Raw genomic sequence first — 261,797 nt, forward strand, 5'->3', positions numbered from 1 at the left:
TCCTCTCACTGTTTAGTACAACCTCTCTTTTGGGGCTGGTCATTGACTGTTACTCGCAGATTGTCACTACACACGTTCCCGTCCCTTCCTGAAGGAAAATGAATGAACTCGGTGCCAGATACAGCGGGCCAGAGCCGCCTGGCGCTGTGGGAAGGGGAGCTCTGTAACCCTGTCCCAGCTCCCCGGCCCTGCCCCGGCTGAGGGGGCTCTCCCGGGCTCCTCCAGCACTCTCCAGTCCTGGCCCCGCAGGAGAGCGGCGTCCCGCGGGCACGGAGCCCGCTCGATCGCCCCTGCCCCGCAGGACTGGCGGCGGGGCCCGGGGGAGGGAAGGAGGGAAGGAGGGAAGGAGGGAAGGAGGGAAGGAGGGAAGGAGGGAGGGACGGCGGGCACCTCCCGCCCGGCGCGGCTCGGCCCCCGCCGGCCCATGCGGGGCGGCTCCGGGCGCTGGGCGCCAGAGCCGCGGCAGCTCCCGCAGGGCGGCCCGCGTCGAGATGGGGCTGGAGCTGTACCTGGACCTGCTCTCGCAGCCCTGCCGCTCCATCTACATCTTCGCCCGGAGCAACAACATCCCCTTCGAGTTCAAGCACGTGGAGCTGTTCAAAGGTGGGGCGGGCGCGGCCCGAGGCGGCGGGGCCGGGGCGGGCGCGGCCCCGCGGGGCGCGGGCTCAGCCCCTCTCTTGGCTCTTGGCAGACTCGGTGCTGGGGAAGAAGCCGGCGGCGGGGAGCGGCGGGGAGCAGCCCCGCGCAGGTGAGGCAGGGCGGGGAGGGGACGGCAGGGTCCCGCGGGCAGAGCGTGTCCCGGGGCAGGGTCCCGCGGGCAGAGCGTGTCCCCGGGCAGGGAGGGGACGGCAGGGTCCCGCGGGCAGAGCGTGTCCCGGGGCAGGGTCCCGCGGGCAGAGCGTGTCCCGGGGCAGGGTCCCGCGGGCAGAGCGTGTCCCCGGGCAGGGAGGGAGCGGCAGGTCCCGCCAGAGCTGGGCGCTGAAGGCGATCCCCGGGCAGGGCCGGGCTGAGCCCGCCGCTGCGGCCATGGGCCTGGGGTGGGGAGTTGCCCTCTCGGAGCCCGGGGAACCCCTTCGCTCCCGGCACAGGAGCAGCAGGGCGTCCTTCAGCCCGGTGAGAGGAAAGGACGAGCTGCCCGGCTCACCCGGGCGATGCTGAACCCCTGCGCTGCCCAGGGGCACTGAACGCAGGGTTGGACGTGCGGCTCCAGTTCCCAGAGCAGTCTCGCAGCTCTGCTGAATCTATTTTTGTGGCTCTCCAAGGAATGTTCCTCTAGCCATCGCTAGCAAATTAGTCACACTGACAGGCGAGGAGTGCTCTGAGAATGCTGTACTTTGAGGAAACACTCAGCTGTTCAGGCTTCTCCAACTGTATGACTATCACCCGGTTAAATTTTGTGTTTTCCTAGTAAATTGGTACTTTCGTGCTTAAGGCAAAGCATGCTACTTGGGAACCCTTGGCTGAGGATTAGGTGATTAGGCAGGTATGTGATTGGCAAATAGAGTGGAAATTTTCCCCTTCTACTTCCATAAAATCTTCTCCACTGCACTTTTCACCCACCAATAAACCTCCTTCTCTGCACTCTTATGCTTTCCCATGTGTGCAGCCTGCCCTGCTTTCTGACTGGATATTCTGCTTGTTAAAGTCACACCTCAAAGCCCAACAATACACACTGTATCTATCTATATATATCTGTATCTCCATCCATCCTTGGGAGCCATCTAGAACTAATTACCCCAGATACAACTGATGTTCAACACAACTGTAAGTCAAGCCAATGCCCCAGGAATGATAAAGATGGGCCACCCAACACCACTGAACAAAAAGGCTGGTTTTTCTGGCTGGAAGAGAAGCACAAGCTTAAATTCTGCTAAACTGCAAATACAAATGTTGGTCTCTATTTCATACAGTAAGCAGGGGTCCCAGTGAATCAGCCTGGAGTTAGTGTTCACACCAAGGCATTTATCAGTTCACAGCTCAGTCAGAGTCTCAGCACAGGTCTTTTATGTCTATGTACAAACCAAAGTAACTGACGCCATCCCTGGGCTCTGGTGCAGGCTGTATCAGACACTGACCTCCTGTCCAACCTGCTGTAATGACATGTTAGCCCCAGCAGGGAACAAATATGCTCAGTATTCCTGCTAGAATTGCTGTATGATGAAAGCTCTCTGAAATCTGATTCAGGCTGCCCTCACCCACTGCTTACTTCTCATGTCCTTGTTTCTTAGTTTCCTGCTGCCCTGGATAATAAACACAGACAGCAGGACAACCAAACAGCTGGGTCTGACAAGGCACTGCTCATTAGCTGTAACCATTACTGACTGGCAACTTTCTACTGCATTTATACAAAGACCAACTGAACACCACAGATCTCACCAGTGCTGGGGGTGTGGTGACCACTGGCCATTGGGACCCTTCTAGAAGCACAGAACAAAGCACCTTTCCTGAGCAACTCCTTGCATGACAGTAGATTTACAAACATTTGCCTCACTGTTTCTATGATACAAATCATGGGGGTGAGGAATCCTGTACTTTGCCCATTGATTTTTGGACATTTTTATTTTATATTCAATTTTCTCAATTATTAGGCTTAACTTGTGCTTTTTGTCAGGTTATTATTTTTAAGAAGCCCTACCTTGGGCTTTCTGCCTCTCTTAACAGAGTTGCCTGGTTCTGCTGTGCAGATGGAACTTCTTACCCAGCTAAGCTGGAAGCCATCATCACAGCAGGCAGCCAGAGACTTTTTCTAATGAAAAGGAAAATGTGGGTTTGAATCCCTTCAAATAGCAGATGAATGTAAGTAAACCTTAGTCTCTGATGAAGCTACTTACACTGGAATTAAAAAAAACCAACCAAACAAAAAACCAAGAAAACAAACCACTCAAAGAAGAAACAAAATAGAGGCTAGTGAGCTGGAAAGGAGAACAAGTGTAATGTATGCTCTGCTTGATTTAACTCGTTTTGTGAAATTGATACAAGGGAAAGCAGTCTGTAATTGGCATGCAGCAAGCTGCCTTCTCCCAGCCCTTCTCAAAAAAACCACAAATAAACTTGTTTGTCCAGAGGCTGGTTTTATATCCCAGAGACTATTTCCTACTGCACATTTGTCCAGTAATGTAGACACTGCCACTGCCATCTTAGTGGGTACAAATAGTTCTTAGAGATGGAGATCACTGCAAGTTAATGATCCTTTTTCTTGTCTTTTTTTGTGCAAAGGGATTTTTGTACAAGACCTCCTGCTGGTCATGCTGGTTTGATCAGAATTTGCACTTTAATTGTCACGTCTCCTCAGGAGCACCTAAAACAAGCAAAGCAAACAAATTCCTCCCAGCTTTTCTTACTCAGGTGCTCCTGGGCTGTTGTGCAATTCCCTGGCATTTAACAGCAGACTGACAAGTCTGGTGCCAACAGTGGGAAACTGAAAGCCTGATTAGATAGTCAGCTGTTAATTTCTCCAAGGGACTGTGGCATTTAAATTCTTATGGAATGGTGCCTTCCTCCTGTGTTTTCCTGTTAGAAGTAGGCTGACATGCAGAGCCAGGAGTAACACAGAGTCAGGAGTAGTGCAGGCTTGGGGTGTCTGAGCTTCCCTGCCCCCAGCCAATGTCCACTCTGTCAGTAAGTTCTGCAAGTATCCTGGTACTGAGTCAAGCAGGAGAACTCCTGTCAGAAATACAAACTGCTCCATGCCATGGGCCCCGCCTGAGCTGAGTGCCCTCTGCAGACAGCTCTCACACTGCCTCTGCCATTTCATTCCCTTTCAGCTGGGAGCTATGACCCTACCAGGAAAACCTCACACAGTTCACTGATCATCCAGCTGGCTGCAGGTATTTCATTTATCACACACTGACAGGTGCACTGCTAACCTCAGACTTGTCTGTTCATGTTCTTAGGGCCATCAAATAGTGAAGGTGCAGGCAAAGTCAGCCTCTTGAAGAAAGTACCAGCACTGAAGGATGGAGACTTCACCCTTGCAGAATGGTAAGAACTCAGTCCTTAGACTCCCTTGGGTACCAGCAATCTGTGCTGCATTCAGAAGATGTCATTCCCATGGAATAATTAAGGATCACAGAATATATGAACATGTTGGTTATTTTTAATAGTGTAACCTCATTTGATCTCTTTCCACTTTCTGTTTGAATTATCTTTCAGAATGTAAACAACTCAGCTGACTTAGCTTCTTCATCTCTCCCTGAATGCACTTACCTCAAAATGGGATTATAAACATTTCTGGGAGATGTTTAAAGCTTACAAAAATCCCTTTCACCCTAGGAAAAGAAATCCCTTTTACTCTAGGAAAGAATTCTGTTTATCTGAATTAGTCATAAAGGCCAAGTCAACATTCACACAGATAAAATTTACATTAAAAGATTAATATGGAGGCTGGGTAATGATGTCATAATACTGAAACAGTTGAACTACAGCAGTATCAACATGGTCGGGGTATCTCCATTTTCTTCTGTTTTGTCAGCACATTTTCTGTGGCAACTTTTTTTGTAGCAATAGCCTAAGTATTGTTGCAGATGACTAACATATTTTTCCCTCTGACTTTTGCCAGTTAGTGAAAGCATAAACATCTGGACAAACACAAAAATATTCTGTAGGGTTTCCTTTCTGAGACTTCAGTTCAGTAGAAGCTGCATGCTGGAGACAGACCTGATGAAAAGGCAGCAATAACCCATCAAAGAGTTTCATTTAGTACACAGGTCTCAGAGAGGTGGGTCAGAACAGGCAAGGAGCAAGTGGAGTTACCATCACTGGTAGATTATCCTGGAGGTTTATTGTTTGTTTACCCCAGTACTGTCCAGCAGCACCATAGAGCAGTGCTGTGATCTTCCAGCAGGTTAAAGCTTCCATGGAAGCCGAGATGATCAAGGTCCCTAGACCTACTGGAAATCCTTTTCTGAATGCTTTTTAGTGGAAGCAAGAAGCTGAGAAGGAGCAGGAGAGGGAGCTTAGGCAGAAGCATTGTGCATTGTAACTGCTGCCCCTTTGTCTCTGCTGATGCTGAGCAGCACTGCCATTCTGCTGTACCTGAGCCGAAAGTACAACACTCCTGACCACTGGTACCCCTCAGACATCCAGAAACGTGCCCGGGTCGATGAGTACCTGTCCTGGCACCACGCCAACATCCGCGCCAATGCTCCCAAGACCATGTGGATCAAGGTAAGGAGGCTGGATGGAAACATGTCAAGTGGTGTTTTCCTGTGAGAAAAATCATGACAGCTTGTCATGATGAAACAACAAACCTGGGCCATTCCTAGCTGAAAGGAGCTGTTGGAGAGGGAGCTGTTCCAAGCTGATCAAAGTCAGGATTTGGCAAAAGAAGATTTGGCCATTTTGGTTTTTTCCCTTGAAGAAGGTCTGGTACAGAAGGTCTCAAACCCAACAGACTTTGCCTGGATTTGTGAGTGAATATGTAACAGACTTAGTATTGTTTCCAAGGGCCTTCCCCTCCCTGCACAGCTGTGCAGAGTGTGCACATAGGCAGAGTTTGGCTTTGGTGAACATGTGTTTTGTTGCTGGAAGCAGAAAGACTTGCATTCTTCATTAAAGTCCCTGCAGCCTCCTTAGGGTGGAAATGCAGAAGGAGCCTTCTGCTTCCAGCACACTTACGTGCTTCTCTGAAATAGGCTCAGGGACAGAGGAGAGAGACACTGAGAGGCAGATTTTCTTTACTCAGTGTAGTCAGGCCAGTTTACATTCAGGCAAAATTACCTAATTCATCCTGAGCCAGAAAATCATTTAGTATCAGATGATTTTGCTGGACACCTACTTCTAGCCAACTCACCAGACAATTAATGCAACTATCCCTAGAGAGACCTAGGTGCAAGTATAGTTCTGTGAGAACAGCTGGTATGGAATTTCAGATGAAATCAGGACTGCTAGTAAACAGGTAAGAACTTCACTCCTCCATTTGAAATTTTGCCCTTGTTTGTGCCTGACAAAGCATATTTTGGCTGTAAAGTACAAAGTAGCAATTCAAATATGAGTCAGATTCATACAAGAAGCAGTTTCTTCCAGTCTCTGCAGGCTGTCACTGCAGTGCTCCAAGGGAAAGGAATCCAACTAATCACTGTTGCTGATGATTAGATAGTCCAGATGCAGAAAAGGTCCTCTTAATAGCTGTAAATATGGAAACATGTAAAACCACCATGTAAGAGAAACATATTAGCTAGAAATGGGAGAAGATAGACAGCCCTGTGATAAGGAAAAGGAAGAAGACGCTGTTTCAAGCAATTTTACACAAAGATCCCATCGTGCATAATTGGAATCAGGGAGAGAACTGGCCACAAATTTTCTGATGAAATAGATTCCACATGTATTTGGTCAAAATCCTGGCTTGGATTAAGCAATCCCAACTTGAATTGTTGAACATACTAGCAGTAAGTAAAATTCAGTCCACTCACACTGATTTGTGTGAAATTTGTGCCTTTAATTTTGGTTCTTTAAATAAACTGTACCTCTTTAGCTGTGGAAGGTGAAGGCAGCACAGCTCTGAAACACTGCAGGCTCCAGTGGTACATACCCCTCTGGGACTGGTGAAAAATATTGTGGAAAGGCAACTACCTCCTGTGCCAGCAAGTCTGTACAGACACAAGAACTGCACTTATGTGGTTGCTCCAGAAAAATTTTCAGTGCTTTAAAGAAGGATGCTTTAAGCCACAGAAAGGTTTGTGTAAAAATAGTGTTGACCACTTCCAGCCTTGCTGGCTGCTGTCACACAGAGGAAGCCATTTCTGTCTCTCCAGCCAGTGTTGATGCATTCTAGTCCTTCCAATGCTCCTGCCACAGCCACCACCACTCCCTCCTCTGTCACCCTTTGGGACAAGCAGCTGCCTGCAGCACCCAGTTCCACAGCAGGGGGGCTGCTGGGCAGCTGCTGGTGACACAGAGGATGTAGCAGGGGTGACTGTGGCAGAGATTTGTCTTCCCTGGAGCTGTTGCCCATTTTTCTTTTGTAGCCCAACAGGGTGAATTGGGAGGGCACAGCTGCCAGGCACAAAATGAGATGAGGATTCTTGATTTTGTTCTCCACATAGCTGCCATGGCCACTCAGCACTTGCTGCTGTGCTTGCTGTCCAGCAGCTCTTTGGAGCTGCCACACTCCATGAAGCTCTGCCATCCCCTTCTGTGGCTTTATTGCAGGTCACTGATGGTCCTGGGGTGGAACTTAAATTACTGCTACCACAGGAGATGGTCATGTGTACTGTTGTGTCCCTTCTCTCCTCAGGTGTTGATTCCCCTCTTCACAGGGCAGCCACTGCCCTCGGAGAAGCTCCAGGAGGTTATGGAGGGGCTGTCCACTTCCCTGAAGCAATTTGAGGAGAGGTTTCTGCAGGACAAGGCTTTTATCATTGGGAGTGAGATCTCCCTGGCAGATCTTGTGGCCATTGTGGAACTGATGCAAGTGAGTGCTGGAGCTTGGTGAGGAAGCATCAACACAAGGGAAAGCAGATGCTGCTGAGCAGGGAGGGTGCAGCATCTTCACTAGGAGGAGAAGCCAGGGCATATCTCAGCAGAACTGGCCTAAGACAATGGGGAGAATGTGGAGTGGGTTCAGAACAGTGAAAATCAAAAGAAAAGCTGTCTGCAACAGATCTCTTTTGTTTCTCATCTCTAGCAATAACCTCTTCTTCATTTTTTTTCATGACTTTATTTTTAACCTCCAGAGAAGGAAGTAGTATATGTAAGTGAAAGGCAAGCAGACAGGTCTGATGAAATGAGACAACCATATAGGAATATTTCTGTCATTCAAAAATATAAAACTTGTCCATGCCATGTCTAGAAGTTGAAAGAATGGATCTCAGGCAATGAAATTAAGTCTGTTACAAACTGGTTGTTCCCTGCAGCCCAGCAGTGATTTTTTTTCTCCCAGTTCAGTGTCCAAGGGACTGAAAAAGAGCAGTTCTGCTTCTCTACATTGTGCTCCAGAGAATGGCACAGGCAGAAAGCAGAATGAGGGGTAGATGATGCTAGTTAGGGCACTGGTTCAGTTAAACACTTTATGTTTTGTGCTGGGTGTTTCTGTATGATCCAGCACTCTGTACTGTAAACTGGGCAGTGCTCCCTGGAACTGCCAGCCCACCACATCTTCAGTGTCATGGCTGAAAATCACTCACAGAATGTGGTCATCTGTGCTGCACTCAACAGCTATTCCAGCACCCAGGAACTGAGTTGTAAATGCCCTCTAAAATACAGGTTAGCTCTTGTGTCCCCCAGACAGGTACACCTGACCAGAGGAGATTTCCCTTCTTCCTCCTGCTCCTCTAGGAGTTCTTCCTTTTTTCCCCCCCTTTACCTGTACCTGTTGTCTGTGAAGAAGTGCCTGCCCCAAGCCTCACTGTTGCTCTCTCCCCTTTCTGCAGCCTGTTGGAGTTGGTTGTGACATCTTTGAAGACAGACCCAGGCTGAGGGAGTGGCGCAGGCGGGTGGAGGATGCTGTGGGGAAAGAGCTTTTTTTCCAAGCCCATGAGATGATCCTGAATATCAAAGAACTGAGCAATATTCAAATCGATCCGCAGCTGAAAGAGCAACTGGCACCTGTGTTGATGAAGATGTTGAAATGAATTAACCTATATTAGCATTTTTCCTGTCTTTTTTTGTTCTTAACTTCTTCCCTGACATCCAGTTCCATGTGTAACTGGAAAGAGCACTGTAATTCTAACACAAGTTGCTGAGTGTTCTGTCCCCAGGCCAGATCTTTCTTGTTTCTTTGGGGGTGGAAACAAAGGAAAGTTTAAGACCTAAAATATTAAATTCATACAGAAAGCTGAGACCCTACAGGTCACTCAATGTGCATCTGGATTTTATTTCAGTGTCAGTCTTCTCAGAGATGGTAGAGACAAGAATGGTATTTCCTGACAGAATTCAAGCCAGCCTATAAACTGGGAGTGTTAAAGAACTGAATAGGATGAGGATCATTGTTTTCAATTTTAACTTTTGTACTGCAAAGTGTGCCTGATTCTCATCTTCCCAGCATGTGTTTGCACAGAAAAGTAGAGCACAAAACTACTTCACAAAAGTAAAAAAAAGAAATTTTAGAAGTTTATTCTTGTTGGGGCATCTTGCTTGGCTGTCCATGTACATTCCACACTTTTTTTGCCCTTGAAGTTCCTTTGAGAAATTTCTTTGTATTCATCTACAACTGTGAATCTTTATAATTCTTCAGCTTAACTGCTGCTTTGGATTTCTGAAAGCCTGAGTTCTGTGGGTGCTCTGTCTACCAGTACACACGTGTGGCAATAGCAGTTTTTGGAGATCCATGCTGCTGGTGCCACAGCTTTGGAATAACTGCCTACCTAAAACACCATGTTGATATTCTATAGGGAATACCCTGAAAAAATGTATTCACAGTGTTTTTGTGAAAGAGAATATAACAGTAAACAGATTGGGGTTTTTTTCTATGGTAATACTGTAATAGCAATCCACATTTCTCCTAGGAAATGCAGAGGGAATAAATGCAGACATGCTCTTCTGAGACTGTTTTGGATTGAAGTTCACCAAGTAAGTCACCCTGTGCAGCTGAAGTAATAAGAGAGATTTTGTGGCATTGAGCAACACATGCATCACAATAAAAGGGCAAAGAGTTGTTTTGGAGCTTTTGGGCTCTTTTTCTTGGCTGTTTGTTTCTGCTCAGTTATAGCTCAAATACAAAATCCCTTTGTATTGCAGTACAATTTATGAGGTAAAAACTGAGCAAATCCAACCATTTCCAGTTTCTTCAGTTGCAAACAAAAAATTGTAAAGGATGCAGAAATTGGTGGACTATTTATCTGCATATTTACATTCATAAGTAGTTGTTGACCTTACTCTAAAATCCTTGCCAAAAAAATCTTCCTGTAAATACTGAAACAAAATGATTAATGGAATTCAAGAATTGCTTCTTTCATTCATCAAATAACTACTTTATTTTTTTTCCTTCAGTGCTACCATGTCTTGGCTAGTGACATTTTTTTCTGGCAAGTTCTAAAAATCTGTTGTTTTCTCATGGTGTTTTTCACCAAGGTTTTAGTTCTAGATACTACTCTGTCCCAGAAATCATTTTTCAGCTTTATTCCTGGCTGATTTTTGCACACAACTCTTAGTGCCAGTATTGTCTTCACTAGCAGCAGTGAAGGCCAAGTAATTCCCTGAGAAAGAAAAAAAAAAAAAATAGAACAATTTCATCAGTTTTCATCAGTGTTGTCTAGAATTGTTGAAAACCAAGATGTCACATTACACAATGCAAATTTTCTCAACAGTTTTGTGCCTTAAATGATGACCTTTTAGGATAGCTGGTTCATAACCCTTTGCTGTAAAGGAGCTCAGGGAACCTCAGTGACAGTAGCTCAGCTTCAGAGAAGACTCTGATCTCCAGTTTGGACACCTCTGATCTCTAGATTAGACTGTCCCTCTGAGCCAGCCTGCTGAGGTCACTTACTACCCTGGGAGCTCAAAGTCCTGATTGCTCAAAGTCCTTGCAATTGATACACACTGGATAAAGCAGAAAACATCTCTGCTTGCTTTTTATTTCTTGTACTGTTGATTGTTCAGAGAAATTACCATTGTCACTTCCATTCTCAACCCTCCCTGCACAGAGGTGTCTGTTGTAGTGACCTGAAATGTTTTTCCACATCTGTAGGAGCTGGTGGGGGACAGTGGTCAGGACAAACTCAGGTACTCTCTATATTCTGGTGTTGAAGTTTGCAGTTTATTGCATCTGGTGTGGGTGAAAAGGACTGAGCTGGGAGCTGCCAGCTGCTGCTCAAACAGGCCCAGAGGAGTGAGATAACAAAGGGGGTAAAGCAAGGGTGAGGGGTGCAGGGACAAGAGCAAGGGAGAGAGAGGATGTCTGAGGGTGTAAGAGCAAGAGAGCAAGAGCACGTGGTCTCCTTTTACAAAGTCTTAAATCTACTTCTGTGTTGAATATTCTACTCTTTCACTAACCAATCTAGTATAAGATACAAATTCTCTAACATTTACATACAACCTATAGGAATGGCTACATTACCATCTTTTACTGCTTTCTTATCTCTAAACCTTATCTTGGACCCTTCCTGTCAGGAGGGGATCTCTGCTACTCTTTGGTATTTGCAGCAACTGGCATTATCTTAACAGAGGGAGAAGACCTTCAGGCACTCACATTGCTGCTCTCCAGCCACTCAGTAAAACACTGCTTTCATTTCAATCTCACCTACAATTTCTATATTCTTAGCATCTTTTGCTAGGCAATCATATCTATAGGGCAGTCCTATTTCTTCTCCCCTACACACTGGCAGTAAGGGCCATCACAAAATTCATTTTATCCATCTCTTGGTGAGATTGGTTTTGGTGTCACAGCCTCTAACGCCCACCGCAGCAATGCCGTGGCGGGTCCCAAAGGCCCGGCAGGCAGCCGGGGTGAGGCGGAGTGACCCGCCGGGGCAGGCAGGGCAGGGCAGGGCTGAGCGCGGCTCCGGGGGCGGAGCCGGGCCGCGTTCCGCAGGCAGAGCGGAGCGGGCCGGGGCAGCAGCGCCATGCCGTTCGTGGAGCTGGACACCAGCCTGCCGGCAGAGCGGCTGCCGCCGGGGCTGGCCCTGACCCTGTGCGCCGCCGCCGCGGACATCCTGGGCAAGCCGGCGGAGGTGAGCGGGGCACGGGCGGGCCGGGGCGGGGGCGGCCGGGCTGCAGGCGCGGCGCGGACTGCTGACGGTGCCTGTCCCCGCAGCGGGTGAACGTGACGGTGCGCAGCGGGCTGCCCATGGTGCTGTCGGGCTCGGCCGAGCCCTGCGCACAGCTGGTCGTCTCGTCCATCGGCGTGGTGGGCACGGCGGAGCAGAACCAGCGGCACAGCGCCCGCTTCTTCGACGTGCTGACGGCGCAGCTGGGGCTCGGCCCCGAGCGGTGAGTGCGGCGGGCGCAGCCCGGGGGGCAACCGTGCCCAGCTCAAGGGCAGCGACAGCGACCTCCCATCGGGCCTGCAGGCCTGTGTGCTCCACGGGTGGGTATGGAACACGACAAACAAGTACCGAGGGGATGTTCAGAGTGGTGGAGGCAGTGGCAGTTCCCATGTCCTCCAGGAGACTAAGTTGTGATACAGATCCAAGACAAGATTGCAAACACTAAGTGCTCGTGGATGCTGAATCCCAGACGTATAGCTTGGAGCCAGATAAAGCCATTTAAAATCATATGCACTCGCTGAACAATCTGGACATTACTCTTCTCTGAAGATCAGTAGTTACAGTTGGTGAAATGGGTGCAAAACCCCACAAAACTGGTAGAGCTTCACAGGAGTCACCCTGCCAAACGCTGGGACAAGGCTGTTCCTGAAGCAGCCATGTCCATCTCTGCTTGTCTTACCCATCTCCCAAAGGAGACTGATAGTAGTACTTCCCTGCCTCTTGGATGCTGTCAGGGTTTATCCCTGGCAAGATCATGCACTATGTGGTTCCTTCTAAAATGAACAAGTATCTCATTTATAGTGTTGAAATACAGACTGCTTTTATTTGTGTGGGTGAAGTTGGGTGAAGTCTGTTTGTACCCTGACCGTACACAGTTTATGTTTCCTTCTGTTAAATAAACACCCTGAAGTGTAAGGCAGTGAGACCCTAGTGCAGATTTTCTACTATGTTGCAAACTGGGCAGCAATAATGCTTAATTGTATAATAATGTTTCCTGTGCACATTTTTGCTCTTGTGCCCAAAAGGATTGTCATCCGCTTTTACCCACTGGAGCCCTGGCAGATCGGCAAGAACAGGACAGTCATGACATTCCTGTGATCCTTGGAGTGCTGCCTGGAACAAAGCAATGATGAAGGCAACCTGGAGATGATCAGCTCTGTCTGTCTACTTGTTTCCCCTTGTGATCAAATCTGTGTAACTCGATTCACTTCTGGTTTTGCATCCTCTACACACAAAGCTCAAGAGCTGTACTGATTTTACTGAAATAGTTCAGTCTTCATCTCAAGCTTAGGCCTAGACAAAGCTGCCTGTAGCAGTAAAATTTTAATTCTAGAACATTTAGCTTTACTGAGGACCAGAGAGGTTCTGAGGTTTAACTAGTTTTTCTCATAGTTTGCAAGGCAGAAAAATTCCTTTTTTCTGTTTCTCTGTGGCAGCAGAATGGTCTCAGGCCAGTGAAGATGACCTGGAAGTCAAATTCTTTTATTTTTCGGGCTCCTCTGAAAGCCCTTTCTGGAAAGAGAGATGATTATTGGGAGAGAAGTTTAAGCATTGAAGGCTCATGTCAGATCTTGTGCTCTGTGCTCTGCCATTGCCACCTCCTGTGTCTGCTCCTACAAAGTGTTATTTGTTCACAAGGTTTTCAGGGTTCAAAGTCTGTCTGCTGATGGCAGTGTCTGGAGCAGAGTCACTTCTGAAGACCTGCACTGTGCCACCAGAAAATATTTTGAAGTTTCTGCTACTCCCATTTTTAATTCCTGTTATTCACTGCTTGTTCAGAGTCCTTTTCCTTGCTGTTATGGGGAGTTTTGGGGTGATACAGCATCTCACTGTGATCTGAGCTGATGTTTCCAGCTCAGTGTCCCTGCAGAGAAGTGGTTTGGGTTTTTAGGACCCTTATACTCCTTCACTTTGTAACTAGAATACACAGGGCATTTTATTAAAAAAAAAGCAGGGTACTTTTTGTGTACAATGTTGCCTCTGCCTTCTGCTGCTAATGAAAACATTTATCAATTCCTTTTCATCTTGTGACTAGGTCAGGTGGAGCTCAGGGAGCTCAGCAGAGCTGAGAGCACATCCCTGGGATATAGAGGTCCATGAGAACACAAGGCTGAAGGGGGCTTCTGTGCTCCTTCATCATTCTAAATGGAGCTCTATTTGTTCATGGCTTGAGGTATTAAGATTATTGAAAATATCCCCTCTAATCACCATTTAGAAGTTGTTTGTTCCCTATACACCATAAATAATTTCTTGTATGTTTGACAAATCTGACAGGAATATAATACCAAACACAAATTACTGTATCAGTCTGGGGGGGCTACACCTAATCTGGTTAATAAACTCTTGTAAAGCTTCTTTTGATAAGTGTCAGCTTCCTGGCTCACAGCATTGGGGGTTTGTAGGTCTTAGTGCTTGGAGACAGACACTTTCTCAGGAGCTTTTTTCAATCAAATGTTTTAGAAACTCAGGCAATGAACAGGTAGGTGAATGGAGTCTGAGAACCCCAACTCAGCAGGACTGTGTTGCAGAGAAAGGGGTGGAAAGCCCTGGCTTTGCATCAGCTTGGGGTGAATATTCTGAAATGCAGAAAATAATCTTACTCTAATTCTGATCAGCAGTTGGTTCATTTCCTTCTGCCTCCTGAAGTAACAACCACAAACCCTTGCCAAAGCCTTTGTTTCCTTCAGAGAAAACTTGCTCAGCCCTGGGCCCCAGCTCTCTTGGTTTTGGGCCATGTTGGCCACCCTGGGGAGTTCTGCAGGCTCTGTGCTTTCCTCACCCTGAGCTGCTCCCAGTGTGGGCTTGTGCCTGGGAACAACTCCCAGTACTGCAGAGTTGAGCAAGAAGATGTAAGAAAGTTCATGTTGCTCTGAAGAAATGGCCTGTTTTTTACTCCACTGAGCTAATGTTGGAGTAGGTTTGACAGTATTTTGGGACTTGAGAAGGGTAACCTGCAAAGGGGTTATGAGGCCCCTGGAACCCCCCCAGAGCCTGAATACATCAACCAACAGATGCAGGAAATGTTTTGCACACACCAGGTTGGAGAAAATCAATACACCACCCTTATCTAAGGCTCAGCAATAACATTTTATAATCCCTTTCACTTGAATGCTATGTGCAGATGGTCCCTGTTCCATGGGCTGGAGCCTGCCTTACACCTGAGTTAGTATCTCCCAGCTGTGATTGATCTTTTTGTTGTTGCAAATTCCCAACCTTAGTTAACAAATATTTCTGTCCCCCAAAGTGGCCTCTGTTGTTTGAGGATGCTCTATAGACATATGTTCAAACTGAAAGGCAATGCCCTGATTTTGAATGCTGAGTTACCGTTTCCTAGCCTCAAACCTTTGAACTTTGGACACTCTTTCTGTGTGTTTACACTAGAGAGGAGCAGCTGAGGATGGTGCAGGGCACCACTGACAGGAAAGGACTGCAGGGCTGTGATAGTTTGGTGAGTTACTGTCCAAACACAGCAGTGTGATGCTGCTGCTTGCTGATGCAAGCTTTAGGGAAACTCAGTGGCCTTGGGCTGATTTCCAGCCCCTGGGCAGGGGATCCACATACATTCAACATCCCACACAAGCTGCAGCTGAAGATCCTGGGGCAGAATAACATCTACTTGTTGAGCAGTCTTTAGACCTATTAATTTCTGAAGCTGTAATCCAAATTTTGCAGATGGGCTGCCTTACTTTGTGAAGGAAAGCAGCTCTGCCCAGCAGTGTTTGTGCAGGTGTTAGGGTGTTTGAGGGTTGAAGAGGCAAGGAACTGCTCCCTGCCTTCACACCATTTTTCAGTGAGAAATCCCCAGATATACTCAATTTGGAAGATCAGCTCCACATGCTGGAGTTGGGCAGCTGAAAGATAAGGACAGTACCTTTCCTTGGAAGGAATGCTCGTGGTCTTGCTGTCCATGGGTCAGACAAGACTGTCCAGAAAGGAAAACACCTTTCTGTCCTGACACCGTTCGGGTGGGATCAATCCTTGGACGTATTAATTCTTGGAGGTGATATCCCAATTTCGGTGGTAAATCCCTGAAAGGGAATGCTGAGGCTTTTGCATAGGAAAGAAAACACACCTGGACCCAGTGTTTCAGGTGCAGGTACCAGGCTGCCCAGGGGAGGTAAAGGCCAGCATGGCTTTGCTGTCCTGGTACCTTTGGTCTTGGAGCAGAATCTTAAGCTGCGCCAGGGGAGTTTTAGATTGGATATTGGGAGGAATTTCTCCACAGAAAAACTGATTAAGATATTAGACCAGGGAGGTGGTGGAGTGACCTGGAAGTGTTTAAGGAAAGACTGGCGGTGTGGAACGCTGACCCCGCAGCTCGTTCCCAGCCGAATCCACCCCGCGGCTCCGTGACCTGCGAGCGCCCTCACGCCGCTCCCGCCCCGCACCCCGCAGCGCGCGGCGCTGCCATTGGCTGAGAGCGGATCGGCGGCTCGGCCAATCAGGCGCCGCCTTGTTGGCGCCGCGGCTCCGGAGGCGGTTGCGGTGGAAACCGCCGGTGCGCGGCTCCCGGGGGAGCGGCGGGACCTGAGGGACCCGCGCCGGGAACCGCCGGGGAAACCCCCCGGGAACCGCCCGGGAGCAGCGCCGGCATGCCGGGGGCGGCCCCGCGAGGTGAGTGTCCCGTCCGCCCGGGCCCGCGGAGGGGCAGCCGGTGTCTGGTGAGGGTAGCGAGAGCCCGGCCTGGCGGCCTCGGCCGCGCCCCTCCAGCAGCCAGCGCGGGCTCCCGCCTCCTCCCGGGCCTGTGTGCCGCCCTCCGGCCAGCGGCGGGGGCAGGGCCCTGCCATCCGTGCCGAGAGTGATCGTGCTTCCGTCAGAGCGGCTTGTGCTACAGTGAGGCGGATCTTGGCAGTGTTAAAAAAAGAATCCAAACCAAAAGTCAAGTGTTTTTGCAAACGTGTGTCTGCAATGTCTGGATCCAAGCTGAGAAAACCCAAGTCACTCCCTTCGTTCCTTCCTTAGAAGTTGAGAACACAAGCTCTGGGAGCAAGAGCTGACACTGGAAATATTTACTCAAATTTTAAACTACTAAGATAAAAGGAGAGAAGGTTTTGAAGGCAAAAGGCTTGTTGCCTTTCAAGATGTGCACACTTGTAGCTGCTGATTTATAGCTGGGACACTCTTGTATCTGAAAAAATTCAAACTGGTTTGTAATACTTCATATGAAGGAGTAATTATTTGTTGCTTATCTCATGTAGCTGTGTTCCTCTGGAAGTGCTCATGCTCAGTTCCTGAATGCTGGTGCAACTCGTGCCACAGTCAGGGTGGTTTTACAGCCATGTACAGTGCCTGGTTTAAACCAAAATGAGATAACACACGTGCAAAAGCTGTGTGGGGGCAACACCCTGCCCTTGTTTCTAGCAGCATCTCACAGTCCTGTTAGATTCTGTGCCTTCAGCCTGTGAACACCAGGCAGGAGAGATCCTAAATGGTAGCTATCTAAGTTCCTGTGTGTTACATACTTGCAGTATAAATAATAAGTAGAACTGAAATTGTTTTCCCACGTTTTCTGTAGTTGCAGTTTCCCCAGGAGTCCAACTTTGGAAGTAAAGTCTTGACTGTAGTCTCTGCTGCTGGCTTCCTCTGCCTCCTTCAGCAAGATTATTTGGATTCAGCAAAAGACTGGGGCATATTACTGAACATAGGCATTTTTGTAAGTGGACTTAAACCCCATCAACCTTAATATGTAATTGATTTGGGATCATACAGAACTGACTTAATTAATGTCATAATCATCTACACCCTGTCCAAATGTGTAATGTTCAGTCTGACTGAAAGAGGTAACCATTAATCTCTGTGCATGTATTTTCTTCATATGAGAAGTAGACAAGGAATCTGTCCTGGAGTAGATTTGAGGTTTTATTAATGTTTATCTGGTGACATTAAAGAGAAAAATGCTTTATTGCTGTGCAGTTGTCAGTTTGATTTAACTAGAAGTGAGGAGAGCCAGTGGTGCACGGGCCAGCAAATGCTCATTGCTGAATGAGTGAAATTCCTGTCAAGGCATTATTTTCTCTATGTGCAGAACTAATCATGATGATGTATGAGTTAATTCAGCTTATAGTTCAAAACTCCCACTGCTTCCTGCTGTGGTTAATTCTGGACTTACTCTGCTATTAATATAGTCTCCCATATTAAAGACTGTTTTTAGCCTGTCTTGCATATGTCATCTTCTTGTTTGAGTTGATGGGAAGATTTTATCATATAGCAGTGAAAGTTTTCTATAAAAGCAGCACAGAACTCTTTAATACTTTTTTGCCTTTACTAACATGATGTTTCAAGCAGTTAATTGGATATAAATTTTGGACTTACTTAGGAGGAAAAGTTACAGGTTATAAAGGTGTATTTACCCTTTCAAACTTTTTATCATTGGTAAAAGGACTGGAAGTATGAGTATCCTTTTTCAGAATGAAGAAATGCTAGTTAGTAAAAGTTCAGGTTCTCTTGTTTGTATCCATCTAGTAGATCTAAGTGTGTCTGCAGTAGCTATAACTTGTTTTTGCATTAGAGTCTGTAGAGGTTGGTCACTATACTCAGGACAACTGTGGTACAAACAATGGTTCTGTTCTAGCAGGGATGGCAGTAATGACAATTATTCCTCAATGGAATTATTGTTCCTCAGTGCTTGGGTATCTCTTGGCATGGGGTGGTGGTTAATTGGTTATTAGAGTATGCTTATAGAGTATTCCCAGCTTGTCTTTTTCTTCTGAATGTTTTTGTTTGGTTTTTTTTTTGTGAACATAATAAATATTCTAATCCTGTTTGCTTTCCAGACCTGTTTGTGCTGGATCCTTCCTTGTATTCCTGGACAAATAGGTTGTGAATAGCTGTGAACATGGTAAGGGTTTTTTGAAATGGATTTTGAGGTGTTTTGGTAGCAATAAAATTGAAAATGTTCTCCTTCCCTAGGACTAAGAATAAATTACCATAATGCAAACACTTTTTTTGGAGTGATTGTAGTTATTGGTAAATTTAAGAATTTGGAAAAAATCACTGTAATGCACATGTCTATTCTAAGAAAGCTGTGACTTGCAAGACACTTGAAATTTGTTTTTCTCAGCTGATTTTGGATGGGAAATGATTATGGTATTTTTTATTTGCAATTAGGGATTATTAAATTAATTACAGCTTTTGTAACTTTATGTAGAGATCCCTCAGTATTGTTCATGTACCAGTTAATTAAAAAAAAAAAAAGAGAGAAATCCAGTTTTGAGAGGCAACTGTGCCTTGTGTAGATGTTACATTTCTTGTCACATCTCCATTGTCATTGCAGATCCGAATTGCAGCACTGAATGCGAGCTCCACGGTTGAGGATGACTATGAAGGGACCTTCAAAAGTCATAAGACACAGACAAAGGAAGCTCAGGTAAGTAATTCCACTATTTTCTTAATGAAGTTTTGTCTTGGTGGGAGTTTTGGCCCGGTTTGTTCAACCATGTTATTTTTTTTAATGAAAGTTAAAAGAGTCTTGAACCCTCCTTTAGCAAACGAAAACTTCACTCAAATGATTTATTTTACAATAAAAGTAACATAAATGTTCAGCTGTATAGCAGAAAGTATTAGAAGTGTGGAACTACTGAAACACAAATATAAGTATATTTAATAAAGTTTTTCTAATAAATACATTCTGATTCTTTAAATCACAGGAAGCAGAAGCTTTTGCTTTGTACCACAAAGCTCTGGACCTTCAGAAACATGATAGATTTGAGGAGTCTGCCAAAGCTTATCACGAGCTCCTTGAGATTCGTCTCCTGCGAGAGGTCAGTGACCTTGAGAGAGTCACACTCCAGAAACTGTTTGCTGTATTTTGTCTTATTTCATTTCTAACTGGCTAACTAGAAATGTCAGCGTTATCAATTAGCAAGTTGTTTGCTGTTCTTATTACTTGTTTGGTTCCTAATGCCCACGTTGCATTTATTTTGTAATTTCTAGGCAGTTCTTTCTGGTGATGAGAAAGAAGGGCTGAAACACCCGGGTTTGATGTTAAAATATTCCACCTATAAAAACCTAGCACAGCTGGCAGCACAGCGGGATGACTTAGAGACAGCCATGGAGTTCTATCTGGAGGTACAGTGCAGCTGAAATTAGACACTGGAGCATTAATGTTTGTAAAAACTTTCTGAAATACAGACATACACATCCAGCATGTATCATTGAATACTATATTCTTTCTGATGCTATATGGGATAAAATTGAGTCCCCAGAGCAGTTGTGATCCTGCTGAAACTCAAGCAGTGCCAGTCCCTGCAGTGAAGTGGGTATGCATGACTGAAATGTGGATGATATTGTTTGTTGTGCTTTCTAGGCTGTGATGCTGGACTCCACTGATGTCAACCTCTGGTATAAAATTGGTCGTGTGGCCATAAAACTGATCCGCCTCCCCTTGGCTCGTCATGCTTTTGAAGAAGGGCTCAGGTGTAATCCTGATCACTGGCCTTGTTTGGATAACCTTATCACAATTTTGTATACCCTCAGTGACTACACAAGTGAGTAGAATGGGTGAAAAACATCTCAGTATGTGTGAATTTTATATACCAAGAAAAATGGTTACAATGAAATCATATTGGTTGAATGTGTATTGCATAAGCAATGCAGCAGGGTTTGATAGAGACTTCTACTTCATGATAGTGATTTTACTGAATTACAAAGCATGATGGTTTAGGGAAGTTTTGGTTACCCTAAAAATAAGTGTCTGTGGTCTCACAGATCAGAGCTTTTGCAGGATGTTTTCCTGTACACTGTTCCTTTGCCTTTCTATGTGTATTGATTTTGGCTTTCTAGTAATTTCCTGCTGCATAGCTCTAGGGTTTGGGTATAAATCTACAGTCTCATTGATAGCCAGGTAGGATTAATTGTAGTTACAGCAGTGAATACACTGCTTGCTTCACTAATGGAATCTTCAGTTAAGACATTTGATAACAAAAATGGTGAATAATGGTGTTTCTGTTTCATGGTTCTAAATTCTTCTCAGCCAGAACATACTTGAAAGTAAGTGAGAGATGTACTGCAAACATTGTTTAAACAAATTTAATTACATTATTTTTCTGGATACAATACCTAGGAAGACACAATAAGCTATTTTAACTGTATGCATGTAATTATTTGACACCTTACAAAGCAATTAAGCTAATTCATGTAAATGTCACATTAAGGTGGAATTCAGTTGTGTATGTGAGGCCCAGAAATGGGAGCTTTGAATGAACCAAAGCAGCCATTGACCATTCAATTTCTATTTCTCCATCAGCATGTTTGTACTTTATCTGCAAAGCTCTGGAAAAAGACTGTCTGTATAGCAAAGGATTGGTTCTGAAGGAGAAGATCTTTGAGGAGCAGCCTTGCCTCCAGAAAGACTCCTTAAGGATGTTCCTCAAATGGTGAATGTTGTCTTAGAATATATACTGTCTTTGGAGTGTAAATTTTGGGTTTGGGGTTGCTCAAAAAACCTGCATGAGATCTTGTGTTTTAACTTTAATACCTTGCTGACCTGCCTTCTGAATGATGTTACATGTTGATGCTGCTGACAGACTTCTTCAGGAATTCCTTTTGGAGGGAGGTAGGAAGAAGAAAAGAATATTATTTGTTACTGCTCATTTATTTTCATACTTAGATCTCTTTTAATCATCTGCCTTTGTTTTACTTATTAGTTCCTGATCCCTGCAGCATTCACTTTAGTTTTCTTAATTAAAACGAACCAATAACAACCCAAACCAAAATAACTCTCGCCCTCCCAAAGAAAACCTGACCAAAAACTCCCCACACATTACTGCTTTTCTTTCTGTATAGATTTTATAGGATGAGTGGGTAGGATGAAAGTGGGAAATAGAGGCCATAAAATTGACATTGACATTTGTCATTTCTATATGTATGCTATTAAGTTGATAACATAATGTTATGTGAATTCTTTTATTGCTATTTTTGTTATATGAGGGTATTAAACGAATACCCTCTAGTCTTTAATTAAAAAAAAAGTCAGCAAACAAAAACTTATCTCCATTTTTTATTATTTCTCAGTGACATGTCTATCCATAATGTGAATGTGAGTGCAGCTGAAGCAGGAAGGATCCTGAATGAAGCACTGGAGCTCCGTAAGAAGAGACAGGCGCTGCTGGTGCGGGACAGAGAGCCAGACCTCAGGCTGGTGCAGCCAATTCCCTTTTTCACGTATGTCATTCTGTTTTCTCTTTTCAAAAAGATCTCTGAAGCACGTATTCTGATTTCTGTGTTGTGCTTAAGATTTCTTCAAAACACCTTTTTGTTTTCCCTTGTAAAAACAGATTAACCTCCCAGTGTTTTCTTAGCTTATAGGTTGATTTGTTGTGCTTATAATTTTAGTATAAACCCCATAGCTATTAGTTTTCAACTTGTGATTTTAAACCAGTGATGTAAAAAACAAATATGGTATCTGAGAACAATTTGGCAGCTATTCCAACATGTTACTGGATTTTTCATATATGACTAGTTGGTATGCAAATTTTAAGGAAAGTTTAGCTTTTAAAATGGCTTTTACTATTGGGATAATGAAAGCTCAGAAAAAAATTGCAGTTCATTACTTGCAGGAAGATATAAGGATAAGATATAAGGATACTAATAAGTTGTTATATGTCTTTATTAAGGCATAAAGGTTGAAGTTTGATTTAGACTCTGCATGTAGTTCATGTTGCAGAGTTGTTGTTTCTGCTTGTGAATAGGGATGAGTTCTTTTGGTGTTGTTGATTGAATGCAGAACCTGAAAACTTTCTTTGACACTATTTTTTTTTAGCTTTTGATATAGAGTAATTTCCTCAGCAACTACTGCACCGACCTTGTGGTTTTTAGAGACATTTTTTGAGTGATGGGACAGGCTTTTGACACTCAGGTCTATCACTGTCCCACTGAGAAGCTGCTCTTGCTGTCTCTAAGCTGTTGGAGAAAAACAATGTTGAGTGCTCTTAGGTTTGTAAACATAATATAGAAAATAATGTGACAGGAACTGAAGACATGGTGATGCCATTGTCTTTCCACTTGCAGGTGGAAGTGTTTAGGAGAAGCCTTACTTGCCATGTATCAGCACCTCACCACATGTGACCCTCCTCGACCCAGTCTGGGAAAGAGAATTGATCTCTCAGAGTACAGAGACCCAGTTCAACATTTGATGCTTTCTCCCACCTCTACTCCTGTCAGTGTTATTCAGCCAACTCCTGTCAGCACTAATCCAGTGGTGACAATGCCAGATCCTGTGTTACCTTATACTCCAACCACACCCAACTTCCCAACTCACAGTCAGAGCTCACTGGACCCAGGAGCTACTGTAGGTGAGCAAGGTACTTCAGTCTAAGATTCAAGATATCCTTCTACTTACCTGGGTATAAAAAACACTTCAGAATTTGAGGCTATCTTTCAATTGCATGCTGGTGGAGTTAGTACCTTTTCAGCATATGTATAACATCTGATAGAAAAAGTGAAGGAGTATCTGACCTTTTCTGGTTTTGTGCTGTTGCCTCACACTTCAGTTTTTCAGTCTTTAAGATGAGAAAAATTGTTCATCCATTCCAGCAGTGATGCATATCAGACTTTTAATGCTGGGAAGGGCTTTGAGCTCTTTGGAATGAACGAGCTGTTTTACAAAAAGATGACTGTGTTATTTTTCTGCTCATGTGTCACTTTAAGAAGCTGAGAACACCAAGCTGTTAGCTATATTTATTTCAAATCCGTACGAGATTTTTTTGGCACTGTCTTCAGAAGGAAACCAATAAATCTCAAGTGTGGCTGTGTAATTACTTTTTTTTAAATAAAAAAAAACCTTTTTATTTGTCAATTTAACCAGGTTTTGCTACTTTTCCACTATATTTTTAGGTGACATATCTGCAGGTGATAAATCAAAGAAAGGAGTGAAGCGAAGAAGAATTACAGAGGATAGTGGTGAAACAGCCAAAAGGAGATCTGCTAGAGTTCGGAACACCAAGTGCAAAAAAGAGGAGAAGGTTGACTTTCAAGAGCTGTTGGTGAAGTTCCTTCCCTCCAGGTACTGTACAGCAGCAACTTTTATTATGAGATAATCATAGAGAGGAAGCTGTTTGTGGTTTTCTTTGATTGATATCCCCCCCAATCTTAAAACTACCAGTCCCATGTTATTTTTTTCAAGCAGATGTGTTGAATTATCTTTTGATAAATCTAACAAGATTGCTTTTATTAAAAATTGCTGAATAACAGTTGAAAAATAAAAAAGTTTTTACCACTGTTAAAGTGAATTAGCAGACAATGCATGTATCAAAATGGGTAAGATAATCTTGATTTGGACAAAAGGAACTGGGTGCATATCTCTGAATTTGTTTCAGTAATATATTTTCACTGTTAAAATTTGCCCAATGTTTCATATTTAGGTTTTGCCTAGTAATGAAAGAAAGAATGAGCACTTCCTTTATATTGTGGTTTTTGCCCCTCTTTCATACAGATTAAGGAAATTAGATCCTGAGGAGGAAGAGGACCCTTTCAATAACTATGAGGTGCAATCAGAGATCAAGGAGGAGAATTTTCAGCATGTTGGACCACATAGAATGTCATTTGATTCTACAACATTTATGGAGTCTGGTATGGTTTTCATTATAACCCCTGTTCTTTTTTGTTTTAGCTTTTGCCATATTGTTTGCTTTATTTTCTGTAGTTTCCTGTCATGCCTAGAAGATACAGAAGTATATGCTATTTTAAAAAGTATAATTTTATAGTATAGAAGTATCTCAGTACTAATTTTTCAAGTCTTGGGGATTGTTTAATCACTGTGGGCAGTAACCCTGTTGTGTGGAATTTCCCACTTAAACAGATTGGAATCTGCATATGTGCAGCACAGAAGAACTGCTGTGATATAAATGCATAACACAGTGTTGAAACTTAATTGTCTCAAGGTATGATCTGCCTCAGCCTTACAGGCCTTTGTGTTTATCTGCTTTCCAGAAAAACAGGATGTTCATGAATTCCTGCTGGATAACCTGAACAATGGTGGGATTTTGGAGCTGATGATGAGATACCTGAAAGTCATCAGCCAAAAGTTCCTGGTGAAGTGGCCTCCTGGCTTGTGTGAGGTGGTGCTCAGTATCTATAACAGCTGGAGAAAGCACAGCAGTAGCCTTCCCAACCCACTCCTGAGGGACTCAAGTAACCAACACATCAAGGTAATGCAGCACCTTGCCTTATTCTGTCTTTGCTGTTGTCTTGGTGTCAGTGTGTCAGAAGTACCCAGCTGAAATCCAGCAGGCACAGGTTTGGCTTAGCTCTGTCTGGAGCTGCTTGTCCCAGCTCTCCTAAACTTTGGTGCACTGCAGCTCCTGGAGCTGTTCCTGAGCTGAACAGACCTGGGTGATGCTACATGCAGCTCTAACCTGTATATAATGTGTTTATGCACACACACTCTCATAGAGATGTATTAGATATAGATGTATTTTACCCCTTTATTCTGTTGTTACTCTTTGTTTTTTCCCCCCTCCCTTTCCTTCTGATAGGACACAGTTTTGTTTTGTCATCAGGTCAGTACAGAGGCTGCTCTGTTCTCCCTGGCTGATTGAGGCTTAGCATTGCTGCTTTAAATAGAGTAAATACAGTGTAGTTTTAAGATATCCTGAAATTTAAAGTAAAAAAACCCCAAGCAACAAAACAAACCAAAACCACCTCCTCAGCATCACCATTTTATTACTTAATTACTTGAAGCAAATAGAACAAGTAGTAAGTTCTTTACAATCATGTAACAACCAGCTTAATGACAGAAGCTGATATTTCTTGAATTATAAAACCAGTTCTGATACTTGGCCACTGTGTCAGCCTATGTTATCTTTTTAATGTTAGCAGTCTGTATTCCTTTGGAAAGTTATTTGCCTTTGGTATGACTTCAATTGGAAATAGTTTTTCAGATCAAATGTTTTTACTTCTTTGCAAATGAAATATTAATTATAAAAATTGCTGTGTCCCATTGATGTCATTTACAAAACAAACAGAAGTGCCTCTATGTAGCTGATGTTAAATTTTTATACATCCTGTGACTTATTTATGTATATTTTTCACATGTATATGCCCTTTTTTAAACAAATGTAAATATATTTATAAGTGTATATGCTTGGTTCTCATTATTACTGCATAACTGCTTACCTGTATGTAAATTTTGTCTTATTTTTCAAATGTCAGTGCTACTACTATATTCTGGAATTGTGCTTTTAGCATGATTTGGCTATTTAATATAGTTTTATTTCAGCCAGATAAAAAAGTAAGTGGGATAGTTTTTTCTGACATCAGGCAATGCTGTTCTGACCTTCTTTCATGAGCTGAGATTTTTCTTTTTTAATGCTTCCAAGTATTGTTTGGTTTTATACCTGTTGATTTGTCAGTGATATTATACACCTTCTAGGCAGAAGATGTAGTTATAGCTTGGGAATAGAAATCCCAAGAGGACAAGATGAAGGCTTTCTTTGAAGTAAATTGCAAATTTAGTGATTTTTTTTTTTTTAATATGCATCTTTTAAAGTTTGGTTTTTTTTGTGAATACTCTTTTGATATCTCTTACTTTTTCTGAAGGATATGATGCTAATGAGCCTTTCTTGCATGGAGCTGCAATTAGATCAGTGGCTACTGACAAAAGGGAAGAGTTCTACAGGTAAGAACTTTGTGTCATTTTCTTCAGACTCTGAAAACTCTGGGGGTATATGAAGAAAAGTTCCCAAGAATTCACTGAATTTTGGAGATATTTTTTCTTAATATCTTCCAGATCTGTGTTTTATTGGTCTATCAATCGTTCGCCTTTAGTTAAATCAGTACCTTTGAAATTCTGATATGTGAGACTCTTTCCATGGGGTACCAGTAACTTCATGATAAAATACAATTAATTGACTTCCAGTTTCTCCACGAAATTGTCCTGCTGCCTCTATGAATGGCAAGTTTGGTCCTGACTTCCCAGGAAGTCATTTTCTGGGAGACCTGCTGCAGCTGTCGTTCGCGTCTTCGCAGCGAGATCTGTTTGAGGAGGGCTGGATGGAGTTTGTCACTCGGGTGTACTGGCTGAAGGCTCGTTTTCTGGCACTGCAGGTTGGTTCAGTTTTGGTTTAACTAACACAGCTTTTCCCAAATGAAACTCTATATTGTTCAGATGCAGCTGATTTGGGAATCTCGACTCTTTTAAACGTGTGGATAAAATCAGCTTAAAACATAGTGATTTCATTTGACTTTTAAATACAATTAACTTTCCCTGAGGGTTGAGGTGGAAATGAAGTAGGAGGTCTCACATGCTAAACAAATATTCAGATGTGTTTATTTTATGTCTTTGTTTGAATTAACTCGTGCTCAGCTTAAAAAACAATTATTTATGCTGAAATTACTTGGAATAGTATTGTGCAGCTGCAGAACATAAGATTTTTGAGGGTTTGGACTCGTGGACATCATCAAAGTCTCAGGAAGTCCAAAATGCAGATTTTAACTGAAGCAGACTCTGTTTTATTACTCTTCCCTCTGCTTTTTCAAGGTGGTATGGTTCTGAAGACTTTTAATTTAATATGCAAATTTTGAAGCAGAGGGTTTTAGACCTATCACTAAGGGAATAATTTGAAAGAAATGTTATTTGATCCCAGTCTTTCTTTTTCCCTCTAAGTGTTGCTTCCCCAGGACATCAAAGAGGGTTTTTTTGTGCATTAATTATGTTTAAATCAATTGTCAACTAGTTATGTGAGTCAATTTCGTTAAGTGTGAACTAACTTGTTCCTTCCTTTTTTGGGTTGTTTTCTGTTGGGTTTTTTTGCATCCAAGGATTCATTTTTAGTAAAGTTATTTAGGAAAAATGAGACTTCCTATACAACTACGGGCATTTTTTTTCCTTGGGATATGCAGACTTGTATTTTGCCTTTGCATTCCTTCCTGACCTTTCAAGTCCTTTGCCCAAAGCAGATAGAATTCATTCACTTTGTGTCTTCTGCAAATGTTTCTTGACTCAGTGTTTTAATTTGCACAAATGGAAGAGTTCTTTCTGATGGTTTACTCTTCTGCCTTTTTAAAGGAAAGGGATTTTAGCACTCCAGACTTATCTTACAAATTTATGCAGGCTGAATGCTGTTTAATCTGTTATTGAAATAATTGGTAAGATATTTTAAATTATTTTTGCTTTAGTTTGAGCTATTTAGTAGAATTGTTTTTTAATTTTTGAGAACATGCAGTAATCACACTGGCAGTGGATGCATTAAATTTAAACAATTTGTACAAGTTTTGGAGACCTCTTCTGCAGTGAGAACCATCGGATTTTTTTGTTGATTATTTTCCTCTGTACTCTTTCCACAGGGAGACATGGAACAGGCACTTGAAAACTATGATATCTGCACTGAAATGCTGCAGAACTCCACTAGCACACAAGCCAGAGCTGGCAATGAGTGTAGCATTGTGATACGCTTGCCTAATCTGCATGTTGATTCTGTGGTCTCTTTAGAGGAGGTAAGGATTCATTTGCAGGTGTGTGTTCCCTGTTCCATCCCTCACACTCCATCTCTCCCAGTTTCAAGTGTCACCTATGAATTAGTTCTTTTGTGATGGAAGTTTACTGTATCCCTGAGTGAGGATTCTGTACTTTGAAGATGATGTCAAGACTACTGTCTCTCTTTTTTGTATCTGTTGTTCCTGTACATCTTTAGATTGCTTTTATTCAAAATAAAAAATATTAAAGCAGCTGCATGTATAGCAGTAGATTGAATCAGCGTTTTTCTTATATTAAACATTAAGAGGTGAACTGCTGGGAGAAGTGTCAGTAATCAAATATATGTGAAAATAAAAGTTAAGATTATATAATCTGTGCAGATTGAAAAGAACCTAAAATCTCTGGAGAGATGCCAGTCCTTGGAGGAGATCCAGCGGCTGTACGAGGCAGGGGATTACAATGCCGTGGTGCACCTGCTCCGGCCAACCTTGTGCTTCAATGGCTGCGGCAGAGCCAAGCATCTGGAGTTTGTCACATCCATCCCAGAGAGACCTGCACAGCTGCTTCTCCTCCAGGTTTGCTTTGTTTCTTGAAATTATTCCTGAGAACAGGATGGAAGGATTTCTGGAGTGGGTGTTAACAGTTATGAGTCTTATTTACAAAGCAAAACATGGAACCACATCTGTAAATGCTCTGCAGAGCACAGCTGTATTGACATCATTAGCAATGTGCCAGCTTTTGCTGACTGACAATGTGGCTGAAGTTACAAGGTGTTGAGGCCTCCATGAAATGAACAGAAACTTGAATCATTTGGTTATTTTATGGATGAATTCATGCTGCTGTTGACTATATGGTGACTTAGAACCATTCTGAAACTTGGTTATCTAGCATATGAATGATTTTTATGCTGTAAAGGCTCTCTCCTGCATGAATGAGAAACTGTTGGTACATGCAGTATGATTGCTGTAGAGTTAGGCCATTTGACACTAAAAATAAGAGTATAAATGAGCTCAGCTGTGAGTATATTAGATTATTTGGAGGGAAAAAGTTTGCACGAAAAAAGGCTGATGGTCTTTTTACTGGACTGAACCAAATCCTACAGTTTCCTTGCTGTCTCTTGACCCAACCTCTTGAGGGTGGCAAGAAGCAGGAGAATGTTACTATTACACTGACCTTAGAGTTGCTACTTTGTTATTTATGAAGTAATAAAATGGTAGCACATGATCAAAAACATCCAAACCCTGTTTCTTGTATGGGCTCTATTCAGATGTAAGTCATTACAATTACAGACCTACAGCCATTCCTTTCCTATTTTCTTTCCTTGCATCTCTTATTAAAGCAGAAGGATGTGATGATTTTTTTTTGTATTTAGATCATACTTGTGTATTTGTCATCCAGGATCCATGCATCTCTTATTGTCCTTTTAATATTGTATTTAAAGGTGCTCTGTTTCATTTCATTTAAGTAATCACATTAACTGAGTGTAGTGTTTTGCTTTGCCCTGCTGTGCATTCACGTTTAAAATAAGCTCCTCATTGTTATAATAGATCTTTTTCATGTTTACATTCCCTAGGACTCCCTGCTCAAACTGAAAGACTACAAGCAATGCTTTGAATGCTCAGATGTTGCCTTGAATGAAGCAATTCAGCAGATGATTAATATGACAGCAGCCTCTGCTAAAGAGGAGTGGGTTGCTACGGTAACACAGCTGCTCACAGGAATAGACACTTCATTATCATCAGTTAACAGCATCTTGAAAGACTCTTCTGTCACACCCAGCCTCGTTAGGTTAACAAACAACCTGATCCAGGTAACCCAGGCCCTGCACCAGCAGGGATGTGTTGTGTGCTGCTGATACAGTTGCTGTGTGAATTCCTTCCCACTCCTAGAGATGGTTGTGGTTACATTTCTGTAACATTTTTGTGAAGATGGGTATTATCAGGTTGTGTGGGCATTGTCATAGTCTGCAGTGTGACAGACTGCACTGAGCACACACCTGTGCTAGAATCAGTCCCAGCAGGTACCTTTAGATACCAAGCTGCCTAAAACAATCAAAATATGGTGCTAAGGTACCATATGGTGCTAAGGTAACCCAATACTGGGGTGTTAGGCTATTTGAAGTGGTGATAATGTGAAGATTGAGCTGCCTGGGTGTAGCTTGTAAATTATGGCTCTGATTTGCCTGTATGTGCTTCAGGCTGGAGGGCAAGCTCCCATAAACCTTACAGGCATGGTAGAACTGCTTGCATGTGCTGGTCAAAGGTAGGTGTTTTTCTAGTAAAAACAGAGAGGGTGATCTGGACAGGGCAGGAGAAAAGTGAAATGTGAACTGTTTCTAGAATTATTAATACAGCTAGTTTTAGCCTTTTACAGAAGGTACTTTCAAACCTCAAAACTGAATGAGCATTTTCTACCCAGGTAACAAATGGCAGACTTACAAATGGCAGTTCTATTAAAAAGCAGGTCAAATTAATGTCAGAATTCAATGTGCTTGCAATTCTCAAATCTCCATTTACTTCAGTAAAAGCCAAGAGCCCTTCACTATTTACAAAATCATATTCTCATTGTGCAAAGTTGTATGTGTTAGGGAATGTAATGGAATTTTGGAGAGCAGAGTGTTCAAGCATATCATTTATATAGCATCTTTAATGATTTTAGTTGATCTTCAACAGTTGTTGTAAGACCTGCAGAAATTTTTTAAGTTCCTTTTTACCTCGGTTGTAGAAAAATTTCTTGTACAATAATGAGACCTAATAATGCTAAGAATCAATGCTGTGTATTTGCTTACTATGAATTGCTTGTATAGCATCTTAACAGAGACAAATCTAGGTGGAAAATGAGGGTGCAGGAGGAGTGTCAGAGTAGGGCAAATAATCTACTACTATTCCTTTACTGATTGATCTACCTCTAGCATTTTTACTGCCACTTGTGAGAAGCTGAGACTCAATTTTAGATTATTTCCTTGGGGTAAACCTGTTGCCAACTTTGGGTTGTTAGGAAAGGATTCACACCTGAACTTTGTCTTGTATCACTTTGTCTGTATAATGTCTGTTTCTTTATTAGATCATAGACTGCAGCATGGCTGTCCAGGAAGAACCAAAAGAGCCATATGTGTCCTCAGTGCTTCCATGGATTATCCTGCACAGGATCATCCAGCATGAGGAGGATGCTTTTCGATCCCTTTGCTGCCAGCAGCAGCAGAACCAGGGAGAAGAAGGTGGATTATTTCTTCACTTTTACATATTGGACCTGAGCTCTTTACCATCTAGCTCAGGAATATAAGTAAATATATAGTAAATACTTGTTTGTTGTCTTACCTTGCTGGCCAAAGGGAGTAGAGGGCTATGCAAGCATCACTTTCCACCAGAGAGGAGGCTTTTTGCCATATAAAGTATTCACTCAGGTTTAACTTAGTTCTGTGCTACTCTAATATTTACCAATTTCTTTCTTCCAGTGAATCCTGATACCCCTATGTTGCCTTCTTCACTTATGCTGCTGAACACAGCTCATGAGTATTTGGGAAGGAGATCCTGGTGTTGCAATTCAGATGGTGCTCTGCTCAAGTTCTATGTAAGTATTGGCATGGTGGAATAACTGAGATTGATTCTGATTGATCTCTGAAAGTCACCTGACCAAGCCACATCTCAAAGCAGGAAACAAACTTCAAAGTTAAATTGTTTATTGCCTTGTCTTCATGTTAAATATACACTTTTAAATCCACTTTCCATCTCCTCCCAGACAAATATATGCAAGTTTCAGTCACTTTAATCTGAATAGCAAGGGCTTGTTATTCCAGAACCTTTTCTGGATTGGTCTGCTTCAGTCATACTTCCCATTGTTCTCTGGATTTACTTCACTGAGAAGAATAATTGTTTTCTTTTGTTTTTTCTCCTTTGTTTTGCTTCCTGCACTCGTATTTTATTTTGTTCATGAGATTTAAAAGGGAAGTAAGAATAATCAGGCAGTCTGATAGAACTGTACATCATTCAGAAGCTAAAAAAAACCCTATAGTGTTACATCTTTAAAATTGCTGCTAAAATAACACAGTTGGATTCCATATTCATCTTGTCTCAGTGATTCTAAATAAGTTGCTCACTTCACAGAGCTGAATTTGTCAAGTGTTAGGTAGGGTTTGCACATTTTCAGTGTACGTAAATACTGTTTATCATGTAAAAATAACATATTTAAACTTTCAGCCAAGAAAATTCAGTTTTGAACAGCTTGGTTGTTTGCTTCTTCCAAATCATAAGAGTAAAGATTTGCAGGCCATCCTCTGTCCTCAGTTGCTCAACTGGAATGCTCCTGATTGCTCCCACATCCTGTGGTGTTATCTGGATTTGCTCTGGAGCTGTGATGAATTTAATTGTTCTATGGTTGATAAATTTGTCTTGTTTGATTATACCTACCTCGATTTTATACCACAGTCTGAAAAAAATAGCAATTCTATTGTTTTCATGTTATTAACTAAATATTATTTGAAATATACATACAGAATTCCATCTGTTGAACAATGATGAGAGTGAAGGATTACTTTAGCTCTCCATTTTTCTGTGTTAAGGCTGTTCTTTGCTCTCTTGTTTAGATGAGTGTGTTACATCTCATATGCTCCAGAAATGGTTGTCTGGGCAATAATGCTGTAGCATTATTAGATGAAAGGACTTATCCATTCATGGTTGACCTTTTTAAGATTATTCCTTGAAGTCTCATTATTACACCAGAAAAGAAATTTCCCGTGGTTAAGTAGAATATTTCTCTGTGTTTGCTCATTTTATCTTAGCTCAGAAACCCAAGTTTTTCCCTGAGCAGAGCACTGACAGCCTGGGACAGCCTGGCTGCTGGCAAATCCCAGATAATGGGGTGCTGTGGCATCCACAGAGCTGTACTCTACAGGGACATTTCAGTGGCACTTCACAGATTCAGCTTGACTTCACTGAGGTTTATTACCTTCAGCCAAGAAAAAATCATGATTAGTTCTGCATAGAGCTACTTAGGAATCTCTTAATTTCCCTTCTCAGCACTCCCTGGAGCTTATTAGCCCAGCTCAGTGCCAGACCCCATCTAGCTCTGCATTTGAGCAGCAGCATGTCCAGCACAGTAATTTAGACAGCTGGGAAGGATGGCACAGAGAGCCTGAGGGGTTCTGCAGGAGTCAGCTCAGCCTGCTAGGAGTGAATGAGCAGTGTTTGAACTGAGGCTGATTCAGAGTGGAACTCTCAGATTATCTCTCTGTCCTGCTCTCCTCAGCCTCCCTGGTGTTAAGAGCATAATGCTGATACACCTGAGCTGCCCCTGCAGGGACTCCAGAGGGCTTATTAGCTCAGGCTTGTGCTTCATGAAAATAGATGGGCTGTTCCCAGGCTGAGCTTGCCCACAGATGAGTCTGAATTATGCCTGAAAAATGTGTCTGGACCCAGAGCCTGGGGACTCACAGAGTATGGGCTGTGAACCTGGGCAAAGTACAGATGTTTGAGAGCTGGCCATGTATTTGCAGTGAGACCTTTGCAAATGTCATCAGGTACTTTAAACAAAAAGTTCCATTTTCAGTTACAGAATTGCCCACTTCTTAAACTAAAACATAATATAATATTATTAAACACAAGAATTTAGTTTTCAGACATGAGAGGATATTGGAAGGATAGGGAAAGACAAAGAGAAAATCATTTGGAGAGAAAGGCAGCTTCAAGAATGTGAAAAGTGTGTTTCACAGAGCAGTGTGAAATGATCACCTTCTGTAGGTGAATTGTCTGCTCAAGGACCTTAGATTGCCTGTGGATGAATGTGCTGTGCAACAGAAGGTGTTAATATTAATTAAGGCCTTCAGCAATAGTCTCTATTGTTGAATTAAGAATTATTAGTAATTCTTGGGTTCCTGCCAAGACCTTAAAAGTTGAATAAGAACACAGGAGATTGAATGCTGTTCAAGTGAGAATTCTGTTACTGCTCTTAGATGTGCTTTTGTTTGCAGCAGTAGGAATATAAGGCTTTTGTTATAGTATCCTCTGATGCTCACTGTTTTTCTTCAGCTTATTTAGCTGTACTTTCTGTAAATTTCAAACATTCACAAGTTCATACAGAGAAAGTGCTGGCAATAAGATGTCTGCTGGGACTCAGAATGAATGAGTCTGCTGTGACTCCACATGTCATTGAAATGCTTTCTAAGAATTGTCTTTGCTTTTATTTTCTTAATAAACAGTACCTTGATCTTAGTACAGATATTTTAAGCAGAAGAGAATCAGCATTTTGTATTTAATTCCAGCTCTTAAAAATGAGCTTCTTACATGCAGAATGTCAGACTTTTGCCTTGTAATTCAGTGTTTATATTGACAGGAGAGCCCATCATGATGAGAAGCTTCTTGTAGGATCATATATAAGTAATTGAGTTTGCAATCCTAGGTGCTGAAAAATGATAAATTGTCACAAATAAACATTTATTTTTTTTTAATTGAAATTCCATAGTGGAACACACTGAAGGTGAATCTTAAGCCTCAGTGGTTGTGTGGGTTTTGCTTTGGTTAAGAAATAAATATCCAGAATCCCCCTACACAGGTTATTCTTGGTGAGCATATTTTTATTGACCTTGAAATGTCTTCTTGGAAAGTGTTTCTTTCTGGTTCATTTTTTATGGAAGTTTAGTGAGAATTTTTAAAGAGTTACCTTCCTTCTTTTGGCACTCAGCTGCACTTTTTATAATGAATGTCTTAAAGTATCAGCATCTTCCAAAATATTCTACTGATGGGTACTTTCTCTTGTGGTGTTGAAGGTAAAGATAGCAACTTGCTACAGTGTTTAGTAATTTGGGATCAGTCCAGCCACTTCCCTTGGTGTGTAGCCATCTGTGTAATACTGTTCACACTGTTCAATTCTATAGTCCTCTTAGCCAGATTTTCATTAACTCTCTCTCCTCTTTTGCTGCAAAGTCCTCTCTCTCCTGCTTTTTTTTGTGCAGAGGAAATTCTCTGGTTGTGAGTTAGGGCAGAAATCCTTCTGTACCTTTTCCTTATTCACAGCATTGATGAGCTGTAATTCACAGTTATATTCATAGAGGCAGCTTGGTGTGTAGAGGAGAATTTTGAATGATTTTAAGTCTGAAACATGAAACTGATATTTAATCTCATTGATTAAAGATAAGTGTTTGTGAAATTACACAGGAAGAAAAATAAAAGCACTTCAGTGCTGCGGCAGTGCCATTGGTATGACTTGTGTGAGACCAGTTTACAGAAATACATGAGAAATATTTGGTTTTTATTGGGAAAAAATCAATGTAGTCCCTTCAAGTTGTTTTCATGATCTGCTTTCAGACACCTCTGCAGCTCACTGTGATCTGCAGGTGACCTTGTCCTTCATGCTTGGCTTGTAGGTTCAGGTACTACAGAAAGAACTTGCAGCTTCCACTTCTGAGGATACTCACCCATACAAGGAAGAGCTGGAAACAGCCTTGGAACAATGTTTTTATTGCTTATATGGTTTCCCTAGCAAAAAAAGCAAAGCAAGGTACCTAGAAGAACATTCAGTGCAGCAGGTAAGTTATATGTTATCCAATGTCAGTGGAATATCCTGAAGTGATGAAAGATGCAATCTCACTTTGTTCTAATGCACATTGGTATATTTTGGGGTAAGATTACTTTTCTTCTAAATTTTATGTATTTTACACATTGTAGAGAATAAACTAAAAGTTTTCATATTTTTTTAAATTATAAGTATAATTAGTCTGATATTTTAAATTAAATGCTAGTCTTACCCATAGTAGTCTGCTATCCTGAAAGTATTGAGAAACTGATTTTATTAAGTTATCATTTTCCAATTTTCAGCTGAGAAGAAGTTCAAGGTTGAGGAAAATTTAGAGAGAAAAAGTCAACTTGAGAGAAGAAAACTTTAGCAGCCAGCCTTTCAGTTCATGAAAGTGAAAAATGTTACTGTTAAAAGTTTGCAAGTACATTATATTATGACTTGTTTTGACATCTCTCATGGTAAATACCTGACAACTGTTTGTGAGAAATGTGAAATTCAGTCAAATGTAGGAGAAGGGCAACTACAGAGTGCTTCTGGAAGAGGGTTGTAATATTAAGGGAGGAAGAGAAAAATACAGGACAGCAATACAATGCCCTGCCTTGAGAAACATCCCTGATGTTCAAAAACCCCAGACTATTTTGCACATACCAAATGGAGATGATCATAGAATTAAAGATCAAAACCATTTTCATACAAGCAAAATGATGTCTGGCTCTGTTGAAGAAACCTTTTAAAATACACAAATACTCTTACATTACTGTTCATTGAGTATTTGGAAATTTTGTATGTTAGATGTACATCTTAGAGAGTGAAGATAACAAGAGAAAGGGGATGAATAAGAAAAAGGCAAGTGTAAGATTACCCTTTGCAACTGCCCTGTTTTTCAATGCAGAGCAAAATTAACTGTACTGGTAAAGTGAACAATAAAAGGAGAAAAACTTAGTCTAGCAGAAGAGAACTGTAAATTATTTTGGGTACTTTTACTGTTTTCAAGGAAAAACAGTGAAGAGAAAATGAGGAGTAAATTCTGGAAGTAACTTTCTGTAGAGAGTTGGAAGACTTTTGAGGCTCAGAGTTTTGTCTGATTCCCATTTCATTAACTCTTACTTGGCTCTGAAATGAGAGGGGCAGAGTTCTTCTCCATATCTTACCCATGATCTCAGTGTCACTCAGAATGTTTACATTTGATCCTTGCTTATAAACAACTTTTCTTAACAAGTCTTCTAAGCAAGTAGAATGAATTTATTTTTTCTTCATATTTATTTTACTGGCATGCACTAAGTTACAGCAATATCTTTGTTAAATCAGTGGGCAGTATATTGTATTTGTGGGCAGCATAAATTATTATCATCTTTAGCTCTGTTCTTGGGAGGTTTAATTTGATTCTTGCTAGAGTAATGTGTACACTCTTAGGAACTACAAGGGCTATAGAAAACCATCATTAGTAGACTTGAATTTTGAAATTTGAAGTATTTTTTTCCCCTCTCATCTACCTCCCTCTTCAGGTTGATCTAACATGGGAAGATGCTTTGTTCATGTTTGAGTATTTTAAGCCTAAAACTCTTCCAGAATTTGATAGTTACAAAACCAGTACTGTGTCTGCTGATTTGGCCAACCTCCTGAAGAAAACTGCCACAATTGTTCCTCGAACTGACAAGCCTATGCTGAGCCTGGAGACTGTATCTGCTTATATTGAAGGAACTTGCAGCAAGGTACCATTAATTGGGTTTTTTTTAAATTAAATTGAAGGGAGTAAAAATTGATGTTGCTATTTTTATGTTGACTTTGAGATTGTTAGTGGAATGACTTAGTCCATGATGTTTGGTTTCCTTGGGTACTTGCATTTAAATAATGTAAGAATAATCCCACCCAAGCTTTTAGTCTTTCAATGGTAAAATATGGTAAGCATGAGATATTCATTAGTGTTTGCAAGTGCTCTGTGAATCTGTGAAATGCTTTCAGTGTATTCATATTCAAAACCTTCATATTGTGTGATGAAAAAGCTACTTCCTGTATAAGGAAGAAGCAAATGTGCAGCTCATTTAATATGAACCTTTGGCTTTTTGATTTTCAGGCACCATCTCTCCCTGAGGGTGCAGACTATTCCCCACCAGTGGTGACTGAGCTCTATTATCTCCTGGCAGACTATCATTTCAAGAACAAAGAACAGTCCAAAGCCATTAAATTTTACATGCACGACATTTGTATTTGTCCAAACAGGTCAGTATTTTTGAATCCTGTTGCACATCCTTCATTCTTCTCACTTCTTTCAGTACTGAAAAGCAGGCAACTGGTTTCAGGAATGAACAAAAACATAAAACAACCAAAACGCCCACCTGCAATCCATTATCACAGGTCCATTGTATAATTAAGGACATTTCTAAAGCCATCCAACAGAGAAAACAAAACCCAAAATGTAGGATTAAATTTGTGATTGCTTTAAAATTAAAACTAAAAAATGAAAGGAGTGGGGAAGCTAAGTTGAAATAAAGAATAACTGTGAAGATTGAACCGTTTACACCTTTTGTTTTTTGTTTTGTTTTTTTTTTGCTTTGGCATGTTCATGCATGGTAAGGAGTAAAAAATGTAATCATTTGACAGTGTAGCTATAGCACAAATGGCATCCTTAATGGATTAATTGTTTAGGCTGACCTCTTCATAAAAGTGTCCATTTTGCTGCTAGAGAACTACACAGTGAATACAAGTCAAGTATTTAAGTGATATTTAAACAAAACCACCTTGTTTCTTGATAATTTACAACTCCCTGAAATGCTATCAAGATTGAGCTCTCTCATCTTAAAAATAAAGCATGTTCTGAACATCAGTCTTCTAAATTAAATTAAATAACCTTTAAATTTACTGATTAAATATAGAGTTTGCATATTAGGTGTTATCATTTTAATTCTCCTTGAAGTTGATAGATCAGGGTCAGGGACAAAAACCCTAATTTGATAGATTTGAGACAAGAAAATTGTTTCTAAATCCAGTCACGTACCAGAGACAAAAGGGAAGGTGAAGGCACAAAGCAATTTTAGATGTGAAATCTTCAGAGGAAATAGCTGTAGTTTGATATTATTGCATTTTGTAGTCTGGGACTTGTGACTAGCAAGTGGCTGAAACTTTTGTTTAAAGGCAGATAAAGAAATCACCAATACCACCCCCCTACCCATTTTTTTGTTGTTTTAGTGTTCTAAAACTTACATGCAAAAATAAATGAATGGAATGCATTTTTACTTTAATGTGTGGTATTTTTTGCTCAGATGATGCCTTATGTGATAGCATAGTATTTTTGCCCCATTCAAAATAGTTGGTACTTGTCTGTAGTTCCTGTTCCATTTCCCTCAGAAATCTAACTATTGAGGTCACTTGACCTAGAAATGGGTTTTCAATTGGAATCAAAAGAAATTGTAGGCAAAAATATGAGAACATTATGGTTGTTGCCTTGGTGTTAAAATCATAGAAAAATTGAAAAACCCCAAAGCAGCTGAACCCTGGTGTTCAAGTGAGGTTGTGACCTATGGAAAGCACCCTTCAGACTGTATTGTCAATAAATACAGGGCTGGGCCTTCAGTAGTCCTTCAGGCAGAAATTGCAGTTTTAGTTCATCAGAATTTTCCTACTTGAATGCACTTTTGGCTTCATGATTTTTATGCTCAGATTATTATTATTATTATTCACAGTTGAGTCCAACAGTATGAGGTGTCATGTCTGCTGGGCTACAGGGTGACAACATTTTTACAGGGCTGTGTGGTTAGTGAGAAAAAAAAAACCCACTGGAACTGATGTCTTTAGAAATTTAGGTATACTGGCTTTGCATGGCAAATAAACATGGATTTTTTAATATGTTTTCCATGTGTGACAATTACTGGGGGCAGTGCTTTGTTCTGAAACCACTTTAAGAAAATCAATATGATTTAGGCTGGACAGCTTGTGTTCTACTCTGAGGAGAGGAGAAAGTGCATAAATCTGTTTTGTGTGATGGAAGGAGGTAAAGGTTGTAGATAAGAGCAGACAAATCTTGTCTTTGCCTTTAGTGCAATGTTCAGGGGGGAGTTTGTTCATGGATTGTTGTCCTGCTTTGAAGAACAGGTGTCTGCCAATAAAGGTGGAAGCTTCTCTTTGAAATGGAGAATGTAAACCCCCTTCCTCCAATATATATTATAATTTTGAAATTAAGAGGCTCTCAGGCAAAGATATGGGAATTAGGAATAACAATACTAGGAAAATTAAAATAGAAATGCAGTATTACAAAGAACAATCCCAAACCCTGCCAGAGTCAGAATCCAAGCTGGCACCCGTCAGTCAGTCAGGGTGGTGGCACAGTCCCATTCCATGGTGGCTGCATCCTCCTGCAGTGGAGCAGTGCTCCTGGAGAAGGTGCAGTTTCCTCTGAAGCTCCAGGGATGATGTGGAAAGGTCCAATTTTCCTGTGGAATCCAGTGGAAAGGAGGTGTCTTGGTGTCCGAAATCTCAGTTTTTCTCTGGGTAGGAAAGGCTTGGCTCCTCCCCAGGCTGGAGCATCTCCCAGTGGGATGATGTAATTTTATCAGCCATGAACTGGGACTCACTGGCCATGAACAGGAGATATCTCCTGGAGGGAGGATGGGCTGTGGGAAGATAAAGATGATTGCCCAGCTGGTTTAAAGATGGCCCATTAGCAGAGAATATGTGCCAGGAGATCAGGGTCACTGCCACACCCAGTTTTAAACAATGTCCCCATTAACAGGTGATACCTCCTGGATGAAGGGTGGGTCATGGGAAAGATAAAGATGATTGCCCAGCTGGTTTAAAGATGGCCCATTAGCAGATAATATGTGCCAGGAGATCAGTGTCACTGCCCCACCTGGTTTAACAGATGGGGACAGAATACACATTTCTGGCCACATCAGCCCAGCACAGTTGTGTTGTTGCCTGCACAGGTTTGACTCCTGGGCTGGGATGGCTCTGGCTCGAGCCAGCCGCATTCAGGACAAGTTGAACTCCAATGAGCTAAAGAGTGATGGCCCCATCTGGAAACATTCCACCCCTGTGCTGAACTGCTTCAAACGAGCCCTGGAGATCGACAGCTCCAACCTCTCCTTGTGGATCGAGTACGGCACCATCTCCTACGCCCTGCACTCCTTCGCATCCCGACAGCTCAAGCAGTGGAAAATGGAGCTTCCTCCTGAAGTGGTGCAGCAGGTGGGATCTAACAGAGAGAGTAGAAAGTTTGAAATATTTAAAATCAGGTTTTCTAGCATAGTAAGTTTTTAAATTAAGTAATTTATATGTTATACTTCACATATGAGACTGTGTGGTTACTTAGTAATGTTGGAAATTCCAATAGTTGTGTAATCTGGTGGTGTTAAGCAGCGTTTGAAGTGAGTTCTTTCCTTTCTTTCTCCTGTGTGAAATCACTTTGAACCTAATCTTTGCATTATCTTTTGAAGGTGACAAAAAATTATTGTAACCTTCTGGAAAGGGGAGTTATATTTACCTTTCCTTTCTGTAAATGTCACGCCATGTTTCCAGGAAAAGGTGAAATGCATATATGTTGAAATAGTGAAGAGATCAGGAGTAACTGATATCTGTGTCCCCCTGTCCTCTCTTCTATCTAAAGAATCCTCCCCTTTTCTATGTTTTTGGGCCGTTTACTTTAACAAAAGATCCAAGTGAGAAGATTGGTAGAATTTCCATTGAAAACATCATTATGAATTTGTTATCCCTTTCTGCATAAGGGAGGTGATAAAGATTGTTAAGGAATACATTGCTAAACCAAAATGAGCAATTCTAAATATACTCTGATAGTGGTAAGTGTTGCTTGGGAAAATATTTTGTCTTTTTGGACCAGTGAACTCCATTTCTCATTTAGCTGTTGTGATTTCCAAATGTTACATAGTCTGCAGCTGGAAGCACAGTGAAAAAAAGGAACTGCTGCTCCTCTGCAGTGAAACTTTGAGTGTTTGAACTGCAGAGATCAGTGCTGTGAACACCCTTTGCTCTGGGAGAAGTATTTACAGGAGGTGGTGAGTCTCACATCTGAGCTGCCTCCAGCTCTGCATTAACACTGTGCTGCCCACAGGCACTTTCTTGCCTAAGAACAAAGATTATGTCAACCTGCAGATTAAAAGAGAACAAGTTATTTATTAAAGAGTTTGTTTGAAGTAACAGTTAACAATAGAGTTTTCTTCTGGAGGGTTAGTGCATCCAACAGCTCCAAAACTAACTCCTCAGAAAATGAAATCACTACATTTTATGTCTTTGCCCTGTCAGAGATTTGGTCTTCTGGTCTTGCAGCCTCTTGGTGATGAGGGATTTGTTGAAGAATTCCAGGGATATTACTGGAGTTACTTCCTATTATTAGATAACAGGAGCAATACAGAGTAGCCATCTGAAGTTGAGGATTAAATGAGAATGTTTATTTAGGACTACTTAAGTCTTCTTCTTCTTTTTTTTTTTTTTTTTTTTTTTTTCCAAGTGAATATATTAAAAGTGCATAATTTAGTAAGAAAAGCTCTATTATAATAAAAGATAGATTGAAACAATTTGATCTCACTTCCACAGATATGTCTCTTCAGGAATGTGTTTGTCATACATAAAAACCTTATTATTATCTTCTTACAAAATGTTTAGGAAAAGAAAGGTTATGTTTTAGTTCTTAGTTATAGCCACACAGCTTAAATTTATAAACTTTATTTTCAAAGAGATAAAATTAAATTAATGCATCTCTTGACCTAGTTTTTTTTTACATGAATTTATTGGCATTTAACTTTAATTTATGCTGTTGGTTTTTCTTGGTTTTTTTTGTTTTTTTTTTTATGGGATGGGGAGAATATTCATCTCAAATTTAGATACATTGCAAGCAAGATGAAATACTTTTCTTCACAAATGAGAGTAGTCCACAGTGGCTTTAGCAGACTTCAGTTGCAGAGCAAAGCAAATAATTTTTTTCTTTGAAGAATTAAGGTAATTACAGCTGCAAAAACTTATAGGATTTCTTTAGACCTGAATATTGGGTTGTTATTTTCCAGATTTATATATAGAAATAGAAATATTTCTTCTGTATTACTGTTTTGTTCTGGAGTTACTGGAGTGAATGAAAACCTATGCATAAACACATTTTGTGGGTTGTTGGGGTGTGTGATCACTCAGGGTGTGTGTGACCACTCAGGATGGTGTATTTTGATCACTCGGGATGGTGTATTTGATCACTCGGGGGGGTGTGTGTGATCACTCGGGGGGGTGTGTGTGATCACTCGGGATGGTGTGTGTGATCACTCGGGGTGTGTGTGATCACTCGGGATGGTGTGTGTGATCACTCGGGGTGTGTGTGATCACTCGGGGTGTGTGTGATCACTCGGGGTGTGTGTGATCACTCGGGGTGTGTGTGATCACTCGGGGTGTGTGTGATCACTCGGGATGTGTGTGATCACTCGGGATGGTGTATTTGATCACTCGGGGGGGTGTGTGTGATCACTCGGGGTGTGTGTGATCACTCGGGATGGTGTGTGTGATCACTCGGGATGGTGTGTGTGATCACTCGGGGTGTGTGTGATCACTCGGGATGGTGTGTGTGATCACTCGGGATGGTGTGTGTGATCACTCGGGATGGTGTGTGTGATCACTCGGGATGGTGTGTGTGATCACTCGGGGGTGTATGTGATCACTCTGGGAGTGGTATTTGACTCCACTTGGGATGTGTGTGATCACTGGGGATGTGTGTTGATTCAATTCGGGATGGTGTGTGATACACTCGGATGGTGTGTGCTGATCACTCGGGATGGCGTGTGTGATCCACCTCGGGGCGTGGTGATCATCGGGCTGTGTGTGTCAATCGGGGGCCTGTGTGTGATCACTCGGGCTGGTGTGGTGTGATCACTCGGGGAGTGTGTTGTATCACTCGGGATGGTGTGTGTGATCACTCGGGGGGGGTGTTGTGTGTATCACTCGGGCTGGTGTTGTGTGATCACTCGGGGGGGTGTGTGTGATCACTCGGGATGGTAGTGTGTGACTCACTCGGGGGTGTGTGCATCACTCGGGATGGGTGTGTTGATCACTCGGCGGGTGTGTGTGATCATCGGGATGGTGTGTGTGATCCCTCGGGATGGGTTGTGTGGATCACTCGGGATGTTGTGTTGTGATACACTAGGAGCTGGTGTGTGTGATCACTCGGGATGGTGTGTGTGATCACTCGGGATGGTGTGTGTGATCACTCGGATGGTGGATACTCGGGATGGTGTGTGATCACTCGGGATGGTGTGTGTGATCACTCGGGATGGTGTGTGTGATCACTCGGGATGGTGTGTGTGATCACTCGGGATGGGTTGTGAATCACTCCGGATGTGTGTGTGATCACTCGGGGTGTGTGTGATCACTCGGGATGGTGTATTTGATCTCTTGGGATGTGTGTGATCACTGGGGATGTGTGTGATCACTCGGGGTGTGTGTGATCACTCGGGATGGTGTGTGTGATCACTCGGGGTGTGTGTGATCACTCGGGATGGTGTATTTGATCACTCGGGGCGTGTGTGATCACTCGGGATGGTGTATTTGATCTCTTGGGATGTGTGTGATCACTCGGGGTGTGTGTGATCACTCGGGATGGTGTATTTGATCACTTGGGATGATGTATTTGATCACTTGGGATGTGTTTGATCGCTCTGTATCTCTGAGGTCGGACATGTGTCAAAGCTGTACAGTGTTGATGTGCTGTAGCCCAGGCAGCAGGGCCTGTTTGGAGTTTGCCATGAGCTGCAGTGAGCAGGTGTGCTGTGTTGTGTGCCCCTGGCTGTGCAGATGGAGGAGCGCAGGGACAGCATGCTGGAGACAGCCAAGCTGTGCTTCACGTCGGCAGCGCGCTGCGAGGGCGATGGTGACGAGGAGGAGTGGCTCATCCACTACATGCTGGGCAAGATTGCTGAGAAGCAGAAGCAGCCTCCTGTGGTGTACCTGCTGCACTACAAACAGGCAGGGCACTACCTGCACGAGGAGGCCGCTCGCTATCCCAAGAAGATCCACTACCACAACCCACCAGAGCTTGCCATGGAAGCATTGGAGGTAAAGTTCAATGTGTGGGCTCAAAGCCTTGTTCTCTACAGATTGTTGGCACGTGTAGGTGGTGTTCTGCATCAGGAGTGTTTGCAAGACACACTTGGAGAGCAAAATGGAGCCTGTTGTTCAGGCTGATTTCATTATATTTGAAAGGCAGTTTGGACAGATGGGTAGCAATTCCATTTCTGAAGTTTGCTGCACACAGTTTTATAAAAATCAAACACTGATAGCATTCACGAGCATTTCGTACCTATGGAAGCACAAGTTCCTGCATGAGGTGAGAGCTTTGCTTTCATTCTCTTGTCTGGTAAAAGCAGTGGCTCTAGAACATACCCAGTGCTGACTTGCTTGCAATGAGGCCAGTTCTGCTTTCTTTGTTGTGTTCCACAAGTTGGGTTATAAAATTTGTACAGCATTCACATTTTGGAATTCAAAACTTTCAAAAGCAGGGAAAGTTCAATTCAGGTAAGTTTAGGTGACAGGTAGCTGTCTTAGTGAACTCCTGTAGATTCTATAGAGAAAAGACTATTTGTAATAGATTAAAGAGCTACAAATTCTTTATTGACCAAATGGACTTTGGTGTTTTTTAGGTATATTTTCGACTTCATGCTTCTATTTTGAAACTTGTGGGGAAACCAGACTCTGGAGTAGATGCAGAGGTACTGGTTAGTTTCATGAAAGAAGCTTCTGAGGGACCCTTTGCCAGGGGTGAGGAGAAGAACACCCCAAAGGTTGCAGAAAAGTGAGTGCTATTTTCCAGCAGTATCCTATAAACCATTGCTAGTAAACTACTGAACAATACACTATTAAAATGAAGCTGAGTAAAATATAAACAAAGTGAATAAAATTATGCTAGTACCATGAATACTCTGAGATCTCAATAATTGGCATGGAGAAAATGGGAAGAAAACAGAACAATTCTGATCTTGTGGTTCATTTTAAAGCCACTGCTTTTATTTATTCATAAATTTGATTTTTAAAATCAACCGTTAAAAAATGCAAACGCAAATTACCTTCATTTATAGGATGAGAGGTTTTAGTCCTTACTGTTTGTATCATTAACAGCTACAAAATAGAGTTTACCATTGTCCAGTGACAAGGGAGCAAAATAACTTCTACTAAAAGTCCTTTGTTTAGAATTTGTTAGTGAGATGTCATTGCTCTATTGGAAGTGCTATAAGAACATGCAGTCTCCTTTCATTCGTTGTGTATAAAACATTTCCCCTTTCTTCTCACCCTCCCAGAGAAAAACCTTGCATGATAGATGAAGACTCTCACTCCTCAGCTGGAACAGTGCCAGGCCCTGGGACTTCCCTCCCCTCCTCCTCAGGTCCAGGTCTGACATCCCCACCTTACACAGCCACTCCAGTTGACCACGATTACGTCAAATGTAAAAAACCCCGTCAGCAGGCAACGCCGGACGGTACAGTCCCTGTTCTCAATTCTGCCAGCAGGGAGGTGCTCTGAGCATGGGGGGTTTGATCATGATCAAACTGCTCAGGAGGGTGAGGGGTCTGTGGTAACACGGGCAATATTGAAGCTCATTATCTTTCTATATATTCAGTGCCTTAAGTAGAATCAATGTACAAGCAGAGCTTTAAATATGAAACTCAAAGTTGTCACCTGCCACCGCTGGTGCCTGTCACTTAGTCAAAACAGTAATGTTGGTAGCAGGGGTATGAGCTCACTGAATTTTCAGTGATGTTTTTTTTTTTGTTCAGAGCTTGTTAGGAAAGGGATGGGTTCAGTCTTTAGAAGACTGGACCCTGTTTCGGCCTGTGTGAAATGACCAGGTGAAAATTTAAATTGCTTCAAACAAGACAAATTGGTAAAAAAACAGCACAAGCCATTGTTACAATTTTTTGAAGGAGGCAGGTGGCAACTATTTTGGATATATTGTGATTCAGCACGAAGTGATTTGCATGACAGTCCAGTAGATTCCATCTTTTAATTTTTCTTTATCATTTACAATGACTGGTTAGCAGCTCATCTTTGTAGAATATAAAGTGACAGAATAAATAATTGGCTTATAAATATAAGAAGAAGGGGGGTGGTGTCATAGTGTTAATGAAGATTTTGCAATTGCATATAAAGTAGAAATTAAGTTACAATATAAGTAACCTGAGTTTATTATTTGGCTAGGAATTTGATTCTGATTCTACTCTTCCAGCCATTTGTTTATCCATCTGGATCTATGAGTATCAGCACTCAAGGAGTAAAATATCTACAGTGTTTAGCTTGGTTTTGGTGAAATGTGCCAGGCCTCTCAGGAATGCTCTGCTTGATATAAATTTATTTCTGGAGGGTGGGCTGCTTCCTATTGTCATTTCCTAAAGAATGGAAATCTGTAAATAACTTTGTTGAAACAAATGTTTGTATGCCTGAAACTTTTATGGGGTGAATTTATTCCTTTTCCTCAACAATTCTTGGTGCAACTGCCAGAAGCTCTTTTATTTCTTTCATTATATTGAACAGAGAAGTGTTTGTTTTGTTATTGCTTGCATTTCACTTGGGAGTAATTCATTAGACTGTTTTGAGATCATTTGTAGTGTGGAGGTGTCAGTGGGTTATGTAGTGATCAGGCTCTTTTATTGCCTTTTTGATGTCTTTTGACACAACAGCACAGAAAGCAGCAAATATTTAAATATTTCTTAAGTAATATTCCCTGAGAGAAGCATTTCTGCCTAAGACTACATCTGCTTAGGTCCTGAAGAGTGTCTCAGTGCTCCCAGGAGAGCCATAAGCTAGATAAATATTGCAGTGTGTGGTTAGTTCCTCTCCAAGTGAGACGTTACGGGCTGTGGCAGCCGATGGCCCGGTGGGAGCGGAGGCGGCTGCTGAGCCAAGCCTGAAGGTGCAAGTGCAGGAACATCTGCCTCTGCCAGGGCTGCAGGAGCAGTTCTGGAGCTGCAAGCTGAGCCTAGCTGGGACTGAGCTTTGTGCTGTCAAAGCAATTCCAAATGTCAGCTGCTGGAAGAGGCAGAGTTTGGGTGATCTTCAGGAAGGCTGTGTGTAACCATGACAAGGAGAATTGCAGAGTACTGCATCATTCATAATGTTTTGTAAGTTGCTGGCACAACTAAACCCTGGATGCAGCATATTGAAGAACCCCAGGAAACTGAAATATTTGCCTTGAGGCTGTTACAGATGGAAGAGCTAACAGGCTGAGCTAACAGGCTCAGAAGTCTTCCACTTTTATATTATTACATATACTGTGCTCTTCTGCATACATTTGCATTTTACTTGTATTAAAATACATACTTTTGAAGTAAAATGCTCTTGACATCTTACACATAATCACATCACTGGAGAAAGCTGGTGCCAGCATTTTCATTGTACCATTCCTAAAAATAGCAAGAAAATACTCATCATTTGGCTACTCTTTAGATTATTTTTGAACCATTCTGACAGAAATGAAGCAGTCTATATTGTTGTTCAGGAACGAATGAGTTGACCTAAATTCAGCCTAGGTGTTTGTTCTTTCTGAGGCTTGACAATACTCTTGTTTACTCTTGTATTGATATTGTTGATCATACATGGCATAGGTGATGTAAGGGTATTGTGCAGCTTTACACTTCCTTCCATATAGTACCAGAAGCAAGATGCTATTGGGGATCATTACTGACCTTTGAGACTTTTTTTGATAATTTTTGTGTTCAGTGCTTTGAGAAAGCAAGACCTGTGAGGAAAGAGAAGGAATTGGGATTTTGTCTCAGGAATTTGTCTGCAGAGAAGACTCGGGGGAGACATGACAGCAGAGTAATCTAAATAGTGTTGAAAGCTGTACAAAGAGAGGCAAAACCCCAGGATGTCCATGTTCATAGAACACAGAAAAGATGATATTGCACTTAAATTGCATTTTCATTCTGAAAACAGTGTTAGACTAGTCTTAGGAAATACTGCTTTTGTATAGCCCTGCAATATTTTAGCACTGGAAGTAACTAAAAAATGGCAGTACAGCTGTCTGCCAGGCATGATGGAGATATAATCTATCCTGATGGAAAAAGGAATGGAGTAGATGAACATTTGCAGTTCCTTCTGAATTCTATTCTGTTAATTTTGTGGGGTTTGTGGGTTTGGGTTCTGGTGAGGTTGTTAGTTTTGTGCCTTCTAGAACAGCAAATTCTCATTGCAAGCTGGAGAGAATTGCTGTACAGCCAAACATCTTTTCTTGAAAATACAGGGGTTCTGATCTTCAAACATTTATCTATAGACAGGTAAAGCTGTGAGGGCAGACTTATTTTGAATACATTATATTTAAATGTGTAATTTATAGTGCTGTAGCTCTCTAGCACATTTTGCTGGTGGAAGATGATGACTGGGATATGCAGAAATCACTGTTAAAGTTGAGGGCATTAAAATTCAGATTCAGTGAATACTGTTGATACTAGTTTTAAGTCATGTATTTAATGGAAATGGGAGAAAGGAACCAGTAAATACAGCTTGTAAAGTAACTAAACTTCTTTTTCCTCGTGGCAGCTGCTAGCACATATCTCCTTCAAGGAGACAAAAGTTTTGCTGAGTGGCAGCTGTTATTTGCTGGCTGACTTGCTGCTGTCATCTATAAAATGGGCAGCTTCCTTTCTCTTTTCTTGTCCTTCCATTTGGCAACATCTTTTCTTTCCTTCTGTTAATCCTGTCTTTCCTGTCATCACCCCTGCTATTGCTATTTTATAACCCTCCAAAGTGAAAACTTGCATTTGAAGTCTGAAGCATAGGTTCAGACTCTTATTTTCTAAGAGCAAAATAGGAAACAGGAATACCCAGGAACTTGCCAGGCACTCAGGCTTTCATTATTTGTGTGTATTTACACAGATAATGGCCAGTGTTACATAGCAAAACAAATGTGCTCTGTCCTCCTCTGTGTAGGCTGGGTTTATGTGGTCATTGAAGACCAATTGCAGTAAAAGCAATAGAGTTAGTTCAGAAAGCAGGAAAAGTAGTAAAATAAAAAAGTCTGAATAAGTGTCTGTTTCCCAAAAAGTAGATTGTTTAGGAGGTCTTTTTTTGCTGTAATATGCCTTTGTTGTGTTGATACTCAGTTCCATATTCCTGTGGTGGTATGCAGATGATGTATCCATGGCTATTGCAGTGTTCAAGTGTTGTACTGTGTAAGTCTTCACCCATGTCATGTAGTATGTCATGTGTAGTTAGACTTAATTGTCCTTTTTTGTGTTTGTCTTTGCTTAATTGCTTTTGCAACCAATATTGCCCGTGCTGCCTCTAACCTTTACACAAATCTCTGTTCCCCAGGCATTCTCTTCCTGCTTTTACCTGTCACGGCTTGCTTTTAATAATTGGCAGAACCTGCATGATAAACTCACTGGGAGAGGCTCCTTGCTTCCTGCTGTGGGAGAAGTCTCACTTCGTAGTTTGTTGGTCTGTAATTCTGCAAATGTTCTCAAGATGCACAGTTTTTGTAAATGGGGGTTCTCAACATCCTGATGAGACAAAGGTGATCTCTGAGGAACTTCTTGCACCAGGTTGTCACTCATGCTGACCTAAATCAGCTGCTGGGATGGAGTGGATGTTTCTGTGCATAAAATGAACATCCACGTTGCATTTTGGAATGTTAAAATCTTGCCCTTAAAATTCTCTCTCTTCAGCAGTTAAAAATGAAATCTTGGAGGCTGCAGTGCATGTCCTGTTCTGGCACGTGGTGCTGGTTGCTCATGGGGACTGCACACTGGACTGCATGAATAATGAATACACCCAGTTTATTGCAGTGTGCTCCATTTTTACCTTTCCCCAATTGAACCTCTCTGTGATTAGTACAAGTGTCACACTGAGATGTAGTGTGAGATTATGTAAAAGCTTGTGTCCAGATAAATGGGACATTGGTGAGATGCTCTGGTGCTCTGCTCTTGAAGACAGAACAGCAATATAGGACTGTAAGTTATGGAAACACATTCTGTGTTCAGTGCAGCCAGACAAAACACAGACTCTCATCTTTGACTCATGTAAAAAGAGAACTCCATTTAAATTGCTGTCCTCAAATTAACCTACTCCCATGCAAATCTTTGCACTTCTTTTGTCTTTTAATAATGTGCAAGTGCCTTTTGATGCAGAGCTAAATGTTGTCTTCTGTTATGGGTGGAACGTGTTTGCAGAATGAGAATTCTGTGATACATCATGTTTCTGACTGCAGACCAGTAAAGAAAAATGCTCATATGTTCAAGTGAAGAGGGGAGAGGTGGTGCCAGGCAGGACAAAGAGAGTCTGTACCTTCACAGCCTGTGAACAACTCACCCTTATTGCATGAGAAGATTTTTTTTAAAAAAAGTTATATATAGTTATTCATAAGCTCTGAACTCTGCAGCAGGATTTTTCTTTTCTGCAAATTGAGTTAGCATATGTATAGAGCTCTATAGAAAAGCTTTCTGTGCCACTCATTTCTGATTTTTTGACTTGTAACTGATTGTTTATCATGATTCAGATACCTTCTTATAATAACTAGATGCACATTTTCCTTCAGCTGTTTAAGACACACAAAGATATCATTCAGAAATGAGTTGTAGCCTCTTGGCATTCTGAGCCTTTTACTTACTCCTGCATGCAGATGTTTCAGAGGTTTTCTCTATCTTCCTTTTAACTTCCTGCAAGTTTCAAAAGAGGATTACTAAGCTGCATAGTAAATAATAGTCCAAGGCAGAACACCTCATTCCCATTGGCACCATGGAACTGTGCTTCAGCTCCCCTGAGAGTAAATTCTGTGAGTCTATGCCATGGTGGGTACCTGGTCATGGTGCTTAGCAGTGAGAGCTGTGTCATTAGGGTTGTGTGAGCTGCTGCAGGTTCCTCCCACTGTGCCCCATCCCTCTCCTGTCCCTCTGCAGTGCTGAGTGGGCTCAGTTTGGTAACAAGGCTGTGGATGGTGCACAGGGCTCCTGTGGGAGGATGCTGGCACAGGGAAATGCCTGCTGCAGCACTGAGCCCTGTTTTCCTCTTGCATTTTAAAACTGAACAGTCATTTGTCTCTGCAGAGTTTAATGCAGCTTTGTCCTGGAGGCCTGCAGGTGCTGGGCCCAGATGCTGAGGGAGCAGTGACAGTGACAATGCTGATGGCTGTGCCTGCTATGCAGGAATAGTAGGGAACTGGGATTTTTGAAGTCAACCCAGTAAATCTATTTCATTCAGGATAAGATTAATGTTAAAATGCTCTTAAGCATGGAATTAAGGCAAACTGACTTCAGATATTTTTTCTAGCATCTGTGACAGATGTGTTTCAGTACTGATAGTGATTTCATCATCCATGTGACTGACAGGACCTCAGTGTGATTCAGTAAAGGTCTTGGCAGTACAGATGAATATACAAGTTATTTCTTCCTAATGACATCTTTCTGATAATAATTAGTATTTTTTTACTAATGTCTTGGAAAGCTAACAAGATTCTTCTTTTGATCTTTTCAAACCTCCTGTCCAAAGCTGCTCTTTTTCACTCATTGACAGAGTAGGGGATGTAATCTGACATAGATTTGAAATGAAATGTCACAAGCTGAGGACATTATGAGAAATGAGGTTAAAAAAATTTGCTTTCAAGTGCCATTTTCTGAAATTTTTAGAGATAAAAATGAAATATTTAACTTTACATCAAATAGAGATTTCAGCTGGTGAGGTTGTTTGAAATCTTCTTAAAACTTAGGAATGATGCAATGAAGTAATGAAACAAAATGTAATAATACCAAGGAGAAACATGTACTATCAGATCATATTTTTCATAGGAATATTGTTACAGTTACTTATGCACAATTTAGTAGAACTTTCTCCCTAGTCTCTTCATTTCCACTACAAATAATAATTTTGGGACATTAATACCCAACTATATTTTTATCTTAAGCTTTTGAAGTACTAGGAAGGGACCTCAAAAGAATATTTAGTCCTTGATTTACCAATCTCTTACAACAAGGGACCACTCCACTTTTTGGAAAAGCTTGCCTTATTGCAATTGCTGGGTGGGGAAATGAAGAAAACAGGTAAGCAAAATATAAAACCCAGTAATTTTTTTAACTCTTAAATTACACTGGGTTGCATTAAATTATCTCTAGTTATAGCAGGAATTATTTAAAAAGGCTGATGTCCTCCATGGATTTGTATCATTCAAAAGGGCAGGTGTTGAGAGCAGTTGGGAATTTGGAATTCATTCTTGTGCCTTATGCACTGCAGACTTTGGCACACAGGTGGGTAACACTAATGACTGCCTCAACTGCAGTCAGCTTTACCACAGAGAGGAAAAGCTTCAGAGCACAACAAATGTAAAATAATGTGCTTTGTATCCATCTAGCATACATATATATATTTATAAAAAAGAGCTGTATTTGGCAGTTAGGTTAGAAGAGAATAATACTTTCGTGTATACAAAATACACCTTTTTTTTCTTTTTTTTTTAGAAAACCAGAGCTAGGGTGTGAATTGGTGCAGTTGCCAAAAGTTCTGCATTGCATACTGCAGTATTTAGGTTTTGACAGAGCTTTTTATTATATTGAGGAACATCTGGGGTAACCTAACAAATGATGGCTATTTGTCTGACTCTCTTCAAAAGCCTCCAGTGATTCTGTAGGTTCACTGTGCTATTTTCTAGCTGTATGAGCAGTTAAGATAGAGATAAGGGGGAAAAAAAAGTCAATTTTTTTTTGCTGCAATTAAAACCTATTGCCTCTTGCACTGTACCTAATGAATATGAACAGCAATTATTATATTTTTATTTTGGTTAATCATATGTATTTGGAAATTCTCCCTCATCTTTTTTAAGATAAGTCCAATTCTCCTGGTAATTTTCATATGTCATCTCATTAATCTCTCATTTTTTATCCTCTCCTCTGAATTAATTTTCCTTATTTCAGTCTCTTTTTTAAAATGTGGGTCCCAAATACAGACACTGTAATTAAGTTTAATTTTCATTAGTGCTCAGTAGAACAGGAAGACTCTTAGATATTTTTTTTCTGTGAAGTTACTGATTGCACATTCAAGAGTGCTGCTTTGCTGAGGTGTGTTTAGACATTTTGGCCAGTTCTGGTTTGAGAATCACCAGTTCTTTACAGGCCTCTGTGGATGTGTGTGCTGGGACCCACCCACACATTTTCTACTCCTCATCCTGTTACCTTTTAGGTGCTTAGAGAAGAATTTATTTATTTATGCTCAAATAATTCTATAAAAAATGAAGGCTGGCTGATTCACAGCTTTGACCTTTCATCCTTTGTAAAGATAAGTGCTTTGTTTTACATTCCCTGGGACTTTACCCATCCTCTGTGATTTCTGAGAAATTAATACTAATAATTGGTGGCTGCTGCTAATTTCTGGAATACTCCAGGGTTTTCCATCTGGCTCACTTAGTTTGAAAGCATTTGCTGCATTCAAGGAATATCTAATATAATAGAAAGTTGTCTCAATAGTCATCTTCCTCTGGTTTCCAGTGATTAAGGAGCCTAATGTTAATATAATTATTTTTTTAATAGAGTTAATGTATTGAAAGAAAAGGAGAATAAACATGCCCACCTAGACCCACACTCATTTAAGCAGAAATTTCAAATTATAATAGCTAGCTAATTGTAAGGAGGTGTTTACATTTGTTCCCACAAGGAAAAGCTCATGCATACATTTGAAATTTAATGTGTTGAATCATTGTCTATCTTTGCATGATGAAAAATTATTGTAATTTCCCAGTGATCTGATCTCACCTAGGCATATTGGTCTGGCACTTCTTGATTTACATTCTAATGCTTCATCTGTCATAACCCACACATCAGAACTGACCTGCAGGCTTGTGGCAACATCTGGAAATTTGCCATTTTTCCCCCTAAATGAGTAATTCAGCCTCTTTGCCACAGACACAGAAACTTCTTTTTAAAAAATATCAAGGGAGCTACTGTAAATGGTTTTCCTGATGTCAGCTGGGAGTTCAATAGTATTGATTTGTACCACAGAAAGTTATTAAAGCTTTATAAATGAGTCATTTAAAGCTTGACTGACCTCTCTTCAGAATCCTTCTCTTCCCATTCTTTATAATTATATTCTTTCTGTGTAAAACTTGTCATCATTAACCAACTTATATAGCTTCCAATTAGGAAATAAATACTGTTCCCCCATTCTTTTTCAAGATACAGTTTTATTAAGATCTGCTCACTGAAAGGGAAGATTTTCTTTGTGTGGTAGTGAAAAGCCTGTGGAGTGCATCAAATTTGGTTTAAATTCATTGGAATCCTAATAAGCAGAACCTGATCTGCAAGCTGAAGGTTTGCAGAGGGATTTATCTTGATAAAATAAATTCATAGGAGGCCCTTAGCTCTCTTCTGAACAAGTGCAATTCAGATGGAACAGAAGAAATTTAATTAAATTATCTGCTCATCTCAAAGCAAGGGTTTTTGCTTTGTTAATTTTCTTTCTTGATCTTATCAATAAAACTGATGAATCAGAATGCAGTGGAGCTACCTAGACAATGGATGTAACCCCCTCCTGGCTATGCCATTTCTGTATAGAATTATAGAATGGTTTGGATTGGAATGGAATTTTAAAAATCATCTAGTCCCACACCCCTGCAATGAGCAGAGACACTTTTATCTACACCACAGAATCAAGTATCAGTATTTTAAGAAGAATTTGGAAATAATTCTTGTGGACTCCAGATTTAAAGAGAATTACCTGTATTGGAATTTGATGTTGAACACTGAATAATGTTGACACAATGGAAAAATGCCAGTTTCCCATCTCAGTGGGAATGTGCAGGCCTCTTTCTGTCAGAGACACTAAGCTGTGTTCTTTAGTCATGCAGGTTTGCCTCTGATAACCCTTGATGTAAAGAACTTGGGTTATATCTGGCAGGTTTCAGACATGAGTGGGAGGTTTTCACTTGCCTGTTCTGAGGTGTGTGTGTTTTATCCCCTGTTCCTGTGCAGACTAACAGCTTAGTTGTGACTCTACTGTAGTCAGCAGCCACTGCTTCATTCTGTCAAGGTAAAGTCACTTCTGTTCTTCTGTCTGCTGCCTTGAAGTCCAGTTTCCCTGTCTGTGTTAGGCCTAGTTCTTTGATGTGTTGTTTATCTGCCATACCAAATCACCTTTCAGAACATTTGTTGGATAGCATCTTACACCTGCAGGATAGTTGGCATCAGAGATCACTCCTGGAAGTCTTTGCCCTCTAATTCTACTGATTTTTCTTTCCCTTGTGAGTATTTTTTACCAGTATTGTTCTTCATGGCTTTCTGTTGTCAATTGAACTTTGCTTGTGTCAGGTTCAAAATTGCACTGGGTGCTTTTCAAGGCAAATGGTACATTAAGCCTGGGAAATGTTACAGGGCCATACTAGCTGAAATATTGTGTCCCCAGTCTAGCTGCTTTTGAAAGTTGAGCTTTATTGCCTTTGAATCAAATTCCAGGATTATATTCTAGGAAGAAGTGTGGTGAGAATGAAATACCTTTTCTTGGTGGTGGTTAGGGATCCTCTATGGCAGTTGTAAGAGTTTGCAGAGTGGCCACAGTTTTGTGTTGCTGTTACCAAGAGACAGGTAACAGCTTGAAGGGTATGAAGTGGTGCATTCCTTCTTTATCTCTTTTGCAGAGAGGAGTCAGGATAGCACTGGAGCAGTGCTGTCTGACTCCAGTTCCACACAGGACATGTTCAATGAGCCTGCCAGTTCTCAAGACAGCCTGAAGAAGACTTACACAGAGAAGAGAATTTCTACTACCTGTGCTGATACACTGATGCTCAGCAAGGAAACCCTGGGATCAGCAGAGGAAAAGGGTATGCCTGATTTAATAGATAATCTCAGCTCCAGTAGTCTCATTGAAATGTTTCTCCTGGCTTGCAGATGCACTGAAATATGCTGCACTGTGACTAAGAATTCTAACTAGGTATCACTGCTGCCTGTATTTGTGTAGCTTAAATTTGGAACTGTGCCTCACTTATGTGGCCTGCTATCCATCTGCTAAATCTTACAAAGAAAAAATAAAGAGAAACTGCTGTCTGTGGGTACCCTTTGGCTGACTTGCCTTCTTCTAGGTTATTACTTGCTTTTTCTTCAGTGTTTCATATTTTTAAATAATTTAAAGAGCAGTTATTTGAATATAGACTCAAACAAAACTTTTTTACTTTTCCCAGGAATAGATGCCCTTTTTGTTCTGTCCCAGTAGCAGCTTAATATTCATTACAGAGAAAAGCAGAAGTAGTAGGATTTAGATGCTTTATTCTGTTGTGTACTTAATTCCAGTGGAGAATTAGAATTTCTCCCTACCAGATTTTTCCACATATAATAGTACTTGGTGTTCTGTATTCCACTGGAAAAATGGGTTTCAAAATCCATTAGCTGGAATTTCTCTTTGTCTGATGTTTGTACAGTTGGATGTGGCAGTAGATAAAGAGGCTGGACTTCAACAGGGAAAGACAAACAAAACCAATGTGTAAATTTTGTCCACCTTTCCAGGCTGTGGCTGTTTGTGGGATGTTAAATCTTCTTTGCCAGTTCACACTTTCTCAGTTTCAGAGATCCAGAGATCAAGTCCTGAGTCACTTCCCTGATCTCACTAGGAGCAGGTGCCAAGCAGTTATCTCTTAGTTTGCAGACTTGGATTACCTTGGTTTCTTGTTTTTAAAAATATTTTACTTCAGTCTTGCCTAAGCTAGGAGATCCCGTGGCAGTGCTTGCATTAACTTGCTGAAATAGATGCCAGTTCCTAGTTTTCTGAAATACTACTTCCACAATCACTAAATCCAGTAGTCTTTTGGCTACTAGACTAAAAGTATGGGGGTTTTTTCAGGCTTGCTGCAAGTTGTGTTATTGTCATCATTTGTCTGTCAGAAAAACCATCAAATGCATTCTTAAATTAGTGTTATTTATTAGATGTTGTTTCCCATAAAGCTACCTGTACAGTAAAATTATAATAGATACAGACATCAGGCAAGCTCATTTTGAAAAATGTGAGTTCTGTAAAACAGGTTTGACTCGAAAGTTCAGCTTTATCAGAGGAAAAAGTTAGAGAAAAAAAAAGTTACAGAGCAGCTTTATATTTGAGGATGAATTACATTTTAGTGTATCTTTACACTGTCTGCTGGGAGATAGGATGCAATGTAAGAGGTTCTTTATCCTAGCACAGACAAAGACATGGTAAACTTCCATGACTCAAAATCAAAGTTAAAGAACAATCTGCATGTAGCATGTGTGTTTCTAGCAATAATGGTTAGCTAGCAGGAAATGTGGGAGCTGCCACTGTAACAAGATGCTTTCTGAAGTAAGGTTTGATATCCTTCAACAAAAGATGGGTCAATTGAATTATAAGTTACCAAGTTAATCACAAAAATATTTACATGGAACTGTGGGTCTTACATTATGCAGAAGTCCAGGTGAGCTGCTGCTGATCATTCTGTCTGAGCCCATTTTGTGTTCTGGGATTGTGTTCTTCTAAGCAGGCTATTAAGAATAATACATTTTACTTGGGAGGGTGGCTTTAATTTTCTGTTCTTTCTCCTTTTCTTTGCAATAAAATGTTACTGAATTTACTCTTTTATTTTGGCTTTTTCCCTCCTCCTCCTCAATCTTCCCAGTGTATGTAAAGCCCTGCATTGTGTAAGGTATGCTGAATTCATGCTATTGTTCAGGATAAAACCCAAATGAAGACTATGGAGAATTCACTGTGTGGCTCTGTCAGTGAGTTGCAGATTACTCATTCATGGAACATCACGAATAGCCATACATTTTTGTCAATATTCCTGTCTATGCTTTAATGAAGAAAAGGATTACCTTTTATCATATTGAATTTTTGTCATTTTCTGTGTGTCATTTGCCATTTGGAAATGGCAATTTCACTGTCACTTTTCCTGTTCCAACTGCAGGGAAGTCAGAAGAGCTGCTGGAGAGCTCAGAACCTTACGATCCTGCTGAGCCAACTGGCCAAAAACTGCTGGTGGATGCACAGAGTGCTTCTGGCAATGCCCTCAAAGCTGCCATGCCCCCAGGCTCCCAGTGGGACTGCAAGAAGAGGGCTGAGCCTTGTGGGGAGGAAGGCTCTGAGTTTCCCCACGGGCTCCCCGCAGACCTGGAGGAGCAGCGCAAGTTCCTGACGGAGCAGTGCATCTCCTCCTTCTGCCTGTGCCTCAGCCGCTTCCCCCAGCACTACAAGAGCCTCTACAGGCTGGCCTACCTCTACACCTACAGCAACACCCACAGGGTGAGTCTGAGCCCAGCAGGGCACACACAGGGTGAGTCTGAGCCCAGCAGGGCACACACAGGGTGAGCTCTGAGCCCAGCAGGGCACACACAGGGTGAGCTCTGAGCCCAGCAGGGCACACACAGGGTGAGTCTGAGCCCAGCAGAGCACACACAGGGTGAGCTCTGAGCCCAGCAGGGCACACAGGGTGAGCTCTGAGCCTGCAGCACACACAGGGTGAGTCTGAGCCCAGCAGGGCACACACCGGGTGAGCTCTGAGCCCAGCAGGGCACACACAGGGTGAGTCTGAGCCCAGCAGGGCACACAGGGTGAGTCTGAGCCCTGCAGGGCACACACAGGGTGAGTCTGAGCCCTGCAGGGCACACACAGGGTGATCTCTGAGCCCTGCAGGGCACACACAGGGTGAGCTCTGAGCCCTGCAGGGCACACACAGGGTGAGTCTGAGCCTGCAGCACACACAGGGTGAGTCTGAGCCCTGCAGGGCACACAGGGTGAGTCTGAGCCCAGCAGGGCACACACAGGGTGAGCTCTGAGCCCTGCAGGGCACACAGGGTGAGTCTGAGCCCAGCAGGGCACACACAGGGTGAGCTCTGAGCCCTGCAGGGCACACAGGGTGAGTCTGAGCCCAGCAGGGCACACACAGGGTGAGCTCTGAGCCCAGCAGGGCACACACAGGGTGAGCTCTGAGCCCAGCAGGACCCACAGGGTGAGTCTGAGCCCTGCAGGGCACACACAGGGTGAGCTCTGAGCCCTGCAGGGCACACACAGGGTGAGCTCTGAGCCCTGCAGGGCACACACAGGGTGAGCTCTGAGCCCTGCAGGGCACACACAGGGTGAGCTCTGAGCCCAGCAGGGCACACAGGGTGAGTCTGAGCCCAGCAGGACCCACAGGGTGAGTCTGAGCCCAGCAGGGCACACACAGGGTGAGCTCTGAGCCCAGCAGGGCACACACAGGGTGAGTCTGAGCCCAGCAGGGCCCACAGGGTGAGTCTGAGCCCAGCAGGGCACACACAGGGTGAGCTCTGAGCCCAGCAGGGCACACACAGGGTGAGTCTGAGCCCAGCAGGGCACACACAGGGTGAGCTCTGAGCCCAGCAGGGCACACACAGGGTGAGTCTGAGCCCAGCAGGGCCCACAGGGTGAGTCTGAGCCCAGCAGGGCACACACAGGGTGAGCTCTGAGCCCAGCAGGGCACACACAGGGTGAGTCTGAGCCCAGCAGGGCACACACAGGGTGATCTCTGAGCCCAGCAAACCAGGTCTGCTGCCCCTGTGTTCAATACAGCTTGGAATGAAACTACAGCTCCTAGATTGTCTGACTGTCATGTGTGAGGTCAGTTAAGGAGAAAATTTCTTTTTTTATTACTGAACTAACTAATTTTCTGTCATTCAGCAGAGAGTTACATTTTAGTTATGTCACGTAAATTAAGATGTTCTCATAAATGACAGCAATTATTTATTTTACTGACTAAGTGGACTGAAAAGTGACTTGGAAGCAGAAATTAATCAGTTTTGTGTAAACACATCATGACACAGATAAACTTTCTGGGTATCCTGGGTCTGTGTAGGAATAGTACATTGAAATGATTAGAGGTATTTTACTATTTGTCATAATCCAGGTTTGAATTCACAGATTTTATATTTGGAAGTCTTGTATTAGACTCTGCAAAGCTTCCTGAATTTTCTTCCCCACCAGTACTGAAGCTTATGTGAACAATAGGGAAGGGAAACAAATTGTATCCCTGGCCTGTAAGTGGAAAATGTCACCAGTGTCACTGCAAAGTGAGCACAAGCAAATCTTACCAACCTACTGGAAGGTGATGAATATTCCATTTGTCTGTAGAGTGATTATCCAGAAAAATATCACCCTTTTTATAGAGAGCTTGTTTTGAAAACATTCTTATGCTGTTTGTATGTAACAGTTGTTAATTTTTCCATGGAGCTAATCATGAATAGGAGCCATGGATTCCTGCAATCTGTCATTACTGTTGCTGACATGATTTTGTATCAACATTCAACAAAAAAAGCTGCCTGTTTTCAATTTATTGGTTCAAATAGCATGTCCTTGCCTGAGGAACTACTTGCAAAATATTTTCTTCTATTATTTTTCCCTGATGAAGCTTTCTCTTTTGCTTTTTATATCTCCTTCCTTATATAAATATCTATTCAATGATGGATTTCTATGTGAAATAACACGTTGTCTAAATCTGTTTCCTCTTGGAACTCAGAAAAACTGAATCCTGCCTGTCTGAGCCTAGTAGTCACCAAATGAACCTTTTTGGGTTTTACTGTCCTTTTTTATTACTTCTCTGCATAATGAACAGCCACTTGACATGGCAAAACCCAAAAAAATCTTCTGTTGGTATATGTGCACTACATATTTTCACATGGATTTTACATTTTCTTTCTTTAATGACTCATTCAGGTTCTTCCATAGAGCAATGTCCAATGTCTGTGTTTTAATGGCTCATTACTGTCTCTTTAGTGGAAGTTATACTCCTGCACAAACTTAAAACACAAAATGGCTCTATGTATTAACTGGAGTAAGAATTATGCTTACATTTACTCATGATAAGCCTGATTTAAAAAATGAGATAAATTACATCAGATTGTGTTGTTGGGGGGCAGAGTGGTAAATTTTAGAAAACAGATTAATTTTTAAATGTGTATAACCATCTTGGAAAATTCTGCATTTATGTTCCAATGCCAGGAATTTGCATGAAGAATTTAGACTGATGTCCAAATTCATGGTTGGCTGGGAAAAGGAGAGGATTGGCAGGTCTCCATAGTGCATAGAAAAACAAGTTTTCCCTATGCAATCTGTTTTCACCCATTTCACAGTTTTCATGGTTTTGCTGTTGTGAGATTAGTCAAGATAGTTGTTAAGTGCTTTTTAAAACATCTTTTCAAACTCTTTGAACATTTTGTTTGGTTACATGTTCTGTTGTGTTTTTTTTTTTTTTTCTCTGCAAAATCCAGCTTAATATTTGGAGTATATTTTTCTTTGTTTTAGTCTGTTATCAGAACAAATTTATACAAAGCTGTTTTTAGTTGGAGTAGATGTGCAGGGAAGTATGGATGAATTTTCAGAAGTTACCTCATTGCCAATTTGGGCAGTAGTTTCAATTTCCCATTAACATTGTCTTGAGGTAAAGTCTTCATCCTTTGTGATTTTTACTTCCAAAATGAATATTGGCACTGTTTGGAAGGAGAAGTCAGGACCTGGCAAGACACTGTTTGTTAGTGTTACTGTGTAAAGTATTTGCCTTATGGATCAGTATGTGGAGCTGATCTGATAATCTGTAACCAGCAGGTGGTCAGGAAATAAAAATATTTACTTGCATGCTTTCTTTTAATCTCAAAATGAAAAGTGCTCTGTAAATCCTCAAAGAATCTGCTCACAAAGACTGTAGGTTTTTGAGGTTATATATTCTATAATGTCTGTTATTAGCAGAGCCCTTAATGGGGAAATGAGTGTTGGGTGTGACATGAGGTCAGAGACATAAGTTAGTCAACCAGGCATAATACATGCATGTAAAAATGACAAGATTATATGTGTGTAGGCTTAATACATACTTAGATACAGACATAATCTGGAAGCATAATAGATGTAAGCACTTCAAGTAGAAGCAGTTGGATAATAACAGTTCATTTAAAAGGGCACCCTTCAAATCAGTAGTCTTTATATTTTGCTTTTATTTGCTGTAGGAGTAGGAGGAGGTTTTTGAGACAAAGCCTTCTAATGGACTGTAAATGAAATCAGAGGGAAGAATTAAAGTATACTGGAGTGTTTTGTTGACCTCTCAGAAACACTGTGGAGTTTTCAATTTAGGTAAAGGTGCTTCTGACACCATTGAGTTGAGGGGTATCCATCCCAGGTGACTCAGAGTTCAGTTGGGTGACCCTAAGAGATTTTCCTTTTCTACTTCAGCTTTTTTGCAAGTTACTGTACCCTGTCAGTCATCTTGTCTTTGAATCTTGGGGTGATAAAGATGTGGGAGGCAACAGCTGAACTGGAAAGAGTATTTCATAATTGCCCTGAGTCAGACAGCCAAATCCAGCATTTCAGACTGGCAAGCAGTGTGCCAAGAAGAATAAATCCTTTTTGCTGTGTCCTGGATCCCTTCACCCACTCCTAATAACTTCATCAGCTGAAAACGAAGCAGAGCAGACTCTGTGAAATCTAATGAGTTGAGACCTGCTCAGGCATATTTACTGGGAATAAGTGATCATGCTGATTTAAGGAGAAGGGTAGTGGAAAATCTGTAACTATGTCTTTTATTCCTATTAGCTTTGATTGTGTGAAGTTACCGTGTAATTGCCCCATTTGTCTGAATGATCTTTTCTCCTCCTAGCTGGGCTACTGCCATCATCTTGTTCAATAAAAGCCTGTGAATTATGGGTACCAAACACATGCCTGTGGATGGTCAGGGTAACGTGCAGAGCACATCCCAGCACCAGAGCACCATGCTACAATTAATGATACAATTAATGATCTCTTAGCCTTGTCCTTGTAAAGCTTCCATTTGGGAACACACACGTAGCTAACATTTCTTTAGACTGGGATTTTAGATGTAAATATTGTGGTGGGATGGTAACTTTCTTAAGGGTTTTGTTTTCCTTGAATTTTTATGTGATAGTTTTAACTGTAAGATTCAGATTACCACACATTGGGCAAATTTTACTTCATTTTCACACTTGGAATTAATTTACATTTCTGATGACTGTGATTAGCAAAAAATCAAGCATTTTATGTGCCTTGATCTTAAATGTTCCAATAGGCTTCTTTTTGTTGGATTCTGATTTTATTCAAAACAAGATGATTTTCATGAAGACCAGATTTTTGTAGGTTCTCTTGTGTTGTATTTTCTTCTGTATGTATTTCCAAGTATTTTTCAGGATTAGGTTAACAGGATTACGGAAACAGATATTATAAAAGAAATTATGTAGAAAAAAAGTTAGTATGTAGCTGGGTTTACACCCTTTGCTTTCTTCAGTCTTAATTAAATTTGATGCTCAATGATAATAATCAAATTTACTGATTCCCATGACCAGCCAGAAAGTACCTTGTGATGTTTATGAGTGAATATGTATTTGTTCCATGCTATCCATCCCCCTTGATTATGCTGCACTATAATCATGAAAGTCCTGTGTAAATACCTCTATGAGCTCTTGGAATGAGGAATTTTTGACACCCATAAATATCTTATTTACATTATTATTGCCAGCATTCAGCTCTCTTGCACATGAATCCATAATCAGCATTTTGCTAGAGGGGATGCTCCAGTTCTGGTAAGACATTGGAATTTCTGCATGATTACTGTCATTAGCACAAAGGCACTGATGATTGGAGCAAAGCTTTTACTGTTTCACCAGGGTCTCATAAACAAAATCTGGAACACAGGATAAGAACTTTTCTAATGACCCCCCACCCCAACACACACATACACAAAAAAAGGATATTACAGCTGGAATACACTTCTTGGATGGACACGATTTAATCACATTTATGACTCACAGAAATGTATTTCCAGTCCACAGAGCACAACAGTGCAACATTCTCATTTGTCTCTATGAACCAAACATATTCCTCTTTCTTTCATGTCCTCTGTTGTGAAGTTTTCTGTACAAAAGCTGGTCAAATGCAGCTCAAATGCCACTTTGGAACCCTGAAATAAAAAATGAAATAAAGCAAACCTTCCATCAGTGAAATCTCGCAATTAATAATTGTCCCATCTGTTGGTAGCATTCTGCCTGGAGCCAACAGCTGTCCCTTGTTCTCTGCTACATAAAAGAGCTTCATGCATTGAACTCAGAGGGATAGTGCTTTTATAAAATTGGTTGTTTTCTGTCATTTTTGGTTTGTCTTCTATCATTTAGTCCCCTACTGATACTTTCTTGTTAATTCACTGAGTGCTATTAAAAAGTTTGATGACAGCCATGGAATTTCTAGGGAGGTTCAGTGAACTTGCATGGAGGGCAATGGCTGGGTAGGGCTAAAAGCTCTGAATTCACCACCCTACTAAAAGAAAGCTGCAGTTTAAGCCTTAAGGTCTGAGCTCTGGCAGGTATTCCCTGCAGGTGGCTGGCCTGAGGAAAGAGCTGGAAGTGCTTCCAGAGGGTGTGTGGGGATAACAAATACTGTTGGAACAACAAGTATGTGAAAAACGAGAGAAGACACTGCAGATTAAAAAATCAAAGCATGCTTTGCTTTATACTCTGACCTGTGGTGGCATTTCCATGGCCTGCCTGGCACTGACCTGGCTGTTTTCTCCCCAGAACCTGCAGTGGGCTCGGGACGTGCTGCTGGGCAGCGGGGTGCCCTGGCAGCAGCTGAAGCACATGCCTGCACAGGGCCTCTTCTGTGAGAGGAACAAGACCAACTTCTTCAACGTGAGTTTACACAGCTGATAAACACTGAGTGTTCTCACTGCAGCACCTGCTTCTCCTTTGAAAGGTTTGCAAAGGGATGGGGATGTGAAATTCCACACTGGCGTGGTAAACGAGCCATGAGCAGCTAAAGGAAAGGAGAATTTCTGAGGTATTTACTCTCTCTTGAAGGGAGCCACACTAGAGGGATTATTTCTGGTGAACACAGGGAGAGAAGCACCAATGTTTTTTCAGTTATGCATCATTTATCATGTACTTGATGGCTGAGCCTTCTTTAAAAATTCTAATTTTGTTCGTCTTAAGTATCCTCTTGTTTATTGTTTCTCAACTCAACCTGCACTTCTCATGATAAAAATAATGTTATTTGCTCTAAGAACTCAGCAGAGTTGGAAGGAGCTTTCTTGTGCTCTGCTCTCTGTAGCAGGGCTCAGCAGTCTCCAAGCCCCAGGGTGAGGCAGCAGCAGTGTCAGACTGTGCCTGTGTCTGCTCAGTTGCACAGGGGTACCTGTGCCTCACTGACAGGCACACAGAAAGCTCCTGAGACTCACATGAGCATTTATCAACCAATTCCCTGCTGGGATTGCCACTTACTGCTGTTGGCTTTTCTGTGGTATGTCCCAGGGTTCTTGCCTTTTGTTTTCTTGTGACAGGGTTCTTTAGCAGCTCTGCTAAAGTGTGGGGTGAGAGCCTGGAGATGCTCTGCTTGTCATTCTGGGCTGAGTACAGCCCAAATTTGTTATGTGGCTGCCTGTGATGGCAGTGACAAAATTTTGTGTCTCTGCTTCCCTATCCAGTGCTTCTGTTTTAATATTGAAATTGTGAAATTTATTTCAGCATTCTATCTGTTAACATCTATCTTAATTTTTGCTGTATGTTGTGTTAATTAGCACCTCTTGCAAACCTCTTTTAAGTATAAGGTAAGTGCTCTTCTCTAATTATAATACAACTAAGAAATACTGACAATGGTTCAAAATTGATTGATGGATCAGTCTGCTGAAAGGGTTTCATCTTTCTGGAGACAAGTTTTCATTAACAAGTACTGTCAGCCAGCAACTAAATCCTATATACCCATCTGATCACTCCCTTCCCATACCCTCCATGGGATGGGGAGGAAATCAGGAAAAAGGTAAAGCCAGTGGGTTAAGGTCAGTTAAAAAATGGAAATAAAAATATTATAATGAGAGTAATGAAAAGGAAAATAAGAAACAAGGAGGAATAAAACCCAAGAAAAACAAGTGATGCACAATACAGCTGCTCAGTAGCTGCTGACTGAGGTACCAGTTCCCCAGCAGCAATTAGCCCCTCCTGGCCAGCTGCCCCCAGTTTAACCAGTATATACTGGTTTATGTACTTACCTCTATTCCACTCTTTGGCCAGTTCCAGTCAGTTTTCCTGGCCCTGCTCCCTCCCAGCTTCTTGTGCACTTCCTCACTGGCAGAGCCTGGGAAACTGATTTAGAGTAAGCACTGCTTAGCAACAACTACAACATCAGTGTGTTATCAACATTATTCTCACACTGAATCCAAAACACAGTGCTGTACCAGCTACTAGGAATAGAATTAACTCCATCCCAGCTGGAGCCAGGGCACAGCCTGAAAGGGCAGACTAAACAGTGGGGACCTGATTGATGGCTACATGGCTTTGTGCTGATTTCCCTGCACTGTCTGCCAGTTTTCCTTACAAATATCCTGCTGTGATTAGCCCCTCACACTTCTGAATGCTTGGACTCAGATTCACATAGTGCAGAGTATTTCTGTGGAAATTAATGGAATTATTCAACATGCTTCAAGCCAAGTGTGAACTTTGCATGATTAAGGCTGACTTGTTCATCACTGCAGGGTTAAATGTCAAAAGTATTCTGTTTTAATGTATGAGGAAGATGAGCAGTAGGGAACTGAGGGGTGTGTATAAGGGAGTGTTTCTCTTTGAAAATGTGAATTACCACATTAAGAGAGATCAGTGGTTGACCTAAATTGTGTCTAGTTTTTGAATGCTAATGCTAGCTAATTTAATTTAAAGAGATTCCATTATATTCCTAGGTGGAATTTTCTAGCATTATTTCAGGAAGTAATTATTTCTTACTCTGCATACTGATATCTTTATACTCTGAAGGATGGAAAGTACTCGTGTAGCTATTAGACAGCAGTATAATAACATTCTTTTGTAAATCAACAAAAACTTAATTCCCATAATTGATTTTAATCAGAAATTAGATACGCTTTGAAAGAAAATACAACATTCAACAAAAGGTATATGCTGGCCCAGTGCAATATATTGGGAATACTGGTAGGAAAGATAGAAGGTATTTGTAAATTATATTCTCAGTTTGAACTTGGGTCTGTCAGCACACAAAGGGAGCTTTAGTCTTGAGTTCTCCATGTATACCACTGTCTCCAGGCTTTAGAAATTTTGGTTTGGGGATGAACTCCAGTGTCTCAGCTGTGGGGATATCTTGACTTATTCCTGCAGCATACAGGTTAGTCTTCCTGGTAACAGGCATGAGTTTAGCATGATAAAATATTTTGGTGGTCTCATTTTCTACCCAGCAATATTTTCAAAATCCTCTTCAAGTAACATTGTGTGAAGCATGTGGCATTAATCCAGAACAGATGACACAGACAGAGCACAGTGAGAAACTCCAGATCTGAGAGGGAAAGGGCTACAAGTGCCCATGACAAAAAGCTGGTGGTGTCAGCTGACATTCCAGAATTGGACAAACCTAAATCTGTGAACAAGTTGGAAAACAACCTCTCAGCTCTGCTGACCTTGCCTGGGTTAAACCACAACTGTTCTGTTCTCATGCAGAGCTCCCAGCCAGGCAGTGGGGAAGAGGCTGAGCTGCACCATCTGGGTCAGAGCTCTGGTGTGTCATCCCCTGTGCAGATGGTGCTGCAGCCCACTGTCCCAGCTCCTGTCTTCACATACAGACTTGGGTGATAAAACACAAATTCCAGCACTCTACAAAAGTAGTCTTATCTAATCTTAGAAATTAAATGGCCAACTTTAAGATTTTCTAAGCATATTAATGTCCCCCAGGGTTATTTCTAACAGAAACCTTTTACTCAAAGTGTTTATTTGCTTTCATAAAATGTCTTTGGCTTTCTGTTTTGAGAACTCTTCAGTCTTCATGATACAAAAGAGTTAAATGAATGTCTCAGTGGTTTTCTGTAGATATTTTACTACTGGGATATCTTTTTCTTCTGCAGCAAGTAGCAGTGGTGTTTTAAGTCTCTTGTAGAGAAGATTTAGGGTTGTTGAAATTACAAGTGACTCAATTTTACAAGTACAAACAAGAGAGTGCAAGAGAGAAAGCTAGCAGCTCCTCCCAGACATTTTATAAATCATGCATACTCCTAGTAGAATTATTTATGAAATGTTTATGACAGCACTGTATGAAAAGAAATAAACCTGGGTAAAGCTGTCTCTTGTTAAATTTTACTGCAGAACTGCTGGTCTGGATCTGTGTGTCACGGGCTGTTGTATAATTTGTTAGCTGTCACTCTTCTGCAACTTAAATGAGCAAAAAAGGCATGTTCAGTTAGCCCTGACTTGTTCTCATTTGACATATTAGAATAATGTCAGGATACTCAGAACTTCCCTTTTCCAGTTCTAACAAGAAATAGTGTTACTGCATTATTGCCCCTATTTGTTTCCTGAGCAGTAAAGAAAGGCCCTGATTTTCTGTAAGAGGAGTTTCTGCATGTTCATGGCTTTGTTAGTGATGGCAATCATATGAATGAATATTGCTGTTAGATTTTAAAGAGTTTTAGCTGTGTTGCTATAAATTGCTGTCAAATCTGTTTTGTTTGGCCATTTCTCTCTTGCATGTACAGGTACATTGCAGCTTTTCTCCTCTTCGTTTTCTCAGTGTGAGTGTAAATATATGCAGAGATTTTTTTTTTTAGGATGGCTGCAGGATGGTTTCTATAGTAACTAAATTAGAAATTATTTCAGCAGGAGAAAAAAAATCCCAATGTATTGCTTTATATAGTAGGGCACTTTCTTGTATATCCAGATTTCATGGTACTATTAATAAAACAAAGTTAAACTTTGTGCAGAGATGATGGGCATTGATCAGGCTGTGGGTAGGTGGGGATTGTGGAAGAAGCTTTTTGGTGGTTGTGCTTCATATATCAGCAAGTTCTCCATATGGTTTAATATACACTATTTGTATTTTCCTGGCACATCTTCTGTGGTAATAATAATCTGTTGTAATAAAGATCTTCATGTCCATCTTTGGTAACTGTTCCCCACAGACAAAAGCTGTGCATGCACACCATATACTGTAGTGTAGACACTGATGTGCATGAAGTCTTGCTGCAAACTGTTATGGATAATTGTTCTATTTTTAATTCCAAAAGCAATGCAGTGTGTTTATTCTCCTCTGTGTGTGTAGAGCCCTTGATTCTGGCAAGTCTGGGCAAGCAGGGTCAAATTAAGGTGGGGGCATCCACTGAGTGTCTGAAGCTGGAGACAGCACTGAGTTCCCTTTATTTTGCCTTTGTTCATGCCAAGTGTGACTGGGCACTGGCAGGAGACTCTGCTGAGCAGAAGGGCAGGTTCTGGGCACTGAGTAGTTGCAATCTGAAGTTGGTGCTGCAGGTTTCTAAAGGTAGTTCTTATTACACAGCATGGTGTTACCCAGTGGGAGCTTTCTCTGGTACTCTCAGTTCTTCCCTTAGCTGTATTCCAGGCTGAGAGTTACATCTGCCTGTCTTAAGAGGAAAACTGGTTTTGAAAAGGAGAGCAGGGTGCTGTTTTGGATTCTTGTGACCAGAGCAATGTGAATTTGAGATGTAGAAAAAAAGGCTCTTATGAAGTCCCCAATATAGGGGACAAACAGGCAACATGTCTCATCTCTCCTGGTAGTTGGGCAGTTCTATCAAGGAAATTTCATTTTATGCCTTGATTGTGTTTATATTTCCATAGATAGACATTACTGACCTCTGTCAAAAATATGGCATTGAGTGACTATATGGGATTTTCTTTTGATCCAATCCAGCCATTGTTTGTTTCCCTCCCATTTCCATAACCTCAGCATTAGTGATTCTCATGCCTTTGATTAAAATGCAAGATTTGTTGCAGAATTTAGTGTCTCTGTTAGAGACAGCTGGCTGTATATCATCCAGGGGAAGAGGGAAATCCATTAGCAGTGTTCTGAACCTAATTAAGATGTGTGTTCTGCCCAGTCTGAGCTTGCTGCTAATGTTGGCTTGAAGAACCCCCAAACAGCACACAGTGCCAAGGGACAGCTCTTCAAGGTTGCTTGAGACAACCTGACTGAAAGCTAAGGTTCAGTATTTCCTGCCATGTACTTGAAAACTTGAAACTGGAGGCAACAGCAGACTAAAACCACTTCTGTAGAAATCTTATCACTCTGCTTTCCTTCCTGTCCTTGGCTGGGGAGAGATCTGAGTTACTCTCCTCCTGCTCATAGCTGGTGTGTCTCTTTTTGGTTGGCAAATGTGCCTCCAGCTCCTAGACATCTGCTGTGTGGAACATGAGCCTTCCAACCAAGCTACTGCCATTTAAATCACACTGGGGGAAATGGAAAAATCTTGAAGAAACTTTCTGTACATCCATTGAGTTGAGATTGGGCCCTCAGCATGGTGAGAGGTGGAGTTTAATCATGTATGAAGGCTCTGAGAAAATTAATGATTATGTTTTAGTTTGATCATGATTGCTTCTGAAATGTTGGTCTTTTTAGTGCTTCTAACACTTTATGTGAAAATGAGTACAAGGGGTTGTCAACTCAAATTTAAAAACAACAACAAAAAAAAGATGAAATCACAAGGGACATCCCAGAAATCACAAGGGTTTAGTTATTCTCTTTTGCTGTTTGTACTTCTGAGTGTTCTGGATGCCATTTTTATGCAACCACAAGGGAACAGAAACCATAAAGGAATCATTAAAAAAAAAAAACAAAACCAAAAACCACTTTGATTACAGCAACTAGATAATGTTTGAAGCAAGTTATTAGACTTAGTACCATTTAATATGCAAAAACAAGTGTCTAGAAAAGATGATCTCCACCACTGACACTGTGTAGTTGCACTAAACAAAATAGCAATGATACCATAAAGACAACATATAATAATAGTCTAATTTCTTTTTTATTTTTTTACAACTTATTTTTCTTTTCTGTGCTTAGGCTAGGTAGATAGTGACATCTGGTTAGGAGATGGTTAGATTCCTACCTATTTTAGAAGGTAGAATTGTCTGTAACCTCTGGAGGAGATGGCCAGGCTCTCCTGGGCACACACAGCACAGCCCTTGCTGCTCTGCCTCACATGGGCTGCAGCTGCCACACTGCCTGCCTGGCCTGCTGCCCCAGGAATTTTAACAAGGCTTTCAGAGCTTTTCCTACGTTCCCCAATAATGACATTACAGAGCTATTGTTCTTTGTCTGTGTGAGGAAACCATTTCTGGTGTGGTGAAGACATACTTGTGTGGAAAACTGCTGGGAATAAATGAAAAACCTTCCAGGAGTCCCTTCTGAGCCAAATGATTCTATTGATAATCTTAATTTGTAAATAGTGCATAAAAGGCAGATATCCTATAGTTGCAGTACAAGCTAAAGCTTGGAAGACTGAAAAATGCAAACAAATCAGTGTTTTCCCATTCTCTTTTCCTTGTTTTTCTTCCTTTTTGGTTTCTGTTAATTTTCTCCATTTCCTTTCACTGTATCTTCTGCAGAGTAAAATAATGTTACATACAGGTGTGATGCTTCCAATGCTCATCATTGAATGTTCCTTGAGCCACAGGATTAGAGCAACTCCTGCTGAAAAAAATCATTGGCTTACCTGCCTGCAGATTCAGGAAAGCATTTTTAGATTGGTTACATATAATTCTTATTTACAGGATTATTTTTGCATCAAATATATGAACTGCAGGTGGGTTTTTTTGGTTTCTAATTAACATTTAAATTTTGGACAAGCTGATTTATTAAAATGTGTAACAAGGTGATAGGCCAGCCCTTTTCTCAAACCATGACTGAAAGTCAATTTTATGAAACTGAACATGTATGAAGGATTAGTGACTCTGAGTTTACTGAGGTTTTTGTGTTTGAAATAGGCTGACTGTTTCTATGTGGGAAAAGGTAGCTGTTCAAAAATCCACCTTTTAATAAAGTGATCATATTAATGTCCACTGTTTTTTCTCATCTAGTGTGGTGAAGGGGAAAGGAGAAGCAGAGAAGTACAATAGAAGTTTTCCCTACAGAGTTAAAAAATTTCTTTTCTGACTTTACCTTTGACAGTTGTTCTTTTGTCAGTAAAAAGCCATTTTCCATCTTTGCCACTTGTTTTTCTATCTGTAAACTTAATGTCATTCTACTCATCTGTCCACTGATTTTCTAACATTTTAGTTGAAAGAATGCTTTTAGTAGATGCAGAGGAATTTGTTCTCTCATTCTCTCTCACTTGCTCTCATGTGTGCTCACTCCCCTTAGTACCAACTCTGGGAGCAAAGGTAAGCAAGGAGTTAACTGTGCAAGTGAAACTTTCATAGTGATTGGCCTGAGACCAGAAACCCAGCAAGAAATGAAGTCTTAAAAGTTGCCTATAAAAAGCTAGATAACTTTTTCAACCTCTGCCCAACATGTTATTTACAGTTCTTCACTCCATCCTCTTGGAAAAACAGAACTCATCAGTGAAAAATGTCCGTCCTTCACAGAGTTTTCTGTCTCAATATATACAGGCTGTTCCTCCTGGCCAGCTTTGCAGGCTTCCAAGACCCAGCTAGTAAAGATGCCAATAAATCTAAATCCCTGGAGATACAAGCATGGGGTTTGAAGCTGTCATTTGTGCCAGTGGATATTAAACAGCTATTTTTTTCCATTCTGTTTCCCTAGGAAAAGTTTCTTCTTTTGTTGAGTAATTGAATTTCTAGGCAAAGGTAAGCAAGGGAGCAAATAAACTGAAATAAATGAAGCTATTACTTTGTGGAAGAGAAATTGTCATGGAGATTGTAGTGTGTTACAGGACATAGAGCAGTTAGTTTTAAATCTGGACCTTAAAAGTCTAACAGCAAACATTCCACCCACTCTAAACAGTATTTGAATGGTGGAGGCTTGCTGGAATACTGTGTGATGAGTGTCCTTTTACAAATGTGTAATGAATAAACCCATAATTTGATTTTTCCATCTGCTAGCTCTGATCAGATATGGGTGTGAGAGCTACTTTTAGGCACTTAATGGGATTACTTTTACACTTGGATTGGCTTCTTTCCTCTTAAAAAAAAAAAAATCTAAATAAGATTTTTTCAACTAACTGAAGATTTTTAAATACAGTAGGAGAACAGAGTTTTAAAGGTGTTGATCCATGAAAAGTCTTTAAAATACATGTTTTTGTATTATATGTGTACTATATGTCTATTATCCATTTATCAGACTAGTTTTTGCAGGTTCTTACTGAGTTATTTCTTCTAGCTTTATCATGGAAATAAATGGTAAGAACAGTTACATCAGTGTAGACTGCTGCATAAACAAAACAAACAAACCCAGAGAGAACTAAATCTGATAACTTTGAATAAAATCTAAGATATAAAATTGAGTCTTTAATTACCTGTCAGTAGCTTTCCTTTCTCCTACAAATTCCTACAGCAGTTTCCTCTTTTATACATTCAGTTTTGTAGATATTTCCAGAACTACTTTTGAGGTAGGTATCAGCTTGTGTCTGATCTTGCTCAGCACAGCACTTGTCTGTGCCATACTCCAGGTATGGCAGATTTTTTTCATTCTTGCATCTTGTCTGTATAAAAACACCAATCTCACTCTGAAGGTGAAAGACCCCAAATGGTAGTAAAGGAACAAAAAACCACTTCCATCAGGCAAGCAGCTCACTCTGCCTTTCTGGAGCCCTGGGAGAATTTCCTTCTGCACCAGTGATAGTTCTAATTCACCTGGAATTATAGTAATTTATTATAACTTTTATCCTTGTAGAAAGAAGAGAATTAATAGTGAAATTAACTTTATTTTATTAAAGAAGTGTATTTCATGATAAATATTCCAGGAATCCTAGTTCTCTGGAAAATGATATAAGTGTTTTTCATGGATATACACTGTCTTAGTGTAGAAATGAAAACAGAAGAATGTGGGATGAGAGCAGCATGATGCAAGTCTCTGTGTACCTGTGCAAGCAGGTAGCATTTATGCATAAATATTTTTTAATCTAATGGCTACAGCAAGATATAATTGGCCAAGTTAAAAGGTTAGGATGGAGAAGGTAAGATGGCAGATGGTGACAGGTATGAGCAGGTTTGTTGTGTGTAGGCTGACTGCAATGTCACTGCACAGAGCTGAAATGTGGACATTGAAGTGGGAGTTCTCTGAGTAATAGTACTCCATCTTTTGGCAAAATTCCTAAAGTTAGAGGAGTAAAAATGTTGAATATTGTATAGTGTGTTATTGTTCCAGACTCTCTGGCTCCTGTGGAGGAGGTAGGATTTCCTGGCATAGTATGAACACTTTTGGAGTTTGCGTGGTGGCTGCTGTGGGAAGCAGCAGGGGTTGACCACTCAGACAAGGTGACTTTCTCAGCCTCCTGCAAGGAGTGGAAACAAAACAGGGATGAGTGGGTGAGTGAAAGTAATGAGACCCATAGTGGTCAGTATTTCAGCATGCTCCTCTGAACACTCAGATGTATTACTGTGATCTGACAAGGGAATTTCTGTAGGAGCTTGATTGACAAATGGCTTTTTTCCAGGAGCTTTATGGCCTTTGTTCATTTCAGTGGTCTCCATCTCCTCCAGTTTGCTTACTCACCTCCTGTCAATAAAGTTTCACAAAATCAGCTTCTATGCAGTTGTTTAATTTTTCTGTAGGTTATAGGAAGGAAAATCAGAAAAAAAGCCACCACAAGCTTTTCACTTGAAGCACTTCCTAAAAGTTGCTCAGAATGAATTATGAATTTTGCTGGCTATTTGGTTTGCTGACACAGTAAAAATCAGAACTGAAAACTCCTACCAGGTCATTTTCTATTTAAATCTTTATCTCTTCAGCTGCTCCCTGTGTGTATATTCAGAGTGAATTAGCACTCAGACTATGATCTCCTGTTTAGCAGACTGAAGCTAGTGGGAGTTGTTAATACAATGGCATTTTCTTAAGTATTCACAGATAATTTAATGAGCTTGGTGTAACAGCAAAAATGATTTCTGTTTACACATGCTTGGTTTATTCCTCCTGACAGACTGCACTAAGGGTTTAAAAGTATGTGTTGGGGTTTGTTGCTCATTTTTTTCTTAATTAATAGTATAACTATCAACTACAGCATTTCAGAATCACTGGGCTCCAGTTATTTCAGTCACTGAAGTGACTAAATTATTTCCAAGTGGGAAAAATCTGGACAAACCTGGAGATAGGCCAGGCTTTTCTGTCCATGTAGCTTATCCATGGAAAGTGTGTGCAGCCTTCCCAAACTCTGACACCTTAGCACTGCCTTCTGTCATGGCTGATCTGCTTAATACAGAGTGCATATTTCATGTGTGTAATCCATGTGTGGCAGGTTCAGGGTTAAGCTGAAATAGAATCATGAATCAGATTTTAAAGAGAAGTAGGGCTTGCAGGCCCATGTGGCTGTATAATGAAGATGGGATTTCTGAGGTGAATGCAGTGCAGTGATTTCAAAGGTATTTTCTTGGTAGCATAAGGGAAAATATTCATAAAGGGAATGAGAGTGTTGAAGTGAAGTGCACATTCCAAATGCTTTGTAAGCTGAAGTACTGACAATGGGATCAACTTAATCCTTAAAAAATTTATTTAGTGACACATAAAGGTGCTGTTTTCATGCCTGTAAATAGTTTTTTCAACAGGCTTGAAAGAAAAACATATGGCTTTGTTTGCCCTTAGACTGACAGCTCTGTACAAAAGGTCCTACTGAAAATTAATTACTTCCCAGCAGGTTTCAGGTCAGGGTATTTTCATTGTAATTTTTTTTTTCCAATAAATAAGAAGGCAAAAGTATTTTTCTGAATTATTTATACTAAAGAGAAAATTACTTTCAGAACCAACAAAAGTAATGTTTCACATTTTCTAGTGTTTCAAATAAAACATGCAACTATTTACACAGACATTTTCTGAAACTTGAGCTTATTTCAAACAAACAGATTTTGGAAGCTTAGGCTTTTCCTAAATGTTTTTTTAAAAACCTTCTTTTCAATATTTAAATTGCATGAGCAAATAAGCAATATTTTGTATAGTTTGTAAACAGAACACCAAGCTATAAAAGTATTAGAAACTGACTGAAATTTAAATTAACAGCAGTGAGTGTGTTTCAGCTGGAGGGAGTCTTGATCAGGAAGCAGACTTGGGTTCTCAGCATTGCTAGGTTGTGTTGCAGAATTTCAAGTGAAGAATTTTACCAAAAACCCCACTGTTGATTGCTTTGAAGATCATCACTGTCTTGATGTGAAATTTCAGAACAATCAGTTTGCTGACATTCATAAATATCAACTCCTGTGCCGTAAAAATTATTATTCCAAGTTATGCCCCTTGTCACCCAGGCACTTAGAAAGCAAAAGGATTTGAATTAGGGAAGAAAAGAGGAGACATAGAGACAGCACTTAACTGCTTTACACATTTCCTGCCCAGGATTTAGATAATCAATGTGACCCTGCTGACAAAGTATGGGAGAAATAATTTTTAGCAGAAGGGTGTGTTTCAGCCTTGTGCATTAGTAGTCAGTGAGTGCTCTCTTGCTGAAATCCTTGCTAGAAGGCACAGCCAGTGTTTTCTGGGCTGAACATCACAGTGACAGGGTAGGCAGGTAGAGCATTCCCATGTAGGCCTATTTTCTGGGTTATTTTGTCACTGTCTTCTCAATATGTCACTTTTCTCCCTTCAAAATCTGACAAGTCTCTGCATGCTTTTTGTGACTAATTGAGCCAGAATAAAATTTCCTGCCTCTGTATGTTCTTGAATCGATAAGGTAAAGCAAAGCAAAGTGTCTTTCTTCCTGCAAACTTCTGTCTGAGAGCTGTCTCCAGTGGCAGACTGGGGCTGACAAAATGAAAGGCCCACCAGGAGATGAATCTGAATCTGAAGTCTTTTAAGTATGTGGGCAGCAAGGTGAAGACAGGGAGATGATGAATTGCAGATTTCTGTTCCAAGTCTCCTTTCAGCTTCATTTATTCCTATTGCTACCTTTTGATATCATCCTCTCCCATTTGTCCATTTGCACTTGTTCTTTCTTCTTCCTTTTGCCCTTTTGAGAACCACAGTTCCAATGTCATGTGTAGACAAATAATTTGATATGATTTTACATGTGTTTGTCTCTAGACAGACAGCATGTGCTCCATCTGAAATTCCCAAAATAATAGCTTTATCTGTAGAAATTGCTGTTCTTGAGTAAGTTTTTCAGATATAAAATTACAGCAAATTCAGTTCCAGCACTGATGGAGAAGAGTCCTGGAAAATACTTGTATAAGACCATAAAGTTTGCCCCTCTGGATTAGACAGGGGTTTCTAGGCAAATATTTGAATCTGGTAGCTGTTGTTACCTGACTGCAAGATTGAAAATATCTAAGTTAAAGGAGACAAGTATTGATGCTGGAGGAATGACACTTTCTAGTTCCTGTAGGACTTGCACTGAACTGGAAACTTCAGATTACTCTTATCTCTACAAGGAAGAAAAAAGTCATCTATAAGTGAAAACAATGTCCTACTTCCTTAAAAACAAGGGGTGAAATCTACCTCTGCTAAGTGGAAATGGAGTTCATACTAGGATTTACAGTGCATTTCCTTCAAACTGAAAAAAAAAAATCCTATTGAAAATGGAACAGAATTTCAAATGACCTTAACAAATTCTTATGCTGTGTATGCAAGGAAAGCTGGCACTCTTATCTCAACAGTGCAGAGAGGCCTGCAACCTTTCTGAACATTCATTATTCACCCTAGAACATTTCATGGAGAGATCCCATTGTGCAGAAGTGTAAAATCATTTCCATCTGGCTCCTAGGTGTTGTGGCACATGCTAGAGCTCACATACCACAGCTGGCTGAGGTGTTCATCAGACTTTCTGATTGTTATTGATTTGATTGATCTGAAGATTTTTAAACAAAAAAATTTCAAATGAGGCTGGATACAGGAAACATGGAGTGCTATACAAACTTGTCAGTTTTAATGGTCTGGAATAGTGCTTTGCACTCCTCTTTTCCCATAACTGAAGGATAAGTATAGGACATGCTCTTTGAAGATTACCAGTTGCACCTAGGATGGTTGTTTTCCTTTCTCAGAGATGGTTTGCTGAGCTGAAACTATTCATTCTGAGTATTTATTTTTAAAAGGACAAATGTTAGGTCATCTTGTTGACTCTGGGCATGCTTCAAGTTCCCTGTAATTGCTCTGTCAGTCTTTTTCCCATCCATCTTTCCTTGCCAAATGCATAAAGCCACATTGTTTTGTTCCTATATCACCTAAATTAAGCTTAAAAGGTAGTAGCTGTTAGCTGTTTCTACAGCCTTCATTTGTACAGTGTCTCCAACTTAAAAAACAGTATAGTGTATGTTCTTTTACCCTTAATCAGCCAGAAGACTTAAATATTGTGTCCCTTTTTGTATAAAAGTAATGAGTGAAAAGGCCTTTGATTTTAGGTGGTGTTGAGTCTGCACCAAGAACCTGGTGGGATGGTGCCAGCCATCCTCTGCAGGAGCCTGGAGCAGGGCTGCAGCTTCCAGGGATGTGTCTGGGTGCCTGTGAATAAATCAAGGACATTTCTGACACGAGCACCAAAGGTTTAGTCCCTTTCTATGAGCACCAGGTAGTTTCATCACTTGTTTTTCACAACCCTCCTGAATTTGGAGCATCTCTGTGACATGTTCCATGTCCAGAATATGAAAATCCTGTGGTGTGTTGTTGGTTCCCACAGGTACAGGGGATGCCACTTACCCTTCATGAGCAGATGTATTTTTTACCTTAGGTAACTAATTTGGAGTTATTTTGCTCAGTAGCACTGTAAGTTATGTACACCTGCACATGCAAGTATTGCAAAATTCCTTCTGCTGGTGATGGTTCAGACATGACTAATGTATGCTGTAGGAGTCTACAATGCAAACATGGGAAATACCATGGTGATTAATGAAAATGCCAGTCAGAGAGACAAAAAATTGATAAGAAACCTTTGGAATTGGACAGAACCAAAGATAATACATGGTGAAAAACATATCCTTTTAAACTTTAAAGATTAAGAGACAATTTCAAATTAGTGAAGAGCAACAGTGTATTTAACTCCAGGTACAGCAACTACTTAATTTGCATTAAAAGAGACAACACACAGGAAAAAGCCCCAGTGTAATAGGGGAGATAGGAGCTCTGCTGTGAATAAAGGAGCAGATGAAAAAGGGCAGGTCAGAAAAAAGCCTATTTGCATGAATGCACAGAAAGGAAGTAAGTATTCAATTCATTATTTAAAATGTAAATATGTTATGCAGTCAAAAGAGTAAAGGTTAATGGATTTTTGAAGTGGTAGTGTGAAAATTGTGTTGTTAATCAATATAGAATTTGTTATTGCTTTGGTGGAAAGATGTGAGAGGCAATGAAGACATGGGTTATTGTACAGAGTGGCAATGCCCATAGTAAAATCTGAGTTTTAAAGCAAGAAACAGTCTCTCTTACAGTTTAAGTGGAGACATAGACATACAGTACTGTTGATTAATGTAATTTTATGAAAGGTAAATAGGGTAGTTGAATTATTCTTTAGCTATTTTTTCAAGATGCTGTTAAGCATAGAAGTATATATATGATGTATGCAAATAAGTGGGAAGTGACAAGGTGTATATGGCTTTCAGTGTGAGAACTCTTGAACTGCTGTGCTAAGAAAATAGGAACATAAAGAAAAGATGAGTAAAAAGTGGCTAAAATGATGGGAAAGATGATGTTAGCCCCTGATTTCTACCTACCATGGAGACTCTCAAACGAGGTATTAAACCTGAGGTATTAGTCAACAGGATGGATTTTGAGCACTTCAGAATAATCCTAGTAAGTGGGAAAGGGAAGAAAACAAACCAAGTCCCTGCAATGCTTGGAAAGGCAAAGAAGAGGTCAAAGCAATTGCTCTGCTTGTGAAGTGAGAGAAAGGAGCAAGTGAAGATAAAATGTTTGAACCTCTGAGATGAAGGTAATCTGGAGCAGAGCCTGGATCAGTGGCTGGGAAAAGATGAGTTTAGCTGTGCTGAGCTGAAATTGAGGAACATGTATCAGTGAGTTTGTGAGGCAGGATTACATGGACTGAAGTTGGCACACATTTTGGATCTCTTAATGGGAGATTGACCGACATCATCAAAAGTAGGGAGAGGGAAGTCCAGGGAAAAGGACAAGGCGCAATCCTTTGTTTTTCCCTTTGAATAGTTTGAGAAAGGCAGAAGGATGTAACGAAAGAAGTGGCACAGGGCTGGTGGGAGAACGGTGCCAGCAGCACCCCGGGTCCCGCAGGAGCCGGGGAGGGCGCGGTGTGGCAGCGGCAGCGCGGGGATGGTGCCCTGGGCCGTGCGGGGCAGAGCGGGCCGGCCCGCGGGGCGAGCGCACAGCGGTGCGGAGCCGTGCCATGCGGAGGCCGTGCTGATCCGTGCGGGGGCCGTGCCCTGCGGGGCTGTGCTGTGCTGTGCCGTGCCGTGCCGATCCGTGCGGGGGCGGCCCCGCTCCCGGCCATGGCGGCAGCTGCGGTGGGGAGGCGGCCGGTGCTGGGCTCGGCTCCGCTCCGAGCATCCCGGCGGGCCCCGCCGCCTCGGCGCTGCGGGCACAGCAGCGAGCCGGCCGCGCCGGCGGAAAATAGGTCACGGACGGGCCTTGGGTGGCGGCGAGGTGAAGGGCGGTGGAGCGGCACCGGCGGGGTTAAACTGGGTCAGGGAATATTTCGGGAAGGTTTGGCGGACAGGTGGGAGCAGATAACTGGTTTTTATTAATGCTCGCGAAGCGACAGCGCCAGCTGTTCGCTGCGCTGCCCTAAGCGGGATGGCTGCGAGCCAGGCTCGGCGATAACCGGCACCGGCTTGTCAGGCACGGCCGGCCCCGGCCCGCAGCCTCCCGGCGGCGAGGACGGAGGGAGAAATAAAATAAATAACTATCCGCGGCGGCAGCAAATCCGAGGTATGCGGCTTCCAGGGCTCGGGCAACTCCGGTGCGAGAGGAAGTGCGAGCGGGCGGGGGCGGTCAGGTGGGGGCGCGGGGGCGGCGCGGGGGCGGCGGCTCCGGCTCCGCGGCCGCCGGGAACTCCGGCGGAGCAGCCCGCGCCTCGGGGATGGTGAGTGCGGGGGGCGGCTCGGGAACTTCCCCCGCGCCCGCGGGCCGGGCTGCGGCTGCTGCTCCGCGGGGAGCCGCGGGCTCCGCCGGGGACAGATGCGGTGCTGGAGGAAGTTCGGTCCCTGTGCCCGCAGCGGCGCAAACAGCTGCCGGCTCCTCTGCGCTGCAGGGCGTTCCTCGGTGCGCCGTGCTTTTGCCCTTTCCCATTCCGCTTGCCCGCGGGTGCTCAAAGCGTCCCGAGCAGCTGGCCGCGATCTGCGGGGAATCCCTTCTCCGGTGCTGGGCGGGCTGCGGGCTCATCCCAGCTCCGAGCTGGAGGGAGGGAGATGAGATCTGATGACATTTGCCGTCGTGGTTGGGAAATACTTATTTTATTAGTTCGGTTCGCCTGCGGTTAGAGGCTGAACAGAGCTGCTTTGCTGCGCAGGAAAATCCTAAGGGCGATGGGAAACGGAGGAGTCGAGAGAAGTTTGGAAGGGGGGACAAAAGGGTGAGGGATTATTGTTTGATTCGGTCTGTATTGTTGGGGATTTCTCCTTCCTCCACTCCCTGGGTGGGATGAATTACTTAGCACCCTCGTTTTCAATCCAGCCCTAAAGCTTGCGAGGGGCGGCTTTCGTGTCTCTAGGAATGCAGCGGCACAGAGCAGCCCAGCTGTGCTCTCTGCTGAGCGCTCCTGCTCTGCTGCGAGAGCCGGGCGCGCACGGGAGATTCCCCCGCTTAACGGTGACCTAACAGGAAAGCCTGCTTGTTGTTCAGTGTCTATTTTGCATGAGCTACTATGCTGTAACAGTTGCTGCTTCATTCAGCTGAAGGCAGAGAGAGAGAGGATAAGAGGATTCCAATTTAATTAGCAGTTTGTTAAAACCAGTCGGCTTTGTCTGGTCACATGTTTATAATTTTAGAACGTATGTCTTAATTGCAGTAAATTCTGGTGTTGTGCATAAAGCAAGTGCCACATGCTGTTTGCGGCATTGGCCGTGGCAGCTCCACGTTTCTATTTCTTAAATTTACTGCAGCCTCTGTTTATTTGTGCAATGGCAGATTTTTGAGTGTGCTGGGGGCATTTTGCATGGAGCAGATCTAGGGAATTAAGGCATATGCTGTAGAGGTTTTTATTACCCAGGGAGCTGCAAGTTGTGTCCTTTCTATTGGAGCATATTCAGGTTGACATCTTGAATACCCAGATACTGCTTTCAGTAATAGGACTGTTGTGTGTTTTTAGCATCTTTATTGGAGTCTGAAGTACTTGAAATGTTGAAGTCTTCCTAACTCCCCCTCCCCCTCAATAATTACTCTGGTTGTTCTCAAATAATTTCTATCTCACAGTATTGCTGAAATCAAACACCAGCAGACTGTCTTCTGAGCTGAGAGCTGAGACACTGCTGTGCCTTGTGTTAGATTGGGTTATGTACTACTGCTGCTGGTTGAACATTGAAGCTCCCCTGTGCATACTGTGATTTATGCTACTGTAAATAGGGTAATTAAATTATTGCTTCCCTGCAATGTCTTGCTCCTCTGGTGTTATCAAAGATCTGTTAACTTTAGTCGGGGTGCTAGGCAGGCTGCTGCCTAAATGTTTACTTGAATTAGGCATTTCCACTAACTCCTACAACTGGAAAAAGAACTGCTTTTTTTTTTTTTCTAAGGAAGTCCTGGCAATGTCTGAAAGCAAGATAGCATAAGGTGTTAACACACATATATGTCCTCCCCCACAAAAAAAAAAGGTAAAATACGTGAGCAACAGAGTTACTGAAAATCTTTTTTGTTGCATGAATTTCTGTATCAGAGGAGAAAAATAACTTGAGATTAGCTGTGGGGTGCATAACAGAAAGAGATTTTTTTACCTTTTATAGCCGTCAGGATTCCTTCCACTTACTGGACAGAGAAGGGAAGTGTTCTCTGGATGCTGCTGTAGTGGGGGGAGAAGAGGTAATGAAATTAATTACTGGTCAGCTCCTAATCTCTTAATTTGAGGCTCTTAATTGTTGAGGATGAAATGTGCAAACTCATGTAGAGCTTTAGTTTTTGGAGAGGAGTATGTGTTCTCCAAGACTACCCACTGCATATGTCTTTTTCTGGTTTATAGCCTCTATTATGGGATATTTGTTTCTTACTACCTATTTCAAATAAGCTGCTTCCTGCCCTCAACTTCAGCTGGAAAAAAACCCTTTGAAATCCAAGATGTGTATTTCTGTCATTCCTAAAGCACTATGAAACCTCAGACAGAGTTGGGACTTCCAAATATGAATTAAGTCATGTGTTTACAAACACATGTCTTTCTAGAACTGGCATTAGAAAAAGGAGCAGGGAACCCTAGTCAGATCTTACAGGATTCTGGTTTGAAAGGTTTTTCTGCTAACTCCTGCTGTCACTTAACCTCTGTCAGAACCCTAGAGGAGTTTTTATTCCCTTCAGCTTTCTGTTGCTTTTTTTCTTCTCAACATTGACAAAAGATTCAAGTATTTCTCTGTGCTTCCAGATTGTGTGCACATACCAAAATACCAGCCTGTCATGGAACATGCCATTCTTGTCACTTTCCAAAAGTGTTTTCCAATAGTGAACAGTTGAGTATATTTTTTAGTACTATTCCTGGTATATATTGCATTTTATATTTCACCCTGGTTGGTAGTGCTTGTTTATATTTGTGCTGTTAGAAGTACTGACAGTTCTTCCTTAAATTCCAATACGCAGCTCTCTCAATTTTTATAAATAACTTTACAGTCTATTTGGTGAGGTTTACTAGCTTTTTTCATAATCTTGATTTGTTCCTAAATAAGCTGCAAAACCCCCTGCCTACACGTGTTTTGAAGTCTGTGGCTTATAAACTACTGAACATGAATGTAAGGTCAGAGTAGCTTGAAAGAAAGTTGCCAGTAGCCAACCTGAGCAGTTGTTCCATGTGGGTTTGTCACTTCCCAGTAATGACCTGACCCTTTTCTGACCAAGTTTCAGTACACAAATATGATTTTGTGTTGTGTCACCTTATCCCTACTTCACTTTTTCTTATTTACCAAGGTCAGTTGAGAAAAATGTCCCTGCTCAACAGGTCACTGAGGAAAAATGTATTCTTTTGAAAAGTTCCCTGAGTGACCTCCAAAGTTAGGTGATGTGGCTGCATGGTCACTCATAGTACTCTGAAGTGTTTGTCTGAAAGATGCATCTTAGCCAGCAGGCATTTTTAATTTGGATCATTTTTAATGAAGATGTAATTTTGTATCAAGATAAAATTAAAGGGAAGTTTCTTCTCTACCAGTTTTAAGCGTTATCACTTGATTGTATTTTATGAGCTGCTATCTGATGCTGCTGTAGAGGGTTTTCTGTGTCAAAAATTGTGTTGGAAATTAGTAGCAAGCATTCTCTGGACCTTTTGATTTATGTTTCTTCAGGCTCAAAGATCCCAGCAGGATCTCCTAATGCCATGTATTCTACTGATTTGGTACTGACAAGAAAGAACACTGAGTGCTTGATCAGTATTATTTTCTGAAATGATAGCATTTTCCTCTGTGCTGCTGATCTAACCCTCTAGCTTTTGATATTTTCTGAGACTTTGAGTCTAACACAGTGATATAGATGTAAAATGTAAAGGTGGATATGTCACTTTTTCTAAGCGTTTTATGAACCTGCTGAAATATTTTGCAAACACTGGGGTTTTATAGACTCTCATCTTGATATTTTACTCAGTGTGTCATTATGTAGAGGAGGGTAAAAGCTGAAAGTCTGTGCTGTCAGTGCAGGGATGCTGGGTGTCAGCTGTTGGGTAGGAGTGGGCAGTTAAGCATTTTGTTTGTTGAAAAGCAAGCAATGTAGGATTGAAGACCAGTTTGTGTTGGCATAAAAACTGGAATATTTTGGTAAAATAACTTTTTAGCACTCTGACAGCCTAGTTTAAAATACTCAAAGTCAGTGGGTCTTTATGTACTGGATAATCAGTAATTTACATCTAAAACTTGGTATTTAAGTAGGTGAAAATCTCTTTCTTGAAATCCTTCAAGTCTGAAGGGTTTCAGGCTGAAATAGTATTAAGTGACATCCTATACAAGGAGGAGAGACCCTTACTGCAGTGTTATAGCATGAGGGATCTGAACAGCTCTTCATGTTAATTCAGAGTGTTAATTCTACATTAACAGTGTGCTGAATCTCAACGATTAGCAGAGCACTTAATATTATGAAGTTCTTGTCCTCCTTTAGTTTCTAGAGCTGTTTATACTGCACTGGATGATGGAAACTTTGTTATGCTGTGCTGCCCATGCAGTCTTTTAAGGCAGAATCACCTTAGCAATGCTCTGTGCCACATTCACTATTTTTGGATGCTGCAAGGCATAGTCAGAAATTACAGCTGATAGTTCTGTGTTCTGAAGCAGTTTTCAATTTTCTTGAAATTAGGCTGAGGTAGAATCACAGAATTGTAGAATCACAGAATAGTTTGGGTTGTAAGAGACCTTTAAAGGTCACCCAGTCCAAATCTCCTGCAATGAACAGGGACATCTGCAACCAGATGAGGCTGTTCCAAGCTCTGTACAATCTGTCCATACATGTTTCCAGAGGTGGGGCATCCACCTGCTCTGGGCAGTCTGTGCCAGTGTTTTGACACCCTGACTGTGAAATAAGTTTTTCATTATATCTCATCTAGATCAACTGTTCTTTAGTTTAAAACCACAGGCCCTGCTGAAATGTGTGTCCCCATTTTTCTTATAGGCCCCATTTAAGTATTGAAAGTTGTCTGTCTGTCTTCAGCCCTCTGATGATCTTTGTGGCCTCCTCTGGGCCCACTGCAGTGGGTCCATGGCTTTGCTGTGCTGAGGACACAGTATTCCAGCTGGGATCCCCAGGTAACCTTCCTTCCACCAAATAATACCAGTTACAGTGCCTGTGCACTGCTGGCTGTTTGCTTTGTAACCTCTGGGGGCATTGGGACAGCCATTGTACAGACAGAAGTGTTGGGGTCTGGGTGAAAAAAATCTCATTATTCTTAAATTTGCCCTTACCTGGGAACCAACAGCTTCTCCCAGCTCTGTGTTAACCCAATTTCTCTGGTACCTCCTTTAGGAGTGAGCCTTGGTTTGCCACTGACAGAGCCCAGAACCACCTTGCAGAGTTTCTGGTTGTCATTTATGTCCCTTAACATTTGTCATCTTTTATGACTTGGCCCTCATCCTTTGCATTGAAAGGAAATAGTAATTTCTAGCTTGTAATTCATCTCATCCTGACGTGGAGCCTGTAATAGCTCAGGTGAGCCACATCCCCTAAATGCCTTTTTCTCTCTGTGAGATGTGTGTGTCTGTATCAGAGATGTCTGGAGTTAGATTAAACTATTGCCACATGTTGTGAAAAAAATGAGAGTTTGTTTGTGTCTTAGGGGGCTGATGCAGAAGCCTGCCCACTCCCAGGCTGCAGGATGGACTGTACCAGAGCTGCTCCAAACTGTGCCTTGTTTCATTAGCTTTAGAACCATTTGCACCTGATGCCAAGCAGATGTAGATGATGCTAGTAGCAGATCCACAGAAAAGTTCTTAGCAGGAAAATCCCCTTAATACAAGGAAAGGCTGTCTATTAGGTGAAACCAGAACCCCTGTCAATGATGTGCCCTGCTGGCCATTTATTTTGGTATAGAAATCTACCTACCTGGAAATCTGGCCCCAGAAAATGACTAAAGAAATTCAAAGTTCTGATAAAAGGTTTTCCCATCAAAGTTCTTATATTCTTTCATTAGATTTCTGCATGAAATTATTTGTGTGTTAGAAGATTTAGAAGCAGTCTGTGTTCTCTGGATTTCTGTGCTTTATACCTTCCAGAGAAAAAATTCCAAACTGTTTCAGACAGGGACATGGCATAAAACCAAAATACACCTCAGAAAAGGGTACTGAAGGCAGTACAAAGTACTGAAGGGTAACAAAGGCAGAATCTGAAACTCCAGCATGGGTGAGGAGACTCTCCTCAGGATTTTCTGTTGAGCAGATGGAAGTGCCCAAGTCTCTGGATGGCTTCTGCTCTTCTGCATCCCTTTGGCAAGCTTGAATTGTCTGCAGGGCATGGTGAATGAAACTTAATTGCTGGTAATTTAATAAAATTCCTAATCAATCCCTTTTTTTCTCTCTCTTAAAATACAGTTGGTAAAAGGGAGCAACTTATAGAGCAAAGATGATAAATCTACTTAAGTAATTTGTTCCAAAGTCTTTTTTTATCAGTAACTGACCTTCCAGCTTGAGAAGTTGTCCAGCTGTCTGAAAGGGAACCTTTGTTAATGTTGGCAACAGAAAAAAGGGGGAAAATTAAAAAAAAACAGTATTCCACAACTTTGTCTTCAAACCTCCTTTTGCTTTAGCACCCCAGATTTGCAGGTTAGAGGAATGAGGCACTGATCAAGAGGAAATCCTTGGAGTACCCTGGAGAAAGATTCTGGCCTGGCACTGTTGGTGTTAAGCTGGAAAAGCAGTGCAGGAGCAGCCACCTCCATGCAGAGGATGATGCATTATGCACACTGCTCCTGTGTTTGCTGGGTTTTCGTGTGGGTGATGTCTGTGTGAGGCACACTGTGCACAGCTCTGGAGGGAATGCAGCTGTGTTATTGTTTGAGCAGGACTGCACCTTCAAAACAGGTTTGAAGAGACTGCTCTGTTGCTTCTCCTTGCTTTCTTTGTCTTTCTATCATAGCCATGCAGTAGAATGGTTTCTTTATTTCCTTTTCTTACAGTGTAGTTAGCTGTTTCCCTTTAAAAAAAAAACCAGTGATGTGACTCTGTGTTGACATGGTTGTGAAATCACATGGTACATGGGAACCATCTGAGTAAAAACTCCTCAAGCCTCCTGACCGGGTGAACATAAACCTCTAGATTCTGCCTGGCAAATGGCCAAACCCAGAGCTCTGCACAGGCCATCTGCAGCCCTCAGTTTCTGTTTCATTAATTCCACCTGAACTTGGAACTCATCTTCTTAACAAGGCATTTCTGGTTTGATGTAATTGCTTATGCAGCAAGGAAATCATTCCCTTTCCCTGCCTCCTGAGTGGATGTCCCTGACTCATGCTCACAGTCTCCCTAAGCTTGGGTGTTCTTTTCATAGGGTTAAAACCAATTTAAAGTCAAGTCAACTGTAAAATGATTATTCTGGAAATTGAAAAGTCTGAAATGTAAGACCCTGCAAATACACTGTATTTTGAAGAGAGAAATAAGAGGTGAAAATTGTCCATTATGTTTCCTTATCAGCATATGATGATTGGAACATGTGGAGCACTTCCATTTGTCAATATTTTTTCATGCTGCTGTCTTGCTGCAATAAAGTTACAGAATTCTACAGTTCTTCCAAAATGCATATATGGTGTTTATTCATTTCCAAGTGTGTGTGTATTTAAAAGATAAGAAAATAAGGCATTGACAATATTTGCCTTGTAGACTAGGAATTGTAATGCTGCTTGTTCTTGATTTATTGAAAGGAGGTTGCAGCAGTTTTATCTTTATTTCTGTTTCCTTTTCCAGGCTGATTAAATGTAATTTATGTATTATCATACTTTTTAAATATATTTTGTTACTATGTAATGATTATAGTCTGAAAAAGTTGGTAGGATTTTCCTGAAATCAGCTAAGTTACAGTAAGCAAGGGCACAGGCCCCTGGAGATAATAGTTTTAATACTCTGAATATAGCTGCTTTCCTTTCTTAATACTTTTATGCCCACTTGCATTCCTGCTCACAGAGGCAGAATTGTTCCATTACAGGCTGAATAGCAGTGTGGATGAAATGAGGAATTGAGGAAGAAAAATAAAAGAATTACCTGTAGAAAAGAAGAAAAGTCAAAATCAGGTGGCAGAGTAAAATAGTAAGAGATACAGGAGCATGTTAAGATTGGATAAAGAAAAGTAGTTTAGTAATTTGCTAAATGGGGGAGGGGGCAGTGGTTTTAAAGGTTGTGCTCAGAGGTAGCAGGAAGTTGTGAGTCAGGCAAAGACACACTCCTAACTGAGCACTAAACAAAGCAGTGCTCACAGAGGAGCTTGGGGGTGTTCAGGGGTCTCTGCTGGCCCTTCCTCACTGCAGACAGAGAGGTCTCAAACCATGTGTGTTGAATCTGTTCAGCTTGAACCATATTCCTTTCCTCTGCAGGCACCCAGAGCAAGACATTACAATTATATAAGTAACTAAGACAGGACATGAGTAAAACTGGTAGTATTTCAGTATGTTGTGCTTAATCCTATATAAAAGCAGAGACTTTAGAAAGTTTAGGAAAGTGGGAGCTTTCTAGGGATTATACAGCTGTGCTTAGTTAAACTTCATGATTTTGAAATATCACGTAGGTTGTTGCATTATTAATTGGTGCCTTCCCTGAACCACTTAATTAGTTTGCTTGCTAGTTCTGTCATACTTTCTAGCAATTGTAAAATAATATTTAAATTATTTTCACTACAGGCTCTTAGCAGGACATTACTGAGACTGACAAATGGTTTTGGTTTGGTCACTTGGAATCCAGTTTGTTGTATGTCATGCAACTTGAACTTCCAGGACCCCTTAAAAAAAAAAAAAAAGGAGGATGAAAAAGAGGGAGTTAAGTAGTGGAAGTCTTTATTTGTATTAGTGTGGGTTTTATGTGTTTGCTTGTTATATGTGAATTGGATCATCTGAAGCATGACTTGCATTTCTCCATTTCGTTGAGGAGAGAAGCCATGGAGCTCTGAGGGAGTAAAGTTTGATCTGTGCTTAGAAAATGGCTCACCCTGGAGCTGTGCCTGGCAGCACAGCATCCCCAGGGAGCTTTGGGGTTTGCTGGGATCTGTCAGCCTCTCCTCCTTAGAGAGGCATTCCTAAACCCCAGGGAATCCCCTCCCCTAAAGCTCTGGAGTAAGCAGCGTGGTGGAATAATAAGCACTTCCTTCCTTTCTATTTTCAGTGACTGAACTAGAAAGTGCCACAGTGCTGCAGCTCTGCTCCCAGCACCGTCCTCTGCTGCTCACCCTCCTCCCCAGCCTGCACTTCTGCCAGGGCAGGCAGAGCAGCACTTCCAGGCTGAGAAAGCATTGTACAAGTGTCACCAGGATTGTGGTAGCCTGATTTCATGATTCAGTTTTATATTTAATGTAATGTTCAGTGTTAAGTTCTCTGCTGCTCACCCTCCTCCCCAGCCTGCACTTCTGCCAGGGCAGGCAGAGCAGCACTTCCAGGCTGAAAAAGAATTGTACAAGTGTCACCAGGATTGTGGTAGCCTGGTTTCATGATTCAGTTTTATATTTAATGTAATGCTCAGTATTAAGTTCTCTGCAGGGTTTTCACTAGTCCCAGATTTATTTTTTCCTAGCAGTGTGTGGCAGGCTTCCCCCGCCCCCACTCTTGCAGCATGTTTGTTTTGCCAGGAAGGCATGGAGAGCAGCCTGATGTTTTGCATCTTGAGAGGCATTTTGGAGTTGTTGGAAGTGTCTCACTCCTTGCTCTGGTTTGGTGTAAACAGCTCTGCTGGCTGTGGCAGCAGGGAGGAGCACTCTGAGCAGTGGGAATGGTGACCAGCAAACACGAGCGGGCGGTGGATGTCAAATCTGAGCTGGAGACATTTTGCCAGGTACCCTGAGAAGCCATAACCAGCAATAAAATCTTTCAAACAGCTAGGAATTGTTGTCACAAGGATCTGCATTCTTCTGTGAGTGTATTTTCAAGAGAGGTACTTTGCTAACCAATCTCCATTTTCAAGTGACAATGTAAAAACTTTTAGTCAAAGGGAATAGTATTTCCTGGTCTTCTCCCCAGTTATATCTTTACAAACTTTGCATTTGTGTATTTCTTAAGTTTTGTTAAAAATAATAAAAGCCTAACACTGAACTTCTTTAAAAAAGTTGCAGCATATGATCTGAATTTAGAAGTGTTCTTCCTGAAGTTTATTGATATTTAGGAAGGAAAAATGCATGCCTGATGGGCTTTAAACTTCTCTTTGGGAGAGATTTAACCAAGACATTCTTTAGATTCTGACTGAAATCACGGTGTTAAAAGCTCCATGAAATAAACTATGATAAACTCACTTTGCCATCAAAGTTTTGCATATTGCTTAATAAAGTCACTGATGGAATGAAGATTGCTCTGGTGGCAGGTTTCTTTCTGCTTTTGGCTGGAGGCTGCCTGTGGAACAGGCAGGTATGTAACATTGGACCCCTGACTGTGGCTGTTTTGCATTTATAAAGCTGCAAGTCAACACATGAAAACTTAGTGACTTTCCTTTTAAAATCAGTCCTACTTTTGTAATTGCAGTGGTGAACTTGGGATTTCCAAATATGAGTTTTAATTTCACCTCTTCTAATGTGCCCTGTTGTAGAAGACAGCAGCATTCTCCAAAATACAGGGTTTTGTTTCTATCTGAGGGACTTTTCCTGGCTTTCTGGATGCAGTTTGTGTATTCTGTTGTTGAAAGTAGTTCTAATACATTGTTGTGTTTTCCAGGGTAGCATTAAAATGTGTACATGGGATATGTGAGAAGGAGCTGCAAAATTATTTCCATCTTATTCCAGATACAGTATCTGATCCAAGTGATCCTCCTGATTCAAATGAAGGATGAGATAATGTTGAAAAAGACCAGGAACCTACCTACACATTGGCAGTGTTCCACTCCTACAGTGTGCTGGAGTTGACCATAAATTGTTTTGTGTAGTTAAATTGGCTAAGTAGGTTGTTGCAATGTGGTGCCATTATGAGGCATTCACTTGTTTTGGGATTTGGCAGAAACCCAGTTTACATACGTGCAGAGAAGCAAAAAATAGCAGCTCCAGAATGTGTGTTTCATCTGTAGGCTGCAAGGAGAGCCATTGTATGGTTTGGGCAAAGAAAAAGCATCTCTATTTAAATAGAATATGTGCTGGTTTACAGAACTGTCACCTGCAGGATCTGGAGCTGATGAGCTCCCTGGACAGGTCCACCAGGACACAGGGGGTGTTTGTGGACATTAGTGCTGGGAATGGGAGGAAGTGATGGCTGTGCCTGGAGCTTGGGCATGGCACAGTTTTAGGAACATTCTGGAAAAGGGAAGCTACAAAAAAGAGTTTGGAAGAAAGCTTCAGGGAGCAAAGAGGAAGAACAGCTTTGTTGTGGTCACTAGGGAGTAAGAGTTGAGGGCATGAGGAAAAGGAAGAGCAAGAAAATTTGGCAGATTAGTCTGTGCATTATATTAGTTGAAGCCACTGTTTTCCATGTAAAAGCACTAATATTAAACCACTGATGTTTCTGTTGTTTCTTCCTAAGTTCCTCTGCACCTTATGGAGTGGAAATAGAGATTTTCTGCAGACATGCAAGGAAAGGGTCCATTTTACACAGGGGTTATGGATCTGCTTTTCTGGTCAAATGTCATTTATGATTGCAGTAATCATTTTCTTTGCTTCTACTTTGTATTAAGTTCTGAAGAGTGTTGATCACATTGAAAGTAAGGATAAACAAATTGAAGCATGACCTTTAAACAAAAATAAAGGAGTAAATATTTGTATATCCTGCTCTCTGAACAGGTTTGGAAAGTCAAACTCTTTCTCAGTCAGGTACTTGCCACAAAATTGTTTATGTGATCAGGGGATTTTCATCTTAGCTGCTGCAGGAAAAGCTTCAGAACTGAATAAAGCACAAGGGGAAGGTTTGCACTGATGCAGCAGCAGTTTTTGTGAATGATCATAGTATGTCCCATCCTAACATGTGAGCAGGGTAGTACGTGCAGTTCACTTTTTCACGTGTGCTGCTGACAGCACCCACAATAAACACCTCTGAAAACAATCTCATTAGGTGTATTAGGCATGGCAAAATCTGAGCTGACTAACCCTGATTCAATTATATTGGCTGTCAGTCTCCAGCCTTGCTCCCCAAAGATTCCCTTGTCCCAGAAATTTAATTAGAAGGATGTATAGCCAAGTATTTGAGTCTGCCACTGGAAAATGGATTCTGCTGAGGAATCTGATGCTTCCTATTGGTCTGGTTTGTCCACAGTGAACACTGATGATATCAAGGCACTAACCAAGTTCCTAAGATGTTTAGTAACAGATTATTTGAAGATAGAAACTTGCTGTGACTGCATATTAAGAGCTTTCAGGCCAGGAAAACTTACTTCAAGTTATTCCTTGTTTTTTATGGTTAGTTGAGCTGTGACTTAGGCATGTTCATTGACATTGAAGGGAAATGCACAGTATAATTTGGGCTTTGCCTGCTTTTTCTCAGAGCAGCTCAGAAGCATATTTTGAATGTGTGCTGTGGCTCCTGTGAGCCTTCCTCTTTTGCTCCAGGCAGGAATCAGTTGACTTCAAATCCAGGTCTAAATCCACATCTCGCTGTCTGGGGACCGCAGCTTTTGTCCATCCATTATTCCCCTGGCCCTCAGTGAAATTCAACATGCAGAATCTGACTGTTCATGGTTCTGTCCTTTTCAGCTGGATGCCTGTTTCAGGTTTCCCTTTCCCTGTCTCTGCAGGGAATCTGGCGCATCCCCGTGGATGAGATCGACCGCCCGGGCAGTTTCGCGTCTCATATGAACCGCTCCATCGTGCTGCTGCTGAACGTGCTGTCCCAGCTCAAGGACTACAACACCTTGCTCAAAGTCTCCTCTATGCTGCAGAGGACCCCTGATCAGGGAAAGTATGATAGATTTATTTTAAGCCTTTTCTTTGTAAAGCTTCGAGTGTATCTTTTCGCTGTATGACTATTTTATTTAAAGCTGCTCTTTGTTTAGGAAAAAAGGTCTTTAGGCAGATTCCCTTGGGGATATAGTGGAATGATGGCTAATTTTTCTCAGGATTGTGATTCTATAGTGTAGCCTGGAGTTTCTCTGCCTTCTAAGGCTGATCAGGCTTACAGAGTGCTGTGTCACGTGAGGGATTCTCTGGAGGAGCAGAGCTGTGACTTGGGCACCCTGTGCTCGCTCTTGTGTAAGAGCTGAGCACAGTGCAGGAGGTCACAGCCCAGCATCCTGCCTTCCTGTAATCCCTGGTGGCCTGAACAATGGTTATGTGCCTCTTGGCAGCTGATGCTATTTAAAAAGCTTATCCTGTTCAGGGGTGATCTAATTTTAATTGCATTAACCTTATTTAAGAAAAAAGAAGCTATTTAGTGTGAGCTATATATGGGCTCGTATCAATGGGAAGACCAAAATAAACATCCAAGGAAAACATTGAAGCAACTGAGGTAAAATTCTGCTAGGTTGTCCTGTGGGAAATGTTGAAATTGGTTTCTGGCAAATGCTTAAGAAATGAAACTTGAATGATTGATGGCAAAAAGTTGGAGGCATTGAGGGTTTCTTTATGTGTTTTTGAGTGTGAGTGCATGTGAATTTGCATGGATTGTGGTGTGTCTGGGAATATGTCACCACTTGTTCAGCAAACTTCAAGCCAAAAATACTTGGACTTTTAACATATCAGAAGAGTTGGACCATAGAGGGTTTCAATTCTGTCCTAAGCAAACCCATAGCTGTACTAAAAATATTATGCTATTTGTAAGTCTAGACTGAATTAAAAAAACAAGTGATTTGACATGTTGGATCAGCCAGTGCCAGCTGTGGTGAGCTGCAATTGTTAGAGGAACTCAGAAATGCAGATATTCTGGGTGTGTCTGGTATATGCCTGGAACAAGCCTACTTTTAAAAATAGGGAGGTTTTAGTTATTACTGAACTAATGAGGAGTCATATGTTTAAAGTATGCTTTCCAGGCAAAAGATAACAAAATTACCAATTTAACCTAAAATGATAGATGAAATATGTGTGTTTAAAATGCTGGTCTTTTGACTGAAATGGTACCCTTCAGAGTTATTTACTTGATTTCTAGGCTTCTCATTAAAACCAACTAATTCTGAAATAGAAATTGAGTTTTCCATTAAGTTAATTAGGTGGGATTGACAGCTGGAAGTGTTTTGCTTGAAAGCAGACTAAAACATTGTGTCCAAATACACTGAAAGTGCTCTAGTAAATGAAATGAAGCTATGGAGTGAATGTTTTACACATACAGTATTATTTTTTGTAATCCTGACTAGAGAAAAAAGGTAGTAGCACACACATGTTTTAGCTCTAAAAATCCTAAATCCAAAGGCAACTGATATGATCAAAGAGAGAGGATTTGCTGATGTCCTTAATCTCACATGCACGCTTTATCCAGAACATGAAAATCACCTGAGAGTTCAGCATGGTGTTGTATAACTATGATACTCTTTTTCAAAAAAAGGATTGAATAAAAAGCTGATATTTGAGGGGCACAGAAAGCTTGATACAAGAAAACTGTATTTCTTGTTGCCTGGCTGGCTCTGGGTTTGGTTGCTTGGTGCCTTCCCATTTCTCCCCTTCCCTCTGTCTGTAGACAGAGCTGTATAGTTATATTTCAGTATGCACCTGTAGGTATTTTCTTTGTTTCTTATGTTTGAAAGTGGTTGTGTTGGCTTTTTCTTGTTTTTCTTTCGATATCCTGCTTCTTGCTTGTGGAGTGCTGTAAGCTTTTGGCAGCTGAGCTCATTTCTGCTCTCTTGCTGTGGCACAGGAAGTATCTGCGTGATGCAGATCGCCAGGTGCTGGCCCAGCAAGCCTTTGTGCTCACAGTGAAGGTGCTGGAGGACACCCTCAACGATCTCACACAGGTGAGCAGCAGTGCCTCTCACTTAGGAATTTGCTTTTGCAGTGTTCACTTCACTCCTTACATGTCCTGAGATTGAAGGGCTGCATTTATAACCACTTACTTCTTTTGTTTATATGCCACTACATGGACAATTTTCTTCCAGCATTGTTGCTTTTTGATTTTGAAATTCAGTAATAAACACAGGTTTTGAATATGGATTGCAGTAAGTTTGGTTTGACTGTCCCTTAAATTTCAAATAAGGGCAGATACATGTAGTGTACAAGAGCTCCATTTTCAGGTGGGGTCTATAGGAAATTTCCTTTTAAAATGAATAAGATTGCTCTTGCAAAACAAACCCAGACAGCTTCGTGTTACCTGCCTAGACACTTTTCACTTCTAGTCCTTGACAGCACCACAATCATTATTATGTATAATTATAATCTAGATTTAGTTTTTAAAATTCATATAGAAACTAATCAGTTTCCAGGTTAAGGGATCTGGATATTGGAGCTTTACTTGGTGGTAAATACATTTGAGGAAGAGCTTGTTCCTAAGGGTTTTCCAAGTTAACAGACTATAGGTTTAACAATTAAATGAAAACATTGTCAAAAACACTGGGTGAAACCATATGAAATAGTTTCTTCATAAATCTGGACCTAAGAGTTGTATCATTATCAGTTTTTGAAAGAAGAGATGATGTACTGAGGTTTTCTGCCTTTGTAACACCACCAAAGTAAAGGTACAAAAAGTAAAAGACTATAGCAGGGTTTGCCTACTTCTTGATCTATTAACATGAAGGTTATGTTAGAACAATGAAAGGAAAAAATTCTTAAACTTGAGCTTGGTCTGCAGCTGCCAAAAGAAACAGATTTGGTTTTGATTTCAATATGTTAGAAGAAAAACTTGTGCAATTAAAACCTTGGATTTCATTTAGTTGGATCCCTTAGCATGGATTGAAGTAGTGAGGGAAAATAAATATTGTGGCTTCAGTTCAGCCTGGGCTGTTGACACTTCTCCATGGTGTTTTCACTTATTAAAATACTTCTAATTGTAAGATCTGTGGCCTGGATTAATTAATATTGAGGAACAAAAAAGAATGAACACAGAAACAATGCATTTTCTTTAGCAGAAGCAGTAATCAAAGGTGCTCGTCAATATTTGTAATAGTCACAGCTGTGCTGAAATACTTCTGATTTCAGTGGTAACAGAGAAGAATGATTTCTTTTATTAAGGTTTCAGAAGATCAGGGTTCCAAGACTTCAAGCCTTGCTTCAGGAAGGATGACAACAGACGTCTCCAATAAAACTAGTGCTGAAGAGGGCAAAGATGTCCTTCCCAAAAAGCCAGTTTTATCAGATGGAGCAGTACACAGCACTGAAAATGGAGTGAAGGAGGTGACCCAGGGACAAATTCCTCATGCTATGGACATACTGGAACAGGAGGACAGGAATGACAAGGAGATTAAAGAGCTTGCTGGGCCTGGTTCAGCTGAGCCCATGGATCTGGATGGCTATTGCAATGACCCTGAGAAAATGGATTCTCCCTGCAAGCGCAGCGAGCCGGAGCGCCTGCAGCCCGGCCGGAGCTCCAGGGACAGAGCTCCAGAGAGCAGGACTCCAGAACTCTCCTTGGAAGAGCTCAGCATCAGCTCCAAACATCAGCAGCAGGCAGCTAAAGGAGCACTTCAAGCAGTACCTGCAGAAGAACCTGTGCAGAGGTCAAGCAGGAAGAGGAAATTACTCGAGGACGTGGAGTCTGGAAAAACACTTCTGCTCGATGCTTACCGGGTCTGGCAGCAAGGTCAGAAGGTTATGGCCTATGACCTGGGCAAAATTGAGAAGATCATGTCTGAAACATACATGCTGATTAAACAGGTATTGTATGATTAATTGTCACTTCTCTGTGTGGCCTCAGACATGGTGTTAGGATCTAACAGGATGTGCTAAATCAAGCAGTGTGAAATCAGCCCTGGGGAGATAAAGACCTCCCAAAGAGCCATTCTCTTGACAAGGCCATTGCTGGGGATAGGGAGCAGGACCCTCCATGTATTGAAACTGAATTTCTGAAATGAGATAAGAGCTCTAATACCAGTTAGGTGATGTTTGTTCAGCTAAATGTTAGTTTGAACTGAGAGAGATGAGTGTTTATCTTTGGATATGTGCTCCTGAATGATTTCAGGTCAGCGTTTTGCTGTAGAACTGCTGCTTCTCCCCCTTGCTCTCATGTTCTACATCCTCATTTCATCTCAATTTAATTAGATTTATAGATGAGCTAAGTAATTATGAGTTCATTAGTTGTGGTTCTTTGTTCAGGTGGATGAAGAAGCAGCACTCGAACAGGCAGTCAAGTTTTGCCAGGTGCATATGGGAGCATCAGCACAGAAACAGGTAAGCTCTGAAGCCTTTGAGTGCTGCTCACAAGCTTTTATGAGTCTCTACAGGTAAATCTGTTGCTGAGTGTCTGCAGCATCTAGAAATACCCACTTTCCTTGTGTTGGTGTCATCTAAGTTGGGTTGCATTAGCAGGAAGATCATCCCCTTTATTAGTCAGTGCTGCTGTTTATGTCAGGCTTGCAGGATAGTTTTCATGCCCAAAAGCTGTTGGGGAAACCCCAAATGATCTTCAAACTGAACTATTTATGGCATACTATAATTTTCCTAATGTCCACATCACAGCCCAGCATTTCATGGATGGCAATTACTTCTCTCTGCTCCCTCAGGGCTCCAACCTTTGCATTCTACTCCAGAGATACCACACAGCTTTTCTTTAACTGTTAAAAACAAACTGTTACTCACTTTGTTTTTAGCTTCTAGTTTCTGGGTTTACCCAGCAAACAGTTAGAAGAGCTTTAAAGGAATCATTATTTATTAGTCCTTAAGTGAAATCAAAGCAAAGAGGAAAACTGGATGAATGATGTATATGTTGGTATTCATTTTGAAGCCCTAATGTATTTACTAGATTTGTATTTTCCATAATTTTTGTTCAGTGCCTCTTTTAGCAGAGTAATAGGAGAGGATGTAAGAGGAAAGGTAGGTTTACTTCTTTATTAGGTTTTCATGGAAGTAACTTTCTCCAATTTGTGCCCCTCAGGAAGTCAGTAACATTGTTCCATTGAACTATAGAAATGAACAGAAATGTCAAGAGGTATTTAGTAGAAGTGTTGGCTTGCTTGTAGTCTGGTATTTCAGGTTTTAAATTTTTTTAAATAAATAAATGTTAGCTCAGCATGGTAAGTCTTTTTCAGTTTATTTTGGGGAAAAAATAGACGTAAGCACACTGTGATTTCTGACTTTAAAAAGAATTTGCTAGAAAGCTTCTTTAAAAAGTAATGTCACTGTTGCTTTTTTGGATGTGTTCACCTTTTTAAAAAACACTCACCAAATTCTCCTTTATCAACCCAATTCCTTGCTGGGCTTTCTTGAAGGTTCTGGGAATATCACTGCTATTCCAATTCTTCCAGCAGAGTCACCAGTTCTCAGGCGTGTGACAAAACAGGAGAGTGGTGGAAAACCACACAAACTAATCTTGAGAGCAGACACAATAGGTGAGCTAGTATTTAACAGCACTGGAAGCAATAAGATTTCCTGTTAAATCACTTGAAATAAAACATACCCCTTCACATGCTGCACTTGGAAGCTTTCCCTTCTAGGAAACAGTCCCAGCTAACGAGGTTATTACATCCTGCAGTCTCATTTTCCTCTGCTTCTAGCAGCATCTTGCAAGCTGTGTGAAGCTGCTCCTACAGCACTGTGAATTAGTGTGGAGACACAGGAATAGCCACTCTTGTAGACATCTGTCTGTTTTCAGCAGACTGAATGCTGTTTTATTTAAAATTGGCAAGTATTTGCCTTTTGTAAGCAAATGATGTCATGCACAGAGCTGCCACAGCCAGGGTAAATTCTTTGTTCCTGGATAGTTTGAGTGGGTTTGCAGGGCCTGTGGTTCTTCAGTCACTCAGCCCAAGTAATTGACAGGGAAAAAAAAAAAAAAAAGGCAAAAAAGGCACAAAATCCACCTTTGTGTGTCTTTCTCAGCTGCCTGTTGTATTTTAAAGTTGCAGGCATTACATGGTATCTTTATGAAAATTTTCACTTGCTACCAAAATTAGGCATTACTTAAATTCTGGCTTTTCAACTTTCTTCCAGACCAGTCAGAGTTTCTAACCTAAATATTTAACAGCTGTGTTGAGATCTGCTCCTGTGCCTCTGCAGGCACAAGCAGGAAACAATTGAGCACTCAGGGAGTGGAACTGGACCAAGTGGCTCCTTACACCTCTGGGAGCAGATCTAATCTTTCAATGGCTTGGCAATGCTGTGACCCTGTGACTTGCTTGCAGAAATCCTCTCTAGTTGCTCTGAGTGATGCACTGCTAACGTGTTTCAAGCCAGTGAGAGGCACATCACCTACAAAGTCAGCTCAAAACATGGGAAGTAGCTGGGGAAGGTTGGCTTCCAGCTTTGAAGAAGGCAGAAAAAGTCAGTGGTGCAAAACTTTGCCATGATAAGTTCCAGTGCTCCTAGAGAACTGGAGAAATTGGAGGGTTTTCCATTGGGAGATTCCCAATGTCATTGATATAAAATGGTGTTCTAAGTTGCTGGGACATTTCTTTCAATATTCCATATTAATACTTTTTTTTAGTGATATATTGATCAGCTTCAGCACATTTTGGTTCACAATTTAGAGTTGTAATGCAACATTTTAAAATGCTGATATTACTGCTGTTGTGGAGAAAGGTGTGGCCAAAAGTAATTCCTCCGCTTTTTATCATTTTTCCCTTTAAATCCTTAAGTGTGAATAAGACTTTTGATATACACCTATCAAATGTGGAAATCCAGTGGTGGTCACTAGCAGTCAAGTAACTGAAGTTACACTGGAGATTAACTGACTTCCTGATCAAGCAGCATTTTGAAGGTTTCTTGTTCTTTTCTTTGATTTTTCTGTCTGAGAATGTTATCTATAAGATTTGCAGAGATCCTGAAAGCAGTCATCTATTGCTCTGAGTTATATTTTTAGTCTTGCCAACTGTGATTTTCATATGAAATTAATGGTCCCTGGAAATGGAATATGAAGGAGGCCTTGTTGAGGGAGGATGAAAGATTGAGGCAGTTTGATTTTGAAGTAGCATTGAACTTAAATATGTGGTCCTGGGTACCAAGGAAGGGACATGTTGGCAGAAAGCAGTTGTAAGGATTCTAGATAATTAGAGAATTCCTAATAAGCTGCTCCACTGACTACCTAAAATTGCTCTTACTAAATTCTTCATTTTATGCTATTAAGGACATATTGACATGGGAAAGTTATTGCAGTACAAGGTAGGATGAAACTTTGCATTGCCCAGAATATTCTATGAATGCATGTGGAGATACTTCAGTTTAAGAACCCACCTGTCTTCTTTTTTCCTTCAATCAGGAAAGGTATTTCTATTACTGTGGACTTAATACTGAATTCCTTAATACTAAAATTGCACTTTTCACCAGTGTTGAAAATCATGACAGTTAAAACTCTGTGGTTGTGTGTTGAGATTTAATTTATCACTAATCCTGAACTGAATTTATATAAAACAAATACTCTTAAAACATTGTAAAAATCAACTTTGCACACAGGGCTGGATTTCACATCTCTAAAAATACAAGAGTGTTCAGGGGCAAAGTTCCAAAATGCCAGGGAGTCTCTGGTCCTGTGTTGTGACCCCTGAGATGATGGGACTCTGTGTAGAAAGCCCTGGTAACGGGTAGTGTTGTAGGAGCTGAAATTTCTATTGGCTCTTCAAGGTACACTATATCATCCAAATGTCATGAGAAGGGGCTATTTCAACATTGCTGAGTTATTTAAGACTCACTGCTGCCTTAGCCAAAAAATCCTTGCTCTGGGACCAGCTCCATCCCTGAAGTGTCAGGGAGAGAAAGGAAATTTTTCAACTGCTCTTTCCTGCTCCATCTGCCAAGCCTTGAGCTCTGCCTGCTTGGTTCTGACTGCCCAAATCATCCCTTTCACCTTTTGCTTCACTCACCCCTTCCACAGTAACACCCCCATGGCCACCTTCTCCCCTGGCTGATGCCAAACTCCTCATGCTTTCCCCATTTCCCTGTCTCAACCTACAGTCAAAACACATCAGCACATTTCTGTGTCAGGTCTAATTAAAACTGATGCTTCATGAAGCTACCACCAGAATCAAAACAATGAATTTTATTATAAACACAATCAGGTTATGCAAATGAGCCTTTCAGGCTCCTGGCAGGCTGCCAGGGTGATCCATGAGTTTATAAAGTTTTGCTGCTACTGTAATACAAAAGTGGTAGTTCCTAGGGAAGGTGCTGCTTGAGTGCTGTTCCTGCCCTTCTCCAGTTCCAAACCAGGTAACTGGGGACTTGTTTTCTCCTCCCACCAGTGGTTGCCTCTCCCCAGGCTGGTGATGAGTAGTCTGAAGACTTTTCTGGGATCATGGGTGGTTTATCTGTGAGGGCTGTGCTGAAAGCACACACACCAAGCTCAGGTTGACTCTGGATCCTGGCTCTGGTGCTGCAGTCCCTGTGCTGGACCTTACAGTGAATCTGATATTTCACTTGGAATAGGAGAACATTTTCTTCTGTGAGTGAAGCTAGAGGGCACTCCCATGGCTTTTTCCCCTTTTGCTGTGGAATGCAGTCAGCACTGCAGTGACATGGGCTCTCAGGCATTTTTCTTCAAGGAGGAAACTTGAGAGTGACTTGTTTGAACTGCCTTGGGTGTCTTCTCAAATTCTCACATTGAAAAAACCCACAAAGCAACAAACCACCAAGCTGTTCTCTTCAGGAAGCAGCTAAAGGCACTTTGCTGGCAATGGGAGGAGATTAGGAGAATATTAAATAATTAGAAAATAATCATCTTCTACCTCATGTGTTTTCTCCCCCTTTTTGTTCCACCCACATGCTGCTAATTTTCATCTTTTCTTCCTGCACATCAAGACGTCAGAGACTGCTTACAGAAAAAGTTGTTTTTCCTGAGTTGTCTGTATGCTTTATTAATGCAGCAAAGATGACAAGAAAGGAGGGGGAAGGAGGAGGTGGGGATGGGGGGGGACAAAAGGACGAGCTCTTTCATGGTCTCCTACCAAAGGGTGACCATTTTGTTCACTGTTGCATTTGCCAGTTGCCATGGCATCCCCCTCTCACTCTATCCTGGAGGTGTATTCTTGATATAATTAACAGCTCTCCTCCTTCTGTCTCCTGCAGAAAGCAATCATTAAGTGAACATGAAGGAAAGAAAAGTCACTTTTTATCTTTTACTTTGTATATTAATATTTTTCATCCTGCTACCTGGTCTCTCTTGGTCCAGTAATGATGTTTTTGTGTATGAAGTGTTGCTGCAGTCTGGCTGCCTATGTAGAGCAGGACATTAAGCCCCTGCATGCATTTGTGTTAATGGGGGATTTAGTTAAGCTAGAGTTCAATCATGTGTATATAAACCTTTGTTATTTTCTATATATAAAGTCGTCTTGGGAAATACAAGGTTCTTCAGAATCTTGATCATGATATTGCTGGTATTTCTGATGCAGCTAGAAGAAAATTTCCAAATGAGATTTCTTTCAAATGATGCTGTAGAGAGATTGAGTGGGGAAAAAAATAATAGGTAGCTATAATTTAATTAAAACACAATACTGAGCAGGAACTGAAGTGGTAATACTGTGGAATGTGGCCAGCATATTATTCAGGAGTTGGTGTGACAGCTTCCAGGCTTTGTGGGGATGTGCTGGTGTCCTTCTAAAGAGGAACACCTTAGTGTGAGTTGGTTTCTGACTTCAGTCCCAATGGAGTGCTAAACTCAGCCCTGGGAGTAATTGGGAAAAAAAAAAAAAAAAAAAAAAAGAAAAATCACAAGAAAATGTTATGTAACAGTTGCAGTTGCAGCATCTTTCATTAGGAAACTTTTCTTGGGAAAACTGTCACTTTCCCTTTCTTTGGAACATTTGGTTGGTAATTTTTCCCACAACCAGAGCACTGAGCCCTCCCAAAAGCAGGAGCAGGAAGGTTGCTGTAGGACTTCTTTGTTTTTCAGAATGTGTTTTGAAAAAACAGTAAGTATGATAAAACTAAACCCATGGTCACATTCTCTGGTTTATGACTTCACAGGCTACAAAGTAAAATTCTTCTCATGTTTTATCTCAATGCTGGATTTCTTTTATCTTAATGCTGGATTTCTTTTAGCTGCTGCTGAAATGCCTTGCTGGGAAACTGTAAGGAGCTATTTTTTCCAGTAACATCTGTGAAAAAATTCTGCACTTTTGCTGTTAATTTTATTGGTGGAAGGCTGTCCCAGAGCTGGATTTCCAGTGTTTTCCTTACTTGTTTTTACTCAGCTTTCAACGTGGGATGGGTTTGGCCATCACCTCTGAAGCTGAATGAACTCTTTGAGGAGAAGGCTGAAATAGTCAAGGTTCTAACAAATAAAGAGACTGATTTTGTAACCTAAGTCAGAAAGAGTTCACACTGACATCCATCCTAATTATTCATTTAAGCTTTATACATTCTGCAGAATGAAAAACAGTTTTTACTAAGTTTTCTAAAGAAGAGAAGTAAGATTGTGAACCCTTTATGGAACCAGTGGATCATCCATGACACCTTTTTTGGATATTAAAAATAACCCTTAAATGTTTATTCTGTCCACTTTGATGTAGTAGTCCATACAAAAGTAGTACTGCATGCCCTTCAGTACCTCATTTTTTTAACAAATCAAGACGAAGTCCAGTCTTGGCTAGAGGGACCTGTAGTTACAATGGGAGACAGGAAGAAGTCAGATAAGAGTTTTCATCTTAATTCAATTATATTTCCATGTCCTTTAAGTAACACTAAATGTAAGAAAATATTTGTTTCTTCTTGGTGGCTAAAGCCACTTTGTACCAGTGGTGGTAACAGGCACCCAGCATGGTGAGATGGATTGGAGAGGGGAAAAGGAGAAGTTCTGAGTCAGAGCTGAGTTTTGGCTTAGTACCACAGCAAAGTAAAAACTAAAAAATAATCTTCTGATGAGAAACCACATAAAACACTGGTAAAGGTTTGTCACTGCCTCTCAGTTTCCTACTGTCTGTCTGTGGAAAACAATCTTTATTGTGCCTTATTGTTGGTTTAGCAGTAGAGATAGGTAAACATAAAAGGCTTCTGGTACATCCAAGACTTGCAGTAGTGAGTTTTTCTGGGTTTTTTTCTCAGCTGGGTGTGCAAGGTCCTGTTTTTCCTGGAGAGCTGCAGGATGATGACGGGTGGCCCCAGAAGTCCTGAGCAGTGTAGTTAGTGACAGTCCCTGAGCTGGCTGCTGTGAGTAGCATCGCTTACTGATCAGAGGTGCTGGAATTCTTGCCCCTACACAAAACCCAAAATCTTATAAAGTACGTGTGCCTCACTGTGGTGCTTATTTTAGCTTTGGGCTTCCAGCTTTTGGATGATCTTCAGTTTCTGAGTGCAGTAAAAATACACAAAGCAGGTTTAAATCCCTTTTCTCGAGGCTCTGTGAGTTGCAGAATGCACAGTAGCCAACAATGGGTTTTTTAAATGCTTGGCTCTGATTTTAAAGAAAGCTTTCTCCTTTCCCTTCCACTCCCACCCCCTCTTTTGAGAAAACAAAGTCAGTGTGAGATTTTTTTAAAATTTTCCTCCCAAAGTCTCTGTTTCATTGGGTTGAAGAGAACCTGTCTGTTTACAGCAGCCTGAGACAACTCTTCACCAGGTCACATCTGGAAAGTTCCCTTTAAAGTATCAACACAATAATCTTTTGTTGCTTTCTTTTGTATAAGGCTGCACTTCTTGACTACACATTAGAATTCTTGGTCATGGTTTTCCTGAGTCAGAAACATCACATTAGTTTCAGCTTTATTCTTTTTTTGTAAATAAAATGCTTCAGTTCTCTGGAAAAAGAGCTGGGATAGTTCATCCTGATGAGGAGATGAAAAGTGAAGGATAAGGTTATGGAATTGTGGTCTTCAGCAGAAAGAAAGGAAGGACAGACAAGAGGCACCATTTAAAGCTGCAGCAAGAGAAATTTGGATGAAGTGATTGGAAACAAATGTTCACTGGGAAGGTGGTAAAACATTAGAAAGGGGCCTGGAGAGGCTGAATCTCCTTCCCTGGCAGTATTTGAGCTGGGCTGGCCCTGGGCCCCCAGAAACTGATGGAACTGGGAAGTCAGCTCTGCTTTGAGCAGGGAGTTGGACTAGAGACCTCCAGAGGTCCCTTCAGCAGCAATTATTTCATAAAAAATCATTCTCTAATAATTTTTCATCTGAATACCATCCAAATACAGCTGAGTTACTTTCCAAATGTCCTCTTTATGGCTCTGCAAATAGCTGTGCATTTTTTTAGAAATCCAGTTTGAGGTGCAGATCCATTTTTAACATAGATGTAGGTAAGTAGTACCTTCATGTGTTTCTCTGGAAAAAAAACCTGGATACAATACAAGCACAGAAATGTCAGGTTCTACATCATCCATTATGCAAGTTAATGAAGTGCATGGGTGTGAAGGGTTTTCCCTTTAAATCACAGCTGCAAACATTTCCTCAAGTGATCTCACTTCTGGCTTAAGGTTTTCTTCTGCAGTTTCATTCCCTTCAGGTTTGTGTGATCCCATTTGTGTAAGACCTTTAGTTTTGGAACTGATGCTTTAAGCATCAGAAACTTGCTGCTTTCAGAGGCAAAATTGACCTTTTTTTGATCCAGTGTGGTAATTGTTGTGAATATAACTACTGTATTTTAATTAATTTTTTTTTTTTTTGTGTACACATATTATCTGGCAGATTTTAATTGTATGCTTTTTAGAGATTAATTAATCAAGTTCAGGAACTTCAAAAATACATTCTGCCAATTATTTTTTTTTTAATGTACTTGTGTGCTCTCTACCTTTGAATTTTAAGTATGCATTTTCTCCACCTGAAAGTTCCTCTGCTCCCTCAGTGAAATTCTACTGACTTTTCTGGCTTTGTAATAAATCTTTGGTTATCTAGGACATTAGGGTCCAATTTGATTTTACATTTGACAGCTGAACTCTGTTTGTGTTTCAGACATTCATACTCTTATCACTATGGTTAAAATGAGGGGTTTTTTATCTTGGTACAGGTGTGAGACAAACAATTAAACATCTGAGAATTCTATCTAACTGCATCTTTTATGGTCCAATAAATCTCCATTAAATGAAGACTCTAAAGAGTGTAAAATAAATGCTTTCTGTGGCCTCACAAGCAAGAATACTTTATTTGATTACTGATAAAAGTTGCAGAGAAAATGCTAGTTTTATGGTACTTTCATTCCCTTCTTTGCTGAATTTATGTCCCACTTCTACCTTCTGTCTGTATAATAAATGACACTGCATTAAATTTTTAACACTGGCTTTGGAGAAGAGTGTTGGTGCCTCTCTTACTTGTGCACAGGCAGCAGATCTTCCTGAGTCTTTTTCAGCTGGACCTTGGTATACTCAGTTCTGCAATTGTCAGGAATTAATTATTTGGAGTTATGCTGATCTCTTATTTCACCAACTAATACATTTTTCTATTTTCTCCATTTCTTCTCACATCATTCACTAAGAATTATTTCTTGTGATAATTTGCAAAATCTCTTAAAGCACTGCAGATCTGTTTGTTCAGGTCAAGCACTTGTCAACATATTTTTAAATGAAAGAAATACGTTTCTGTTGACAGGAGATTGTAACTCATGCTTAATTACAGAGTTCAGGAAAGTATGTTATGTTGTGAGGGATGTGTTAAATTAAACTTTATAAATGTGAATAAGTGTTCGAGTGCTAGTTTGATAAACGGACCATAAAGAACAGAAAATGAATCCATAAAGGAGAAAAGATTTCTTTAGAATAGAGATTGAGTCCCTGTTATGTTATATTGGCTTTAGAGAGAGTGTTTTCAGTCTGTAGAACGTGCTCTTGCAGCTCTCACTGCAGCAGCACAGAGTTGGTGCCATCAGACATTTTCTGTTTGTGTGCAGGCGGCAGGAGAAGCACCCACAACCCCAAAGCACACCAAGGACACCCGAGAGAGCTTCTTCCCTGCAGCACCAGCCACCCTGCATCCCACCCCAGTGCATCCAGACACTGTGACTCCTGAAAACCTCCTGAGACTCAACGACCTGCACTCCAAATCCAAAGCAGCCTCTTCCTCTCCATCCTCCTCCTCGTCGTCGCAGGAGCCGCGGGGCGCAGAGGCTGCTCCCAGCACGGGGGATGCTGCTCGTGGTGAGTCTCAGCCTGCACAGCCTGTGGCCCCTCTCACTGTTCCCCATGGCAATGACTTAGTGCCTCAGTTCTGCTCCTGTCCCCTTTGCTGATTGCCACACAGATTTTTGTCTTGGTCCTGGAGTGAGTGCTTGTGCATAATCAATGCTTTAATTTGTAGGGTGACCACTCTGACTTTCACGTGAAATCATAAAATAGCAGCCTGAAAATAGTCATCTCTTTTGAAGAATTGAAGTCTGTAGCAGGATTAAAGTTAAAATTACTTTGTTTTTTTCAATGAGTTGAAGATCCAGTTCTTGAATGTTTTAAAGGATTTAAAGTATTTTTAAATTGTTATAATTAAATAAACTGCTGAGCAGCCTGCATCTGTCTTAGAAGTGCTTGATTGACATAATTAGCTGCACAGCTCTCACTGTCCAGCATGTGAGTGTGAAGATACATAACACTGATGACCAAGTTTCTACATGGTCTAGGAAGTTAGCTTATCATCACTATTACATTTCACATTTCAGAAAAGAAGCATCTGACAGGACCAGAATGTTGGAATGTGTTATTTATAACCCTGGTGTGGTTATGTGCCAGGTTAGAGCACAGGAAAGGATTGAAGAAACCAAACAAATGTTATTTATTCTACAGCTTGATTGTGTGATTTGTTTATGACTGTATTATGTAATTGGTCCTGTACAGTCTTCTAGATGAGGAAAGAATAAATGAGAACACTGTCACTTGTTTTACTGCTGTCATGGCAGGCTGGCTCTTTAGCAGCTGAGAAATCTCTGTGCTGGGTGATACTGATGCACTTTGGGCAATGAAATAAGATTAGACCCAATTTCAGACCTGCCTTGGATGCCCAAAGAGGTGGTTGGGAATATTTGTGGGACACTGTGCATGATAAGGTGGCAGAGCACCTGCCATAGCCTGTACTTTCTTGCAACTTTAGCAGAAACACTGTCTGAAAAAGCATCTGCTGCTGCCTGGGCTCACTCCATCTGTTCACAAGCCTGGGCCCAGCACTACTCACCAAATGCCTTAGACAAGTCATGGGAGCCCAGTTAAGTTATGAATGAACCACATACAGAACAGGTATTGTGGGAAATGATGCATGAAGACACATGGAAATAGTGTCCAGATTTGTGGGACAGGATGCTTTCTTAGCCTGGGATTGGGACTTTGTAAAGTTTTTGTCTTTATACTTCTGGTATGTCATTTCTTTCCTTATGTAATCAGCCTTGGTATTTGAGTGCTCATACTCTGAATTCATCAGCAGTGAAGAGCAAGTTAGGGAGAAATAGGTTTTCCCAATTTGCTAATCTCTGAGTACAGAACAAAATTGAAAATTAGCATCTAGTATCAGCAGTTGTATTATAGTTGTCTAGTTTTCCTTTTTTCACAATTCCAGGGAGAGATTGTCTTAGGAAGGGAAAAGAGAAAAGAGGAGTGATGAGGATGGAATGGCTTAGTCTGTGTGTAAATTACATTTGTTACTGTCCTTGGGAAGCAAAAGAATGGAGTTGCCTGGTGTCATAAGATATCTTGTCTGGCTTGTGCAGCAGGGAGTAATTTGAGTTTGTGCCTAGACAACAGGGGAGGAAAAAATGAATCCTGGGTGAAGTTGTTCTGTACTTACTAAGGAAACTGGTGTAGGAATGACAATGCTGATAAGAACTCACCTCTTCTGGTTTTCAAACAGAACTCAGGAGCATTTCTGATGTGCTTTCCTCCCTGCAATTCCCCAGGCCATGTTGCAGTGATTGGAACATTTATTTTAATCTTTTGACTTTCTGGGCTTTGTTAAGGTTGTAGAGTTAGATATTGTTCATTCTTCTTTGATGTTTTCTGTACATCATCTGGTTTGAGGGAGATGGAAGGGTTAGCTGCCAGAATTGCACTCCTGAATGTGAAGATCAAGAGGCTGTCTCTCCAGAGCTCAGTGCTGAATGCATGTGTTGTATCTGGCTCTCAGCCCTACCTGACAGGTCATTTCTCTAGCTGAGAGAGACACCAATTACTGCTGTGTCCCTTCTTCTTCTTTTCTTTTTAATTCTCCTTCCTATGCATCCACCTCCTCTACAAAGAATTATTTATAATTCTGTTGCAACCCTTTTTCATCTCCCTTCCATTAGTTCTGTTTGTGTAAAAACTCCTCCCATTTCTAGAGTAAACTGTTTTCAACTTTTTTGTTTCATCACCTCTACCTGCTCCTACTTATTCATGTGGAACTATTACACATCAGAGAGTATTAGCTCTCATTTTCTCTGATTTCACCCAGGAAAAGGATTTGTTTTTCCAAGCATTGTTGGTGCTATGCCACTCATTTCTGATGTAAATACTTTCCTGAGATTTAGTCTAGTGTATGACTGGCACAGAGTAGGTGGTGATGGAGTCCAGCAGCAGAGGGATGATGGTGGCAGTGTCAGCAAGACATCTTCCTGCATTTGGGTATAAATGCACTTGGGCCTCTCAGCCTTCCTAGCTCAGCCTAACATTTCTCTGGGGAAGCTAAAATAGGACAATTAAGGTAAAGTCCCTCCAGCCTGTCACACTGTTCCAGTATTACATGATTCTAAATTGCTGGAAAACCTTGACATTTTCTTCTTCACTGTCCTTATTGCAATAATGATCTTTATGAGGAATGAACTGGAAAACATTCACATTTGAGTTCTGATACCAAGAGAATGTTTTTTATACCTGGAATTACTTAAAGTTCTGTGTTTTGCTGAAAGCCAGCTATTTACCAAGTTGGAATATAAAATCCAAGTAGAAGACTCCCCACTATTAATTTTTTGTCTAAGCAGATCAATATGAAAGCAAAGTCATGATAAAGCTGTCCAAACTTAGAAATTGAAAGCTAGGGAAGAGAGTTCTTTGTGTTGTGCAGGGTAGTGGCACTCCATAAGCCATGGGAATGTCCTGCTGTGATTTCAGATGTTTGTGAAAGGGCCATAGGAGGGGAAGTAGAGGTGTAGATATAGTTCAACCTGTAGAACTCTGAGAATTTCAGAAGCACAAGAAATAAATACAAGTGAGGACAGTTGCATGGACCCAGACATCAGTGGGTATCCTGTTTCTGAGGGAAATAATGGAGATTGTTCTTTGCCATCATAAGTTGAATTTAACTTCATACTGATCTCAGTGGCACCTGAGTTTGCTTGTGGTGAATTTCCAAAGACAAACACAGATTTTATGAGTCTGTAGTTCAGTGTATTGACAACTTTCTTGTTGCACAAATATATCTGGCCCTGTTGGCCATGCCTTACTTTAACTATGCATTTCAATTCAAATTTTCAGGTACATTTAAAATTACTGTAAGTAATAACATTCAACCTTCTTAATTGCAGTCAGTGTCTTACCTTGTTTTTTCTGTTGAATTAAAAATTGTGCTGTAGAGCACAGAATTGTTCTCAACAGATAACTCAAAAAAGATGAAAAAGAATAAGTTATGCATGCCCAGGACATGTAGCCTTGTGTGAGTTACCTTCATATTGTAGTTGCTTCTCTCTTAAGTGCATTTGTTCTTCTACTCTGTTTTCTTGTGACATTTGTGTGCATCTCACTTCCACTACTTCCTCCTCAGTTTCCAATGTTGACTTGTTCTGGTTCAGTTCCCTAGGCTGGATTTCTCCTAGGTTTTAAAACCTCTTCTTTAAATGCTTTAAATGTTTTAAATACCCATTTGTGCTGTCCTGGGGTGGAAGCTCCTGCCCACCTGTTAGTGCCTGAGGAACCCTCAATGGGAATCAGCCAGGCTTCCTCCAGGGAGCTCTGCATGGGCTCCCTCTGATCTCTGGCTGCTTCAGCCTCCCTGGCACTGGTGTTCTCACTTCCCCTTGTCTGATCCATGCTTTTTGTGAAGCTCTTTATTTTTCACAATGGATGCACTCTGAAAACAACTTGACTGCTGAATGTCAGCAGGGGTTTCCTGTTTGTGAATGCCTTCTTAATTCCTTTTTGCAGTGCTCAGACAGTAGCAGTCAGTCATGGTTCTTCCCTTTGTAAAAGGATGCTGATTTGCCTCCTGTCCAAACAAACTCATTCCTGAAGAATTTTTCAGTACACTTAATGTCTGTTTCTGATACCTACACTTCAGATTGCTTACATTTTATTTGCTCAATCCAGTGTAGTGCAGAAAATGCTTTGACATTAAAACTATCATAAATGTTATGTACCTGTGTTGGATCAGTAAGAACAAACAGGGCAGGGGCAGCAGCTGCTCAGCAGAGGCAGATGAGGTGATGCTTTGTAGCCAGGGTTTGGTGCACTCAGGGCAGGTCTGTGCTCCAGGAGGCTCTCTAGCCCTGTGCACTCTTAGATCTCCCTGAAAATCCTAGAGAGTCATTGCCCTATGGATGCCTTGCACCACTGAAACACATTTTTGGAGGTTTTTGTAAAAACATGGTAGCAATGCTGTGTGGTACAATATGGTTCAGTTTCACTAGTTTTAAATTGCTGTCAGCAACATAACATTTACATATATTCCTGCACAAAGGCAGACTGAAGAGAGATGTAGTTATAAGTCCTCTGCACAGGCATTGTGTTGCTTATAAAGTACTTAGAAAATTGTGGGGTGTCATTACATTCACTTAAGAGGTTTTTCTGCCAGTTGCTCTTGATAATTTCCTTGTGCTTAGCTGGCTGTCAGGGCAAAGGAGGGTGAAATATTGATGGCAAAGGAAAGGTCTTACAGCTTTTGTTGGGTAACTCAGAGAAATTTCAGAAGCAGGAGACTACCATTGTCTGTTCCTGTCCACAGGTGCTGCTGTGATGCTCTCCAGATGTGTCCTTGCTGAGTCAGCTGTTAAACAAATATCAATTAGCAGTGTTTTGGTAATGCCATTTGAAAGTTCATGTAATTGAATATCAAAATGTCTTTTAGATCTAGGCCTATTGTAAGCTCTATTAAATTGAAGTTTTCTTTTTTAAAAAAGTAGAAAGTTAGGATTGAACTTCATGTTTTTTCTTTAGCTGCATGCATGCCAGGTTTCTGCACCTGTAGGACAGCTGGTGGTGGCAGAAATGGTTTTGGCCACAGGAGTTCCACTGTATCTGCTGTTAGACTGGCCCCTGCATGGCTGTTAGAGGGACCTGGGAGTCAGTATGGGCCAGGGACTATTTCCAGGAAGCACTTTGAAAGCAGCCACCCATTTTAAATTTCAGTCTCCTTAGTGTTCTGACAACTGACCTCAGCATTAGGAAGAGTTTTGGGGTATGTCTCATTTGATTGTACAGTACACTCTCCCTGCTCAGGACCTAGTGATAAATATAGCACTGTGCTGTGCTATTGCACTGCAAACTTCTGTTCACCAGGCTGCTTGAATTTCTCTTATTTCAGGGGGCAATAGAACTTGTGTTGTGCAGCTTTTCACCTCCAAAATTACTCTGATGCTGAATTTTTTACATATAACTTTGTCAGCTTTGAATGTAATTTCCTGCATTTGGCATTTCAAGTCAAATACTTATATCTACAGCTTGGCAGTGCTTTTTTAGAAATAAATTTCATGGCAGAATATTTGGAATTAATTTAGAGAAAGCAAGGCTACCAAGTGTACCTGCTGTGATGAGCTAGGTAGCCTCAGTGTCTGCTGTGCTGTGGTACCTGGTGGCTAAAGGCTCTGTTGTTTCTGTGTTTCTGCATCCTTTACTCAGTGCAGCTGAGCCAACCTGTGTTCCAGTGCAGTCTTTCTGATTTAGTAGCACAGCTCATAAGGAAACTCTGAGCTCCTTCAAATTCAGGCTTTCCATGGCCTTTGCAGCTGCTGTGTGGGGAAAAAAGCTGTATTAATTCCCAGCACACTGGAGAGCAAGGCAGATGGAATAGAGAAAATGAATTGTTTTCACATTAGTATTATTCCTTGGAAATGTGGTAAGATACTTCCTCCACTATGTCAGGGAGCAAAGGATCAGATCCGTTTCCATCGGGTGGGAAAAAAAATATTCTCTGCCTTGTACAGTAAATGGATTGTGTGAACACTTGTGAGTGCTGTGGTGCAGAGTAAACCAGTTGTTACTGGGACTGGGAACATAAGTGTTTCCTGGAGGCTGGAGTCACACAGAATTCAATCCTTACTCTTTGGAAGTGGTTGGAAGGCAAGGTAGCACAAATCAGCTCAATCTACTGCTGTATTCTCAGGATTTTTATCCTGGCACAGGAACTGCTGGGGAAGGTATTTTGCAGAGGGATGAAGGCAAGTGGTGCAAGTGCTAATTATTTAAGCACTTAAGATTGTTGTCTGTTCACTTATGCTTGTATTTTCTTATTGAAATGATGTTAATATTTTGTCCTGGAGTACAAAGCTCAGCTCCTTCTTCTTTGCTATAATGAAATGATGCTTTGTGCTTGCACTCCGTGTTGCCTATATTCTTTAACATATCTGTGCTGTAATACTTCAAACTGCTTCTGTTAGAAACTGGAAAAGGTTCTTTTCCAGGTGCTAGTCACATTTTCTGGGCTTGTCTTTCAGTTGTAATGTAAGAGGTTTAGTGCATGACTAAAGAATTTTTTGAAACTTCATACGAAATGTTTTATAACACCAATGCTAATGCCTCCTACCTGACAGCGTGATGAAATCAAATTATTAAGTGTTCAGTGCAAAGGCACCAGAGCAGCTGCTTGCTGGTTACAGTAGTACTGCTTTTAAACTTTCTCCACATCCTCAAATTGCCAAGTGATTATTTTTGCTGGTGTTATTTTTGATTTCCCCGTGCATCAGCAGAGCAAAGCGAGCGGCGGCAGCGCAGGGTTGTGTAATCTGTGTGTTTGCCATGTGTGGATAAATGGATGGGGTGCATGCTGTGTGTGAGGAGCTGGCAGAGGATATTAACTGGGATGAAGTCATGAACCCCGGCGCCCGCTATAGGCATCTGCAAACACTGGTTGCCCTGGCAACAAGTGGGAAGAGGTTGGAGAGGAAAGCTGGAGTAGGTTGTTGCATTGAATTGTTGTCAGCTTGTTTCTTCCTCACTAAAGCAGGGAGATGTTGAAAGGTATGCTGTCCCTCTTTCTGTGTCGGGTACTATTTGATGTGTGTTTAGGCAGCTGTTGGGAAAGGGAAGGCTAAAAAAAAATACTTGTAATTCGGCTGGATTGGAGGGAACTTTTCAGTATCAATAGTGACGTGCATTGCAAATCTGTGCTTGTCTCTGCCTGCTTGGTTTTTGTGTGTTGTGCTGTCAGAGTGCTAAATGGGTCTCCAGAGTACAGCACCTGCCCCAGCCTCAGCATGGGGACAAGTGTCTCTTGCATATTTTATCTTCAGAAACTGCTTTTATTTTAAACTGGGTTTGTAGAGCTAATGTTTGAAAACCTGCCAAGACAGTGCAAGTACTGGGTAATACCAAAAGATTTATTAACTGATATTGAATCTGAGCTTCTGAACACCTTCAGAATGTGCTGCACTTATGTTCTGGTGTTCTCCCACTTGTGCAGAATATTGTGGCTCACGAGTTAGTGGAGTCTTTACCTCCCTGGGGAAAGTTTTTATTAGGAGAACTAGGACATTATGTTCAGGGCTTTAACAGCATCTTCCTCAAAACAAATATTGAAATATTCTCTTCAGAAATCTGTTTTAGACAAATAATGAGGAGATCCAACTGTATATTTCTTCTTGATTGTCTTTCCTTGTTTTGACCTTTTTGTCTGTAATGAAAAAAGAACAAATAGCTGTGCAATATATTAAAGTATAAATTATGAAATGTACACCGAAACAACCAATTCTTGTTATTTTCAAGAAGTCTAAAAATATTTTTTTAATTAACTTTATTTTTAGCTTGGTCACTTTAGTGGCATTGCTTCTATTTAAATTTTAAAAAATTTAAATTGCACAGTCCTGAAAGAATGAAGTGTATGACCCAGTCAGGGAATAGAATTCTGTGACTCTATTGAACATCTCTGACAGCAAGGATTGATTAACAGAACAGTGGTTCTTGATTTCTATTGTACTGAAAGGCACATTCTAATAGAATATTAGCAAATATTGTTTCCAGAAGTGCAGTGATAGAAATATACAGTGTGCCAGACTCCTGCCCTTTCATTTCTATTCATTTCTACATTAAAAATTGCTGTCAGATATTTTATTCACATTTAAATCTAATTTTACTGCACTGTAAAACTGCATCTTCAAAACTTGAAAAAATATATTCTGGAAGATGGAGATGTATATGAGGATTCTGGTTGCTCTTGAGAGATACCAGTCTTGTAGCCTCTTCCTAGAATTAGGCTGCTCAAAAGAGCTTTTGTCAGTGGGCCATAATTTAGTTAAAAATAAAGTACAGCAAATCAGTTTAAGCAATGATATATCTTATAATTAAGCAAATACTATAATCAGCATAAGAAGTAGAGTTTTGTCATTAAATAATAATGCAAATCAGAGCTCTTATTCTGCATTGTGAACTAATAAGTCCCTAATGCAGTTAAGTAGTAGAGTAGATACAGAAGTGCTCTCAGTTAGCAGTTGAGGCTGTAGGATTTGCAGTTTATTTGTATATAGTTTTGTACCTGCTAAGTTAATTACTGGTTTGTATTCTGGGTTAATAAGTGGATAAGATAGATTCTGGTAGTACTTACCCTGGCTACTTAAGATGGTGATTCTGGAGTGCTGGAGTAGGTTGGGAATGAGTTGGCTTCTCTGTCTTGTGGAGTGATCTGAAATCATCATTGTTTTCATCTTGCTTTTCTGGAGATGTTGCAGTGTTTGCTCCTGTCTTTGATGGAGTGTCCTGTAGCCATTTCAGTGTGGGAGTGCTCTGGGTTCAGCCTGCAGCCTGTCAGCACTGGGATGGGATGGGATGGGATGGGATGGGATGGGATGTGGATGGGATGGGATGGGATGGGATGGGATGGGATGGGATGGGATGGGATGGGATGGGATGGGATGGGATGGGATGGGATGGGATGGGATGGGATGGGATGGGATGGGATGGGATGGGATGGGATGGGATGGGATGGGATGGGATGGGATGGGATGGGATGGGATGGGGCTGCTCCTGCTCCTTCCCAGCCTGGCCTTCAGTCCCTGAGTGCAGCTGGAAAGGGCAGGCAGGACCAGAATCCTGCAGCTCTCCTCTGCTGCTTCAGAAGGGGAGCAATGCTTTGGGATTTTCCTGCTCAGATTCCAAAGTTCAGCACTTCCTTCTGCGTCGTTTCTCAGCTGATTTGGTCTATTAATACATGTACAGATGCAATATTATCTTCCTACTTCCAGTGCTGTGTTTTGAAGTATCCAGAGAGAAATGTGCAAGGGAGTGCTGAGAGTGAGAACCACACTGATGTGCATTAGACTGTTCCATTTTGTGCTTGATAGTGAGTGGCACATCTCAGAGCAGGGCTGCCTGTGAGCTGGGCTGTTGGGGTGACCTTTCCTTTTTGGGAGCTGTTGGACATTCGCTACAAGAAATCTCCTTTATCCTGAGGCTTATATGAGCTTTCAGCTCCAACTCTAGGTGATGGGGTTTTTTTTCTTTACCTGTGAAAATTAGTGGATGAAAGAACAGCCTGCTTTCCTCCTGAGCTTTTTTTCATCCAAGTTATTCAAGAACCATAGAAATAATAACTCTGTAAAAAAGTTGCATCTTTCAAACTGCGTAGATCAGACTGTTAAGCTGTGATGTTTTCTGAAGCAGTTTCTGCAAGGGGAACTCTTGTTCAGGAGAATATTACCATGGTAAATTCCAAGATCTTCTCTATATTGGTGGAGATGGAGAAGTGTTTTCAACACTTGAGGGGGTGGGAGCAGTTTTCCAATGAGGAAAAGTTAAAATATGTATTCCTTTTTAAGACGTTGCATGGTCAAATCCCAAATTAATTTAGAGCATTGCCATACAAAGAATTTTAGAGCAAGTGAGACTGTGAATATCCAGGGCATGTGCTGGTCCATGGTAGCTGCCTGTGCACATCTTAGCCTGTGGAAATATGAGGTGATTCAAATTAGACTAGGCAGCCCTTTGTTTCTTAAAAAATATCTTCATTTTTAAGAGAGAATTTAATTGAAAAGCAGGTTCAGCTAGTATGTAATAACAAGACTGTACACACACATGGACCCTGAGTTATGAACATTCCAGCTTCTAGAGTAGCAGAAGGTGGGAATTTAGGCTAATATATTTGTAGAGGTACAGTGAAGGGTGGGCAATATCACTTGATTATTGGTTTCACCAGAGGTGGGTTTGGCCCTCTTACTCAAGGCTCACAGTGATGAGTGTCCTTAGCAGTGGGCTGTGCTCAGTGTAGCAGGTCCCTGTGGCTGGAGATCAGAGAGGGGCCCATTGATCACAGCTGCTCCTTCATTAGGGGAGATGGATTTTGTGTGGCAGCTCCTCCTTCCAGCCCTCACAGCTCCAAAGGAAATGCTCAGCTCTCTGGTTTTTTGCAGATGTGCAAAGATGACAAAATATCAGACTCAAATTTTTTTTTTCCTTCAATTTTTAAATGACATTTACCTTTTTTTAAGAGTTTGAATTGATGGCACCAATATGAAAAAGTTGCTTTTGCCATCTTAACTTGCCAGTATTTAATTTCACTCCGTCACGTTATGGTTTAGAAATAGAGCAAGGGTTCAAAGGATTTTTCTACCTGTTGGTTAGACAGCAAAAGGATTGAGGCTTAGGATGTCTCTTAATCTGTGAATTATATTTCATTACTAAAGAGGAAGAAGAGCTTGAAGTGCCTTTGGAGGGGCTTGGATTTCAGCAGCAGGAGCTGTGCCAGCAGATGAGAATGGCCACTGTCGCCCCAGAGCCTGGCTGCTGGCAGCTGGAGCCCAGCACCAATGCAGCACATGTGTGTGCCCCAGGTAGGAGCTTCCTGTGCTTCAGAGCATTCTGCCCTGGGGTGGTGAGCTGTGCAGCAGCCTCTAGGCACTGGTTGATCAGACAGCTGCCATGGGCATGCCTCAGTTTCTGTGCCTGCCTCCCAGTCAAGTATTGCAGGGTTTGGATGCATTCCTGGCCATGCCTGAGCTGCCTGGGCATCCCTTGGTGGTGATTGTGTTTGGTGCATGGCTGGCATGCTAAGTACCATGGTAGTAGAGCCAAATAAAAAACCTCCAGTAGCAGCTTTCATGCAATATAGTTCGTGCAGCCTTTAAAGCAGAATTTTTATTTTAATTGAAGTCTTATATGGGGCAGTATGATAACACTTTGGATTATACTACTGGGATATTTAGCAGAAGGATATGGTTTTTCACAAAACTGACTCAGTCTCAGTAAACATAAAAAGCAGCATTACAGCAGTTAATGTGTTCTATCCCTCCTCTGCCCTCTTCCCAAGAGGAGAAGTCGGTGTTTTAATTGAAAAAAATGTAAAACCTGGTATTTCAGGCAAGCATAATCTAGATATTCATGTTTGGGGTATCTTGTTTTTCCTTATTTGTGAGAGGCAGATTATCCTGTGTCTGATTACTGTCTGGAAGGATTGGCTGCCCATGGAGATGGGTCACTGACCTTGATGGAAAGCCATGCCTCATCTGTTGTGGCAGCTCTTACATTCCTGTGTGCTGTTGAGAACATGCATTTCAATTTTACATCCCTTAGTAGCTTGCTGTACTGCTGCTGTTTCTCAGGATAGCATTAGGAAACTGGCAATTTTATTTTGCTGTGTGTGAGTGGCCATGTCAATTCCCAATATCTGCCAGAGATGGATTTGACAATAGTGAATCTGAAAAAATGTATATGGACATCTGTCATTATTACCAGACTGAGAAGGGCTCTGGTGTTTCCATTTATACAGTTTCTCAAAAATAATTTTGACCCCATGTAAAGCAGCATTTATATTCTTACTATTAATAAGAAATCTCTTTTAACAAATATTCAGTTTTTAACATTAGAGCATTGTCATCTACTGATTGTTGTTGTTGTGTGTACATAATTTTGTGGTGTGATAGTGCCTAGGGAAAGGCTGGATCCTTCTTATGAGATGTACTCACTACACTCTGAGGAAGTTTGCACTGTAGAGAGCCCAAGCTGAGACACTTGGGGGATGTGGAAATGATGCTGACCAGTGTGGGAGCCAGTGGCAGGAGCACACCAAGGAGGGATTTATGGCAGGAGCTGAACAGAGCAATGGGGAGATTTTGACAAGTGTTACCATCTATTTTTCTCTAATTGTTGAGGAGTTGCTCTCTCAGTAATTAAAGAGACACTGCTGTGGTGGAGGAGATGAAGACTCCTGACTAAAGCTGGAGAGCTTTTTTTTTTTTTTTTGCATTACAGAATGGAGAGACAGAGAATGCAAAGGTGAGATGAATGCATCTGACACAAGTGGGAGATGCTGTTTGTAGTAAATGTACATGGCCAGTGCTACACTGCCACTTGTTGTGCCTGCTCAGGTGGAGTTCTGCCATGCAATAAGATATATTTTAGTTACTGCTAGTTTGCAGTTGTCACTACACAATCTCTTGTCTGGTTCTAAGCTATGGTTATTGTAAGCCCTGCAGAAAGGCCTTTTGAGCCAGCCTTACATTGAGCAATGAACTCTTCCCTCTTCCTTGACATCTGAAATCCTAGATAACTTCCTAACATATTTTTTCCTTGCTGTTTTCTGTTTAGCCTCCAGTTCCAAGCCTGAACTCAGCTCCAGTTCACAGACTTTGGGAAGTCAGCAGAACAAGACAGATGGCACCCGAGTAAAAACTCGCATTCTGCCCAACATGCCAAAGCTTTTCATACCTTCATCTGTCACCAAATTTCCACCTGAGATCACTGTCACTCCACCCACTCCCACCCTCCTTTCTCCAAAGGGCAGCATTTCAGAAGAGACCAAGCAAAAATTAAAGGTAATAAAAGGGAAACAGTAATTTTTTAGATTCTTGTTTTTATCTTAATCCTCCCCTCAATAAAATACTTGTATGAAAGAAGCAACAGTTCATGTCCCCAGTTCATAACCAGAGGTAGATCAGGAGTGGAAGGAGGTGTTAGGTGCTACCAGCAGGAGCCAGTTCTTAAAGGACTGGTGAAATACTGGCTGTGGGTGAAATGAGAGCTATTCTAGTCCTTATCCCTTTTCTGAGGGATTTGGGAAAAGTTACAAAAATGGCTGAGTGACCTAGTGGAGCCATTGCAGTTCTTAGATTAGTGGAAGCTACCAGAACATTAACTGTGGGGAAGCCTACTGGTAAATGTTATGTTGTTTTACATTAGGATGGCATCTTTTATCAACACAAGGCAGTTATTGAATGTTGAAGGAATAGCAACCAGTGGGCTTTTGTCCCTGTGATCATGGGTTTATCCTGACTATTTAGCAATATATTCTCTCTCTCTCTTTTTGGGATCAGTCTGCTATTTTGTCTGCTCAGTCTGCAGCGAATGTAAAGAAGGAGAGCCTTTGTCAGCCAGCTTTGGAAATCTTAGAGACCTCAAGCCAGGAGTCCTCACTGGAAAGTGATACTGATGAAGATGATGACTACATGGACATATGAATGAATTCTGGCCATCATCAACACCAACCACATAACCATTCTTCTTGTTGCCAGCATCTCTGGAAGTTGAGACATCTTCATTGGCATTACTCTCCATTTAGTTGGCATCATTGTGTTCTTCACTTTCATTACCTTTGTTATCACCACAACCACTTGTATTGCCTTCAGACTCTTCACCATTCTGCCCATCATGGTGCTTGACAGAAAGAATGATTGTTTACCAGGCAGTTGGTTGATCTGGATCACACTGTCAGCAGGAACTTCAGCAAGCACAAGGATGTTCTGAGCTGCAGTTCAGATCTCTGCTGTTCCTGTTCTCCAAGCCACAGCCCTGCGAGTTGCTCTGGTAGCTCTTCTCTATAGTGTTCTCTTCCTTTTAGTTGTCTTGTATTTTCCCCCTCTAGCTAAGTTTTTCTCCCAGTAATTCAGCAACCTGATGTCTGTCTAACCATGCCATGATTAATCCAACAGCTCCTTTTAAGGTGAATGGAGTAGGGAAAATGTGCTGAGCTGGTAGAGATTTTAATTGCATCTGTGGCAAGGAGTGTGAGCTGAGAGCCTGGCAGCTCCTTCACACTGCTGGGTGCTTGGTTGGAATTTGACTCTTTCAAACAGACAAAAGAACCAGCTTTTCCAGCAGACAGAGAGGGTGGTCTCCTGTTTGTGCTCATTTCACACCAATGTATGAGGTCCAGCAAAATTTATCTACCTGAATGTTGGCTTAAAGAACTGATCTTTCCAGAATTGTCTTACAGTCCTTTCTCTTCTAATGCCTTGGACAAGCATTTTGAATTGGGGGCTAGATGATATTTTTATGGTGGTATTGAAAAAAAAAACTTGAAAGATTTCAGTACCATTTCAGTAATGTCTGTTTTTTACAGAATGACACGAAAAGGTGTTTTTTATCTATCTGCAGAGGGACTGCTCACAGTTATTTATATGAGAAAATAATGGTAACAAAAATCCTTTTTTTTTTCTACTGAATGTTAACTTTGTAAAATAATGAATGCAAATCATGCAAAAAAAAAAAGTCACACACTATATATACACCCACGTGCACCCACACACACATATATATGTGTATGTACATATATATATGTCTGTATAGGAAAACAGAAATGCATACAGCTTGCAATGTCAGATTTCTTTGTGTTTGGGGGGGGTGATTTTCTGTAAAATGCAGAGCTTTGTATAAACTTTTGGGTTTCTTTTCTAATAAAGTTGAAATGCACTGTTGTCTCTGTTTGTTTGGGAGGGCACAAGGTGCTATGGTTCTAGAAAAAGCACTGTTCCTCTTTCCTTTTATTTTTGGGTAACAAAAAAGGGGGTGGGGGGACTTGATGGGAGCCCCTTTATTTTCTGAGCATTGCCAGAGCTCTTGGGGTGGGTTTGGTGTGTGAGACCCAGAACCCAGAGCTGCCAGAGTTGCCTGCAGCAGTTTCCATTTCTCACTGAGACATGAATTCTTTTTCACCCATCTTGGTGTTTTTGAAAGCTGATGAGCAACATAAGGGGGAAAACACCACATGGGGAACAGGATCACACAGAATATTTGGCTGTACAAATGTGCACTTGATCCATTATTACAGTGATTTATCTCATTGATAAGAGTGGTAAATGGATTGTGGGTAAGAAGAAGCTGTGGCAAACTTTGTATTGCAAGGTTGTTCTCAAATTCTGGGGGGTTTTGTTTTGAAGAAAATGTGGTTTACAAGGAAGTGAGCATGTCCATTTTGGATGTGTTAGCTGCTGTTTGTGTCACTTGCTCACTTGCTACAAGTGGTAGGTGAGGTGAGTGTAATTGATACAGAAAATATGAGGCAGCTGATGGTAAAAAATCCAAATGTTTTCAGTAGTAAAATGTTTTCAGTTTACTCTGATTTGCTGTATGTTGTTATAAATGCAGTGTATAGAATACTGTATAGTCACTGACAGGTAAAAGGGGAGGAAGTTTCAGATGAGCATGATGTTTTGGGTTTTTAGAAGAAAGCACAGAATGAAATGAATCAGCTGCTTGTGAGAAATTGAAAGGGGAGGGTGTAGTTCTGGATGGGGCTTTTTCACCCAAATGGAATAGACTACAGACTGTTTGGCTAATGTGTATTCTTAAATGTATTGATAGCTTAAAGATCACATTTCAATGTTTAGCTTGGGTTTGATGTATAAATGTTTGATTTTCTAATTGGAATGTGGCCACTGAAAATTGTTGGTTTTCCTTCATTATTCTTAAGGATTCCTTGGCATTAGCCTTTCTGTTTTTTTTCTCCAGATTTCCTAAAATGCTGGTCTTGAGCTTTCTTTTGATTTCTAGTCCTGCTTTTTGAGAAGGATTTAAAATTTTGCTGGTTTAGGAAAGCTAGGACAGTAAGTGTAGCTGTTCCTGCCAGCAACAAGAGCTGCATTTGCTCATCTGCTCTAAACTCATTTTCACCTTCAGACTACTCAACTGTGCCACTTGTCTTGTGCTATACTGAATTCTCTTACCTGCTTTTCTTTTTTTTTTTTTTTTAAATCTATGATTTTTTTTTTATTCCCATTGTGCTCTTGAGTAGCTCAAGGACTTTTTCTCAAGCTCAAGAAATTACTGAGACTGAACTAAACAGGGCAGCTCCCTGCAATCCTGCCCTGCTGCTGCTGACTAAATGCCATGTTTCTCAGCTCTGGGCCTGCTCCCACAAGGGTGTTGCTGCTGCACTGAAGGAACCTTTCTTCTTCTGCATGTGGAAATCTCTCTGTAAGTGCAGCTGATGCAGTTCTTCAGTTCAAGGAGCCACATTCTGCAGTGCTCTGAGGTAATGTTGGTGTGAAGAGCCATCCCTAAAGGTACTTGGAGCAAGAACTTCAAATCCCTCTAAACAGCTGTTCCTTAGTAATGGCCTGGTGAGTTCTCAAGGGAAGGGATTGCTGTAAAAACTGCAGTTAGCAATGACTGGAAGTAGATTCTTTTCTTTTGGTCTAATCCTGGTGGTAAGAGCTTGAAATTCAAGCCCAGGCAAGGTCCAATTTACCAAGTTGCAATGAAATGTAAACACCACATCTGCCTTCAGGATTTACTGGGTAACCATTGCTGCTGGAATCTGTTCCCAAGTGTCTTTCTGATGTGCCAGACACATAAATGGCACCTACTGAAGTATGTTGCTCTGGTATGGTTTTGGATTTCCCTGTGAAGGAATGTCTGATGCCTAAAGCAAACTTAAAGGTGAGGTCTCTGACCAAGTGGGATGAGGCTTTCTCTCTTTATTTTTTTATTTTCTTGACAGTAATTTATTAAAAACCAAATCCTTTTTGGCTACTGAAAAGCCAGACTCTTAAGACTTTGAGAAAATAGCAAAACCATTTTTGTTCCAAAGGATATAGGAAGTGGAATTGTTTAGAATTGACTGTGGAGAGTTGATGTCCTTTCTGTGCTGTTCCTGGGCACTGTCTTTGCACACAGGTGTCCTTCACTCTTAAGATGAAAGAATTGTTAAGGTACATAGTACTGGGGTTTGGCTGTTTGCAGTTTCATTTCCTGGCACAGGGATTAGATAGTCCATGTGTAATTAAGACCATTGAGAATTTCTCTCTCTGAGACAAGAACTACTGTTTTACTAAGAATTAATTTTGTTGAGCACAGCTGTCATTAGTGGCTTCTGCCCACTGTCTGACAAATGCTGTAGCATTTTCTTCAAAAGCTAATAGTGTTTCCTTCCACAACCAAAATAGCAAATCAAGGAAGATACCAAGTACCTCCTTAGTTTTATTATGTGCTAGGGTTTGTCAGTTGTTGTCTCTTGCTTGTTTTTTTTTTTTTTCTTAATTGAAGTGAGATTTCTCATGAATAATGAAATTAATGTATTTTGCAGCCAAAATAAACACCATATGGTCAGGGAGAAAGGGACCAGGAAAAGATGAGGGAGGCACAGCAGCAGCTGAAGCTGATAGGAGACAAAATGGACAAAAGGAAACAGAGAGGGGCCAGGTGAGCCCAGACAAAGTCTTAGCACAGAGGGTGAGATCCAGCACTGCAAAAAGCACAATATTGAACTGGGGATTCCAGGGAGGGTGAAGCACCTGTGGTGTAGCCTGTGTGTAGTTACACACTGAGCACAGCTCACTGCTGCTCCTGCAGGTGCTTTCATGTTTTAGGGGATGGGTGAGAAGATGAGTTGAGATCCACATTAAAAAAAAAAAAAAGCACAGCAGACATAGATTTTGTGGCCTCTTAGTCATGGAAAGCTGGGATGAAGAGGCTTTGCTGCTGGATGTGAAGGTGATGGTGAGAGTTCACTGTAGGCTGAGTGCTAATTGCCATCTTTCCCTTCCAGTTAATTATTAGGGATCCATTAATAGTGGTTTGTGATGTAATTTCTGGTTTTTGCAGTAACCTCAGGATGTACTAGCCCAGGTCATGTCTGTGGGACTCTGAGCTGTCCTTGCAGGGCTTGGTGGAGCAGGTGGGATTGCAGAGAGCATCAGAGCAGCTTCTGGAGGATGAGCTGCCTTCACCCAAATGCCTCTTTCACAGGGATACCTGCAGAATCCCAGGAAACCTCAGCAGAGATGACAAGTGTGTCTCCCTGGACAGAGGCTTTTGTTCCTGCTGCTGTTTGTTTAATGCAGCTGTGATTGTGACCAAGTGCTGGTTTCCCAGCTCCAGAGCCCCTGGGCCAGGTCTCAGAGCTGCTTTGAGCAGGTGTGTGCTGGCTGTGGCTGCATCTCCAGCCCAGTGCCCAGGAGCTCCAGTGCCTGCTCCCAGAGCACTAGAGGGGGCCCTAGGACAGAGAGAAGGGAGGGGGATCAACCCCCACCCCAAATGGATGTCCAAAATCTATCTTGAAACTACTGAGACTGCAGTGCATTGCAGGTTTTGACCCCTCTGAGTTCTGAGGCTTTCTGCTCCTGTGCCATATGTGCTTTGCATAATGCATGGTCTGACTGAAGGCAGAGGGAGTGAGAATCCTCCCAGGCTGGGTACAGGATGGTGTCCCTGGCCATGGCAACAAAAAACAAGAGCTGGCTTTGTCACCATTAATATTTACACTTGGCAGGAAAACAGATCCACTGCATACTTGCTTTTCACACAAAATCTGTTTGCCCCATGACTGGTTTTCCCTTTTTTTTCCTGTTAACTCCCCCATAAGAAGCCCCCTGGGTGTGTCCATGTTCATAATGTGCAGCATGTCACACTGGGGTGTGATGGGTATCTCCTGGCAGTCAGTCTTGGGTAAACGGCTCAAATAATGTGTTGAGCTTTGTCAGTGTAAATCCTGAATAATTCAGCCCTGGATCATGGCAGTGGTGTTGGGCTTGTGCTGATAGAACTGAGCCCAAGAGTCAGTGACAAACATGCAACACGTGCATCTGTGAAGTGCTTTGAGGTAGTTTTGTTCAAGTCAAATTTTAGTCAGGGATGAAAATGTGTTTGAGATTGGTGGAAGAAGCAGAGTTCAAGCCTGGATAGGCTCCTGTAAGCCAGTCTGTGTTGTTTGGAGATCAGGTCCTGCAGCCACCTGGCACTCAGGAGAGGAGCAGGGATGTGGATGAGCCATGCTCTGACTGCAGAATCAGAAAAACCAAATCACTCCTACCAAGGGGAAAAGCAACATCACACTTGTGCCTGCATGTAAGATTTATCTGCACAATTAAATGGTTGTGTCTGTAGCTGGTAGAAAAACATTCCATTATATAACCCCAGTGGGAGGAACACTCTGCAATCCCTCTAAGTGCATTGTCTTACTGAAGGAAATGCCTAGCTAAGGCCAAGTCAACATATATGGTAAAAAGTAGGTTTTGCTCTCAGATTAGACATAGATATCCCCCTCTCAAGTTTTATTTCTCAGCCTATTTTTTTTTTCTCTCCCATCTTTTTTGGAGACCTTGCAAACATCAGTGAATTCCAGTATAAATGGAATATAAACAAAGTTCATATATGGTACAAGCACATGAGAACCACATTGGAATGGTATTAATTTAATTTTAGTTGAGTGATATAATAGCTACAAGTGAAAGGCCATGAAACAGGGCAAAGGTGTTTTAGAGACTGTTTCCTGAGAGAGTACTGAATTATTACACACATCCTCACTTAGCCTAAGAACCTGCCTCTATATTCACATTCCTTTCATTTTGCTTCTCTGAGGTGTCTGACAGATACAGAGGGCTGTTCACAAGGAATAATATGCAACTTTATTTCCAATATGCATTGCATGAACTATGATCTAATATAGCACTGAACACATACTGTTCAGTAATAATTAGGAAAGGATGTTGTATGAGCACAACAGCTTCATACTCAGAAGTGTTCTTTGATTCCTTGTAATTTAAGTCACACCAGAGATTTAATTTCCTTAAATTACACCCTAATGTGTATGAAGAGTCACATTTTCTCTGCTAAATGCATGGATATGTATAAAATGCTCCTCTTTCAGTAAGATTGCAGTGATAATTCTCCCCTTAAGAGATGGCACTAGATGCTCAAAGAATAAGTTGCTTAAGTTGTTAATTGAGCCAACATACTCACCAAGAAACTCACTGTGCTGTGTGGATGTCAGAAAGCAGTTTGAATATAGAAATTTGCCATTTAGGAATGTCTTGGCTGTAAGTTAGATCTCCAGGAGGTTAGAATGGGTTAGGGGGGGAAAAAAATTAAACTTTAGGAATTCATAGTAGAAGTTCTGAGCTTCCAACACCAGTTTGCAATGCTGTGCCCTCAAATAAGCAGCACAAGTTCAAACAAATAACTTCTGTCATGGCTCTCCCAACAGACACCCTGCTGGAAATGATTCCTACACTTAATAAGTAAATGGGCTTTCCTGGGAGCAAAACAAAGAGCCTGATGTGTTTCCTCACAGTGGCATAAGGTGGTTTTTCAGTTTGCCTTGCCTGGAATCTAATAAGGGCTTGGGAGTGCACATTGTGAAGTGTTCTACAAAGAGAAATGCAGAGGATTTGTGCAGGTAACCTGCTCTGTGGTGCCACTGCTCTGCAGGCTGGGGATGCTGCCAGTGCAGGGAAAGCAGCTGCTGTGTCCATCAGACTGTCAGCTCAGCTTGCACTGCTGCTGGGGCTCTCTGGGCCAAACAAGCCAAGTGCATTTACTGATACACACCTGGATGATTTTTGAGTTGGGCATCCCAGTGAGCTGCACAAGGATTCTCCTGCAATGGCACATTTTACCAGGCCTGTACTTTTCCTTGGAAGCTGTCAATATAGCTGTTTTCCTCAGTGTAAGAAGGATGAGAAAGCAGTGCAGGATTGCTGGGAGTTGTTTTAATCCCTCTGCAGTCCTGCAGAGCCTCCCCCCTGTGCAGCTGCCTGGCCTGGCTGTGCACTGGCAGCTGGGCAGAGCCAGACACAAAGGCTGCAGCAGCTGTGCAGAGTTCAGTGCTGCTCTGCAGGAGCCACCTCCAAACTGGGCAGTTCACTCCAGAGAATTCCACCACAGTGTAAGAGACAAATGCACTCCTGCTGCATTTTATTTTTTAGTAAGGTGAACTTGTTGCAATGTCAGTGAAACTCAGAAATGCCCAGAATGTGATAATGTCTAATGGCCAGGCTGGGTGTGTGGCATGTTACAGCTCAGGCACAGACACAAGTGTGTCTGTCAGGCACAGTCTGTCATCTGGTGCTGTCAGCACATGTGGAAAAGTACCTGGAAAGAACATGAAAATATGGAAATGTTATTTCCAAGTGCAGAGTGTCTGCTGGGAAAGAGGGAGAGAGGAGGAGGACAATGCTTCTTCTTAAAGATGTGCCTGATTCAACAAGGTACCAAAACATAAACAGCTCCTTGATTTCAGTGAAGACAGCAAAGGGCAGCCTCAGGTTGTGTGTGACCCTCAGCCTGTCATGTGTACAATTTTTCAATGACATAAAGTATTTCTACAACTAAAATTTCCATGGAAAACAGCTGCTTTAAAATAAACAGACTTAAATTCCTTAATAAGTGCAAACTGAAAAGTTCACAGTTAACCACTGAAAAATACAAAAGGCCAAGGGAAGGTGGAAATATCTCTGCTGGTAAAAAATTCAGCCCTAATTACACCTCCCTGAGATTACGGTGGCACATGGAGGAACTTTGCAGAACAACTAGTGTAAGTTCTGTTTAGTGACACCTGTCTTTGTCTCATCCCTGAGGCAGTGTTTATTAGGAATATAATTTTCTTTAACAGCTTTTCTCCCCCATATCCCCCAGTGGCTGATGTTGCTCCAGCAGGGAAATCCTGGCTCATTCTCCCTGAGTTCTGTATCTGGGCTTTGTCAATATTCACTTTTTGCATCTATTTCATGGTTACACCCTTGATTTATGGGTGAAATCATAAGTCAAAGAAGTTTTGTCTCAGAGCTTTCCCTCTAGCTGGTGAGATTTTCAGTTTATCTTCCATTTCCTGTCTCCATCAAATAGAAACTGCTTGTCCAAAACTGTCCCCCCCCTCCCCAAATGACCACTGAATTTGCAGCTAGGACATTTTTATATGTCATAAATTGTTCATAATTTCATCTTCTAGCCAATATAGGGTAAAACTATGGGGCTTTTCATCTTGGGTGATTGAATATGAGTATCCACCACTCCCCTAATTAAGTTAAATGAGAGCAGCACAAAAAGTTACCTGTGTTTTTGTGATGGTGAATAATTCCAAATAATCACAGCTTCCCATGAGCAGAGTTCTAGAGAGGACTGAAAAGTGTCTGCTCATGTAAGAGTAGAATATGCTCACTTTATTTGGAGAATCCTTAGCCCTGAATGCTGAGAAATTGGCATAGTGCAGTCTAGCAAAACAAAGTCTCTGTTCTAATTAAGACTTACTTGGATTTTTCAGTTTTTCCCATTCCCTGACTGAAGTTTCCTGTGTCTTGTAACCATTTAACAATATGTTACTAACCATCCATTATGTCCTGCTTTATTCTCTTTTAGATGAAAGAGCCATGTAAAAAAAAAGGATTCGCCAGCCCCTGTGACTGAATTTGAGAGATAATGTCAATGGAATTAACACATTGCCATTGTTGAATGGTCTCCTGTGGCTGTATAAACATCAAGGTAACACATTTCCAAAGCAGAAGACATTACTGCTGGGATACTGTTGTTTTGAGAATATTTCCTCACTGCCAAAGCACTGATGCAGATTTAGCATTTTGCCTGCTGGAGAATGATGATGGAGTGGGGAGGGTTGATTCTGCTGCTTTTATTTTTGCTGGATTCTGGTTTATTTGCTGAAGAAAATCTCTTACATTGTTTGGCTAAACATGAAATGACAGCATAAGTACATTGAGGTTTATTTAAGATGACCTCTGATTGGTAAACACATTTAAATGGCAGTTCTCTTAAGGGTCTAATTCAATTTCTGAAGGCAACATTCTGGAAAAGCTGGGGCAGAACTGCTGTCAGGAGACCCAGGATCCATTGGCTTGGGCAGAGTTTGCTCAAGAATAACTTGAGTAAAGTTATTCTTCACACACTATCTTCATCCATTAACATAATTTTTCTCTCTGCAAACAGGAATAGACTGAGGCTTGAATGTCTTTGGTGTGTTGCTGAATAAGATGCAGGCTTCAGTTTTAACTTTGGGGATGGCAAACAAGTTGTAAGGCCAGGCTTGTCAGAAAACCTGTTAATGGGGATAATCCCACTGCAGATTTGTTGGCACTGTCTCACCTATTGCAAGACAGAACTGGCTGATGGGGATGTGGCACAGAAGCAGTTTGGAACTCCTTGGGTTACAAAATCACTGAAGATGGCTGCACTGGAGAAGCCAAAGCTGGTCAGGGGGACATGCAGGTGACAGTGATGATTTCCTTTATTCTGACTGTCCTGGTGCAAATTGAACAAGATCTGTGTTTCTGCAGGAATATTTTCATTTGTCTTCAGGCAAGAAAAAATTCAGGCAGTAAGTGCTAAATCTGACAAGTTTTGTTCCTAAATAACTGTTGTTATGTGAATTTTACTGCTCTGCAAGGTTAAAGCCATCTTTAAACAAGGAGTTGATGGGTTTGCTGCATCTCTACTCATCAGAGACCATAACTCAAGTGTTGAAGGGTGGGGAGTCAGTCTCAGGGTTGATCTTACTGGACAAAGATGGACATATTCCTCTCCAGAATCCATGAGAAATACCCAGTGCCTCAGCCAGGGCTGTATCAGTTCTGCTCAAAAGGATTTCAGCTTGCAGAGCTGAATCTGGCACTTCTGTGAGCACTAGGGCTCAGAAGAGGAGGTGTTGTCCATCTCAAGAACAGTCCTAGGCTGGATTCCTCAGAGGAAAGGACTTCTCAGCACAGGGAATGTTCTGTTTCTGGCCTGCTCTTGGTTATCAGGGGATAGAAAAGAAAGTTGTGATGGGAAAAGGGAGGAGCTGCCTGTGGCAGGAGTTTATTAGAACACAGAAAATGACTTGGTGAACCATGAGCACTGTGCAGGAGTTAAATGAGCAGGGTGGGCATGGTTGTGTGACCTGCAGTTCTTTTCTCTCTCCTGAGGGCTGTTTGAAGCCCTCTGAAAGCCCAGAGAGCAGCTCATGAACTTTGTGCTTCAGAACTGCAGAGAAAATGCTTCTCTCATCTGTGCATCAATCTTTTGTCAGCTCTAACACAATGGCTGTGGCTTTAGTGTCTCTCCACTGTCACCCAAAGGCACTTTGTGGGAAATGTAACTCAATGGCTCATAACTTGTCACCTGTCCCCTCATGCTGCCCTGCAGTGCAAGAGGGGAGTGCTCTCCCAAGGTCAGTGGTGCTTCCATTGCAGCCACACCTCCCTTGGGAGGCCATGGCTGGTTTTTTGTGAGTCATGATGTGTAGAAATACAGGATCTGTGCAGTGCTGTGACCCACAGTGTGTCAGTGGTTCCATCCCTCTGGAGCAGCCTGTTCATGTGCCAGCACAACATCCATCCTTCTGTGTCCCCTGAATTCATTCCATGCTCATTGGAGGAGTCACAGGGCTAAGAGAGGAGCAGATCCATCACAGCCTGCTTCTCTGCTGGCCTGAAGGCAGGATTGTTCTCTGCAGTGCCACTGGTGCCACGAGAAGCCTAACACAGGAAGGAGTTTCTGTTCCTCTGAGAGCTGCCTGCCCTTGCACAGCCACAGTGCTTTTTCCTGGATAGTCAAATTGCATCTCTCTCATTTTCATCCCAGCTAATGAAGATAATTATATCCCTTTGTAGAATATGAATCCCTCTGTCATCTGTGTGTTTACACCCTGCAGACATGTTCATTTCTTCTTTGTGAACAGGGCCATCAATCATGGAAGTTTTCCTTAACCAACTCATCTTTTCTGCTGTTCACCTCATCCAGTCTCCCTGCAGTTCCCCAGTAGCTTTGATAATGAGGTGATAAGAGTTACATGTGGTTTTACCAGTTTGTTTTACAGCAGGCTCACAGAAAGAGGCCCTGCCACTTTCCTGCTCAACTATATGCTATTTTCACATATGTATCCTCTGGTTATATTTGTGGTTATGTTTTCAACAAGGAAATTAAATCACACCTGGTGCAGAAATTACCTCTGTAGTGGAACCTCCTTGATATTACCATATTTTTATTGGTGGATATGGCTGAACATCACTGGTCAAAACAAAAATTTAAGTGATCTTCTCTTAAGGGAGAATCTGGAATTGGGATGAAGAATTCCAGATTCAGCAATTCCTCCTTTGGACAGCTTTTCACTGTATGGTGCCAAAAGGAAGAGAAAGAGTAGTTCCATCTTGGAGAGGAAATACAAAACAAAAAAGTCAGGAAGACATACTGGGGGACCATGTATGGATTTAGATTTCAACTTTTAACCTCAGGTTTCTGATAATCTAAACCAGCCCTTCCCAGCTGCTGCTGTCACTTGTCCACTCCTGTCCTGTAGAGCACAAGCCCTCCAGGTCTGGTAGCTTCTCTCTGCACTGCCAGCAGTTATTTGGAAATGCAGACCCTTGGTGGTGACTCCAAACCTCCATCTCAGGCAGGCCCAGCTCACCAAAGCTGAGCCCAGCAGTAGCTCCCTGCAGAAACTTAAACCAGTAACTGCAGTACTGGAGGGTGGCAAAAGCAGTGACCTCATCATTGGCAACATCTGATCTGTGCTCACAGGAATGCTCCAAATGTGACTTTGATTTCCTCCTGCACACTCCCCAGCACTTTTCTGAGCAGAATTTATAAATATTTCTGTTGAATTTGCCTTGCATTGTTTGTACCTACGTTTGGTTGGCAGGCATAGGTCAGGCTGTGACGTGGCAGTCATTTAAAACCAGTTTTGCCTCATAAATGCAAAGTTTGTGTTTTTAAGAGTGGCATCTATAAAGTGTACTGATGTCTGCAGGGTTACAGAGAAGAAATCCAAGTAATTTATTCCTAAGGAGATAAAATCCAGTGTTTTCAGTATAATGCACTCATTGCACACCTCTGTCCTCCTTCCAAGGGAAGCTTGTCTATATAAGTGTTCTGGCAGGAAAAAGCCATATGTCACCCTTGGTTTCTCAAGGAATTGCATCCCATATATTTAAACCATTCAGGTGTCTGATGTCCTTAACCACTTAGAAGCATTTGTTCGATATAGTAGGGCTAATTTTTAATTTATTTTTCTAAGCACATCTATCCAAAATGATGCCAGGCTTTTATATTCACAGCAGGGAGCATTGTGAGGTTTAAATATCCCTTTAATCACTAAGGATGTAATAAAAACAAGAGGAGTTCTTTGAGCTGCAGAGTGTTACCCAGGGAAAAATCTACTCTGGAGCTTACAAATGTGAGCTGAAGAGACAAACTGGGCAATAAAATCCACAAGTAGGGACCAAACCCGCTAAAAGCTGGTGTGTAGCTGCCCATCAGGAGCTGAGACTGAGGGGGGAAAAGGCCATTCAGCACCTCTAGAGCCATAAGAGGCAGGTCATAAACACTGACAATCTGCTGGGAGGGGGAGGGAGCCTGGGCTGTGATCTGCCTGCAACAAAGAGTGAGCAGGAGAGGTTTCACTATGGGAAGAATGAAGGAAAAAAGTCTGGAGAGATGAGGGAGTGCAAGGAGAAGTGGCAGCTGTGCTTGATTGTGTCAGTTCATGCCAGTGCTGATTTGAGAGATCCATGAACTCTGACAGCTGCTTCTTTCTATTATCAGTGGTGTTGAAGGATTCTTACCTGAGTATTGTTATTATGGAGCCAAATGTCATTTTTCTGTGAGATGATGAACAATCTAGGTGAGAAAAAGTGCAGCTCAGAGTTTATCCAAGGGCTTCCTGCTTTAAATCCATAAATGTTTTCAGCTTTGTTACTGACTTCAGGCTTTGCTGCAGATGATGCATGTCCCATCATAATGCTCTATATCAGTTTTCAAAAAGCATCTTGCAGAATGTGCTGCAGGAATCTGTCTTGGTGTTAATTTTATTTTTTGGCAGATCCTGTAAAGCTCAGCCCAGACCCTACAGGTCAGACATCCTGTGTGTTCAGTTCCCTTGCTACTGGGAGATGCATGTGCAGTTGTATGTATCCTATGGCTATAGAATTTTTTATAGTTGTTTTTCAAAGAAATTATAATATTATAAACAAATGCACTGTAATAAAATCTTATTAAAATGAAATGTGATTTATTTTAAGTGCTCTGAATCAAAATCTGCTGTGTATGGTTTAATCGTTCTCCTGTCATGATTTCTGGTAATGATAATTAACTTCCTCAGAAAGTTCTTTAGAGTCAACAGTGATGTTGGAGGAGCTGAGCTCTACACAGCTCTATAGACCTCAAAGCAGCTTTTATTTTTAAATTCCAAACACTTCAAATCTTAACAATTTTAATTTGCCCTTTGAGGGTAGTTCCTCTGATACTGAATTATCCATGTTTATTGATTTCCTGGTTTGATTAGAACCTTCCTGTGAGGAACAGTTTATGGAAACTTCCTTATGACAGAAGAGATCTATCTTTGCCAAACAAAGTAACTTGCATGACTCAAGTCTGGCTTTTTACCTGTTGGTTTCATGGCTTTAAAGTGCCTGACCACCAACAACAGTAATCTGTGGAAACCAAGGCACCACGACAGTGTATCAGCAATCTCCAAAGTCCATGAAGTTCACATAAAACCTTCTGTGTCTGAGCTGCCACCTTTTTCTCTGGAAACATCAGTTTTTGAGCAGAGATTGCTGCAGTATTGCCTGCTGGGCTCCTGCTCAGCAGAATCCATCCTGCCCGGGGCTTTTGTCTGCTCTCAATTCAGGGGTGAGTGAACTGCCAGCGGATTGCAGATCTGCACCACGCTTCTCTGTGCACATGTGTACAGACACAGGAGTGTTTACAGGGGATGTTAACCAGGGTTACTTGCTGCTGTGTTTTCTCGGGCTGTGGTGCAGAGCAGGGAGCTCGGGCAGGGCTGCTGAGCGCCAGGAGGGGGAGGAAGGATGCGGCTGCACAAGGCTCTCCTGTGCTTTCAGCGGCTCCTTTTTGTGGATTGGAGCGGGACAGAGCCGAACTCTGTCTGGGAAACACAATGGGCTGACAGGAAAACAGAGCACCCAACATCAGCAGTCTGGGAGGACTTTAAAGGGCTCTAGACAGGCATCTTTTGCATTTGACTCTGGGCTGCAGCCTTTGAGGCCAAACTCAGCCTGCAGTGCTAAGTGGCCGCTAAGTGTTTCCCTTCCCTGCCCCTGCAAAGGGGAGCCCATTGCACTGGCGAGGGGACAGGGCACTGTCCTCCTCAGCTTTGCAGCCAGATTCCTCAATCCAAAACCTGCAGAAGGAAAAGTCGTGTGTTAAGCTTGTAATGTAGAACTTTTTGTCCACCTGAGCTGCTTTCTCACGTTCCCTTCCAGAGCAGATCCTGTCCCAGCTGCCCTGTGACCCATCCCCACAGCTCCCTGAGCCCCTGGCTGGGACCCTGTGGTGAATTAGCGTGGGGATGTCACCAACAGGCCTCTCCAAACAGCTGCTTGCCTTTGCCAAATGTCATTTTTGCACTCTTGAGAGCAGGGGGAAATCTGGGGGTGATGCAGCTGGGGGCTCAGTATGGGGTTTTCAGTCCTACAGAGATCTGTAGGGGTTTTCTGTGGAGTCCCTTGTGTTGGCCCCAGGGTAGGAAGGTCTGGATGATGCTTTTAATATACCTGAAGACACCAGATAGCTTTTCTCAGGGGAAAAAAATCAGTTAAAACCATAAAAAGGTGCCATTTGCCTCCATCAGAAGAAAATGCTGTGTTATGTGAGCTGCTCTGAGGAGCTGGGTGGGAGCTGTTTCTTGTGCTGCAGCATGATAGGAGATATGTACCACTTCTTCAGAGGCTCTCAAAACACTGCAGGCTTCTACCATTCCTGCAGCCACCCACAGAGACTTGCTCAGAAAGCTGCCCAAGTTCAGGCTGTGCCTTTGCTGCCAGAGCTCAGCAGCTCTGTCCTGGCCAGCCCTGCACTTGTATTTCCTATTTTCTGGGTGAGGTGTCAGGCACTAACAAAGACAAGGAGTCACATCTGGCACAACTGTAGGAGCAAGAGTTTCATCAGGCTTTTTCTCTGGAAAAACTCTGCTTTTCCCCATGGCCCTGTGCATAATCAGTCTGCATTTGCCTCACAGTGAGCTGAGCCTGCATTTAAGGAGCCAGTTTGTGGATTCTGAAGAATCTGAGGCCACTTCATGTTTTTAATGATGTATGAAGGTAAGTAGCTATCAGTGTGGAGCTATCTGTTTATTTTGGGCCCTGTTAATGACATGCTGTTTTTTCACTTTCCAGTACTCATTCTGTGCAGATGGCAGAGGATCCTTCACAAAGAGTTGCCAAGATGCTCTGGAGCTGTGGCCTCTGTGCCAGGATGAGTCCCATTTAAAGACAAGGCAGCCTCACTTCATCCCAGTTCATTAAAGCTGATAAGGTGACACTGTCACAGAGGGGAGCCTGAGGGTTGGGTACTGGCTACTGCACCCACAAGCAATAATCCAGGGCTGGTTCTTTTACATTTCAGCTGTCTCCCAGGCAGTAATGTTGTGCCCCCCACACTGGAGCTTGCTCTCTGGGCAGAATGCTGCCCTGGGAATGCTGCTGGGCAGAGGTGGCAGTGCCACTCCAACCCCATCAGCCAAAGCCTGACACCTTATCTGTCTGCAGCAGTCTGGGAGCCCCAGGCAGCAGCCAGTGATGGCAAGATATCCCTGTGCTGGGCTTGTGTACAAACCTGCTCCCCACAGGGTCCTGCTGAGCAGTAAGGTCATTTCAGGTGAATGAAATTTAAGGTGGGAGAGATGCCAGAAAATATTTGCCTTACTACAAAACCCAGAGGGGAATGTTTCTTCCTAATCAGCTTCTCAAAGAGATGCAAAGCAAAAGCTCTTGGCCTCTGCTTTAGTCATCACACATCCCCTCCCTTCAGCATAGGGCAGAGGCTGCTGATAGAGCTGGGCTCAGCTGGATTTATCCCTGCTGCTGTCAGTGGGCTCAGAGCAGAGCCCTGGATGTCACTGACCTACACATGTCAGATCCACTCTCTCTCCCGTCCCTTCCCACACCCTCAGCCTCCAATTTGCCAGTGAATTGTTAGACACCAGCACATTCACCTCTGACTTCCCATCAAACTGCCCGAGGGCTCCCCATGGATGGACAGATGAGGGTAATGTGCTAAATTCCCCCTTTGCTAGGGATGAATTTCCTGGGGATTGCTCCTATTAGCCACACTTTCCAGCAATAGGAACAAATTCACGGTTTTTTCACTTTTAAACCATTTCCAGTTCGACTAGAATGGCTTGGAGAAAGCTGGTTGTTAACTAGTCATGGGTAATTAATGGCTCCACCTTCCCCATCAATCAGCTGGGAGAAGCCAAAAGGATTTGAGTACTTGTAGCAAATGTGGCTCCCCAGACATGCTGATACACGGTGTGCAAATGAAGTGGCAGCAGGAGACCATCTCCGAGCCTTTGTGGAAGCAGCAGCAAGTCATGATACACATCCCACGCTCCTGTCAGGTGAAGTCTGAAATTCCCAGAGCTGCTGCTGCTGTTGTGCAGTTCCTGACTGTGTGGGATGTTGATTCATCTCGCTGCTAGCTCGACTCTGACCCAATTTTTGTTCTATTTTTCCTTTTCAGGTTCTGATTGTGGTTGTCTTTTTTCCGCTTTCTACAATTAAAATACTACCATTAGAAAAGCAGGACGTGCAGGGGGGAGCAGATGCAATGCTGGCTTTCCTTCTGTAGCAGGGCAAAAAAGCATTTCTGCATCTTATTTTGTGTCTGGTAGTGGCTGTACCAGCACAAGCAGAGATCTGCCCTTGATAGCATTCCAGCTGACCTTTTCCCTTCTGATTTATTTCTCCACATATTTAATCCTTTCCATTTGAGCTACAAGTTGACATTTCTCCAACCAATGATTTTCCTCTCCTCAGTGGTGCTGAGTCTCCACAGCTCTGGATGTTTCCAAGTTACCTGAGGGAGAAAAGCCTGGAGTCTTCTGTGTTACCCAGTGGTTTAAAAAGGATGCCAGCAAGGCTGGATGTGGTTCTTCAGAGTTGCCAGGAGCCAGTGGACCATCTGCTGTAAAACCCTCCTCAGGAGTTCTCAAATTCTCCAACCCTTTTATTTAAAGGGTTCCTTGCCACACTAAGCATTGGCTTTTCTCTCCCTGGCTAGCATGGGATGCCTAAAATTCAATATACCACTGGAAAAGTCAGTCCCTGCTCTGATTAAGCTCCTTTGTCCTCTCTGCATGTCCTTGCATTGCCTGCTCCAAAAGGGAGTAAAAACAGAACTGAAGGAATGTTATTTGGGTGTAGAAGCTCACTAAATAAATTCAAAATTTGTTTTGTATGTCAGACTGAAGATCAGATGTCCCAGTAACATCACTGACAGAATAGAAAAAACCGTTTATTTTATTTGGAATAAATCTAGACAGTGAAAGAGATGCAGCCTTTGTAATGTTCTTTGTAATGAACAGAGCTCCTAAATCTGCTGTGCAGGACCCAGCAGGCCCATTCATAGTGATATCTTGCTTTTGACCTCCACTTTTTAACTTTAGGTGCTGTGAATGTTAGTACAGCCATTTCTGTGTGTGAATGCACAGAATCCCTTCATCAGGAGGTGCAGTGGCTGTGCTGTGCCCTGGAGCTTGAGCCTTGATTGCTGTCTCTTAGCACTTGTAAGCACTTATAAGCACCAAAGCTAATGGTCACACTTGCAGAATAAACTAATTAAGGGAAAATGCTCAAGCCCTTCGATTTCTGCTCAGCCTTCCCTGGGCAAGAGCAGTACCTTGAGCAAGGCATAACCTCAGTGCCTGATCCTCCCAGAAAAGAAGTGCAGCTAAAGGCTGGGAATGCAGAAATTGGGCAGATGAGTGATGTCATGCCATCCAATGCGTTCCTGTTGTTGGAGAAGGCAGTGGGTGAAGGGATGTGCTGCTGCAGCATTTCAGTTGTGAGAGCAAACTTTACACAGCTTGTCAATCACCCACTTGGGAAGGAACGATCTGGATGCCATCCTGATTCTCACACCAGAAATCAAGAGTGGAATGATTCTGTGTGCTGAAGATGAGAAATATCACAAACCCCTCGAACAGCCAAAGAGAAATTACCCCTGCTTGCTGTTCAAGGGATTTGTTTTTATTTTGTAGCCAAGTCCTCAGCTGATGTTTTCAGTCTTGTCTCTATTTGTTTAAAAGTGCGTTAGCAGTAAATCAAGGTGCATTTCCCCTGTAGGGTTTCCTGTATGTCAAAGCCATGTTAATTCTCTTTGATTTTCTTCCCCTAGCCCCAGCCATTGCTGCAGATCCTTCCTCTCTTTGTCCCTCTGGACATCAAAGGCTGGCGAGGGGACAGCCCTGGCGGGAAGCTCCTCCCTGCTCATTATGCTCCATAAAACAGGAACTCACCTTGGCTAGCTGTGCTTGGAGCCCCATCCTCATCCCGCTCACTCTTGACACTGGATCTCGGCAGGAAGAGCCTGTGCTTGCTTCAGGAAATCAGACCTGCTTTGGAACTGGACTATTTTGGCTCCCCTTGGAAGAACTCTGGTGGCTCCCTTGGCCCTGTAAGCTCCTAGGTCACAGTACATGGAAAAATGCAAGCTTTGCCAGGTGAGTGAAGGACTCCTTCCCTTTTCTCACTGCATGGAAAGATCCCAGACTCATGGCAGAAAGGGAACAAGTGCTCCTGAAGGGCTCACCAGCATTATAGAAGAGTGCATGGGGCTAGAGAGAATATAAAAACTGGGTTTTTTCATGGGAGTAGATGAAAAATGGTGTATTTGAGTGTTTTTGAGAGCCTTAGAAGATCTTTTGTAAGGTAGCAAAGGTTTGCTCTTACAATTGTGCCCAAACTCCCTTACCCATATCACCTTGGGCAGTGTGACCCTTCAGCTGGAGGCTGGAGGTGTTTGTGTGTTGTCTGCAAAGCACTGAGTTCTTCGGGTTGAAGGCCACAGAAAGTTTGGAAATACTTGTCATATCTTTAATAACAGTTCTGATACAAACTCTCTGGTTTGGGTTTTTTCCTGTTTCCTATGCCTAAGCATGACCCCCAATCAGGCACAATCTCCTTCCAGGTTCACACCCAGCACAAGATTTTTTGTGATTTATTTAGGATTTCATTATGTTTTCCTTCAATCTATCTCATGGCATGCTGTTAATCTCTCCAGTGTGGAACATGATTGGATTGAGCACAATGGCAGAGGTGCCTTGGACACTAAGGGTCAGCCCAGAGGTGCTGTGTTTATCAGTGCAACTGAACCCTAAATTTATTCTGGGCTTTTACTGTACATCAGAAAAAAAAAACTGGCCCAGTCTATTGGCACATCAGATGTGACTGGGCAGCCTCAGCTTCCTTTCTCTTCCTCTGCAAGATGTTGTCTCATTCATGAACAAAACACTTGTGCATTAGATGATTTTGATGATTTCCACCTTTGCTGCTGTTTTGGGTTTTTTCAGTCCCTGCTGTGTTGATCTGATTCATACTGATTTCTGGCACTTGAATTTTAAGTTGAGAAACAAAAGGGCAGCAATGAAAAAAATGTAGAGTGTATTATGGTATTTTCATGTTAAAGATTCCAAATATTTCAGTATTCACCTCATTTTCTTACTGGGTTGCTTCTGGTGTATGATGACCCCTTACAGCAGAAATGTTCCAGGTGATGACTGGATGCATCTGAGAGATGAAGCATTTGTAGAAACATCATACTTTTGTTATTGCCAAAAACCTGCTTCTGAGAAATGAGGATCCCTCCAGAGGGTCGGGGTGTTCCCACTGACATTGAGAACATCAGAGAACACAGGAGGCTTTTTTTGCTTGTTTGTAATATGAATTTATTAGAAAGCTTTGTGTATTGATGTGCATTCTTCCCTGGTGGATGCAGGATAGCTGTAAGTGTTGGCTTCCTTTGGAAGATAACAGCAACAAATGTAATAATAACTGATTTTAGTCAAGGTAAGCATAGCTTGTTCCCTTATTGGAGTTTTCCCAGTATTGCAGATCCTATCCTACACATTTTTGGAAGGTTGCAACAAATTTTCTGACATTTTAACATTGTCTCAGTAATGGAAAATTAATTGAGGAACTGCTTTAGGTGAGGCAATTGTACTCCGGTGTCTTCTATCCAGACATCTTCCTCCTAAAACTACAGAATTGCCTCAACATTTCTCCTTCTTTCCTTTCTGCCCCCAAGATGACAAAAAGATAGGTACAGCTCATTCTAGGCACAGAAACTGTAGCACAAACTGCTCCTATTGGTATAAGAACATTTAAAATCAAGCACAGATTAAATTGAAGATCTCTTAATTTTCATTGCCTTTACCATAACAGCTTTCTACCTTTGAACCTCATCTGGACATAAAGAACATGTGTTTCAATGGGCCATGTATGGTGTTACCAGCACAATGATAATAGGAATATTTTGTTAAAAAGTAAAGCTAGAATTGCTGGAAAAGGTTTAAATCTCTTTTGGATAAAAACAGTTTTAAAACCAAGTTGCACAGAAGAGGAAACCATAGAGCAGTAGAGCTCACAAAGTTCCATTCAGTGCTTGGACACTCTGCCCAAACCTCTCTGTGCCATAATTCCAACACTCTTTGTGGTGAGTGCATGAGCCTTGCCATCAGTTACACAGGCACAAACCAGCAGGGGAACAAAAATCCAAACAAAAGTTGCCAACAAAATCCAAAGTGGCTCCTCCACACAGACCCCTGACTGCGGGGTCCCGCTGCAGTCACGGCAGCTGAGTGGATCCATTCACCAGCTCACACCATGCTGGGCTCCAGCTCCCCCTGCACACTGTCCCTGTCCTGCTTTCAGCCCAGCCTGTGCAACAAAACCTGCACAGTTAAAGGCATTAACTGCACTTTAAAACCTTAGTTGCAATATTTGTTGTCCCTGTCTCCTGCAGCATTGTGCTCCTACAGGTGCGTTGTGGACTCATTTTGATAAAAAACAGATTATAACATCTACCTTTGATTTTTAATTCAGTGTTGAACTCCTTTCACTTCAATTCCTCTCGACTTTATTGGAAATCTCCTCTCACTAAAGACTCCAGAGATCTGCCTTGCTGTAGTCTCTTTTAATGGCATTGGAATTTGCTTAAAGAAATGTTAATTCGAAAATTCATTTGGGGAAGGAGTGAGCATATGTCTAGCTAATCAAAACCTGTTTGCATTTATTTGGTGACTGGATGGCTCCTGTGGGAAATCAGCCCAATTTTATTGTAACTCCTTTTGATACATGTGCTGCACTGAGCTACCAAATGCATGGTCTCATGGCAGCTTTCATGTCTTTGCAAGAGGATATGGGGGAAGCTTTAGTAAGAAGATGTTAACAGGCTAATCTTGGTGAGCAAACTAGGTGTCACTTCTTGGCCAGTTCATTAATGTTGGATCAAAGCAGAAAAAAGGGTAGAGTTTTTTTTAAATGCTTAAAGACCTCTACTAACAGACAAAATTGCATTTTAATGTTTTCTCCTTCTTAATCCTGAGGGAAGAACCACTTAGACTTGTACTGGGTTGTTTTGGTGGAAAGGCATTCCTTTGTGGAAAAAGCTAATTTCTCTGAAAGTAGTTATCTACTTTTTGTGAATACTCTTTTGAAGGCATTACTCAGGAAAGCTGTAATAAGGTGAAAATTCCCTTTTTTCCTACTATCCTCTGAATAAGATCTGATCAGGCTGTGAGGCAGAAAAATTTACCTTTTAAACAAATAGCTGTGCCTGACTTCTAATGCACCACCCAGAGCTGGGCCAGCCCTGCTGCTGTGGGTGCCCTGCTCCTCATCCCTGCTCAGGGCAGTGTTCCTAAAGCACTGCAGGTCTGAACTCAGCCCACCAGAACTGTGCTGGGTCACATCCTGACCTCAGATGGAACTGGGCTTTTCAGAACAGCAGCAGCAGTCTAGCCTGCCTCTCTTCTGAGAGCACCTTGTGGAGATTTTAAGGAGGTTTTAAATCTGTACAGAGGTGATTGGTACCATCACACCAAAGGCAGTTCCTCCAGAGTGCTTTCCCTTTCCTCTTCCCTAGTTGTTCCTGTGGCTGCAGGAGGCAGAGCAGCAGATTGCAGCACTGCCAGGGTGTCTTGCTGAAGAAACACCTTCCACCCCTCTCACAGGATCCTCAGTGCTCCCATCTCCAGTTCAGTTCAGACCAGCCATTCTCTTTTCAGAATGTAGTCAGAATGAATCTCTGTCACCTCCTTTTCTTGCCCTCACTTACATTTAGGACTCCTGTCTGTCTCATCCTTGTCTTCTGGGGGGATTTTTCACCTCTGCTACCACCTACTTGTCATTTTCCCATTACCCACTGGTGCACTTAAAATCCTTCCAGTCCTTTCAGCTTTCATTGCACTCTCTTGATAAAGTGTTCTGTGTAACCCTGGTGGTACCAGAGCAGTGGATTGTGGCTCCCTGCCAGCGTGGGTTTTATAACAATGGAATTTGAGTTGGTACAACACAGAGATCCTTACAAAAGGACCTGCCAGTTCAAACCAACCCGTTAGAAAGGGCTCCACACCTCTGAGCCTCCTAACAAAGATCCTTTGAAGAAAATTAACAGTTTTTCAGAGGTCTGTTTTAAGACCCCGAGGGTCAGTTCCTCTCCTGTGTGTCTGCAGTCCCCATCTCATTTCTGCTTGCAGACGTGAAAGCGCCATGTGAGGCCCTTCCTTCCCCCAGCCTGGAGCCCTTCCCACAGAGCTCCATCGTGGTCACCCTCGAGGACATGGGGCTCTGGATGAAGTTTCACCAGATAGGAACTGAGATGATCATCACCAAATCTGGCAGGTAAGGGGCACAGGACAGCTGCCACACACACTACACCCCTCTGAGCTGTTTTCGAAGTCTCCAGGTGCTCATTTTTCGAATGGTGGCTCTTGAACTAGTTTTGTAACCAGTTACACAGATCTTCCTGATCCTGGCAGAAAAACTGCACTTCCAGGGTGTCACAGAAATCCAAACTGGGAAGTGCAAAGGTCACTTGTGGGGCTGAGGTGCTGAGAAAACTCCTGTACCCTTATCTCACCACTTAACATTGGTGTTCTTCCTGTCACTTTGAGGCTGCTCTGGGAAGTGCCCTGGGCTCCCTCTGCCTGGGTCACAGGCAGCAGCAGCTGAGCAGTGAAGGTTTGGGTTTGAGTCTGTGTTTGCAGACAGGAATGTGGCCCAGACTCACAACGATCTGTGTGTGCAGACTCCACTGCAGTATAAATGAGTCATGTATTGTGGAGCTTGCAGTGAAAGGAGATGGAATTGTGAAGCTGCAAAGTATTGTTCAAAGCTGCTGGGAGCTGGAATAATCCCTTTGGGTAGGGAGGTAGCTGTCAAAGCTTTTTTGCAGAGTCAGAAGTTAAAAGTAGTGGCAGGGAGTATGGGAACAGAAAGCTGGGTGTGCTCTTAGATGAGAGCACGTTTTCTACCCACGCTCAAATTTAATCCATCCTCCAGGGCTGTGAGGGCTGCAGCAGGCCAGGAGCTACGTACAACCTCCAAATAGTTCCTTTCAAGTTTCCCACTGTTGTGTTACAAGAATTGGAAGAACAAAAGCAGTAACAGTGTCAGACCCTCAGTGACTGCTGCCCTGTTAGTGTCTATCCCACCTAAACCCACAGGACTAGACAGTCCATCAATAAGATGGACAAATGGTCAGTGGCTGGCTGGAGAAATACAGCTCACAGGGCTTTGCACGGCAGTGAGTGAATGTGACATGCTGCTTGATCATTAACAGCCACTCTGCAGAGAAACCTTTTTACTCTATTTTTCATTTCTCCTTCAGACGAATGTTTCCTCAATGCAAAATCAAAGTCTCTGGCTTAATCCCATATGCCAAGTACCTCATGCTGGTAGATTTTGTGCCAATGGATAACTTCAGGTACAAGGTAAGTACTTTAAATAACAGAATTTATGCTGTCTTTTCATCTTTATTTGAAATAGATTAATCTTTATGCTTCATGTGTCACACTGATAAATAAATTCTCTTTGGACAAAGTTCAGAAATAATTGATGGATTTAATGCCTCTCTGGAGTTATTTGTCAGTTTTGCTTGGGGAGCAGCTGGAAAGGTAACTAATTTTCATTGTAAGCAGTACAGTTTTAATCATGATTAATGTCAGACTTTTCTGGCAGCCATGAGGAGAAAGGGAGGAAAAATGAGGCCTAAACTTGGAGTTGATTTGGTAACATGATCATGGCTTGTAAGGAAGAATCAGCTACTTGTGCTTCAGAGGAGTGCTCTTAATGGACAGTAAAGCAAACTTGCTGGGGCTTTTCTGTACTGAAAGCATTTTTTTCTTAGCTCCAGATTTCTGTCTTTCCCTTCACAGTGGAATAAAGATCAGTGGGAAGTTGCTGGAAAAGCAGAGCCCCAGCTCCCTTGTCGCACCTATGTCCACCCAGATTCCCCAGCTCCTGGCAGCCACTGGATGAAAGAACCTGTCTCCTTCCAAAAACTGAAGCTCACTAACAACACTCTGGATCAACATGGGCATGTAGGTTGTGCTGTGCTCTCTTGGAATTCATTACAGATGATCTTTGTGGGAAATAAGCAGGATTTGTGAGCAATTAGATGATATAGAAACTAAAAGAGATCCAAGTCCTTTCTCCCTCCCTCAGCCCAGCCCTTGTGCTCTCTTAGCTGCCTGCTAGGGAAGGTGTGGGCTGTGTTTGGAGACAATCCCAGCAGCAGTCCCTGGTTAGAAATGGGTGTCCTGGCAGTGTCTGCAGAGGGCCTGCAGTGTGCTGGCTCATGGGAACCCTGTCCTTTGTCTGTGCAGATCATCCTGCACTCCATGCACCGGTACAAGCCGCGCTTCCACATCGTGCAGGCAGATGATCTCTTCAGTGTGCGCTGGAGCATCTTCCAGGTGTTCAGCTTCCCTGAGACTGTCTTCACTTCTGTCACTGCCTACCAGAACGAGCAGGTACAGTGTGCAGGCTCTGCTTCTGTGAAATTCTGGGCACACTGTCTGTAGAATTCCTGTAAAGGAAGGTGTCTCCTTCCTGTCTGCTCATCCTGGGCACCTGTGGTGGACAGTGGGAAGAAACAGGCACATTGTGGTTCCTGTGGAAAACATCTTCTCTGTGATGAGTCACGCAGCTTGATGATATTGAGTGCACTGTCAGTGACACAGAACTCCAAATGCAGTAAAAAGTGTGGCTGCAGGTCCAGATAAAGATCCTCACCCTGTATATTTCTCTAGTTAGATGAATTCCACCCAAATCCCTGCTGACCCTGGCAAGGTCACTTCTCTCTGTGGGTCAGTTCCTGAACAATGGTGGGAGCTGCTGGGAGAGCTGAGATACTGTGGCAAGGCCATGTCCAAAACCTTCACACAGTTTATCTGTTGTGATAAATAATGAGGTGAAGGTCTTGGAACAGTGAAGAAGCCTACCAGTCATTGTGATGCTGAGTCTTGTTCCTTTCATTTAAAGATTACAAAGCTCAAGATTGACAACAATCCATTTGCTAAAGGTTTCCGTGAGCATGGGAAGAACACTCGAAGGTAAAGTGTTTTTTCATTTTAATTTGTTTGTGTCTGGAGTTCACTTGTGAATTTTACCCAAGGTCTTTGGCAAAACTCTGCCAGCCAGCTTTGCTGCATTGTGCACACTGCATTTCCCTGTATCTGGGAGTGATGTCCCTCTGTGCAGCCTCTTCTCAAGAGACTTGGGGAGTGGGAGGTGACAATTCCTACAGAGATGTGGGAGGTGTGACAAATTTGAGACCTGCATTCCCTTGCACGTTGGAGCTAGACTGGAGTCTGACATATGAATAGCAGTGATAACAGGAGTCCACAGCAGACCATTTGGTCTCTTGAAGATCAGCTTGATTCTGACATTTGGAGGCTCCCTTGTGTCTTTTTCCTGTGGGTGGAAAAGTGTCTCTTCCAGTGGGAGATTTTTTGTGCAAGAGGGAAGATGGATACCAATATCAATGAGATATTCTACTTGGTCTGAGGGTAGCCAGTGGATGAGATAAAAAAACCCCTTAAATTGCAAGCCCAGACTGACAATAGAGAAGGAAAAAATGGAGGATTTTTCCAAGCAGAAAATGTTACGAAAATATCTGAGATTTTCTTTCATGTTATTTTACGCCTGAAAAAAATCTCCTGTAAAAAAATTCCTGATGAAAAAAGGCCAAAGCTGACTCTTTTTTACTTAAATTTCAAAAATGCTATCGATTTTCTTTCTCCTCCTAGTAGCATCCCTTCCTATATATCTAGGCCAAAAGCTTACATCCAAGCTACCCCCACATCTTATTTCTCTCCAGGGAAGGACGAGCCAAATGCCAGAAGCCCAGTCCAGCCAAGAGCCAGAAGAGGAAGCTGCCTGAGGAAAAGGAGCCTGCTGCTGAGGAACGTGGTAATATTGATCACAGCAAAGCCAGAGAATGATATTCAGAAAGAGATTTTAAGCTTAATCATTCCTTGCTCCAGCTCATGGTGCTGCTTGCAGTAGCACAGCTAAGGAGAGAGGACAGGGCAGCTCTGACCACCACAGTATCTGGGCAGAAAAGAGCTGGGAGGGGCCATTCCCATAAGAGAAGAGGGCTGCAGGAGGTGGTAGTGTATTTCCTTCCACCATCCTGTGATTTCTGCAACTGCCAATAGACCACTGTGAGCTTTACCTCCCTCTTCTCCTTTCTCATTCTTTTCCATTCTTTTTTTTCCCTGCTTTGAGTCAGATTTTGAGAAGGATGAGAATGTAGATGTGAAAGAAGAGAGTAACCCTGTGGTGGTGAGCAGTGGATATCCCTTCTGGGGCTCGGAGCAGAACAGCAGCCAGGCCTTCCCTGCAGCCTCACCAGTGCCTGCTGAGCAGAGGGAGGCTCTGGCCAGAGAGCAGCAAGTGCCAACGCCCTCCTACCAGACATATCGGTGAGTGCTGCCCTCTGCTCCAAAGCTGCACCTTGATTGGTGGGATTCCTCTTCTGCTGATGGGTATTTCCTAAGAAAAGCACCCAGCTGGGAATAGGGGGAGGATACCTCTCTGTTGGACAGCACATGTGGTTGAGAGATGGTAGATTAGCATGGACATAGCTGCAAGGATAGCCTTTCTCTTCTAGCTCAAAGCCACTGGTTCTGGGCATGCTCATGTCTTTGTAATGTTCTTTATTGCCCTGTCCCAAAATGCTCTCTCAGCCAGCTCTGTGTCCTACAGAGCTTACCTGTCCTTTGGAGGAGTGATAAGACTCCAGTGATTTTTCCTTCCTCATTGCAAAATTGGGTGTGAGACCAGATTAAAACTTAGCCAGAACTAAGGTAGTCTGGACACACCTTCTCTGGAATTTCATTTTTCTGTGAGCGTGACAATGAGACCTGGGCTAAAATCCCCAGTAACAGTAAGATGAAGCAGTATGCAAGAGGAAGAGTTTGCCCTGCCTATCCCCAGGGGATCCTTGTGGGTTTTCTGTGGTTTTCCACTCTGGCAGGTCTGACTCACTCCTCTCTGTGCCCTTGGGCCCAGGTTCCACGAAGCTGGGGACAGCCAGCAGCTTCCCAGCCGCGATGCCGCGACCTTGAACGATTTCCGGGCGAGGTGCCATGCCTTGGATCTCGCCATGGTGCCCGAGCACGACTCCAAACAGCTCCCAGAGGGCTTCACCAACCTGCCCCCCCTGCCCCCACCTCTGCCTCCTCCCCAGGACTACACAGGAGTGGTGAACATGGCTCTGGACTCGGTGGGGAAAGCCGGGGCCCGCGCGCCCGTGTACAGCCCCTATGGCAGCGAGCAGGGCCTGGGCCAGTGGGTGGTGCCTCCCCACAGCCAGTACAGGGCAATGAGCTACTCGGCCTTCTCCACAGAGTACAACACACAAGCAACTCCAGGACATGCCCACGGCACCATGGCAGAGTGGAGCCAGTACCCTCTGTTCCCCTATGCCTGCTGGTGAATGGGGAGGACCTTTCCCAGTGAAAAAACTGAAAGAAAATTGTAAATGAGACTGAGTCTGCTCTGGGGTGTTGGACTTGTGAAGCTTTGCCTACACTAGGCAGAGGTATTTGCTGCAAGCAGTAGCATGGGACACCTTCACTTCCTTGTCTCCTTGCACAACAGCCCTCACCATATTTCACAAGCAGTGGTTAAACTGGTGGCTGTCCCAGCCGTGTCATTGTGGGTCAGGCTCAATGTGTTCTGCAGTGGTTTTTTTCCCAGCAGGAGTAGGAAACCAGAGGTCTGCAAGAACAGTGTTTAAAGAGCTGCTGAACTCACAGTCACAGTGTTGGCACCTCGTATTTGGCAGTTTCCAACATCCCTTCCTCCTGGGACTTGGTGCAAGGAGATAGGGGCTGAGGACTTCCAGTAAGCCATCCACGTGGCCAGAGGGCTGTAGAACATAGTGCAAAGATGAGGAAAGCAAGCAATCCTGGTGAACATTGAGCAGCTTCCTCAATTAGTATAGTCAAAGTAATGCTAAAGCCTCACCATTCTTCCAGCAGCAGATAAGAATCAAATGCACAGCAAGATGTGTCAAGCACAGCAGTGGGTCGTGCAGGCAGGGGACAGTTTGTTCCATGCAGAAGTAGCAGCAAGGCTGTGTGTGGTGTCTTCCTGTCCCCGTGCCCATCCCTCCTCTGTCAGCCCTAGATCCAAGGTCAGTGGCATGCTCTTCATTCTGTGCAGGTGGAGGGAGGTTGTTCATGGAATGGGGGGGCTCCTCTGGGGCTTTCCGAGGTTCTCAGAAGCAGGGCCATGAACAGCAGCGCTGCTGTGTCGCTCCAGCCTCTTCCTTTAGAGGGACAGGAAATTTTCCACTGTGAACTTACCCCTTCTCCTGCTCCCTGCCACCCCTGGAGAATATCATTTATAGTTGGGGTTCCTGCTGCTCTGTGAGTGTGTGAAGTCAGCTCACTGCTGTTTGGGAGTCTGTAGGGATCTGTCCATGTTCAGTTATCAGAATGGTTCTACCTCCCTCCTCTCTGCTCCCATCCTGAGCAGGAGCAGCCTGTGCACTGCTGTGCAAGCAGGGATTCTTCTCCCTGGTAGAAGGGGGAGGCCTCCCTGTTTGTCCAAGGCAGATGGCCCTGGTGCTGAGGACTTGGTGAGACAGACTCATTTCTTCTCAGGGAGGATAGACATGTTGCTAGGTGTTATTTAGGGAATGTTTTCATGTCACACTAATAGCTGCCATGTGCCTGCAGCCATCAGTAGGCACTGAGGTGTGTCATTTAGCTTGTGTGCCAGATGGTTTTCTGTGTGCACACACGTGTGAGAGAGTGTGTGTGTGTAGCAAGATGTCTCTGAGCAGACCTGGGCAGGTTTGTGCCTACAGACCCCTGTGCAGGGACACTGGGAAAGGCTGTGCACCAAGTTCTTGGTTCACTGTGCATCTGCATAGTGTAGGGATGTTGAGACATGTTATTGTTAAAATTACTGTGAAAAGTAGCCCTGTAAATCTGTGGACTCAGCTACAATGTTTCCTTATTTAAATTGTGTATCGTGAACTGCTTTTGTACCATGATTATGATAGGTACAGAGCAGCTGAGTACTTCCCTGGGCTTCCCAGGATTTGAGGATGTGCAGCATTGAAATCAATGTCAGACTTTGCCACAGTACGTGTACACAATGCCCTGTGAGCCTCCCCTCTGATGGCACCCTGGCCAGTAGTGATTTGTACCTGCTGTGCATGACACACACGTGGATATGAGCAACTCACTCACAAAGAGATCTGGCTGGGGAAACAAAATGTGGAACAGGTTTTTTTTATGCCAAAATGTGATTTCCTGCTGTCCAAATGCCAGCTGTGTGAAGCAGGTCAGCTGTAAAAGGCTCTCTCTGGCCATTAGTATGTCCTTCACATCTTGGAAATGAGATGAGCAGAATGGCTGGGGAGGTGAGTGAGCACCATGTGCAGGGACCCGAGGGGGATACTTTGTGCAGGACAGGATCACTGCCAGCAGCATGCCCACAACACAGAATGCATTCCCCACAGGCTACCTGGCTGGATCTCTATCTTTGTAGCTGGGAGGTGTTTCCCTGTCACAGAGCACTAATAAGGATGAAAAGCTGCAGTGAGCATGAGTAACAGAGCTGGGCAGCACTGGGGAATTCCTGTGAAAATAAGTGCAATGCTGTTTTCTTTCAAACCTTTGGGTAGCAGTACAGGTGCTGCTGCCCCCGGGGCCTGGCAGTAGAGCTGGTTTGGCAGACAGCTCTGCACTGGGGTAAAAGACTCAGCTTTGTGCCTAGGACGAGCCATCAATTACTCATCAGCCTTCTGTTGCAACAGGACTGCTTGCCCTTCTCCTGTGAATCATCCAGCTTGCTGGAGAAGTACCTATCCTTTCTCTCTGATTAGAGACTGCTCTCGGCTTGTTTGGGAAGCCTTTGGAGATTTTGCCTGTAGGTGTGCTCTGGACTCTGCTCCCGCCCCCTCCCTTTGCAGTTCCCACTGGCTTGTTTTCTTCAGCTGTGGCATTTAAAGTCTGTAGGAGCTCGACTGAAATGCTGTTTTTGCACGCATGTGAGATAATGTAATGCCTCTGACAGCTTCAATAAAAGGAAATGAGACATGTGGAAGTCAGGCCATTAAGACTAATAAAATAAACTCAAAAGTGTAGGTTTTGTGCATCTTTCTCAAGCACAACGTGCTCTGCTTTAGTCATGGTACCTGGGGCCAGTTTGTACATGCATGACAGGCTGTTGATCTCAGCATTCATTGTTCTCCACAGTGTGTTCAGTGAGCCCCAGGTTATCTGCTCACACTGCTAGATGTGACTCAGGCTCTTGCACCAATTCTTTGCAGCTAACTGTTTATTTTCTCTGTGTTTTCTGCTCCTCTCCTGCAGAGAAGTTACATAAGGAGCAGGGCAAATGGACCATAAATGGGATCTAGGTAAATTTCCTATGGGAAATCAAGATCTTGATTTATTTTGATTTTTCCTACTGGTTTTTGCAGCCTTAAGCCTTGTCTGATGCCGCTTCAATGCAGATGGGAATGGCAGCAAAATGCTTTCTTGCAGATGCTGCAGTTCTTGCTGAGGCAGCTGCAGGCCCGGGAGAGGCAGTGAAGCTCTGAGCTGTGCCCTTGGCCCTGTGGGGACACAGTGAGTGTGGCTGTGCCCATGACCCTGTGGGGACATGGCAAACATGGCCAGGGCTGCAGCCCTGTGGGGACACAGCGAGTGTGGCCATGCTCATGGCCCTGTGGGGACATGGCAAACATAGCCAGGGCTGCAGCCCTGTGGGGACACAGCAAGTGTGGCTGTGCCCATGGCCCTGTGGGGACACGGCGAGTGTGGCTGTGCCCATGGCCCTGTGGGGACACGGCGAGTGTGGCTGTGCCCTTGGCCGTGTGGGGACACGGTGAGTGTGGCTGTGCCCTTGGCCGTGTGGGGACATGGTGAGTGTGGCTGTGCCCATGGCCCTGTGGGGACACGGCGAGTGTGGCTGTGCCCATGACCCTGCCCATGGCCCTGTGGAGACACAGTGAGTGTGGCTGTGCCCTCAGCCCTGTGGGGACACGGTGAGCGTGGCTGGGCCCATGACCCTGTGGGGACATGGACAGCGTGGCCGGGGCCGCTGCTCCCCTCCGGCCCAGGCTCTGCACTTGGACCTGCGCTGGCGCTGCACAACTTCCATCTGGTTTCACGGAGAGCTTTTCTAATTTGCGGTGCAGCAGGCGCGGGATGTGCCGGGCTGGTGCAAACTGGGCTCTGGGACGCTGTGCCCCGAGCAGCGCGGCTCGGCACCGGGGCAGGGCGAGCCCTCAGCGTGTGGGCCGGGGCGGGGCGGGGCCCGCCCGGGGAGAGCCTGAGGGGAGCCGGGGAGCCGGGCCGGGCTGGGCTCGGCGCACAGCCTGAGCTGGACAGCCAGGCTGAGCAGCGCTCCTGGCTCCGGGCTGACCCACTGCCCGGGTGCGCTGTCTGTCCTGGTGCTCCTTGGTGCTCCACGTGCATTTCTGTGCTCAGCCTAAGCAGCGGCTCGCTTTAGGGTGATGCAAGCAAGCAGCGCAAACCCCCTTCCAGGAGTAACAGCGTTCTTTCAAGTCTAATGAGTTTTTTATTGGAGAGCTTAAAATCCACTTAATTCCCGAGCCCTAGGGTGGGATCCCTGCGGAGCCTCTTAGCAGGGGGAAGCAGGGCTTGGTTGGGCTGGTCACTGGCCGTGAGTGGCTCTGAGCCATGTCCCTGTGCCCCGAGCTGCCGGAGCAGCAGTCCCTGAACAGAGGGACTCCTCTGGACCGGGTGGGGTGGCCTGTTCTGAGTCTCTCAGCTGCCCTGGCACAGCCCTTCGCAGTCACACAGCCTTGCTGCAGTGCCAGTGGCTGCGAGGGAGGCCTGCTCCTGGCTCCTGGCTCTGTTAGCAGCCCTCTGCTGCTGGCCTGGCTCCCTGCTCCTCCAGGTAAGCTGCTTTTTACTGTCCTGCCTTGCAGAGCTGCAGTCAGGTCTAAATGTGCTTTCTGGACATTACAGCAGGAGGAGCACAGGACACAGTGAAGGAAGTAGGAAAGGCATTTTTCCCCCACAGCACATAACACTCACATTCCAGAACAAACCCAGAAGCGTTCTTGAGACCTGGGCCTGAGCAGAGGTGTCAGACAAAATTTTAACTGAAGGTGAAGCAAACCTTTGATGCAGGGTTGAGAAGAGGTGCTGCAGCTGTGCCGAGCAGTCTTGCTGTTCAGCTTAGTTTAGTGTTATTCCTTTTTTGTTTTTCCAAGTCGTGTGAGTTTGTTTTATGACCTGAAGCATTTTGCTGTGGGGTGCTGGATTGCCTCTGACACTTGTCTAATACTCAATTTATTTTCTTTGAACATGCAGGTGTACCACTACAGTGTTCCTGCCCAGACAGCACCCTGCTTGATGACTGTAATGGATAGATTTAATTTTGATCTCCTACAGTTCTTTGGGGACATGCTGAGATTTTTATTTCCTCCTCCTCCTCTATTTTTACTGAAGAGGGTAAATTATATGCCTCCATAAAGCAGAGTGGGCAGCCAGTGATACAGGATGGGCACTCCCATCAGTCATGCACCAGGCATAAAGCACTGCTCACTTTCAGTATCTCTGCCTCTCGTTGTACAAATATGACTGTACATGTAAAACAGCAGCTGTTCACAGGAGAGGCTTCCTGTGTGCTGGCACTGTCACTCCAGATCCATCTGTGGGGTCGCAAAGCACGGGCACCTGTGATCTCTGTGACATCCTTGCTGGGAGATGGTGCATTAAGGGTAATGTGTGGAAGTGCTGCTGCAGAGAAGACAGGGATGAGTCAGGTGTGGTTCCTGTCACACCACGGGGTCTGTCCCCATGCTGAGCAGCCAGCCCTCTGCTCGCCCACAATCTGCTTTGGGCTCTGCTTTGCCATCCAGAAGGGGCTCACTGAAGACAGAGCTCTCCAGAGCAGTCCAGCTCTTCCCAGCAGCGTTTGGGTGAGGGGGAAATGGGAATTGCTTCAGTAAGTGTAAGTCAGCCCTCCAGGGATAAAGGCAGTGAACCAGGGCAGTGGAGGGGATGTGATCAAACCCGCTGTTCACCAAAAGGATGTGCTGAGCATTGCACTGACACAGGCTGAATGGCACTAATGTGCTCCCTATAGAGCCCCTGGGGACACGAGGGCATTTTGTAAATCCTGGATGAGAAAGCTCGGCCAGGACAGCGATGTTCTGCCCCTCAGGCTGGCCTGGCACTCCTCCTGGAGCTGCCTCACGTTCCTCATCCTGCCCGTATGGCTGTTAATGGCCTTGTCTTGCCTCCCTCCTCAGGGAATAATTGCCTCACACTTGAGCAAATGTGCTCGGTGTTTGAAAGGAGTCTATCGATTTGTGCGTATTCCTGAAAGCCTCGCAGGGCCCCGTTCCCTTTGAAGTGTAAAAGCATCTGTCTGTCTCTGCCTCTCCGGCAGTCTCCCGCTCCATTTGCATCTCCTCTCGGGCTGCCCAGGAATCCATCGCTGGCCCCATGCCGTGCTGCTGAGAGGGCTCCCTGCCACGGGCTTGGAGACAAAGGTGCAAAGCTTCGCTCTAGGGAGGGGGTTGAGCTCAGCTTGCAGCTGGGGGTACTCAGGATGGAGCTGTTCCTGGAGGCCACTTTCCAGTAGATAGACTGGGAATGTTCTCGTTGGGTATTTATCTGTGGTGTGTGTGTTAGTTACGAAGGACAGCAAATAGCCTCTGGCTCCTTCCCACCGTAACACTTCACTTCCCATGCCAGACAGCACTGATTGGTAAGGAAGAAAGTCAGACCTGGACTGCCTTGGATAATCCACCATGTGGGAGCTGAATTGCACAGAAGTGACCAGAACCCTTGATGGTTCTCTGTTATGCATTTGAACAAATACTACTGAAGTGTCACCGAGTCCCTGGTCGATGTGTGGGAATACAGCCTCCAATTCTCCCCACCCCACCTCCCCTGGACAATGGGACTGGCCCTGGATGGGCTGCTTGTCCCTACCATGTCCTTGTGTCATGCAGGCACAATCTTACAGGGGTGACTATATTTCTGGAGCTAGGACTCAGAGCTCTGGCACTCCTTGTTCATCCCTGGGGTGGTGGTAAGAGCACAGTGCAGATGACTCCAGGCTGGAATTGCAGGGGCTGCCTGTAGCCATCCAGCACCTCCCAGATGGTCGCTGGGTTTCCTATTTCAAGGGGGCCCCAGCGGAGCAGCCATGGCACCTCGCTGCTGGAGGCAGTAAATGGGCTCCCATCTGGTTTTAATGATCAGTAGCACTTTGGTGCTTGTTTATTCCCGTGTTTTATGCTTCAGCAATAAAATACTGCTTCAGTTTGTTCAATCCATCCTGGTGCTGGATGCAGATGAGTTCACAGCCTCTGACAAAGAGGTCCCAGCGGTATACAGGATGTTGTCTGTTTTGGTTTTTTTTTTTAGACAGCTGGGCAGAATCAGATGATGTAGTGGCTTTTGAAATACAAACATCAGTGGACAGTATGGAAGGCAGGGTACACAGCTCATCATGTCTAGCAAGGAAATTATGTCCTTACATTAAAGAAGACTTGGTTCTGGAGCTGGAACTGTCTGCCCTTCTCTCTCCCACTGGGCAGCACAGAGCTCTGATGTGGAGACTGGATGAAGTTATTCCCAACTTTAAACCAGGTACTCAAGGAAATTTTAGTCCCAAAGTGCTGCTGTGGCAGCACTGAGCTGCAGCATTGTGCTTTAGCCATCCCACCACAACCCTACAGAGGCAGTGGAAATAGCAGAAGCACTGGCAGGGCCACATCTCACCGTGGGTACACACCAGCTCTGTGACAGGCTCCTGGTGCCACCATGCTTGGGGCACCTACGGTGGGCTGGGAGCTGTACAAAATTCTCTGGGGTCAATGCAGTCATCTGTTAAATTAATCTAAGGGGGCAGCTGTCTGTAAGGGGCTGTGGGGCTTTCTTCCTGCCCCCAGCACACTCGTGCTCTCTGGCTGGTGTGCCCAGGAGCAGGGACCAGCTCTGGCACTGAGGGGAGTGTCCGCTGAAGGAACAGGCAATAACACCTCTGGCACTCGGTATCTGAAGCAGTTCTGCAAAAGCCAGTTAAAGCTTTTCAGCACCTCTTTTGCAGAATAGGTGAGGACACTAAGGCAAAGAGATTAAAGACAGTAAACCAGAGAGAGAGAAAAGGGCTCTTTGTCTCCCTCCTGACTTTTATGGAGACCTGGAAACGTTTTGCTTTCCCATCTAACATTCATCTTCTACCCTAATGGTGGAGAAACAGTCTTCTCCACTTTATTTCCCAACTGTATGCTCCTTGGAGGATCTTTAGCTCTTACCTCTACAGAGCATTGATTTTCTGCAGAGACCCTTTTTCTCAATTGTTTGCTTGGAGCTTGTAGCTTTAGGTGGCAACTAGAGAGAGAAGGTTTTTACAAACTAATTAACCTCCCTCTGAGTCATTCAGGGTCTGTTCCCTTGGTGCCACTGGTGTTGCATTTGTGCTAATTTCCCCTGGAAGGTCTCATGTAGGGGGAGCGATTAAAGAAGGCTTTTCTCGGGCAGGTTTTACACAGCAGGAAGAGGGAAGGTGGCAGGGGCTCCTCTGTTTGGTTACTGCTGTCCCCAGGGTCACCCACCCAGCTCCTCCTGGAGCCAGAGCCAACTCCCTGCTCTAGGAACACCTGGAGTGCCCCACCGAGGCTGGCCAGCTGCCAGCAAAGCAAAGCAGTTCCTCAAAGCTCACCAGGTACCTCTGAAATGGGGTTACACCAAATGTGTCAGCCCAGCTTCCCAAACAAACATGGGCTGTCAGTGCTGAGGGAAGGATCTTCTACAGAACTGAGCAGTTTTGCCATCACAGTGTCAGAAGGGCGCTCTGCTCCTCTGGCTTTCAACTGCAAATGAAGCAAATGGCAAAGCATTGACAAAGGGCCTCCCTGGCCTCTGGCCTGGCCTGGTGCTGGGTCCAGCCTCCTGACCCTGGACACATGCTGATGGTGTCATATCTCCTGGAATCAGGGTAGGATTGTCACAGTGCCCTGGAAAAAGGAAACCCTGATTCTTATGGATGCTCCTAAGAGCCTTGTGCTGCTGGAATCAGGTGAGGCTCTGGGTGACAGGAGACAAGCAAAAGCAGGTGTGGGGGCACCATGCTCATCCTCATGCTGCTCCCACACTGAAAGTGGGATGATAGAGAGAACAACACTGTGATGCCTGGGATGTAGGGCTGGGAGAGCTTGTGAGCTGTGGCACGAACTCCTTGAGTCCAGACTATAAAGTACTTCACAGGCCTGTCCCAATTGCCTGGCCTATTAGTTTTATGGAGGGGCCTATTGTAAGGATGTAGTTGGTCTCCTTTTGCCACGGTAATGAAAATATAACCAAGGTGGGGAGAGAGAGAGAGACCCTGGCAGGGAGGCAGAGGGAATCCTGTGTTCAGGCATTGGGGTCACAACCCCGTGGGCTCCTGGGGTCCCCGGGTATCTGTCGGTGCCACCGTGGGTGGCACTTGGGCAAGGAGAGCCTTTGCCCCTTGGCCCAGCCGGGAGTTCTGCGGACACGCCCGAGCAGAGGATGAGGCTGGAGCCGGGCATGCACAGGCAGGGACACAGTGCCACCCAGTGACTGCGTGTGACCTGCGAGGGGACAGCGGGGCCGGCCTGCAGGGGGGCTGCTGTAAAGGTGCTCAGGCCTTGAAGCTGCAGCAAGGCTGTCCCCGGGCAGTGTGGAGAACAGAAAGGCAAGAGACCATCCACGTTGCTGCTTTGTGGTTACAGTGCACAAGGGGCAAAGCTCTGGGGCTGTTGTGCTGTGTCTAGAGCCAGGGTTTTTCATGCCTTGCTCAGGTGCTGACAGAAACCAAGTGTTGGGCAAGTTGGGGCTGAATCAACTCATGTTTTAGGAGGGACCTGGCAGCAAAACAAGGGGAGGAGAAAGTGGTTAGCTGGGACGAGCTGTTCTCCGTGGGGAGGATGCTTTGAGAAGTGCAGGCAGCTCTGGGGCAGCGTGTCTGGTCCCAGAGAGACAAGGCTTTGCAGGGGCTGCCTTGGAGCCCCTCAGCCTCTGCCAGGAAGGGACCTCTTGTGCCTTGAGCAGTAGGTGACAGCTACGTGTGGTGGATTTGTGAGGTGAATGTAGGATCTTTCCTTTCTTCTGCCCAAACCCTGCCTACATTCCTTGTTCGGTCAAGCCCTGTGCCTTGTGTTCCCAGGCTGTAACAAGCATCAACAGGCAGCTTGAATGGTGGGGGAGAGGGAAAGGAGCCAGGTACAGTGGAGCATGGTGCTGGCATCTCCCGAGGTGGCTCCTGCAGGAAATCACTGCCCCAAGCCATGCCCTGATATGTTTCCAGCAGGGGCTGTCTCTTGGAGGAGGCACAGACTGTGGCTCTATTTTGGGTGATGACTGCAGGGCCCACAGAGCATTTGGCAGCAGAGAGGGAAGCCTGTCCTTCTCCAGGTACATCATCTGCACCCCCCTCCCCTTTCCCCAGCTGTTCCAGTGCTGCCATGGGGCTGCAGGGCTGCAGTGTGGGCTGAAATCAGGGCTCTGCAGTGAGGGAGGTGTGAGCCCTGCACAGCTGCTGATCTTCACTGCCCTGTAAAGGACTGTGCACACTTTCTGTTCTTAGGCTGTTCTCCAGTGTGTCTTTGTCTATTTAAATTTGCTGGTGTTGATCCTACAAACACTGCTGTGGAGGTCTGTGGGCTTCTGCTGCTGTACAGCACAAAGCCTTGCTGGAAATCCAGCACTACCTGGAGAGCTGTTTCCATCCCATCACCCACCTCTGCCTCGATCAGATGGTCACTAGTGATGGTGAGGGTGGATCACTGAGCCTCATACAGGCAGGAGCTGCTACTGAGTACCTGGAGTAACCTTTGTGTCACTGCTGGGATGATTTTTGGCCAAGATTTCCACTGGTGCTGCTTGTCCTGCATGTGGTGGTCAGACCTGTGTTAGTGCATTCAGAAGAGTCCCAGACCTGAGTTAATTTTAGCCTTTCTGCTTCAGACTCCTGCTGATGTGTCCCGTGTCCAGGCCAAGGTGCTATTTCTTGCAGGGAAATGATCTTTGTTAATTTTAGATCTAGTTCTCCAAAGTGCCAAGTTGGCACAGCTATTCCAGGTAGCTGGGCACAGTGGGAGGTGTTCGATCTTTGTGGGATATGGCTCTTCCTTACACAATGAAGGCCAAGCCTGATGAATTACATTTCCTTTGTGCCCTGCAGAGCATGAGGCTGATGCTCAGCAGGAATCCAGCCCAGAGCTGTGTATCCATCGTCACTGCAGACTCAGAGCCAGAGCACCAGCTGTGATACCTGGAAAGAGAAAAGCTCTTTCTCTTCAAGGTCATTGGATTAATTGTATCACTGGTCACAAGGAGAGGGGAAAAGAAGAGATGGTCTAACACAAAATAAATGGATTTAGAAGGCAGAAGTCCTTATAAAAGCCCCTGAACCACATAATCCAGATCAAAGTAGTAAAGCAACAGAATACATTAAAAACAGTGGAAATCCAGTCTAGAAATACAGGGGGTCGTTACTTCCCAGTAATGAAAAGTGGACACATTTGATTTTTGTATTTTTTATGGCAAGGATAGTAATAGTGCACCCTAAGGCCTGGCTGGGTTTGTCACTTCTGTCAGGAGCATCCCTGGGGGTCTCCAGCTTGGCTGCTGACTGGTGGTGGTCTGAACAGGAGTCGAGTGCCAAGAGTTTCAAACCAGCTCCTGTTGTTCACTTATGTCAGTCCCTTCTGTCTGTTAAAAACAATATCCTCTTCTTGGAATTGCTACTCCCCCCAAATCAGTTGGATTTTGGGTGCAGAGGCAGCTGGGGGAAGGTGAAGCAGCATGTCCAGCACTGTTCTTTTACCCCTGCTGCCCTCTGACAGCACAGTGAGAACTGCTCCTGCCTGAGGGTCTGGAGAGGATCCACTGGAGAGCACAGACTGGGAATCGGTGTAGTGGAGGGGGATTAACAGTCCCTTGGCACCCACACTCACTTCAGCTTTAGTGATACAGTTCCAGCCCCAGTGCTAGTAACAACAGCTTTCTCAGCGCTGACTTTCAGCTGCCCTTGTTGGGCCAGCCAGGACACATAAAGCAGGAGCCAGTTCCCTGCGGATACCCCAGATTTAGCTCTGATCCCAATTGTCTGCTGTGCCAGCGGCGGGTTAGACTAATAACTCGTGCAGGGAGGGTTCTGGTTACAAAATGCCTGGAATGAAGCAGGCAGGTGCTGGGAAGGTTAGCTGAGGGGAGCACTGTGTTCACTGCCTCTCGCTGCCCCGCCTGCCGCGGGAGCCGTGGCATGGATCCTCCGCAGGTGAGGCTGCAGCGAGGGCCTGCTGTCCCTGGTGCGCACCGTCACAGCACAGAGCAGCAGCAGCTCAGCTCTTGGCTCGCAGGGTTGTGCCAGTGCGGAGCAGGAGCCCCAGGGAAGCTGATGTGCTGGTGCCGGCGGTGCTCCCAGGGAGGAAGGGCTGGCAGCTGGAGCTCTGCGGCGACAGCCTGACTCAGGGTGGGCACGCAACCCTCGGCGTTAGTGAGGCAGAGCAGTCGGAGCCGCTGTGGCTCAGGCAGGCTCCCCGGGCTTGCATTTCAGAGCAGGCGGCTCACTCCGGGACAGCTGTGGGGCTCCTGTCCCGCTGCAGCGGGGCTCAGCTGCTCGCACAGCCCCCGCCAGCTTGCAGCTCGGCCATGGAGGGGTCCCGACACTGCAACTGCTTTGCCTTTCCACTGGAGCTGGGACTGGTGGTTCAACAGGTGCTACAGGAGCAGCTGACCTGTCCTCTAAACAAAGAGGCAGGAGGGACAATATGGGGCATGGAAATCAGTACGGTTGCTCCTAGGTAAGTGTGTGGCCCTCAGGAGCTTCCATCTGTGCAGCCCACACTATGGAGAATGTAGAAATACAACTGTGTTCTGCTGTGGCTGCAGTATATTCGGTGTATTTAGGTGTATTTCCTACTGGTGTAAGCTCCAACACACACACCTCTGGGTATGTCTAAAACGGTGTTTGTTATCACACTGGTTTAGAAATAAAACCTTTTAAAGTAAATCAGTGACAAACTGATGAACCCAGCTGATCCCAGCTTACATTGAAAAATGGAGGCTTCTGCTGCCTGTTGTTGGACTGAAGTAGCTGAACTACTTGAGATTTACACCGATAAAAGCCTGAATGCAGGTAAGACAAATAAACCCACCTTGAGTTACTGCTTTCTGCCTTTTAGCCTGAAACAGGATTACCAAGCCCACTGAATGTATCTGATCTATTTTCATCTTTTAAACACAACTGGTTTTCTCCAAAGCATAACTTGCCAAATGTGACTATTTGATGATAAGACACTGTGCAGAGTTGGCTATGAATGTTTATTAACATCACATGGAAATCTGTACTCCAGAGAAGACAAACACGAGGCTGTCACCATACCTACAGAGTCCAGGGAACCAATACAAGCTTTGTAGGCTTCTTCTTTGCAGCAGTTGAGTGGCTGATGTTCTCCTTAAATTCTCCTCCTATACAGGATCAGCTCAAGTATCAGCACCTTATTAATGATTTAACTGAAAAAAACCTTTAGTTAAGTTACTATTGATCTGGATTGACTAAAAAGGCAGAAGATGACCAGGATGTGGGTTCTGACTTCCAAACACAGACGGTTCTGATGTTTTTTGCAGCACCTCGTGGCAGGGGCCAGAGCCACAGTCCCTGCTCTCCAGTGCCTGCACAGGTTACACCTTAGTTATTCAACCAATAATAAGTGAAATTCCAACCATTGCATAAACCAGTCATTCTTACAAGCACAGTCAAGGGCATGACAGTAAACAAAGGTGATGGTTTCCAGAGAGCCCTGAAAGCCTGGGCTGAAGAGCACGACAAATGCAGCGATGGGACAGCAGGGAGAGCACGGCCGTGGCGGGCAGCAGGGCAGGAGGCAGCAGTGATCTGTGTCACCCCAGATGCTTCTTTTCATGTCAACCTCCAGAGCCCAGCAGCACTGTCTGAGAAGAGGCATGAGGATGGAACAGGAGAGTATCATTCAGCCTGGCAACTGCATTTTCTCCTGCTTAATTCTTCCTTTGATTCCAGAAAACTTCAGCTGGCACACTCTGTTCACCCTCAGAACAGGGCATTGTAAGGACTGAATAAAGGCTTAAACACTCTGCTGTCATCATCAAGGTTTTCAGACTAAAGACAACAAATAATACTGTAAGTTGAGGCAAGTTTTATTTAGACTGTACAAACAGGGCATTGGGGAAAAAACACAGTGGCTTGATGTTGGGACCAGTTCTATGAATTAAGTGGAGTAAGAAATTAAAAAGGCACTAATCTTAAGAAAAGACACTCCGTATATTCTAAGAATATAATTCATTTAATACTGTTAATCTTATAGCACAAAAAATAAAACAAGCTATAATCCCCAAAATAAATTTTAAAAGCTTACACTTAATATTATTGCCTGAAGATCATGGTCTTTAAATTACATATTGTGTTTAAAAGTTTACACAGTGAAGACTGTCTCAAATACAAGGCCACCTTTCCCACTGCAATAATTGTATCCTTGTCCCAAAATACACTTTAACACAAATAAACAGAAAATGACAACTATACAGGAACGCTTTCACTGGTCCCAAAAGGCAGTCTTTTAGGCAGGTCTCACTTTCAAATGCAGGTATTGAGGAAAATGCTTGAAAACTGGTCTAGAAAACAAAGGCAGCCCACTCATTCCCAGGATGTTAATACAATATAAAAAATTACTTTACAGGCACATGAAATGGCACAAAGAATGCTGTTTTTCCCTTTACAAAAATAATGCTCAGGCTCTTCAGAGCCTCAACCCAAACAGGATATTCCCTTTTGTTTATTCTTTCCCAATTTGTAAACAATCATGAATTAAATAAGCGCTTATCCAGTGATGGACACTGATTAAAACAGTTTTCATTCAAACTTTCAGACTTCTCAGAGGCTTCAATGTCTATATACACATGTACACAGCAGGAGGAAGCCAAGCCTTTCGTGATAGTTGACTACTGTGGCACCAGGTCATTACACCAGCTCCCAGTTCCAAAGCAAGCACAACTTTAATGGTGCATAGATTGAAGCCATCACTTGTAGAGGCTCTCATGCTTCATATCAAGGTTACCTTACACGCCCAAGAACATTGACACTGATAGATTATCACTCAGATTTAGGAGGTTTCATAAAACGACAGCACATGTGTAAGCAAGCGACAAGCAATTGAGAATCCAGAGTCCTTCAAAGAGAAACACACACTGATCCAACGCAGTCTTTATATGAAAATACTTGTCTCATAGTAAAATAGCCAAGACACATTTTGAAGCAAGGTTACAATCAGCTTAGGTTGGTCAGTATGCTACATTGAAACCACATTTTACATACCTGAACCACACCGCTGCTACTTGGAGAAACACTGTTCATTCACGGCCTAAAACCAGGTTCATAGAAATTCAAGAATTCTTGTCTTTGCATCAGATACTACTACACACAAATGTTGCATAGTTTTGAAGATAAAATACTTTGCTTTTCTGCAGTATTTGAACATAATTAAACCTAAAACAATGTTTGTGTTCAAAGCGGACACCTTATTCAATGAGGGAATGAGTCAAAATGTTTATTTCAGTGAAAAAAATCAGGTTAAAAGTTATGTTCAAGATCTCAAATCTCACAGTATTTATTCACCACGCAAAGGAAGAATTTTACTATCAGTCTTCTGAAGAGCTGCCTGTAACTAGGTCAGGCCTGAAATAAGATTTCTCTGCAGCAGACTGAGTTTAGTGCAGTTTGTATTCAGAAGATGACTTTCAGTAGTACAATCTGTGTAGTAAACGTGCAGGTATTGTTGGGGCACAGGAAAAGCATGACCTTCTTTAGTTAAGAGAACTGCATAGCTTTTCTTTGCAAGACAAAATGTCAATGCCTATTGTCAAGAATTACAGCACCAAACACTTCAGTCAATGCTACTCTACTTCACAGTTAATTTGGTAGTAAAATGCTCTACAAGAACTTCCAGACTGTCAGCAACTTGATCAATACTACAGAAAACAGTTAATAGATGAACGACTTCTTTAAAACCTGGCATTTTCAATGTTTTCTTGTGAATGCCATTTCTGCAGTTCTTCAGTGCCTTCCACCTAAGGATCTCATGGCACTCCCACAGCAACTACCAACAACGTGCATTTATTAGGATCAAGAAACACAAATCAACAGGAAAACATGCTGGAACTTAAGACAATGTTTGTATCATTAGACATTGGTAAGAGCTGATGACATTCTGCAGGTGTTTGAAGTTTCTCATTTTGCTAAGGCCAACAGCCTTCCAAAGTTGAAAAATGGGAGCTGCTGTTTTCCTGCCAGCTTCCACACTGGACCTCTGCCTTAACCAGGCTGTCTGAAAAGGGAGGTTGTGTAGCTGTGTCTTTGCAGACATGTATTGTGTTAATTCAGTGTTCCATCATTTTGAAAAGAGCATTCCAGTTCACCTCTGACACACATTTGAAGAAGGTGGCACACGCTGTGCCTGCACTGCCGGCGGAGCAGGGACAGAGCAGCGCTCAGGGACACAGAGAGGGAAGGGGCTACACTAACAACAGGCACCCCTGTGGCCTCCAGCCCCAGCGTTATCACACCGGGAACACAGGCAGCTGACTCCAATTAACCGTTTGCTAAAGGATGCTGGGAGGGGGAGGCACCTGGCTCATATAGAAACCAGAGCCAATGCCTCAGGAAGGGTAAAAAAACAAAAGATGTCAGCATGCAGAGGACTTGGGATACAAGCGAGGATAAAGAAAGAAGGCAAAAAATAAGAGGAAAGCAGCTCTAGAAGAGAAGCACAGCAACACAGATGCCCTGGTAAAAAGGTACTGTGCTTGAAAAGGAGCTTTTGATGAGCTTGAGCTGGCATAGCTAGGAAACTTTGGAGAGAGAGCAGGGAGCCTGCAGAGAAATGGATATAAAAAGGTCTTTAAACGTTTAAATAAGAGGATTTTATCGGTATTTACCAAGTTCTGTCCCACTCTTACTTTTCATGGCAATCTGACCTGAATACCAAGTAACAGCTTGGTGGCAAGCACTACTGTACTAGTAACACTACACTTTCAACACTGCAGAAGAGCTCTATGTACACCAGGCCAAAGTGTTTCCCCTTAAAGCTCGCTTTCTACAGTTAGTGCTTGCAAAAATCAACAGAAATGCATTAAATATGTCAAAACCAAGTCACAAGTATCAACCCCTCCTAGGTTGCCTTATAAATAAATGCCTCAGCTTCAATGCAGCTCAGTCAATGGTTATTTGCATTTAACACACACTGTTTCAAGAAGGTCAACAACAAGCTTAAGAGTTAACAGAAAACAGCAGTGTCTAATTCAACTGCTTAGAATATATAAGCTCCAATTATTGTCCTTTAAAGAAACCATCATTTTATATGTATTACCTTAGGACAGGTAATTTCAAAACTAAATCTTCTTCAGTTCTAAAATTGCATTTTTGTTGTTGCTTTTTGTTGGACAGTAATGCACGAGTTGTATGTTTTGACCTAAGATTAGGGCTCTTCCTACTGAGTAAGCCAGAAAAAGTCCATGGAAGTCTCAAGAGGAAAGTTTTTTTCCCCACACCTCTCTGCTATATTTCGGTTCAGTCTTCTCCAGCTTAAGGCCCAATAAAGTTTTAAAAGTGAAACTAAATTCTGGATGATGCAACTATGGTCTGAAGGTCAGGCAGTGACTTCAGCTGTATGTATTCCAAATGTATATTAAAAGAACTGTCAAACTGCAGCAAGCTGGAAAATGGGCAATGCTAGCAATGTGCCATTAAGTCATCATCCCACCTCAAACAATGCTAATGAGAGCCAGGAAAATGAAGCAGCAGTGTAAATTGGGCAGAGGGAGTCACTCGTTCTCATCTGGGTTTTGAGGGTCAAATAGTTGGACATGTGTGAAAGGGAAGAGCCCTTTTCGACCGTTGACTTCTCCTTCCCACTGCCCGTTTATGTTCATCCTCGTCACCTTCACAATATCTCCAACCTGTGGAATTGGAACAAAAAACAGCCTCATCACACATGGGATTCCCACCTCTGATACCAATCAAATGAACAACAGCACAAAGGAGCCCATCATAGGGAAAGGAATCTTGCCCTCTTCTTGGCAGAAGGTTCAGTTGCAAAGTTACTTTTACTGACTAAAATACCAACACTTTGTTGCTACACATAATAATGTTGTCTGTGCTCCTTCTGAGACTCTTAATTACATGTATGTTTATGAAGATTACTGAACTACACCTCTTTATATGGGAGAGCTTACAGCTTCATGCAACAGTATCTTTAGCTTAGATATAAATTCACATCAGTAAAGCTACCATCAGTGATGAGTCACATCCTTTCAAAAGAGCACAGTACTGGGACTAGTACAAGCAGCAGCTGACTTAAAAGAAATGTAGTTTTTCAAAGGGAGATTCCTAAGGCAAAGAGACCATTACTTGAAGCTCTAATTCTGATCATCACAGTCCAAGAACCTTCTGTAATTTTTAAAATAATGATACACTTCCAAAGTGGGGCAAAGCAATCTCAAACTTTTTTCTTTTTTTAGTAGCACATGTCGATTCTAGCTTTATTTGTGGTTTTCACATCTACTTCCTGTCAAAGCATTTGAAGCAGGAATGATGACATGTCAGGCCTTTCCTACCATGACTATTCTCTTCCTATCTGGCGGTGAAAAATGAGAGAAGTCTCAACTATAATCAAGCAAGAAACAACAGCCCAAATGATGATAAATTATACTCTCTTACTGTTCAACACTTGTATTTAATCTGGATTAGGACAATTCACAAAGTGAAATATCCAAACTTATATTCAAAAGGAGCATTTAAGAGAAGCTAAATACTCATTCTCCCTGAGATGCTTCTGGAGAGCTGAACCTGTGGTCTATTACAGCAGCTAACTTTCCCCCTCCCTTCCTGTTTACTTATTTGTCTCCATGTGTTAACTACAGTAAATACTAGAAAAGTGACATTAGCAACTAAAAATTAATTTCACACAAAGTAGAACCAGCCTATGACCAATGCCCAACAGTTTGTAAGTTTCTTTCCCAAACTGGCTCCAAGCTCTTTGTGTTTGAGACTCAGTTACCAAACTACTGCTGTGAAATTCAAAGGAAACTAGCTTTAAATTTAAGGAAAACCAGACATTGATATAGTATGTAAAGCAATTTGTCTACATTTTCTAAACAGCATTAAAATTCAGACCAGATGCAGATAGGCCCTTTGCAAACATCCTTACACTCTTCAGGTGAGACATGTATATTTTATGTTAAAGCCCTGAGTTCACACAATGATGTGCATGTCACTAGGTGACTTGTGGCCCATTTAAACCATAACTGTAACAGGTATTTTTGAGGATCACATAGAAGCAAGAACCCTTAAGTGAAATTTAAGATGCTATAATAAACTTGCTGGCAGTCAGTCACTCAGTGTTATGTCTCTTAAAATTTGTTGAACTTTGACACTATTCTCAGAGATTTAAGCCTTATGTGTTGCTTTGCCTTCCCTACTTTTTCTCCACTGCTTTGGATGTCTGTGTCCTGCCTGCCCCCCTATTTGAGACTTGGAACAATTGTAATCTTGTGCTTTTGAGAGAGCAGAAAACCCTTTGAACTCCCTCAACTTCTTAGGATATAATTGAGGCCATGTTGTTTTCCTAAATGGGCATCTTTATATATGCTGTTCTAAACTCAAACATGAAGCCAGCAGACAGAATCAAGCAGTTAAACACTGCATGTACACAGACTTCACCCAACTGCTTTTTATCTCTCCAGGGCCTGCTGCAGCATGCTCTAATTGTATATTTGCTAAAAAGCACAATTTGTCAGACTTATCACTCAAGAAAGCTTTAAATAGTAACAAGATGACCTGAACAGGAACCTAGCAAATGTCTCTAGGAAAAGGCTGATAACATCTGTACTCAGTGTTACATTGCTGCATTTAAAGAAACCTTGAACACAGAACTAAATTTCAAATTCTAGACCCAATCTGAGGAAGATGCAGCCAACATCACAACAGTTTAAAGCAAAGTTGCATTTCCACTACACCATAAACCAAACCCACTCTCAAACCCTTTCATCTTTAAAATAATCTTTTGAATCAAAACCAGGAGCATTTTCTGAGAGTCTGACAATGTAATTCTGTTCATGTGCTGTAGAGATCAATCTCTTATTCATTCTGAACCTCTAGAACAGATATTCTTCAACTTGGTTCTGAAAGACTTCACAATGTGAACAGGTTTGGACATTTTGCTTCAGCTGAGTGAAAAGAATATTTAAAATATGTCTCCTATTGCATTGCAACAAACTGCCCTGCAGATTAATGATGTAAAATGTTCTTTATGCTGCTGGGTGGGCAAAGCTGCTGCACCCCAGCATCTGCCACTAAAGAGAGCTGGCTGACAAAACTACTCAAAACATACTCCTATATGCCAAGAACCACTGGAATAGTTAATTAAGTTGCAATAATTTTCTATTCTTTTTGAGAGTTTTTTCGTTTTACTTAAATGAAAGCTGCTGAATATTCTTTTTGTGCTATATTATTTTAAAAATTTAGTTTCTCTGAGAAGACTAAATTAAACAGCATGTTGAAATAAGATTTTTGGTGCAGGAACCTTGATTTCATGCTAGACTAACTGATGGATCTTATCTTAAAGACCTTAATTTCAAAAATGTCCAGAAAAATCTGGTCAACTAGACCCCAAGTAAAAGCATCATTTTATATATATAATATATTTATAATATATATATATATTTAATGCCTTTCAAAGTATCTATAACATGGTTAGCTGAGGTGCAACCTCCCACTAAAATTATTTAATACACTTTTTCTTCAGAGAATATTTTAAGACAGTCAGAAGAATTGTCTTATGATTAGGCACAGGACAGTCAGGAGACCTGGTTCTATTCTCATCTCTGCCACAAACTTCCTGTATGACTCTGGACAGCTAATAGCCCTTATCTATAGATGAGGAGAACACTTCCTTAGACTCAGCATCTCTCAAGTTAATTCAGTTGTGAAGCACACCAGCATTGCTGGAATGAAGTATCACTGCTGAAATGAGTAACACTTCTGAAATGCAGCCACTTGGTTACACCCAAACGATAAAAATCAAAATGTATTTTAGATAACATCTTTCATTATATCCTTGTTAGAGCATGAATTCAAAGCCCTGGGGAAACACAAGCTGTGGAACATGCCAGTCAGAAAGGTTACTTCATTCACTCTAGACTCTTCCATACCTGCCTTCCATTTGAAGCTGATTCATACTCTGCAAGCCATTTTAGTCAAGCAATTCAATGAGCTTTAGAGATATTCCAACAATTGTATGTTAATAGTTCTATGGCTGATAAAGTTCTGGAATAGAAGTTTAAGGAGATAAAAATGCATTAAAATTCTAAACTGCCATTTTAGCCCACTGGGTCAGTGCTATAGAAAACATTGCTCTCTGGAATCTACAGGGTGCTGAATCTCAGTCATTATCCTAATTAGGGTCACAGCTCACCTTCTTTGGTTACACTAACATGAATACCAAAAGAGTTGTTCAGGCCAGCTGCCTGTCTGGAGAAGAACAGACAAGGTCCAACACTGAGAAAATACCTGATACCCCACTGCCCTCCAAGTGAGGAGCTACACAAGAGAGGCAGAGTTCAGCCACTCTAAAACAGGACAAAAGGACACTGAAGGAGCTGGTGCTCTGTGTATTGGAAGATCCAAGAAAACACCAGGCTAAAAGCACAGCTTAATTATCCTTCACTTCTGGTGTTCTGGGCCAGAACACAGCTGATGCCTAAACAGTTCAGAGGAAAAGCTTCATCCATTCTTGAGGCATGAAAGGAGGTTCAAGGGCAACACAGAGATGTGCAAGTGCTGGATGCAATTAATCTGGCCTCACCTAGGAACAGATTAAAACAAAGGAACTTTGCATTTCACCAAGAGCCAGGAAAATTGTCAGAGCAGGGGTTGCAGCACCAAAAAAGTGCTGCTTTTCATTATATGGTGGTAGCCCATCTCCTACAGATTATGCACTGTTATGACTGTACAGAATTTGGAGAGTTCATTGTCAGTTCAACAACTACAGCCACTACAGCTCCCTGATCAACAGTTCACACTACATAAATATAGGATCAATACTCTGCCTAAAATCCAGACTTTGTGGGTTAGATGCATTTTAATTTTTAACACAGCAAGGCTGAGTTTCCTTGGCTAAAGAAAAACACAATGCTTGTTGTCTGCTGAAAGGAGTAGCCTAATTTCCTAATTAAGAAAGTTCTACTGCTAGCACATTTTGGCCTACTTGTCTCAGCTTTCCTTTGAAAAGGGAAAAAGTTAACTGTAACCTAATTGTAACAAGCTCAAGAGAAATACTGTAAGTCAGTTATATAATTATGGTGGATGGACATTTATTTCACCAAAACATTACAGTCACAGGTTAACTCTGTACTAGCAAACACACACATGTGTGATTGCTACATCACAAAAAGATAAACTACTTAACATGCTGGCACAAGTCTATAAAAAGCCAACACTGGTATAAAAACTTTTAAAAATACAGTGCAACTCTAGTTCAAAAAGAAAAAGAAAAAATCTTTGATTCTGTAACACTGTCAGGTGAAGTGTGGAGATGGACTCTAGGACCACTGCTACCTTCAAAATTAACTATGGCACTGAGTAGAGCATTGGTGATATGTTTAAGAATCATTTTTTAAACACAGCAGGTATAAATCTGGTGGCTGCTGCTGTCCGCCTTACCCTATTTCATTCCATTTTATCAGTGAATACAGAATTTGTTGTTCATGTCCTGGTTAGAGCTTGTCAGTTTGAAACAAGGCTTCATGAACACACTATAGCTAACAGCTACAGGCTACAGAATTACAAGTTTTTAAAGGCTGGGAAACCTTTCAGGAAGACTTTGCTGCTGTGTATCACAGTAACAGTGCCAAAAAGGCTCTGCTCTTACCAAATCCATCACCTTCTTAGAGTGTAAGTGCTTTGAACAGGGGATTGCCCTCCTTGTTTTCCCATAGTGATCAGCAGGATTGAAGATTAGCAGTGCATAACCCTGTGGTGCAGAGCTTTGGACCCAAGCAGCACAGGACACTGTAACCCTGTCCTTCATACCCTTCCTCTGCAGCACTAGAAAGGAAGGAAATAGCTTCTTGGCAGCAGTACACAAGTAAAGAAACAGACCTGGCTCGTTGGCTGTTGAGCTTTTCGGTTAGGGGGTGGGTTTGGTGGTTTTTATTTTTATTTTGTAGTTGCTTGTTTAGTGGTTTGGGGTTTTTTAATGCAGTATCCATCAAATTCTACACATACTAGTAATGAAGTTAGTTGTAGTGAGAAGCTACAAACTTCAATCTGTAGAACTTAATGTTCATTAAAAACATTAAATCTGAGCTGCCAAAGTAATTCAACAGACAAAAGCCTATGTAAATCTTAGAAATACATGTAATTTATTGTAGGCTTTACTAACAGTTCCTTGCAGGTGCAGGGAGATGCACAAAATTACATGTACCACCAGCTGTAAGCTTTGACATAGTGTCTGTACTTACAACTACCACTTCAGCCTATAAACAGATTATAATTTAATTTTTTATTTTAGAGAATAAAAGTGGAGCACATAACACAATAGGATCAAGTTAACACTCACACATCAGTAACTTCATTAACACCAATACTGTTACCCAGAGAGGCTGTGAACTCCCCATCCCTGGAAGTGTCCAAGGCCACACTGAATGGGGCTTGGAGCAACCTGGGGTAGTGGAAGGTGTCCCTGTCCAGGGCAGGGGGTGGAATGAAATGAGCTCCAAGGTCCCTTCCAGCCCAAATCATTCTGTGATTCTGTATAATGCTGAATAAACTTAGCCTGGCAAAAATAAACACCCTATTGACTAGTATCTTACAGAAATAAAATTGTAGCTGCTCTTAAATTGTCATACTTTTAAATTTATCAGTTGAACCCTTCATCTTTATCCAGCCTATCAGATCTTGTTTCAGATTTTCTGTAGAATAGTCACTTGATCATTTATATTTTTCACATAAAAAAATAAAAAAAAAAACTAAAAAAGCTTGCTTACAAAACAAACTTCTCTGTATCAGGCAATAAACTTTTATCTCTTCTTAAAGAAAAATTCTGTCAGCTTCTGTAAACAGAAACACTGGACTTGCAGGCAGGGAGCCTGTCCCATTTTCAAGCTGAACCAGGAAGAATGACATTGCTCCACTTAAAAGGAAGTTGAGCAGATTACTATGCCATGGCTTTATTTACTCCAGATGCTATTCTCTTCCTTTTAAGTACTGTCTGTGTGCTGACCACACAAGGCTACAGCCAGCAAACACATATTTTGTTCTTCATATTGCTTTATCAGATTAAGTGAGATTGCACAATTAGTAACCTTGTAATTACACTCACAAGGTGTCCTACCTGTCCAAGCTGAACTGCCACTTAGGCTACACCTATGCTGAGAGGCAGAACTATCAAACAGTATTTTTATGAAAGAACACCATTAACTTTCTTCCCCAAAACACAACTTTGTCCAACACAACTTTCAGTGGTCTTACAATACAGAAGTTTCAAATGGTTCAGTTTATTTACCAATGTGTAGATCCCTCACAAGGCTGGAATTAAATATTTTATTAGGGTCTTGCAGGTGTTTGGCAAACTAAAGGAAAACCATGAAAATCCATTATTCTTTGAGAAGAGCCCGTGTGACAAAAAATACTGCTGTAATGAAATTGCTCAAGTTCCCTATGCATGGTTAATATGGAGAAGCTGCAATTACTGATTTCAAGGAAAATGTAGAGCAGTTCCCAGAATTCTGCTTCTGAAACCTCTTGAGGAGCCACAGTGTGGATGAGGTACACTTGAAAAGAAAACACACTGCATGGGAAGACAAAATATGCCAGTGTTGAGAGACACAAAAACATGAGGCAGTAAGTGATCAGAGGATGAGAAGAATCTCTCAAACAAAACTTCAGTAATTTGAAGGTTCAAACCATGTCTAACTTATTTGTTGGCCAGGGAATTAATCCTACTGGTATCCTAGAGTAGCTAAACTGATGGGGTTAATTAGGTCACTTAAAGGGCAAGGCAGAAAAGTCTGTATGTGAGGACCAACCTTCCAAGTGGTTCTGCTACCCTGCAGCAATGCAAGTTCCCTGAAGTAATTCCATGACACATTGATAACAATGATAAATTGATAAATCAATTGCTTGCCTTGCTTTGCTTTCAGAAGAATGAGTAGTTCTGGCAGAATCTTCTGTACAGTGCAGTTGGTAGTGAATTTACACTTTGTTCTATGAAAATTTTCACACATTGCTCATAAATAACAAGCTGCTGGATTTCACAAGACAAAGAAATTCCAGTGATTCATATTTAACTTTTAACCCCATAAGAGTAACCACCTGTAGAAGACTTAAAAATACAGGAGTGAAACAATTAGGGTGAGCACTCTGAATAATGGGAAGTCACAAATATATCCTTCCAAATTTCAATCAAAAATATCAGCCATAGGTAACAGCTTTAACTTGTAAAGCAACTGAGAAAAACAATAGGAAAAGTTCAGAAGTAGTTTGAAGACCATTATTATTTTACTTGTTAAAATGTTGTTGCTTCCTATGCTTGTTTGCTTGCATATGTTCCTGGAAGTATTGCAGCACACTCAAATTTCACTTTTTCCAGGTCAGAGATTTTTGAATGACAGGTTAACACGCCTTCAGTATCATCTACATATAAAAGTAACAATCTTAGTCTTCTGGACATAGCTTTGAAAAATTTCCAGTCAATCATTTATTCCAGTTGAAGTATGATATGAATTCTTTATTATTTACAGAATATTGCTCTAAAGTTTTACAAGATATCTCTAATAAAAATAAAATTAAAAATGCAATAGCAAGCACAGGAACTTGCAGCACTTTAGAGGTTACATTACACTCCTCACCCCCAGTTTAGATGTTAGGGTTTCTCAAATGTTTTTGAAAACCAAAGTAAAAGGGACTAGAGTATTTCTGATATAGTCTGCCCAGATTTCAGCTCTCAGCACAAGATCTTCAAGTGCATCTCACAGTGAGGATCAGAAACACTCAGTGTACCAGTTAGCAATCTTTACCTTTCTCTGGAGCATGCTGCTGTCAGTTCTTAGCCTGGAACTCTACAATCACTAATGAAACATCTCTTTCCTTCCCCAGGATTAGGTGGAGAAGCAAAGCCATACTTCAGCACTCTGCTACCCTTGTAACCTTTGCACAGTTGAACAAGCAAGAAGGGAGGGAAAACACAGGTCCTAAGATTACTTATTAGGTCACTTTTCTCAAAGGAAGTGGTACAGATGAAGCAATTCTTGTGGATATTTCTTCAGAATGTAACCTAACTTCTCAATTCCTTGACATAAATAAGCAGACTCCACATGAAGTCGTCCACACCAACTTCACCATAACAATTTTTACTTTCTTCTTTCACAGAGAAATTGAAAACTCTGAGACCAGAGGAAAAACTTACCTCTAATGCCAGTGCAGTCTTGTCATAAGCACAGGGTACTCTCTTTTGGACAGCTTTGGCATAGACTGGTCCATTCTGTGTGTTTGGCAGAGGATTGATGACTGCTCCAGGTGTGCTGGATACCGAGGGAAGGGGAGTTGCGGTTTGAGGCTGAGCATAAGCATGGGCAGGTTCTGGAATACCGTAACTGTTGGAATTCCTGTTGCCATGCTTCCCAACAGAAGGTCTGACCAGCTTTTCTACATAAGGAACAGGGATCATCCCAATGCGACCCTCCTTGTTCCTGGCACTCCACCACTGCTCTTCTGGCTTCTCCACAATGACCAGCAGCTCACCCTTTTTGAATGGCAGATCCTCGGCATCGTTGCCAGGAAAGTCATACAGAGTCCGAACATACTCCACGTTCTCTTCTGCACTGGACATGGCAGGGGCAGATCCAGATCCCATTGGTGGGCTGGGGTACCTGAAGATTTGGTAAAAGCAATAGCCATTGGTTTGTATTTCCAGTAACAAAGCTAACTACCAGGTCTGCAGTAGGAACATTACAGAGGAGTTATTCACTTGGATTTGGAACAACAGTACTGGCTTGGTAGCACTGTGAGGCATTTCATGAGTACCTCACACTCTCAAATACCCAAAGCAGGTTCCCCAGAAACCCAAAATACTCTATCATGGGATGCAGAAAAGTGGGAGAAATAATGCAAAATCTTCATCCACCTATTCTGGATTGTTGAGAAGATCTTAAATTAGTTCTATAGCTTAAGTTATGAGAGTAATGGTACAGAAAACCAAATTGAGACAAATATTTGGGTGATTGAAGTGCAAGGGCAATACATAAAAATGTGGCTGTGAATCTGTCCAAGAGTCCCTTGCCACCTCCAAAGTAATCCAAATAATTTTATTTTGTTTTTAACTTCATCATCCACTTCTAAAGAATTTGCTAAGTGCTAGACTTGAAGCACTGTAGAGGAAAAAGGGAACAAAAGTAAGAGGGTATGATATCTTCAGAAAGACAGTATGAAATATTTGCATCCACTGATAAGGCTTGGCTTCTATAAATATTCCTCTGCCTATTAACCATATTATCTTTAATTTATTTACATAATTTTTTATTACTATGTCCATCATTTGTCAAATACAGTCACTTTGTTGTCTGTAATAATATACAAGATTGTCCATCAAATGAGAATGCTTTCACTATTTTCATCATAAATGTTATACATTTTATTCAAAGCAGCTGTCAAAAAAACACCCCTTAATGGATATAGGCCACAGCAGATACTTATTATCTAAGCTATGATAGCAGGAATGCATGTCATTAGCCTACTTCACTTCTCTTTTGCTACTTGTAAAATATGATGGAAGTCAAATCCCTGGGATTTTTGCAAGATGTGCCAGAAGCCCCGAAGAGAATGAAATTGCATCTTTCAGACATCCTGCTGCAGCCAAAGCAGGGGGATAGAGGGAACCCTTGGGAGCAACTGCTCTGCATATGCAAGAGCTCAGGAACATCAGGATGGCCAGAGCTCACTACTAGAGATGCAAAACAAACAGAAAGTTTTAAATGGTCCATTTATAACTGTTTAAAAGTTTAAGATGTCATCTCCAAGATCTAGAAGTACTGTAGGGCTCTATATCGAAACCACCTTTCAGACTGTACTTTATGAAATTAAAAGAATGAATAGCTTTCAAAAGCACGAGCATCTGAGAGCAATGTGCCCAGGAAAGTGGTAGAGAAATAAGAATTAGCATAACAGCTCTGAAGCACATACCTGGCCACCCCTATTCTAAATCTAGCCCATTAACTAAAAATAATAATAATAATAAAAAAAATCTGGAAATGCTACCTTTCATCCTTTCTCTTGCAGCAGGAAGTCTCCTTTGCACAGAATGTAAAGCCATCAACCACACAATTGATTTTTCTCAAAAATCATGCTAAGTAAAAACACTAGTCAATCCCATTTGTAGCTCTATAAAAATTCTGTCAATTCACAGCAGGTTAGGTCAAATCTGTCTCTGGGCTGAGAGAGCAATATGCAACCAAAGCCTTGAAAACAAGGTGATACTAAAATGTTCACAGAACATTTCACACAGGATTCTAACAAATACCAAGTGTGCAAGTGCAATCGGCTCTAAGTTCTAAAGGGGTTTGAGAAAGTCAAGTCAATCATGGCCACAAATGACTAAGAACAAGTTTTTGCATCCAGTAAAGTTCAAGAGTATCCAGGTTGGAGAACAGAGATAAGCATGAAGGTTGCTTCAACATTAGACTTTTTTTTTTTCCTTCCCAACTCTCCACAAGTTTAAGCATGCATGTAACACTGGGCAGCTCCATTTAAACATTCCTGCAATGGTGAAATTGAATTTTTTTATATAAACCCATCTCTCTAGCCACAATCATACCCAAAAGGCTGCCAGCAGTTTGAAGAGTTCCTGAAAATTCTGCTTTTTGTCACATCCTGCCCATCACTCGACAGCTTTTCAGAATAACTTTTGAACACTTGAGTTTTTCAACTTGACAAGCTATTGTCAATCTTTGACAAGTGACTGACTATCATTAAGTACTGGTCTATGCCAAGGTTCAATTGTGATTATAAACCTCAAAGCTATTCTTCCCTCCCAAGAACTTGCTGATCTGCAAAACATAGTAAGATATGAAAATGCAGAATTCAGAAGTGAACCAATCTGGATTTATTTTTTTAATATGTCACTACTTTTCTCGTATTTATTTTCATCTCATTTTATCCAGAAGCCCAGAAACTTTGACAAAGTATACTGAGAAAGGCTTTATCAATTAAAAGTAAGGAACATGTTCTAGAGTTCTTCACAAGCAGTTTACTGATGCATGTTGCAGGTATGTCCCATGCTGGGACCAGGACAAAGAAGGAGCTCGTAGCCAAGTCACATTTTCCCATCCTCCCAGAACAGCATTTCTCAGTCAAGTGTATGGTATATGCAGATATGGATGAACAGTGCTATAAGCAAACTGTGAGAAATAAGTGCTCCACATTTTTTTGGTGCAGAAATACCACTCTAGAAGTTTGGGAAATGCTGCCCTAGAATGTATTAATGCTGACTTAACAGGGCAAAGCAGTCTAATCACATAAAAGCCAGTCCTATTGTAATCAGTGTAGGGATAGACAGCAAGCTAAGCTCAGAGGCTGTACTTCAATCACAGAGAAGACTGGCGAACCAGCTTGTCGACCACCCCTGCAACGGAGAGACAATACTAGAAGAAAAGGGTCACACAAAAAGGGTGACGTGCGACCACACCCTCTTTCAAGGCAATTACAGACCCTGGTAGAGGTGCACGATATCTTTACATAGAAGGTCAGCACAGCGACCACGGAGGATTTGACTGAAAGAGCAATACTTTTAATTGCCAGCGAGACCCAGAGTGTTAAGAAGCGCCAGTGTTAAAGACGAATGTTTCCTTAGTATTTATTCATAGCATCCACATGCAGTGCCAGGCTCCCGGAGCTACTGGGCTGGACTGTTGACACCTCTACAGGTCTCGCCTCCTCACGCCACCCGGGGCAAAGGTGGCGGTGGGTGTGGCGGGGGCGGGGGACACTCACCTGGGCGCGGGCTCGATGAGCGTGGTGGTGTCCAGGTAGTGGATCTTGTAGAACTCCAGCAGGGCGGGCAGGTGCTCGAACTCCTGGTCGCCGATCTTGAAGCGGCGGTTGGGCAGGGAGTTGATGATGTAGTGGGAAACGCGGGAGTTCTCGGACACCGAGAGGACGTAGTCCCCCGGGCAGGTGGACGAGTCCCGCACCAGGAACATGCCGTGCCGCTGCCCCTGCAGCCGCGTCTGCGCCTCCGCCCGCGACACCGGGCCCACGTACCAGCTGGAGCGGTCCGACGAATCGAAACGAGCGGCGGAGGACATGGCTCCGGGCGGGAAGGAAAGGGAGGGAGGAAGGAAGGTGAGGAGCCTGAAGGCCCAGGCGGAGGAAGAGACCCGGAGAAGGGGAGGCCTGAGCAGAGAGGCCTGGGAGGCGGAGCGGGCTGGGGGCGAGGGGGAAGCGGCTCGTGCCTAGTCCAGGAGAAAGGGAACCCAGGGCAAGGGGGATAAAGGGAAGGAAGCTGCGCGCCGCTGGAGGCGAAGGGCCGAGGAGCGGCTGGGGTGGGGCTGGCCAGAAGCGGCGCGCAGGGCCCCCGAGTCTCCCTCAGCGGCGGGGTGTGCAGGGCATCCTTCCCGCCTCTCTCAGGCCTGCGGGGCCCGGCCAGGCGGGTGACGAAGAGCAGCGGCGCCTGACACACGGGACAGGCGGCCCGTGAAAGCGGCGAGCGGAGCCGGCTCGGGGCGGGACAGCAGGCAGAAGCGCCGGGCGCCGCGTCCTCCCGCGGGTTCCTCCCCTCGCTAGCCGAGCTCCAAAATGGCGGCTGCGTCGGGCCGCGCGAACGCCGCCAGACACCGCCCCGCGCACGCGTCATGGCGGCAGCGGCAGCGCGGGGCCGCGCCCGCCTCAGGGGCTGGCGGCGGGGCTGGGCGGGGATCCGTGCCCCGGGGTCCCGGAGCCCCGTCCTGGCGTCGGGGGGAGCGGGAGAGCCGCCCCTGTGAGAGCCGCCCCTCGCTCGTTTGTCCGCGAGAGTCACTCAGGCCGGCCCCGGCGCACCCGCGGTCGGTGCGGTGAGTGAGGCGGGAGTGACCCCGCGCCTGCCGCATCCCCTCACAGGGCCGGGCTCCCTCGCTGCTGCAGGCGCGCTTTGACGCGGCTCACCCCCAGGAACTCCCCAGCCCTTGGCCTTAAAGTGTCTGAGGGGGACCCTCCATCTTCTCCCCATCCCTCTGGGCACGCCTTCTCTCCCTGGTGCCGCCCAGCCCCGGGGTTTTGCCCCCCGGTGTCCCGGGACTGCCTCGGGCGCTCTCGCTGCTCCTGGATCTGAGGGCAGCCAGCACCCTGACTCCAGGCGCTTTGCAGACAGACACCGCCTCCCCTGAGGTTTTGCTGCTTTTTACTAGTTAATTAATTTTCTTTTAAGGAACAAACCGGCCCGCTGTGATAACCATCTCTGATCTCCAGATAAGTTGCTCCGTGCTCTAAGGGGCCGTTTCCTGCCTCCTCCTCGGCGGGCTCCCCGATAAGGGGCTCAGAGCCCTGTCAGCCCGGGCGGGAGGGAAGATGGAGCCGCAGCCGCTGAAGAGGAAGGAAACCCGGAAAGGACTCGGCGGGGCTGGGGCAGCACATGCTGCGGATGAGCTGTGTGAATTCCAGAGGGAGCTGGCGCCGGCGGCCCGGACCCGCTCCGAGCTGCGCCTCACGGGCACGGGCCCGCCAAACAACTGCAGCGGCTCCCTGGGAGTGCTACAAACCTCTGCACAGTGTGAGCTTAGCTCAGTCTTGTGACTTTGTTTAATTTGTGCTTTTGGTTCTCATCTTGCTTCAGGGCTGGCAGCGTGAAATGAAACAGCACTTGAAAGAAATTTTAAAAAGCCAATTCAAATGGAGAAATAGATTTAAGATGTCTGTCTTGAAGCGCTTAGCTGGACTGTTGTGCGGTGTTATTCCAGCTTTGCTGTCTTTCTTTCATGCTCTGCCTTTTCCAAAAGCTTAGTCATGTTTTTCCTCTTTGTTCCTCATCCTACATTGGCAACCAGTGCCAATGAGGTGTCTGGATTGGAACATATGGGCTGTGTCTCTGCAGACATTTACCAGAGTTCAAATAATCTAAAATGGAAGACTTCTCCAGTGTCATGTTTTAGACAAAATCATCCAGGAAAAGTCTCATCATTAAGATGAAAGGATCTTAAAGCAACCCCTGAATCCATGTGCAGCTATCATTTTACCAGCTGCTGACATACAGACATCTCCTGGGTGAAAAACAACAGCTGTTAGTCATGTATAGCAAAACAGTGACCTAGAGATGAATAATTACATCTGAAAACTCACATCTATGCAAAACAATTCTGTCCATTACTAGGAAAGCTTACTTAGTAGCTACACCTCTGATCCAGTCCTGCTGGTTTAAGGGTTTGTATCTGCCAGTAAGGGTCAGTTTTAAGCACCTGTAGACAGGCTAGAATAGAATATGAAGGTTATGATGTTTTCTTGTGTCATTTGAACAGATCTGGCTTGTTTTCTGTTTGACTGTGGCCAAAGTACAGATTAAAAGATGCACTTGGACTTGCAATAATATGCTAAATATTGTTTAAAAATAATTACAAAATATGTAAGTTAGCAGTGGATTTAGTAACACATAAGATATAAAAAGGAAATAAAAATTCCTGCTGCTTCATTTGATTGAATTACAATTTTTGTTAAAATAAAAATCAAATATACAAAATTATTTTGCCTCCATTTTATAGGGCTAGAATTTCAAAAGAGTTGAAACATGTCAGAAATAAGTAATATTAATAATAAATCAGTTTTTGTGCAATACTGCACAGGGCTGGACTGCTGCTGGAGAACCAACACACCCACCTTCCCATCCAGAGAGGATTCCTAGGCATGGAGAGGTTTTCAGATTGGAAGGAACTTTCAAATTAGATGTTCTGAACTTGTATCTATGCAGGCTATGTGCACCCTTCAAGTAATTCCCTCCTCAGTTTTATTAACTGTGGTTAAACTAAACCAGATATTTTAGGTAAAAGATCTCACATTCTACTTCCACATGAGAAAAAGGTGACTTGTTCATCATTCATGATTTCTGATAAGACTGGGATTCAACTTCCTAGACTGCAGACAATCATCTCAGGTGTATTACATCCCTACAAATGCATTTAGGAAGAATGGATGAATGTCTGATACCACTGTACCTTTTAGTACATATAAACACCTTTATACTCTTTGACTTCACCTGTTGGCAGCTGACACCCTCAGGGCATGGCCAGCTGTAATGCAGTGGAGGAGGTGGGGAGCTCAAAAGGGCATCAGCTGCCCATGAAATAAAAACTCAGTTGGCAGAATATTCCCTTGAGAAGGCCCTGTACCCCTTTCCCTGTGCCCAGCTGTTCCCTCTTCCTTTCACCAAAAGCTTTTGATCCCATCAGCTGGGCTGAGTGCCAAATAAATTGTACATGTGGCTCATCTCTAAGTAAGCAGAAGTAAATTTCTGTCAAGGATACAGACTACCAAGTACTGGGTATGCTTCCAATGCAAAATCAACGACCCTAATTTAAACTATGGGGGAAATAGGAAAGGATACACTGGATTTGGAAGTAGACAGCTGGAGAAGAAATACAGTAGTGAAAGCAGTTATGAAACAAAACTGAAGCAATCACAATCACTTCTGCAAATGGGGAAGCCTGAAATACTTCAGGATACAAGTCCACTAATTACAAATCTGGCAAATATGCCTGTACAGCTTTACCTCTGTGCTGGCAGGAAATAAGAAAATAGATCATCAAGAAACCTAATTACTATTCTTCTGGACTTCCCAATATATCAGCAGTTTAAGTGTTGGTATTTTGATCACTCACTTCTGGAAGAGCTGCTTGATTGTTCTCTCACAGACCAGAAATAACTTAAAGCTTTAAAGCTTTCTTAGTTCATTGTCCATCTGTCCATAATATCTTGTGTTATACTGGCTCAGAGAGCTTACTGGGGAAAAAAAAAAAAAAAAAGCCTTTTACTGTCAGATACAAAACTGACATATTTAGGACACCAGAGAATTTATAAATAAAAAAATAGAGAATCAGCTGGAAATCCCTATGAGTACACATTTCTCTTGAGGTAACAGAAAGCTTAAGTGGGCTCATGAAAATTCAGTTCCTGAAGCATCATTCTTGATAGGAAAACCAATCAATAATAATTACAGCCCTGTGTATCAACCTGTAATCCTTCCTGCAATTTGTTTGTATAGGTAATGGTAGTAAACAAAAAGTGCTTTGTGTCTGCTGAGTAAGAGAAAATTGACATTTTTAAAGCAAAGCAATTTTATTATTATTTAGCCTATGTGCTAGTTTGAGAAAAAGGACATGCTGACCTAAAATGAACTACTGCTAAAAAAATGATTAGGATGGTTTGAGCTAAACTCCATGTTTTTTACCTGAATGCAATACATGCAGGTAAGACAGTGCATACTGTAACTTTCAAGAGCCACATTATGCTCAGATGTAAAGAAATTTTGGGGATAAAAGCAAAAAGTTTTGTTTTAATAAAATATTGCCTGCCCTTAGGTTTAGTTATATAATTTAGGGTTACTGTACCATTAAGTACAAAAAAAAAAAAAAAAAGAGAAAAATAATGTAGTGCTAAGATAGATGATCATCTGCTTTAAGTAATTTCCTTGCAACTGCTTTCTAAGCTTTATATTCATTACCTTTGCACAGCATCCAACTGCAGCATTTAGTGAGTAATGCAAACACAAAATTGCATATGCTGACAAATGGAATAAGGGATGAGCTCTCTAGAAATCAGTACTCAAACACAGGGTAGAAGCTGGAACCCTCCCCTCACCCAAGTTTTCTCAAGATGTTTCTTTGGCTCATTAATTACTCATGACTGTCTTTTATTTTATGTAATCTAAGAATTAGCCTCTCAGGTTGGTTATTTGTAACAGTGAGTAATACTAATACCCTCTAGTGGTACATACAGGAAAAGGAGCTGGACAAAGAATGATAAGAGGCTAAGTAAGATTTCATCTAATAACATAAATAACCCTATATCTTTGTATAACACAGGGCATCACTGATCTGTCTAGAGGTGCTGGTTAAAATGGAAAATGCACTGCATTGAGTTAATGTCCATTAGTTAGAAACAGCAGGGTCTTTAATCACTTGTTTGCAGAGGAAACAAATTGCCACCTGCAGTCTGGAAGGAATGGTTCTAATGATCCCCAGGTCAGAGAGGTCCTTACTCTCAAGGCTACATTTAACTCCTACACATTACAAGTAACTCTGTAGGCAAAAAAAAAAGGAATATTTATCAGTCTCTAATATTGCAGTGTAATAAAGTCTCTATTTCTCTGCAGTCCAGAGTTCATCATAAAAAAAAATATTTTCTGAAAAAGCTCATAATCAGGCTTTGCTGCAGTTAGCAGGTGTTTTATTTGCCAACTGGCAAAGGTTCAGAGATGGAGGTGAAAATGGACAGTGCTGAAGAATAAAGTCCAACAACTGCCCCTCTTACCAAGAAAAAGCTATTGACCTTTTTTAAACAAATGTGCAACTACTCTTGAATCTTTTTCCAGAAGCCCAGACTACTAAAGCAGAGTAATCTAGGTCTGTTTTGAAATCATCTCTGCTTCCATAAACAGAATACCCCCAAGCAGGGGGGATATCCAGGAACTTACTGCATTTCTCTGAAGCAGCACATCCATGTGCAGCATCTGTCATGATGTGATGACACTTGACTAGTCCCATGTCATTCTGATTGTCACTGCTTTTGCCTTTCTGCAGCCCCATTACTGCTATAAGGTTTAAAAGCTTTTGGTGGTTTTTCAGGACCTTCTGGTGGCACTGATTACTCCACTCCTCCAAGAGGAAGGATCTCATCCTGTTCAGTATCACACTGGTTCAGACTTTAAATCAGCTTCTAACCTAACATTAAGCAAGATGGGGGTCAGGAGCCAATTATTTTAAGGCCCCATGAAGGATTTATTGTGCCTTATCTTTCTCAGCTGTAGTTCCTGGCATTAGTTCAGCTACTGCAGGGTCTTGGACCAGTGTAATCTTTCATACTTCTTGTTATTTCATCGTTTTTTTCTTTTGCTGTGGCAAACCAATCTCTGTTCTCTTTATTCTCTTCCAAAGCATATAATAAAAGAATGAAAAAATTGCCCATGTCCTAGGCTGGAGTAACTTTGCCAATACTGCTGTAGGATATAATGAAACTTTCAGCCACCACATCACTGTGTATAAAATGGAGACAGCAGTTTAAAAAGTTCTGACAAGAATTTATTAATTTATAGTTGAGAACAAATGTGTCTGACAGTGAAATGATGAAATTGCCATATTCTGTACAGAGAGATTTTTCTAGAAATCTTTCCACTGTGTTGACAAAACTTGCAGTATAGAAGTTCAGGAGTGGGTGTCGGTTCACAGACTCTCAGCCAGTTACAAGGATGGCTGCGTGCCCAGATGAAGGTTCAGACTTTCTTGCTACTGTTTCTCTATGTTCACTCTTGCTGAAAAACTAATCAAGCTGTCTGACACCTGGCCCAGGAGGGCAGCACTAGGCGTTACCTTCCTGTATTAAGCTGGCTAGAAAGTTTTATTACCCAAAAGAAAAGGGAAAAAAAAATCTCAAGAAGCTATTTTGAGCTAAAGCTGGAAGGAAAGAAGCTAGTCAAGCTGAGCCTTCTGTGCTTTTTTTTTCTGTCCATGCTGAAGGCTGAGAAAAGCCTCTTTCAAAGTACAAGAACCTCTATACAACTGGGAGAAAATGGCAGTTGTGTGGTTACTTTAAAAACACAGCTTTCTGGCAGTGGGCAGGTACTGTAAGTGCATTTTGTGCAGAACACTTGCAGATGGGTATATATTGACTGTCAATGGCATTTTGTGCGGAACACTTATTTTTAAAACCTTTAAATATTTTTATGTATATAAGAAAGACATATAAAATCTCTCAAGTACTTTCCCCAAGCCTTAATTTCCTCATCCACTGAAAAAAAAAAGTAAAATTAAAGTTTTCTAATCTTCACTTGAGTTGTCAAATTCCTCCCAGTCTGACACACTCATAACTTCTGATGGAAAGTCAAGATGATGCTTCATTCTGTCTGCGTGCCATTCTGAGAGCCACTTCTCTGTTTCCATTAAAATAGCTCTGGGCAAAGTGAGGACACAGGCAGCCATCCCAGAAATATCATCCTCCAGCTGGGGTCCCTCCTCCCAGCAGTCTCTCTCTGCATCATAAATGTGGACATAGTCCATGCGGATTCCCCTGTTGTGGGATCTGCCTCCCAAGACATAAATCCTGTTGTCTAGGACAGCAATGCCTGGCTCTCCATGTCCTGCAGGAAGTGGACAGACATTTGTCCACTGATCAGTGCTTGGCTTGTAGCAGGCAACCTGCAAAACAAAAGAGAAAAGAGAGAAGCCAAAAATGGACTTGTATCCTAGTGACAGAGGCTGGCCATAAGGTAAACTATTCAGTCTTTGGACAGTGTGTTGATGATGGAGACAGCATATGACCATCTAATACAAGTACAGTGCTCAGCAGAAAATTGTGCATAGCTGCCACATAGCTTTGAAATCACAAGGTCTGACCTTGCTGCTACAGTAACAGCTGTATCCTTCCAAAAATGTACACAAAAGTGAAAGAGATGGGGACATGTGCTAATACAAACCCAGACACGATACACCTGTTTGCATTAGAGAAAAAATGCTGGAACATACAAATATGACAAATCTGCTAAGCTGCCTCTGTGCCATATGTTGGAGAGTTTTAGATTTCAGTGGGTACCTACTTGGCCAACTGCTTTTGTTTGTAGGGACCTTCTTATCACTCACATACACTCTTCAGCTAGATTTAATGCTGCCATCTCCACTGGCTCTATAAAAACAGTTAATTTTTGTGTCTTCTTTTCAAGTCTCTAGCAGTTCTAGAAGCTGGAATAAAATTCAAAAGAATTCTCTTCAGATGCTCCTTACCATCAGAAACTGTACATTTTACTTGGATTGTACAACTGCTATCCAACATATCCTTAACAGCTCTGCCCTGCAATTACACATTGGTAATTCAAAAGTTCTCCACTTAGAAAAAATTAATGTAAAGACAGCATAAAATAAATTTAACCAATGTGCTACTTACTGGGCATATGCATGCCAATGAAGTTATCCATCAGAGGTGTTTTAAAATTGATAAGAATTCCAACTGCTAGAGCTTGAATGCTTTGTGGGTGACAAAATATTAAATCAATCATTGCCAGTTCTGCAAGTGAGGTGTGAAGAGGTCATGCAGCAGCCATCGCTGAGCAGACACTTTCATGTGCATACTTTACACCCAAGTGCCAGCAGCCACAAGAACCCGAGAGGAGGCAGAGGCGTGGCCTGGCCTCACCTGGTGAACGTCCCTCCTGTAGCCAGAGTCGTTGTTGCTGCCCCCGATGACGTAGAGCTTCCCCAGCAGAGCAGCCATGCCGTGCCACGCGCGCCTCACGGGGCCGTCAGCCAGGACATGCCAGCGGTCGGTACTCGGGTCGTAGCACTGCAGCTCCTTCAGGTAATCCTCTCCCCTCCTGCCACACGTGATGTACATCTTCCCATCCAGCGCCGCCCCCGCGTGCGCGTACACCTGCACCGCAACAGCGGGAGGCTGCACTTATGTGCTTCTCCCACTTTTCAAACAGGGAATCGACATGAAGGGAGTGATATTCTTCATGAGATCAAAAACAGAAAGGATTTTCATATGGACAGTTCTTTCTAAGATATTATAATTGTCAATTTCTGGATGAAACGCACTAGAATTTCTGAAACTTCAAGAACTGCAGCATTCTCTGTCTTTATTGTTCCTTGATAAGAAGATCATTCATATTATAACTTTACTCCCTAATCTACTTGGAAGCATTTTTATTGGTGATTTTTCTTATACAAGCAGTGTTATCAGAAATGCAAATTACTCTACTTAGCAGCACTCAGTTCAGGCTTTTTATATTTTCATAACTGACACACAGTTATTATTTGTTTTATTAATAGTTTTAAGGATTAACACAGTGGAGACAAAATCAACAAGAAACAGGAAAAATAAGCATTTAACTGAAAAATGTAATTTACATATGCTATTACTTCTTGCCATCCATTTACTCCATATACAGTTTACCAGCAAATTAAAAGTTACACCTGAGAAAAACATTTAGCAAGGTTAAATCACGATTTGGGGAACTGTGTAGTGTATGTGGCTAATGCACTCCTTACCTCCTTCTTCAGAGGTGCCACATATTCCCAAGTGTTGGTTTCAGGGTCATACCTCTCCACTTCCCTCAGGTCTTCATGGTAATCTCGGCCTGCGACGGCATAAATATAGTTGTCCACGACACAAACACTGAGGTCAGCGTGCTCCTGCTGCAGGGACTGGATCTGGAACCATCTGTTGTGTCGTGGGTCATACCTTGCAAAAGAGTGGCATCAAAGAAAGTTATTCCTACAGCCACAGGATCACTGCTGGAATACCAGACAGCTCCATGGATGTGGGTTACTGCACTGTCTTCAGCTGAAATTGAGCTCATCTCTAAGTGATGTGAAATTTGGCCTTGTCAGCATTTTATTATTAGCAAACTTGTTTTATTCTATTTATAGAAGATGTATTTTAGCTGACATAATTGTGCTATAAAAGCCTAGGTTTTCCATTATCTTGTAAACTGCTGTTGGGTTACATATCACAATTTCTGTTTGCAGAAAGCCATTCTACAAGGTAACAGTCTAAAAATAGCACAAAGACTGAATCTGGATCTTCAAGAATACAAGAACAGCATAAGTATGTGGTGGGTTCTTTGATTCCTGTCCCCAAATATTTGCTGCTCAATAAGTGGATCTCATGATTCACTTTCAAGTCAAACTATCTCTCCCATCTGGAAATTTTAGTTACAGAGAAAACTGGTTGAGAATTGAAACTATGCATGCCATAAAATAAGAGCAACTCAGCTAAAGCTTGTAAAAATGAGCACAATATAAAGGCAAAATGTAAAGGTCATGAAGATCTAAGCCTGATCCTTCCTCCTGCTCCTTTCCCTGTCACACAGTAATATAAAAGGACTCTGGAATACTGCTATCATGCACACAGATTTTTGAAAATCTGTTTGTAATAGCATTTTATTTAAAACCCTTCTGTACTGGTATAAAAGCAACACGTAGAACACTTCCCCAAAATGCTATTTAGAGAACATCTAGACAACCTAGAGTTCAGGCTCATTACTGCTTCCCACACCTTTAATACTTCCCTCCTCCAAGGCAGAAAGAAGCACGAGTAATACTCCTGATGAGTAGCTGTTTCTACACAGCTCGGTCTGCTAAGCACTGCTGGGAGCTTCCTGTTACTATGAAACTCATTTCTTGTGTTTTCTTTTGGTGAGGTTCCTGTTCAGTTCCTAATCTTTTGGCTGGCAAGTGTACTGACTGTCTACTGGCTTACAAACTCAGAAGTAGGCAGCAGGGTGGCAATAAAATTAATAGCAGGATTATCCTTATCTTACCTCCAACACCTTGACTCTGCTCGAAAACCACTTACATTGTTGTCTCCACCAATTAAATACACAAAATTATTGAAAACAGCAATCCCTTGGTTGGACATTCTGGGGGCTAATGCAGCTGTAAAGTGCCTCCACTCCCCCAACAAGGGGTTTAGGTACTTGGCTTGATCACTGAGGACAATGGATGGAGTAGAATGCATCCCTCCAAATCCCACTACACACTGGAACTCTGATCTCAGCTGTGTCTGGGAGCTCTGAAGCATTGGCTGAAGACATTCGTTCTTGTGGTACATTAATGCATCTGCAACTGTATCTTTTAAAGGACATGGACTTAATTTGTCATGAAGCCTTTGCAGGATCTGGGGTTCCATCAGAGGAAAACGAACAGTCTCAAGTAACTTAAGGGGCTCCATCAGGGAGACCTGATCTGTCTCCAGTTCCTCTGGAGAATAATGATAAAAAAGTGCTCCATCATAAACTTCAAACTCATAGTTAACCTCCAAACGGTTGCTGCTGAGAAGGGAGTAGACCTTCTGCAGGGGTAGCTGTCGGTACACTTGTGTCCTTGAGAAAGCTGTAAAGTTCTTCAGAATGTAGGAGTCCAGCTGCTCACTCAAATGCCTCAAGTCATAGTGGTCAGCTAGTCTGTACACATCAAGGATGTTCTCTTCGTCTACCCAGGACATGAGGAAATCACAACAGAACTTAATGACTTCTGGAATCTGCAAGAGAGAGGGGTTTTCAATTTCAGACACCACCTGCCCCCCCTTGAGAGACAGGGGACTGAAGCCTGGGATGACTGTAAGGACAATGACTGCTCTCCTCACAGTCTGACCACCACAGACACTTGTGCCCTGTTCACCTTTCTCCAGAGAGAGAGAACTCAGTGTGCCTATGGAGAGGAATATAATACAGCTCTTCTAGCCATGCTGTACTGCCAGACTGAGTTTGGCTTCAGGTGCAGCAGCAATGTGTCTCCCAAAACCCGTGGGACACTGGGCAGCCAGGCTGCCTGCCCTGCAGAGCAGCCAGGAACTCAGACACAGAGGGTACAGTGATTACAGACACTCTGTATTTGTTTGTTCAGAGCACTACAGACATACTAGATCTAAAATTGTATCAAGAGCACAGAAAGCCACTGGAAAGGAAAATGAATATTTAGTATTGTCTTCTGAACACAATTTGAAGTTGTATCTAGCAAGAGGAACTACTGGCGAACAGAACTAACTGCTGTCCAGGAGCCCCTCTGCTAACCAAGTGTGTAAAAACCAAGCAAAGCAAGCACTCACAAAGTTATTTAGTACCAAAGCCTTGTGCAGCAGTTAGCTGCAGGGGAAATCAGAGAAAAAAATTAGAGAAAAAAACTTGTCTTAAAAGCACATGAACCCTGCACTTAGTGCAAACCATAGTGGCAGGATTTTCTGTAGTGACAGCATCAGGAGAGGTCATGTGCCTGTGGACTCACTTGGGGAAGACCTTGAGCAGCACAACAATTTCTGAGCAGCAAACCCTATTCTTGACCAGGGATATTCTGTTTCAGGGAAGCTTTCATAAGCAGAGCAATGAAAATGAATGCTATCTAAAATACTCCTCTAGATGAAATGGGGAATGTTTTAAGTAATGAAACCATTGGCACAAATGAGATGTGCAAGTACCCATTCATTGTTCCTACCCTCCCACAGCTAGTTCCAGTGGATACAGAATCCCAGAAATCCTTCTTATCATGCCCATGCTCCTGCTCACCTCTTAACCCTCCCTCTAACCAGACACCCATGTTTTCTGTTTCTTTCATCACTGCCTTTGTCTCTTGTTTCTTTTTAGTCACATTTCCCAGTACCTCACCTGAAGTTGACAGGCTGCAGCTAAAGTTTCTTGTACACTGTTCACACTGAGTTCCAGCTCAGAAGTATAAATGAAGTTCAAGATTTTGCACATTGCATTGTAGGAGATGCCATGAATATGAACTTCTTCTTGTTCCATCTCTCTCAATCCTCCTGCAAACATTCCTCTGCAAAACAAAGGCACATGCTATGGCAGATTTGCATTGAAGCAATCTTCAGTTTGCTCATCTTATGTTGTCCTGGGAACATAAAAATATTCAGAAAAACAAAAACCTAGATAGACACTTTTATGTGATTACATCTTCTCTAAATTAATAGTACAGGCCTTTAGGACCTAAGAAAGTAACTCTTCATTGTGCAGGAAAACAGTAGGGGCAACCTAGAGGGTATCTAGAAGGTACAGTTCACAGGTGAAGGGCTTAAATATAGACCCAGTATGCATGGATAGTCAATGGCCAAAGGCTGATACTCTGAGTGTGGGGGAAGAGGAAACACAGAGGTACTTGGGATAGTGGGAATTTTTTTCTAAGTTCTTCCTTCAGTTAGAAGTTTGTCTGGATTGACTTGGGTGTTTGCTTTATGAAAACAAAGAAACTGCTAATCAAATGGACCGGGGACTGCCTGGTTTAATGGCCAGCGAGTCACCCTACAGGCACACAACAGTGACCCACCTCCAGGGAGTTTTTGTGAATTATGAAATGATCACCACAACGGGCAAAGTCTTACAATGCTAAGGATATGTTAAAAGCCACTTAGAGTGCACTTAAGCAGAAGACACCAGCTCAGAAAGTCTCTCCTCTTTATAAACCTCCAAGTACCACAGTGAATTTAGTGGAGGTAAGCTCAGTGTGCAGGAACAAGAGCTTTATTTCTGCAGAGAAATAACAGAGAGATGAATAAAGCCATTGTTAGTATTTTGAAACAGCCTCAGCTCCATCTCACGGCTCCGAGTTTTGGTTCAGAAGGAGTATGGCAACACAGAAGATTTGGACGCCACAGTTTTGCCCAACAGTCAGACTGGTACATGTCACTGAAATGTACCTGAAGTAGTCACAGGATGCAGCCAGCAGGATGCGATGAGCCTCGATGGGTTTGTCCTCCACCAGCAGCACCACATCGAAGAGGATGCTGCTGTCGCGCAGGGAGAGCAGCCCGCGGAGCAGCGCCTGCGAGTGCTCGGCGCTGCGGTAGGTGCTGCTGCCGCGCTGCTGCCGCGCCGCCCGCCGATCCTCCGCCATCCCCGCCGCGGGCGCGCTGCAGCGCAAGGGAGACACAGCACCGTCACCAAAGCCGCCCGCGCTACAAACCTGCTCCGAGCCCAGCCTGACACCGAAAAGAACCCCTCAGTCAATGGAAACGGTTCTGTCCCGAGCAAATGATTCCAAATCCTACTGAAAACAGACACGTGGACATCAGCTCACCAAAGTGGCAGAGTGAGGTTTTCCAAAAACAGGTATTCTGACTCCTGGGTTTTCAGAGCAGTAGCAGATTTTGTGACACATGGGTATTTTTTTTCTTAGCAAGAGTTTCACTTCCCAATCCATTACCAAACCCCCTAGTTTCTTTTGCAATTCTGCATCATCTGCAACAAAAAATGGACCACATCTTTGCCAAATCCCCAACTGCCTAACATTCTCAGGTAACTTTTCTGCAATATAAACTGCACCTTCCATCTTTCTCTTAATATTTTACCACAGAATCAGAAAGCTCTCCTCTCTCCATGTGTTTGCCCTTTCCATTTTCTGTAGCTGAACACATTTCCAACTGTAATTGTGCAAAATACTGTATGAAACTGCAGGCTTCAAAGTGAGGTTTTTTTTTTTTTATTTTGGCAACTTCAAGCTAGCATGCACAACTACTTTCCACTTCCCTGTGACTCCCTGCAGAGAGGAGGTATTTCCTCCAGAATGGGAACTGTCCAAGGCTATCCTGTACCTTTTCCTGGGGCTGCCACTGACACACTGGGAAGGTCCCCTATGGCACATTGGGAAACATCTGTAAAAAGCCATCTGGAAGTGATTGTGTTTCATGTCTATGGTTAAGCAATCGAAATCTCATGAGTCCTTTTCTACCATCCTGTAATTTACCCTGTCTATTGTCTTTGAAGAATGTCAGAAATTGCAGCAGTCAGAGCTTATAGACTCTACCCAGTTGTCAGAGCACATTAAAAAAACACCCCCGATTAGCAAAAGGAAGTAAGTGAGCTGATATGGCTGCTAACACATTCATAAGATCCTCTCTCCAGCAGCCTAGGAAATACCTCAGTGCCACAAGGGATAGTCACAAGGGGTTAGCAGCAGTCAAGAAAGCAAAAAAGAACAAACCCAGCAAATCCAAACAAGCAGTGAAGAAATGGAACCCCTGTTTAATTGTGCTAGCCACAGACAGTGAGTGCAACACTAGAGACCTCCCAAAATACTGCAGGTGTTCTGGGTATGGGCAGCAAGGAAGGAGCTCCCCAGGTGACATCAAGAAATACCAAAATGTTTATTGTTCTGCCTGAGGAAGGTATCCTACACTGCCCAAAAGAAAAGGAAGGTGGTGTTGCATGGTGAATAGGAGGAAAAATACTCTGAGAAATTGAATTAATGTTTATCTGCTCTTTGCCAGCAAAAGTGAGACAGCAGCTCAGAAGAGCAGCTCTGACAAGACAGCCTTCTGGGGAGCACTCAGGTTGATTAGAGAAAACCATCCATGATCAGCTGAAGAGATGAGTAATGGGTTATTTTTCCTGACAGGTTGATGCTTTTCCTAGAAACCAAATGAAAGCAGACAAAACATTACTGTATCATTGCATTTGTTCCTGGGGAATACTAAGAGTGATGGATTGAGGCAAGGGAAATAAGATAATAAGAAAGGCAAGTGAAACAGTGAGTGTTATATGATGTTGATCAGAAATTTCCCATTTCACTACAAGGAAATAAATGCAGCAAAACTGAAGCAGGGTGGCCCAAATGAGGAAATAATTAAGATTAACTCTGTTAATGCAGTTTAATGTGGTTAAAGCTCGTTACATCTTTTCTTAGAGGGCTGTATTAAAAGAAGACCCTACGGAAGTAAAATCGCTGTAAAAAAAAAAAAAAAAGAAGTAAAAGCAACAAATTAACTATTTTCTGAAGCAAAGGACATTTCAGGAGTGGAGAAAATAGCATGGCCTTTGATACAATCTTATAGTGTATCATATACTGCAGTAATGGGTGGAAGAGGCCAAAGCAAAATAAGTGACTGATAATAAAACTACACAGGCCACTGAAACCCTGTAACAAGTGTTAGCAAAGAAATGTATTGTAGGAGAATCAGGTTACAGAGAGAGACAGACATCCATGCAGAGTAGAGTGGAAAACATACAATCATGCAAGCCTTTATTTATTTAATTAATAAGACTGTAGATAGTTATTGTTCAGAATACATTCTCTGTCCAAATAATCTGGAAAAGGAGCAGAAAGGGGATGAAGCTTTCAGCAAGTAAAGCCCCAGAAGAGATCTGATCTTACAAACATGGTAAGTGAAACCAGGAATATTAAATGGTATTATAAAAGAGAGAAAATAGAAATAAATTAAAAGGATAAATCATTCAGTGATTCTGTAGCCAGTATGAGCACTGGTGTCTGAATAGCTCCCAGTGACAAGTGGGGGCTGTCTTGGAGATCTGCAGGGAGTTTACCTCAGTTAGTTAGAGTAGATACAGACTTGAATTATGCCACAACCATTATCAAGAGCTGAACAAACCAGCTCTGCTGTGACCACCCAGTGTGGTCAAAAGAGAGCTGGGAGTGCAGCTGAACCATCCTCCACAGCTGATTTTTGGCTGGCTAACAGCTGAACCCACAGATGCTTTGCTATGCTCTACTTTCTGAATTCTGGCAGTCCTGACCTCTTGTTTTCAACTTCTGCCCCTGGGCTGTACCTTGGCTGTCACTGGTGAGCTGGACTGTCCCTCAGGGTGCTCACTCGTGCTTGTACATCATTCTAATGTACTCTCAGCTTAGGAAATTAAAGGCCAATATTTATAGTATTTGTCTATAAAATCTGACATATGTAGTTAAGTCTTCCTTGAGCCAAAACACATTTAGGCAGTTTTGGTTGGTTTGGTAGGACAGTTCTGGATGGAGAGACAGAGCAGGTTTGTTCCCTCTGTCTTAAGCTTCTCTGCTGTCAGCTTCTTGCTCATTGGAAGTTCCTGAGGCCTCTCTGCTCTCTTACTTCTGTTATTGTGAAAGCAGCTCTGTGACTAAGACAAGTTCTCAGAAATTTGAATCATATGCTTTCTTTCCTTTCTCTTCTCAAGCAAATTTCTCAGTACTGGTCAGATGTTAGCAGTGGGCTTCAGTGGCTGAGTACTGCAGACCTAACCCTGCAGGTGGAAAAGATGAGGAATTCTTTGAGTTCACTGTTTTTCTTTAACAGCAGCAAAGATAAAAAGCATTGTCTCATGTTCTGTGGAATGTTGTCTGCAGAAGCAGGGAAGTCCTTGTTCCAATCACTTTGAAATTGCAGAGAAAATCAGGCTAGACATTTGCTTTGCTGGCTGCACAATGTATTTGAGCCTGCAGTTATGTTAGTTTGTGTTTGTGTTTTAGAGGATGTGGGTTAATGTAGTGATTAATTTTAAGGTATTAGAACTGAGTTTCCAATATATAAAGAAGGAAGCAGATGGGATCAGTAATTGTATGTGCATGTCTATAGGCAAGTGTTGGAAGATGTTGACTGTTTGGTCACTTTGAATCAAGGAGTTAAAAAAAAACTACAACAGGCAAAAAAAATCCCCCATAAATGGAAAATCCCTCAGGGCTACCTAGAAACACAAAACTGATCTTTTTCAGCAGACTGAAATCTACATTCTGTGTCTGGATTCCATCTGAGAACCAAGAGAAGGCAGCCACATCTTGCAATGGAGGGAGCACAAAAGAACTTGAGTACTTCCTCCTCTTTCCTGTACTATAAACAAAGTTCACTGTATCACTAGTGGTCTCTGGCGACAAGCCAAAATTATAATAAACATAGTGAGAGCTACAGTGTCTCAGTGACTTGCAGATAACTCTGTGTGATTGTCTTGTATTCAAATTCTACAACATGCTTCTGCAGATTATTGGCAAGAAGAAAAGTAGAGGTCTTCAGCTTCTGATTATTCAGCTAAATAATTCATTAACTACCCATGAAAAGTCACAGTGATTTTTAAAAATAAAATCCCCTCTCTGATCAGCAACAGAATACTTTATTTCATAATAAAGGTATGTGGCTTATGACTGAGGAAGTTGCCACTGGGACAGGAGGAATTTAGGGAATGCACTGTAATTTGATCAATGGCAAAACAGTGAGAAACTGGTATGGTGGTTTGCTCTTGTGCTCACTGAAAATCCTTATTCTTCTAAGAACACAAGGTCTAGAATGGAGTAACTCAACTGCAAGCAGAGGGGAAGGAAATAGTTAAAGGCATGGCAACACAGATATGGTAGAGGAGAAAGCAGTGCCTGTCCCAGTGATCAATTGTCACACCATGGTGCTCTGTGCTGTAGCCCAGCCTCTATTGCTGGGTGAGGGATCTGTGCTTTAGCTCATGCACTGTGCTGGAGTCTCTGGTTGGTGTTGTGTGCTGTGATACACAAATCTTCACCCCTTGTATAGCCAGCATCCAGGTCAGAGAGATGCTCCCAAAGTGAGGTGCATGTGTGGGTTTGGGGGTGTCTTTTTGTAAAGTTATGCTGACAGCCTCAATTCTCCACTGCAGAGAAATGGCTGAATGCAGGAAGGATTAACCAAGTTAGTTTCTATGGAAACTCCAGACATTTTTGCATTCCAGAGCTCCTGGCTGTCAGTTACATCACTACAAAGAGGAGTTTTACGCAGATAGTGATATTTTCTTGTGCATCAGCTGTGCCCAAAATAAACTTGAGCTTGCTGGTGTCGGGTATCCAAACCTGTCTAGATGACTGCCATATGGACAGGTGGCTCCAGCCTGGTGGGGGTCCCATGCTTTCTGAGAAGTGTGGAATAATTCAGACTGGAAAGGAACTTGGGAGGCCTCTAGTCCAATCTGTGCTTGAAGCAGGGAAACCTTCAAAATCAGGTCAGGATGTGGAGAGCTTTGTCTAGTCAAGTGCAAAATCTCCATCCTTGTCAGAAAAACTGATTGCTTAACCACCAGATTTGTTTTCTTCTTTAACTGTCTGAATTTTTTTCCTGCAATTTGTGACACTTGCCACTCATCCCTGGCATGGTGTACCACATTGTTCTACATTGTTCTGTGCCCACTAGGTCATTTAAAAAATGTCAGCTGGCTCTGCCCTTATTTTTTCTGCCCTGTACTGAATGAATCCAGTGTTCTTGTGCTTGTATCTTCTTATGTAAGTCTTCTGTATGTAAGTGCTCCTGCCCTCTATGGCTCCTCCACTGAATTCCCAGGTTTTTCTTTCAGTAGACAGTTCAAAGCTGGGCACAGTATTCCAATGTTTTGGGATTATGAATGCTCAAGAGAGTGGGAAATAATAATTTCACATGACCTATTGGCTGTGCTCTTGCTAATACAGCCCAATATGAAGCTGAATCCCACTGGAGAAATCATATTCAAATAGCTGCTCCTTGAATATCCCCAGGATCTCTTCTTCTGAGGCTGCCTTGTAGCCAGGCTTGTCTCCTACCTCCTGTGATATCTGGAGTTACTCACAACCAACATGACTCTGCTTTTACTATTAAAAAATATGTAGTTCCTCTTAGTCTCCTCTTAGAGCTTGCTGTCCTCTTTCTTACAGGTTATATTCATCAGAGCTTTTCCCTGGCACAGAACAACCAGTGTGCTGTGCTGGTTGGGATCCAAACACATTAGGCCCTGGAAAGTCTTAATGCATTGGAGGAATTTGAAAATCTGTGCCCTGAGGCTTCCCACACCTTCATCTCTCCCTAGGGAGTAACAAGGATTAGGATTTAAACAAGCCTTCAGCTGCAAGACTGACAAGACAAGCTCCAGGGCTGGAGCAAAATGCTGGTTCTGCTGAGTCTTGGGGGTTGCAGATGCCAGCAGGCAGAACCTGGCTGTGGACCAGAATTTTAGCTGGGCAGAGGACACACAAACAAACAAACACATCAACTAAGTCAGGGAGTGTGCAGAAAGGGGAGGCAGCTGGGTGCCTGCCAAAATAGCTGGGGAAACAAATGTGATGCCACAAACAATGTAAAATGAAAAGCAAAACTATTGTTCATTCTAACTGGAGTGCAAATACCAGAATAATTCACCAACTGTGTGACAACTTGTAATGGGCACTTGTGAGACTGCTACACAGAGGACAACTGAGTTCATGTCAGGTGTAAACAAGACTTCAGCCAGTTTCACACTTTTTCAAGGAAAAGGGAAGAAAGGTAAAGGGAAGGCAGAAGCTTTTATCAGTAATTCCTCTTTCAGAATCCCTCTATGCATTCATAACTGTGCAAAAATAAATATTCTAAAATACTCCATTTTAAGAACCTTCTACAAATACAAGAAGCAATCCAAAAACTTATTTTGACTGAGGTCCCCACAAAAAGAAAGGAAGGAGGATATCTGGTATTATAAAATATCTCAGCATTATTTTTGAGCACTCAGATGATGACGTGCTTTTGCCTGGTCTGTACACACAGTCTTCCCTTACATCACTAATGTAAAATAAGCAGAAACATGCTCTGAATTGACTTTCTGAGCCATTTTCAGTTTCTAGCATTAGTAGAATACTTGAAATGTGGGAGGAAACCAAAAGGTGTGGCTTGGCAAACAGCTTTTGCAAACTATGCTGTCTCACAAATGTTGGCATTCGTTCCTTTCAGCAAATACCTGGGGGGTTTTGATTTTTTCCCCCTAAACCCCTTCTAAGACATATACAGAATAAAACAACTCATTTAGAATGCATATGACAACACCACCATGGAATATATCTATATTTAAATAAACAGATATTTAAAAATATTTTTTCCTCCCGTGAATAGTAGTATAACCTAAAGAATATGAGTTTTCTAATTTGAGTGTTTTACCTTATCTGTAACAGATTTGCAATTTACCCACATTCTGTAGTGTTTTCTGTTGTGTAATTTTTGTGTAATTTATAAATCAGCCAGTATGCTCAAAGAGTTTTGATAAACTCAGGTAGCTGCCTGAGTTGAACCTGATTTATTGAATTGCTTAAATCACATAATGACTTTTTAACTATTCTTAAAAACAAGGAGGAAAAAAATTAGAAAGTAATTATTTCCATGCCAAACACAACACTTAAATGACCTAGAAGAGAGCAAAGGCCTCTTCCAGCACTTTCCAACTCCAGTTTCTCACGAACATGAATTTTTTTCATCTTATTCACCATATCAATTTTGTTCTAGCAGGTGTCTCTGAGGTTCTAACCTATGACTTAGACATTTCTCAGCGACACAGAAGGAGCATTTTTCTGTGCAGGGGAAGGTGACCTGGAAGTGCACAGCACCCACCGAGGCAGCCTGGCTGCAGCCCAACCCAGCGGGTTTGCCCAAGAGGGCAAAGCCAGCTCAAGCACAGTTATGGATTTACTTTCTCTTGCCGGGCTGGCAATGCCTTCGCAGGTGCTGACACCTGCACACCCCTGCCGTGCAGGCAGCTCGGGGGAGCGGCACGGCTGTCCCTGCCCGGCTGTCCCTGCCCGGGTGTCCCTGCCCGGGTGTCCCTGCCCGGGTGTCTCTGCCCGGGTGTCCCTGCCCGGGTGTCTCTGCCCGGGTGTCCCTGCCCGGGTGTCTCTGCCCGGGTGTCCCTGCCCGGGTGTCCCTGCCCGGCCCCACCTGCCGGGTGTCCTCAGCGGCTTCTGCCAGGGCTGGGGCTGCCCCGGGAGCCGCCACCGCCCCCGCCCTGCTCGGGCCGTGGCGCCTCGCTCCCGTTATCCCCCGTTACCCCGCGGTGTCCCCGCGGCGAGCAGGGCAGAGGACACGGCCCGGGCCCGCGGGGTCGGGCCGGGACGCGCTCCCAGCCGCGGCCCCGGGGCTCCCCGGCCCCCCGGAACCGCAGCGCCGGTGCCGGCAGGGGAGCACCGGGCGGCCCGGGCCGGGCCCGCGCTCCCTCGCCCCCGCCGCAGCACCTACCGAGAGCGGCGGCGGCGCCTCCGCCTTCATGTGCGACCCGGAACCCACCAGGCGAGGGAGGGGCGGCCGCGGCCGGAACCGGGAAGGGCGGCGTGGGCGGCCCCAGGAGCGCCCGGGCAGGTGCGGCGGCTGTGCCCGGTGAGTGCCGGGCGGTCACCGCCGCGGGGAACCCGGGGCTGCCGCGGCCGGGACCCGCGGGGCCAGTGCGGGGCGCGCCCGGGCCGCCACCGACAGCCAGTGCTCTTGAGCCGGACTACATTTCCCAGAGAGCCTCACACCGAGCAGGCAGATCCCGCGAGAGTCGGCTGTGCTCACGCCGGGACTCCATTTCCCGCGATCCCTCGCGGCGGAAGCGGCGGCGCGGCGGTTCCGCGGCGGAGGGAGGCCCGGGGCAGCGGCGGGAGGCGGCGGCGCGCTCCGGTGGCGGCCATGGACGTGACCGGGCCCGAGACCGACTGGCGCAGCACCAACTTCCGCCAGAAGCTCGTCAGCCAGATGTGAGTGAGGGGCGCGGGCCCAGCGCTGGGTAGGCCGCGCGGCCGTGTCCCGGCTCCGCTGGCGGCCGGGCTCCTGCCCATCCCCGCTGTTCGCTCTGCTCGGGGGCCTCCTGACCGGCATTTGCTCACAGCCTGTCCGGGGGTAACCGCGACTGTTCTTTGACTTAATTTTCCCGACCCTCCTTCTCTTTCGCTTTCCTTTTCTCCAGCAATACCGGCTTCTTAACCTGCTTGACACCGTCTGTTTTAGGGCTTTGATTTTGTCAGTGTGCGTGATGATGTGAAATTTGGCATATTCAGCCCTATGAAAATCACTGCTCTGGGCTTACATCTGCCTTTTGGGGGCAAATATGAAATAAAGCTGATGATTTAATGTGAAGTTCAACTTATTGCCTTTTCAGTTTTCCTTTGTGAAACAATTGCTTTCCTTGAATTCTTTGCTGCTCTGCAGGCTTCTTCTATTTTTGGAAGGCTCTCCTCCCCTGTGCGAGGTGGTGAGCACAGAGGTGAAAGCACTGTTCGTTGTTTCTAAAGTAATGTTGGAGTGCTAACCCATGTATACTTGGGAGGCTTGATGTTCCCTTGTTGATTTTAACAATCAATATCAATATCTGAAATATTTAATGACATATAAGTAGTTTGAGTGTTTGTGGGTTTACTACAATTAGGATGCTGTGTAAGAATTTCCAGAATTAAACTGTTGGTGCATTCATTGAAGTAATATGATGATGTTTGCCTGTCAGAGCCATGCAGGTTCTCTTGCTGCTCACAATGGATGTTTCACTTCCTAAACATTCTGTAAAGTCATTAATAAAGTCATTAATCTTGTTAGATTATTCCCTTACTACTTCTCCTGTTCTTCTGCTGCTTTGTCAAAACAAACAAGCAAAAGTACCCTCAAATGCAGAGTAGCTTTTAGGAAATAAACATGCAAACCCAACACAATAAACCTTGGAGTTTGTATTTGCCCTGCAAACTGGGATGCTGCTCTCTGAGCAGCAAACAATGCTCATAAATGTTTCAATGGAAATGTGCAACAAGGATTAAAAAATTGCTACTAGTGACCAAGAAATCTTTAAGATTAATGCCAAATGAAGAGATGGCAGTAATCCTAAACTTGTAATAAATGCCCTCTGTTTATTTTGTTTTACACAAGTGCACAGATGTCTCTATGATTCATGTGTTTTTTATTACAGGTGTAGTGAGTCTTTTTTTGTCACTTCCTTGCACTCCATGCAGTTTTACAGTGTGGATCAGATATTTGTATTCATGGCCTCATTTAGAAGGCAAGCAAAACTGTTACTGGGCTGACTGGGATGAGTCATTACAGTGACTGTAGAAGATTTTTAAAGCAGTTATTATGTGTTAGATATCTGAAAACAGCCTGGCCTGGTTTCATTTGCCACTTGGAGTAAGTTGAAGTTAGCCAGAAGCAGAGTTTGTTGAATGAGAAATAAAAGCAATGTACTTGCTAAAAAGCTTGAGCTCTGTATGCAACAAGTTCCTATTTCTTTCCAGAAGCTCTCAGTTTTGTTATTAGAGGCTGATCCAGTAGGTGGAAGAGAGAGGTAATTAAATATCTGGTGAATCATCTTGAAAGTTTTTATAATTTGTAGGAAGGTTGTTCTGAGCAGTTAGGGAAATACAATCTTAAATGTGTGTGTATCTTCCAGTTCACCCTGCAACCAAGAAGTGAGATTTGTCAGCATGAATGTTAACACTTGGTGTTGAACATTAAAAGCATGAAACCATTCACATAACTCATTCTCAGTGCCTCTTTGTTGCTGGATGTACCTGTCTCAGTTTGTGGCAGTTCCATACTTGGGTTTTCATTACAACACTGAATTTAAGTTTTCTGGGTTTTGCCTTTGTTTTCCAGGACCTGTGTTTTGTGAATGACCATTTCAGTGTGGGCAGTGGGTGTCCTGAGGAACGTGTCAGTGCTCCATGTGCATGACTGGGTTGTGGACATTTTTGGGAATAGTGCTTTTGATGTCCTGAGAAGCCTCTTGCAGCACTGGGTTCTGTGTGACTGCAGGCCTAAGCAGAACTTCCAAACTGCTGCAAGACTGAGGAAGCCTGAGCTCCAATGGCTGGGGCTGAGAACCACCTTTGGCTGCTCCCAGGGTGTTCAGGAGTCACCAGTGATGTGGGGCTGTGGAAATACACTTCTGCTTGCAGGGCACCATTTTATTGTGGCCCTTACCAGAGCCAGTACACACTGATGCCTTGGGACTCTCCCTTTTCTTAAAGGCCTTTTCTTAATATGTTTGTAGATGTTGGTGTTGCCTGAAGGACAGGCCTGGTCTGGGCTCTAAACTCAGTCTGTGGTTGTGTCCTGTTCCTGCCCTGAGCTGCTTTGAGGCTGTGTTAGAATTGTGCTGAGTGTGGGAATGGGATGTGACTCGAGTTGAGCTGCCTTGTCCTGATTCACAGTCATGGTGGGGACTGCTGGGGAGCTGGGGCAGTTTAGAGGCAGAACATGTTCTGCAAGATTTTTCTGTTAGACCAGTTAGCCTGAGTGAGAGGTTGCACATATTTGGGCTGGAAACAAGATTCTTGAGACTGGAGGGGGAATTCCTGAAGCTGATGTTGATGAATGCTTCATCTTGTGAAACCACAACTCTGAGTGTTCTGCATGAAATAGAAATGCACAATTTTAGTGCACATTTATTAATGATACATTTACTAGGTGCTTAGAAGGCAGATGAAGGTTGAATTGATTGGTACCATCTAGTTCTAAAGTTTTGTAGAGTTGAGTGTTCTGCAAGGAATGTGCTCTGTGCTAAAGCTATGACTCTTTTCTAGCTGAATTCCCTAGTCTTTTAATGTAATTGTTTTTATATTGATTGCAGTTAAATATGTAAACAAGGAACAAATTGTTTGTTTTTGTTTCTTCCTAGTCTAAATCTTTATTGGAATGCTAACAGATAGCACATGGAGAGCTTGGAGTGGCTTTTTCAGTAATGCAGATATAGTCACAATAATAGATCTTTCATGTTCTATATTGTCAAGAGGAAGTGATCCATATAAAAGCAGATAATTTCTTTGCTCTGGATTTTTTCAAGCTCCTGATTCCATATTGATCACTGTCTCTATCACATCCCCTAAGTGCCACTTACATGTTACTTTCTTTATTTGCCTCTCTGTGCAATCTTTGTCTTCTCTTTTTGTCTGCTCAGTTTTCAGTACTCTCAACATGAAGGGCATTGCCATTGAACTGGGACTGGAAAGTTAAGGAGGATTCAGAGTTGTGTGGATTTAGAGGCAGCCTTTCCATAAAAGAAAATGTGAAAAAAGGGACTTGTTCATAGAGAATTGGATTTATCTTCTTCCTCCACAGCAGAGCTCCTTTGTGAGCAGTTCACTTCAAGGCTTGTTTGCCCATGGAGGAATACTCACTGTGCATTATGTTCAGATTCTGCCTCAGTTTGAGTAAACTTCATATAGAAGCAGCATTGTTTTGGTGGCTGCCAGACCCCACAAACAGGTTCCCATGAGGTTCCACTGTGTTTGTGTTAAAGGCTGCAGCAGTTTAGCTGAGAGCTGCTGGTTTGCCACGTAAGGGTGTGAGTTGTGGCAGCCTGAGCTCCTGCATTTTAAGGTTGTAGCATCTGCTCTTCTCTTCTGAGACTCTCACTGAGTTAATTCCCAAAGCTGAACCAATTTACTTTGGTGCAAGCACCATTCCTGTTGCATGGGAAGTGGTGGAAATTCAGGGGAAAAAACCAGTAGTGCCTCTTCAGAGTGGCTGAAACTTCCAGGGGTCACTGCCCTGATGGGTATTAGAGGGTAGCTGCTCATGCAATGGCAGTCACTGAGAAATAACTTTCTGAGATGTTAATTACAAAGTGAAAGCATTTCCTGATCACTTGTCTATGGAATTTGGACTGTAACTGCCAGGCTGTTTTTAAAAAAAAACAGGTTTTGCAGGGAAGTTCCTGAGAATGACAATGCCTGGAGGATTGGAGGAGGGCTTCACCTGGCTGAACTCCTCGATTTAGGATGTCTTTTTTTTCATGTTCCATGGTTGAATTGGTGAATCTGCCCTCCTCTGTCCCTCAGCAATGCTCCCACTCATTGTCCTCACCCTCTGCTTAAGCCTCTGTGCCTTTAGGCAACCTTGTTTTGTTTGGTTTTATTCTTCCACCTTATGTTTAGAGAATTCTTTTGGAAAATCCTGATGCTGGGAAGCTCAATCTCATTGTTTGCCAAACATGGATTACATTAATCCTGTCATTCAGCTTTGCTCAAATAAACAAGTCCTGGTATTTTGTCAAAATAATACATCAGGCAGTAAAATAATGACTCGTTTAGCAGTTGGTCTTGAATTTCTGCAAAGAATATTTGTGTTGCCTTTTAGAAATTAGTTGACTTTTTTCTCCATTATTTGAAGAAACTTAAAAGGGTGGCAGTTTTCAGTAAAATGTGGTGGTGGTTTGGTTTGGGTTTTTTTGTCCTGGTGGATATTTGGGTTTTTGTTTTTTTTAATCTATAAATGAGAGAAGACCTTTCTAACTGCAGGAATTATTTTGCAATGCCCTCAATTAATACCCAACCTTGTTTTTTCCTTTTTTTTTTCAGTGATGAAGCTATGAGGAAAGCTGGTGTGGCTCATAATAAATCTAGCAAAGATATGGAGAGCCATGTGTTTATGAAGGCCAAAACAAGGGTAAATCTCTATTTGCTTCCAGAAGTTATTGAGTGTCAAAAGAAGTTTGTAGCAAACTGGAGAAATAGCAAAGCCAGTGGACTTAAGAATACAGAGTAGTTTGAAATTTTAAATTTATATGTGCTGCTTCTTTTACCTTGAGGGGAAGCAAGAAGTTCTGCATCCAGTAGATGGACTTAGTGCAAGGTAACTTTGCTGATGCTGCAGTGTTTGATGCACATATGGAACCACACTTTTCTTAACTGAGTATTTGTGTGTAGTGAATTGCATAGAATTTCTTTCATCTACAGTGTAGCACCATTCCAGTTGGGTGGTCAGAAAAATTTAGGATATCAATGAAAAGGCTCTGTCAAGAATAACCCCAAGGGAAGAGCCATGGTCTCTGTGAAAGCCTGGCTATAATGTACAGTTCTGGACTCTTAGGAAATTCTAAACTTCTTTCCTGGAGCTGTGTTATGAGAAATTGGATACTGTTGCTGTCTCCAAATGAGCCATGTTTGAAATAGAACTTGTCTTTGGTGAAAAAGTTACAATGCTGATGTCACAAATCTGCAACTGCTGCTGGCATCCTCCCTGCTGAGTTGTTTCATGGGCAGGAAGGCTGTCTCAGCCCTCCAGCCCTCTGCAATTTCCTACAAATTATGAAGCACACTAAGAAAATATTTTGAAGAATATTTGTCTTTTCACTTCTGACACTTCTGTCATGTTAGTTTTCCAAGTTATTAGTTTTCTTGTATTTGTAATATGAATTTAGCTTTAAAAAGAGTTACTGTAGTACAAATGTGACAGAATTCAAGGACTTAAATAATTCATTGTGCCAAGTAAGCAGGTTCTGTCCTCCTGAAAAAGGAATTATAGTGGATAAGAAGTGGAAAATATAGCAGTTGGTTTATAATGTTTGTAAATTGTGGTTCTGTTAGTGTGGCTGTCAGGGAAGTTCTTTCCTGTGAATTTTGTGGTTTCTTGGCATTCTTGTACCATCAACCACAATGACAAATTAGTAAAAATATTCCTAGTTAACAAACAGCCTGTTTCTTGGAAGTGAATGCCCTGAAAAGCCCCCACACATTGTAAAGTAAAATCCAGTATGTTAGGAAGAGTACTGAAGAACCAGAAGCAATGGTTATTCTGTTTTCATTTCTTATGGTAAAATACTCATTTTTCACCTCTAGGAGGAATACCTTTCTCTTGTGGCCAGACTTATTATCCATTTCAGAGATATTCGTAAGTAATTTTTTAGTTTTGGTTTTCTTCTCAATCATGATTACTCATTGAATCCTCATTAAAAAAAACCAAAAAACCAAAAAAACCAAAACAAAAACAAAACTCCCCCCAAAAAAACCCCAAAAAATCAAAACATAAATCTAGGGCTTCTTTGTGTGATTAACAAGTTACTTTAGAAATCTTCCTGTAGTATGCATACCTAATTTATAAATACTGTTTCTTTTACACATCATCAATAATTGAAAAGTTTTTGAGAAATTATTTAACCTTGCTACTTTTCTTCCTTCTTAATTTTCCTGTATCTTTGCCTTCTTTCCATTTTTATATAGCATTCTGATTATTAAATTGGCTTAGGTTATTGTATTTTATTAGAGCTAGTACATGTATTAGAGAGCAGATAGTGATTTTCATTTATTTATTTATTTAATTATGATATTAATGTTTCTTGTAGAGTATACCCAAAGGGTCAATGTGACAATATTAGCAAAGATGATTAATTGTTTTTACTTTTGCAGACAATAAGAAATCTCAAGCTTCAGTCAGTGGTAAGAGTTCCTTTTCTGTTGTTTTCTTCCTTCCCCTGTACTTTCCATTTCTAAATAGAACAGAAATCAGGGCTGTGGTGTACTAAGAATAAAGCATCTGTGTGTCCCTAGGTGGGATATTAAATGCTGCTGGAGTAGAGAAAGGGAGGCATGACAGTCCTGGAGTTGTTCAGTGACAGGTGACAATTGTTCAGAGAGGGTGACAGACTTGGCCAGTGCTCTGGATGTAACACAACAGGCTTGTTTGTTGCCCTGTTTGTACTTTTGTTAGCACTAAGATGCATGAAATCACAAGAGTGACTGAAAATAATCTGCTGAACAGCCCAGGTTCCTGCCTGTTTCCTGGAGCTGTGGCTTCCTCAGTTGTTGCACCAGAGACAGAGATATTTGTGGTGCCATTTGGTGAGCTTAGATCTGATCCTGGCTTGTGCCTCTGTGCTAATTGTCACTGCAGTGGGTCTGAGGGACATTGTATGGCAAAATATATCCTCTAGTCTGAGCATTGCTTCTCTGACTTGAGGAGGAAGATCCACAGTGGGACTCTCGTGGTTTTGGGAGTTAAGAGCTTTATATCTTCATGGAGTTTTGTTGGCAGCTTGTTTTGACATTGGAGATAGCTAATGAGTTCCTTTTCTGTGATGTATTTAAAATCTGTAAGGAACTTCACACTGGAGCACTTTCAATCATCTCTGTTTACAGAGAGGCAGAGATGTGCTGGAAGCCTTGTTTCACAGGCAGGGCAGTGAATCTGAGTTGCCCACAGTATTGGACCTAGTGATGGTCTGAAGTTGCCAGATCAGAGAGTGGAGGATGGAGAGCAGAGGATTCTGCATGGCTGGCTGCACATCATTGTCTGTTTCCTTTGCAGATCCCATGAATGCCCTGCAGAATCTGACAGGGGGTCCCACAGCAGGGGCCCCTGGGATGGGCATGGCTTCCCGAGCTCAGGGAGCACCCATGGCTGCCATGACAGGCCTTGGTCCTATGGCACAGCAGATGAGCCTCCCAGGGCAGCAGCAGCCCCCTGGAACCTCAGCAATGGCCCCTCATGGGATGCCTGGTGTCTCTACAGCTACTCAGCAGAGTAAGTGTTCAGTTTGCTTCAACCACTGAAGTTGTTAGATCAGCTTTTCAGTAAGAAATCCTTTCCCCAAGGAAAAGGTGCTGAAGAGATGTCATACATCTGGCTAAATCAGCCAAGTGAACTGGGGAAAGAATTGATTTCAAATACTGCTACCTAATTGAATAATTGAATAAGTGTCTTCCTTAGTATAGCCACCAAAGTGTAGCTGTCATATGAGCAAATTCTGCTTTCATCATGGCAGCTTCAGAACACTGTTTTTGTAGAGCTCACCTATGTTTTCCATGGTACTGTGCTTCCTGCTGGTGACCTCTGTGCACATTTCTTCTTGCACATTTTTACTCTCTTTACTTAGGTTGCTGACTCAATAGAGGCAGAGTGAATTATAAGTTGGTAGTACAAAGTGTAATTATTTCTGCTGTTAATGTGTCCCATCCATCTGAAGAAGCAAAAGTATATACAGCTAAGAAATGATGTTAATTAATCTCAGATTATTTGGGTATTGTGTTTTAAGTGCAATCTGTCTTCTCTTTAGCCCAGCTTCAGCTTCAGCAGATAGCCCAGCAGCAACAGCAGCAGCAGCAGCAATTCCAGCAGCAGCAGGTGGCCCTGCAGCAGCAGCAGCAGTTCCAGGCCCAGCAGTCAGCCATGCAGCAGCAGTTCCAAGTGCAGCAGCAGCAGGCAGCAGCTGCTGCAGTGGTACAGCAGCAGCAGCAGCAACAGCAGCAGTTGCAGGCTGTCCAGCAGCAGCAGCAGCACATGCTGAAACTGCAGATGCAGCAGCAGCAAAACCAACAGCAGGTGATGACAAACAGCTATGATGGCAAATGTGGTGATGGGTTACTTGTCAGGTGGGCTTGGCTTGTGTGGAAGTATCAGCTCTGCCTGTTTCTAACAGATTTCCACTTTAGAGTAGGGATTCAGGTTAGACTGGCAAGTTAACTGACGGCAGTATATTACATGCTAGAGGAAAGGCTTCACAGATGTTTTGTTGCTTGCTTCTGTCATAGCAATAGGGAATTAAAATCATTGTCTCTTTCTTTTTATAAATGTCAGGATTGTCTTTCATTCTGACAGAAATGGAATAACAGCACTTGAATTACTCTAGCAATAGTGACTTTTGTCATTTTGTGAATAATGTGTTGCCAGTTTAAAAGATGTGTGTGTATATACATGTGTATAGATATAGATATAACTCTTAGGTAGAAAAGCAGGTGAGGGAACTTCAGCTTTCATATTCTTGTGCAGTTTTTGGTAAAGGATAATTATATTCGAAAAGCTGTCTGAGCCCATTTGTACAGGAGAAGCTGATGGAGCTTATCTTTGCTTTTAAAAGTTACAGGAAAGCTTATAATGTGGAAATACAGGCTATGGCACCATTTAGGGTTGAGATATACAAGGGATGAGTGGATAAAAAGCTTGGGCTTAAAACATCAATCTGATTATTAGGATTCTGTTTACTTTTGTGAAAGTAAGTCTGCTGTCACATTGCTGGAAGCTTTGACATCCTGGCTTTTCCTGCTTCTCAGATGCAGCAGCAACAGCAGCAGCAGCAGCTCCAGCGCATTGCTCAAATGCAGCAGCTGCAGGCAGCACAGGTCATGCAGGCACAGCAGCAGCAGCAACAGCAGCAGCAGCAACAGCAGCAGCAGATACCACAACAGCAGATACAGCAGCAGCCACCTCAACAAGTCATGCAACAGCAGATGCAACAGATGCAGCAGCAACAGCAGCAGCAACAGCAGCAGCAGCAACAACAGCAACAGGTTGCTCAGGCACAACAGTCTCAACTTCCACCACAATCCCAGCCTCAGCCCCAGCCCATGGTGTCTCAGCCTCAGGCAATCTCAGGACAGATTCCTGGTCAGGTTATGCCTGTTACTCTCACACCACAGCAGTTAAAAGCTATGCAGGTAAGGGCCAGTGACCAGCTGATTGCTGATTCATTAAGGCCACCTAGAGAAATAAAAAAAAATATCTGATTTTTCCTAATGGTGAAATAGGAAAACCATAACTTATCAAGAGCTCTGCAGTTAGCAAGTTATGACAGGGTGTTTAAAGGTTTATATCTGGGCCTGCTGGTAGAGAACAACTTTGTACCTAAGGAATTCTGGAAATCTGTGAAAACCATTAGTGCAGCTAATATTTAAAAATAATTTATTGTCTCACTCTTGAATGGAGAAGTAAAAATGAAAAAGAAACATACCCTGGTTAAAGAAAAATTGCCTCTGTGCTGTTTGCTGTTCTAGAATATGAGCAAGTACTTTGAAGTGTTTTAGACTGCAGCCAGTGTTAGCTCTCACCATACTGAATTTGCTTCTGCTGCCATGTTGGGAGGTTTTGGTCACAGTTTATTTAACATTCTCATTATTCCTGCCTTGAAGAGAAGATGGGCAAAACACTAGTTTTACTCTGTTAAATCTCTTGCTGGGTTATATTCTAAATGGTGCAACTTTTTGAAGTGTTGCAGTCATTTTTATCTGGGCTCCATAGGTTGCTGTTGAGCCAAAGTTTTTCTTTGGAACTTACAGGGGAGGAATGGAGTGTCAGCCACACTTTGGAAATGGATGAGTTGATAACCTCCACTTTGTGCTCCTACCAGCTAACTAGGAGTAGTTAAATGCCATGATTGTCACACTGACAGATGTAATGAATGTATAAACATTGGCAGTGCTGGTAGGCTTACAAAAAATTAAAGTATCTATTATTTTTATATATAAGATCTAATAACAGAGGCAAGAAGTTGTTGAATTGGGTGTGCAGTCTGTGGGAAAACTATTCTAAATGTTTTGAACATGGGAACTTGTTTTCACAAAAACCTCAAAGCCTTTAGTTTGTGAGGCTGGTGTTGTCTCCAGCTCTCTTTTAATGAGCACAGTCAATGCAGTTGATACAGAGGTGTCATGCCCTACTCAGGTAAGTATGCTCACTTTGGGTTTTGTTCTCACCCTGTAGGTAAGAGCTCAGCTGGTCCAGCAGCAGCAGCAGCAGGCAGCAGCAGCAGTGCAAGCAGCTCAGGCCCAGGCTGCTCAGATGGGAGCCTCAGGGCAGGTAAGGGCTCAGGGGCCAGTGGCACAGGTCACAGGCCTGTGGCAAGTGCATGCCAGAGATGAGCATGGAGTTGGGTTTCTGGTGGTTTCTGATGGGGTCTGACACTGGTCATCCTCTCTCTAAAGGGGATTTGGTCTTCTCTGCTGTTTCTCCTTTGCCTGGAGTCAGAGGCAGGATTTCATTGCCAACCTCTCTGTGCATGCTCTGTGTCCCAAGTAGGAACGAGTGTTGCCTGTATGACACAGGAATGCAGATGAATAAGACAGTCTCCTGTGGGCACACTACAAGTCTGACTGTTGGTACCTCTTTTTTCATTGAACTCTCTTAGGTGACTGCTTTGTTGTGTAAACTGATTTCTGTACTGTGAATCTTTGCCTGCTATCTTTAATCACATGTGATTTACCTTCCATCTTCATGTATTGGCTATAAAAAAATAGTACAGACTATGAAATCTCTCTGCACTCCCCTTTCAATCCTTTCATCTTTCATTCTTTTTCTGAGTGAAATGGGCAGTAGATCTAGATGCTCTTGTTCTGGATGTGGATTGTGAAGAACAAATGGCGTGTGTCACAAGTGCAGAGTTACATTAAAAAGAGCAAAGTGCTGGGTGAAAGCTTGTTGTCTAACATGGTTTTTTTATGCTGCAATGCACCTGCAGCCCCAGTGGTTGTTTCTTGATGTGTGTCTGGTATGAAGGAGACATGGGAAAAAAACTGGGGAATGGCTAGAGCTGAACCTCTTATCCCATTTTCCACAAGAATATGGAAGTCTTTTGTGACTTACCTCTATAGTCTTTCATTCTGAGGTATTTTACAGACATGGGTAAGTACAAATGTCACCACTCTGTAGAGGGAGGCAGACAAATGAAATGAGGCTGACTAGGACTAATGGCAGAATTCTTTTTGTATACCCAGACATTCCATGTTTTTCAAGCACCATTTCCATTCAGTGCACAAGTAATTTTATTTATTCAGTCAGAAGTTTTTTACATGGACTGTGATAGCAATTGCTTATTCAATGTATATCTCCCAGGCTTGGATCTGGGATAGTGTCCTGTTCCATGGTAACTCTCACATGGCCACATCCTTGTAGTTGTGGCCAAGCTCTGTTTCTGAATTGCTCCTTTGGCTTGTGTCAGTGTAACACAGGATGTAAAAGAGCAATGGTAAGTACAGTAGGGACAGTACTGGCAGCAATGCAGAATTCTCTTCCTACAGTTGACATGTGAATTAAAACTTGTTTGTTTTTTAAATAATTTCCAGGTGGGAGCTTCAGGAACTTAGGCTAACTGACAGTTTTTCCTGTTACTAACTTTAGTGGTGCTATTTTCAACTCTGAAGCAGGTGGATTGTGTTTGTGTAGAATTAACTTAATTCTTGCCCCTATAGTGACTTCATGTGCCAGTGGCTTAACAGCACAGTGCATTTGAAAAGCTTTGGGTGATAACATGGTTGACATCCAGTTTTGCATTGCAGCTTTATCCAGTCCTGTGTAGTAAACTTTATTTTGCTCTTTATCTACCACATATGGAGTTTGGAATATTCCACATAAGGGCTTTACTCCACTTATGTTCATGCCATTGCAATATGAGTCTACTACAATTCACCTACCACTATGAGGTCCAGTAACTAAATGGGTTTCTTGTACTTGTCTAAATATTTTCTGTATATAATACTTTTAAGATTGTGGCTGTATATGATATTACAATGCAGCTTCAGTGTTGAGAGTGTATAAGGACTTTCTTTCTAAGAAGTCTCTTTTAAGACCAGATTTTTGCTTTATATTTAGTACCTTTTTCAGTAGCATCAGCATTTTTAATAAATCTGCCTTGATTGCTTTATTTGGTTCAGGGAAGCTTTTTTTGTAAACAAACCCTATTCTAATCTTTGCTTGCTACATTTAAATTTAACCTTTAAGGGCTTTCAAACTGGGAATTTTGCTTGCTATGTCTGCATTTTCCCTTTTCCATGAAGTTTCTGTAAATGCTTCCTACATAAAAGTAAAAGCAGTCTCAGGTTTAAACCTGGATTCATGTGAGGAGTTGCCTGAAGTTACAAAGACACCACAGGGGTCAATGTTACCCTGTCCTAGTCCTTGTGAGCATGTAGCTCACAGGGAAACTCATAGCAGTGTCCATGCTACACAAAATGCTTGCAGCACCCAGGAAAAAGATCTGTAATCAACTGCAGTTCAATATTAGTAAAGTTAATTCACTGTTGTGGTGCAATTCCTTCAGATGCTCAGAATGCAGAGTGGCTGATGCTGGTTGAAAAATCTGAGCTGCCTTTAGTTCACTGGCAGTGGCCCTGTACATACATGTGCTCACCAGAAGCTGTGTATTTATGGAATGCTGAATGTTTGGATGTTGGATAAAAGAAAGTTACAGGTTCTGGATTCTATTTGTTCTATTCCACTTCATTTTTATCAAATAATGGGGTTTGTAGCTTGTCTGGAGGGATATTGCCTTCCTGCTGTCTGATTTATCTCAATTAACAGGGTCTGTAATTTTACCTTGTAAGAATCAGTTTCACTTGTGGAGGAAGATATGTGTTCTGTTAAAATCTTTTCCAGAAATACTTAAGCATTTCTGGTTGTGTTCTCCTTTATGGACATATTGCTTTGGAACCCCCTTTCCTGACTCCTTTGTCAAAGGGTCACGGGATTTGTAAATATAAATGAGCTGGAGAATGGGGGAAAATAAATTACTTTTGTTAAGAGAGTGGAATTGGTGATATTTTAGACATGTATTTCCTTTCCAAAGAACACATTTCAAAAAAAAACCAAAACAAAACAAAAACCCTAACCCAAAATTGTATGCACTTGTTTGACCAACCACAATTCTACAAACAGCTGAAAGCCTTTGAATTGGAGTTTGTCATGCTGGTTTCAGTGGTTTGCCAGACACTTAACCTGTGAAAACTCTTCTAATTTCCTTTGCCTCAGTGAAAGCAATCTAAATCTTCCCACTTTAGTGGTGTGGCTTCAGAACCATGGCCAAGATGGGACATGTGGGTCACCATAACATGCCTGGGATTCCACACACCCCAGAGATGTGTGTGCATTCACCAGGGTCTAAGATGGGGTGATTGTTCCTGAAAGGGTATTTCTCCCCACCCACCCCTCCCCCAGCAATTTCCCCTTTTTTTTTTGGTTTTGTTAGGGTTATGTTGCTTCACCAGCTCTCATGTTGATACTGTAGCTCTTCAGTGCACTTTGTAGCATCCTGTGCTTTGTGGCAGTGCTGGGTTGTTGTGTGTGCTGTGCATGCTGTGTGTGCACGTGTGCATGTGTGTGTGATGTCTGAGGCTCTCATTTGTTCCCTTCTGAAATCCTGTCTCTGACCATCCCTCTCTGCCTGGATGGAAAGGGACTGCATTGCTCTGATGTTGTCAACTAACAGCTGTGCTGAATTTGACACTATTTCTTTTATCAGTTATTGCTTTCCTTTTTCAGTCTTGCTATGTTGTATTTAATTTTATTTATTTTTAACAATTGTAAGCACATGCATTCTTTGACTTTCTAGAGATGTGTTGCTGGCTGCTTCAGTCCATTTACATAAACATCAAGCAGGAGTGCCCCAAATCATTTACAGGAAGGAGACTACATTATCTCTTAGGTTAGTTAGGATTGTGTAGGCTAGGAAAGAAAGGTAGCCCAGAGAACTTTACTGTAGATAGTTGAAATCCCAAACAGAAGCTCTTTTACTGAAAAGTGAATCTGCCAAAGCTGCCTGAATACTGCCAAAGATACATGCTGTATGTGTTACATGCTGTAAATTTACATGTAGAATTTACATGCTGTAAATTCTCAGTATTTGGTGTAATATTAAATTTTAAGTATTAGAGGGTTATGCAGGTATAAAAAATTAAATCTGTGTGGCTCATGCAGGCTGATGATTCTGACAGGTACTTTTGGACACTGCATAGCCCTAATACTGTTTCAAAATAAAAATTGATTCTAATGCTAACCTTTATCATTTACCCTAAATGATTGTACTTTAGAGTGTGCTCATTCTATACAACTAGAGAATCAAAAAGAATGAATAGGCTTGAGCAAGATCATGGACTCAGAATAATTTAGCATGGCTTAGCAGTAGAGGAATAGGTATTTCTCAAAATTACAGTAATTAAGAAGGTGTATTTGACTGTATATACCTTTGGGTTATAAAAGAAAGGAAATAGATTTTTCAAACCTGGAAGCCCTTTTTGTTATCTTTGGCATTGTTGTACTGTACAGGTTAGGCTGGTGTGAAATCTGCTCACTGTGGAGCACTGTACTGACAGCTGCTGCTGAGCTGTCTGACAAAATGTGCTGGAACAGAGGGGGCATTGGCCAACTCTGCTAAACCCTGAGAGCCCACAGTAGAGGAAAGCACATCAGAAACCTGGGACATGACAGAGCTGCTTGTATGGAGTGTTCCTGACAGCAGTCTTAGCATATTGGCTAGAGCTAAGGGTTAGAGTTAAGGGTTAGAGATAGAATTTAGAACTTCAGCTTGTCAGGAGAAATCCAGGAAAGGCCCTTTGTGGAGATGACACATGAATCTGAGTGTGCCTATCAGCTCTCTCAGGATGCAGGAGTTCATAGGTGCTCTCTGAAACAGGAGTATAAGGAGTTGGATTTGCAAGGCAGCCCCTTAGGTTCACCTTTAGAGAAAAGCTCACTAACCTGCCCTTCATGCTCCCCCTGCCCGGTTCCTGGAGGCTGCATGTGCTTCTCATCCTGCCAGTGCACTGCATTTCTTGTTTTGCGATTACTTTTGTCTGTTGTCCCTCTGTCCTCAAAGATGATCACCGCACCTATGGCCCGAGGTGGGATGCAAATCAGACCACGGTTCCCGCCCTCCACCGCGGTGTCTGCTACAGCACCAAGCTCCGTGCCCTTGGGCGGACAGCAAATGCCACAGGTATTTACTGGGTCACAGCACATTGTCTCAGCAACTGTGCAAAGCTTCACTGCCTGGGGCTCTGCCTTCCCAGCAAGAGCACCTTTTGCATCAAACAGTGAACTTGCTGGTGTTACTCAGGCTGTTGGTCTGTTTAGGTTGTGTTGTTTATGGATCCTTTTTCATTTTTTATAGGTTTTCTGAGAGCTTGGGATATCAAATAAAGCATTTTTAAAGTGTGCTAGATCTTTATTTTAACATTTAAAACTTTTCCATGTTCAGAATTGTTTCAAGTCTCAAAATAAAGGTCCACACTCCACGAGTGTGCATTTCTGAGTGCTGCAAGTCAGCACTGCAGCATAACCTGGCTAAGTTGAGTCCAGGACTGTGCTTGGTGTCTGTTCATGCTCTGTACAGGTGCTTCTTGTGTTATTAGTAAACTTGACTCATTTTAGTTTGAGCAACTTCTTGGCATGGTACCAGGGACCCAGAGAAACTTGAGCTGTTCTTTTCTTTCATGGTTGTGTAGGAGGAGCTGCCAGAAGGATTCCACTTGTACCTGTATCAGAGAAGAGCCTGTGTAGGCAAGCTGGCAGCTCTTGTCCAGCTGTTGCTGGAAAAGGCATGAGGTCAGAGCACTTCATTTCTTCTCAGGAGTTGGCAAAGGTAGTGACAGTGACCAGAAAGATTCTGCAGCCCTAGCAAAGACATGTGTTGTGATTTTTGCTTGAAGATGAATGGTCATTCCAATCCAGGACAGCCATAGCTGTGGGGTCAGAGGGGAATTTACTTTGTGTTCTGGTCACTGTAGCAGCTAATAGATACTGAGATAATCATCTCCCATCTGAAATATCCACAGTATCTGAGGCTTTCCCATGGGTATTTAAATATTAGATTTGCTTCTATTTAGTACCAAAAGACTCCTAGTTCAAGCATTCAGTGCAATAATTGATCTTTCAGCACTGTCATTGTTACTGAGGAGCTTTGATTTCTGACACCAAGGGAACTGCTCAGCAGGAGTGTTTTCAGTAGCATGCCAAGGATTGTGAAAGTGATGTAGAAGGCTGAACAACTGGTCAAAGCAGCAGAAGAGAAATTTTTCATGAGCAGTGATTGAAAATGGCTCAGGAGCAGGTGCTGGGTGAGTGAGTGAGGCTTACTGGTGTCTGGAAACATGTTCTGGATGTCTGACCTGCCATACACCTGACAGCTCTGCACCAGCATGAATCTCTAGTATTGTCTGCCAAAATATTTTGTTCAGGTTCTAGGTAGATTAGAAATTAGAAATGTTGTCTTTTACAGCTCTTAATCTTATAAAATGCTAAACTGCTATTGTCTGTGGGGTGTAACTTCCTTGTCATCAGAGCCCTTGCAGCTGTTCACAGAAGGAGCTAAGGGCTGTAGCAGGTATGTGGTTATGAATCACTCATTTAAGAGCTTGTCCTCTCCTTGACTGTAGTATTAAAATCCATTAGGATGTGGTGATAGGTAGCTCAGGGTGTATTTTCTGCGATAGTGATATCAATACCTTGTAGTATTTATTTTTATCCCATATGACAAAACAGTCTGGCCTTTGTACCACAAGACTAATTTGATTCTCCAGTGAGTTTATTTGTTTGGTTGGGGTTTTTTGCTTCTTACAGTCTTTGCAAACAAAACAAAAAATTACTGATAGAAGGTTTTATTCCACAATCACCTGGTGTTTTGATTTGCAAGAGAGAACTGAGAGCCCTTAGCAGCCTCATCTCCTGAGTGCTGTTCTGTGCCTGAGACTCAGCAAACTGGAGTTAGAACTGATAACTGGGTTTGTCTTCCAGGACAGTGTGCTCTGAACACTAAGAATAGCTTTGATTTAGTGAATGTAAATACAAACTTATCATTCAAGCCTAAATACCTTTTGGGCAAGACTTCAGAAAATTAGAGTATGGTGTCACGATCAGGTCACTGCAGAGTCACAGAGCAAATTCATGCTCAGTGGGCTGTAGTAGCTGTCCTTGTACATCCTTTTATGTGCAGAAATTCATATCCCTCAGTGGAAAAGGATATAGTTGGATTTCCTTGTATCTGTTGAAGATGTAGGGTATGCAAATGATCAGTAACCATGGCTTAACTCTGGAGCTGAGTGAATTCAATGGAGTTAAGGCTCCAGAGGGGAGGAGGTTTTTTGTCTTTTGGGTTCATAGCTATTTTTGTGGTGTATTTGGTTGGGTTTTTTAAGGCTTCTTTTTACTCAGAGTCAGCTGCAAAGAGCATTCCCTAGAAATTGAAATTTTATTAAATTGTTAAACTCCTAATGTGTATCCTGCAAACAATGTAGAAACCTAAATCTGAAATCATCTTTAAATCTCTTCTGTAGAAAGGCATCAGAAATAATTATGTAGCAAATGAACTGCTGTCAGAGAAAACCAAGGCAATAACTTCAGAATTGCAGACTTCTGAATGCATATTTTTGAAAACATCACCATTTTGCTTTCTGTTAGACACTGGCTTTTGCTGTTCTGAAATGAAGAGAGCAAGCCTGGAAAGGAAGAAATTGTTTGCCTGTGCAAGTATTTCAATGAAGAGGGGGAGTGCAAAAAAATTAAATTCATCCAGTTATGTGCACAGTAAATGCTGCATATCCTTTTCTTAATTTTTCTGCAGCATTTATAAATTAATGTCAGTAATGTCCTTGGTGCTGAATTACACACAGAAACTTAAATCTGGAAGAAAACCTAATGAAATCATTCTCCTTCCTTTCTTCCCAAAACACAAGGATTTAGTGTTCAGAAGTCATTTTCTCAGCCAACTTAAGACACTTAACAGGGGCCTGATTTTCAGGAATTGATGAACCACTCCAGGTGGAATTGATGGAAAATGGTGCAGTATCCATATGGATAAGTTCTAAATCACTTGCTGGTTAATAGCACACGAAATAGACTTGTGAAGAATCAGAGAATGCTTTTTGCAGTGCCCATCCTAGTTTCCTTCCAAACTGGTGAGCTGCCTGCATCTGCAGGAGGCAATCTCTGCTTTTCCAGCTGTTGAGGAGAGACATGCTGTTAAAGAATGCACCTCCTTTGGAATCCAGTAAGCACAGGCTCAGGAATTGTTGATTATGGAGAAGGGGAAGATGCTGTATAATTTCAGCCTCACTTGTTCTATGTATTAGCTGTGTGTGAGAGGTTGCAAAGGTACTGGGGCTACTGAAGAGTGGAAAAAAAAATTATTGTATGTGAGGCTGCATTTGATTTTGAACTATTCTGTAATGGGAGATAAACTTGTCTCTTCAAGCTTAGTAGTTTTACACTGAGCTGGGGATTGTTTGTGCCCTTTTTTGGGGGGTATGACCCTGCAATGTGATTTCCCAAACAAAGCATGTCTTGTTGTAGTCAGTGTGTCCATGCAAAAGTAGACAATGCAGTACTTCTCAATGTGCTAAATACCATGTCCTCTGCATACAGTTGGATTATTTAGATGGATATTTAACAAGCAGCAGCAGTTTGCAGTGCCTCTGATGTGCCTGGGACTTGTGGATTTACTGGAACCTTTGCTTAAAAATGATTTAGACTGGGAGGAAGAGTTGTTAATTCAAGATTGCTAATTAGTGACTTGCAGAATGGACACATGGGTTAATAAGCCACAATATATTGCCTCTGCAGGTTAATTCCACTTACCTTTGTATGTACTTATTTATAGCCTCAAGTCATAGCAACTCTGCATGTGCCTTAAACATGATCACTTAATAAGTGCATTGCTATCCCATGGCTCTGCCATTGCACAGGTTTTCTTGTTTGGGTTTAAGTGATTAAGGGGAAAAATTGTATATTAGAACAAATGTGAGAAATTGCTCAAATTTAGTGTTCATCTGGCATTGTAGAGTGTACAGAATAGACTTAGTTGTTACCCAGAGTTTGGTGCTGTTCTGGAAATGCTCTGACTTGCCTTTTTGTCCTTTAGGCTCAGCTCATCATTCTCCAAACCCCAGAACGTTACTTCAGTTTTTTTCCCACCCAGCCCTTCAGTTTGGAGTTTCTGTCTCCACACAGATTTTCAGAACTCAGTATTTAAATGAGATGTTGATTTGGCTTACCTAATTTTTTATTCCTTCTTCCTAAAGAAAACCAGCTGAAAAGCTGCAGTTGAATCTGACAGACCTTTGAAGACTATAATTAAAATGTCTAAATAAGGAGGGGGTTTTGACTCTTAATTATTAAGTGGGAAATGTCTTTGCTTCCTGTTCTAATGAAGTACAGGTTTTTCATGTGGCACTTCCAACATTTTAATTGCAACATGATGGTTTGGGCAGTGAAAAATAATTATTATACAGTTAATTCAAGTTATGTGCAGTTTTAATGGTTGTTTCTACTGAAGTTGATAAGATTTACTGCCCTGAGAGCTTCAAGAGTGGTACAGGTGGGAATGTCCTTATGGGGGAAAAGGAAACTAATGCTTTCATTTCTTGTAGGCCTGAGGATACACTTCTCTCCACAGGTAAAACCTTTTAGTTAGGTTCCCATCCTCTGCTCCTTTTTGTTGTTATTGATGGTACCTTTTCCCACATTCCAGGTCAGCCAGAACAATATTACCATGATGTCATCCCCATCTCCAGTCCAGCAAGCTCAGACACCCCAGTCCATGCCTCCCCCACCACAGCCACAGCCATCTCCTCAGCCAGGCCAGCCAACTTCTCAGCCAAACTCAAATGTCAGGTGAGCCACACTGCAGCTTCTGAGCACCTCTGTTCATAAGTGTGAGGTTTTCAGGAGCATTCAATAACCTTACTGAAGTGAATGAATGTTAATACCAACTCCACTGGCTGCAGAGGTGAGATGGTGTTGAATTCACTCTGAAAACTCACATTTTACATAAAGAATCTGTGTATGAAATCTCACCAAGGCAGAACTACAGAGTGCCATAATGATACTAAAACCATATCTGCTTACAGGCTGATGTTCCTTTCTTGGCAGATTCTGGCAGGTTTCATTTTGTGGTTGTTTTTCAGCTCTGGCCCTGCTCCATCACCCAGCAGTTTTCTCCCCAGTCCATCTCCACAACCATCACAGAGCCCAGCAGCTGCACGAACACCTCAGAACTTCAGTGTGCCATCCCCAGGTCCTTTAAACACTCCAGGTGAGAGATCTGACAGCTGTACTGCACACCATGGCTTGGGCTGTGCTTTGGGAGCTGTAGCTGTTCCTGGGAAACCTGTTATTTTTGGAACAGTGTAAACTTCCAAGAGCTCTACCTGGCAGCTGGCACTGCAGATAGTGAACATGTCACCTACACCACATAACCCAACTGCCTGGATTCCCTAATCAACATCAACTGAAACCTCTCTTCTCATCACTGAACTATGGAATGGGTTTTTCTAACTTCCCCAATCTTTGAAAAAAAAGAATGATACTTAATTTAATGAAGCAAGTTTATAGAGCCATGATGATTCCTTAGTTCCAACAGGAAGGAAGCCTCAGTGACACTGTGCAGTTGTAAAGGACATAACCACTTAATCCCAGCAGCAGGGATTGCTTTGCTCCACAACACCTTCCCAGTGTACTCTGGCACTTTGCACTTCCCTCCCAGCCAGGATAAGCAGTTTGTGATGCTGTGAATGGAGATAACAAACTGGCTTCTTCTCACACCAGTGTTGTGTGTTTTGCAGATAGGAAAGGACCCACTTAACAATAACTGCTGTGAATTTATTGTGTTTAAGGCATCAGAGTGAAGGGAAAATAAAGACCTAGAAAATGGGTATATGGAACTTGGGAACTTTGCAGAAAAAACTGTATTAAGTGGGAATTGATGTTCTGCCCATAGAACATGTTCTTTCTACACAAAAACTAGAGGATTGGGCAAGCACTTAAACTATGGAGGGCATCCAGTTGTGGATTTGGATATTTGGCAGGAGCTACATTTTAGAGTGCCACATTTCAGATCAAGATTCTGAAATGTGAGAATAATGTTTTGCAGTATCTTTTATCACCCTGTGACACACAGAATTCCTTTTTTGCCAGGAAATCCAAATTCTGTCATGAGTCCAGCCAGTTCTGGGCAGTCAGAGGAGCAACAGTATCTGGAAAAACTCAAACAACTATCAAAATACATTGAGCCACTCCGGAGGATGATCAACAAGATAGATAAAAATGAAGGTGAGGTTTCCTGTATTTGGCCAGGCATTTATCTATGCCATCTCTCTTACCTGCTGAAAGAAATAATACTTTGTCTTTTGTGGTGACTTCTTTTCCAGGGATTAAAAATCTCAGACAAAGTTAGCTGTTCTTTCTTGCTTCTAACTAAAGATTTTAGTGAGGAGTGGGCAAAATCCTTATCCTTAGATTCTCATAATGTTTTGTTCTGTTTTTTTTTTTTTTACTTCTGATGGTTTTGAAACACAGAGTTTATGCTTTGGTTATACTTAGGACTAGATGAAAGGTCTTTTAATCTTCACTACTTTCTTTAGTACTGGCTCATGTTTTCATTTTTGACAGCATGCTGTACTTCTGTCTGCAAGAATGGAAGCTATTCTTGTAGTCAGTGCTTGTGTTTCTCTTACTGTTTCAGACAGGAAGAAGGACCTGAGTAAAATGAAGAGTCTCTTAGATATCCTGACTGACCCTTCCAAACGGTAACTTTCCTCCACTTTTCCCAGCTGTTCAGAAATCTCTTGTTTAGCACCCAGCCCTGTTGCCATTGAGGCTGCTCTAGGGCTCAGCAGGAACACTTCAGCTTCAGGTGCCCATTTGGTTCTTGCTGATGTGGATGAAATTTCTGCTCTTCCACAGGTGCCCCCTGAAGACACTGCAGAAATGTGAAATTGCTCTGGAGAAGCTGAAAAATGATATGGCTGTGGTATGTAATGCTTTGTGCCAGCAGAGATAAGCAACAAAAGGTCTCAAGACTTGGCAGGATCATTTTTGCAGTTTTTATTACTCAGGCTCTTAAAACTTCAGATAATTTGGACAAAATAAGAAAACAGGAAAAAATGGGCAAGTATTTATTTCATGTGAGTCACCTGTATGTATCTTTTAAGTGAACTTTCAATTTCTTGTGCTTTGTGCCAAGACTTGAGTAATTCTTTCTTTGGACTGTGGCTGATTTCAGGACAGCCTTCCTACACTGCATATGGATTTTATTTTTGCTTTACTTCCTCCTTTAATGTTACTCTATACAGCTTTGAGAATCGTTTGCATTGGAAATTCACTGCTACAAAATTTTTCAGAATCAACAGCAGATATTTCTATTTTTGGTGATGATTAAAGGAAGAAGGGCTTCTGTTGTGTTTCAGCCTACTCCACCACCTCCCCCAGTGCCCCCCACCAAGCAGCAGTACTTGTGCCAGCCCCTTCTGGATGCTGTTCTGGCCAACATCCGCTCGCCGGTGTTCAACCATTCCCTGTACCGCACCTTCGTGCCGGCCATGACGGCCATTCACGGCCAGCCCATCACGTACGTACACTGCTGCTGCTGCTGCTGCTGCTGCTGCTGCCACGAGCCCCTGCTCCAGCTAAATGCCTCTGGGGCAGTTGTTCAGATGGCTTTGGGGGTGGGGGTGAGCTGTAGCTTTTCTTTTTTCACCTGTGAAATATTTTCACCTGGTCTTTCTGTGGGTGTGTCTCACACAGGGCTCCCATTGCTTCCCCTCGAAAGAGGAAATATGAAGAGGATGAAAGACAGACCATACCAAATGTCTTGCAAGGAGAAGTTGCAAGATTAAATCCTAAATTCCTGGTGAATCTGGACCCTTCTCACTGCAGTAATAATGGCACAGTTCATCTCATATGCAAGCTAGGTAAGAAGGAAGGGGGAGGTGGGCAGTCTGTTTCCTCCTTAGGGTTCACAGGCTGGAAATCAACCTCAATTATGCACAAAAAGGCTCCTGTCTGGCAAGAAATGCTCTGTTCTGATGGGAGTGTGTTTGCCTTTTAGATGACAAGAATCTTCCAAATGTCCCACCACTCCAGCTCAGTGTCCCAGCAGACTATCCAGATCAGAGCCCTCTGTGGATAAAGAACCCCAGACAGTATGGTATGAAGATGCTGCCATGGCATTTGTTGGGCACGTGAATCAGGAGTAGTGGGGAAGTGTGAACACCTAATGTTCTTTTACTTTTACATTTTTGATATGATTTTTATGACAACTCCCTTTATCTGTTCTCTCTTTTTTCTCCAGCAGCCAATCCCTTTTTGCAGTCAGTGTATAGATACATGACTTCAAAATTACTGCAGCTGCCAGACAAGCATTCAGTCACAGCTCTCCTGAACACCTGGGCACAAAGCATCCGTCAGGCCTGTCTCTCTGCTGCATAACACCTCACCTCTTCCATCATCAAGCCACAAAAGTTCTCAACAGCTGGCCCAAGCCACTGGAAAACCACACTGTGGGGGTTACTACAGAAGAAAGCAGCCTTATGTTGTTTTGTTTCTAGGTTGGCAGGTTCAGTAGAGAACCTGATGTTAGACTTAGCTTTCATGCTTTCTGTCTTCTGCCTCTGTGGACTTCTGCCAGCATTTTCAGATATACAAAATGTGTATATATGGTTCTCAAGACTGTATTTAGGATGAGTTTTTATTGTCTTCTTAGAGAAGAAATTATTTGTGGACTTCCATCAGGGAGTCTGGTATAAGAGGGGGGTAGGGAAAAATGTCCTAATTTGCTTCAAAATTTGCTCAGTGCCAGTATTTCTTTCACACTGTATGTTTTGTGACCTGATATTGCCCCAGAAATAAATGAGCTGCAACTCGAATGTGCTTGCAAACTTCCCAGTGGGTGCAGGAAGTCTTTTTGACTATTAATTTTGCCCAGATATAGGATAAATTACATCCTTTTAAGGCATCCCTCAAATATGTGGGGTAAATCTGATAATTATACTTGGGAGTGGGAATGTGGAACCAAACAGAACAAAAAAATGTATTTTATGGCTTATTTTAAATGCAACTTTGTATAAAGGGTTTTTGGTTAGCATGGATCATATTTCTCACTCCAAGAGAAAGGCTGATAAGAAAGAAGAGATGCTGAAGTGCACACTGACATCCTCTATAAATTCAGTAAATGTGTGTAAAGATGGGGAAACCACCAGGATAAAAGTATAAAGTGACACAAATCAAAGCAGCAGGTTTGTAGCTACATTTCTTCTTCTAAGAGACTTTCTGAGGCATCTGGCTTCCAGTGAGAGTTAATGCAGTGCACTGAAAATGTTTCTATACTACATGAGTTTGTTTAAACAAAGAAGGCAAAAAACATCATCTCAGGAGTAGAACTGACAACTAATCCATAGTGCCTTGAACAGTGATGGGCACTCAAGTCAGGCAGCAGCTGCCTTATTGTTGGCACTTTGAATGAAAACATTTACCACAGGTAACTCTAATTTAAATGTATTTTTCATATTTCTCCATGTGTCTAAGTTGCTCCTTCTTAAGTTCCTGGTGCAGGAAAATTTCAAATATCAGATGTTCCAATTATATCCTGGCCCCATCTCTCTCTGTATTGTGCAACAAACCCTAAAGAGTAGCTGGGCTCTCTTACCATAGTGTCAAGAAAATCCTATGACCTCTGTAAATCCATGTGGTGTCATCAGTTTTAGGATGTTTTTAAATGTGGGTACTTAGTAAGCACTGACTGAGGCAGCAGAGTGCTGTCAGTATTTTGTACATGAGCTAATACATTATCTGTTTGTTTCTACTGTAATAAATTTATTATTATTCCTGTGTTGGATGCCAGCATTGTACTGCTCTTCCCCTGTTAAGACACTGTGGGATGAAGGTTACTGTGTTCTGTGGTAAGGGAAAACTCAAGGCTTTGAAGGTAAGGGGACAGAATCATGAATGGCTCTGTATATCATGCACCACATCCTTCCTGGCCTTAGTGAACTGGAAGAACTGGGCAGGAGGTTGGTGATGGATCTACCTGTGGCATGACTGCAGCTTTATAAATACTCATGGCTTGTTCTCCCCACCCTCAAAAAAAACAAACCCAAACAGCATATTTACTAGAGTCTACAGGAACACTTTTATAAAAATAAAATTTACATTGATTATCTCTACAAGGCCATATCAATGTTTATAAAACTCCATTAATTTCAGTATTAAAAATATTTTAGGAAGATCTGATATAATTAAAACATTTTAGTCATGGAATCCCAGGCTCATCCTTAAAACATTTATTTTTTACAAGCCAGGAAGAGGAAACTAGTGTTCATGTGGTTTCCATCCTTCAAAGAAAAAAGTCATTATTACAGCATAAAGAAAATACCCAATTAGGATAATGAAGGTGCAGCCAACTGGCCCAATGTGAAACCAGGATGCAAAGAAGTAGATCATCAGCAAAGAAATCAGAGTCCTGTAGCTGGCCAGAAACCTCAGACTGATCCTGGGGCCCCAGTTGTGGCTCGTTCTGTCCCTCACCACAGGGCTGTACCTGATTTTCTGGGCCAGCTGGGGGTTGGTCAGATGGTAGCGACAGAGTCTGCCAACAAAATCCTCCCTGGAGCAAAGCATTTCCATCTGATCAGCAAACTGAGGGAAGAGGCATTTATAAGTTAGTATCATCCTGCAAATACTGTCATAAAGTAACTTATTATTTTCTTTATTTATACAATGAGGATTATAGGAAATGGGGGATCAACAGAACTGTCTTAGTGCAGACTTGCCTTGTGTTTTCATACCTAAGAAAAGAATTTGCTTTTCTTATTTAGAAGTATTTAATTCTTAATATTACTCCTCTGTTCATCAATCATGAGTCTTCTAATAAATCATGTTTACAATGTTTTGTGTAGGAAAAGCTGGATAGAGCAAGGATACAGCAAGGATACATAGAATTGGAATGGAATGGAACAGAATTGGAATGGAATGGAATGGAACAGAATTGGAATAGAATAGGAAGAGAAGCAGGTCTCATAGTAGCAGGAACTGGCCCTCCAGAGCAGAGTGAGGAGATGGGGTAAGAAGAAGGGCAGGTGGGTGGGGCAGGTGCAGAGGAGGGGCAGGGCTGTGCTCACCCTGTGGTTGAGCAGCGAGCACAGGCGGAACAGCAGCCGCACCAGCGCGGCGCTCTCGTAGCTGCGGATGGGCTGGAGCTCCGTGTCCCCCTGGTACTGCAGCTCAAACCTGCGCAGCCCATTGATGATCTAGCAAGGGAAAGAAACCCCTCAGACACCTTGTACTGGCACCTCAGCCCCAGGGAAACTGCATTTCTCTTCATCATGGAAGGAAACTTGTTTTCTCAACAACAGCGCAGGTAGTGACATGGAAGCGTTTGTGTCTCACCTGGTACCTGCCCAGGGGTGTAAGGATGAGGCCATTCTCACTGGCAATGCAGTCTGGGAGCTGTTTTTTTCCATTCTCATCTTGAGCTGTCCCACACTTCATCATCATCTGTGTCAGCTGGGCTTCACTCAGCTACACAAGAATAACACAAAATTCTAAAGCAGGTGTTTGATTCACTCCCTATTTAATTTATTTCTCACTTAAACCCATTAGCACTGGAAGTCTTTGAGAGCCAGCTCAGATACCAAGAACTGCTTAATAGCCCCTCAGTTAGACATTAAAATGAGACAAACCTCTCCAGATTTGTCTGTGCTTGTCCAATTCTGGAGAAGTGCTCTGGTTTGTATCTCCCTTAGCTCCCAAGGAGTATCAATAGCAGGGCAATTCTGTACAGTTCATCCATAGCTGCAGTTGTATTTTTACAGCTCTACATTTAGAAGATACTGTTTTCAAAAATTTCAAAATGTTTTCAAAATTGCCTGTTTGGTATAAACAGGTTTTGTATAAATTATACTGTCCAAAAGAATGGTCACTTAAAATAGTTTTGATACTTAGAAATTCAGCACACCTAATTCCATCTATATTGAAAAGGGTTTTTGAAGCAGGTCAAGTTGAGAAGATGTCAGAATTTATTAGCAGAATTTACTAGCAAGGTCTCTGGATCCCACAAAGTACAAGAGACACAGGTGTACATTTGATGAATTCCGACTCTTGCTCTCACTGCACAAGTTCCTAGAAAGGTGTTACTTACCTTAAAGATCTGGCACAAATATTCCAGTGCCTTCTCTAAATATTCATCTGTTTTTTTGATGCTGTCCTGCCCAATCTCATCAAGGTCATTGCCTGTGTAGGAACCATTCACCTCAGATGGTGTGAATCTAAACCAGGAGAAGAAGGACTGGCTGGCCATTGTCTCTGCAGAATGGTCTGATATGGACTTAGCTGTCTGCTGTGCCTGACAAATCAACTGGGCCAGTTTTAACACCTAAAACAAAAAACAAAACAAAAGTTGTGTGGGACAAAGATAAAGGACTACTAAGTGTATATATGGATACATGGATAAAACTGAGCCCTGATAGCTCCTTGAGAGCAATGCCAGTGAACTCACTCCCTTCATGCATATGGATTTGTGCTGTTAGCTGTTACTTGCTGGTAGGCACTGATCAATCAGAAGATCACACTAAGCATGTTTGAGAGGAAATACCATACACTGCTCCAAGGCAGCAAGCTGTTACCTTATTATTTATTAAAGAGAAGCAGATTTTTACAGCTGTGCTGGACTGAGATGCCTCAGAATCCAGAAGTCACTGTCAACAAACTAAATTATTCAGTAATGCAGGGTGTGAAGTTTTCCACTCTTAGTTTCTGACATGGATGCTCAGCACTGAGAAAACATCTGTCACAGTAGAAAGGCAGGTGACAAAGAGCTTGTTGCTTACCAAATTCCTGACTTCTGCACCAAACATCTGTTTATACTGGAAGTCCTGTCCTTCCAGGCTGTAAACATGACTCTTCACCTTAAATGAAGCATCTGTAACAGCTGGAGACCGGGATGACAAAAAACTCCCTCCAAGAGTGGGGCTCATAAAAAGTCGGTGTTGACGGTGGGGAATAACAAGTTCTGGCTCCAGGAATAATTGTTCTCCTAGAATTTGAAAAAAGCAGTGAATATGGATACATAATACTGGTCTTGCTGGGGAAGCCTTAATTCTGCTGGGCAACTTTATTTAGAGAGAGTTCCAAGGGGAAGGAGACCTTAATCACTGCTCATTATTTCCTCCTTCTCTGCCCAGAGCAGAAAATGTCAGTGTGTATTTAATGCAGACCACACAAAGCAGCATTGTAAGTTTGCAACATTTTTCAACAAAAGACAGTGGAGAAACATACTTCAGACATTGGTACTTGTCAAATGTCACCACTCTCAAATTCACTACACCCTAATTATCCTGAAATGCATGCATGACTTTTACTAAGCATAGACTTCTCGAGATATAAACAGTTTAAATCTTGAAGTATATAATGAATAATACAAGTGTAACAAAAACTGACAATTGTAAGTGGGTTCTTTAAAGAAAAATTGTGGAATGCAATCTGTGGTGATTAGAAGAGAACTATAGACTAATTAAATCTACTGACAAACATTAGTCAAGACAGACTTTTGAATGCTGAAACAGCATGAAAAATGGCAGAGAAGTCCATTCACCTCAGTGCTTCTGAGATGAGATCTAACTACAGTGGAGAAAGGTTGGGACAGGACAACACAAGATGTCTAAATATCCTTTTACCTTTCAGGATCATTTCAGCTAGATTGGGCTGAGCAAAGACCTTGGCTACTCGGAACACCATGAGGGCGTTTTTTGGACTGACCAAGTCTGTTCGAAGAGCTCTGTTCAGAAATCCCACAAACAGCTTGGTGTACATGAGCAGGTTTTCTTGAATGAAGGCAGCCCTGTCAAAGCAAGCACAGGATTTGTGAGTACAGCTATTTACAGAACTGTTATTTTGTCTTCTACCAAATAAGCCACTAAGGGAATGTTTTATACTGTCTCTGGGAAGATGGTCAATTTACATTGAGACAAAAAAATACTCTCAAACAAAAACTGGTGTTCTAAGAAATCATTCTCTAATCTTGTATAGAAATTTAATCAGATTGGTGCACAATTCCTAAAATCCTGCTGTTTTACTCAGGCTCTCCTTGAGCTTTGGCTCAGATGAGTCCCAGCTGCTCCCCTCCTCACCACTTGTCCGAGACGCTGCGAGGCAAAGGCTCGGTGCTCTGCGGCGGCTTTTCGGGCGCGTACCTCCAGGGCTGCAGGTAACTCAGCCACATCTCAAGGACCTACACAAAATCACACATGAGTGTCACAAACACAAACCCACGAGTGCCAACACCTTTCTAGAAAGGAAGGCAGGAAGGGTTTTTTGTTAATATTTTTATTTGTTAAAGGAAGAATTCTGCTGATCCAGGAAAGAGAGATGTAAAGACCATTGCTGAACAGCAATAACTAAAAACTAGTTCTAATAACTAGTTCTAGTAATTAATAACTAGTTCTGTGGAGTACAGACTTAGGTGTAGAAGCAGGTACATACTGCTCTGAAAGAGGCATCCAGAGGCCAGTGGCCAAAACAGTGCTGCAGAAAGATATAAAGCTTCTCCTGGACAAAGCGAGGAATCACAACCCTGCAAGAAGATTCAAAGACAGTGACATGGATTAACTGGCAGCAATTTTAAAAACAAAACACCCAACCCTACCAACCAACAACCCAACACACTTTCATAAATGCAAACAGAGAAAAAACTGAGCAAAATTTGGGTTTTTTTATCTGAAACTACTTCAAGCCATTGAATTTCAACTCAAATTAATAAATATCAAATACTAAATTAACCTTGGCCAGAATCCTCTGGTAGCATTTTCTTTTCTCTATGGACTAGTGCAATAGCTGCTGCTGAAGCTGCCCTCCCTCAGAGGGTGTGAGAAACACAATCCATTAGCTCTCGTGTACTTCTAATAATGTACTTCTGTATTTAGCATCAAAACAGCATAATTCCAGATTTTCATGGAAAAAGCTCAGCTTTTCACTTCTGTACATTTCAGAGACATGCTTGTGGACCAACCTTTTAAACTCCTCCAGTGGGCTGGCTGTGTGGGAGTGGGCTGAAGGGGAGAGAGGCTCTGGTTTCAGGCTGTTGCTGAAAGCATGCAGATGTTTCACAAGCAGTCTTACCACCAGCACATGCTCTTCAGTGGGCTTGAATGACTCCTAGATTCAAAGCAAAACAGAGGCAACTAATGAGTGTCATTTGCTAAATGTCCAGGAATTCAGGAAAATCATACTGTCAGATTGAAATACAGGAAATGCTCTCTTCCTTCTAGGTTCTTCACCATAGTTTGGTGCCACCTGATTTTGGACAGGCTTGCTCCCCAGGACAAGCTGCACCAATCTTCTGCCATCAGATCACTAAGAAACAGCAGCATATTTTAATTGTAAGAAAAGTTATCTACAGTACTGTAATGCACTGAATTTTGGGCTGGCTTTAAAGAACAGAATAACTTGTAGATTTTGACTTACCCCTTTCTGAAAAAAGAATATTCAGCCTTTCATTATGGCTGTAAGTTCATTGCTGCAGAAGCACAGCAGGTCCTTTGTTTATTCTCATGGCTGGTTTTACTGAGTTCTCCTTCCTATGCTGGTACTCATCAGCCTTACAGGAGAGAATCATCCTGGACAGTTACAGTAAGAATTAGAACTGTTGCAAGTCCTGTAAGATCCTGTTGGTTCTAACATCCTCAGGGGGAGAAGTAGCCTGGGTGGGAGCAGCACAAGGAGTGATGGTGAGCCACAGTGATGTTACCAATGAGCAAGGGAGGTGAACAAGGCAAGGACTTGCTGGTTCTCCTGGGTGGGTCTGCTGCTGAATGTGCAGCCAAAGCTCAAACACCTCTGCTACTGCCATCAACTAATCTCAATCCACCAGTGAAGGCAGATTTTGAGATTTGTATTCTATTTCATAAAAGTTCAGAAGAACAATGTACACAAAATGTAAGTTACTGCTGCAAATATAATGGGAAGTGCTGGAAAGGTGTATTGGATTAGCTGCAGGAAGGTTCCAGTGCTTGAGGCAGGGAGGGAGGGTCTGTCTGCCTTTCTGTGCTTTCTCAGCAATGCCTGAGGCAGAGCAGATGTCTTTCTACACTCTTTAAGATTTTGAATACACTGTGACATTGACTCCAGGCTCCATGACAGACACAGTCCTGTAGTGCAGCCAGACCTGACACTCCTCTAAATAAACCTTTACCAGTTCCAATGAAGGCTGGGTTTGTTTTTGACACCTCTAACTTGTATCAGCACGTTTTCCACAGTCCTGATGAGTTTATGCAAGAAGGCAGAACTCCAGGAAGTTGTGTGGTCCTTGGAGTCTGGACCAGGATCTCCACAGCAATTAGAGAGGCTGAGTACTCTGCTACAGGCCTTCAAAGGGTGCAATTTTAAAAATCCCAAGCCCCCCTTGAAGGTACCTTTGGAATTTACAAAACCACCCTATTTCAATGCATCACTTTGGATGATGTTAGTAGTTCTTCCACATAATAGTTCTTACAATTTCCTCTTAGCCTGGATCACCCTTATGAATGCCACTGGTTTAAAAACTACTTTCCCCCACAAGTGTTTTTGTTGTCAAACCTTTTCTTCCAGGATGGATGTACACCATTCTTAATTCTTAACACAGTAATTAAATAAATGTAACAGTAAGGTAGATTTAAAGTAATACTTTCTGTGTTCCTTTCTAAATGGCACCTTGAGATATCATAGCACTTAATTGAAAAAAAAAAACCACAAAAAAAAAGATTAAAGAGCAGGGAAATGCCATGTAATGCTAAAGAGTTTTATAGTACAGAGCTTAGCCCTCCCCATGCCCAAAATGAAGACCCAATGAATAAAGGGCTGAAGTAGGGAAAGAGGAATCAGCAATCTGTTCCAACAGGAATGTTTTTGCATGCACATTTCCTGAACAATCTGCAAATGTACCACTTGTGCTTTTGCAAAAGTGGACAGTCAAGTTGACATTGCCACCACAAATTTAGTATTATCCAATGACATTTCCTTGGCTAAAAACCCCCAGATGTTACCTACCTTAATCTGGGTGAGAGCCATGCAAATTCTGATCTTTTCTTCCACGCAAGGTTTGCTTAAATGACTACTGTGTGAGAGGCAGAAATCTGCCAGTGGTGAAGACAGCTTTGGTGCCAAAAAACAGCATAGCTGGGAACTCTTACATTGCAAGAATGCATCTCTAGAAACAGAGTTTCCAATTAGTCCTCATAACATGCTAGAGTTTAACTCATCTCCATGACCTTTGCTAATATCTCTCAGGATGTGTGTTGACTGAACAATTTGGTGAATTTCAAATTACAAAACCACACCTTGGCAGAAGAAGCTGCTGTACAGCCAGCACCAATACACTTGGCAGATTATATGATGGAACAAGATTTTTAAAAAGGAAACAAAATGAAAAGATGGTAATACTTGGTATGCGTGGAGGGCCTGGTAGCTGGATTGGGCAGGACTACCGTGGTGTTTACTGGAGATACTGAGTCGGTAGTGGAGAACCTCCAGCTGAGACAACAGAAACAAAAAGGAAGGGGGGAGGGAAAAAAGGAGAGAAGAGAGCAAGAGAAAAAAAAAAGTGAGAATGAGCCCAAGGAAGAAGGGTGGGGGGAAAAATGAACATCACAAATACAGTCAGGGACAACATATCACAATAACAACTGCAGCCACAGTATCCTCTTTTTTCTGGTCTCAGTAAATTGATTTCACTGTATTTCTGACCCTTTAGCAGCTTGGAAATACAACTGGGAGCAGGTGTCAAAGAAGGCTGTTCTCTTTGCTGTGCTCAGAATAATAACAGGTGGGGCATATGGAGCTTTTGCCAAATGAATTTTCCATTTCAGAAGTGAATTGAACTGCAGCAACAGGGATTTATATGCTGATACAATGTTTCATTAAAAATGGAGTAAGAGAACAATATTCTGCAAGCTTTTTTACAGCTATTTTGAAAATTTTGTCATTTATTTCTGATCTGCTGGAGAAGCACAGTCTGCATGAAGAAGAAACTCAAATTGGACTTTCCTCTCCAGAGAAATCCTATGTTTTCTCTCTACTTAAAGGCCATTTGGGAAGGCTGCAGGTTTTGTGAATTTCCTCAGAAAAGGAAATCCCTTTTGCAATTAGGGAAACATTACACATCTAAAAAGGCAAAGACATACCTAGCACAATGTTACATGCTGATGCAAAAGGCACCTTGCCATAACACTGAAGTCTCTGCAAGCTCCAGCCAGATTCCTTCCTGAAGGAACAACCTGACCATTATTTTCTGCCTGATAGTGAAGAGGATACTGTAGCAACAGTGACACACATGTATGAAATTAATGAAAAAACATAAAACAAAAAATGTACACTACACAGACCCCAATGACTGTTGTCAGGCATCTAAACTAACTCTCCAGATCACACCTCTGCTGTCTTTAAACAGCCTCTACCCCATCTCCTCCACTGCCCGTTTGGCAGCTTTTGGTTTCACATCCTCAGAGTGGCAGGATTGTTACTGCAGGCTCCCCAGGAGCTTGGGCAGATTGTCTGCTTCCAAACTGACTGCCTGCCACAGGAATCTGCAACCCCCTGGATTTTAATGGGTGTTCCACATGCAGTTCTGGGGGCTGAACACCTGGCGTTGGAAGGTCAGCAAATATTACATAAAGTTTGATCAAACTATTTCCTTTTAAGGGCTTCTTGTGGTAACAGCAGAAGGGAATAGGAAAAAAGATGCTGCACACTTGGACTCTAAATCATCAGAGAGAGAAAAAACAAACAGACAAAAGAATTGGAAAATAGTTGAAGTGAAAGGGAAAACAGTGACAGCATAGCAAATAGCAACCTCAGGTTCACAGCAGACCCAAAAAGAACTCAAAGTCATAATGTGTATCTTCTCAAAAGAAATTCTTGACTATTCATTCTCATTCTGTTTTCTATTTATAAAGGGAAGACTGTGATGACATCAACAAGGTTTAAGGAAAAATCTATGATTCTGCTTCTCAAGAAAGTTACTTATCTGTCTTGGCCCATGAAAGCAAACAGATCTGGCTGCTGGACAAAGAGTGAGCAAGTTCTGCAGAACCTCATCCCACCCTTCCAATACAGACATGCAGCCATTTCAAATCATTGATGGTCAAACAGCTCTCAGGACTGAATGGTCACCAACTACCTTTCCTCCCATACACACAGAAGGCTAAATGGAATCAATGAACCTGCATAATTATCAATAATTTTAAGAATAACATCTTGGGTTTCTGTGATAAAGCAGAACTTACAATTCTGGATGTTCTACTTCCTCATCTGAGGAACTACAAGGCAGATTGTTCTCCATCAGCCCACCCAGTCTACAAAGTCCAGTTTAAGCATCACAGGCTAATGAACAGTCCTGCCCCCAGCTGATCTGGAACCTTTCCTCAGTCCTGCAGGAGAGATCCTTCATCCATTTATGTATATCATGGGGAGTTCCAGTCCCCCCATTCCACTGTTCCACCCCCCCCAAAAAGGAAGAGTTCCTATTTTACATGTTCATGATTACTGCCCATCAAAGATGAAACTAAAATACCATCAGGGAGTTATGGCCTCAGTTGTGGCTCAACACACCTTGTGGAAGATCCTGAAGTGCTGATTTCAGAGAACTGTAAGCTCTACCTAGGCCCTACTCCACCATAACGTGGAGAGTCATTGTCTGCAACTGCTGCTCCCTAGTGCTAGAAGAGAGCATCTGAAATACAGAGGGTGAACAGAGGAGAGAAGTTTAAAGCAATCATCATTTCTGGCCTAAGCACAGCGCTTGATGCACAGAGACTGGACAGACAGACAGACCAAAGGTACTTCAAGCAAAGCCTTTCCATCACAGGTGCACAGCCATGCTGCTGGGAGTCCCAAGTGGAGACTTTGCAACATTAGTGAGTTTGCACTTTGACCTCAGCTTTGAGTATAAAAGACAAAACCCATCCCATTTCAACTCTCCAATGTTTTTCCCTAGCAAAATATAAATGTGTTTTATTTCATATCCTGTGGAGTGAAGGATTAGAATTTTTCAATCAACTCTCCTATTGCACTTCCACACAGGAATAAATACTGAGTGGCTTTTATTATTTCTCTCCCCTTCTATGAAAGTCCCACTGAGACCCAGAGGGAATTCAGAGGATCAACATTTTCTCCTTCAAATTCCCTTTACATTTATAATGTCTTCAATCTTAGCCTCCCCAACACTTACTTACTTCTTACATGCAGTAGTTTGTTACTGAACAGGCCACCACAAACTGCTTACAACAGTGTATTATCTGAGCAAGAGCTCCTCAGATAATCCAAATTCTGTAGCTACAGAACTGCTTCTGACACCATTATGGTGAAAAGCATATTTTGGAACATGAAACAATAAAAATGGCAGTTTAGTAAGATTTTTCTGTTTTAAAATTTAGATTTAGGCTAAAAAATGGTTATGGATGTTAGAAATTACTAATTGGTATTTCAGTAACAGTTGCTAACTCTGCTGGAAATCAATTTCAGCTATTTTTAGCAGTCATGTTGCCCCAGTGGGATTTAACACAATGGTTTTATAGTGACATCTTCTCAATCATTAGTACTTTGATAATGATGTTCAGATTGTTGTGACCATCCCACAAACTCATCTTGAAAAAAAAAAAAAAGAAACAAAAACCAGAACAAAACTAACACAACTTCTGCAATGAAGGCAAGTTTGGATGACACACTTATTCACAACACTCTTTTAAACTGGATTATCAACTCTGGCACACTTATGTAGATACTCTGCTAAGTTATTTCTTTCCTTTGGATCAACACATAAAAAAATTCTGCACAGAATAGATTTACCCCAAGGTAAGAGCTCAACCACCAGGTGATGTTCATGAGTGCAGTACAAACTATTACCTTGACATGAGGAGATTGCATTTTCTGATACATTTCCAGTGAATAATGATGAAGCCACATTTCAACAAAGATCTGCAAAACAAATATTTTCTCAGCTAAGGAAAGAGTAATAATCCCACACTGTCAGTCAGAAGACAAGTATAAGGAAGACCACAGGATACAGCTTGAAAACCAAGCTGTACTGGTAAACAGACAACACCTATTCCAGATGTTTCAGTTATCATGCCAATGGCTGAGATGACAAACTCTCAGCACCTGCCAGGCATCAATCAATCAAGCACAGCATCAGAACATCTGCTAAATCCAGATTTTGTTTGCCTTCCCTTGACAATGAGCAAAACCAACTAGATTGTGTTTAACCTTTGCCTTTGCATAGAGCATAAAACTGGTGTAAGATTTAAAAAAGAAAATCAGATGCAGAAACTTTTCCAGAAAAAATACTCAAATACCTGAGATCAGTTGTTAGATCCTCAGTCTAAGAAAAGATACTAAGTGCCTCTCTAAGCTACAACTTAACTGCTTCACAGTGGTTCTTTGTTGCATTAATAGGAAGCAACAGCTGCTCTGCTCAACTCCAAAACCAAGCTAAAGCAAACTGGCCTAAATGCCTCTGCTTTGAGAAGAGGAGATCCCTCAATGAGCAGAGAAAAGCTGCAGGGTGGTTTCTTCCTTAATTGCAGTGTACCTGAAGCAGTGTTTCTGATCTCCAGATCTCCTGGGAGGCTGGGTCAGCATTCACAGAGGGCTGGTGGGCAATGTGCCTCTTCAGCAGGCTGGTGTGGTGCATGCCATAGGAGGAGAAAGGCACTGCTGGGGACCTTGGAGACAAATGCATGGAAACAGGGAAGTCAGGAAGGCTTGGTGCAGTACAGGGGGGTGTAGGGATGTATCACTGCTTTCAATCAGTATTGTATAAGCCTTAAAGCAGTCTTTCAAACTGCATAATTCACTACACATTTCAAACTTCTGCAACTTCCTGTAATTACCAATCATTTCTACTATAACTAAAATAAACAGTGCATCACTGCTCCTGTGGAACAAGTACATACACATAGAAGTGTGGAGGTGTTTTCTACTTGTTTGACTTTGTTCCAACAAACCATATTTAGTCTGCACTGTTTCCAAAAATTGCCCTTGACACTGGAGCCATTACCTGGGAGTAGGGGAAGGGATGGCTCCCCCAGGATTTGAAGAAGGTGGGGGAAGAACACTTCCTTCTGTGGGCAGGAAACACTTGAGGTATGTGTCCACCAGGATGAAATAAGCACTGTTGGAAGGGCTGACGTGATGGGTGGCAGGTGAGTTCTGTAACACACACAGGATGCACCTGGTTAAACACTGCTGCTTTAAATCAGTGCTGGGGAGTGGCACCAGACCCCCTTAGCATAAAAAAGCAGGAGCCCAGTGGCTAAAACTGTGAACTGGCAGCAAAGACCCCTTGGAGCAAAGGTAAATGAGCTGTAAGAGAAGTGCTGCTGCAGCAATGACTGTAACCAAGCAGAAGAGAGGGAACAACAGCCAGATTCTGACTGAAGAGAAATCTTCACTAGATAAAGGGGGAGAGAAACTATTTAGAACCCATTGCCTGCTCCTTGCTGGCATGAGACTGCTTACTGGTGTATTCAAGGTGGTATTTTGTTTATTATCCAGCCTTGGATCACCAAGTGAAACCAAAGCAATAACAAATTCCAGCAGAACAGATGAAACTGCTGTTAATTTAGCTACACAGCACCCCATCAGGCTCTTAGAACATTATGGAGAAAAACCAGTACTACTTTAAGGGAAAAAATGTGAAAGGTACTTACCTTCTGTGTAATCAAACTAATTGCAAAGTAAAACATGTAATATTCAAATGGATCTGGAAAAACAGAATTAAGGATCACATAATAAAAAAAACAGGTAAAGCTGTGTGACACTGGAAGATGCTGAATAGACACTACATTTGTACTTTGTCCATTGCAAAGTACCTTGCTAGAGCTTCTGAGCAAATTCAGCCTTGGCTTCTTGCTTTCCAGCTGACTGAAACATTGGTAATTGAGGTGTTCCCTGTGTGACAAAGTGTGTTTGTGCTACTCTTGGCACTTATGACAAACTGAAACCAGCACAGCTACAGCTACACTGCTTCCAAAAGTACTCTAGCTGCAATGTGAACATGCCCTTTTCCTACCATATTGCATAAACTACAAGTAGTTACAAAAACAGAAATTGTGGAACACAGGCTCTACTGAGAAACAATGGGAATTTTGTTGTTGACTTGACTAAGGCCAGAAATTCCTCTAACAAGGGTTTATAAGAGGACATATTTATTCTAAATTGTAATCTAAACATTTCTAATCAGCCCAAACTCTTCAGCATGACCATGATTTACCCCACATACACAATACATGTAGAACAGAAACAGCCATGACCTCTCAGTTTTAGATATCAAAAAAAAAAAAAAAAAAAAAAAAAGATACCCAACGATTAAAAGGATACTAAGAGCCAAATTCAAACCTAAACCACCAGATGAAGGAAACTGGACTTTGTTGTGGTATAAAGAACATTCTGGTAGAACTTGCTCTTGTATTGAAGCCTTCACAGGGCCCTGAAAGACACAGTAATGAAATACTAATCTGGCCACTCAGCATATTGCAAAGTGTGTTTTCAAGAGTGAGATTCTGCATTCCAGCATTCTGGGATGAGCTCTACATTCAGCTCAATGGGATTTTATTGCATTGCAGTAGTTCTGTGTTCAAATGCAGGGTCTTTAGAAAACTCCCAACTTTCTCTCTGAAAAGGAGTATTTAGTATTTTTTAAAAGCCTTCACTGAGACTTTTCCAATTGAAGTGGGAGCAGCAGAGTATTGGAGTTTGGCTGCTGGTTTTGTCCAGGTAATTGAGCTGTGGACCAGCAATCACTCATTTAAATGAGGTTTCCTCTTGTTCAAAACTGTAGGACTATCTGAACCAATTTCTAGATCACATGTAGGTGGTAGCAGTAGAAGAAATACAGTGAAACACAATTCTGCAGATGAACACTTTTGTTGGAAATGTGACACTTCACATCCAGGATAGCAGTCAGATTTCAAACACACAGGCACACAGCACAGGCAGGGAAGGCACTGCCCTGTGACAAGGTCAGAAACCCACTGTCAGCCCTGCAAATAATAACCACCCAACCCTCTCTGGGGACAGAGTGAGAATCACAGTGCAGTTTTCTTGGCTGAACACACATATCCAGCTGCTGAGAACCACAATCTCCTAGAGATTTCATAGCTGGGAACTCTCCTCCAGGAGCCATGTCAAGAAATGGGTCTGCTCTAACCCTGGAGCACTGAGGCTACACCTTGGCCTATACAGAAATGTAGGTATAAAGTGCATGCAAAGGTCAAATAGCTGCAACAACAACTACATTCCCTTCTTACAAACTATTCAGTTACTCACTGGAAGATATGAGACTGGGAAATCATATCTGTATTCTTCTGCTTGGAGTTTGTAAACCAGCTTCATCATTGGGCCACTGCAAACAAGCACCAGAAAGTGAATCCCATGGTAAATACCCTCTGCTGCCTCACTTCTGTGAGCTTGGGTTTGCACAATGGTCATTTGTCCACCCATTCTTTCTTAATCTGTGCTGAAATGAATGAGTTTACCTGGGATCCAGGAAATCCAAAGCCACAGAATATTCATTAGGATTTGTTCTTCCTTGCAAGCAGCGCAGATTCCAGCCCACGATGATGCCATCCAGGCTGCCAAAAATGCTCTCCACCAGCCATGGGAAGATGCCATGCAGCTCCTTCAGGGAAAACACACACCAACAATTAATGTGCAGTTCCTCACTTGGACAATCTCTACTGCATGTACTAGAACACACAAAGATATGCCTGCCATTTATTTATGGCTGTTTCTGGATTATCACTGGGCAGACTGTCCATTCAAAATATTCTGAGAGACCTGTCCTGATTTCTGATCCTACTGAAGTTGCAACAATGCTCATCACTTGCAGTTATTTGTCATATTTTAAATACAAAGTTTTCTTTGTAAACTGAGGCTGAAAGGTATTCATTAAGAACAGGGAAATGAAACAACCCTTCCTTTAATGACTAGAAAAGGTTCTTAGTTCTCAAAACCCACTGTTTCACTGGAGGCCGCCAAAATTCAGAATCACAGAATCAGTTAAGTTGGAAAAGAGCTGAGATCGACTCCATCCTGTGACCAAACCCCACCGTGTCAAGCAGACCATGGCACTGAGTGCCACATCCCTGAACAGCTCCAGTGGCTCCATCAGCTCCCTGGGCAGCCCAGTTCATACAGTTTGTCTTCATAAGACAAAGGTAACACTAATATAAAAAAACAGCTCCCCTGAAACCTGCCAAGCCGAGACAGCTCACCTTGGCAGGCAGCTCCTCGATGACCGTCTCCAGATCGTGGCACCTCTGCGCAAAGGGTTTGTTGACACAATCCGCCTTCAGCGTGGCCTGGGACAAACCACAAGGGAAACCCGATCACGGCTGCCGGGCAGGACAGCACTTACCGCGGCCACGACGAACGAAAATCCCCCCTAGCGCCGCTGCTCCGGCGGCTGCCGGGCCGACCCCCGGCTGCCCTCACAGGGAGAGCGCCCGTGCACCGCCACACCGCCCGCCCGTTCCGCTCCGTCCCCGCGGGCTCGCCCCGCCTCAGCGCGGCCGTTCCCGAGGCAGGAGGAGGCTGCGCTCGCACCCACCAGCAGGAAGCTGGGCTGCTGCAGGTGCGGCCCCGCCATGGCTCCGCTCCCGGCCCTCAGCGCCCGCCGCGCGCCCGCGCGCCCCTTCTGCGCCACGGCGCGCGCGGATGACGTCATGACGGCGTTGCCATGGAGACGCCCCGCGCTGAGGGAGGGCAGGGCCCGCGGTGCCCGGCGCCTGGCGGAGCTGCGGGATGGCGGAGCTGCGAACCTCCCACAGGATCATCGGGGCACAGCTCACCGCAGCTAGCCCAGCCTGTGCCTGCCTCACAGCGGTACCCAAACTCTCCTTGCGCTCAAGGGCGCTGCCCTGGGAACCTCTTCCAGTGCTCACACACCCTCTGTGGGAAGAATCTTTTGCCTAAACCTCCCCTGACTCATCATTGTGCCCTCTCCACGTTCTGTCCATGGTCACCGGAGATGAGAGCAGTGCCTGCCCTGCACACCTCGTGAGGATGTTGAGGACAGCAGTGAGGTCTGCCCTCAGCCTTCTCCAAGGTGAACGAAGTGCCCTCAGCCGCTCCTCGTAAGCTTCCCCTCCAGACCTCTCCCCATCCTCGTGTCTCCCCGATAACATAATGTCTTTTTTATACTGTGGTGCCCCAAACTGCACGCAGTATTCCAGGTGAGGCTGCCCCAGCGCAGAGCAGAGCGGGACCATGCCCTCCGTTGCCCTGCTGGCCCTGATGTCCCCGGGACACGCTGTCCCTCCAGGCTGCAGGGCCATGGGGCTCGCACCATCCTGCCAGGACCCACCGCTGCTCTCCAGCCTCAGCCCCCAGCCGGGCACACGGCCTGTCCTGGTGCGGAATCCTGTTCAAACAATCCCGTCACTCCTGTTCCATTCCATGCTGTTGGTGACTGCCCAGCCCTGTGGTTCCCCGCGGTGCCACAGCCCGCGTTTGGGGCTCCGGTGGTGTTTCGGCAGCTGTACCAGACAAGGATTAAACACCCGCGGTGCCCGGGGCAGAGCCAGCCGCCCACAGCAGCTCGGTGGGGCAGGCGAGGCCATTCTTCACTGATCCTGGTGTGGGATGAGCACCGTGTGAGCAAATTAACAGCGGTGTTAATTAATTAATTAATTAAAGCACACACCTCCTGAGTGCTCGAAAGGACAATTCTGTCCAAATTACAGTGCACATGTGTGCCAGGAAAATTAATCCACAAACACCAGAGGTTTATGTCCGAAAAGGAGACAGAGGAGTCCTTTTTGCTTTATTCGAATACAGGGAGAGGCCATGGGGCATTCCCCTGGGATCTCTCAAATGGGATGCAGCCTCCTTTTTATCCTAATTTCCCTCTCTCTTTCCCCACTGGCTGAGGTACTTGAGAGGCACAGACTTCCCAGAACACCTGACACCTGAGATTCCCCTCTAATGTACAACCTTCCCTTTGAATTTTTAATTCTTATACAATTCATAGTTTCCCCCATTGCTTCTTTCATCTTCCAATATCCAATTTCATTTATCAGCAAACCTACAGTTTGTTTGTAAAGACAAATCTCTTTTCCCACTCATCAGTCAGTGGAATCCATCCCGTTGTTTCTCTTAGTGTTAACCCTATCTACCAGCAGATCTACGGCTTTTTGGTAAAGACATATGCGACATTCCTGTCGTGTGCGTGTGCTGTGCTGATGTGATGCACACTCCTGTGTGTGTCCTTGGGGGAGATTCCTGATTCCTGCCGTGTTTTACAAATCCCGGTGCTTGAGGGGTCGCTCCGTCCTCCAGGTGGGGATAACGAGCTGCTTTAGCTCCTGAAAAAGCTGCTGGCAAAGATTGTGCGATGTGTTTATTTGGCTGTAAAAGTTATATGTGTGAGTGCCAGGAGTTAAGGAAACAGTATACCCGGTGTATTTTCAGTGGGTGATAGGATTGGAGATAGAATGTGGGTGAATATGTGGCAGCACAACACTGGAGGTGCTCAGTGGGGATGGCTCAGTGATGCCTGCTCGAACAAATAGCTGCATGAAGGAAATGTATCAAATTATTTTAAGAACTAATGGAACTGCTGAGAACTGTGGAATAAGAATTTGGTGTGCTCTGGAGCCTGCTGAGATCGATGGTATAGGTTCATTATCCCTCTTACATAGAGCCTTTTCACATGTATATATCAAGATTGTACATTTATTTTTTCCCCCTATTTTGCAGATGCAAAGACCAAAGTCCAGAAAAGTCACCTCACCTAGGTTTCCTGTGATGTGCCACTTACCTACGTTCCCTTTTTCCTTCCTCCCAAATTTTAGCTGCCTTTAAGCCACAGCAACAAGAAAGGCTTTTTTTCTGTTGTTGGTATGTTTTTCCTGAGAGAAGTATTTCTGAGGGAGTTGGAGGCTGAGCTATTTTCAGTAAGTATGGATTCCATGTTTTGGGGCTTGTTTTATGTTTTTATCATTCATTGTCAGAGGTGTCTGACAGGCAGAGAATTGACTAACCAGCCATACCAAGAGCTCTCCTAGGTAGCCTCACATTTTTTCACCTTGGTGTAATCACCAGAGCATCAATCAAACTCTACAAGGTAATTAAGTTAATGTAGTTGTCATGAAGATGAATGAATCAATTTGTGCATAGAAGATTGAGTTAATACAACACCCAGTTACCAGAAAATCCATGAGGAAAAGAGAGTCTCTAAATCTTCCAATGCCAGCTTGCACTGTTACTAATGCTCGTGTTAAACATTTGGGACAAGCAGAGAACCAGACTGTGAGGTTCTGCTGCTCACAGTGCTGGCTCTGGAGCTCACACAGCCTTTTTTTCCTGAAAGCAGCACTAAAACCCTTTGAATTAATTCATATGGGGCATCCATCCACAGGCATTGATGGGAATTTTGGATTCAGGAGTGTTACATCAAGACTTTAGGAAGTGGCTTTTCCCCTTTAAAATTAAGTGGTGTTTGTAGTGAGAGATGCCATCTTTTATAGAGGTGATGGATATCAGAGGGAGAAACAGAAGCTTTGGGACACTCCAGCTTCTCTTGAAGTCTCAGATGCAGCAAAAAAATCCAAGCTGGGAATACATGACTGCAACTTTAACCTGATTACATTGATTAATGAAAGGACAAGACAAATTAGAAATAATTTGATTTAGAGAAACAGCAGAGGCATTTGATAACATAGTCAGACCTTGTTGTTTTTGCAGACTTAAATTAATCTCTTCCTGTAAGTACAGGTTACAGTGTTTTAATAGTGGAGATCTGTCAAATGTTTTCTTTTGGCTGGAGGGCTGTTTGGGTGTTGATATGTCAGGGATGGGTGAAATGATTAGAAAACATCCATTCTGTTCAGCTGTGATGGGAACAAAACCAGACTACCAGTTCATGAGAAACCATCTGGAACAAGGCCTGGATTTATACAGGTGAGGAGAAAGGGGAATTTTGCCATTATTTGTCATTATGCTTCTAGCCCAACCAAAGTAACTTCAGTCTCCAAAGCTGTTCAGCTCATGCAGACATCAACTTTATCCTGTTCCTGACGTGCACAGGCCTGCTGAGCTCTCAGTCAGAGTTCCACATGGTTGGAGATGAGACTTCATGTGTATTCTGAGAAAACATTCACTCCCCAGTGCATGAGATGGCTTCTCCAGTGAAGGGAATGTCAGCAGCACTGAACAATTGCAGGATGAGGCATCCACATCTCCACCCAGTTGAGTGTGCAGCTCTTTGGGCTTCCATTGCCATTTTTCCTAATGATTTCTACAAATTTCTGGTATTTTTGCCTGGTTTCTGCAGGCAGAGATTGCTTAAGATATTGTATGCCAGCGTGGCATGGGGAGTTCTAGCTCCAGCTTGCCTCCCACAGTCTTGAGACCTTAAAAATAATCTGATTTAATAAGCAGTTCATTTTGTGCCTGCTTATGGGCATACTTAGAGTTTTGCAACTTTGGCAGTCCCATTTTGAAGATTTTCTTCTGCATATGAAGCACGAGAAATTTGGTTTTAATTAAAGCCTGATTTCTTTCATCATCACAAGAATCCAGGCACTTGAGACATAAGTAATCTCAGCATTTCAACACTTGGGATAAAATATGATTACTGGTGGCAGACTGTGAACTTAATGCATTATGCAGGGGCTAAAGCAGCTCTTGGATCAAGAGTCTGAGGAAGCTGCATATGGTGACCATTACTGAGTTTTGCTTTTTTATTATAGTGGTTGAAGTCTGGGATTGAGCTTTGAAAAGTAAAGCCACACTTAAGGTACCATTTTCCATTCTAGCTTCTGGTGGTTCATATTCTGATTTTAAGTAATGTTAGCCTTGACAAGAAAACACTTTGTGCCATTAGTGAGAAGCTTTTCCTGTTGATTTTGAAGGAAACAGTACTTAAGCTGACAACTATGCTTTCATTTCCAGAAATTTCTGTTTCTAAAACAAGATCTTGTTTCGGTAAGATAAGGATGAATTGCTCAGCTTTAATTAATACTTGTAGCATGCAGTAGGAGCCCTACTTTCTATTTATACTTTGCCAAATTGATGTTCCTGTTTCTCAGTTCACCAGGTTTCTGCAAAGTGCCACTAGTGACAAAGTCACCTTGTCCTCATGAGCTGCAGTTCTGCCAGTGGGGCTGTAGAGCAGAGGCACTGTGAAGAAGGGAGGTGCCTTTGGCTGCATCCTACCCTGCATGTGCACAGTGCTCCACAGAGCTATGAGGAGTGGGCTCCTGATTTAATCATTAAATTATTTAAATTATTAAATGTTTCTCTGTCTGTGGAATTTGTAACACAGCCCCAAATCAGCCTCTAGTTCTGTGAATTTCCAGCTGTGCAGTCTGGGCCTTCCAGAGAGAACCTTTATTTATCAGGTAATTACTGCTCTCTCTTAGAACAGAGATCTCTTTGTGTTCCAACACATTTCCAGCTGCAGGATATTCACCAGTGTGGTGGAGTGTCCCTTCTGCAGAGGGTCAGTGACATTCCTTGTCCACAGTGCTGAGTACCTGTGAATGTGATCACTCTTTTTGTTACCCTGAAAGGCATCTTCTCTAGCTACAAGATTTGTGTTAGGTGACTGTTCCCAAGGAACCTGCTCAGCTATCACCATGGCAAGATGTTCTTGGATTAGTTAACATCCAGGTCCTTTTATATCCCCTGTAGTAAATACAGCTCTAAGCTGCTTAATAAAATGAAATATAATAAAAAAGAAATAATAGCCTTAGGAAGGGAAGCAGTTCAGTGCTATAATATAAATGGAATGAGCTGTAGCTAGTTGGTTTTGAAACTGATACAGTATTTCATGTTATTTTTATCCTTCCAGTTAAAACCAGATATTGCTGTTCTTAAAGAGCAGGGCATTTATTTAATGACACCTTTAATAATATCCGCTTTCCTTTTGAAAGCCATATTTTAGAAGCAGAATGTCTCTCCCACTAATGGCTGTTTGCCAACTGGCTTTCATCTTTATCCTTTCTGATTCTGCAGTCTTTTACCCATGTGAATAATTTGCTCTCAGAGCACGCTGTTTTTGGCTCTGGGCAGTCAAGAAGAGAGAAATCAATGTAGATTGCTGGGGTGAGTGACCAGGAGGTGAAACTTGAAAGTCTTGAATATTTGCTGTCTCAGCCTGACAAGCACGATGAAGTGTGCATGAATGGGGAGCTGCATGGAGCCTTGAAGGAGGATCAGTCACAGGACCACACAAAAGACCATTAAAAAGAGCAAATGCATAAGAATCCCATGAGGCAGAAAGTAGAGACTCATGTCAGAAGCTTCTGTGAATACTGAACAGCTTCTGGTGTAGATTCACCTTTCAAATTTTTTTTACTGACATTTATTATCTACCTTCTTTTTAAATTTGGTTTAATGCTGGGAGGCCATAGTTTTCATGAAGATGCTTACAGACATTTCTTGACATTTGTATTTGGTGAAACACACTTTTAAATACAGTTTGGATTTATATGATTTTTAACTTCTCAGAAGCTGACACTTTCTTGTTCCTTGAAGATGGAAGATGGATTTGTTTCCTTGCAGTACAAGAGTTGAAGTTGCTTTTCTAATGTAACACCATTTAGAATGTAACACCATTTTGAATGTAACAGATTTACCATGAACCATTATTTGCTTCCTTAATTTTATTTCTAGTTCCAAGTGCCCAATTCTGAAACCAAAATTGTCATGATAAAATCTCCCAGTCACACAGGAGACAGAATTAAGGATGGAATTAAGAGTTTCTGCTTTGGATGCCAAGGCAAGCGTTCAAGAGCATTAGAAATGTTGAGATGAGAGAAAATGTCTTGGAACAGGCTGTTCTTATCCTGAACCAGATTTCTTGGTGTATTTCCAGCAGCACTGAACAGAACTGAGAAATGGGGCCCCAGAGCTAAAATTTGGGACCCAGTAGGACAGGCTCTGTCCCTGGGGTGCATTGTTCCCTGGGGTTTTAGAGCCAACCTAAAGCAAAATGTGTGCAGGGGCTCCAGGCTCATGTGACAGCAGACAGATTACCAACCAACAATTCATCCTATGCATGTGGAATTCTCAATTGCCAGATTTCCTGTGTTGAAGTTTATTTTGTATCACGAGACTGGATTTAAAATAAACCCTACAGTTCTTCATTGTGTGTCAGCCTGTAACACATGCAGGCAGGTCAATGGGATCATATCTGGTGCAGGACAGTACCTAAGGGCTTACAGGAATACTATAAAAAACAGAACATCCCATTGTTCTGTTCTCCAAAGTACTAAAACTTTATAATCTTGCATCTAAATATGAAATATTGAATAGTGACTGTCACAATAGGTGCCTGTAAATCATTCAAGTTTGGAGAACAGGTAAAACATTTGCCTGAGAGGAAACAATAAATTTTTATTCCTGCTGTGGTGGGAAATGAATGTGATTTGCGGGATTGCTGTTGGTTAAAATGAAATACAGCTTATTGCATAAAGAGGAAGGGATTCAGACAAGTGCCATGTGTGGGGTTATTTCTGTTGTGCTGTATAAGGATATGGCTTAATTATCAACAGCTCCTGTTCTGGGGAGCTCAGAGGCTGACTGAGAGTAGGAATTGTGCCTGGACTGAGCTGTCATTCAAGGACAGAGCACAGGCTGTGTGGCAGGTACCTTATGACTTCATATCCTGTTTTTATATCCTTCCAGTTCAGAAGTTTAGGAGTTGCTGAACAAGCCACAATAGAGAAGAAAAAGACATTGGCAACCTTACGTATCTAAGGTGATGTTAGGTGAAAGTTATTGAAATGCATAAGCATAAAACCCAGAAATCTGTGAATGTTGGTCAGCTCCAAGGGTTAAAAAATCAGCGCCATCAATGCCAGAAGAGCTATTGCTGAACCTGGAGCCCTGTCAGTCATCTTCTCCAGACCTATCAGCTGTTTAGTGTAGCACAAAACATGATGTCATGCCAAGAACAGCATTGAAGCCATGCTTCAGGAACAACCTGGGGAAGATCCTTTTTCCTTTAGGTGTCCTCATCTCCCAGTCTATTCACTGAGCTGTGTTTTGGTTTCTAAATGCCCTGAGGATAGATTCTGCACAGATGTTTCTCAAAATACATCCCACCTGATAGGACAGAGTTCTCATCAAAGCATCACTGGAGAACAGGAGTAGCTCTGCCATTAGGGAAAGCTGGGTCTATTCCCACCTAAACCTTCCCAATTTTTGTGGTGAATCCCACTTGTAAGTCTCAGTACACACATGGAGTTAGAGTTAGGAACCAAAGAAGAGAAATCTAGACATGCAGTGACAGAGGGACACTAGAGAGATGTTGTCAAAGCACTGGTAAGACTGTTGGTAGGATTTACTCAACCCCACTTGACCTGGGAGTGTGGCTGTTGTGCTGTCCTAGAGCCCAGCCAAGGTTCAAAGTCAAGATTATGGCTCTGACAATGAGAAAGTCAGCCATGTGGCAGGTGTTCAGAGGTGATACCACAAGAAAAAAAGGGCTGTTACTTGGGCTCTCCCCTGAGCAATGCTTTGGGGATTAGAGTGCCCCATGGATAAGGGATATCTTAGGGGTAGTAAGGGATGGGGTCCAGTGGCTCTTAGGCAGAGACAGGGAGGTCACAGAGTCATGTAAGTTGGAAAAGGCTTTTGAGATCATCAAGTCCAGCCATTAACCCAGCACTGCCTTCTCAACCAGAGCCTTGTTCCCCTCTGCCTCCTTCTGAGCTGGATTTGCTGGGCTCAGTGAGATGGTGCCCACAGCAGCACCATCCAGCACCACAGCTCACCAGGAGTGTAACAGAACCAGAGGTGGGGCTGCACAGCAGCCCTCAGCAGGGGATCCATCATGCTGAAAGCACTGGGGCTGTCACTGCCAGAGAGAAAAGGAGCTATGCCATGAATTTTTCCTTAGTACAGCCAGGGTTAACACAGTCACCCTCAACATCCACTTATTTTTCTTGGGACAGAGCTACTCTCCTATGTAAATAGAGATTAAGTTCATTGCATCCTTCTGAAGAATCTACTATCAAATTGTGTTTAGAATTGCACAGAGGTCTGGGCAGAGGGCAGAGTTCCCAGTTTCACTAATGAACTTTGTTTTCAAGGCTGTATCTCTTTTTTTTCTTTTTTTTTCCCCAAAAATCTCTTTTCTATTTCCCAGAAATGTGTTCTGCTTTTCGACCCTTAGAAACCATATCTCATATTTCTAGCATGTTGAGAGATTCCAGCTCCATACTGCTTTACTTCCTGTCCATGCTAGTTTAACCTCTAGGCATTCACACTGCTTCCCCACCATCATCAAGCTGTAGCTGTGCAATTTCTTGCCTGTTCTGTCTTTTTCATACTGTTGTCTTGCTGTTCTCTGAGTGTTTGGATTTGACATTCCTGTTACTTCTAGTAAAAGGAAGTGACTAAACACCAACTTTTTCATCGTTTTACTGTTACTGTTAAGTGGCTGATCAGAAATGTCAAATCACAGCCCCAAGAAGAACAAAACTGGTTCTCTTACATAAGCTGTATTTGCAGGATGAGAATTCATGTTGTGCTGTCACAAAAGGAGTGGGTATCAGCTTGGAGCAAGGAGGTACCTGAGGGCTACTTCCAACATCCAGCCTTGTTATTGACAGTGGCAGTGGGGTAGTATTAGTTTCAGAAATGTAAATTCCTGTCCTCTGCACAAATTAGTCACCACTAATCCTCACTTTGCTGAGTCACTGGGGAATCACCAATGGAACTGCTTGGGCTCAAGAACAAGTTCCATCTTTAATTTATGTGGAAACTGGCTATTATGGAGCAGAGCTCTTAAATGTAGTCTGATGTAACTATTACTTTCTGTCATGTCCTCTGCTGGAAATGAATTCCAGCCCATCACATGTTCTCAGTGAGCTGCTGCTGCCTCTTGTGATTGTTGCTTTGGCAGTTAAACCTTGAATCTTTGGTGACTTCATGTGTCAGCATAAATACAACTAGGATAGGAACCTGCTTTTGGGTTTCTAGTGGGTCATGGGAAATGAAGTTTATAATTTGCAAGCTATGATTTGAGGTGGTTTTGTGTTCATCTTGAGCTCCTCTGTCACAACATATTTGCATTTATCAGGAGATCCTGCTTAACTGTCCAACAAATCCATGAGGCATGAACTAAACATTGGCTGCAGGTGCAGGGCTGTGGCTGAATGGATAAAGCCTGTGCTTTTTTCAAAGAGTAAGAAGTTGCTTAAATCTCCCTTTTTCTTTATTGCTATCAATCCCTTTATAGTTCACATTCTAGGACTCCTGCTGGGCTGGGACTGTACTTAAGCCTGTTTTTCAGACAAACCCCAGGAAGTTGGCTCAGTTGCCCAAAGGGTCAGAGGACAGGCAGCTCTCAGACTCAATTTCTTTCTCTCTGATTGTTCACTTAGAGTACTGCTCCCAAAGCTTTTATTCTAGGTTGTAGCTTGAGCTGCTCCCTGCTACTTCAGGGTTCCAGGTGCTGCAGTCAGGAGGGTGTCAAAGGGGACATAATTTGCAGTGGGTTTCAGAAGCTGCTGCTTTGGGAGTGGCTCTTTCCAGGTCACCTCATTGCTCTGGGCTCACTGGAGGGGCAGCAGTAGGTGGCAGGCCTGGCAGCACTGAGTCCTCTCCAGTGATGCAGTGACAGTGTCTTTGGGTCAGAGAGAGCTACTTTGGCAAGTTTTTCAGGAGCAGAGACTCACCTCTGTTATTCCATTGCTGGAGTAACAGCAGTCTGGGGGATCAAAGTGATGAGCCTGAAAGGAAGCAGCACAGTAAAGATGTGTTTTGCTCTGAAAACTTTTATCTTCCTGTAAATCAGAAGCTGGATGACATTGGAAAAATCCATTAAACTAAATTATCAAGGGGTACCAGATACAAAGACACATTTGCGGCTCAGGAAGTTTCTGAATTCCAAGTAATTGGGGCTGAGAGATCGTTTAGGGAAGAATCACTACACATTTATTGTTGTACTCTTCCTGCTGTAGCCTCCCCTGGGCATCCAGTGCCAACTGCTGTCAGAGACAGGAGCTGTGGGGCTCTCAGTTTGACCCACCTGCCTGTTTTTTGTTCTAATGTAAATGTAGTCAACATCTAAGCCTATTGTTGAGAAAGGATGGAAATGTAAGCAAATGAGACAAATTTTCTTCAGTGACCATGAGTCCAGTACAGGGCTGTGCTGCATGGCTTTACATTTGAGCATTGAACTGTTTCAGGGGGTTTTAGAATGTTTTTTTTTTTCTCTTTCTAAACAATGTATAGAGAATAGAAAAGTTTTCTCAATATAACCCTTTTGGTTTTACTGTGTTTATGTTTTCAAAACAGCTATTTGGTTTATCTTGAACAAACAATCCTCCAAAATATGGTGTTGGGTAATCTTGGCCACCAATGTGAGTGAGTGTGTTGATGTGTGTGTCCAGCTCTACTCAGACTGACTGAATTTCATGTCAAGCAAGAAAATATAAAACATGAACAGTCTGCTGAGAGCCCAGGCAGCTTTCAGGAATCCTGCACAGATCTGCCCTTGATTCCACAGCAAGTGTCAGACCTTTGGGGAGAAAGCAGAAGAGAGAAAGTCCAAGCTGACTCCAAGACTGAGATGTGTCACCATTTCAGTATGTGACATGAAATAGAGACTGACACTCAGGAACTGTGTTTCACTTGTCCCAGGCAGTGGGAAATGGGAATAAGCAAAGGAAGGAAAAAGTGCTGGTAACCTTTTGGCAGGAGCAAAGGGCCTGCTGATGGTTGAGTCTGGAAGAATTGTTTCTTTGGGCCTTGGTTATGGCTACCTGATTTGAAGGACTACATTTTCCCATTCCAGGAGGTGATAGATGCTGGGCAGAGCTGCTGAAAGAAAAGAATTGTCCCTGTGGCAGAGCCATGGCCAGGTTGTGCCATGTCAGGAGAGAGCCATGAGGGAGAGAATGGCCCCAGGCACCAACTATCCTAGAAAAGAGAGGGATGAAGTTTTAGTAATAAGGCACTGTCCGTGCTCTTGGGCCACCCAGAGGATCTCTGTAACTGATTATGAGTTCCACATGTTTTGGGGGTTGAATGCTTTATATGCTGTGCAGACTCAAGAGGCTGCACCAGGAATTGCCAGCTGGGAAAGCTGTGGGGACAGGAGGCAGATCTCAGAAGAAAGCAGCAGGCAGGAGAATAGATGTTGATGGGATTATGTGATGGAAATACCTGCAGTCACCTGGTAGGAGAGCTGTGGATTTCTGTAACTCATCCAGGGGCCTGAAGTGACAGAAAGTTGATCACTGCTCATGTACAACATCCAAAAGACTCTGCCTGAACTAGGCAGTGAAAGTGGAAGAGCTGTGAAAATTGCTGGTGCAGACAGAAAGGAGAAAAGGGCCAGAAAAGAAGCCAAGATGCCTCAGCCTCATGGCTGTGGCACCAGGAGCTGGGTTTTCATTTCAGAGAGGCTGAATTTCATGTGTGAGGCTGAAGGACCACGTCCATTTTCCATTCTGCCTGCTGGCATGAAGCTCTGGAGATGCACATTGTGATCCAGTTTCTGTGTTCCAAAAGCTTTCAAATTAATTTAATTTTCATTAAACTAGGACACCCTGTCCAGTCACTGCTGGAAGTCCTTTAATCTGTTGCAGACAAATCCCAGATGTTTCTGTGTGCGTTATTTATTTTGTCCTTTCTACACTGACCTTAGTGCACCATGAAGAAACTGTTTCTTTCTCTTAAATGCTGCTGCTCCCATCTGCCCTTTGGTATGGAGACCAGCAGCTCTGCTTTTTATGGAAAAAAACCACAAAACCCAAAAAACCCCAAAACAAAATGAAACCAAAAAATCCCAACCCAACCCAACCAACCAACCCAAATAAAAAACCCAACCTGACCCAACCCAAACCCCAAACAAACAACCTCCTCTCCACCCTACAAACACTTAAGGTTTTCTTGGGTCAACCTTTTTCCTCATGCAACTACTTTTGTTTTGATGACTTCTGTGGAAATCTACACATTACCTTACTGGTTTAAGGTTTGAATCCAGAGGAGATGAAATGTACTGTGCTGGTACAGCTGCTGCCACACAATTTGGAAAGGGACCACGTTATTGCTGAGAACTAGAATGCTGACAATATTAAGTAAATATTAATACTTAATAAAGTTAATTAATTAATTAATTAATTATTAATACTTAATATTAAATATTAAGTATTGCTGACAATAGCTTACTTACATTTCTCAATCTGATAAGCTGAAAATGTCTTACCTCAAACTTAATCAGCTGTTGTAAAAAGAAAGGTCTTAAATATGCAAGGTAGGAAAGAAGGGGAGTATATGCATGAAATTCTGAAAACAGCTTATTTTCTATTGAAATAAAAATATGTACTACTCAGGAATCTCAAGTATTCTTACATTATATATTTAACACTAAGGAAAATGAAGATTCAAATTCTGAATGTGGGAAAGCAGAGATTTTTTCCATTCCCATTGTTCATGCTCATGAATGAACAGCAGTTGACTTCTTGCATTTTCTGCCCCATGATCCAGCTGAGTAAATTTTGGGACTATAATATCATCATGTCCCTAGAGGAAAGTGTGTAAAATTTTGAAGGGAAGAGAGAGACATTTACTGTGATCAGAGTGTGGGAAAGTGGCTAATGATAAATAATACAACAGCTCTAAAGGGAATTGCGCAACAATCTAGAAGCACCCTATTTGAGTACCAGGGAATTTCCAAAGTTAAAAAAAAAATAAAAAATTTTTCCAATAAAAAAAGACCTGAAAGATAAGGAGGGAAAAAGAAAAGTACAGAAAACAAACTCTACAGGACTGACTTTCTCTTTTCCTGCATGCTGCTCTTCCACTTTCTAGGGAGTAAAACAAAAAGTTTCTTGTACCCTTGCAGAAGGAAAGGGTTACCTCACATGAGCTCCAGGGCCATTCAGAAGAGAAGTTATTGTGAAGCAATGCTGTTATTCCTGGAACCAAGACAGAGCTAGAAACCTACATCTGTAGTTGCACAGTACCAATAGCCTTTTTTTTTTTCCACCAGGACTTGGCAAGGGCTGTTTATGGAGCTGGTTTTATGCTTCTCTCAGCCTCTCCATTGCTTTGCTTGTGAAGTGCACGAGAGTCAGAAGGGCAGATAAGAACCTGCTCTTCCCCCATTCCCTGTGTGCTGGCTCTCTGAGATCATTATTGACTTACAACACTCACACATCTGGCTTCTATTCCCAGGAACTTCTCCTTCCCAAAGCGCTGGAAGTGCAGCAGGGAGAGGGCAGTGGTGCAGAGCTCTTGGGCTGTGTTCAAGATGGGACCCATGAGGGAAGAGTCTGAGGCAAGTGTGAGGGAGTCTCTTCAGCAGCTTGTGGCTTTCCAGGGGCACGTCCTGGTCCTTCCCATCCTTCCTGCACCAGCTGCTCATGTCCTCCCTTACTCTGCTTTCAGCACTCTGATGCTGCTGGATGTCACAGGGTTCCAGTGGGATGGCAGGAGGCTGCAGAACTGCAGTGGGGATGAGCTGTGGATGCTTTTCATGTTTCAGGAAGAGCTGCAAGGACAGGCAGAGGTGGAGCCTGCTGACTTCACAGGAAAGAACAACCTGTTTGGCTTCATCTCACCAGTCCTGCTCCTTTTGGAGAGGAGATGAAATCCAGATGCTAGTCCTGATCTTGATTCCTACTCAGAAATTACAGTGTGATTAAGCACTTTGGCAAGTCTCTTTGTGCACAGCAGAGCAGCCTTGTCATTTACCTGGGAATCCCAGAAAAGCCTCAGTTCTCATTTAGGGGAAGTTTTAGAAAATATTTCCCATTCTTGCTCCTTTTTCTGAGAGGATGAAGTTGTTTTCAGATGGTCTTTTAAGACAAAAGTCCCTATTATTTTTATATACCCTTAACACCAGAAACTTTAAAAAAAGCAAAAAGTGAAAAGAAAAATGTTGTAGCAGCTGCACAAGCAGCCTGATGCAGATATCATATCCCTATTGCTTGAGGCTCAGTATGTGCAGCCCATGGTGTGTTTGCCCTCCTCTCCTGCATGGTGTGAGCTTGCATTAACTGACTGTGTGGGGCCAGAACATGGACCAGGGACCCAGAGTGTGGGGATGGCAGGGGGAGGGAGAAGTGAGATTGTTTGGTGGGGGATAATCTCTGCTTTGTGGAGTTGGGAACCAGAGTGTTAGAGACTGGAGAAGCATGTAGAGGCCTTGGAAGAGAGCACACAGTAGAGCTTGTGGGTTTTGCCAGCATTTAAATGGTCATTTACCTGGATCCCTGTCCAACATGGTGAGCAGCCCATGAGTGAGCCTGTGCTGAGCAAGTTACTCTGCCTGTGTACAGAGTACCAAACCTCATGAGGTTTCTGTTCAAGCTCAGCAAGGTCCCTGTGGATGATGCTCTGCCACTTGCCAGCCATTCTCCTTAATTTAGCCCAAGCCAGAGATTTGCTGGTGTTGCATTTGCATCCTCATTGATTCTCTTTTTGGCTTCCAAAGTGTATTTCAACAGCACTTCTTTTTCTGAACATCTTTCTAGGGCTTTTGGCATTAAGGAGTTGAGAATTTGAGCATATTACTTCTCTGTGAAGATCCCAGGTAAAATCACTCTTCAGCTTCCTCAGTTGATGTGCTTCCCTCATTTTCAGTGTAGTTTGTGTTGCTCTGTTCTGGGCTGTGGGGAAACCAAGGGACCTCCTGCACAGGACTCAGTGAGCAAACTGATCCAGGCAGCTCTTCAATGAGCATGGCAGCAAACCAGTACTCACTGGCTGGGGCTCACCGAGGTCATATAAAGCATATGATGGCAGCTGTCTAGGTAGTTACATATACATACTTTAATTGTATTATATTTAGTACTTTCAGTGAGTTCCATGTGGGTTAAAACCCTCCACAGATATCCCTTGGGGTCACTGATGTAATACTCCAGCCTGTTTTAGACAATACAGAGTTCAGGCAGAGTTTGCTGTTGTTGTCTTTGGATGCACACAAAGCTCCCTTTTGTTTTCTCCTGCCAACACTTTCAGCTTTTATAGTAATTGTACTAATGAGGTTTAGTCTTTAAGAAAATTGCTGGATTTGGTCCAGAAGGGCACTCAAGGGTTAAGGACCGAATCAGAAGGTTTCACTATTAATCTAATATTGAGCATAGCTGCAGTGCTACAGAAAGAATAAAGTGCTGGTGTTTGCATTAAACTGTGCCTGGATATTCTGATTGAATAAAGTAAATGGACAAGAGCTTCCCTTGGGTAGTGGTTTGTGCCATGTGTCCCACTAAGTAGAGCTGTGCAAAAGTTGACTTTCACAGGGTCAATGTCACTGTGAAATAGAAGTTGTTCTGGTTTGGGTGCCACAGAGCATTTCCAACAGGCATTACTTTGTAACCAGCAGGAAAGGAAGAAGGAGGCAGCAGCTCTGCCTTTAGCCTTGAAAAATTCAACAAATACAGAGGAGTCACTGAGATTCTGTGGGTCCCTTTAGGCTTTCAGTGGTGGGAGAAATGGTGTGTGTCCTGTGACTGCCCCATTCAAGTGGTTTCCCTTTGTTCATGCTTACACCCCACAAAGAGAAATTCTTTAAATGGGAAACTGAAGGACAGTTTGGTTGAGGAACATAGTGCTAGAGTGGTATTGGACTGTTGATATCTGCCCTCTTCAAGATGTAGGTTTGTCCTCTCCAGTCATCTGTCACTGCCCTCCTGCTGTGCTTCTAAAGCATGGAATGCTTGTGATCACCCCCTGCCCCTCAAGGCTTTGTTGGATGAATCTGCTTAACCACTACAGTTGGAGCCAGAAGTGTGTTTTCAAGATTTGAGATGAAGTAGTGCCAAGTTTCTCAGCTAGAAGTGTGAGAGTTATTCCCTGGCATGCTTTCAAATTAAAAGGAAAACTAAAACCCCCCTCTATTCAGAAGGTACTTGAATGTTAATCTCAGCAAAACATAAACCCATGAGTAAATTAGGAGTATACTTCCCTTTTCTGATTTCAGTAACAAAAGAAGAGGAGTTTGGTTTTTGTGAATCAGGGCAGTTTATGGGTTCAACTTTCATCCTGAATTCTGAGGAATAACAGAGGGAAGAGAAATATGAATGAGAAATTCTTGAGTACTAGAATTTCCTGATTCCAAATATTTGTTTTTCCAGATGCCCAAACACTTGATTTTTGTAGGAGCAGACCCATGACCCTTAATAAAGTAAACTCGTTTGTGTGCAAAGGAAAACAATGTGCAAAGTTTAGCGTGTAGAAGTTTCTGAAGACAAATGGACTGAGTACTGAGACAAATGGATCATGAGCACCAACCATGGAACTTACAGCCATGTCCCTTGGAAGATTTGGACAATAAATTCCCTGAATATTGCCTATTATTGGGTTTTTTAATTATCATATAGAGTTAAATTATATTGCTAGTTTATAAATAACATGGTTGAAGGAGGAGACAAACAGGGTATGAAATACATCCAGTTTGGCTTTTGGTTGCATTGATTTGGAAGCTTTCCTAGACTCTTGTCCAACAGTTAAAACCTAACTTAAAGCTGGGAAATGTAACATGCACTTCTTATTACGGTAAGAGCTCGGTGACTGTAGATAATGGTCTGCAAACAAACACCAGCAGAAAGAGGCATCCTCCTGAGTATGTTGCAAAATAATTTGGACAGTGTGGAGACCAAGGCAAATGAGGTAATTTTGGACACTAGTGTGAGAATGGCTCATGAATTTGGTGTGTATTTAGGGTTCTGTCAATTTAAATTTTTAAAAGATGAGATGAAGAGTAATAAACTGAATATCTTAGCTTTTCTTTGTTGAGTACAAATATCTGACTTTCTGCCTGTTCTTTACTTCCCCTCAATCAGTGGAAAGCAGCCTTAAAAAGGAGGCAAAACACGTTTGAAATGTCATTCATGTCACAAACCTGCTCTTTTGCTGCACACAAAGCTGCAACCTTGTTTTTCTTACTCTGGCCCTGTACTGTCATGAATCCTGCTTCAACACAGAGGTCTCCATCTTCTCCAAAGGTGGCTCCTTAATTTGCATCTCCAGGTTTATTCTCCCAAATAACAAACATGCTTTACACCTTGTGTAGATGCTGGGGCTCTTTGGGGTTGTCTCCTCACCTCCAGGCTCCCAAGGCTGGTTATGAGGGATGTCTTTCAACCAGCAGCCAGCTTTCTTCTCCTCAGACATGGCTGATGCACCCATCAGCTGAAACCAGCTTTACTGCCAGAGCAGTGACTTCAGATGGCAGCTCTGTGTGTCAAGGCATGTTGGAGCTTGAGGTAAAATCTCATTGCCTTAGTGAAATACACTAAGCAAAGTGCACAACATCTCCTGCAAGGCGGAAGGAGAAGCTCCTGATGCATCCAAAGCCTGCCCTGGTCCCTTTGGTCAGCAGATGATTCCCTGTACTCTCCCCACCAGCTCAGCCCAATGGCTGAGACTCTTCAACAGCTCTCTAAAAACCTGAGAGGGAAATTGAGAAAGAAATCTGAGGATTTACATCCTTTGATAATTTTTTACCTTCCAAAAGGCAGATGTGGTCTGCACATCAACCTTAACAATGCCTGTACTTCAAATAACACATAATATTCAAATTTGATCTCTTGCTTGCTGATTTGGACAAAGACATAGCAGGATCCTAACAATGTAAAGGGCAATTTAAATATACTCTGCCTTTTTATAAGCTAATGAATAGTGATTCTGTGAATAATTAGAATTCTAGTTAAAATTTCCCTGAGTTTATCTTGGTCTTTAAATACCTGAGTCCCCTTTCAAGCAGCACACAAAACCCTTCATGCTGGCAGCAGAACACCAGAGAGTGAAGGATTATGTATGGAGATTTCTGCCAAGGCAAACTGTGCTCCCAGACAATGATGGCAAATGTGAAAGTTTTGACAAACAAAAACAGAAAAATAGAGGTCAAAGTCCTGAATCCCAGCATATGAACTGCTAAGCAGCTTCTGACATGGGAGGGTCAGTGCAGAGTTTCTAGAATCATATGGTCAAAGTTGAATGTAGAAGACTGTAAGGGTTACACAGTGAAAGAGACAAAGAGGCTCAGTCTTCATTTCCATATCTAAAAGACAAAATGGGTTTTCCTGTGAGAGGCAGCTGTTAGTTGGGATAATCACAACTATGTCTTGGCCTTCCCAGGCCATCCTTGGCACCTCCCTTGGTCTGGGACAAGATGCTCTCTTTCACCTTTCTTGCCTCTTCCAAGTCTCCTCCTTGACTGCACAAGGATAATTTTCCAACTGCAGAGGTTTGATGTGCTGAGTTAAAAACCAAATCTGGAAACTGGGAGAAATTAGAGACTGCAGTTGAATTCTCCACAGCATTTGGTGAAAGTGAATAGGCAAAATCTACTTATCTTATTGGTACTGAGTGGTCAGCCCTGCTATGAGTTTAAAGGGGAGAGCTTTCCCAGAAACAGCAGGATGATGATTCTTCAAGTGTTATACTGTAATTTGTCAAAAACGAAACATCAAAGTCATGTAGGGATTGGGAAATCTATAAAATCAGCAATGTTTTGCAATGGAGTGAAGTGTTACATTAGAGCTGAGGAAGCTTGTTTACACATGCCAAGTGTACTTGCCACGTGAGACTGAGGTGTGGAGACCAAGAAATTATTACCTATGGACCATGGCTTTATCTTGGACAAAACCATGCATTTTTCTTGAATTATTTCCAGTTCTCCAAGGTAACCTTACGAGAAGATACAACCACAACAAAGAGGTTTTAGCCTATCAAATCAATTTCTTGAGATATGACGTGAAATAGTATTGCTTAGTTATAAGATGAAGTTTAGTGGAAGAAGTTCAAAATCTGCTCTGAAATACATATGTAAATCTGCACAGGTGAATTCCCCTTCTCTCAAGTTTAGCAGGGAAAGGATCACAGGTTACATCTTTTAGAAAGACAGCAGGCAGATGTGGAGCTTTGACTTCTCTAGTGCAAGGAGAAGTGTGGAATTAAGAGGTGCTAAAGGTCCAGCTGGGGTCAGTGGCACTGGGTAGCAATTCCTGCTGCTATCACTGCCCTGTGAGGGATCAGGTCTGTCCCAGTGAGCAGCCATGCACAGGCTGGACTCCAGAGCTCTTGGTGCTCTGGGCATCAGTGTTTGCAAAGTGCTGCTTCATTCCAGTCATTCTCTTGTGCTCATCTACAGAAGATGTATGCTGTGGACACTGGCAAGATGTACATATGAATAAAGTAAATAAGATTATAATAAATTATCAGGTAAGCTAAGTAAATATGAAGGTTCT

At 42.7% G+C, this 261,797-nt stretch overlaps 8 protein-coding genes across 17 annotated transcripts; 5 read left to right on the top strand and 3 right to left on the bottom strand.

Moving 5' to 3' along the window:
- The first annotated feature begins 394 nt into the window (after window positions 1-394).
- On the top strand, window positions 395-9,600 carry LOC306810357 (glutathione S-transferase theta-1). Its single transcript, XM_079322856.1, has 6 exons — window positions 395-603; window positions 692-748; window positions 3,894-3,981; window positions 5,016-5,166; window positions 7,235-7,411; window positions 8,370-9,600. The coding sequence occupies exons 1-6, from the start codon at window positions 492-494 to the stop codon at window positions 8,568-8,570; spliced, it is 786 nt and encodes a 261-aa protein (XP_079178982.1). The 5' UTR covers window positions 395-491; the 3' UTR covers window positions 8,571-9,600.
- A 1,846-nt stretch (window positions 9,601-11,446) lies between these two features.
- On the top strand, window positions 11,447-13,997 carry DDT (D-dopachrome tautomerase). Its single transcript, XM_079322076.1, has 3 exons — window positions 11,447-11,606; window positions 11,690-11,865; window positions 12,668-13,997. Exons 1-3 carry the CDS (start codon window positions 11,499-11,501, stop codon window positions 12,738-12,740), a joined length of 357 nt encoding a protein of 118 aa, XP_079178202.1. The 5' UTR covers window positions 11,447-11,498; the 3' UTR covers window positions 12,741-13,997.
- A 2,131-nt stretch (window positions 13,998-16,128) lies between these two features.
- On the top strand, window positions 16,129-122,737 carry CABIN1 (calcineurin binding protein 1). Its single transcript, XM_079322756.1, has 38 exons — window positions 16,129-16,256; window positions 17,158-17,295; window positions 18,416-18,480; window positions 18,916-19,008; window positions 19,289-19,402; window positions 19,575-19,709; window positions 19,948-20,128; window positions 20,887-21,016; window positions 21,654-21,803; window positions 22,650-22,942; window positions 23,475-23,643; window positions 24,073-24,209; window positions 24,570-24,787; window positions 26,178-26,256; window positions 26,497-26,684; window positions 27,924-28,073; window positions 28,434-28,628; window positions 29,627-29,863; window positions 31,117-31,270; window positions 31,508-31,623; window positions 35,411-35,572; window positions 37,068-37,274; window positions 37,637-37,782; window positions 40,482-40,743; window positions 44,338-44,598; window positions 45,183-45,334; window positions 45,837-46,015; window positions 56,144-56,326; window positions 58,412-58,746; window positions 65,025-65,138; window positions 93,777-93,940; window positions 95,825-95,921; window positions 97,132-97,773; window positions 98,212-98,286; window positions 107,857-108,103; window positions 118,738-118,884; window positions 120,638-120,864; window positions 121,363-122,737. Exons 3-38 carry the CDS (start codon window positions 18,478-18,480, stop codon window positions 121,504-121,506), a joined length of 6,486 nt encoding a protein of 2,161 aa, XP_079178882.1. The 5' UTR covers window positions 16,129-16,256; window positions 17,158-17,295; window positions 18,416-18,477; the 3' UTR covers window positions 121,507-122,737.
- A 1,827-nt stretch (window positions 122,738-124,564) lies between these two features.
- Window positions 124,565-152,408, top strand: LOC306810345 (T-box-containing protein TBX6L). Its single transcript, XM_079322830.1, has 12 exons — window positions 124,565-124,649; window positions 125,352-125,467; window positions 130,400-130,522; window positions 140,171-140,495; window positions 144,531-144,675; window positions 145,664-145,766; window positions 146,211-146,375; window positions 146,661-146,807; window positions 147,319-147,389; window positions 148,157-148,248; window positions 148,571-148,763; window positions 149,353-152,408. Exons 4-12 carry the CDS (start codon window positions 140,480-140,482, stop codon window positions 149,777-149,779), a joined length of 1,359 nt encoding a protein of 452 aa, XP_079178956.1. The 5' UTR covers window positions 124,565-124,649; window positions 125,352-125,467; window positions 130,400-130,522; window positions 140,171-140,479; the 3' UTR covers window positions 149,780-152,408.
- A 10,220-nt stretch (window positions 152,409-162,628) lies between these two features.
- CRKL (CRK like proto-oncogene, adaptor protein) lies at window positions 162,629-180,370 on the bottom strand. Of its 3 annotated transcripts, XR_013776443.1 has the most exons (4): window positions 179,401-180,370; window positions 175,823-176,285; window positions 175,434-175,563; window positions 173,893-175,050 (listed from the first exon to the last, which is right to left on the bottom strand). XR_013776443.1 is itself a non-coding variant. In XM_079322854.1 (3 exons), the coding sequence occupies exons 1-3, from the start codon at window positions 179,712-179,714 to the stop codon at window positions 167,181-167,183; spliced, it is 912 nt and encodes a 303-aa protein (XP_079178980.1). In that variant the 5' UTR covers window positions 179,715-180,358; the 3' UTR covers window positions 162,629-167,180. The 3 variants fall into 3 exon arrangements, 2 of the variants coding, with proteins under 2 accessions (XP_079178980.1, XP_079178981.1); XM_079322854.1 differs by lacking the exons at window positions 173,893-175,050; window positions 175,434-175,563 and adding an exon at window positions 162,629-167,315 and having other exon boundaries at window positions 179,401-180,358; XM_079322855.1 differs by having other exon boundaries at window positions 173,893-175,563.
- Window positions 180,371-185,644: 5,274 nt separating this feature from the next.
- On the bottom strand, window positions 185,645-201,068 carry KLHL22 (kelch like family member 22). 4 transcript variants are annotated; one of them, XM_079322814.1, is made up of 8 exons: window positions 200,752-201,068; window positions 192,778-192,944; window positions 192,408-192,607; window positions 191,738-191,903; window positions 189,899-190,617; window positions 188,625-188,817; window positions 187,771-188,004; window positions 185,645-186,779 (listed from the first exon to the last, which is right to left on the bottom strand). In XM_079322814.1, the coding sequence occupies exons 4-8, from the start codon at window positions 191,897-191,899 to the stop codon at window positions 186,402-186,404; spliced, it is 1,686 nt and encodes a 561-aa protein (XP_079178940.1). In that variant the 5' UTR covers window positions 191,900-191,903; window positions 192,408-192,607; window positions 192,778-192,944; window positions 200,752-201,068; the 3' UTR covers window positions 185,645-186,401. The 4 variants fall into 4 exon arrangements, with proteins under 4 accessions (XP_079178940.1, XP_079178937.1, XP_079178939.1 ...); XM_079322811.1 differs by lacking the exon at window positions 192,408-192,607 and having other exon boundaries at window positions 200,752-201,057; XM_079322813.1 differs by lacking the exon at window positions 200,752-201,068 and having other exon boundaries at window positions 192,463-192,607; window positions 192,778-192,912.
- A 24-nt stretch (window positions 201,069-201,092) lies between these two features.
- Window positions 201,093-226,440, top strand: MED15 (mediator complex subunit 15). Of its 3 annotated transcripts, none has more exons than XM_079322798.1 (18): window positions 201,093-201,299; window positions 205,884-205,971; window positions 207,144-207,195; window positions 207,711-207,740; window positions 208,609-208,824; window positions 209,357-209,622; window positions 210,351-210,734; window positions 211,777-211,872; window positions 216,659-216,778; window positions 221,306-221,448; window positions 221,742-221,869; window positions 222,751-222,885; window positions 223,298-223,361; window positions 223,519-223,585; window positions 224,022-224,182; window positions 224,359-224,525; window positions 224,663-224,761; window positions 224,909-226,440. In XM_079322798.1, the coding sequence occupies exons 1-18, from the start codon at window positions 201,232-201,234 to the stop codon at window positions 225,040-225,042; spliced, it is 2,418 nt and encodes an 805-aa protein (XP_079178924.1). In that variant the 5' UTR covers window positions 201,093-201,231; the 3' UTR covers window positions 225,043-226,440. The 3 variants fall into 3 exon arrangements, with proteins under 3 accessions (XP_079178924.1, XP_079178926.1, XP_079178925.1); XM_079322800.1 differs by having other exon boundaries at window positions 201,162-201,299; window positions 224,906-226,440; XM_079322799.1 differs by lacking the exon at window positions 216,659-216,778 and having other exon boundaries at window positions 201,162-201,299; window positions 224,906-226,440.
- A 429-nt stretch (window positions 226,441-226,869) lies between these two features.
- SMPD4 (sphingomyelin phosphodiesterase 4) lies at window positions 226,870-243,320 on the bottom strand. 3 transcript variants are annotated; one of them, XM_079322795.1, is made up of 20 exons: window positions 243,138-243,320; window positions 242,186-242,363; window positions 241,851-241,937; window positions 241,113-241,255; window positions 240,904-240,979; window positions 239,956-240,064; window positions 239,286-239,338; window positions 238,634-238,785; window positions 238,166-238,298; window positions 237,481-237,552; window positions 234,022-234,111; window positions 231,614-231,759; window positions 231,088-231,178; window positions 230,736-230,836; window positions 230,283-230,446; window positions 229,437-229,642; window positions 228,749-228,982; window positions 227,998-228,129; window positions 227,730-227,858; window positions 226,870-227,247 (listed from the first exon to the last, which is right to left on the bottom strand). In XM_079322795.1, the coding sequence occupies exons 2-20, from the start codon at window positions 242,300-242,302 to the stop codon at window positions 226,921-226,923; spliced, it is 2,562 nt and encodes an 853-aa protein (XP_079178921.1). In that variant the 5' UTR covers window positions 242,303-242,363; window positions 243,138-243,320; the 3' UTR covers window positions 226,870-226,920. The 3 variants fall into 3 exon arrangements, with proteins under 3 accessions (XP_079178921.1, XP_079178922.1, XP_079178923.1); XM_079322796.1 differs by lacking the exon at window positions 234,022-234,111; XM_079322797.1 differs by lacking the exon at window positions 234,022-234,111 and having other exon boundaries at window positions 242,186-242,372; window positions 243,138-243,267.
- Between the last annotated feature and the right edge of the window lie 18,477 nt (window positions 243,321-261,797).

Source organism: Erithacus rubecula, assembly GCF_903797595.1.
Source record: "Erithacus rubecula genome assembly, chromosome: 19".
Lineage (NCBI taxonomy): Eukaryota > Metazoa > Chordata > Aves > Passeriformes > Muscicapidae > Erithacus > Erithacus rubecula.

Coding starts and splice junctions, on each gene's coding strand:
- LOC306810357 (XM_079322856.1), top strand. CDS start 492: ATGGGGCTGGAGCTGTACCTGGACCTGCTCTCGCAGCCCTGCCGCTCC. Junction 604..691: donor GCACGTGGAGCTGTTCAAAG/GTGGGGCGGGCG, acceptor GGCTCTTGGCAG/ACTCGGTGCTGGGGAAGAAG. Junction 5,167..7,234: donor CCAAGACCATGTGGATCAAG/GTAAGGAGGCTG, acceptor TTCTCTCCTCAG/GTGTTGATTCCCCTCTTCAC.
- DDT (XM_079322076.1), top strand. CDS start 11,499: ATGCCGTTCGTGGAGCTGGACACCAGCCTGCCGGCAGAGCGGCTGCCG. Junction 11,607..11,689: donor TCCTGGGCAAGCCGGCGGAG/GTGAGCGGGGCA, acceptor CTGTCCCCGCAG/CGGGTGAACGTGACGGTGCG. Junction 11,866..12,667: donor CTGGGGCTCGGCCCCGAGCG/GTGAGTGCGGCG, acceptor TGTGCCCAAAAG/GATTGTCATCCGCTTTTACC.
- CABIN1 (XM_079322756.1), top strand. Junction 37,275..37,636: donor TTGAAGGAACTTGCAGCAAG/GTACCATTAATT, acceptor TTTGATTTTCAG/GCACCATCTCTCCCTGAGGG. Junction 108,104..118,737: donor CACGGGGGATGCTGCTCGTG/GTGAGTCTCAGC, acceptor TCATTACTAAAG/AGGAAGAAGAGCTTGAAGTG.
- LOC306810345 (XM_079322830.1), top strand. Junction 144,676..145,663: donor ATCATCACCAAATCTGGCAG/GTAAGGGGCACA, acceptor TTTCTCCTTCAG/ACGAATGTTTCCTCAATGCA. Junction 146,808..147,318: donor CTGCCTACCAGAACGAGCAG/GTACAGTGTGCA, acceptor TTTCATTTAAAG/ATTACAAAGCTCAAGATTGA.
- CRKL (XM_079322854.1), bottom strand. CDS start 179,714: ATGTCCTCCGCCGCTCGTTTCGATTCGTCGGACCGCTCCAGCTGGTAC. Junction 176,286..179,400: donor CTCATCGAGCCCGCGCCCAG/GTGAGTGTCCCC, acceptor CCAAATCTTCAG/GTACCCCAGCCCACCAATGG. Junction 167,316..175,822: donor AGACTGCACTGGCATTAGAG/GTAAGTTTTTCC, acceptor CCAATTCCACAG/GTTGGAGATATTGTGAAGGT.
- KLHL22 (XM_079322811.1), bottom strand. CDS start 200,832: ATGAAGGCGGAGGCGCCGCCGCCGCTCTCGGTAGGTGCTGCGGCGGGG. Junction 191,904..192,777: donor GCATCCTGTGACTACTTCAG/GTACATTTCAGT, acceptor TTTGTTTTGCAG/AGGAATGTTTGCAGGAGGAT. Junction 188,005..188,624: donor TGGCACCTCTGAAGAAGGAG/GTAAGGAGTGCA, acceptor GTTGCGGTGCAG/GTGTACGCGCACGCGGGGGC.
- MED15 (XM_079322800.1), top strand. CDS start 201,232: ATGGACGTGACCGGGCCCGAGACCGACTGGCGCAGCACCAACTTCCGC. Junction 207,741..208,608: donor ATCTCAAGCTTCAGTCAGTG/GTAAGAGTTCCT, acceptor TTTCCTTTGCAG/ATCCCATGAATGCCCTGCAG. Junction 223,586..224,021: donor TGAAAAATGATATGGCTGTG/GTATGTAATGCT, acceptor GTTGTGTTTCAG/CCTACTCCACCACCTCCCCC.
- SMPD4 (XM_079322795.1), bottom strand. CDS start 242,302: ATGACGTCATCCGCGCGCGCCGTGGCGCAGAAGGGGCGCGCGGGCGCG. Junction 228,983..229,436: donor GTGCAGAAGTCAGGAATTTG/GTAAGCAACAAG, acceptor TTTTTGTTTTAG/GTGTTAAAACTGGCCCAGTT. Junction 227,859..227,997: donor CACCCCTGGGCAGGTACCAG/GTGAGACACAAA, acceptor TTCCCTTGCTAG/ATCATCAATGGGCTGCGCAG.